This window comes from Mixophyes fleayi, chromosome 8, assembly GCF_038048845.1.
Source record: "Mixophyes fleayi isolate aMixFle1 chromosome 8, aMixFle1.hap1, whole genome shotgun sequence".
Classification (NCBI taxonomy): Eukaryota; Metazoa; Chordata; class Amphibia; order Anura; family Limnodynastidae; genus Mixophyes; species Mixophyes fleayi.
Genome location: NC_134409.1, coordinates 35246587 through 35534944, shown reverse-complemented (window position 1 = coordinate 35534944; position 288358 = coordinate 35246587). Strand labels below are relative to the sequence as shown.

General features: G+C 38.6%; 1 protein-coding gene across 1 annotated transcript; it reads left to right on the top strand.

The window, feature by feature from the left end:
• The first annotated feature begins 76628 nt into the window (after positions 1-76628).
• PLPPR5 (phospholipid phosphatase related 5) lies at positions 76629-250609 on the top strand. Its single transcript, XM_075182335.1, has 6 exons — positions 76629-77762; positions 172243-172375; positions 187819-188069; positions 223585-223761; positions 224580-224699; positions 249987-250609. The coding sequence occupies exons 1-6, from the start codon at positions 77532-77534 to the stop codon at positions 250017-250019; spliced, it is 945 nt and encodes a 314-aa protein (XP_075038436.1). The 5' UTR covers positions 76629-77531; the 3' UTR covers positions 250020-250609.
• Positions 250610-288358: the final 37749 nt, after the last annotated feature.

Below are 288358 nucleotides of genomic sequence, written 5' to 3'. Positions count from 1 at the left end.
CTGATTCCCGGCAAGGGCAGTTGAATATAAAAGCAGAAGGCACACTCACCTCCCCTTCTTTTCAGAAGAATGGTGGCAGCCACACCCAACAGCAACAGATTAGGTAATTGGGGAAGAATTGTTGTGATATTGTTACATTTGCTTTTTAAAAAATAAAATAAAAAAATAGTATGTATTATGGACGGATCTGTTAAAAATAAAAGAAGAAAAATTTAAAAGAAAAAGAAAGAAACAGAATGGAATCATATGCTAATGCATACAAAAAGTGAAAATAAAGAGGAAAGACTACATGGCAATACTGACCTCAGAGACTTTTGTTCTTTTAGTCTTTTTCTGTTGGGGTTAAGGAGAGGGGGCTTATTGGTTTTTGGGTGTCCACGGTTAAAGTCATGTTATAAAAGTTGTTATATTTGGGAGAACTCTAGGAATTGGCTAGGACAATGGTCCTGGAGGGATTCTTGGCCCATGGTCTTTGGTTATTATACCCTGTGTCGAAGTCGTAGAATTGGATGAATGAAAGTATATTGGTTAATATTGTGTTATTGGTCGATTGCACTCAGTATGCCATGCTACACGTGGCATACGGCGATCGCAGGGTAAAATACGCACGTACACACTCGCATTACAACATTTAGTTATTTATGTAATTCATATTCATATTGGTTCTGTTACACAGTAATTTATGAGCAGATAGTATTTAGTTTAATATTAGTTTATATGCTATGATTATATGTACACCTCAGTGTTATTTAAGGTTCAGGTTAAAGGAAATGTGTCATGTCTGATATCATATTAATCCCCTTTACATCAGCAGCTGTCCCGTGCATTCGGCGAAGAGATCGCACATTGCATACTCTAGTTATTGATGTTAGGGAATAAACCTTTAATATGATACTGACCATAAAATGCTAATAGACTAATTGTAACTGGAGAGTCAGGCGGGAAGAACAGAGCTCATCCCCTGGAGAGATGACCCCCACCTTTGGATTCCTTAGATTGAACCAGCCTATGACCTGTTTACCCTGGACGCATCTGATGTCTGGACCTATAGAAGCAAGCCACGTCATCTCTATTGTTCACTCTGTAACACTGACTGTATATATAATCATAGCTGCACCCCCACTAGCCTCAGTCTACTCTGACCACAGTATTCTAAACAGATATACTGTTCACTGGGGCCCGTGGTAGCGCAGCGGTATGTATGTATCTTTTGGTATTGGCTGTACTGTACTGTAATGTATTATATAATAATAATGTATTGAAATGTTAAACTCTGCATCTGCTAAAATAAATCACTTTGTGCGTTAGAAACACAATACAATCGCCTATGCAATGCTTATTTGAAAACGATAAAATTACTTTAATACCTGGTTTTAGGGCCGCCAGGATGGGACATTAGCTGGCCTGTTGACTGGGCACTGTATATGTATACATATATCTCTCCACTGTTTTGTGTCATGTATATTATTTAATGAGTTATTGTTGTCTGATTGTGGGACATATGGGCAGATAGCGTCCCTGTCTGAGGTCAGGCACTGGCATAGGACCATCAGTCCCAAGGACCTCCTTTGATGTACCCTACTCTAAAGTCATTAAGTGTTCCACAGTCCATATTTTGTTAATCCACTTGGCTTTTGAAAATTAACAAAACTCCCAGTAGTATGTTTGAAATGCATGATCACTTTCCGTAATATTAAGGAATTGATAAATTAGAATAGAAACTAACCTGAGTAAATCTGACTAGCTGACAGACAACAATGCGGTTCATTAATAATAATAATAATATTATTATTATTATTATTATTATTATTATTATTATTATCATCATTGATTTGTATGGTGCCACAGTGACACATAAAACAGATACATACAAGGTAGACAAAATAAATGCAGACATGGAAACAGAAAGTACGGAGGTCTCTGCTTGTGATGGAGCTTATATTCTAATTGGAATAGGGCACAGCTGAAACAACAGGAGTGAGTGTGGCCCAGAGTGGAGACTGGTTATGAGGCTGCACTAATATGAGTAATATTGGTGGAAGTAGGGTGAGCTCTAATAAATAGATTCATTATGGTTCATGTGGAAATGTTACAAGTTCATTCCTCTACTCCAGAGGTGGTCGGTCAAAGAAATAAATAAATAGTAAATTAATTTAAGCTTATTTAAATGAAATGTATTGGTAATTGGTGTTGGTAATAATGTGCCTTATTTTTGCACTTTATAGATAATAACAACCTTTCAAAATCAGTTTCCAATTACCAACTGTCTCATTCCCCATAGCACATGCAGCAATTCTGTGGTTGCGGCAATATACATGAGAATGGAGTCCAAAAAGCCACTAATAACCAGTGAATATAGGTCATGAAGGGATATCACTATTTCCTACTAAATTCATAGAGACCGATTAAGAGTTAGAAGTAAGAACAACTCCCAACCTCAAAAATGTGCTGCGTATTCCTGTTTGAGGACCAAATGGGAGAAGCAGCATCTATCTATGGTTTGCAGAATGGTTTACTACTTATTTGAGAAAATATATCATTAACACTTTTTTTTTACATAACCAGACTCATATATGGGTGTTTTCCTGATTGCCCAATAACCATCTCACAAAAAAATCCAATAGTTTTATTGTGTCCAAAACGACTGATTGAAGCTAAACAGCTTCAGTGAAAGTTAAATCAATACCTTGCCTTTGTGGCTTAAATTACCACTCTATTGTACCTAATAAAAATAAATATCTCTTTTAACATCTTTGGGGCTCCTTCTACCATAAATAGGTTAATACATTTGCTGCCACTGGAGCATTGTACAGCATCACAATATTGATCTGAACTTTTAACGTTTTGTTGGCATCAGCGTTAGCTTTAGTGTGTCCCATGTGAACTATTCATTTATAAATTCAATAACAAAATCTCTTTTTTCCTTTTTAAGTTTGTACAGCAATTTTACTGTTCAGCCGTAATTCTTATGTAGTATTTAAACCTAGCAATTTAAAGTATACAATCTGTACAGAAGAGTCTACCATATAACCAGTGGTCTAAGTGGACATTTTTGGGGGTATGGAAAATGTAAGTGAATGGAATGTCATAGTGTTACAATGAAGGCAGTAAGAGAAGTGGCGGTATGGCATACAAACCTATACAAGCTCACTTCACCCACTGCATAAAACCATTTTAATGACAATGTTATATTAATTTATCCCAAGAATATTGTATAAGTATATGCAAATAAATAATTTAAAAATAATTGTTCAAAGTTAGATAAAATCTAGGCTCGTAATGTATCTTGTGCTAATACCATAATCTGTCCAATCAGCGCCTGTGTTAGACACTGACACAGCACATTGTCATTGTGCATTGAATCACTGGCAAGTAATAGTTTTCCCACGCTGAGGAAGCCCCTAGCATGAAACCCAAACAATTCTAATTGAGGGAGGGAGCGAGTTAGAAAAACTCCAGGTAACGTTAGCCTTTGTGCAAAAGCATTAAAAATAAAAAATGCTGTAGTGATGTAAGGCAGTGACAACCTTCACTATTATTAAACCAGAAGTCAGTCTTCTTGGAATAAAATTTACCAATGTGAAACCAGTTGTTTTGCTGACATGTTGAATGATACATATGTCATTGTCTAAAGAGACAGATTAGAAATCATTGCAAGAATCATGATCCTCATAAAAAAAAAAAAATCATTGTATCTTCTTTGAAAAACATTAATAATCAGTACATACCAGGGGCGCACGCAAGGGGGGTTTCTGGTTCTCCAGAAACCCCTCCCCTCCGCGAATGAACGGGCAGAAACAGCATGCATAAACATTGCCCCTACACAGCACTGCCGCGGACACCTCTTTGACAGCGCCGCGGTTGCAGTACAGTTCAGCAGCCGTGGCGCTGTCAGAGAAGCGCCCGCGCCGGTGCTGTATTGTTCAGCATCGACAATGCTGGCTGGCCTGGAGAACTGTGAGGGCTCACTTATATGGCAAAATTTATATATATACAGATCGGTAAATAGGTCTCAGATACTGCCCACAAGAAGCAATCTTGCATTTGAGATGCAGAGCTATGCTATATATATATATATATATATATATATATATATATATATATATATATATACATATTTATCAACATATTTGAAGACCTAAACAAGAGAACATTAACTAATTATGGATTCAATAAGGATAATTTACAAATGTTAAAAAATATAGGGCCAGATGCCATTGTTTTGTTGTTTTTGTCATGCCATAACTTATTTTTGGACTTTTGTGCCATTTTTACTTGACACAGTCATGATTTTATTTGTCAAGAGGGCAGCGCTTATGCATTTTCTTTATTTCTGGCAAGAGTCACTGGACAAATATGATTAAATAATGAAGTAGATTGCTGAATGCTGGTCAGTTGCAGTAATGCGACTGAATCTCTAACCAAATGCAAACCTGAGATTCTGTGTTAAGTGATTAAATATTGCAATAAACGTCGGGTGTTAGCGATTGTGAACCTGCTTCTTCAAGGAATGCAAAATGAACGTATAGTGTGTTTTTTTAAAAAACGGACATTTATCGGGCATATGCATGTCTGCGTTCAACAAGGAGCGGATCTGTAGAAACAGGTCTAGATCTATTTTGCTCTAACAGACAAGACGCTGCAGGATACGTCCAATACATATGTGGATAAAAAGTAACAAAAGAAGGCACATCAAAAATAAAAACTATTCAATTAATGTCACGTGTTAATGTTATAGTCATTAATAAAAAAAACATTTAAAAATAAAAAAATTTTTTTTTTCAATCCCCCCCATAAAATGTATTTATGATTGTTGCAAACACATATTCTAGCATGCACATGCAGCCATCATCACTAGTAATCTGCACTTACAGCATACCTGTAGCTGCTGCAAGTGATACAACAGAAAAACACGTACCTTTGCGATGCCCAAAGCTTGAATCGAACGCTGCTACGTGCCCTCAAGTTTGGCACACCCTTACTGTAACTTGATTACGTGCATACGCTCATAACCCTCCCCATTTTGTCCCTAAAATCGCAGGCTGTAGAAAGGGCCCTTTGTGCTTGAAGATGAATTGGATGTTGCTGCATTCTCTGGCATATTGTTTGTTTCTGAAAATGTGCAGTGCGTTTTAATGCAAAATATGGCACGTATCGGCATTTACGTGCCTTAGTGAATCAGGCCTTGTGTATTTAGAGTGTGTTGGTGCCACATTTGCCTCAAATTGCCATGCCATGAGATTGCAAATATCAACTTTGATGTATGAACATCTTTTCCTATAAAGGAGCATTTGTGTATTACATTTACAGGAGCCTTACATCATTACTCTGCCACGCGATACTTTTGGGGACCCTGCTTTTTCCACTATATAACTCTCAAAAATGTGAAACCAAAAACGGAAAATATAACCAAGCAGAGAATACTACGGTACTGTTTACACAGCTATGTAACATATGCAGTGTGCACACACATAGAGTAGTCCGGGCTACTATTAATCACAGAGAACATCCACAGACATCTCCATAGTTCAATCCAGGAACAATTCAAGTACTTTTTATAACGCTATAGATATGTGACATATGTTGATGCTTGCTGATTGGTTTCTTTGCATTTCATGCACTGTGGTTGACCTGATTTTCAAGTTTTCTTAAATTATTCGCTGACTTTGATATGAATATGGAACTTCATCTGTAAGATTCTATGAAACTTAAAATCACCTCAAAATTAACTTATCTGCTGGAAAAGATGTAATCAAAAACAAAAAGTGATAAAAACACTGCTAGTACAACACAAAAAATAGTTGCATTAAATGCTACGCCTAAAGAGATGGGCCTTAAACATAGGAAAACTAGCAAATAGAATATGTAAAGAGCCCTGAATGTGTACCCACTTATTATGGAAAACGCAATGCTGCAACAAAGGGATCTAAAATAAAACATAACAATTTGAATCACTCCATGAAAATGCCACCATCTATAAAATAAGACAGTAATAATATGCAAAGAAACGGATGTGCGTAATAGTACACATTCAGCGCTCCTAATGTATTCTTTTTGCTTTAATCATATCTTCATGTAAACACATTTACATGTTTATTTTGACTTGAATATATCTTAAGATATCTGCAATTCAATATACATACATAAATGCACTTATTTTCTATCACACATTTTATGCCTGCCTCTTGGATACAAATGCGTCCAACTCTAAATGACCCCTTTTATGATTATTGATATGTTTATTAAAGAAGAAAATACAAAAAGTGAGTCAGATAGACCTAGATAAGATTCTACCATTTCTTCAGGCTAGGGATGTCACAGTGCTTGACATTGGTAAAAGATTCTCCCTGTACTCTAGGTGCCTTAGTTTATATAAAATTCCTGAGTAGTGTGAAAACTTATAGAAACAACTCTAAAAGAAATCTTTGTCTTTATCTTTGCTGGCTAATGATGTTAAAAAGTAACAAAGATACAGACAGGGAATACTGTGTTAAACTGAATAACATGCCCCCTATGTTACAGTATAGGGCAGTGCTCGAATTGGAATTTTAGATGTGGCTGTATAGAAATTTAGAAGTGGCTGTATAGAAATTTAGAAGTGGCGGTGTGGAAAATGTAAGAGAATAGAATTTGATAGTTTTACAAGGATAGTTTTACAGTAGGAGTAGTGGCGGTATGGCATACAAATGTTTACCAGCCCGCTTCGACCTTTGATATTGGGATATTAGAAGCCACCTCTGACTTCCGTGCCTGTCAAAGTGCTTGTAGCATCATCCTTTATTACAGCACGGAACTCTTCTATATCTCTAATATCTATAGATTTTACACTAGCAGGTACATTATCCTAAATATAATGGTAGATGGACACAATGGCATGCACTAAATGCTTTCAGGCTTCGGATATTAGTTTTGTGCTACTCCGAAGAAAATATAACCCTACAAAAAAAGTTAGGTGCCTCTTCATTAATTATATCAGTAGTTTTAAAACAGAAGGCCATCAGATCTACAGGGTTATGATCATAGTACAGCTCCTTCTACACATCCCTCAGCTGATGCTCCATATTCCTCACACCGTGTCATATATTGTCTGGTCTCTGACAATCATAGTGCAGCTACTTCTACACATTCTTCAGCCCATGCTCCATTTTCCACACACCTTGCCATATAAGACCTGGTCCCTGACAATCATAGTGCAGCTACTTCCACACAATACACAGCTACTTCCACATATTACAATGTCACTGTCCCATATTGCACACTCCCTGCCATATATCACCTGGTCCCTAACAATCATAGAGCAGCTACTTACACACAATACACAGCTACTTTCACATATTACAGTGTCACTGTCCCATATTGCACACTCCCTGCCATATTTAACCTGGTCACTGACAATCATAGTGCAGCTACTTACACACAATAGACAGCTATTTCCACATATTACAATGTCACTGTCCCATATTGCACACTCCCTGCCATATATCACCTGGCCACTGACAATCATAGAGCAGCTACTTACACACAATACACAGCTACTTCCACATATTACAGTTTCACTGTCCCATATTGCACACTCCCTGCCATATATCACCTGGTCACTGACAATCATAGTGCAGCTACTTACACACAATAGACAGCTATTTCCACATATTACAATGTCACTGTCCCATATTGCACACTCCCTGCCATACATTGCCTGGTTCCTGACAATCCTAGTGCAGCTACTTTTACACATTGCACAGGTACTGCCACACATTATAATGCCACTTCTCCATATTCCAGGCTCCCTGCCATACATTGAATGGTCCTTGACAATACAAGTACAGTCCCTGTCAAATATAGCAAAATCCTTAATACACATCGCACAGTTACTGCTCTATAATTACTAGTTATGGGTTTGATTATGAGGAATGTAGTAGACAGTGGCACTTTTTGACTTCCTCTGACCCTTACCTGTACACTAGTGGCACCAGATATAGCTGCCTTCCATTAACTTCTCTCTGCTCTCCCTGTATGTTAAACAAGAACTCCATTAATTTATTTTAATAAAACAATCTCCCTTGCCCCCAACTAACTTAATGGTGGGGTCCCCAAGTCTGGAAGCCCTCCATTTTCCATTGTACATATCCATGTGCTTACCATTTGGACTATGTTTATCTTCCAGTGACCCTGACATTTATTTGCTCCTTAGTTGCCTATCCTTATCTTTGATCTACCTTGACTATGTCTCAGGGGTAAATGTATCAAGCTGAGAGTTTTGAAAAGTGGAGATGTTGCCTTTAGCAACCAATCAGATTCTAGCTATCATTTTGTAGAATGTACTAAATAAATAATAGCTAGAATCTGATTGATTTTTCAAACCCGCCGGAAAACTCTCAGCTTGATACATTTACCCCTCAGAGTTATATGTTCAAACTATATATGGTCATTACAGTGGCAATGTACATCTTCTGCTCAGGCATATCATGTCCGCTATTGAGAAGTAGAGATCACTTAACATGCTAACTTAGGGGCAGGCTCGGTTGAGTGCACCATGTGCTGCTTAGTATGTATTACAGCTCTGCCTTCAATCCTGTGTGTACCTTGTATTGAAGAGACAGTTTTGTGCTGCTCCGTTTTGACATAGATAAATCCACCGGGCATACAGCAGTTTACTCATCTGTCTACCATCTACCATACCCAATCTGTATTTAATTTCCATTAAACAATATTTCATAACTGACAACATACAAGCATAACCTGCTTGCATTTCTTTGGTTGCCTTTAAATTAATATAGCTAATTTCTTCTCTAATGAGTGTGTTCTAAATGTAATCAATCTGCCTACTGCTGACACATTTTCTAAACATGTTTAGAAGAAAATTAGGTGTCGGAATTGTTATAAATTTTCATCTTTTATTGTTTCATTTTTCAAATCATGAGAGAAACTCACTGTTTCATGTCTAATCCATATATTATGCTCTGTTAACTTAATCTGCTCAATCTCCTTCGTCAGCAAAGCAATGTCATTCAAAGAGAAAATTTGGTATTTTGCAGATTAACCGTTCATACTAAAATTAATCTCTCACTGATAATCTTATTGTGTTGTATTGTATATTTGATTATTGGGGCATTTCTATTTTTCTTATGATTTTTTTTTTAGATTGACTCCTTACCTGCCAGAGAGCTGGTATACAATACATCACGGGGAAACTCTATTCTCTAAGTATGTTCGGAGATCCCATTGTTGCTACACTTCCAGGATTCCACATTGCCTAGACTAGGGTCAGTGAAGCCTTATTTCCATGAATAGATGGCTTATATTTTCTCTGTAATAACATTCCAGCAAAGCTTTCAATTCTAGAGATCATCAGGAAATAGAACTGATACAGTATATCTGTAGGGATTAACTCTTTATTTTTTTTGAACTGTTACTCATACAGCTAGGTCTGCAAATATTTGGACAGTGACTCAATTTTCAGATTTTTTGCTCTGTACGCCACCACAATGGATTTGAAATTAAACAATGGAGTTGCAATTGAAGTGCAGACTTTCAGTTTTAAATCAAGGGGTTAAACAAAAATATTGTATGAAACATTTAAGAATTGCAACCATTTTTATTCACAGTCCCCTGTTTTCAGTGGCTCAAATGTAATTGGACAAATCAACATAATCATAAGTAATATGTTCTTTTTTAATACTTTACAAAAATCCTTCGCAGTGAATGGCTGCTTGATGTCTGGAACCCATGGACATCACAAAGGGCGGAGTTTTCTCCTTTGTTATGCTTTGCCAGGCCTGTACTTCAGCTTTCTTCAGTTCGTGGTTCTTTCTGCCTTTAGTTTTGTCTTCAGCAAGTGAAATGTATGCTCAATCGTGTTGAGACCAGGTGATTGACTCAACCACTGCAGAATATTCCACTTCTTGGCCTTAAAAACTTCCTGGGTTGCTTTCGCAGTATGTTTTGGGTCATTGTCCATCTGTTCTGTGAAACGTCGTCCAATCAACTTTGGTACACTTGCCTGAATCTGAATAGACAGCATTTCACTATACACTTCAAAATTCATCCGGCTGCATCTGTCTTCTGTCACACCATCATTAAACACTAGTGACCCAGTGACTTTGGAAGCTATACATGTCCATGCCATGACACTACATCCACCGTGATTTATAGATAATGTGGTATGCCTCTGAACATGAGCCATTCCAAGCCTTCTTCATTCATTTTACTTCCCATCATTCTGGTACAAGTACAGGTTGATCTTAGTTTAATCTGTCCAAAGAATGCTGTTCCAGAACTGAGCTGGCTTTTTAGATTTTTTTTTACAAAGTCTAATCTGGCCTTCCTATTCTTGAGGCTTTTAGATGGTTTGCACCTTGTGGTGAACCCTCTGTATTGGCTCTTGTAGAGTCTTCTCTTTATGGTAGATGGGATAATGATATGCCTACCTCCTGGAGCGTGTTTTTCACTTGGCTGGATGTTGTGAAGGGGTTTTCTCTTTACCATGGAAAGGATCCCATGATCATCCACCACTGTGTTCTTTCATGGACATCCAGGTCTATTAGTGTTACAGAGCTCCCCAGAGCGTTCTTTTTTTCTCAGAACGTAGCAACCTGTTGATTTGGACACTCCTAAGGTTCACGCTATCTCTCTGATGTTTTTTTAGTTTTTGCAGCCTATGATGGTCTTTTTCACTTGCATTGAGAGCTCCTCTGACCGCATGTAGTTGGTTCACAGCAAAAGCTATCAGACATTTTGACTGCTTAATTAATAAAGAAATAATGATTGAATAGCTCCCACCTGTCAATGAAACAACTTTTTAGTGAATTGTCCAGTTACTTTTGGTCCCTTGAAAAAAAGGGGGCTACATATTAAACATCTATAAATTGTAAAACCTTCCTCCAATTGGGAGGAATACCCTCAAATTAAAGCTGATAGTCTGCACTTTAAGCCTATCTTCATTATATAACTGTAACTTGAACGTGTTTTGGTAAACAGCTTAAGTAACAAAAATATTGTCAGTGTCCAAATATATATGGACCTAACTTTACTGTTTATTTGCTGTTTTCAATATAAACAAAATGTATTACATTTTTAGTTTCATTTTAATCATGCAAAATACAATAAATTAAATTAAATTAAAAGGGTTGTCCACGCTAAAAAAAAGGTTGTTTAGGGGCTACAATTGGTTGAATGGCGTTTGAGCAACAAAATGTGGTCTGCAGGGGCAGGCTGGGCTGGGGGGCATCTGCTTCCCGGGCCAGTCCCTTAGTGGGCTATCTTGAGCTGGGTCACTGGGCCACCTGCATTTTTACCCTTTAAAATAGGCTGCTAAGTCGAGTCTTGCCCTGAGCTAAACTTTGTCAGCCCTCCCCTAGTGGTCTGTATAATAATTGCACATTGCAATCAAAACAGTGTACACCCCAGAAATCATAGAACAACAATGGAAGTATGAATGATTCCTATTGCATTAAAACTTAGCTTTTATGTATTAATATAGGATTTTGCCTGTACGTTGATAAAAAGTGAATACTGACATACTGTTTTGTGTATAGCTAGTGGAATATGATACTTGTTTGGTATAGCTTGTAACACTTGTTTAAAATGCCTGTTGATATGTTATTACATATAGACATATCTTTCTTTTATTAAATGTTTTGTTTTAACTTATTACTGAGGCTAAGGGTAATGTGCGTCTCTTTGGAGGTTAGAGAGCCCCTGAAGCTTATCAGATTGTGCACTACTGTGCTAGATACTTGTATAATATAGTTAAAGCTGATAAGCACAGCACAGGCAGTGTCAGACTGGTCCATTGTATCCAGCTTGCTGTTGGCAAGTGTCAGAATATAGTATGGGTGGAATGGTGCCTCGGGGCTCATGACACAGTTTGGCCTCATCCACCTTATTATTACTGTACTATCTACCTTGCAGAGCTGCAAGTGTTTCTTGTAATACAAACTAACAATGCAGTTTAATAAGAAGGGCACATTCTTTTTTTGGAAATTCACTGTATCATTTCTTAGTAGGAAGATACCTCCTGCAAGTATGTAGCAATTTGTTTTAGCTCAAAAGTGGAGAATATCTCTGGTTAACAGTTTATTTCACACTCCACTGGGTTTGCTTTTTCCCATATGTGTCTCTCTGTCTCTCTAAGAAGTTACTTGAGGTTATAATAAGTCACTGAGAGAATAACTCTTGTGTTGTAAACAGTTTTCCCTAGCAGCTGGAATAAGATTTAGGTCCTTTAGGAGTCCAAATAAGGACACTAGCAAAGCAGCTTCTGTACACAATTCTCCTTAGGGGGGAGGGGATGGGGGCTTACTGACTCATCTCTTTTATTTTTTGAACTGTTAGTGCAGTTTCTAAAGCTTCAATGAGTAAATTCCAATACTGTTATCATAGAACAATCATTAATATCTAGTATTGAGAGGGCAATAACTGACTATATCTGAAAATATGATAATTAATAGTTGCAGAGACTCCTTGTCACAGACCTCAGTGGACAAAAACATGGAAAAAAGCTGGTATAGTTTCTGATCCCCTGTCAGAAACTATATCAGAAGGCAATCCATGAGGTGTGAAGACATGCTGGATAAAAAGAGAGGCCAAGGATTTAGCAGTGGGTAACTTGGTCAGAGGGACAAAATGAGCCATTTGCTAAATCGATTAACAATAACCCAAATAATATAATGACCAGCTGAAGTGGGCAATTCGACAACTAAATCCATGGAGATATGAGTCCAAAGTTTGCTGGGCATAGTCAGAGTCAGGGGCAGACCCAGACATTTGCCCTACCCGGGGCGATTTTAGGGGGGGCGATTTAGGCCCCGCCCCCTTTCTGTGTTCTAAGGCTGCCGGCGGCTGCACAGTATGTGCAGGTCCGTTCAGCAGTGAAAGTGTGCTGTCCCGCTGCTCTGATTGTGTTTAAAACACAATCAGAGCAGCCGGGCAGCACACTGTCACTGCTGAACGGACCTGCACAGTGTGCAGCTGTCGGCAGCAAGCCCCTGGTAGGGGGATCGCCCCCCCCCTGGATCCGCCACTGGTCAGAGTCATTAGTTGGCCAAATGGAACATTTCTAAGACTCTTATTTCTGCACATATACCACAAGACAGGACAAACTATTTAATGTTTAACTGAAGGCCACCACACTGAGTGGTGCAATAGTTTATGTGTTTTAAATTTGCTAGGGGGACCAAATTTTTTTCTAGAATGAAGTGTAGACAGGATGGCTTTTCTAAGATGTTCAGATACTAATAATAAATGTGCAGGAGTTTCATGAGGGACTTATTCCTGAACTTGCAATAACTGAGTAGAGAGATCCTGTGTCAGACTAGCTAAGATTGGTGAAGCAGGATTTATGGGTAGATTCTCAAGAATTTGCTTGTGCCTAGGAAAGAAGCTCCTGGATAAAGCGTCAGCCTGGATGTTCTTAGAACCAGGTCTATAGGTGTTAACAAAGTTGAATCAGGTAAAATAAGAAGCCCAACTAGCCTACCTAGACTGTAGTCTTAGCTGACTCAATATATGATAGGCTTTTGTGGTCCGTAAAGACAGTAATAGTGTGGTTTCTAACCTATGCTTCCATTCCTCCAAGGACCATTTAATGGCAAGGAGTTCCCAGTTACCGATGTCATAATTGGACTTAGGAATCGTAAACTTGGGGGAAAGATAGGCACAGGGCTGTAACCTTTTATGCAATGGGTCTACTTAATAAAGGAAAGCCCCAGCACTATCATCAGAGATATGCTCTTCAATAATAAAGGGTAATTCAGGATTGGGATGGCAGAACATTGGTGCAGAAGTGAATGCACTTATCGGGATAGTGAATGCTTCCATGGCTTGGGGGTTCAAGACAGCTGTGTAAGCACCCTTTTTAGTCAAGGCAGTGATGGGTGCAAATAGCTGGTGCTTTCGAAGCTTCTGAATAACCTTTATAACATGGACCCAATGTTGTTCTAAATAGGAGAAACAAGCAAGGATAATGTCAAGATAGACAACCAAATTTTTGCCTAGTAAGTCATAAAGAAGTACATCATTGATTAGATCTTGATAGACTGTAGGAGCATTGCATAGACCAAAGGGCATGACAAAGTGTTCATAGTGTCCGGATTGTCTATTAAATGCAATTTTCCACTCCATCCTTTATGCAAATTAGATTATAAGCCCCACTAAGATTTATCTTGGAGAAGTTAGTAGCTCCGTTATGCTGGCCAAACAAAACCGAGATATGTGGTAATGGGTATGTGTTTTATAATCCCTTTAAGAAGATTTTGTTAGATATACTCTTTTATTGCTTTATTTTTTCAGGAATAGATAAGGTATAAAGTCTCCCTTTTGGCAACTTGGCTCCGGGAACTAATTCAATAGCACAGTCGTGGTTTCTGTGCGGGGGTACAATATCAGCTGCTCTTTTAGAAAAGATGTCAGGAAAGGCATTCAAAAGAACTTGTGGAACGAGATGAAGCATCGTAAAGAGAGACAAGTTCAATCCATAAGAGGATGATGGTGGTATAAAAATGGATGATCAAGAATAAGAGGAATCGTGGGACGATGAATCAAAAAAGGGGACAAGGGTTCTGAGTGCAGGCTCCAAATGGAGAAATGTACTGGTGGAGTATTGCTTAAAATTCTCCCTCCCAAAAAGGAGGATATCACCAAGACCACATACAGTGATGACAGGATTCATATCAATAAAAGGAATTTTTAAGGCTTCTGCTAGATCAATATCCGGGAAGTTTCCAGCTACTCTACTATCCATGAAAGCAGAGACATCAGAAGCATTGTTACCAAAGGATATATGAGCTGGTATTAAGGGAGAATTTTTGAAATATACTAATTGTAAGCCTAGATGGACCTCTCCCATATCATCTAGGCTTCATATTTTCCTGGCTTATTGGGACAAGAGGGAGCCAAATGGCCTTTGCCTCTGAAATATAAACAGAGACCCATAGCGGGTCTCCTAGAATTTTCCTGCGGAGGAAGCCTATGGACCTCAAGTTGCATAGGCTTTATGGTACCAGCCATAATAGTGGAGGATGTTGGAGACACAATAATGAAAAATAGATCCTTCTCCATTTTCCTTTTCTTAATGTGTCTGTAAATTTTGATAGCTAATTGCATACATTTTTCCAGAGTGTCATGAACAGGATATTGAACCAACAAATCCTTCATGGGCTTGGCATGACCGAAGCAGAATTGACTGTGTAGTGCTGGATCGTGTCAGTGAACCAGCAACTGAATTCTGCACAATATTCCTTTGTCGTCTATGGACCTTATGTGAGTGACGGCATAGGAGTTTCGGCTGAAGCTACCCTGTCAGGGCCATCATACATCAGACTGAGAATGTCAAAGAATACATCAATGTTAGGATAGCTGGTCTATTAGGACTGAGACCAAAAAACAATTTTGTGGATCACCTTGTTGTAACTAATTGATGATTCCTAATTTTTGTTGTTCTGTACCAGAAAGGTGTGGTCTCAGCTTGAAATATAATTTGCAGCTCTCTTTAAAATTTCGTAATAACTTTCGTTCTCCAAAGAAGTGGTTTGGGAGGTTCAATTTGGGCTTCACCACAGGACACCTGGTAGCCTATGATGCTCTAGAGGCCTCTTCCTGGACAGACAATCTAACTGAAAGTTCTTGTACCATTTGCCAGAACTTGAGCAGAACTTGGTGGTCCAGTCTCCATGGGAACTCCATTTCCCAAATGTAATGACTCCTGCTTTACACCAGATATATTCCTAGAACAAAGTGTGTTCACCTATAGTAGAGTTACCCAACTCCAGTGCTCAGGTCAGGGACCCCTAACAGTGCATGTTTTCCATATCTCTTTGCTGGAGCACAGGTGTATTCATTACTAAACGACACATTTTGAAAGATCAACAGGTGGTATTAATTATTTCACTTGTGACCTGGAAAATCTGCACTGTTAGGGGTCCCTGAGGACTGGAGTTGGGAAACATTGACCTATAGCAAGCTGACTTTCACATAGAGCGAAATTCTCCAAGCTACTCGGTTTCCCCCAGGACTTGAGCTTAGAGTAATAGAAATTTATGTTTAAGTGCCAGGTAGAAAAGGGGTATAGAAACTGGAAATAACTGGTGGACTGCAGTAGACCACCTGACGGTACACGACAAAATAACCAGATAGAATACAAATGGTTGAGACAGGCAGCGAGCAGGGATAACCAGAGACAAGCCAAAGGTCAGAATAGGCAGTTACTGAGGAAGGTCCAGTTACAAAGCCAAAGGTCAAGACAGGCAGCAGACAGGGAAAACCAAGCACAAAGCAAAAGGTCAGTCAATGGGTCAGATGTACAAAAAGGCAGAAAAGTAACAGGCTTTACAAATGCAGGAAACACGTGCTATCACCTGCAGGGAGGATAAGCACTAACTGACACTTGAGCTGATAGACAATAAAGACGAGACCCTCTGCATCTATCAGAAGTGACAACACACATGATGGCAAGAGCAGCTGGTAGAAGCGTCCCAGCTGCCTAGCAACCAGCCAGGACGAGGCACACTGTAACGGAAAGAGAATGAATGAGCATCCCGACTGCCTAGCAACCAGTTGGGACGTTAGAGAAACAGAATGAACTGTTGCACGTAGCACGGTGCTTTCTAACACTAAGAGGTGCTCTGACCCTATTTACATGCAATTATATTAAATGTCTTGAGGGACTATTAAAACTCATTTAGTTTGAATTAACTGTTCATCAAACATAAAAATGATTAGCTATTATGTGCAAATTACTAGTTATCGCTCTGCATGCATGTGGACGTTTTAAAGAGATAATATTAGCAAACATTAATGAATCCAGCCTTGGAGTATATTTACACTGCAGCAACAACAGCAACTAAAAAAGTATTAAGGTTATCTTTTTCAGAATATCATTGATTAGAGTGTAGTCTTACTAAGCCTCTTATTACAGATGAGATGAGGATGGAAGGTAGAAAAAGATATATTCTATACAGCTTGCTGATGCCACTGTATGATGACACTAATTGCATAATCACACCCCCAGCCCAATCAGTGTACAATGAGTTGGATGTGGCCCTGCTCAGTTTATGCTATTACATCATGTCTCCACATTGCAGGCAGAGGTGCACCCTAGCAGAATTGTCTGCTGTCTCGTGAGACTGAGAGATCTACCCCTGATTTGGGACAAATACAACAGTAAGTAGTGACTTTGCACTACACCACAGAGCTGTTTTATCATCCTTGTGGCAGCTCACACCACAGTATCCTAAGCTTCAGTGAGCAGCAACAGTGTCAATACCATAACTCAATGCTGACAAGCTAATCTCACAACTTTTTAAATGTTTATGTAGATCATCATTTATGATGGTGTATCCTCCAGACAAAACTTGTTCTATAGGTTCTAGCATACAATTACATACGTGATTCTGTGTGTGCAGAACAGATCCTAACAATAACAATCAGTATTCAGAGAGAAATTATGCTGTGTTGTTCATTTGGCATATATTATTATAGAGTGGCATTTGTCATTCTGCATAATTAGGCAAATATCTGTACGTAATTGTTTGTTTTGATACAAAACACATCTCACTGTGTTCATTTTGTTACACAAAAATTAAACCAGATGCAGAAAATCCAGCTTTACTGTTATAAACATGAAAGGTCTTTGAAGTCTGGGAAATCTTCTCCTAATTGGACAGTCTCCCAGACAATCCCGGGAGAGTAAGCAGCTATGCTAAAACGTGAGGTCAGCAAACTAAAAATGTGCATAGGTTTGCAGAGAGGCAGAAAAATCTGTAGAGGGCCACCTTGCAAAAGTCAATCTCACTTCAAAGTGTAAACTCCTAACACTTCGAAAAACCCATTTCATTAAATTAGATTATTCCATTTTTCTCCTAAAATACTGCTCAGTTTAGTATTATGGGGACAAGGCAGGAAGCGTATGTGTTGCAGCTACTTTCCCCCCATTGTAAGTTCTGTGCTGATGTTGATTCATACTTGCCTACTCTCCCGGAATTTCCAGGAGGCTCCCGAATTTTGGGGAGTCCTTCCCCGGACTCTCTGAAGAGTAGGCAACCTCCCGGATCCTGATTACATGCACTATAAAATGGCGAAATCCATGGCACTGAATAGCGGAGGTGGGGATTAATAACGTCACCACGTCCCCTCCTACCCCCGGTCACATAACCTGTCCTCAGGGCTCTCCCGGGGGACAGATATCAAAAGTCGGCAATTATGTGTTGATTATATGCATTTTGCATACTATTCCAAGTCGCATGAATCTTAAAATATGTGTGGCTTGAAATACAAAGTAAAGTTCAGGACACAAATTTAGTTCAGGACACAATATACCCTTACGCTATAAGGGTAAATTGTGTGCAAATCTTCATAAGTCCTTTATTGTTTAAATTAAGTTTGAGATATCAGGGGGTAAATGTTACCAAACTGTGAGTTTTCGACAGGTTTGAGAAGTGGAGATGTTGCCTATAGCAACCAATGAGTTCTAGTTATCATTTATTTAGTATTTTCTCCAAAATGATAGCTATAATCTGACTGGTTGCTATAGGCAACATCTCCACTTTTCAAATCATCAAGAAACTCGTAGCTTGATACATTTACCTCCAGGACTTTAACACATGTGATAATTTTTTGCTTTTGAAATTTGTTTCATATTGGGCAAAGTTAGCCCAGAAATTAATTCCCATTTTCAAGTTTGGAAAATGCATCATATTAAAAGTATTGAGAAGACTAAATTTCAGCCAGTTCAGATGTGCCTACACCATACTTTGTAAGAGATGGCCTCATTCTGCCCAACTTCTTCCCCACTACAAAGACATCAATCTTTCTCCACAAACTTAGAATTCTCTGTGAATGGTGCCCTTAAAGATGCTTTTGCACTGTACCATAGCTGTTTTACCCTTCATAAATCAGGCCCATTTTGTTCCACTAAATAAATTAGTATGCTGCAAATTAAGTTTGATACAACAATTAATTTTGTGACTTACACAATCATTTTTATGCCACAGAATTATTTGTGTATTACATAATAGTTTTTTGTGCTAAAAATAGCTCTGCTGAAGAGGAGAGCAGGGCGGAGTGAGGGAGAGAGGAGATGGAAGAAGGCCAAGGACCATAAAGTACCATCAGTATGGCTCTGAGCAGCATGAATGCACATACTCTCTGCTAAATGTATGTATGGAAATGAATACAAAAATCCTAAAGGATACTCACACTACTTACCCTGCCCCCAGCACAAATATCACATTTTCATAGGTTAGTTTGGCTGATAATGAGTGAGTACTATGCCAGTCTGCATAATGTATTTTGCATGAAATCTCTCACTGCACGCCCAAAAATGGGTGCATATATATGTGCCTAAGCAGATTTAAGTGATTCTGCTACTTACTCCTGCTTGCTCCTGGATAGGCAAGAGAGGGACATTCTACCATAGGCTGCGTACAGACCGGGACAAAGAATATGGATCTGAGTAATACTATTTGTGGGTTTTAAGGGGCAAGTGCAAATAGTATATGATATAGATGAAGGTCCCAGAAATTAATGATTGTCTGTCTGTGAATTTTCTGCTTACGCTGATTGGTATTTTCTCCATTGCTTGGGCATGTATTATAACTTTGTGTGCGTATTTAAGCAAACAATTTTTTTTATCGTAGAAAAGACGGAAACTGTTTCTGCTGTATCATACAGGTTCTGATGCCTAATAGCAAATGCATTTGTTGCAAATAAAATAAATGGCTAAAAACATGGCTGCAAGTGGAATGCAAATGTATGTACTGTATGACTGGCGTAAAGCAGGCATATATGCCATTGTTGCTGAACAGCGTGCATCTTAAGAGAGTTGCCACTTTGCATTTGGTCGCAATAGCAGCTTTTTAAATGAACAGATATTGCGCCTGTGATTTGGGGCACAATTGCAGCCAACTCAGCCTTTAGGCCCAGTGTCCCTTAAACACTGATTGCCCAATTCATGTTTGGATGTACTTTAATATGCGTAGCATATCTTGTGTGAAATAGCTCTGTGTATGCCCAGAAACGGACATTACTCCAAAGAACGCAACTACATGCCATTCATGTCTGACTGCAAATGACACTTACGACTCCCTACGACTTGAGAGGCAGAACTGGGGATGGGCTAATATAGTCTTGTGTTTGTTGTAAGTACGCTTGTTGTCAGATGTATCTTTTGCACCCACTACATGTATGTATGAATGTCGACTGATAGTGGTGGTTGACACAACATAGTCTTTAAATTAGAAATTACACTTATACGTGCCACTAGTTATCACATAAAACTGTATGCAACTAAGGTATACTATTAAAACATATTGTATAGTACAACATGCATTGAAATCATCCTTATTTATGTAAATAACGTAAAAATAGTGATAATAAAAAAAAATATATATTTTTGAAAACAAATATTTATATAAATGATTATACTGTTAACAGTTGTTATTTTACTTTAGTATCAAATAAAACTTTTATGGGTTCTGATGTGACCTTTTATTGTACTTATACATGTGTGTATCCTGCAGTCTGTTATGTGTGCCTACCCACTGGATGTACTGTGTACGCATACTGTACTTACATCCAGATTCAACTGGAAATGTACCTTGAGATATGCGTGGATTTCAATACGTAACTACACACGAATTCCTTGCTCTTTTTAAACACACAACTTATGTGCAAGTTGTGTCATACTTACCAACTTTAGTAAGTTGGCTTCCGGGAGCCTGCGAGGGAGGTGGTCGTGATGGGGGGCGGGGCTCCAAAATGTGTGTCATTTTGGCCCCGCCCCCGTGATGTAATGACGAACGCGTCATTTGACAATGGGACCAAACGCCGCGATTCAAAAGGAATCGCGGCGTTTGGGACCTAATTCTGCCCACTTCACTAGGAAGTGGGCAGATCCGGAAGATTGCCACACTGTCCCGGGAGTCCGTGAGACTCTTGCAAAATGCGGGAGTCTCCCGGACATTCCGGGAGAGTTGGCAAGTATGAGTTGTGTTCAGATATGAATTAGGCCCTGAATGTGTAACATAGGGGGTGCTGGGCACTGACATAGAGGAGGAGCTCCTTACCTGTCAAAATTTTGACTACTGCACCACAGTGTCAGAGTTATGCTGATAGTTTGGCGTAGGGCTTGGCTGTCACAACCAAGCTTCACACACAATGGCTGGCTGACAAATTTTAACCCGTGGAGCAAGACTCAACTCAGCAACCTACTAGGAACATTTTAAAGAAAAAAAATGCAGGTAGCCCAGTACACAGCCCAAGGAAGCCAACATGCCCCTGTTCACACTCCCACAACTGTGGGGCAGAGGATACAACCTGTACCTCCCACCTGCTAGGTCAGAAGCAATGGGTATAGGGTCGCCATCCCTTGGTAATCTGTAGCCAAACAGCATGCAACCTAACTGTAATGTAGATAAGCATTATATACATTTAACAATTAATTGCCATTTTTTTTTATAACTCCCTTCTGAAAGATACGATGAAAAGGTAGGCGCAGCTTGATAATGACATTTGCGTCATCAAGTGGGTGGGACAAGACTAATATAATGTATAATGATAATGATCAGCACACTCCTGCGCACTTAGGGCTAGATTTTCTAAACTGCAGGTTTGAAAAAGTGGAGATGTTGCTTATAGCAACCAATTAGACTCTAGCTGTCATTTATTTAGTACATTCTACAAAAGGACAGCTAGGGGTAAATGTATCAATATGCGGGTTCTTCAACACCTGCGTGTTCAGCCTCTTCCGCGATTAAATTTCAAGCAGCGCTGCATTGTAAAGGGAAGTTAACCCTTTACAATGCAGCGCCGCTTGAAATTTAATCGCGGAAGAGGCTGAACACGCGGGTGTTGAAGAACCCGCATATTGATACATTTAGCCCCTAGAATCTGATTGGTTGCTATAGGCAACATCTCCACTTTTTCAAACCCGCAGTTTAGTAAATCTAGCCCTTAATGTTGTAGGAAAGTGCCCTGGTGGGAGAATTGCCTGCTCAAGAGTCCGGGAGGTCTCAGTATAATTTGTAGTAGACGTATTTAATATGTCAAATTTTAAACTGCTGATTTGGCAGTCCTAACTGTAAACAGAATCTGTAGCTCACACTGAAGAAAGTGAAATAAGAAAACATAAATTTAAACTGTAGGTATGAGAGAAATACATAATTGTGATTATAGAATTCTCAAAAACCGCCAAATGAACTGTAATTTTCTTTACTTTTCTGTATATCTCTTTATACAAGAGATAAGTAATGCAGATCTGAGCTGTGGGATTATTGATGTTATTTCCTAGAGCAGTGTTTCTCGAATTGGGTTCCTTGTAGCCCCTTGGTTTCGCCAAGTTGTGTCAGGGGGACATAAATGTGTTAGGGCGAAAAAAATGTATTGGCGGTTATAAATTTGTATATATGAATTAAACATTCTACATTAGATAACCCTGGCATAGTCTTTTGCAGTAAGAAAAAGTGCATTTTTTAGTCCCTTCATTTTCTGTCTCTTCCAAACTTGCTGTCTGTGATATTTGGCTCAATTTGCTTCATTATAGACACCCATCTTCACTCTATGTCATTATGTCCTATATGCGAATGTGTGGCCGTATTCTAGATACCAATGTTGCCACTTATTTGTTTTTCAGTTTAAGAAATGTCTACCTGTCCGCAGTCTTGATTTTAATGGTACAGAACCATTGTTTGCACCTCAAAGAGTCCTGGCCTGCCAGAAAAGGGATCTCACAGAATAGGGTTTAAATTGGGCTGGATCATAGAATGTCTGAGCAGATTGGGGGCAGGGTATAATTTGTCCACATTTTTGGGATATATAGAAAGTGGCAGGGGCCATTATGCTATAACAAAAGTGCACTCTACACAATATGAATGTTCAAACACTTGGTTCTAATGTTAATTAATTATATATTTTCCCATATATACAGATAAGAATGATACCACAAATTCGTGGGGAGACACGGAGGAATTATACCATTGTACAATGCTTTTTCTTTGTGGAGGTGGGTAACACTGTAATATGTGTGTTTGTGACATCTATAATGATTGCATATCACTGTATAAATTTATCTACACTTTTGCCACTCATTTAAAATTAAATGAACCAATATGAAGAGGTATATTTTCACTTTCATGTTCACATGTAAATTTTATTACACCATGAAGGGAACATGGAGAGAAAAAAACACATAGGGGTATATTTACTTAACTGCAGGTTTGAAAATGTGGAGATTTTACCTATAGCAACCAATCAGATTCTAGCTGTCATTTATTTAGTACCTTCTACAAAATGACAGCTAGTATCTGATTGGTTGCTATAGGCAACATCTCCACTTTTTCAAACCCGCAGTTTAATAAATCTAGCCCAAAGTGTAGTTGGAAGGACCTTGCCTTGTGAATCACAGGTCTTGCATTAGGGAGTAAAATGCTCTTGAATGTCTTATGTCTTATCCATGCTATTTTGTTCACCTTCATATTGTCGGGGGCTATTTACTAATACATAGCGATAGGGATATGATTTTCTACTACCACTTATCACAGCGATAGTAAACCACCTATCGTCATGATTTATCATGAAAGTGGCGTAGAGGCAGCTGAGCAATACTTAGCAGCCTCAGCAATACTGACCTGGTGCAGAAAGGCTGGAATTACTGCTTGGCTGGGCCAGTTTCGGGGGATATGAGCATGCACACGGCCACTCATGTGCAGTGAACTGAAAGCTCAAAGTTGGGCTTTCAGCTCCTCTAAGTGAAAACAGTTTAAACATAGATAAAAATATAGCAAATAATAAACATTATAAAAGAATTGGCAGTTGAAAAAATGCTTTATTGCTAAATTTTTCTGCTATTACCATCTTGAGATGGTGACAACAGCAGCTGTTCTCTACCCTACACCAATCACCTCCATCTCTCCATCAATCATCTTCATCTCTCCACCAATCACCTTCATCTCCCCACCAATCACCTTCATCTCTCTACCAATTCTGGTTCTATCTGCAAAAAAACTTCACAAATGACTCCCTATAAATAGTAATTTTTTTAGAAGGTCTTTAGTACTATGTTACATGTACTACTTACAATATACAAAGATCAGTTACTACAGAGTTAATCAAACCTCAACATTGATCAAAATATATTTTATTTTAGTTGGTATGAAAGAAAAGAAATTGCAAAACATACGGGAAAATTATACTTTTCCCAAAAAGTCTGCCCATGGCTACTTATTAAATAAAAAGTGCAATTCCGCTTAATATTAGTTATATCTAATACTTATATTTTTACTGAAGGTCAAATATAGTTATTTATCCCAGGAACTGAGAACTTCATCATAGCCCAAAATCAAATACCCTCCCCTCCTTCCCATATAACGAGAGGGTCCAGGTGTCTTGGACTCTTTACATTCTACAGATAAGCACCACTGTAATAGTCAATTCTCCTGGCAGAGGAGGCAAATAGAATTTTCAGTGCATAGACCACCACTTGTGTCAAGAACACTGATTACTCAGCACAAGACATCATTGGAGTGTCAGGCATTCAATATTATTCTGGTGGAATAAATACAGTGATGGTTCCTGACACTGACCCCTGCTGTTCCACATATAAGGAAAGAGAGGTCTACTCTTTTTAATTTAGAGTCAACATAGAGTTATTTCATTTTGTCTATCTATCTATCTATCTATCTATCTATGTAACATTATTCAAATTTTCAATTGCACAGTGTCCAATGAATGTAAATTATATTTTAAGTTACATTTTGAGATAACTTTTTTCATGGGTCGTATTACCTACTATTAATCTATAGGTTAGTTAGTGTTTATAAGCACATTTTTGTCTTTGACAATAATTAATTTGTTCCCATCTTGTACTATGTGTCCCTCTACTGCTAACATAATGGAAGCTTATTTAATTACAGTGCTTTACATTACTCTCAGTCAATTAAGGGGAAATGTGTCAAAGGTGTTTCTCTGGGGAAGGGAGATAAATCAATCTTGTTTCTGCCGAATCAAATCTGTTTGTGTGATATAGGGTATCCCAGCTGTGGAAGCTCTACACTCTTTGTCTTACACTGGTAATTATTCATGGCTGCCTGAATTTGCTACCAGCATTCATGATTTATCGAGAGGTAGAGTATTAAGTCAATGAAATTACTGCAAACATCTCTAATTTTTGGATTTATATACCTACTTACAGTACTTTAGTTTTCTTATTCAGAGATTTGTATCCACGTGTTTCATGTAAAAGGATGTGAAGAATGAGCATGCCACAGTTTAAGAACTGAGATAATTATATTTACAAAAATGCTGATCATTAAAACCTGATTTTTATTTAAGATAGATATAACTGTGTTTAGTAGGGGAGGGGCACATTGAACTGCTGGTGATGCTGAATGGCCAATCCTACTTACCAATGATAATACCGGGAGCTGGTAACTGGGTATGATCGAAGCTACCATATCCATTAGAAATCTGTGTCAATTATCTGCTGGGTCAACCAGTCCAGAATAAATTCTACAATTGGCCAAACAGATAATTTCAGTGAGACTAACAAATAGAACCTGGCATAGGGGTGCAGGCGGAAATAATAATATATGTGAATTAGCCTCTGGCCACTTTTTTACAGACAAGCCACATTGTGCACAGAGATCTGTAGTAGTTACTCACTTCCCACTTACCTCGCCCCAGCATTGTTACGCCTACTTTTCCATCTCACAGTTACCCATGACTAAAAATATAAACATCTCATCTATAAGCACCGAACACTGTGCAAGCTGATAGCGGCTCTTAGATTGCTAACATTTAAGAGTGTCTCTGTGATAGAGATAGGCTCCCAGCCCTAAATGGCCATGTGAGGCTGCTGTGGATATGTGCTGGATGCATTCGCTTGTGTTTACTAATGTGTCCCGAAAACAAATTTATGGAATATTTCCCATTAATTTGAATATACCATTCATTTTAATATGGTCTCCAGTGTGTGCATTATATATATATATATATATATATATATATATATATATATATATATATATATATATATATCACAATATAAATGAATGCGCAATTGAAGTGATTTGGAAAAGTTTTGTACATTAAATTAATAAATAAAAACATGCAATGTGCTTGCCCCACCCCCAAAAAGAAATATTTGTCAACTAGACAGCTTGAACTAGTTCCCACTACAACAGAGTCAGGGCTTGTGTTCAGGCTTTTATATTTCTGTACCGCTTCTAAGAGCTCTCTAGTGAAACGAGGTATTAATATCACCCTAACCAGCCTGTCCCTCGTTTCTCACAAAATGTGGATTATAGCATTTACTTTTTATAGCCCTTGCTTTTGTTCCTCAGCTCAACAGAGTACAACTGCAGTGTCTAATTACATGTGGATAAAGAGACATTGTAGCTCATTGTAAATATGTATATTGTTTATTGTATATTGTTGATGTGGCAGTGAGGTTGTTATTCATTGTCCTTAAAGTGAAGCCAGGGGGGTTATGGGTAAGGATCAGGCTGCATGATACTGGTGATGGGAAGGCTAATTAGTATCCATTGTTCTCACAAGACTACTCCACATGTTTTGCCTACAATCTGGCTGGGGAGTTTTTGTGGAAGCAACGCTCATCTCCACTCCCCTCTCCAACCCTCTAATCCAGCACTCACTAATGGTTAAGAAGCAGAGACCCAGGGTTTGCCCAGGGAGGGGAAAAGACAGTAGTTATTTGACCCTAGATATAAGGAGCCAATTCAAGGGGGAAGGGTGATATTCATTCTGGGATTTGATGCATGGAAGGTGCAATGTAGCTGGTTTTGAGTTTTTGTTCTCTACCAATGAACAATAGCGGAAGCTAAAGAGAAGAACTCCATGGGTCTTTAAATCAGGACATCCAGGTGACTGTAGCTTCTTAAGCTAGTGGGGTAAGGGACAGATGATGTGGTAAACCTGCCTGGCATTTATTTACTGTGTGTACATAATAATCTAGTGACTGCTTTTATTACAATAAATGTATTGCTTTACTTTCTAACTGCATTTGCTTGAGTGACTAATAAGAACCTTAGAAGGTACTGGGTAGGCTTCCCTGGCCCAGGAAGGAACCCGTGCGTGGCCAGCCATAGTGAAGTGGGTAGAATTGGGTGAGAAAACCCATTATCTTTACAAGCTCATTTATGGTGACAGTTCTCAAGAAGTTTAGACCTCAGCTTCTATGATGTGCTGGATGTATAACAGAGGAAGAGGATTTCATAGATGCCAGTCTGGCTCTAAAAGACCATTAAACATTGTAAAAGAAGTTTATGGGTTGGTTTTTTTTGCGCAAATTATTATTATTTTTTACAACAGTGTGTGTGTTTGATTGACATTTTCCCTGCTGCACTGCAGGACCCAGTGAGCCTTGCATGCCAGGGCATGCTGGTAGTTGTGTTTCTCAAAGTGCCAGCAAGTCCTGTCATCCTGCCATGTTAACTATGGCTATACGGGCACTTGTAGCACTACAAGTGTCAGTATGCCCAAACAATAGCAAATAGCAAAATGCGCATGCTGGGACCTGTTGTGTAGCATGTGTAATGCTTGTAGTGTTACTCTGTGTGGTCCCGCTCCTGGCTAATGGCAAGCAAGGTCACTAGGGGAATGTTCACACAGTGGGGCAGGCGCTGCAGACGCAGGAAGGTCACATCACCAGATAAACTGAAACAATTGATGAAGTGTGTGGGCGCATCATCAATGGAGGTATGGCAAGTGGCACAGCACAAAAACATCAGTGCCGGGTATAGGGAGGTCAGGTGGGAGCCAGAGTCTATAAAGGCTCTGGCTCCGTGCCTCTGAGCCAGGCCCTGGGAAAGAAGAGGGTAGTCCTGGATGCCCGGCGAGGGAGCAGTGCAGCAGGTGGAGCAATGCGCAAATTGAAGACCCGAGTAAGGGCAATAGTAAGATCCCCAATTTATTTTGAGGGGGATGTGCAGCAGATGCCGTGAGGGCACCAGATAGTAATCCCAATAAGGGGAAAGAGAGTTCCAAGTCAATGAAAGCCCCTGAGAGGGGGGTTGGATGCATATATAAATATAGATACACACACACTGTGCCCCTCATCACACTGTGCCGCTAATCACACTATGCCCCTTATCACATTGTGGCCATCATCACAATGTGCCACTCCTAACTCTGTGTCCCTTATCACTCTGTGCACCTCATCACACTGCTCCCTCTCATCACACTGTGACCCTCATTACTCTGTGCCCCTCATCACAATGTGCCACTCCTAACTCTTTGTCCCTTATCACTCTGTGCTCCTCATCAGACTGCTCCCTCTCATCACACTGTGACCCTCATTACTCTGTGACCCTCATTACTCTGTGACCCTCATTACTCTGTACCCTTTATCACAATGTACCACTCATCACTCTGTGCCCCTCATCATTCTATGCCCCTCATTCTTCTGTGGCCCTCATCACACTGTGCCCCTCATCACACTGCTCCCAGACACCGCATTTAACAGTGAGTGGGTGTGATCCTTAATGCAAGCGTAAGAAAGTCCACCATACTTGTTAACTTATAAAAAAAAAATGATTTAAGAAGAATTTATCATTCTAATTTTATGTGTTGTCTTTTACTTTCAAACTGCTCCCATCTATTAGTCATTGGGGACAAATTAACTTCCCATAGCATTACACTGTTAACTCAAAATAAAAACAAATAGTTGTCTCGCATAAATTCCATTTTTTTCTCACTGGGCTTTGGGACTCCTCTGCTCTGTATATGCAGCCACACTACAGCATGCTGCGACCCCCCTTTCTCTTTTGGGGTCCTCCCCATTCTTTAATGGCAGTGTCTCTTTCTTAATATGGGGGCTCTCCCCCTAATGTGGCTCCCCAAATCTTTGTTAGGGAACAGTAGAGTTTGTCTCCATGTAGCAGCCGCCATGCATTCACTCCCAGGCAATGCTGGAGGAGGCTGGGACCTTCTCACCCGGCTGTCATATCACATCTCCTCTCCATCTCTTGCTCTCTCTCCCCCTTTTCCCGGAATTTTCTCTTCTCTAATCCTCTCTGTGACCTCCTCTAGCTTTGTAGCCGCCTTGTGTGTCTTGTCGGCATAGCAACCAGCTTGAGTTGATCTCTTAACAGACACCCTGGATACACTCTCTTTGTGAAACCCGTTCCTCAGCACCTAACTCACCCATCATCACCCCCAGTGACTCCAGCCTGCAGTAATCTGTGACGTGTCTTACTATAACACTGCAGTAGGCATTACAATGAGAAAACACATTTGATGCACCCACTTGTCACAGGACAGCATGATTTGCTTAGATTGTTCTCCTATAGAAGTGAGTGATAGTTTGTTTTGCTGTTTATACCATGCACACATCAAGCAAGATCCAATAATAGGCACATAGTGGTTTTTTTTTGGTAGCAGCCCTAAAAAACAAAATGTGGGTGTGTACCTATGTATGCACAAGGAATGTAAGTAGGTACTTTTGCGCAAATAAAAATGCAATGTGGAGGAAGGGGAAATTTTTTTCAATTTGTAAATGCGGTCCAATACGTAAAAGTATCTTGAATATCAAGCAAAGTAAAAGGTATTATGGTAATATCTTTTACGTTTGCACATTTAATAAGACATCAGTGAAATAATATATTGATTCAGGACCCTCCCATTTGTATGACTGTGAGAGTTGTGAGATGTGCATTAGTTTTGTTTGTTCTATGATCTGCTGATAGGAAAAGAAACATATAATGTATTCCTAGAGGATGTTCAATGGGACATTGAAAATAACTAATACATAATCTCTTAGAAACCTTATTCCCCACTGAAAAATAACTTAGTACCCTTGCAAACTGGCATAATGTTTCTTCGAGTCTTTTTTAATTCCAGTAGAAGCACGTAAACGGGTATAGGGATGGTACATATTGATTCCAATAACCCCACACTAACTTTCACCTCCATTTACCACTGTTTACCACTGCATACGGTCTCACTTGTGTTTTCCTAAAGCCATCAGGTAACCAGTATTAGATCACTTTAAATGTAGTCAACACTGGAAAGCAAAAATGCACATGAACAGGCTCTTTTAACGCAGAACTTGCTAGTTAGCACCAATTAGACAATATTTTCGGGAATTCTGGGACAAAGTGATATTTGAATCATGTTACATCTTGTAATGCAAGCTACAATTTACTCCATAGGTAAAACTCCTTATATATATCCCTTCAATTAATCAAGATCAGAATTTATGGCATTTTTTTCTTCAGTAATCTTATTAGCTAAAACAGAATGAGACTGGCTGGACTGCTATGATTTGGCAGCAACTGAAGTCGAATTCGATTTGCTTATCAATCCATCATCTTGGCCTTGTCAGATGAGATCCATCTTATTCAATATTTAATTGTTCCACTAGGATGAACTGTTTAAAAATTGAACTGTTAAAAACTTACCTTTAAAAAGATCTCATTTCACAAAAGTTGAATTGTAGTTTTATTGATGGGATACATTGGTGTCATCCATTTTTTAACAGTGTGCGTGGTGGATTTGCAGGCTGCTGAGCGGAGATAGAGCAGATGACTTGCTGTCAGAGAAACTAAATGTTAATAAAAACATCTTACAGGGTATAGCAAATTAGGTGTCATGCCTGTCAAAAGGTATACAAACTCATATCAATCTTTGCAATTCTGAAACCATATGTCTGCCTCTGAAAATATATATATAAAAAATGGTTCACATAGGAAGACACCACTAAATTACCGGTTGGCAGATAGTTTGTATTAAAATAGAGATAAATAATTACCTTATTTAAACAATGTTGTTGTTGAATCATAATAGTCTTCCTGAAAATGCCCCTGAGCTAAAATGTTACAATTTTGCATTATAATACATCAGTTTAATGAGGCTAAGGTTTGCATTCCCCACTTAACCCCAAATATGAAAGCGACTGTTGTCATGTATGTTGTGTTTTCTCTTTTTATACTGCGGGATTGTGAATATTTTGTATCTATCATTGTCTAGACAATTTTCAAGGTTTTGATTTGGTTTAGATATTATTACAGTGACCACATTACTCTGTGCACAAAAAGTGTGAGAATAAGTTTTAATTTCATAGTAGTCATATAGGTGTACAATACTTTACATAGATGTGAATATTACAAGCAGGACAAAATAGAAATGACACAGAGAGGTAAAGGCTCTGAGCATTAAATGGAATCTCTCTATTGGGGCAGGAGTAGCTGACAAGACGGTGGTTGCTTTGATAGTTTATTGTAAAGATTACTGTCAGGTCTTGGCACTTCGGGTAGGTATTAAAGTTATGAGTATGGTATTAGTCCACGGGTAGATTTCATGAACAGGAGGGTGGCCTTCATTGCTTTATCCCTTGTAAGCGTTTATAATTGTAATCTCTACTTGAGAAAATAAATTTTATTAAAATGGATCATAAGTTAGGTGGAGAGGGGTGTCTTCTGTTGTTCATATGGGTGGATATAGGTGTCAATTATGTTGTCCCCTTTTTTACTTAGAATATTGGGAGGTATGTTCTTGTCCAGTGACTGAAAACACAAATGGGAATTCACTGCACATGTGCTGGCCACGGCACTTGAGTAGGCTCCTACGCATGCTCAGTAGACTGCAGCTGGGAGCTCACGAGGATCTCCCCAAAATTTTGCTATGGGCCCATTGATTATGCATTATGCCCCCATTCTTGTCCTTTGCTTATTTTTGAATAGCACAGAATTTATAACAATATACTAGTTATACAAGTTAGCTATTCCATTAATGATGTATAGCATGAACACGTTTTTGAGTTTAGGGATGTATTTATATTATATGCTATTGTATGTGGTAATTGTGCAAGATAATTGGAGTAGAAAGTGAAGTAAAAAAGTAGAACTAGGGATCTGTCTTTCAATTTTAACTAGGATTGTAAAATAATACAGAAGATATTGCTATTATAGTTCATATGAAATCAGAAATTAAGTTGATTAACAGAATTAATGTATTCTGAAATTGTAGGCAGTGAAATATTCTTCTAAGGTTTAGGATAACCAATACAGGGTAATTTAAAAAGCTGTTGAATAAAGCTGATTTGGGAGCGGAAGATCTTAACAGTGGGCTGAAAAAAGGCATTAGAGTGGATTGCCGGTTAATAAAGATCACATAATGTTTTGACTACAGGGATTTTCAAAACCTTTTAATATCAAACACAATTACATGAAAAAGAGAAAACAATGTAGTTAGCAGTACTGAAGCATAGGAAGACACCAATAAGGAAATTTGTTTGAGTGACCTATTGCTGATATTTCTAAAAAACAAAAAAACAGCTGTAGTTGGTTCTAAAATTACTATTAGAAGGTTAGGGCAATGGGGAGACAAATCTTATAGTGTTGTATTTATTTATGTGGTGAAGCCATTTTGTCTGGAATCAACTAGAGTGCAGATACCAACACTGCCATTGCTGCCATTTTTCTGAAAGTCACTGTCATTGGGGACAACAGATTGACCAGCTTGTTTATCTTTCTTTTTTCAAGAAGGAAACAGGGACATTGCAATCTGTAATGGCACTATCAGGGTATGACAGGCATCTGGCAGTCAATGGCATGTGAGGCCGTCATCATCCATGGATCCTCATCGTGCCCCTGGCAGCAGAATCAGAGAGGCAACCAATACCTTAAATATAATTAAGTATAAACTTATTTCTTGACTTTTTATGTAACCTGATCTAATCCATGTGGTGCTGGCACTTCTCTCCCCCACTCATTCCTTCTTCCTTCCTGTCACTTATCTATCACTGCTATGGTTTCTCCTAGTTTCAATGCTGTGTTGTGCAGATGTTCAGGCATAGGGAACATATAATCTAAATAGGACCAATAATAAAATTACTCTGTTTTATTGTATCACATTGGTTGGGGAAATATTTAGTGAATAAATAATGAAGATTGAAGATCTTTACAAGTCAAAGGAGGAGAATTCAATTGCTGGCAATGTGCAGTCAACATCACTGTTATGTCTGGCTGCACATATTGCCGGCCATTGCGGTACAGAAGCTCCACTCATTTTCTCCTTGCATCCCTATGGGACGTGAGGGAAAATAAGCGGAGATTGATGTAAAAACTCCACCATAATGTGTCTCCATGGATTATTCTGAAGACACATCGCGGCACCTCATGCAGAATTGGTCTGAGAAATAGAAATAGTATGGACCCAATTAATCACAGACATAGTCATTTTGGTAACCCTATGACATAACAGTCATCTTGGCGCCCTCTGAAAGAGCAGATGTCACTGAACTCTAAGTAAAAGCAATAATCATGGAACGCTTAGGAAATGTAGTCATCATGGAACCCCTGGAGACACAACCACCTTGGGCAGAGCTTTTGTCTTATGGACTTGAGGCAGAGTATTTGTCTCCTGGACCTATGGCTGCTTTACATGAATTTCCAAATAGAAGAAAGAGCAATACAGAATGTACAATAGGAAAAAAAAAATCTCTTACAACATTGAAAATGAGAATCAAAGTGTGTTTGTAAACTGCCAACAGGTGTACTATTATTAGCTGAGAAATATTTCTGGCAAACCGAAAGTTGTGACATATTATTTCTACTGTTTTTTTAAGTCCTAGAATGAATATCACAAATGGAAAAGTCTGTTTGTAGATTGCTAGAAGATTCTCTATTATTAACTGTAGGTATACTCATCACAGGTGCCTCTACAAGGTAGCAAGTTCTTGAAGTTCAGAAGTGAAACGTTAGCAGGTATTGTATTAATTGTTAGTAAACAGAAGTTGAAAATAGGACAGATTTTCTTACATAAGCAGTCTTATCTAAGTCAAGCAGAATCAGTATCCTTAAGACTTATTTGGAAATGCAGGAATATTTGCTATTACTTGCTTCCTTCAAAAAGTTTTCTTCATAGACACACAGGGATCTTTTGCAAAGCAATCAGTCAGTTATACACATCAGTCAGCTACACATCATTAAGTTACAAATCAGCCAGTTACATATCAGTCAGTTACCCATCAGTCAATTAAACTCATCTGTGAGTTACACATATCAGTCAGTTGCATAACAGTCAGTAGTTACAAATCAGTACGTTAAATATCAGTCTGTTACATATAGAGATGTTCGGGCTCAGTTTTCGGAAAACCATGCTGATCCAAAGATAGCCGGTCTGAATACTGAATACGTTGCGACCTCGGATCTCACAAGTTTTGGATTCTATAAATACCGCCCTCCACGGAGATCCTGCGCCATTTCACAGAGAGTCACAGAAGGGGTAGCAGGGTTCTTGGCAGTCTCCAGTGCAGTTAGGCAACGTCATTAATGAAAGTTAAAGTGAAGGGTTGGCAGTGCTCTTAAAAATCTCCAGTGGCATTCTACAGAGTTATAGCTCACACAGAAACAGGAGAGGTGGCATTTTTCAGTGCTGAAAGAGAAATTATAGGGCTGGCAGTGTTCTTAAAAGTCTCCAGTCACATTTCTGTGTGACAGCATTATGGATTCAGACCAGTCCACGGAAGACCAGGAGCACCAAGCAGCTGCTGGCACCTTTCATGATGATAGTAATCCCTTTACGTCATCTGTTAAAGCCTATGTTAAAGTGCATAGTGATTTTAAGTCAGGGAAACAAAAATGTAAAAAAACACCTTTTACCTTGGTAAAGAAAAAAACACCTGTAATCAAGGCAAAGCTAACTGTGGCAGTGTTTCCTAGATGTGCTATGAACTGCCGTGTGTTTGTGTCATTGCTCTGTCGCTTAGCATCCAGCCAGCTTGCTACAGTCTTTGTCCGAAAGTGGACAAAAATAATATTGTGACCTGTGAGGTGGTCAAAATTGACTGGAAATTATTGTTATTGAGGTTAATAATAATGTAGGAACAAAAAAAGAGCAAAATTATGTGATTTTAGCATATTTTAGCTATTTTTCTAAAACATACATATCCAAAAACTAAACCAAAACCAAAACACGCGAGGGCGGTTTTGCCTAAACCAAAACCAAAGCACAAACTTAATCCAAAACCAAAACCCAGAGCTCACTTGCTACCTTCAGAGATGCTCCCATTCTGCTGATTGTCTCTGGAGACTTACTCTGATGCAGACTTTATCCATTTGAAATCATTCTGTCATCCTGTTCCCAAAATTTCTTAACAGCTAGTCTACAACTATTTAACACACTTTCTTACTGTTCACTCCCTCTTTGATCCTTTACAATCAGGCTTCCACTGTATCCACTCCACAGAGAATGCCCTCACCAAGGTGACTAATACACTTGGCTAAGTCGATTGGCCACTTCTCCCCTATTTTGCTCCTTTACTTCTGCTGCATTTGACACAGATGACCATTCTCTCCTCCTTGACACGCTCATTCACTCTCTTGACCATCGTGGCACTGTTATTTCCTCTCCTACCTTTCTGGTCATTCTTCAGTGTCTCTTCCTCTGGTACCTGCTCCCCTCCTGTTTCTCCGTTTGGGTTCCCCAAGGCTCTGTTCTTGACCCATTACTTTTCTCTCTTTACACCTCCACTCTTGATCAATCCCTCCACTCATTTGACATCCACTATCACCTCTATGCCGATGACACTCTAATCTACCTTTCCTCACCTGACCTCTCTCCCTCCTCTCCTGTGTGTCCAACTGCCTCTCTGCCACCTCCACTGGACACTTCCTTAAGGTCAACATATCCAAAACTTAGCTGGTCATCTTTCTTCCACATTGTGTCACATCTCCTTCTCTGATATATCTTAAAGTTGATTGCCTTGCCCTCTCCCCTGTTCTCCACACACACTACCTGGGGGTCATTATTAATTCCACACTCAATTTCACTCACCATATTCAGTCATTTTCCCATTCCTGTCACCTCCAAGATGCACCCTTTCCTCTTACCAAGACCATTATACGTGCTCTTGTCATCTCCCGTCTTGATTATTGCAATCTTCTTCTCTCTGGCTTGCCTGACAAATGTCTGTTTTCCGTGAAATCTGTGCTGAATGTGACATTAGGACTTACCTTCCTCTCCCGATGTTCCTCTTCCTCTATGGCTCTCTTCAAAATCCTCCATTGACTCCCAATTCCCTTCACAGTAAAGTCAAGTGGCTTGCTCTCACTCTGTAATGTCTCCCCTTCCTACACCTCCAACCTTGTCACTACGTTCTGTCAAAGATCTTTGCATCTTCTCATCACCTATCACCACCTCACACTTCTGCCTTCAGGATTTTGCACGCGCTTGCTTGCTGGAGCACATTACTAACTTACACATTTTAAAAGATCCACAGGTGGTATCAATTAATTCACTTGTGACCTGGAAAACCTGCACTTTTAGGGTTCCTTGAGGACTGAATTTGGGAAACACTGCCCTATTCCACACAGGGACATCAATGAAGGGCGTGCTGGTGATTGTAGGAGCTATGGGGCAGAGGAGAGTTATGCCCCTCAATATACTGAAGGAGCTGCACGGTGATGACATCATATGCTTGCAAATTACCATGCACCTTTGGCTGATGTCAATGGATGGATGAAGAGCAGTAGTGAAATACAATGGCCAGGAGGAAAAGGGACAAGCTCTCACTATATGATTAAATGTAGATCTCATATATGAAGTATGTCCAAAAAAATATTTTTTCCCCTTGTGTTTTGACACTGGAGGTTGTCAACACTAGCCTCCTTCGGTGACATTTGAGTCGGTAATGGTCCTACTTCCATCACAAACATTTTATCTGCTACAGTCAGTTGATGGATTATCTGCCAGCATAGTTTTCATGCATAATAAAAGTATCATTGTCTGCCCTTTCCTGTCCTTGCCCCAAAATAATGTAGTTGAGAAGCACTTACTGTTCTTACATTCAGATCAGACGTAAAACCTGCTACTACTGGTACAATCTTCATTGAGAGTGAAACCGTAGTTGTCTATGTTACTCTCACCCTGCCCGTTTCTTGAAACACAAATTCAAAACTACAAAAAAAGCCCTCTTTATATCTCCCAATGTGCAATTTTCTGTTTAAGCACGATACGACCTTGCACTTTGAAATGCAAAACAGTACATTTTGCATAATTTCTTTGGTTGAAGCTCTCTAGCAGTATGTGAAAATGTCCATCTAATTCCAACATTTTTCACTTTATTGTTGATCTCCAATAATATAACAAATACATATTATAGAAGTATTGATGGTTGGAATCAGGAATAAGTAGTAGTCAGTTTGATTGTAGCTTTTCAAGAAAATAATAATATGTTTGACCTATTGTATGCAGGTTCCATACATGTAGTATGCACAATTCTTATTTTATAAGAAGCAATTGGAAAAGATGCAGGGGAATTAAATTACCTACGTTTAAATCATATTAATAAGATTCTGACTGTGGATTTATATATTTTTTTCCATGAGCTAATAATATTCTTGGCAATGTGTAAGTCATTATAATTAGATGTTTTTCAAATTACATATTCTTCTACATAGTTAAATCTGTTGTTTTATATTGCTGTACCGATAATTCCTAAAGCATGGTATTGGATAGTTTTGTTTTTGTGATCTGCATCCAAAAAAAGGTAGATATTTCCCTCGTTACTACAATAGAAATGTGCTCAGCATCTACTGCTTGAAATGACAGTATGCATATTTAAAGGAGATTTGCAAAAATAACATACATTTACAAAAGTTGACAGAAACTGGAAGACAAGATTGAAACAAACGGGTCTTGCTAGTTCCAGAATTAAATGTGTCATCTTTTGCTTGTTTGCCAATTATGGAGACAGTCACTGGGGAAAAATCATTTCCACAAACTCTTCTACAAGTCATGTTTTGTTGATGGGTAAGCTATATTCAACATAACTGAGAAATACATATCAAACAAAAATACACTCATTGGAAGCATTTTACGAGGTTTTTACATTTAGCACACACTTGTAGGCATGCCTACAACATGCATTGCCTGCACATGGTCTAAGTGGTAATTTTCAGTTTGAGAACATTTAGTACACATTATATGCACGAGTTGGGCCTGAGTCATTAAGGCACACATACTGAGCGCATCGTGGGCCTGAGTCATTAAGGAGAGCAAAGCATAAAAAAAGGAGTAACATTTGCACCTGGGCAAAACCATGTTACATTGGAGGGGGAGGTAAATTTAAAATGTGGGGACAGATTCGTAGTTGGGGTAGGGCATGTCCTAGATCAACTTTAAATTTCAGTGTAATAATAAAGCTATCAAGTATTTGTGTGCTAGATGAAAAAACAGCCAGTATTTAACTTATGTGCAAAATAATAAACTAATTTGCACCCCTTTCATTGTAACATGGTTTGTCCCAGAGAACATTTACTCCTTTTTTTGCCTTAATGACTCAGGCCCCGTGTGTTTGCTTTAAACTGCTTGTAAATCGTCTCTGCGTACTCCTGAAGTCAATAAGGAACGGATCTAAAGATACGTGTGGTATAGACTACGGGTGTAGATTTACTCTGCTGTACTAGACCAGACACTGCAGGATAAGTACAATACCTATGTGGAATAAAAAATCTCAAAAAACACACAGCATTTTTTTTTTCTCAATTAATGTTACCTGTCAATAGTATAGTAATGTATGATTATAAATAGAAATAAACCTACACTATTACCTAGGAAAATATTTTTCCCCTTCTACCAGAGCTATAACTTAAAATTTTAGCGCCTGGGGTAAGAAACAAAAATGCCCCTAGTCCTGAAATTTAACCATAGGAACCTAAAATATTCATAAACTGCGCCCCGCTTCAGTGTTGTACCCTGGGAGACCACCCCTATTGCACAGACCTAAAAGTGGCCTTCTACCTAGTCAGTGTTCCAGTACTGTTACATGGAGCAATTTTATTATAGGGTTCTATTGGTTCTGTAACAGAGAACAAGCAAATTAATTTTGTTTTGTTAACCAAGATTAAACGGTGGCTGAGGGTGTGTGTTACTTTACAGACACCATGGAGATACTTCATTTAAGTTTATATGATTTGATCAGCTTTTATGACATGTGAAATGCTGGTGTAGAACTACATACACTATTATGTACTTTTACTAAGCTGTGAATACCAATATATTGTTCCTCTAAATAAAATTGTCACACTTGATAAATTGCAGTAAGACAACAGTTTTATATCACAAAATGAAATATCACTTTCTAAGGGACATATTTCAATATATGCTGTGGAAGTACAGGAACCACCACAGTATAGTTTAGGTCTCAACTCTTTCCTATAATATACCCTCCAGAGATAGGGCTCCTTGCACTAAGCTTGAGGGTGGCACACAATGTTGTCCATCAAATCTGGAACCTGACCAATCCAGCTCTCACACTATCCTTGCCCTTATGGTCTGCAATGCCTCATTGTGCTGGGGATATAAGCTTGTCATGTCCACAGCACTCTAGAGGGGGTAGCTAGATTTTAACCTTATCACTATCTGATGAAATTGGAGCTAAGAAGACCATCCAAGGCAAGAAGGATTTTTTGTATTACACTGGTCATTTAAGTATGGGTCAATCCCTCCACATGCATATGGCAGATTTTTTAATAATCAAGGTTCCCAACAATTAAGTGTGGTATTTATTGAGTCATGCCAAACACATCTAGTGGGGTGACTACTGCTTTGAGGAGAGGAAGTGGGATAGCTAGGCAGAAAAGTTGCAGAGAAAATGGGAGATAGGGTCGGGACGATTGATGATAGGGACACTAAGGTGGAGAGGATAGCAGAGATGTATGGAATAAACTTCAAAAGATGATAAGGAGAGGGAGGGATCAGGGGGGATGACTCTGATTGAGTAACCAGGGTACTGTAAGGAAGTAACTGCTGATTCTTGGAGATCACTGGATCGAGAATATGGGTGAAGGAAAGACCAGCAAAGAAGAGGGCTGCAGGTGCACCAGTTTAAAAAGTGGCATTCCAGGTTTTAGTAATGACAAGGAGACTGAAGAGAGTCTGTTGCTGACAGATGTCATATTCCAAAGTGCACAGGAAAAGGTGAGGTGAGTAAGTGGAGGGATGGTAATGAGGCTGGAGGAGTTAGAGGTGCAAGGAGGGTAGAGATTCGAATATCGGAAGGAGGAATGTGAGGAGGAGTGTGAACAGATAGTGGGGAATAGGGATGGGCCAGCTTTGTGGGAGATGTCGCTAGCGGTCAGAAGTAGGAAGTTGGTGAGAAAGAGAACAAGGAAAGGGGGTAAGAGGAAGATGGGGAGACCCAAGTTAGGATAAGTTAGGCAGTAAAAAGGGTACAGGAAGGGGAGCATTATAGATGTGGGTTAGAGTGTCTCTACAGGGGGAATTGGGGAGGCATTAAGAAATTGGGGAGGCATTAGCAAGTTGGAGAGAGGGGGAGAAGGGGGTAAGATGAAGGGTGGTGGAGATGACAGTGTGAAGATTGGGGAGGGAATGGAGAACATTAGATGGAAAAAAGGTAGCTGGAGCAGTAGATAGGGTGAGGTATCTGAGCATTATGTATATGTAGGGAGAGCTTTAACACAGAGATGAGGTGACTCTGTATACTACAGAACTGACTTTCGACTAATTTCTACAAAAAATAATATAGCTATCACACCTAACTTTCCTATTAAACATATTTAGTTTATGGTGAAAGCACAACCATTTCCATTCATTTTGTAGTTTTCATCATTGAAAGGGCATGTTAATCTGCATATCAGTGCAGCTCCTCCATATTGGCTTAGTTTTTTTCAGTTGCCCTTTTTAAAATAAATGATTATTAAAATTAGTTTAGCTGTGCAGCCATGCAATGTACTCTACAAGAAATGATGTCTGCTCACACATTGGTAAACATAGCCCTTGCCGTGTCCACACAAGTAGAAATAATTTCCTATCACACTGATCTCATGTGTAGGCATGTTCATTTTTCTGTTGGAAAGAGCAAAAAAAAAAATGCTTGACAAAATGAAATGGTTTGCCATCTTATGCTTAGTATTGGTGACTTCAACGTTATTGAAAACTGATTGGAAATGCAAGGAAATTATATGTTTTAGATACTCATTAGCTGAATCTTTAGTGCAGAATTCAAATTGTGCCACAATATGGATTCTGTGTTTAGTTTCACATTAATAATCCAATCCCTATTTATGATTTTTATTTTCAAATTTAGTGTAATGATTCAACAATAAAAACATTTTTTGCCTATGCTTTTTTAAATATTTCTGCCTGAGCCCCCATGTGCCACCGCCAATGCATTTGCCTGATAACCTTCCACCCAACTTTATTCTTTCAGCTTGCCTTCTAGAGCTAGAAGATGCACTGATAACTGAGCACTGTCTGATTCTAGCATAGGCGTAACTATGGGGGAAAAATACAAAAGTTTGTCGGTAGGAACACCCTCTCCTATGCTCTCCTATGCTTTCCAACCCTTACTTTCGAAGTCAGCCACCTCCTCTTCCCCCATTGCATGCTGCTCTGCCCTTAATGATCAGAGAGGAAAAGAATTTAAAAATTCCAGTCCATTGTGAGCAGAATTTAATTTTTGAGCCCAAAAAAGCCAGCTCACACACACAACATTCTGGGGCTTAAATTGCCTTGTGATGATATGGTGTTGTTGGGACTAACACATATCATGTCTTCCTCTGTTGCTGCCAAATTCACCAAAAGTTCCCCTGATACAGAAGAAGGAGTCCCAGAGGACTCCGTCTTACAGGTTCAGCTTGACAGCAATACATTTTGAGAATGGCATGTTCACAAGTGTACATGTTATTTTATAAGGGTCTATATGATCCTTCATCTCTCTGGATCTGCTCAAATATTCTTTCAATACTCTCAGCAGTTTTGTGCACATAATTGCTCTAGTTTTTATTTTAAGCCTGCACAAGTCTAAATAACATTTTCTGAAATAGTTGTCATGGTAAAATTACCATTACAAAAGCATACACCATACTAACCAGAAACTTTTCTCTTGAGATATTGCTATACATATTAAAAATAACTTTACTTGAATTTTTGTGGTTTGGTACCTTTACCATTACCATTTAGATTTTAAAGCCTTTGAATATCTGATTCGTTTTATCTTTTTAAAAGTTCAATTGTACATATGCAGCCAAACAAAAATTATAGTTATAGCTGCCACTGAATTTTAAATTAGGTAACTATGTGAAAGTGAAAAATTTAATTAATTTTAACTATTCTTGGAACCAAACACCCAAGTAATCAGAATCTTCTGAAGAGGTAGTTTATCCAAACATTTGATTTATTGAAAGCTTCAGGACACAACATTTTAATTTAGTTAAAATAGAACCCTAAGGGGCATATTCAATTCTTTAAATTTCCCGCGGCGTTAAAACTATTACCTTTATTACGGTAATAGTAAGCTGGATTTCAGCTCGCGGCTCCCTGAAAACTACCATAATAACGGTATTTACGCGCACTATTACCGTAACAACGGTAATAGTGCGCGCGCTGCAAGATTTTTGGCTATAACGCCAAGAATTGAATATGCTCCTAAGAGAGATATAGATCAAAGGGGGAAGATTCCTGTGGCCAAACTTAAAATCTTGCGCCACATATTAGCGGCACTGACTGTGCCGCTTTCCCACCAAAGCAGCATCTTCTTAATAGATGCACAGCACACCACCACTTGACCCTAGAATCTCCACCAAATAGCCAAATATTTGGACCATAAAAATAACCCAAACATTCATCTGTGAAATGCACTCTATTGGGTCTAAAGATGAGGAGGTTAGACATTAATCAAAGGGTGTGGTATTGCCGTGCTCGGAGTGCCTCACAAAATTAGAAACAGAACGATTTACCTGTGCCTAAATTTGTCCATTACTATTCCTCTATGGACACTGCTCCAAGTTAATCCAGGAATGATATTGGATCAGCAGATCTTGCATGCTGGCCTGCTATCAGTTATGAGCTACAGATTAGCTATGGTATGTAAAATAAACCCAATAGATTTACCTTTACCCAAGTCATTACCTTCTAAATTAATGACTAATAAATCTGGAGCTGGATCCCTGGTAATCATGTTAAGCTCTAAATTCTTGAAAAGGGCCAGCACACCCACCTTCTACCAATTTACTTGATTTTCACTGGAATGGGAAAAATAGACAAGTCCCATGCCAAGGAATGTCTGGTAGCTCAGAAGATGAAAGAGTGGCCAACCACTGAAAGGAGCTTTTGGGAACAATCTGTAATTCAGTACCATAAAAGAAATTCCAGCTAGCGTGGACGACATCAATGCTTTGGAAACACCTATCTTATACTTATACTTCACATAGTCCAGCATGCAGTGCCACTGATTTGTGTGACGGAAACCTATACTGTCTGAAAATTGAACCCAGTCCCACCATGATGCTATATATACCTAAAGGGTGGATGGGGCCAAACATGTCTCTGCAAGTCCTACTATGCTGGCTCAATAATCTGCCAAACATAAGAAGGACAAGCGGTACCATTAAGGTCAGCACGAGGAGCAAGTTCCCTGAATTTCACCCAGTGATAATGGGAAAGTGCGTCAGCCAATGCGTCCCCAATCCCTGGCACGTGCTTAGCCCAAAATCTGATGAAATGTTCGAGGCAGCACAAAACTAAATGCCTCATATGCCTAATGATAGGGGAAGAAATGGAGTTTTGCTTATTGATGGACTGGACAACTCCTAAATTGTCACACCAGAAAATGATGTCAAAACCCCATATATCCAACGACCTCATTCCTAATAACAGTGTTAGTTGCATTCGGGAGCTTTACTCCTTCTTGAACCAGCTCCTTTCAAAAATGCAATGTTTCTGGTTCTGTTGGGTCTCATTTAGAGTTAGGAGCAAGTATAGCTAATGGGGCAAATCCACAGCCGGACAAACCATGCTGATATGTAAAGGGCATAAGTGCAATTGTATTGTGCATGAAGGGAAAACACAGCCGCCTCTGCTGCCAGCACAATAAAGGTCGGTCAGAGGGGCCAGTTGGCTTGAGCCAGGCAGCAGGGGGCAATGGTATAGGTCCCGCATGCGAGCGGTGGGGGCAGCTGGGCAGCTCGGGCAGGGCATGATGGAAGGCAGAGGGGAAAGATGAAATGAAGGAAAACCATGGGCAGCGGATGAATAGCGCTGCTGAAATCGAGGGGGGGAGGAGGGGGTGAACCAGTAGCTGGCAGAGGTAGCGGAAGAAAAGAAAGAAATGAAAGCAGACTGAAAAGCACAGCATAAACATATGAAGATTAGAATGAATAAGGACAAGGTGATAGAAAGATAGGCAATGAAAGATCCAGGAGCAGCTGAAGGAAAACACTTTTGGAATATAACAGCTATCACAGAGTCAGATACTCATCCGTAGATTTCTTGAAGCAAAGGAGGGAGAACTTCCTGTTCCGCCAGCTTGCCTTCTTCCCTTAGTGCATCCTGGTGCCACCTCTTTTCCAACTAAATGATGCACACGCACCTGGCCAACCGTGTGATGTAAAAGAAAACATTGTGGTTCCCCAAGTGCAAGCATGCCCTGTCAGCAATGGGTATGCTGGTGCTTGTAGTACTAGAAACAACAGCATGCTTAAACACTTAATGACAGCCTGTAGTGCTCCAAGGACATAATGGATTTTATATTATTACCCCACACCTACCACCCAAGGGGTGTGGGAAGAGCTCTAGTGCTATCACCACGGGGCTGGCTAAACCTATGGAGGGTCCACCTTTTTTTTTTATGGACCCGATCTCCCTAGGTAATCCAGCACTGTGCTGACCAACCTGAGGTTGGTCTGGCTCTAGGACAGGGGGACCCCACGCTGCTGTTTTCCATGCTATAGTGCCTCCAGCCCAGGCTAAGAAAGCTTAGTGCTGGTAATAGTGAAATCAGAGGGAATGATTTTGCTAGTTCCAACCTAGGCTGGAAGCACTTGGGTTGGTTGAGCTGTTTGGGAGGAGGAGAGACATGCCATTTTATTTTCTTACATGTATTGCTGTTTGTTTTTTTTACTTGTATTGCCTTTTTTATTGTTTATATCTATGTCCACATTTTGAATGTCCGATTTACAACCTTGTCTGCATTTTACATGTTGACATTTTACTGTGTCAACATTATGAACATGTAGACATTATGACTGTTGACATTTTGACTGCCATCTTTTCATATCAAACCCGCTGTGCAATAAGGCAGAAATGGAAAGGTCCTGACAACCACCTAGCATCGGTTGTGAACACACTTTTCTCGTACTTTTTTATTGCAAAACGGTATGGAGGTATTGACATCCTGAGATAAAATCTGTGTTTATTTTATTTGTAAACAGTACTCCAAACATTCAATTCAGAACTTCAATATAGCTTTTCAAATAATTTAGTGATAATTAAAAATTAATTTAAGATTGTTAATGTAATGAACTATTAGTACAGACAACACTGCCATACTATATGGAATATGTCCTCATTTAACATTGGTACTCCTGACTTTTATATTAGTAACTCTGAGTGCGGCTGAAGTGACTGGAAATAAATTAATACATTTGTACATGAGCCATAACTTCAGGACCCATTATTTTATTAATAAAAGAATTATGGTTTTTCAGCAATTCATTTCCTAACATGGCACCTCTTATGTTATGAGGTTCCAAGATTTTTGGTTTATTGATCTACCCCTCCAGAAAAAAAAGCTGAAAAAAAAGAAATATCCTCTCATTTGCTGAGTTAATATTACTTATGCTAGAGCTGTGCATTTGCAGCTTATTTAGTGCCAGAAAAACAAACTTTTTTGGCATAAAATAATTTAATTGAAAGTGGACCTTATATCCCTGCATCTTATAGAAATTCTTTCACAAGACTATCCTCATAAATACAGAGCAGTGCAATGTTATAGCCACTGCCTGCTACTTCCCAAGTCTAATTTTCTGTGCTCTTTTTTGTAGAACCGCAGGACGATTCTTCAGTGCACCGACTTCAACCAATCCCGATGTAAGTATGCGCCCATGTACAGTGCAGAACCAATTCTAAACTACAATGTACATGGCCGCATGCTTACATTATCCCCTTAAGATCAGCGATAATAGCGTTGCCTATATCAGTGACGTCATGCAGTGGGGCCGGCGTCTTCCTTCATCGGGATTGGTTGAAGTCGGTGCACAGAAGAGTCATCATGGATCGTCATCGGGAAGCAGCCGTCCGAACTGAACATGTCGGGATAAGCAGGGCCCTCTTAACAACATTATGGGCCCCCGGGCAAAGCAGTACATCGGGGCCCCTATATATATATATATATACACGTAAAAATTTTATATATATATCACTTTTTTTTACACACACACACATACTGGTCAGCCGTCAGCTTCCCTTGAAATAATTTTAAAACAAAAAACCCTTAACTTACCTTATTCTCCGATGCGATCCTCTTCACTTTTCTTCCAAGTCACTGCTGCTGCCTTTTGATTAAAGTTGTTTTCGCGCTGGGGACTCCTCTGTGCTGCGCTCCACAATGGATGTCGGTCGGGCGTGATGATGTCACGACATGCATTGCGAGCGCCGCATGGAGGAGGAGACCAGGGAGGAAGCTGGATCGCCAGCTGACCGCAAGGTAAGTATTTTCTTCTTCTTTTTTGCAGGATTTTTTTTTTACCGCTGGCCCTCAGGGCCCCCAGGCACCTGCCCATTGTGCCCAATGGAAGAGATGGCCCTGGGGATAAGTCTTATCGGTGAACACTGAAATTATTATTGTTCGTGAACAACTCAAAAGGGAATTAATTGAAAATTATGCCAGTGCAATAAATAGGCCACCATAATGACACTAAGGGGGTTGATCGATCAAACCTTCAAAAAAGAAATATGAAAGTGTTGTCCATAGCAACCAATCAGATTATAGCTGGCATTTATCTAGCATATTCTAGAAAATGATAGCAAGAATGTGATCTGTTATGGACAACAGATCTATTGTTCCTTTTTAGAAGGTTTGATAAATTTGCCTCTAATTGTTATTTTCCATAATAAAACAAATCTGTACGTTTTAGTTTCCACAATGCACTTCACAGAGAGCTGCTTGATCTGTATTTCTTAAAATGTTTGTCAGAGGCAGCAAATGCTGGCATACGGTCATGTTGGGCAACTGATGTGACATAATTACAAATAACTTCCCATACTTAGGAGTATATTTACTAAACTTGGGGGTTGAAAAAGTGGAGATGTTGCCTATAGCAACCAATCAGATTCTAGCTGTCCTTATGTAGAATGTACTAAATAAATGATAACTATGGGCCTGATTCATTAAGGATCTTAACTTGAGAAACTTCTTATTTCAGTCTCCTGGACAAAACCATGTTACAATGAAAGAGGTGCAAATTAGCATTTTGTTTTGCACATAAGTTAAATACTGACAGTTTTTTCATGTAGCACACAAATACTTGACAGCTTATTTGTACACTGAAATTTAAATTTGATATTTGTGTGCTATATGAAAAAACAGACAGTATTTAACTTATGTGCAAAACAAAATACTAATTTGCACCCCTTGCATTGTAACATAGTTTTGTCCAGGAGACTGAAATAAGAAGTTTCTTCAGTTAAGATCCTTAATGAATCAGGCCCTAGAATCTGATTGGTTGCTACAGGCAACATCTTCTCTTTTTAAAACCCTCAGTTTAGTAAATATACCACTTAGGGGCATATTCAATTCTTGGCGAGGTGCAAATGTCCCCGCCGCGGAAAAAAAATAAAAAATCCCGCGCTCGTTTTTACATGTTCGAGCGACCATTAAAAAAAAATCTCGCTCAATTCCATTCAAGTGTAATACTAGAAATGATAACCCCTGCAACTATTTACAACATAGAAGAAGAGGCACACATTAGATACACTATCTATGATAGTGGAAGGTAAGGCTAACAGGTAAGATTTCCTATAAGGAATAATAATGTTTAGGGTTGAGTAATTTTAATTAAATAAATTCTACCAAATGTGGATTTATTCTTTAACTCACTGATACTAATTTAACTTATCTAGAGTATTATCACTCAAGCTCTACAGTTTAATGCAAAACACAAAGGGAACAATATTTGAAAATAAATAAAAGGATCTAATTATTTATATTAATGTGAGATTTGGCTCATAAAACAATAAATACATATTTATGTTTACTGTATACACAAAGTAAGAAATTGAGCTTGTGAGTAATTGTTCAATGTAAAACTTTGTCAACATGATGTCCTGTGTTTGCAGCTACACAATAGAACGTTTGTTTCTTCCCAAGAAATGAGAAAATGTAACGCTGTCAATGAGAGTTACAGAGAACTGGAGGTGTAATTAGTTGCTCTCACAATGATCTCACACTCACAATGATCCAGGTACATAGTGTACCAAAACAACACAGTGTACCAAGCACCATGATTTGAATGTGGACAGTATTATTAGGTCAACAACTAAAATGTAGACAGTATTATATGCTAGGGTTAGGGAAAGAGATAGGGTTAGGGTTAGGGTTAGGAATATTTCGATGACCTAATAACAGGGCCATCTTAACAACATTATGGGCCCCCGAGCAAAGCAGTGCAACGGGCCCCTACATATATATAATATATATATATATAGAGAGAGAGAGAGAGAGAGAGAGAGAGAGAGAGATACAGCTATAGATATAGATATATAGAGATAGAGATAGATAGATGTACTTGCTCAGTGACCCTTGAAGGTTTTTTTTGCAGGTTTTTTCTTTTGCAGGATTATTAATTCTAATTAAGAGCCCTGCCTATGGGGCCCCCTTGCCCGTGAGGCCCCCAGGCACCTGCCCATCGTGCCCAATGGAAAAGATGGCCATGCCTAATAATACTGTCTACATTTGAATTGTTGACCTAATAATACTGTCTACCTTAGAATTGTCTACCTAATAATACTGTTGATGTTATTATGTCAATTTTCCAGCCCAGAAAAAAAAAACACAAAAAAAAATTGCCAATCCACGCAGCATCCAGAATGCTCGATCCCGGGCGCCACGCGGATTGGTACGTTTTTTTTTCCTTTGACTGGCCGCGGCAGAGGGGGCAGTGTGAGAAGGGGCAGAGGAGGCAGCGTGACAAGGGGCAGATGGGCCAGTGTGACAAGGGGCAGAGGAGGCAGCGTGACAAGGGGCAGAGGAGGCAGCGTGACAAGGGGCAGAGGAGGCAGCGTGACAAGGGGCAGAGGAGGCAGCGTGAAAAGGGGCAGAGGAGGCAGCGTGAAAAGGGGCAGAGGGGGCAGCGTAAGAGGATGCAGAGGGGGCAGCCTGAGAGGATGGAGAGGGGGCAGCATGAGAGGATGCAGAGGGGGCAGCGTGAGTGGATGTAGAGGGGGCAGCGTAAGTGGATGCAGAGGGGGCAGAGTGAGAGGGGGCAGCGTGTTTGGAGATGAAGGAGGCACAGTGTGAGTTAGCTGTCAATTATTCTTTGACAGAAATAGAATTGAAAAAAATATATCAAAAATATTCTTTTCCCTTGGATTTATGTGTATTATTTTTGCATACAACTAAATAAGTATTTCTGTCCTGATCTAAATACTTATTACGTTTTTTTGACCCAACTACTTCTAAAACAGGACTGCTTGGTAACTATTTTGGAGCGGTGCCTTGAAAAAATTATGGAGACTCTAAGGGTGCCGCGAACTGCAAAAGTTTGGGAACCACTGTGCTATGTAATATAGCAGCCCTTTATAAATAAAAGATAATAATAATAATGTGGTTCCCATGCAGACACATTCGCATTAGGGATGTACACCTCACAATATTGTTATTAGTCCAAAACGTTGCAACGAGGTATCTTTCTGGACTGCGTATTGGAGTGGTCCCCACAATATAATAAGAAAACCATCAACTGGTCTTAATCGCACCAAAAAATGTACCTGGACTGCGTAGAGGAGTGGTCACCACAATATAATTTAAAAACCCTGAACTTGTATGATAACATATAAACACTACAGTAGTTCTAGCACGTCAATACCTCTTGTTTTAAATTATGACAGGGCATTTTACTTTTGGTTTAATTTTTTGAATTTTTTGACATTTTGTTTTACTTTTTGAACATGGCAAACGACTGTTGAATGGTCACATAATGCCAAAAAAAGATTTGCAAGATGGAATTGTCCTTGGGCCCTCCCACCCACCCTTATGTTGTTGAAATAGGACATGCACACTTTAACAAACCAATCATTTCAGCGACAGGGCCTACCAAACAACTGTGGCTGAAGTGATTGGTTTGTTTGGGCCCCCACACCAAAAAAACAATTCATCTCTCCCTGTACAAACTAAACAGGCTCTACTGAGGAAAGATGTCGTCCTCATCCTCAACCTCTGATTCCTCTCCCCCTACAGTGTGTACTTCCTCCTCCTCACACATTATCAATTCGTCCCAGAAGGACTCCACAACCACAGGTCCCTCTGTACTATCTGGAGAGCAGTGCTGTACTTCATTGAGGAATTGATTATTCATTTTTATAAACATCATTTTTTCAACGTTGTGAGGAAGCAACCTCCTTCGCCGCTCACTGACCAGGTTCCCCGCTGCACTAAAAACTCTTTCCGAGTACACACTGGAGGGGGGACAACTCAGGTAAAATAGAGCCAGTTTGTACAGGGGCTTCCAAACTGCCTTTTTTTCCTGCCAGTAACAATATGGACTGTCTGACATGTCTATTTGGATGGTGTCAGCAAAATAATCCTCCACCATTTTTTCTATTGTGACAGCATCCAATGCAGCAACAGTAGACATGTCTGCAATGATTGGCAGGTCCTTCAGTCCGGACCAGATGTTATCAGAATCCCCGCCAGCGGGTCTTTTAGGAAAACTGAGCTTTTTCCTCGCAGCTTTATCCTCCAAATTTTTGTTTTCCATTATATGTAGCACAAGAGAGCGTACCCCTAAGCCACACACACTCGGCAAAGCCTTTAAAAATTATATGCGGCACAGGAGAGTACCACTGGACTTATACTGCAGAATCAGTGAACTTTGTAATATTGCAGTACTACTGGACTTATACTGCAGAATCAGTGAACTTTGTAATATTGCAGTACCACTGGATTTATACTGCAGAATCAGTGAACTTTGTAATATTGCAGTACCACTGGTGGACTTATACTGCAGAATCAGTGAACTTTGTAATATTGCAGTACCAATGGACTTATACTGCAGGATTATTTTTGGATATTTTTTTTTATTTCTTTTTTTTATAATTATTTTTTTTTTTTTTTATAACTTTTTTAAAAAAATTTTATAACTTGGGAATAATAGGGAAATAACAATGCCCTTAGAAGGACAGAGCACAGGACACAGCACCACTGGACTGAACAGGACACAGCACAGGACCCAGCAGCACCACTGAACTCAGAAGGACAGAGCACAGGACACAGCACCACTGGACTGAACAGGACACAGCACAGGACCCAGCAGCACCACTGAACTCAGAAGGACAGAGCACAGGACACAGCACCACTGGACTGAGCACAGCACAGCACAGCACAGGATATAGCAGGGCAGAGGACCACCTAACACAACCACCCTGATCAATGCCTGAGTGAAGATGGCGGCGGCCAGCGGGGAATTTATAGAATCCAAGTATCGCGAGATCCGACAACGGGATTATGACTCGGAGCCTCGCTTTCAGTTTTGCAATTGGTGGGAATACCCGGATCTGTCTCGGATCCGGCTCAGATCGGCAAGGTTCGGGTGGGCTCGGATTTCAGATATCCGAGCCCGCTCATCCCTAATTCGCATGGATGTCAGTAATCTAACTTACACTGTGATCCTGCATTTTTAAAGTATCATAGATGACCCATATTTGTAGTTTTATTGTCAGTGAAGGTAGCAACACTGTGCCCTACTCTTCTTATCAATATTAATATCATGATATTGATAAGTTTAAACCATATTCAAGTCATATGAAATAGTATTTAGAGCAATACCCCAGATATCTCAGTGGATATCTGAGGCTGAATACATCTGAGCTGGATACATCTTGAGTTGTATGCAGTGGAAAGTGATTTCTGTTAATAACCATTTTGTTGACTTCTGGCCCTGCCACCTGAGGCATCAAGTACTCACCCAGTCTTGTGTGTGCATGTGCTTGTATTGCTACCCTCTTTAATCACATCCCCAGTGGCATAATATAACTTACTTTTCAATTCATCCTTCACTGAGTAATAGGTCTACTCTCAAGTTCATTGGGTACCGAATGTCTTCACTAATCGACAGAAGTGGGGTGTGTGAGTCATCTGCAGCACACTGAATGCTGGGAGAGGCATGGCTATTTCTAGGGATTAACAGTTAGCAGTTTAATTCAAATAGAGAAAACCTCATGTTTTTTTACTGTGGCCATGTAACTGAAGGGAGGTTACTAAGTAAAGAATTAGTAATTTTTGGTGGTGGTGTTGTAAAAGCAGGGAGCCCTTCATTATTTTTGGCAAATAGGGGATTCTGTCATTCAGATCCACGGCTTTCTCACTGACATGCTTCTAATGCCATTTAATTAATGAATTAGTTGAAACAATATGTGTTATCTTGTGACAGATCTTTTATTAGTTTATCTGAGAATAGCATGGGATATTTGAGTTCACTACAGAAAATATTCTGTTCACTGAAATAAAGCAGAAAATGCTAATAAAGCACATATTGACTAATTTGGCCAACTATGAAGCTCATTTACAAGCTGCCCTGGATATGTATTGCAAGTCATTTTGGTTATGCCCCAGTGTACCCCTTGTGGCCCGTCTAGTGCACTTCAAGGTACATGCCTACTCCCCACACTTTGGAGATATCTCCACAAACTAGAAGTGGTCCTGAGTTTGAGGGAGACAGAAAAATCATATTAGGCACAGTTTTCAATAGTGTAAATTTTGTGTCTAAAAACTATGCAGAAACTAGGGTAATCTTTCTTTGAGGTACAATATCACCAATGTTTTCTATGGGTAGCCAGTTTATAACCAGTCCTTTCATTAAATCAAACTTTTCAGTTCCCCTATAATAGAATTCGAACTTGGAGCTTCTGGGGACTGTCGCTCTGCTGACTGAGCTATTCTGGTGGCTTTACTCTGTGTTCTAGCTCAGCTTAACTGTTCTCCTGATGTTCCAGCATGTTCTAGCTCCACCCTCTGACTTATATAAGCCTGGCATGTTCCTGTCTTCCTTGCCAAATTATTGTGCTCCAGCCAGTAATTTAGTTCCTCTTCCTGTTGCTGCATCCTGCATCCAGTTATCCATTATTCATGTACCAACTTTGGATTGTCCTCAACTACGACTCTGCCTGAACCCTTTGCCTTATTTGCTAGTTTGTGTAACAAACTTGGCTTCCTTTGACCATTCCAATATTTACTAATATTTAGTGGTGCTCTCCTTCTTGCCACTTGACTCCAATTCAGTCTCCAGACTATTAACTGTAGTGAGATTTCAGTCTGAATGTAATGTATAGGATCTCTATCTGACAGCTCATATACTTTGGTATCAGTCATCTGTTTCTATGATTCAGATATACAAGGCATCATTTCGTTAGACATATGCCAGTTTAATTTATTTTGTGTTAATACTGCGCATATGTCCTTATATATATTTTTGTGTACATTTCTTAAGCTGGATGCATCTTGAGATGTGTCAGGCCCAACACATGTACGTATTTACAATTTTTTATGTGAGTTTTTTCCTACATGCGTTCGGAGTGCAAAGGCGTCCACCTCGATATGAGCCACATACTGTTCAGCATTCATCACTTCCAAAATCCTGAGCGTATAGACCAGGGGTAGGCAACCTGCGACTCTGCAGGTGTTGTGAAACTACAAATCCCAGCATGCCTTGCCACCTATCTGCTGGTTATCTACTGGCAAAGCATGCTGGGACTTGTAGTTTCACAACACCTGGAAAGCCACATATTGCCTACCCCTGGTATAGACTGTGTTGATGGTGATCAACACAGATGGAGAGATGACACCTCAAACAATTGTCCTCACAAACCTTTGACTACATTCTACAGGGTTCTAGTCTATAGTGGCTGAACATAAAACACATTAAGAAGAACTAAAGGGAACCTGTACTAATCAATCACATACATATAAGCTAAATCACAAAAATGCAGAAATGTTACAATAGTGCTAAATTAGGTCATTTTTATTAAAAAAAATAGTTTCTCATTTAACAGTTTGATCAAAGTTTTGAAGCTCATTCTAACCTCCTTATGCGGGTTCCTATACTAACTTATAGAGAAATCAATTCCTGAACTATACACATATACACAGCATTCGTATGCACTTAAATACTTTTATTTTTATTATCGACTAAATCAACTAAAAATAGCATTTTATTCTATTAATTCTGAAGATATGCTCACATCAGTATGCACGCACTTATTTACTTTTAACATTTGAGCCAAACCATATTTTAATATTGTAAAACATTTGGAGCTCATATTTGGTTAATTATGGGCAATATGACAGCGCTTTATGAATTTCACTTTTAATTGTACCATTGACCTCTATATAGTAGTACAGTTATCTGCAAGTAGATTGGCTATTATAACATCTAGACTTATTTAGAAAAAAGTCTGTTGCTTTTTACATACAACTTTACCTACAGTGCACTGCATTTGTGGAATGGGGAAGATGATATCCTAGCGCTCACTCCAGTGGCCTCCGCTAAAAAAGTGTCCTACATATTGGCACTCTACTATACAGCAGCCGCAGCGCTGTCTAAGAAGCGTCCGCGGCGGTTCTGTATTGTATACAGCACCGTCGCGGACGCTTCTTTGACAGCGCCGCGGCTGCTGTATAGTACAGTGCAGCCAAAACGGAGCTGTGCGTATGCGCGGCAGCTCTCTAGGGTTTTTTTTTTTCGGGGGTGGAGGAAACCTCCCCTGAAAAATCCTCCGTGTGCCCCTGCACTCAGTAACTTTCAAATTGCTGTTTTGAAATGAACATGTTAAAATTCATATACAGTCAATAGAGAATTGAGCTTGAAATCCCAGAACATTATTGTACGAAGCAAGCAATGCTTACATATTTTAGGATACACTGTAATTATAGGTCGTCTTAATTATTTATATACAGAAGAACATGTTTAAATGTTCCCTTGCAGATGTTTTTCAGCAGGAGAGAAAAAAAGCATCTGCTCCTAGTGTGAACCTGCTGTGCAGCTGTAATTCAAACAGAACAAGTTGCTTCAATGTAATTCTCACAATCCCCAAATAAGTAGTTGATACAATTGAATGCTCATCTGCACTTGTCTGTAATTTTACATCACAACAGTGAATAGACAACATACTTTTAAAGAAGTCAGTGTGATACATCCCTGGTTGTAAGTGCTAAAGCTTATTGATGGTGGACACTTTGGATACACTTGAATAGATTATTGTGCTAAAGGGAAGTCTTATTATTCAGTTAATTACACACATTACTTTTCATCTGGTACAGTCCTAGAGTAGTAATGTATTAAATCCTACGTATACAATTACTATTGCAACTGAATGGTGAAAAATGTAGTGTGCACCTGGTATTTGAAATCTATAGTGGAACGACTGTCATTTATTTAATATGCTGGAATATAATATACTGTCATTTATTTAATATGCAGGAATATAATATACTGGATAAGTGGTGCAAGAAGGGAACATTTCCCCTAGATTTGTGTTTGCATTTACTCACTCCCCTTGCATTAAATATCAAAAGCAATGATCAGCTGGGTGTTTGAAAGGGAGGAGGGGGCACTGTAAAGGACAGGCAATGGTTTCTTGCTCACTCAGATCCAACCAATTTCCCACTGCATGCCTCCATCCTTGTACTTCTCTCATCCAATCACTGTCAGAAACAATAATTGGCATTTAATACAAGGGGAGAGTACAACATTGTTTAGGATGGTGATGGTGATGGGGATTTCACTCTCATGGAATATTTTACTAACATTGCATTTAGGTGCAACCAATCAAAGACTTCCTTTCATTGTTTAACATGCACTAGATAGATAACAGTTAAGTGGTGATTGTTGAAGTTCAGTGCATATTTTTCACCTAAATGCAATTTTATCAAATTACAATTTCCGTCTCCGATTCCAGTGAGAACTGAACTAACTTCCAAGCTGTGTATACTGTTGGGTCAAGACTTAGAAGTAAAGTCTGATGTTTTCATCAATGTTTGACAGGCTAAGATCTATTTTATATTATCTTGTTTTACTTTATCCTGCAAACTCTTAGTCAAAGATGTGGAATTTCAAACCTACTTCTTTTAATGAAACGTGTTTATTTAGGTCTTAAATGGAAAGGTGATCTCACTGTTTAGTGCTATTGTGCTTTCTGAAGCCCTTTGCAGCTACACCCCTAATCCCTCTTACTCCTCAGTACCTTTGGCAGGCAGTTATGAGCCTTAAGAAAGTTATATATTACAGTAGTTTTACTCATGCATTTACTGACTGAGGAGCTTGATGTATGAAAGCAGGAATAGAGAACAGAGGGCCTTATGTATTGTCGGACGTATGTAGCCCAAGATAGGTCTCAGTCTGCTCTCAGACTGAAACGTATATACCCCTGCGATGTATCTCCTGCTTTCCGCTTAGAGGTTGAAACCGGTGAGGTAATGGGCGAGCCTAGCAAAGTACGCACTGCGGGGGAAGTAGCTGCAGATATGCCTCTGGGAGACATATTTGTTGTAGGTGCATCCCCCCTGATGCAAGATCCTTGCTGATGATGATGATGACCATCATCATGGACATTGCATTGAAAAAAAAAGCAGCGTGCCCCTTACCCCAACATCTTAAGCAGCCCTTGTGCTGCTGACATACACTGGTACTTACAAAGTCGGGGGGGGAGGGGACACACAACAAGAGTGGTGTCCCCCTGAATTTGCAAGTATCAGCACTATAGTGGTGGCACTATAGTAGGGAAACTGGCAGTGTGGGGTACTATAATCCCAAACCAACCTTAGGCCAGTCAGCATAAGGCTGAATTCCCTAGGGAGATCAGGCCTGCAAAAAAAATGTGTGTCCTCCCCCAGGTATAACTAGACCTGTACCCATCAGGGCATCCAGGGTGTGGGAATCCCTATATTATATATGGCCATACTGCTGCTAAGAGCTCATTTGTGTTGGGAGCTCCTAGTAGCTAGTAATGCATTGTGTATCAGGGTTTTGTTTTTTGCAGAGCCAAGGATCCATGAATTTATAACTGATGAAGAGGATGCCATGCCTTGATGTAGGGGAATAAGGAAGAGGGTGAATGAGTGATGTGTTGAGGTGTTTTATTTCAACTAAAATGATTTTTAAACTTGTGTTTGTGTTTTATAGACATTTTTCCCTGGTGCACTATATTTCCCAGTCCTGGGTGCCAAGGCATGCTGGCACTTGTGCATTTCCAATTGTCAGAATACCCTGGAAGCCAAGGGCATGCTGACAGCCAAATACTGGGATCTGCAGTTCACCATAGACAAAATTAATATTTACATTTATCTTATTAATATTACTCCACACTCACCACTCCATGGGTGTGGGGAGAGTACAGGTCTTTTAATACCTAGTGGGGGGGGGGGGCTATCTCCCTAGGTAGGGAATCCAGCCCTCTGCTAAGTGGCCTAGGGTTGGTTTGGCATTATGGTAGGGAGACCCCAAGGTGCAGGTTTCCCTGATATAGGCCACCAGCACTGGCTGGAAAAAGCTAGAGCTGGTGCTAGTAAATCCAGGGGGCTCCATGCATTTTATGGCCCCAATGTTGCTGGTACTCAGGGGCAGACTGGGCTTGGGGGCAGGAGGACATCTGCCCCCGGGCCAGTCCCATAGTGGGTTACCTTAGTCACTGGGCCATCTGCATTTTTCCCTTTACAATAGGCTGCTGAGTCGAGTCTTGCCCCTCGGGCTTAAACTTGCCAGCCCTCCCCTGCTAGTACAAATCTAGACTAGCAGCACTAGAGCTGATTAAGATGTTTTGGAGCATGGTACACTGGTTTTTAAAATGATTACAGCATATCAGTTGCAGTGGCCCTGTGAATAAACAAGTGTATATGCAATTTGCATGCTAATCTGAATCACGTGCATTTTTAGAAACAACTCTGCATAAAGCCCAGAGTGAGTAACCACTCTACTTTATATCTCTTACCCTCTCCTACCCCTGCCGTTCCAATGTCTGTCACGCTGTTCCTCAGATAATGACCACAAGAGAACATGTCATGTTATATGGCAGCCTGGGCATGTTATATGTGTTACCATGGGCTCCTTTCAGCAATTACTGATTGATAAATGTGGTTACTGCCTGCATAGAGGTTTAAAGACAAAAGTAAGGTACAGAAGACTGGGACCAGGAGATAAACCTCGTCTCTATACACCCTCCCCCCAAACAAATTCTTTCACTGAAGATTAGATTATCGCCTTGTCTCATGATGGGAGCAATTTCGCTCTTAATGCAGCAATTCCAAGAAACACTGATATATGCTTTTAACAGGCTATAAGGAGAATCTTGGTCATTTTCCACTTTTTTCTTGGAGTCTATCTTCAGGCTGCTATTAATGACTTATAATTCTGCACATTGTTATATGACTGCCATAGTCCCCACAGTCACAAGGCACATGATGTAGTGAGCAGAGAGGTTTTGGAACACCCATCTATCTGTGTCTGCACTGTGCGCTGTAATATCCTTTTTCTCCTCTTCCTTCACATGGCATCCTGATTGGCAGCCATACTGGACTCCTCACCAGAGATTTTGAAAAGGAGATAATGATTTGTAGGAGGACAGCAGAAAGAGAAAAAAAGGAAAAATTAAAAAAGTGTCACACGCATATGTGGTTGCTACATAAGCAAAACAACATTTTATGTAGGATTGCTGCTTTAAGCTTTATAACTATTTTATATATAACAATACATAAAGATGGGACGTTACATGTCATCACCAGGACAGGTAGCTCCAACCAATTAGTGTGGTGTCTAATAGACTCCTGCCAACATTCATTTAGTGTCAGCTGACTATGGAGATGTGAGTGATTTATATTTACATTGAAAAACAGTGGTTCAAGCTAAGAAGCAAGGATTTTGCTTTTCATTTGGTAGTGTGTATGATTTGATTAAGTAATTGTTTACTTGAAAACCAATGTGTTAGCTTTTTTTTACTTTTATGACCTTGTTTACATTACAGAGCTAGCGAGCTGTGGGCCCCAGTGTAGGGAGGCAGGGGGCCCCTGACCCTCTGCATCTGCCATGCAGGGGGCCCCATTATCTCCATAGGCCCCAGCGCACTGCACCTGCCGCAGCAATGGTAGTTCCGCCACTGGTCCATTACATTTTAGGGATCATGGTTGTGGCGTTGTGGTAACTTTGTGGTTGGGATGAATAGTCTTCAGTACATAAGCTTGATGTTAGTTACTATATTTACATGGGAAATGCTCTGATATTTTTTGGATCATTGTTAGTATCTAACCTGAATGACCACTGACCCAGTCAAAGTTCTCTTTTTGGTTTCCAAAAAGTCAGTTTTTATTCTTCTATTTCAGAATAAAACAAGGTACTATTAATATAATGTTCTCTATTGCAAATCTGTCATATCTTGTGTAATGATTTCCCAGCAGACTGGAACATTGCCCCTATAAAACTCCCTAAATAAGAAGAAGTTTCAAGTCTCTTAAAATAAAACAAATCACAATGCATCAAAAACCTCTCCTGAGTGACTCGGATCTGACAGGTGTCCACCCACATACTACAATTATTAAGATGCAAGTTTCTGAATGCATTACTATTAATTACCAGTGTTTGCAATTATAATGAATGAGATAAGCTAATTGTTTACAATGAGTAGAGAGATGATTGAAAAAATGTATTAATTTTTATAATTTGTAGCATTTTCGTGGCTTCAGAGGTTTAACATCAGTTTGTAACTTTGGATAAGGCCTGTGTTGAATTTGTCTGCAGGGACCAGTGGGAAGAAAAGGCATCTGGTTAGAGCTATTAATGCATTGTCATTTCACTGCAGAAAAGTGACAACATAGCTACATAAAAGTGTTATTCATCTACTAGCCTGCAATCTTCAGTAACACTGCAAAAGCAAGGCGGGGAAACAACAGCTAAAATAGATAACTTCTTTGCAACCAAGTGTACCTGGCCCTACTACTCATAGAACAGATATACAGTTTCAGTTATTGATGAGGGTGATGGTATTTTGTTGTTTCAAAAATACTACCTTGAGATCCTTTGCTAGTTTCAACTCCCACGCTATTAGTTATAGTAATAATGGGCAGTATGATAAGCAATAGTGATGACAAACTAGCACTGTCAGAAAAATATTGCCATGCCATAAGCTTGCTGCAGAAAATACTGGTGATGGTATTGTAAGGTCTTCATAGAAAGATGATTGGATATCTTCCAGGTCTTTAAAAGAGACGCACACTACCAGACTCAATGACACACATACGGCAGCAGTCTGTTGGCAGCCATAGAGATATAGAATTTGATAGCATAAAAGAAACGAAAAGTGTATCAAGTTTGTTGTTTATTTATTAATGTTTTTGTTTTTCATATTGTGGATATAAGTCTAGACATGTTTGTCATATGCAATCTTCCACCATGTGAGTCCCCAACACAAATACCGGGAGACTGTGCAAAGGATTTACTACACTTTCTGTAAAATAAATGCTTCCTTATGCTGTTCTCTCCAGTTTAAAAAGAAATACTTCCTTCTGCATATACCTTTGATATATTGTAATATTTCTATAATATAACCTGTACATGTTTAATGCTTCAAGCCTTACTGATACAGTCTGTCATGCAGTCCATACATCATTCTAGTATCCCTGATTCATTAAGGAAAGTAAAGTAAGTTTTCTTACTTAAGTTACTTAAGTTTTCTGGACAAAGCCATGTTGCAATGCAAGGGGTGCAAATTATTTTATTATTTTGCACATAAGGAAAACACTGTCTGTTTTTTCATGTAGCACACAAATACTTGATAGCTTATTTGGACACTGAAATTTAAAGTTGATCTAGGACAAGCCCTACCGCAAATATAAATCTGCCATCACATTTTAAATTTGCCTCCCCCTTCAATGCAACATGATTTTGCCTTACTTACTTACTTTTGCTTAACTTTCCTTAATGAATCAGCCCCCCTATTCTGAAACTTATCTATGTTATTAATGTATTTTTGGAGCTATATCCTCCTAATCAACCTAAACTGGTCACAGTGCCAGTTTCCCTTGTACATATACCTTTTTCTATATAATCAAGTAGTCTATTGTGTTTTTATACTGCTTGCTTAGCTTAATATTATTTGAAAACATAATTTCAAGATCGCTTCCCTTTGTTGTTTTTGACATTAGATCAACATTCAGGGCTAGATTTACTAAACTGCGGGTATGAAGAAGTGAAGATGTTGCATATTGCAACCAATCAGATTCTAGCTTTTATTTTGTATAATGCACTAAATAAATGATAGCTTCAATCTGATTGGTTGCTATAGGCAACATCTCCACTTTTTCAAACCCGCTGTTTAGTAAATATACCTCCCAGTCTGTTTTTATTTATGTGATTCACTAAATTCCACATTTTAGTCCATTCCTTTATTTTCTTTAAATTTCTGTGTATTTGATTTGACCCTTCTGGGGTAACTACCTTGTTATAAATTTACATATCATCTGTAAAAAGGCATACATGCCCTTGTAGACCACAAGAAATATAACTAATTAATATTAAAACAAAACAGGATCCAGGACTGATCCCCGAGGTACTCTATTGGTTAGCATTCCTTCCTCTGAGCTTACACCATTGACTACAACATTGTGGACCTCATTTAGAGTCGGACGCAATGTGTGTCTAAGACGTACATGAAAGAGCAGGAGTGGGAGTGTGCCGCAGCTTGGTAGGGTATTACGAGTGGCATGCAACCCCAGTTGCGTTCCACTCGTAATACCCTACCAAGCTGCGACCAGTACCAACAGCTAGCTAACTACTTGCGCCACCTAATTCCTGCCGCACGTTTTTTGTCTATTTTGACGTGTGTTCCACCTGCGTCTTGATACAACTAGGGTAGATTTTTCAGGCAGACGCCCATAGTATCTAAACTATTCATGGTCACGCCTACATAACTCCGTGTTCCACCCTTTCCCTCATAGTGAGACGCAAGCTGTCGCAAGTGTACACTGCGTCTGAAAATCAGACGGAACTGCAGGGAGCTGTTGCTTACTGCGCATGCCTGCCAGTGGAAATGTGCAGGATGCGCCTGAAACGGACTTTGCGTCCGACTCTAAATGAGGCCCTGTGTCTCCTGTGATTTAACTAAGCCATTGTCTATCCCCCTATCTTTAAGTCAAATCCAATGATTTACAGTTTCTGAATGAATTTACTGCAGCGTATCATATCATTGTTAAAATCTAAGCATGCTGTTTCCCCTATTCCATCCTGATCCATCACTTTAGTTACTGACTACAAAAATCCACTTAATTTATTTGACATGATCTCCCAACAACAACTCTATGCTGTCTTACAATTTGGTCACTCTAAAGTAGCCCAATATACTCCATTGCTTTCCCTACAATTGATATGAGATGCCGGGTCTATAGTTATCATATTTTTACTTACTATCTTTTTGGCAAAGCTAAAGTGCATTAGCCATTCTGCAATTATCTGAAATTATACCTGTCAGCAATGATTGGTTAAAAGTTTTCTTAATAATTCTGCTAGCACTAAGCTTAGATCTTTTCATACTCTTAGATGTATACCATCTGGTCCATCTGGTAATTGATTGAGAGTTCAAATAACACCTCTTCTTTAATAACTATATATCTACAGTACCTTAGTTTATATCTTTTTTTCTCTAATGTAGGTTAGTCATTTGAATTTTCAACAGCAAATGAAATGCAAAAATATTTATATTACTTTGAGCATATTCCCCTCTTCAATTTTTAGTGTTACTATTGTCCATTTATTTTTTGTTTTTTCATTTTTCATTCCTTAATGTAGGTATGTAATTTTTCTTCTGTTTGTGGTTTGTTTGTTTTTTTACATTTTATTGTATATCTAGACCCATTTGGACTAGCTGTATATGTTTTATCCTCTTCTGATTGGGTCTGTCTACATTTCTTAAATGCAGGTTTTTTAAGCACTTATAAAAACTGCCATTTCCTTGGATGGCCAATTAATATTTCTTTGCCAATTACAGGTAATAACATATACGACACACAGCTCTGTTGCATTTAGTAAAGCACTTATAGCTTCCTCCTTCTGTCTTCTCTAACCAGGGTAACCAGGAATAACTATGCCCCAGTTGTGGCTATCACACAAAAGAGCTACTGTCAAATTTTAGGTTTCCAAGTTTTTTATGTTTTTCTTTTGTTTTATGAATGGTACCATTGACTATGAACCTTACAGATTAGTCACCATCATTGATGCAAAACAAAAAAACAGTTGTCAGCGCTTATCCTTGACATTGCATATCTGTGTGAATATAGAAAAATGAAAACATGAGATATTAGTTCATATTTTGATCAAAATATTTAAGCCTGCATCCCACCATCAAGGGCACCTCATTATATGCAGGCCCTACACTGACCTATATGCTTGAAACACCATTAAAATGCAGTTAAAATCAGATGCACTCACCTCCCAGGTATCCAAGATCATTAATGCACACGATCTGTGAATAATGGTTGTAGAAAATTAATTAATCGTCTGATGCACTGCCACCAACAAGGGAACTTCTAAAATGTTCACTTTTCCATCACACTTGAAATAAGCGTAATATCTCAATATTTTGCAACACACTTACTGTTTTATTTCAACTAAAAAAAGGATATTATAACACAATTTTCTGACACAAGTGCAATACAGTATATTATACTAACAATAACTGTGCATTTTGGTACTTGCTTAATAAAGAACAGTGGCATTACTGAATGCCCAGTTAGCTGTCATACTTGCAATAAGTTATAATATCTGAATATTTAGCACCAAGCCCGTTGCATTATTTCAGTGAAAACACACTCAATTTTCTGTGGCAAGTACACTATAACAAATTACACTACATTGAATCCCTCCCATGTTATTCAGTATGTTTCATGAAGAATAATGGAATGGAATGTTGATGTGACATTAGTGAAATAGTAGAGCTGTGTATGGCTGTCAAGACTCACTCTATAGACATTGACTGTGACAATAAAACATTTGCCAAAATCTTATTTTGTTCTTAAAATAAGGGAACCGACATGCTGAAATATATTGTTCAGAGTTCCGAAGATGGGCAGCAGACATGGAATGATCCAGCCCTCTGCAGCCAATTTAGGCTGGGATTGTCGGATACCATTAAATAAGCCCACTTACAATATCCTCCTACAGAGACTATATACATATTGGTGAATTTATCTATTAAGTGTTATGAGCTGCGGCGGCTCCGGGCACCGCCGCGACTCACTTCCCCTGCAGGCTCTGCGTCCCGGCCTTCGTCATGACGACTGGGAAGTCATTTCCCCCGGGTCCTCGCCGTTGCCTAGGCAATGGTCGGGACACTCTCAGTTAGTAGCGCTGCATCCCGGCATCTAGGTAGCAGGCGCACAACTGATTTTGTTATAGCCCAGCTGGGCTAAGTGCCTCCTGCTGTGCAGGACAGCTTCTATTAGCCCTTGTTAATTTATAAGGCAGGAAGGGACAAGCCCTCCCTGCCGCTTATAGTGCCTGCTTCATGCAAACTACCCTGCTGTATTCTGCCTCAGTTCTTGCTGATTCCTTGTTTGATTACCGTTACTGACACTTGCTTGGATACTGACTTCGTTTGAACGCTTGTGACCCTTGACCTATTGCCTGGATACTGACGCTGCCGTATTGCCTGTGACCTCTGACCTCGGCATGTTCTCTGGATACGTTGTCTGCCGCCGGCCCTCGACCCTTGCCTGGACTTCACTCTGCCTTCCTGGGTTCACCCCAGCCGGTACGCATCCCACGACCCTCTGTTTGTCTGCAGCCAAGTCTGTCCCCACCACTAGGGGCAACAGTGAACACCCGACTTTCGGAGCAGACTCCGGGTTTTGCTGTTCTGGCTGGAGGGGTTCCTAACATTAAGATAGACCACCAATTCAAAGAGAGACATCAAGAAAAGTTGCAACAGATTTCCCGTTTATCCATTCTTTTCTCCAGCTTCTGATTTGTGCGAACCCATGCAGCTTTCTTGTGTGTCTACTGAGGAGAAGACCAGATATAGACACATGACTTTATGTTTATTCTGCAGATTGGATGGACATTATTCTACTTCTTTCATTAAGAAGGTTAAGATAGTGGTAACTACCAAACATTAGAGAGTTGTTTTACTGGGTTTTAAATCTAAAGTGATCCAGAACTTCTTGAAACTCTGACTGCCTAAAATATCACTCTATTACAATCAATACTTTTGTTTTCATTGATAGTGGAACAGCAGGCAATTTCCTGGATCTAAATCTTGCTAAAACCCTGCAAATTCTTAATATCAAGTTACCCAATCCCATAACATTAAGAGGCATAGACTGCTCACCGCTTCCTGGAAGCCCTAATCAGTATTCCACTCCCCCAATCACTGTTCCTATTGGTATGTTTCAACAAGAGCAGAAAAAAATATCTCTCACCAATTCTCCTGCATGCCCATTAATTTTTGGATTTCCATTGTGCACTCAACATAATCCTGATTTCAATTGCAGGACTTGAGAAATTGTATGTTGGAGTGAAAAGTGTCATCAGCCCTATCTTTGTATCTCACTCTTTCAAATTTGGAGACATCAGAATCATTAGAGCTTCCATTGCTTACTTATCTTTTTCAGATGTGTTTGATAAAAGATCTGCTGAGGTCCTACACCTCACAGATCCTATGATAGCACCATTGACCTTGTTCCAGATTTTCATTATATCTCTAGACAGCCTTTGAGTCCAAAGCTCTGGATGATTATGTTAAAAAAGTCTCAGAAAAGGATCTATTCACCCATCCAAACCAACAGTAGGAGCAGGTTTCTTTTTTGTGTCCAGAAAGTATGGAAGACTACGGCCTTGTATTGACTATAGAGAACTCAATAAAATAATAATAAAAAAGCAATATTCGTTATCTTTAATCTTGGAATTGTTTGACCAATTAAGAGGAGCTAACATCTTTTCCAGAATAGAGGATCAAAAAAGGTGGGTCATGCCAACGAACCTAAACAACAATACAATGCTTCCTGAGATTTGCCAACTATTATAGAAGGTTCATTTATCTTTTTCCTCAATTGTGACTCCTGCAGCATTTAACAAGTAGGGTGCAGAACTAACCTCCTGCCTCTATGTCACATCAGGCGAGGTAGAATCAATGAGCTCTCGCTGAAAACAATGGGCTCAAGTAGAGAACAATATAGGTTGTTTTTTTGTTTTTGCTGGTTAGTTTAGGCATGGTCTCTCTAGGGTGAACGGAAGGCATTTGCTGTTAGTCTTAGTATCCCTCTTGTGTCCCAGATCACCAACATTACATTTAATTTATGTCACCAACCAATGAGGATCAGGCCACAGGCTCGACCCACTCTCTATCACATTTGGCTCTACCCGCATATCGTTGATGGAGTCTCATCCCACCACTGATAATATCTAAAATTTTTGTCTATGGAGTTTATATCTATGCTCCACAGGCAGAAGCAGCACCTCCTTCACCTCCACGCAATCACACGCTCTGCTACTACCATCTGCATGTAAATAACCAGTAAATTAACAATGATTGTTGTTTTATAGCTGATGATGTGCAGCTAATCTTTCGTGTACACAGGCATAGACATGGGTGATGACAGTGCAAAGAATGGTCTGAGGAAATAGGGTGATTGGACAAAGGTTAGGGTGACTCAAAAAAATCTAGGTCCAGAGACAAAAAAAAATTATAAAAATACAGGAGTGTATGAATATTAAACACATTTACTTCAAAATGTTACCTAACAAATGCTCTGTCTATCAAGAAAAGAGAATAAAGCTTACTTAGATGTACTTTCTTTATTTAACACAAATGTATGAACGTGGCTTAACTCCGCACTGTTATAAGGATTTTACTGTGTTTATTAAAGATCAATTTATTTGATTTTTTGTATTTTAGTTCATGTTATTGATCTTTTGAATATCTATAGAGGTGGTGCTGTCATTCACATTAGCTCAAGGCTAATACATGTTTTTCTATATTTAAATAAATATTTTGCCATTTCAATGTGATGAAAATGTAATATGTATACGTCTGATAAAAATGTATTCCCTGTGACTATTTTAATAATGTTATAAATAAAATTTGATATTTTAACATTCTTTTGTGGATTAGAGTGCCTCTAACTACCACATTCTAATCTTTTAGTGTAAAATTATGAAAAGTTAACCAATGACCGGAATGGAGCTCCAAGGACCTTAACCAGTTATTCCGGGTGCTGAAATGGGGCTCTAAGGACCTTAACCATCCATTTTAGCTGCCAGAATGGAGCTCTGAGGTCCTTAGCCATCCATTCTGGCAGCCGGAATGGATGATTAATATTAGGGATGTGCACCGGCGACTTTTGAGGTCTCGTGTTTTGTGTTTTGGATCCGGATTTTCGTTATTTTTGAGGTTCGGATTTGTCTCGCAAAACACTTGACGAAAGGTCTCGGTTCGGATTTAAGATATTGGATTCGGATTTTTTTTGAAAAAAACATAAAAAGTTTAAAAATCAAGTTTTTGGGCTTATTTTCACTCCTAGGCTATTATTAACCTCAATAACATTCAATAACAAGCATTTCCACTAATTTACAGTGTATTCTGAACACCTCACAATATAGTTATTAGTCCAAAACGTTGCAACAAGGTATCTTTCTGGACTGCGTAGAGGAGTGGGTCACCACAATATATATTAAAAACCCTGAACTTTTATGATTCGCACCAATAATTGTACCTGGACTGCGTAGAGGAGTGGGTCACCACAATATATTAAAAACCCTGAACTTTTATGATTCGCACCAATAATTGTACCTGGACTGCGTAGAGGAGTGGGTCACCACAATATCTTAAAAACCCTGAACTTTTATGATTCGCACCAATAATTGTACCTGGACTGCGTAGAGGAGTGGGTCACCACAATATCTTAAAAACCCTGAACTTTTATGATTCGCACCAATAATTGTACCTGGACTGCGTAGAGGAGTGGGTCACCACAATATATTAAAAACCCTGAACTTTTATGATTCGCACCAATAATTGTACCTGGACTGCGTAGAGGAGTGGGTCACCACAATATCTTAAAAACCCTGAACTTTTATGATTCGCACCAATAATTGTACCTGGACTGCGTAGAGGAGTGGGTCACCACAATATCTTAAAAACCCTGAACTTTTATGATTCGCACCAATAATTGTACCTGGACTGCGTAGAGGAGTGGGTCACCACAATATATTAAAAACCCTGAACTTTTATGATTCGCACCAATAATTGTACCTGGACTGCGTAGAGGAGTGGGTGACCACAATATATTAAAAACCCTGAACTTTTATGATTCGCACCAATAATTGTACTTGGACTGCGTAGAGGAGTGGGTCACCACAATATATTAAAAACCCTGAACTTTTATGATTCGCACCAATAATTGTACCTGGACTGCGTAGAGGAGTGGGTCACCACAATATATTAAAAACCCTGAACTTTTATGATTCGCACCAATAATTGTACCTGGACTGCGTAGAGGAGTGGGTCACCACAATATATTAAAAACCCTGAACTTTTATGATTCGCACCAATAATTGTACCTGGACTGCGTAGAGGAGTGGGTCACCACAATATCTTAAAAACCCTGAACTTTTATGATTCGCACCAATAATTGTACCTGGACTGCGTAGAGGAGTGGGTCACCACAATATATTAAAAACCCTGAACTATTATGATTCGCACCAATAATTGTGCCTGGACTGCGTAGAGGAGTGGGTCACCACAATATATTAAAAACCCTGAACTTTTATGATTCGCACCAATAATTGTACCTGGACTGCGTAGAGGAGTGGGTCACCACAATATATTAAAAACCCTGAACTTTTATGATTCGCACCAATAATTGTACCTGGACTGCGTAGAGGAGTGGGCACTGGGCACCACAATAAAATATATAAAAAACCTTCAACAGATCTGCATTACACTACACATACGGCTGCTCCTCCATCCTCTCCATCATATACATGTTGGAGTTTTAGCGTGTGACAACCTCTTGTTTTTGATAATGTCAGTGCATTTTGAATATTTTTCAATTTGCCCCACACCACTGAATGTACTTTATCTATGATACGCAATACGCATCTATCTATCTTGACTGCGTAGTGTGGTGGCCCCGGTACACAATTTGGTACCGAGGCCACAATATAATTAAAAAACCCTCCACGTGTCTGAATTCCACCAAACAAGTATCTGGACTGCATAGTGGGGTGGCCCCGGTACCCAATTTGATACCGGGGCCACAATACCTCCTCCAAACATGCTACAGACAATTCGTCATTGAGAGACCCCAGACAGACAGGGTCGAAGTGTTATTGTTTGACTTTTTAAACCCAAAAAAATGTCCCTGTTGCACATAGTCGTGCAATGAAGACTGACTTTTTCATTTAAAGGCACGATCTTTAAAGTGTCAGAAAGAGAGAGAAGACACAGGAGAGGAGAGTTGTAGCTGGGGACCTGGGGTGGAAGCTCCCAGGCTCCCCCAGCATTGCCTGGAAGTCTGAGCGTGGTGACTGAGCCAGGGCAAGGAATGTGTGCCCTGGATGAGGGGGAGAACTCCATGCCACTATAGTGAACCCAAGAGAGAGGGGGACACTGCACATGGAAGAGGCCCTGGAGTGAGGGCTGCTACAAGAGGCATGGTAGTTGTAGTGTCAGATCCTGAGGCTGAGAGTACACAGAGTGACGTGTCAGAGCACAGGAGACATTATCCCCGCAGAGGAGGGATGAGCTGCAGTTGAGAGGTACACAGAGTGTGTCAGAGCTGCATGGAGGAGAGGCTGCCTGCCTATTAGCATCCATGCATGTGCCCCTGCAGAAAGGGTGATCTGCAGTGAGTATGGAGTGCAAGAGACATGTAAATTATGTTATTTAACATCTGGATAACATTAAGAACTGTGCAGGAGGAGTGATAAGATATTTGCAACCATATTCGTATTTCTCATTAATAACTGTGCTGGAGAGAGTAAGGAGATGTATATATTCTGCAACCATTATGATTATCGTGCTGGAGGAAGAGTGTAAATAAAAGTTCAGTTTGTTATAGAGATGGTCTGGCGCCCAAATTATTGTGACTTCTATTACACTGCACCAAAGTGACATTACCTGTGTCCCACTAACTACAAAGAAACACCTGCATGTGCAGGGACCCCCTGATCATTTACACCCATGCCCATCAGCTAGCCAGGGCTTGAGAAGGAGGTGCACTGTGTACCCTTTGCACCCCACACTACACACAGTGACAGGGGGTTACATAATGAGGCCACAATATAATTAAAAAATTGGGCATCAACTGTCACCGTTGTTTAATATCTGATACACCTAAATATGGACTGCACAGTGGAGTGTCCCCGGTAGTAAATTTGGTGCTGGGGCCACAATACCTCCTCCAACTTCCAAGTGTAGTGTTTATAAAGACACACAGCGTCGAAGTGTTATTATTAGTTGACTTTCTTAACCCTAAAATTGTCCCTGTTGCAAATATTCGTGCAATGGACAGTTACTTTTCTATTGAAAGACTCGAGCTTTCAAGTGTAGTGTTTATAAAATATAAACAACAATACAGTAGTTTTAGAGCACGTCAATACCTCTTGTTTTAAATTATGACACGGCATTTTACTTTTGGTTTAATTTCTTGAATTTTTTTACATTTGGTTTTACTTTTTGAACATGGCAAACGACTGTTGCTTGGTCATATAATGCAAAAAAAAAATTTCCAAGATGGAATTGTCCTTGGGCCCTCACACCCACCCTTATGTTGTTGAAATAGGACATGCACACTTTAACAAACCAATCATTTCAGCGACAGGGCCTACCAAACAACTTTGGCTGAAATGATTGGTTTGTTTGGGCCCCCACACCAAAAAAGCTATTCATCTCTCCCTGTACAGACTAAACAGGCTCTACTGAGGCAAGATGTCGTCCTCATCCTCAACCTCTGATTCCTCTCCCCCTACAGTGTGTACTTCCTCCTCATCACACATTATCAATTCGTCCCCGCTGGACTCCACAACCACAGGTCCCTCTGTAGTATCTGGAGGGCAGTGCTGTACTTCATTGAGGAATTGATTATTCATTTTTATAAACATCATTTTTTCAACGTTGTGAGGAAGCAACCTCCTTCGCCGCTCACTGACCAGGTTCCCCGCTGCACTAAAAACTCTTTCCGAGTACACACTGGAGGGGGGACAACTCAGGTAAAATAGAGCCAGTTTGTACAGGGGCTTCCAAACTGCCTTTTTTTCCTGCCAGTAACAATATGGACTGTCTGACATGTCTACTTGGATGGTGTCAGCAAAGTAATCATCCACAATTTTTTCTATTGTCACAGCATCCAATGCAGCGAGAGTAGACATGTCTGCAATGGTTGGCAGGTCCTTCAGTCCGGACCAGATGTTATCAGCATCCCCGCCAGTGCCTCTTTTGGGAAAACTGAGCTTTTTCCTCGCAGCCATAGATGTGGAAGAAAATGAGGGTGGAGCTGTTGGCATGTCACGGTCCTCTTCAGAGGACAATCTCCTGACCAGCAGGTCTTTGCACCGCTGTAGACTTGTGTCCGCCGGAAACAGAGACACAACATACGCTTTAAACCGAGGATCGAGCACGGTGGCCAGAATGTATTCCTCTGACTTTAAAAGAGTGACCACCCTCGGATCCTGGCAAAGCGTACGAAGGGCTACATCCACAAGAGCTACATGCTTGCTGTAATCGCAATGGCTTACCAGCTCCTCCCTCACTTTCTCCAGCTGCTTCTGCAACAGCCTGATCAGGGGAATGACCTGACTCAAGCTGGCAGTGTCGGAACTGACTTCTCGTGTGGCAAGTTCAAATGGCTGCAGAACCTTGCACAACACGGAAATCAGTCTCCACTGCGCTTGACTGAGGCGCATCCCCACTCCTTTGCCTATGTCGTAGGTGGCTGTGTAGGCCTGAATGGCCTTTTGCTGCTCCTCCATCCTCTGCAGCATATAGAGGGTGGAGTTCCAGCGCGTCACAACCTCTTGTTTGAGGTGATGGCAGGGCAGGTTCAAGCTTTTTTGATGTGCCTCTAGTCTGCGGTAGGCACTGGCTGAATGCCGAAAGTGTCCAGCAATTTTGCGGGCCACCGCAAGCATCTCCTGCACACCCCTGTCACTCTTGAGGTAATGCTGCACCACCAAATTAATGGTGGGGGCAAAACATGGGACGTGCTGGAAATTGCCCATATTTAATGCCCGCACAATGTTACTGGCATTGTCTGACACCACAAATCCCCATGAGAGTCTAAGTGGGGTAAGCCACTGGGAGATAATTTCCCTCATTTTCTCTAATATGTTGTCAGCGTTGTGCCTCTTATTAAAGCCTGTAATGCACAATGTTGCCTGCCTTTGCATGAGCAGCCATTTTGTAGATGCTGCTACTGATGCAGCTGTTGCTGTTGCTGCGGAAGGGGATGCATCTACCCAGTGGGCTGTCACAGTCATATAGTCCTTCGTTTGCCCAGAACCACTTGTCCACATGTCCGTGGTTAAGTGGACAGTGGGTACAACCGCATTTTTAAGAGCACTGAGGACACTTGATCGTACTTCTCTGTACATTTTTGGTATCGCCTGCCTAGTGAAGTGGAATCTCGAGGGGATTTGGTACCGGGGACACAATACCTCCATCAACCCTCTAAATCCCACTCCACTGATGGCGGACACCGGGCGCACGTCTAACACCAACATTGCAGTTACAGCCGCAGTTATACGCTTTGCAATAGGGTGACTACTATCGTATTTGGTGGTCATGGCAAACGACTGTTGGACGGTCAATTGTTTGGTGAAAGACTTAGCGGTCTTACGACTTCCCCTCTGGGAAGATGACCGACTAACAGCAGCAACAGCAGCAGTGGCAGTAGTAGGCGTACCGCTGCAGGATTCCTCGGATGAATCCCGTATTGAGGAGGACTCAGTCTGGCTGCTGACTTGGGCTGCAGGACTGAATCTGATGGAGATTGTGGAGGAAGTTGACGAGGAGGGTGTTGCTGGTGTGTATCCAACTGGACCACGGGATTTAGGTGTCCCTGTACCGATGAGGGTCCTAGCCCCAGTTCCTGAACTAACCACTGAACTATGAAGGTTATTCAGGTGACGTATAAGGGAGGATGTTCCTAGGTGGGCAAGATCCTTACCCCTGCTTATTTGAGCTTTACATAAGCTACATATTGCCATACATTGGTTGTCTGGATTTGGATAAAAATAACTCCAGACCGAAGAGGTGCATTTTTTGGTCTTCTGACCAGGCATGACGATGGGCTTTTTCATCCCATGGACATCAGCTGTTTCCCCCCCTGGTGCCTCATTTACAATAACCACATCACCATCCTCATCATCAAGTTCCTCCACAGCGCCAGCTACATCATCAATAGCCTCCTCCCGAGCCACCTCTTCCCGTACAGTGATGGGAAGGTCAGGCTTGACAACCACCAACACCCTTGGACTCGCCTTGGGGATTTGTGATAATTTCTCTTTAGAAGGCAGAGTTGTTTGCTGTTTTGTTGCTGACAGCATAACTCTCTTCAATTTTTTGTAGGGGGGGGGAGGAGGAGGAGGGCTAAGATCCGTGGGTGAAGCTGAACCACTAGTCATGAACACGGGCCAGGGCCTAAGCCGTTCCTTGCCACTCCGTGTCGTAAATGGCATATTGGCAACTTTACGTTTCTCCTCAGATGATTTAAAGTTTCTCTTTTTGCTACTTTTTCTTAACTTGGGCTTTTTGGATTTTACATGCCCGGTACTACGAGATTGGGCATCGGGCTTGGAAGACGACGTTGATGGCATTTCATCGTCTATGTCATGACTAGTGGCAGCAGCTTCAGCATTAGGAGGAAGTGGGTCTTGATCTTTCCCTACTTTATCCTCCAAATTTTTGGTCTCCATTATATGTAGCACAAGATACTGCAGAATGTGTGAACTTGGTAATATTGCAGTACCAATGGACTTATACTGCTGGATTGGTTTTGCAAATTTGGTTATAATTATTATATATTTTTTTTTTTTTAAATTTTTTATTTTTTTTTACTTTTTTCTTATTTTTAAAAAACTTGGGAATAGTGGGGAAATAACTATGCCCTTAGAAGCACAGAGCACAGGACACAGCACCACTGGACTGAACAGGACACGGCACAGGACACAGCAGCACTACGGAACTCAGCAGGACAGAGCACAGGACACAGCACCACTGGACTGATACTGCAGAATGTGTGAACTTGGTAATATTGCAGTACCAATGGACTTATAATGCTGGATTGGTTTTGCAAATTTGGTTATAATTATTATATATTTTTTTTTTTTTAAATTTTTTATTTTTTTTTACTTTTTTTTTATTTTTTAAAAACTTGGGAATAATGGGGAAATAACTATGCCCTTAGAAGCACAGAGCACAGGACACAACACCACTGGACTGAATAGGACACGGCACAGGACCCAGCAGCACTACGGAACTCAGCAGGACAGAGCACAGGACACAGCACCACTGGACTGATACTGCAGAATGTGTAAACTTTGTAATATTGCAGTACCACTGGACTTTTACTGCTGAATGTGTGAACTTGGTAATATTGCAGTACCAATGGGCTTATACTGCAGGATTGGTTGTGAAAATTTTGTGGTAATTAAAAAATATTAAAGTAGTTTTTGGTATTTTTTTAAAAAACTTTTTTTTATTTTTTTAAACACAGGGGAATATTGGGGAAATAACTATGCCCTTAGAAGCACAGAGCACAGGACACAGCACCACTGGACTGAACAGGACACAGCACAGGACCCAGCAGCACCACTGACCTCAGAAGGACAGAGCACAGCACACAGCACCACTGGACTAATACTGCAGAACACAGCACAGCACAGCACAGCACAGCACAGCACAGCACAGCACAGCACAGCACTAAACAGCACAGCACAGCACAGCACTAAACAGCACAGAACTAAACAGCACAGAACTAAACAGCACAGAACTAAACAGCACAGAGGACCACCTAACACACCCTCCCTCTACCCTGATCAATGCCCGAGTGAAGATGGCGGCGACTAGCGGGGAATTTATAGGATCCGAGTATCGCGAGATCCGACAACGGGATTATGAGTCAGAGCCTCAGTTTCACTTTTGAATTTGGCGCCAATACCCGGATCTGTCTCGGATCCGACTCGGATCCGCAACGTTCGGGTGGGCTCGGATTTCATAAATCCGAGTGCGCTCATCCCTAATTAATATAAACAAAATCTTACTCTGACACCGGGAATGGATCGCTAAGATACTCAGACATCTATTCCGGCATCCGGAATGGATGACTAAGGTCCTCAGGCATCCATTCCGACACCTGGAATGGATGGTTAAGGTACTCAGAGCCCGATTCTGGCAGCCGGAATGGATGTTAAGGGTACTCTGAGCCCCATTCCGACACATAGATTAGTTGTCTTAGATACTCAGAACCCATTTCTGGTAGCCGGGATGTATGACTAAGGTGCTCAGGCATCCATTCCGGCACCTGGAATGAATGGTTAAGGTACTCAGACGTACCCAGAATGGATGGCTAAGATATTGAGACATCCATTCTGGCACCCGGAATGAATGGCTAAGATATTGAGACATCCATTCCTATAGCCGTAATGGATGGGTTAGGTACGCATACATTCATTCCAGCAGCCGAAATGGATGGCTAAGGTACTCTGAACCCCTTTCTGGCAGCCAGCATGGATAGTTAGGGTACTCTAAGCCCTGCTTCGACTGCCGGAATAGATGAATAATGTACTTAGAGCCCCATTCCGACATCTGGAATAATTCTCTAAGATACTGAGAGCCCAATTTTGGCAGCCGCAATGACTGTTTAAGGTCTTCGGAGCTCCATTCCGGCAACCAAAATGGATGGGTAATGCACTAGGCAGGTAGAACAGATAACTATAATATATAGCTATGATATACAGAAATATATATCTATATATATATCTATATATATATATATATATATATATATATATATATATATGTATGTATGTATGTATGTGTTTGTGTGTGTGTGTGTGTGTGTGTGTGTATATATATATATATATATATATATATATATATATATATATATATAATATATATATTTATACACACACACACACACACACACACACACACTACAATATATGTGCAATATAACATTATAATGACTATAATATGTGTAACAGTAGTCCCACATATTACAGAGAACATATCTATATCTATGTAGCAGAACAGGTTGCACTACACAGGCAGAGGGAACACAGAAAGCTTCACTCAAGACACCAAGCAGCAGAGGGCACTGTAGTAAGGTGACTCATTCCGGCATTCCCGGCTTTTGCCTAACCCCTAACATTTGTATAGAAAGCTCTACCAAATATATACTAGTAAAATAAATCAGTACTTAGTGTATTTCAGGGAGCCATTTAATAAAATGTCATGCACATTTATAACCACAACACATTTATATGCCGTAAACAGTCCTTTACTTTTTGTCATTAATGTCCCTTTAAGGCATGCTCAGATCAATTAAGTCATTCTTAAACACGAGATATTCATTATTGCTCTGTCCGCTTATGAAGTGCAGAGGGGGAGGTCGTGTTCTAAGCTGTGCAGAAATCTTTTGTATCTTGGAGGGGAGGAGTTTGAGCCAAGAGGAGGAAGTTATTCACATTGCAGAGATTAAGAAAAAAAAATCTGTAGGAGAAGCTAGGTTTGCTCTGGTTACAACGTGTTAACCAAATGTCTGTGAGGTTCAGACAGTATGTCTTTACATTACACCAGATTGCAGGAGTAACAGGAATGATTCTTCCTATGGACATTTTTCTCCTATTTGCTTTTATCTAGCTAAATAATAATAATAGTAATAATAATAATAATACACATATAGTCATGAGCTAATATTCTTCCTAATTTTCCCAGATTTATTCAGCTCAGTTCTTGCAATCAGGACAACGGCTTCTGTGTCTTACTGTACACAGAGGGAGGATCTGATCCCTTCTGCTGGGATTTCTGGTCTAAAGATCCAGTCTTACATGAAAAAATAGTGGGAAGGAGAGGATGGCTTTGAAATGGGGCAGGCTCACCACATGAATTTCTTTTCGAAACACAGCACTGTGGCAAGGAGGAAAAAAATATATATCTCATTTTTCACCACCTGGGAAGCTGCTGTAACCATGTGAATTCTATTTGGAGGTTACAATGGATCAGTGATTTATCTAATCAGGGAAAGGGGAAAATAATTATCGTGAAGCTGGAGCTTTAAACGTCAGTCACTGAATTCAACTTACTATGTGTAGGCATCTGATCTAAATCTGCCAGTGAATCCAGACAACCATTTTAATTAAGTAGATGATCTTGTTTAGTAGAAGCTTGTTTCTGGGTGAAAGAAACGAGGTATTGGAACACAAGCCTTTTTACCAGTGTTTCTCCTGAAAAAGAAATTTACAATTCAGCACTGGAAGCAGGGACAGCTCCTGAGCTCCGGTTGTGCCTTTGATGTGTGGATGGTTCTTTAAATGAGTTTTCAATTCTCCTTGACGATCATGCTTTATTTCCAGATGGTGATTATGGCAGGGACTGTAATGCTGGCTTATTACTTCGAGTACACGGACACGTTCACTGTGAATGTCCAAGGGTTTTTCTGCTTCGATAGTTCTTACACCAAACCCTATCCAGGACCCGACGAGAGCAGCGATATCCCCCCAGTACTCCTCTTGTCTCTGGTCACGGGGGTACCAGTGCTTGTGGTAAGGATCATTTGACTTACTATCTGTTAGTTGTGTCTGTGCACATGAGTGATAGAGGTAAGACAAGGGGACATTTGAAAGACCTCTGCAAGTCATCATTAATGATGGAGAAAACACACACATATGCAGTCATGCATGTAATTATACTAATTACAAATAGACAACAGTACATTAACCAGTCTTGGTCTGTGCTGGTCTTTCTGTATTCCCGTTTGCTGTGTCTATAATAGTTGGAATACAGTATTTATGGTTGCAATACAGCCTTCTCATGTTGTTAGTTGAATTCTTTTTACGACTCTGAACATTGACTGCACTTTATTTGCATTTGAAAGCTGCATGATTTTTTTTGCATGCATTGTGGAATGGTTTTAACTGCCTGCAGCTCCCTCTTCTGACGATCTCTCTCCTCTGTAATCTCTCCCCACCCTCTCGACTTTACTGCCCTATCTCTCAATTCACAGTGTATTATACTGTGCCCTTGTGCAGAGCAGATCTGCAGTTCACTGCTGTGTGCTGGGCTAGCACCAAACTTCATTAAGTTTTGAAGATAAAAATATAGAGAGAGTGAAATTTTAGCTATAAGCATGAATCATGTAGCTATTGACATGATACTTTTCTGCAGTGACCTTACAAGAGACATAACCACAGACCCCTTATTAGAAGATTAAAAAGGTTATGTAAATGTAATCTTTAATTTTCAACCTTCGATAATTTGAACTTTATTCCCTTTGCTGCCATATGAGTCAGTGGCATTTCATTATCTCCTGGGAACAAAAGGGTTAAATGATCAGATTGCTACTTTTCTTTATTTATTGTAGAAATCTATCATTTTTAGATTGAAAATAAAGGTGTCCTTACAGATACTAAAACAATGATTATATTATATTACAAAGGGCAACTTTAAATTACAGCTACAGTAAATAACATTATTGTTTTTTTTTCTTATAAAACTAAATTAGCTATATTTAAAAGTGTTAATGTTTTACACATTCACATTGACTGCACCACTTTTGGGGTACATTTGACTTTGTAATTAGGAAACTTTGTGAATTTTGCTATTAGATTTGAGGGGGAAAAGCACTGGGTGGTGTGTAAATTAGTTATGGACATAACTGCTTGAAAACCTTAGACAACCTTGGAGATGTCTGCAGCAGACCATGGTGGAATCATAGATGGTGATAAGATTAGGTCAGACACCTTACAGCTACTTTGGCATCATTGCTGCTGCATGAGTCTCCAGCATAATGTAATGTGCTGTAGGCCTCTGGCTATGAAAAAGTTACAATATCTCTTTTTTTAACTAGTGTTAAGCATCCCATTCTCCTGTTATAACAGCTAACTAATGTACTGAGGGCCAATTTAATCTTTGACAGTGTACTACAATGTTATGTTTCTGTACTGAATAATAAATAAAGTATTTTCATTACATAATGAATTAGGTATTGTACTTCACTAGCTATAACACTGATTGATGCTAATTGATTGTGGCTTACATTTGGAAATCTAAATGTGCAAAATAGCCATTTGAAATGCAACATTTTTGCTGCAACATGTAAACATAAATAAGTTTTGGATCATTTGGAATGGAACAATATGCAAATTATTTAATCTGTTCCATCTGTTGCACTATCATGAGGTGATGAATTTGTTATCCATCTATTGCATGTGTCTATATTTTATGTGGCTTTTATGCATGAATTGTTGCATTAATGACAAATGGCAATTTAATATAATAAAATAGAGATATTGCATCACTGGTGCATACAGACATATACTTGGTCATATACAAATAAGGGTTCAATACTTTAATCCTTTCTCAGATCATGTGCAGTTATAGCAAAATACTTCTTTGCATGCCATATGTTGAGCTACTGTAACAATACTGGTCTGTGATACCACACAAGTAGATGTTTATCAATTCTATATTGGGATAAGACATGGCAATTTCTTTTTAAGTGGCCTCAATGTATCACTTACCTAATAAGACTTTGACCACATACTATACCATTTGCAATGATGTATTTACCATGCACACCTCCTCTGTTGTCACAGCACACAGGGTGAATACTGATATTATAATAATGTTGGGGCACTGCTGATGCACTGGCATATGCTCAGTGTGGTGGCAGTCCAGGATTAATCATGTAGAGGTATTACTTTTATATGTATTTTATATTTATTTGGGGAGGCACTGTTAACACAGTATGTGGGGGCACAGATTAGATATTAAGGGCCTGGGTTATTAAGGAGAGCAAAGCATAAAAAAGGAGTAACATTTACACCTGGGCAAAACCATGTTGCATTGGATGGGGAGGTAAATTTAAAATGTGGGAACAGATTTATAGTTGGGGTAGGGCTAGGAAGTATTTGTGTGCTAGATGAAAAAACAGCCAGTATTTAACTTATGTGCAAAATAATAAACTAATTTGCACCCCTTGCATTGTAACATGGTTTGTCCCAGAGAACATTTACTTCTTTTTTGCCTTAATGACTCAGGCCCTAAGAGTGGAATTAATAACGATTAGTTAACTTTTTGGGTTCAGTTACAGCTATGAAGATGCACTTGCAGATGATTATACCAAGAGTGCATCTTAATAATTATTCCATGCAGGGCAAAATTAAACAGACCACATGATAGCAACATTGCTATTAGATCCTATTGTAACCAATATTCCATATAGACCACATCACCACTCACATTGCAGAAAATTGAACACACTCACATTGCACAGTCACACTGCAAAGAGACACAACTGTTAGTCACAAGAATATCAGTGCCAACCACTTTGCATAGAAACCACATTGACATCCATCCTGTACATTGCCCACTATTTACTCACTGTGAAGCAGGAACCTGTTGCACACAGAGGTCCAGGGGAGTGTCATGCCCAAATTCTGCGTGGAATTTCCAAGTAACATGTTTACTGTATGCATTATGAGAGTCTTATACATTAATCTAGAAAGTCATAGTTTTGATATTACCTAAAACCTTGTACACGCATCATGTGGATGTACTAATGTAAAGACCATACATCTCACAATGAGACATTATGTACTGTGCCTAAATTTCCCATTTTCTTCATTATATAAGTTAGGGGTACTGAGGCCTGGATGTATGACTACAGAGATTACGGAAAGTGCCCAACATCACCACTTATCACATGCTAAGTCTGTAAGAACTTCAGAGCCCTGGAAGTCTCTACCCCAAAGTCTTGAGAACCGGAAACATTTTCTGAATTTTTATTAATTAATTTGAAAGTCCAAATAACTACTTTACTTACTTTCACAACTGTGTATATCACAGTCACCTGACAGCACTTGTGAGCTGACCTGTCACCCCTAATTGTGGAAAAACAGTGGTTCAAGAAGAAGGACACAAGTTTGTAAAACCCCATATTGTTAGTACTGCATGGTCAGCAGTTTATTGATAAATGTATTATTTCAACAGTGGTTACCAATATTTTTTGCGCTGTTACTGCTTACACAGATATCACATTGATTATTTTTTTGTAATGCACCAATGTTACAATATTATAATGAATAAAAACAGCATCATCATTAAATGTGAGTATGTTTAAAAACCAAACAAGTTAAAATAAATTACGGCTAGTTTGCTTCATTTCCTGTTAAAACGTAGTTCATAAATCATCTTAATTGTCTGTCTTCAACAGTTTTACAGTTTTGATGATAACATCTTGGACACTGGATATAAAGCTATGTTGTTAAACTAGCTATTGGGATCTACCGAGTAATGTCTTACTATGTAAAGTATGCATTCTCCCTTTATGCACAGATCTTTAGTATATGGGCCTACTGTTTTTTCAAAATATAAGCTTCTACTTAAGGTTAAAATTTTTCCTTCTGTACAAAAAAATGGTTTCATCCATGGACATATATGCAAGTATTGCTATTACTTGGTTAGGTTAAAAGGAGTTCTACAGCAATTTATCAGAATGTCCTTGTGAATGTGTGGCAGAAATTTGAATTGGGTGTACATGATGTATTGTGAATTGGAGGCAGAAGACTGGTTTGGCATGCAAATATCACCCCTTCAAAATTCATAGTACTGAGGCTGTTAGCACTGCTGTTGTTAGTTATGCTACCCTGACAATCACTTCACAATTTGCATATATAATGTTGTTTTAACTCATTCCTCTCTCATCTGTTTCTCTTTCTGATTAAAATATTATTATGATCATTATTATTATTTATTATTGTAAACAACAATTCAATTTGTATTTAATTTATTGGTTTTTTTTGTTTTTTTTTCAATTAAAACAAACAGAATACTCACCAATTAGGCCTGCCACATGGGACAATCTTAAGTTGGCATATATAGTGTAAGACTACATAAACATGGCACTTAGAATGTGGCTAAGCTGCTATAGAAACAAACAGAATTGCTGTGTTCCATCCAGCATCCCTAGAAATGTCTGTGTATGCTGAACCTGCATTTACCATGGATTTCAGTCCAGCCATGACTGAAGTTGCAGATTGTTGTACACTCGGCGCACTGTCAGTACCAATTTGTATTTACTTTAAAAGTAATAAAGTGAGATGATTAACAACCAACCCAGTTTTAAAAATAAGAGAATCCAGAGCCCTTAGCACTCAGCTTTAATTAATCTGTCCTTTATATAAAGCTTAAATTAAAAAGTCAGATCTTTCCAGTTGAAAATACAGCATGAAATGCACATTCAAACCAGGAAATCTATGGACCCTACTCTCACACTTTGTGTCCAAGGGCAAATTTTCTCTAAGTTCTAAAACATGGCCAGAATGGGACATGTATATAACTTATACACCTTGAGGGTGCCACTTTAAAAGGTAAATAACAGGCACTACCACTGCTTTAGGAATAAAAAGTCTGTGTGTGCCAAGCTTGTGCATTTTAAGTGAAAATTATTTATTATAAGCCAGGAGATGGCACAGGTGTGTGGGTATCCAAGTCAGGGGAATGCACAGATGTGTGGGTATCCAAGTCAGGGGAATGCACAGATGTGTGGGTATCCAAGTCAGGGGAATGCACAGATGTGTGGGTATCCAAGTCAGGGGAATGCACAGATGTGTAGGTATCCAAGCCAGGGGATGGCACAAATTTGTGGGAGCAGAAGTCAGGGGCAGGCAAAGGTGTGTGGGTATCCAAGCCAGGGGATGGCACAGATGTGTGGGTATCCCAGCCAGGGGATGTCACAGATGTGTGGGTGCAGAAGTCAGGGGCAGGCACAGGTGTGTGGGTATCCAAGTCAGGGAAATGCACAGATGTATTGGTATCCAAGCCAGCGGATGGCACAAGTGTGTGGGATTCCAAGTCAGTGGAATGCACAGATGTGTGTGTATCCAAGACAGTGGATGGCACATGTGTGTGGGAGCAGAAGTCAGGGGCAGGTACAGGTGTGTGGGAGCTGAAGTCAGGGGCAGGTACAGATCTGTGGGAGCTGAAGTCAGGGGCAGGCACAAATGTATGGCAGCAAAAGTCAGGGGCAGGCACAGGTGTGTGGGAGCAGAAGTCAGGGGTAGGCACAGGTATGTGGAGCAGCAGTCAGGAGCAGGCAGAGGTGTGTGGGAGCTGAAGTCAGGGGCAGGCACAGGTATGTGGAGCAGTAGTAAGGAGCAAGCAGAGGTGTGTGGAGCAGCAGTCAAGAGCAGGCAGAGGTGTGTGGGAGCTGAAGTCAAGGGCAGGCACAGGTGTGTGGGAGCAGATGTCAGAGACAAGCTTAGTTGTGTGGACCTGAATCAGGCGCAGGCTCAGGTGTGTGGGAGCTGAAGTCAGGGGCAGGCACAGGTATCTGTGAGACGTAATTAAGGGGAGGCCACAGGTATGTGGATGCACAAGTCTGGAAGGGAACAGGTGTGTGGGTGCACAAGTCAGGGGAAGGCACAGGTGTGTAGTTGCATTAGAAATCTGGCAGCCTCTCCTGTGTTCCCGTGATGGACACCAGGCATATGAATGTTCAGTATAGCAGAGGAAGTACATAATGTAACTTCCTTGACACATTTTCATCTCCATTAAAGATATTTACTAGGTGCTGCCAAAAAATTTGCACTTCAAAAACTTTTTTATTTGAACCTGTATTAAAATATTTGCTGAAAATTGTTCAACCAATAGGCTATATACTAAATGAAAGGAATATATCTCTATTAATAGCATAATCTTTTTAGTATCTTTCACTTTATATGATTTTAGACATTTATTGTTTTTTTACCTTTGATCAGACAGTTAGGTAGAACTTACATAATTGAAATGTGATAACACATATGTACCCTTACATATAGTACAAATAACTATTCCCATAAACTATACTGTCTTTTAAGGGGATAAAAACTTTACTTTTAATTAGAGTATTTTTGCTTATTTTTTGAAAGTCGGTAATAATTACAGACTAACTTTTTTGCAAAATTTTCTGTGTTTTTTACCATGATATCCACAGCCAGGGACAGGTCTAGGTCAACACAAAAGGTGTTTGCCAAGGAACCCAGATCTAGAGCTGACCCACTGAATTAGGATGTGGTCGGTTTCAATATTGATAAAGCTGCATTGTATTAATGTAAGCAAACTGAGGGTTTTTATCCCCAGTAAGTTTTCAATTCTAGATTCCCATTGTTTATAAAGATGATCTTGTCTATATAATAATATAATGTCTATATAATAGTAGTGCAAAATTTATTTCACTTGTTGGCTGAAGTTTACTTATTATGGAAAAGTGTTGGAACTGAAGGACAACATCTACAATGTCAGCATTTTGATAAGATGCCAGGATCACAAACGATTGATTGCCAGAGACACTGTCATCCTCTGCGGCCCATCCATCTTCTTAACTTCGGGACCAGATTTTTCAATATTTCAAAGTCATTAACCTTCTCTTAGGCAATAAAACTTAATTATTCTAGAAAATGTTTTATTTAAATACAGTTCTGCCTAGACAGACATAGAGATAAACAGGTTAAAATGTGATACTTATAAACTCTCAAATAAAACCTTAGCTTACTTTCTTAGTATCCATACTAAGGGGGGGATTCAATTCTCTCCAGAGTATCGCCGCGCTAAACCTATTACCATTATTACAGTAAATTTAACCCGGCTTTCTGCTTGCAGCTCAGGGAGCTGCGAGCAAAAAGCTGGCGTTGAAACTACCGTGATAGAGGTATTTAATCGCACTATTACCGTAATAACGGTAATAGTGCGCAGACCGCGTTACTTCTAATAGTAACGCCGGCCAATTGAATTCCCTTAAGGGTCTGTTTATTCAGACCCATCCATGATGAAGATTACCTAACAGTGATTGGTTTGTGGGGCAGCACGGTGGCTAAGTGGTAAGCACTTCTGCCTCAAAGCGCTGGACCATGAGTTCAATTCCCGACCATGGCCTTATCTGTGTGGAGTTTGTATGTTCTCGTGTTTGCGTGGGTTTCCTCCGGGTGCTCAGGTTTCCTCCCACACTCCAAAAATATACTAGTAGGTTAATTGGCTGCTATTAAAATTTACCCTAGTGTCTCTCTCCCTGTCTGTCTGTGTGTGTATGTTAGGGAATTTAGACTGTAAGCTCCAATGGGGCAGGGCCTGAAGTGAATGAATTCATTGCGGAATCAGTGGCGCTATATAAATAAATGGTGATGATGATAATGATGATGTGTCCTGAAGTCAGAGGTGCTAATGAACATTTTACCTGCCGTGCACAATTTCATAGAACTACAATAATCCTGAGTTTACGTTGACCATGCAGTAGCTAAAACAAAAAAAAAAAAGTTTGACTCATGTGCTCCAGTGTTTCCATACTACTGTGACACAGATGAGTTAAAAGTATGTTTGTACGATGTATATTCATAGACACGGCATGCAATTATTTCCAACAGTGTTTATTCAGACTTAAGGTATTAATGAACACTCTTTGTGATTAACATCACACAGCTATGTTCCTACACTAAAATACAGGACATTGTCTGGTTGTTAGCTGGCAGATTATCATCTATTCATTTTCCATATTGAATAGAATGGTTTATTAGCCTCCAAGTAGGCAGATATAAGAGAGCTACAATCCACTAAATTGCTCTTTTTTTGGTCTGATTTGGAGAAACGTCTAAATCAGGACTTTCAAATAGCCCCATAGGAAACTTTTTAAAGCAATTAGGAAATGGAGTATGTACAGCCAGAACTAAATTCCTGCAAGGCATCATTAGGATTCATTAAACATATTTTCCTACCTTGCTATGCAGTAAAATTTCAGAATATACTAGGAATGAGGTAACATTCTTTTTACAAATGATAAATGAAATGCTTTAACATTAAATATTTTAATCAGTATCAATTCCATAGTACATACATGATCTGCCCCTGATATTTCTCCAAGCTTATCTGAATTGGGGACAAATCCCTGCATGAGACTATGCATGTAAACATTTATTAATGTTCACTTACAGGTATAAATTGGAAGTAATGGGAAAAACATAGTTTTCATATGTGGTAGGAAAAATTTAACTTTTTGGGAAAAAGATTTAATTTTCTGTCATAGTTGCCATGCTCCCCTCTGCTTTATATTACTCCATCAGTTTAGCTTGTTTGATATCTCAACTTTGTGAGCGTGTGACTTGAAGTTCGTTGTCTTTCTATCTTACCATCACACATCTCCTGTCACATCCAGTACAACGATATAAGTAACGGCAGCTTTCTCCCACCCTCCTCCTTCACACTACTGTTTACTGTGTAAAGAAAAATCAGAACTCACAGAGTTATTCAGATGCATATACTGAACTGGGAAAGTTTAATACATCCACAACACATATTTGCTTAACTGTTTATCACCATCTTAACCCAATACAGCTTTGTGACTTTTATCACATAGCCGTATGGTATAACATATTGGCAGGAGCTAAATTCTTACCTAACAGTTAAGTTCCTACATTCAAAGCAGGATTATCCATTAGACAAGCTAGGCTTCCACCTAGGGCACATTGAGCACTGGGGGGACAATATTACAAATGGGGCGGAGGGGGTCAAATCTTGCAGCGGGCCCCATGGGGTTTTAATCTGCCTACGTCTGGGAAAACTAACAGCCTAAATTTCAGAGACAGTTCCTTGTGTTAAACTAATTGCTTGAAACAAACTATGGGGAGAACCATGGAAAAGTATATTCTTTCAAATTTTTGCCTATTCCCACTCACAGAACTTGCCGACCTTTGAATAGTGAATTCCGGGAGATCACTGGCAGTGGTCGTGATTGGAGGGCCGGTGGGGGCGTGGCGTTGTCCATCACGTCATTTTGGTCCCACCCACACGACAAACGTCATTTTGTTGCTGGGGATGGGACCAAAATGACGTGATTCCCTGAGAATCGCATCATTTTGGCAAGTAAATTGCAGTATGCGGGATACTTGCTTGCTCTCCCAGGATTGCGGGAGACCTACCCAGATTTCGAGAGTCTCCCAGTTGGCAAGTATGACATAAAGAGACATACAGTTCAATATCCGAGTAAAAATAAGTCATATATAAAACATAATTTGAAATTCAGTTGGGTAGACTGAGAAATAGAAAGTTTTAAGAAACTGAAATCTCTTAAAAGGCTAAAAATGGTTGCACTGAGCAGAGGTGTAAACATCACATCAAAGACCAACCCCCTACCACTTTAAAACCTCCACTTTCAAAAAAATAAACTTTTATGTTTTATTTTTTTAGTTACTACTTATTTTAGCATTATTTATTGCCCAAGTAAATCATAAGTGTGAGGGATACTGTGACTGTCTTTGTTAGACATGCATTTTGTGCGTGTGAACCATTCTGTTACACTGCTTGGAGTATGCCTGGAAATGTGCTTGTCCGCCATAGGGTAGTAGTAATTTATTATTAAAATATATATAAATAAACTATAAAATCATATTGTATAAATAAAGAGGTATCCTACTGACAATGAAAGTGCTTCTGAAGCACTAAAGTATATCACATGCACTTAGACTCATGCATCAATGTGTATCGGGATTCCTTGCTTCTTCCCTTCTAGTCTTCTGGGAACTTTCAATGCACAGATCCAATCAGATGATAAATATAATTTTATCAAACTGTATGAAACAAGTAAATAATACTCTTAGAGACCCACACTTGGAAATCTATATTGTTGCAGTGAAATAATATCAGCCTAAGTGCATTGTCAGTAGGATACCTCTATACTTGTAACAAAACGAGTTTGATAACACTTTAACCAGCCTGTCCCTCGTTTCTCACATAATGTGGATTATAGCAAGTACTTTTTATAGCCCCTACTTTTGTTCTCCAGCTCAACAGAGTACAACTGCAGTGTCTAATTACATGTGGATAAGGGGACATTGTAGCTCATTGTAAATGTGTATATTGATTATTGTATATTGATGATGTGACAGTGAGGTTGTTATTCATTGTCCTTAAAGTGAAGCCAGGGGGGTTATGGGTAGGGATCAGGTTGTAAGATACTGTTGAGGGGAAAGACTAATTAGTATCCATTGTTCTCACAAGGCTACTTCATACAGTTGGTCTGCAATCTGGAGGGGGAGGTTCTGTAGAAGTAGAGCTCTCCTCCACTCCCCTCTCGAACCCCCCGAGTCCAGGACTCACCAATTTATAACAAGGAGAGGCCCAGGGGTTTGCCCAGGGAAGGGAAGGCACTGTGGAAAATTGACCCTAGCTATAAGGAGCCACTCTAGGGGTGGGGAGGATATTCATTCTGGGATTTGATTGATGAAAGGTGCAGTGTAGCTGGTTTTGAGTTTTCATTCTCTACCAATGGACTACAGCTGCAGCTAAGAAAAGAACTCCATGGGTATTTAAGCCTGAACATCCAGGTGGCTGTAGCTCCTTAAGCTAGTGGGGTAAGGGACAGATGATGTGGTAAAACTGCCTGGCATTTATTTACTGTGTGTACATAATAATTTAGTGATCTTTTTTTATTACAATAAATGTATTGATTTACTTTCTAACTGCATTTGTCTGAGTGACTAATAAGAACATTAGAAGGTACTGGGTAGGCTTCCCTGGCCTAGGAAGGGACCCATGGGTGGCCAGCCAGAGTGAAGTGGGTGGAATTGGGCCAGAAAACCCAGTATCTTCACAATACTCATATAATATGATTTTATGTCACGTTTTGATCCTAAACTACTACACCGAGAACACATCTTTTGTACTCCTCCTGCTTGTTTTGGCAGAAATTTCCTGGGGGATCCTGTGGAGAATAAACAAGTCATGATGCAGAAAAAATAAAAAATAATAATAAAGTCTATTTCTGATAGAGTGTAGATACCATTCCTATGGCGAAAAGTTTCTTAAGCATGGTACATATATGTCTATGTAGTGAGTCAAAAAATAATTCTTGTAAAATCCGAGAACTGTCCATACAGATAACAATGATGCTACCAAAATAGCAGAGACGGATGGAGAAAACAGGAAACTGCAGGTGAGAATGATCACCCTACTTACAGATACAGTGTCTCACTCTCTCTGGTTCCAAGCATCCTTTCCTGGTGTAGTCTGCACTAGTTTCTGCCTCCCAGATGTGTAGTGCAATCTCGGCACTTGTGGTCCTTTTGTCGCGCATGCTCATGCACATGCGTTTGATGTTCCATAGCCGATAGACTCTGCTGCCGGCTAGAATATTCCGATGTTAGGAAGGTTTATCTGAATAATCAATGATGATGAGCGAAACAATGTAAAAAGTCCAAGCCAATGTGTTTCGCCAGTTAAACTGGCTTCTTCAGGGATCCCTGAGGAAGCCAGTTTAACTGGTGAAATGCATTTACATTGTTTCTGTCATCAGAGTGTGTATAGGTATTTTGCATCAGGACTTGTTTTTTCTATACCAGCTTACCGGTTACAGACAGATTTTGCAGTTATCTTGGGACTTTATTTACACCCAGCATTCCGTGACACCTACTGTCTACCATGTTATGATATGTTTATTGGCAGATTTGGTATGCTGATTTATGAGGTTTTATTAAACCATTTAGGACCCCACATCAGGTGCCTTGGGAATTTCTTGCATTCTATCCTTTACAATGTGATTTAATTGAAAACAATATAACTTTCAAAAGTGAATGGATAGGTTTTTAGCAATAATGGTCTTTAAAAAAATCAAAACAAACCTGACATTACATTATGTGATCTATAGACCTTATAAGTTTATGTAACAGCAACAGAATTGTTAAATATTGCATGTACAATTTCCAATGTACTTGTATCAAGTGCCTGGTAATGGTAGCTGAAAAAAGCTTTTCACAGGATAATGCTTGTATCTGTGACCAAAACATTGCAAATTTTAAAGATAAAGAATAAAAACATGACTAATTGAAGAGATGCAAAATTGGAATTCGAAAAAGCCCAAAGGTTTTTTATTGAGCTGCTAATGAAAATAGAGCTTCAGAATAATGATTTAATCACTCATTCAGTGACAGAAATCAATACATGAAAAATCTGAGGTTCATGAAAAAATGCCTTATTTAGAGTTTAATGTAATAATCACAGGCTGACATGGGGCAAATGTGGGAACTTATTCTCACTGAAAAGCTAGACCTTCATTTTAATGATGCAAGGATTTGTAGGAGATGTATATTCAATGTAACAATATTAATTTAAGTTCATTAGGGGAGCAGCAATGAATGATAGGGTTCCAGTGCAGTTTAGTCTAAACGGTGGTAGTCAGTTTAACGGTGCTGTAAACACCGAAAGTGTTTACAGCAACCAAAATAATACGAAACATAACTCACCGACCTGTCAAAAACAGAGACTTAAGTATATACAGACGCACAAGAGTTCCGATCTCGTGAGAGGCCGACTCTTGAGAATTATGTCACTTGTAAGTGCGACTTTCATAATTAAAGCAGCAATGCAACGGACCCAGTGTAGGATCACTGTCAGTGTTTACAGTTCCATTAAGACACTCTAAAAGGCCACCCTCCTGTGATAGGATAGGGACATAGTCATAGTTAGAAGGTCACAGAGGCCATAATTGTGTATGGATACTAATCCAAGGGAGGGCAAAATATACAAGTATTAGCTCACCAAGAGGTAGCCCAGGAGCATTCAAATGGCCATAGAGGACCCCTCCTCATCAGCTACTGATACCAAATATGTTTTGCAAACATCAATACACAAATGAAAGTTGCTCAAACAATTTATAGGTTCACAGCAGGTGCTTGAAAGAGTGGGGTTAGCACCACCCTTTCAAGCACCTGCTGTGAACCTACAAATTGATTGAGCAACCATTTCTGCTACATTATTCAATAGATACAGGGAGCCTCATATAGAGTTGTATGCATTTTGCAGCCTCGGTGTACACATAAAAATTGTTTTGAGTTACGCGTATATCAAGATATTTCTACATCAGGCATACATTATGTGCACAAATAGATATACTTGTGTGCCAAGATAGCATAGAGATGAATGAAGTGTCATATACACGAGAGAATAGTGTCTTTACAGTATTATTCATAAATGTAAAAGTTGGGCTCCATGAGGAACTCCTGATGAAGCAGGGTTTCCTTCCAGCAGTATGGTTTGCGAAAGATGCGTCTAAGTCACAGAAGTTCATGCAGACACCATGATTGAGCTTGTAAGAGACAACACTTTAATTCCAAGTTCAGCAGAATCCAAAACATCCTCAGGTTCCCCTGGAGGCCTTTTCAAACAGTTTACAATTCCCATGGGGAAAAGTCCCACCAGACAGGCTTTTTCCCAGGTCACCACAGATCCTATTGGTTAGCAAAACAAGGATGGAGCTGGGAGGGGACAGCAGTCACCCCCCTATGAAGTACCTCCTGCTGTGTTGGAGCCTAGAAGTCTGTCACAGTTCCAGGGAAAACAATAGTGGCTCAAACCAGTCTCCTATTGCCTTAATCCTCATTGTTGAAGAGAGCCTCCCTCTTTTAACCCTTCCATGATTTTGTGGCGTAGGAGGGGTGTTAAAGAACCCAGGCTTCCTGGTTTTTTTTGTAAGGTGGTGCTTGTCCAGGAAATAGAGGAGCATCCACATTTTAATCCAATACTTGCAACAAACCTGGCTATATTTAATAATCTGGGCTCCAAAAGCACTGTTGTTTTATAATGGATGGGTCCTATGTATACAGCTCTCTCACTCTTCATGCAGACTATGGGCCTAATTCATTAAGGATCTTAACTTGAGAAACTTCTTATTTCTGTCTCCTGGACAAAACCATGTTACAATGCAAGGGGTGCAAATTAGGATTTTGTTTTGCACATAAGTTAAATACTGACTGTTTTTTCATGTAGCACATTTGTTTTTCATATATGCATGTATTCCATATGATGAGATGATTGAGAGAAAACATCCCTCTATGGATTAGGGGTCCTTTACATTATCCTCTGTTATACAAGAACGGGAGCGCAAGTGTATGTACTACTTTGCTTATTAGTAAAGAGAAGTTGAGTACATTTAATCTTAGTAAAGGCAGGATTAATTGAATGGATCTAATTATTAGATAAACATTCCCTGACAATTTCTAGTGTTATCTTTTACATATGGTCTATTGTTATAATCAGTATTTATGAGTAAAGTATCACCAACTTATTTGTCTTGACTTTGCACCATATACGGGACCTAACCTAGCCAACTACTGTCTCTGCTATAGTGATATGGACCTGTGACTATCTGCCACTCAGATATATAGTACAATATATTTTGTGCAATCCTTTCATTCAGCCTTTGTATGCACTAATACCAAATTAAAATGGAAAAGAGATAAAAATTACAGCATATCCCGAATTCCATTATCTGTGCTATGTTATATTACATTAATGGCGAAAAAGAAAGAAATAATCAGTCTAATCTATCATATTTCATGTAAGTGTTCATGTTCATCGGGCCAGCACTACCATTAGGTGCACCTAAACGGTTGCTTAGAGCGCCAATAGTTAGGGGGAGCCTAAAACACATAATGTCACTCATTCAGTGTTTTCAATGGGGCATTAAGTGCTACAAACTGTCTTGTGCATGTCATTAAGTGTTGCAGCTTTATACATGTTACTGGGACAGGGAGAGTTGCTTATGAATTCCTTTTATCATCATCATCATTTATTTATATAGCGTCACTAATTCTGCAGTGCTGTACAGAGAACGCACACACAGACGCACAGACTAGGGTCAATTTGTTAGCAGCCAATTAACCTACCAGTATGTTTTTGGAGTGTGGGAGGAAACCAGAGCACCCAGAGGAAACCCACGCAAACACAGGGAGAACATACAAACTCATCACAAATCATGGTCGGGAATTGAACTCATGACCCCAGTGCTGTAAGGCAGAAGTGCTAACCACTTAGCCACCGTGCTGCCCCCAATTTTATGCACAATACTTCCCTTAAAGGATTTCTAAATCTAAGCTTTTTGGATAAAAGAACAACTAGCAGAATCTCCAACTCCACATGCAAATCTTTCAGGAACTTAAAATAGAAAAAGATATTTAATAAAAGATCAGTATTGTTGAGGGAATTCTTTATTTTAAGCACAACAAACATGTGTCTGTAATCTACTATTTTTCCCCCTGTAACTACATTACAAAGGCACACTGTCAAACATCTTAAATTATTTATTGGTTTTATAATTTGATAGAAATGAACTCAGTGAACTTTATGTATTTTATATGTTTAGTGATGTCATTAATTTCAGTGAGTAAAATTTGATTTGGACTTGCTTTGTTTCTTATGAATAGACTGCTGGTGTTCTGGAAACACTATAGACTGCTGCAGGCACCCAGCAATGCAGATCAGAGGAGTGCTGGACAGCACATTAGGGATTTGGCTCAATCTAATACTGCAGGCTGGAAATAAAACTCAATACAATGTTTCAACTCTAGCATAATAAATGCCTTGTCTTGTTCAGATGATGTCCTCCTCACTGATCAAATCAGAAATATTGAAGTTCTCATAAACTCAAACACTATATTTCATGCTCCAAATGCTCCCCGTTCTATAAAAGTATTAATTACTGTTCCAATTGCTCCAATTTAGTCTTTGTTCATTGCTGGTGAACACAGAATGTGGTTAATTACAAATTCTTCCTCTACCATTGTGTTTTGGCAGATACAAACACATACTGACATACATTTGCAGGATGTGTAGAGCCCTTCAGATATAAACTTACAGATAATTAATCCAGTAAAACACTTTAATGTACTATTATAAGTGAATATGGCTTATTGCTTGATTTGCACATATTATCTGAGTTATAAATAAGAATCGAGTTAGGGAACCAGGTTTGCTCAGTGACAATTATGAGTATTATGCCTGATTACCTGTCATCTTTCTTACAGCTAGTGATTAAGTTTTGCTTTCACATCTAGTTAAAGAACCTGATGATCTCCCAGGATGTCATGTCCTCCTATTTGTGCAAAACACACGGGCCAGGTCTAGTTTATAATGCTCTGTTTATTTTAAACTTGTACCTGATTGTCTACTGGTTTGGAAGTAGGTAAGCCTGTGGCTGTTGATAATGCTGGAGAGGAGAGCCAGTGAAAGAGGATCTCCCTGTGTATAAATTGGTGCATGGATACTATATGCATTAGGACTAGGACTTTATGCTATGTTATGTAAAATGACATAACTTCCAATTGTCCCAATGTGAGTGGACTGTTGTCTCAACTTCAGGACAGTTGGGAGATGTGTCTGCTGATGGGTGCCCCTTTAATACCATGCATACAAGCAGCAGCAGTGCACGTCTTGAAAGGGGTATTTTTAAAGGAGGGGAAGGAACCTAATAAAAGTGTCACACAGAACGTGATGTGATCATGCCCCTGTATGGTATGACCATGATTCCTTCTCGTATGCTGTCACAATTAGGGACAACCAAAAGTTTGGATGTATGAAATTTTGGCTATAACTGGACATGGCCATATATCCAGATAGATGTCTATGTCCTGCCACATATATTCCTGTGCCCCATCCATGGTATACAGGGAGCACACCTTTTTTCTGCACTCCCATTATCCAGACAAATGCTTTGCATATATGCAGTTCATCATTTTCACATGCAAAGTTGCCACCTTCATGGGAAAAAGTAGGCATAGTGACTTCACAAATACATAATAGCAGGTTTTGTGCTGCCATGGCAAATGATCACCTGTGCAGGGCTGGCAATGGGATCTCCAGAAAAGCCCCTCTGCCGGAGTTTGAAAATGTAAAGGCCCTTTGTATGTTCCGCTCCCACATACCTATGTGCCTATTCCGATCCCTGTTCTGGGGTCTTTGAATATAAGTGGTCATGTCAGCTGTGACCGGGGCTTACCAGGCTTTCCGAATTCTACCAGGTCCTGCATCTGAGTATCTTTCCAGTACAGGAGAAAATAGAGGTGGGTGTATACCAAAAATGTAGTCTAAGCTAGGGCTCATTTCCAAAAGTGCACAAGCACAAACAAATGCTGTTTGGCGACAGAAGAAACTTAATTGTATTTTTACCAGTAACATATGGATTTGTGGGCCAGGATGGCAATGTACAATTTAGATTCTTCTGATTTGTGGATGAATCAGAAGCATACTTTGCAGATTGCAGATTAGGAGCATGAATGTACCTAGCTACAGTATGCACAAACACATATAAAAACAAGATTTCATTTTGTGGGTTGCAATTGTTTAAATTACAATAAAGGGGTGTTTAGTAGCATTTGTTTTGGGGGAGAAGAGGGTGTTAACTGTTTTTCAAGAGGGCACATAGAATTTCTGCAAAAGGGCTTAATTTTTCCATGGAACCTGAGGTGATGACCATGTCCTGTAGTTTCAATGTGACGCATTTTGCACCTTACAGTTACACTTTAGTGCGCATTATTTGTTGTATTTTGACCAATGCAAAAATTATATATATACACCAAAGTGACAGTATTATGACGTGGTTTGTTCGATTTAGCAACAGGTTCAAGATGATATTTTTACTGTTTCCACTATGTGCATTTTCAGATGGATCCGCAAAGCCACAAATAGACACAAATTAAGGACTATGAGATGAGAAGGAAGAAACTGAATTGATATGTTGATCATTAATTATAACTGGTCACATTTTTGTTATATTTGTGCTTTTTCCACCATAGATTTGTGTTGAATTTTGTGAATACAGCATCCACTGTCAGTGAGAGTTATGCAGCTAACAACACTCTAGCATTGCTACACCCAGAACTGCACTTGAACTAAACATATCTAGTGGATCATTTTTAAGAAAGCATATGCACTGATGTTTGTATACTGCATTTATAGCTTTAGTATTTGCATGCATTCTTTTAAGTAAATGTGGAGCTTTAGATAACTCGAAAAGCACTGTTGTTATATACTAGATGGGTCCTATGTATACAGCTCTCTCTCTCTTCCTGCAGACTATGAGAGCAAAGCAAACCTGGCCAAAGGTTGGTCTGTGGTTGGTTTTCATGCAACATGGGTGGTAGAACAGAGGGTCTCTGGGAACTAAATATTGGTACAGTGCTACCTTTACCCACTGTAGTCAAATAACTGTGTCAGGCTCTTAAGGCTCTATGTGCTAATGTACAAAGCCCTGGTCCTCCAATTTTGTAACATTTAGTCATTATATATAATGCTGCTTTGCTCAACAACTGGAGCTGACTTCCACCACCTCAGAGGTAACAGAGGCTTTTGATGTATAATGATTAATCTCTTTACCATGAGTGTGTTCCCTGACTCCAATTCCTCTTCTGTGACACACCTCGGCAACTATGGAGGAAAGAGTTGAAATGAGCCATTATTTCTTTCATGTTTGCCTTAATACATAGTCCCCTTCATGTGTTGATAGGAAGGTGGTTGTGGGGTGGCAATTCTAATGCTGGCACATTGTGAGAGTTGTAGTCACATGATAGCTGGACCACCAAAAGTTGTCTGGCTTGAATTCCAAAGGTAGGGGCTCAGTTACAGTTGGATATATGTCAATTGTTTTGGTGTACGGTATTTTTATAAAAATTAGTCTGCATGCATTCCTATGAAGACTATTGCGTATTGTTGACTTGGGTCCTCTAAGCCCATAAAGGCAGAATGAGTATGGACAGCTGCGGGCAAGTGTCGTCCGAGTACAGTAAGAGCATGTTCACATAATTGCAATATGGTTTTAGGAAGACATATCTCTTGATGGCACTGGACTCTAACAGAACCTTTAATATTCCAGTGCAACCAATTTTTCATTGATTGTCTTTTCCCAAAAGTTGAGATATAGGAAACCCCTGATATTTTATTTGCCCTAATGTTCCTAAATTCTTTGTATAAATTGTGATTTGCCTGTCCAGATTTCAGAATTCATGTGTTTTGTAGAGTTTTATTCTTAAATTACAGATATACTAATGTGGTGTGCATATGTGCACTAACAACATGGTGTCCTCCATATAGGCTAGAGAAAGTGATAATTAGTTGCTTTTCACAATGGAATGCTGTGTGTCATGTCTAGATGTTCTGCAGCTGGATTTCAAGGTCACATAGAGCAGGAGCCTGGAGTTCATATTGAACCATATAAGTGTTATGTACAGTGCAAATATGCCTAATATGGGATAGGTATACTTGAAGGGGTGGTGAATTGGAGGGGGAGGGTAGACATAAAAGGTAGAGACAATATGGAACTAAAATGGGCAGACTAGATGGACCAAGCGGTTCTTATCTGCCGTCAAATTCTATGCTTATAACTAGAGTAGAGAGTTATGTTCAAAATGAATAGAACTGAAGTGAGAAAAGGTAGATAGTATGGGAAGTGCAATATGGATAAAAGTGCAGAAAGAATTTACTATAGTAGAATGGAATATAAATGAAAATTATATATATATTTGCTACAAGTGAAACCCAAGAAATATACAACTGGATATAAATAATAACATATATCTTATGATTGGGATATGTTTTTAATCTGATGTATGAATATTTTTACTATGTAAGTGATATTTCTACTCATTTATTTACATGAATCATGCTTGCCTCCCGGAACCTGTAAAATGCCAAAATTCTCTGCATTGAATAGCGGGGGGGGGGATGAGGTGTTGGCTTAATGACGCGATTAAGCCCCCGCCCGCTATTCAATGCAGAGAATTTTGGCATTTTATAGTAGGGGCGGGGCTATAGTGAAGTAACAACGTCCCCTCCTTCCCTCTGTCACATGATCTGTACTCCTATCTCCCGGAATACAGATTTAAAAAGTAGGCAAGTATGACATAAATAAAGAATAATGCACCATACCATCTACACAAGCACCAACCCACAGAGGAAGAAAACATCTGACAGCAGCAACAAAGAGTAGGTCATAATGAATGAGGTTTCTAACACAATTTGAGTGCATTAACATGGGAAGGGGGGGGGGGGGTGCGATTGTTTACAACCTCTGAAGAATTTGGTCACAGAATTAGGTTAGAGCTAAACATGTTTGCTCTTATTAGAAAATATATTTTTCTGGACTGTTGTTGTCAATAAGGACTCTGCTTCTGGAATCTGTTAATTTCACATTGTTATAGAATATAGCTGCGCCATTGTCATTTTTCAGCCTATCTTCATGACTCCAAATTTTGGGAGTGTGGTGGTACGTCCTGGAGACCTGGCTCAGCGGCAGGGTTAATTACACAGCAGTAGTGCAGTGATCATTACATGTTTATGTTCATATAATGCTACAGTACTGTTTAGAAAGTTATGTAGCATATGAACTGCACAGTTGTCTGAGATACTAGTATTCATATTCTCACTACGCATCCACAGGATGTTTTCCCCTTGTACAATCCTGGAAGATTGAGTGCACAGGGGTTGTAATCTCCTTTTTTATAAGGTTCTAAACATGTGTCTTGTTTTGATGCTTGCTGATTGGCTTATTTTTGCTCCATGCCTGACTTCTCATCGGGCACCATTTAATCTGTGAATTTTCAGTAAACCTGGAATTCTGAAATTTGATTCAATCTATTTACCCGTCTCCTATTAAAAGTCTTTATTGAATAGTGCTGCTTTTGTGATCTGATTTGAACTTATAGCTTACTAAGAAATATTTAGTAAAATCTTATATTGCAATTTTTTATTTTTTTTAAATGCTGTGAATAAAGCATTTCAAATATATATTTACTGCTCTGTACTAACTTTAAAATGAATGTCCCCTTAGTGCACTAGTGAATAATTCATATAGAAAAAGTCATTTATTCCATATGGTGACAAATTATAAAATGGTATCACATAGAATAAGGTTGCAACCTCAATAATGATATACAGACATATCGCATATAAGTTTGCATAAATACTCAAAGGAGATATTCGTGATACAGACACTCACATATATCGCAAATAAATTTGCATAAATACTCGTGAAACAGACAATATAGTCGCCTTGGCTCAAACCTAAACAAGTAGCAATATTCCTATAAAGTTGGACAAGGATGTTCCAAAGGAAGCTGAATAGGTGTAATGAGTACAAATTGCACAATAATCCAAGATGTACTTGGAGTCACAGTCTCTGAATAAATAGTATATCAAACAATACCTCATACTGGGATAAACTGCAGCGTTTTCCGAGGCACTAACTTTAGCGTAGGTAAAGTAAAGAATGTGTCTCTGTACAAGGCGGGTTATAACAGCACAGGATAGCATTATGTGTACTATGCATAACTAAATGTATCATTGAGTATAATGAAGAAATACAGCGAATAGGAAGTCATGAAATGAAAACCATGTTGATGTGTGCTGGATTCCTCCTCCTGGAAAATACACTTAAAAAAACCTTTGTCTTTGTTTTTGAAAGGGACATAGCAAATTGTTCAGTGTAGCTAATCTTAGATGGATGTGTTGGTATAGCAACAAGTACAAAATGTTTTTCCTGATTATAGCCCACATTGAGCAAGTCGTTTCCAAATGCTGAGGTGCGAAAACCCCCTTTACAGGAAAATCTGCACAAATGGTTTCATCTGTTTACAATATGTGATAGATTTATATGAGATAAGTAGGTAGAGAGATATTGTTTATTATATCTATCTATCTCATATGAAACCAATTCAGCCACAATGCTGGTCCTGTGTTTAAAGAAAAATAAATAAATACATTAAGAGGTACCCCCCTCTCCCATGTTTCCAACCAGCCCCAATGCTGGAGAGCACAGACTGGTTTCCATTGTCACAGGAAAACCAGAAAAACAAAGAATAGGAAGATTGCTGATGAGGTCATGAAATGAGAACCGTGTTGATGTGTGCTAGATTCCTTATCTGGAAAAATACACCTAAAATACCTTTGTCTTTGTTTCTGAAAGAGACATTATCCTGTGTAGCTAGATGGATGTGTTGGTATAGCAACAAGTACAAGATGTTTTCCCTGAATATAGTTCACATTGAGCAAGTCATCCCCAAATGCTGAGGATAATATATATAGGAAAATCTGCAAACATTGTCAGATAGACAGAGAGCCTGGACTTCCATTGTTCAAGGGAGATAAGACATAGTGACAAGCACCCAAAGTGTGGCCAGTGTAGGTTTTTTGCCATGCTGAAAGTGTTGGTGCTCTTTTTGGCTACCTGGAATGCGGGCGGAAAGGAAATGAATGAGATTGGTGCCCCTGGTGTGGCAACTTTGCCACCCCAGTATTCCAAATGTAATGCACAGGGGTCCTTAAGACTCCTCCCCATTATGCCAAGAAAGAGAGAAAGAAAGCAAAATCAATGTTCCAATGTTTTTATATTCATTAAAGACTCCAAGCTCCCTAAATCTACATTCAGACAGTTCAGAACTTTCTAAAATTCAGCCTAATTTACGAATCAGCCTAATCAATTTGCCCATTTCTAACCATAACCTCAAATTGCCCATCAATGCTACCATGACCAAGTGGGTCTTATGGATTCTATTTTTCAAATCACCATCCTTGCACAGAAACGAATTACTGTTATTCAACATCAGCCAGGTGACTGTCTACAGCGTATTTATTCTTGAAATTATGATTACTGTTTCATTAAATATGTATTTTTTGGGTCCAAATTGTAGCTACTGTCAACCACCCAATATTTCAGCTGACCAGTTTAAAATGTATGTGGATGTCCTTTTTCTCACATTGCAACTACATAAATAAGCATTTTAACACACATAAGCATTTATTTAAAAATATTACCATAAGGTACATCATACTATACAAAGCTGAAAACAGCACATATACAGCTGAAATTCTCATTAATATTGATATGCTTATATTAATTATGAAAATTGGAAATTAAAGTGTATTAATTATTGCACACATAGAAAAGCCAGGAAAAAAATTCAAAAAGAGGGACAGTAGAGAAAGGGAAGATGATAAGGTTAAGAGGGGCTGTCATTCTAAAAAGAAAAGTATTAATATTTTTTTTTATTTATATTATATTTGTTTTTTAAATAAAAAAAACATTTTGACTAATTATGAGCTGTACTTCCATAGTAGATGAATGTTACAATCTTCCTACCCCAGCTGGTGCTCAGGGGCCTCTCCATGCAGCTGTTTTTACCAGGGCTCCTCCTACTTTTCACAGGCCTGCCAAAACCCACCACAAATTAATTCTGATCACTACTTTAAAATGTCAGAAAGGGGTGTGCGAATGGGCGGCTTTGGGTACAACTGGCCTCAGCCAGTTTTATTATGCAAGAAAATAAAAGTAAACACCTTTCCTGTCTGGCACTAATGAAATACAAGTCACTTCTGACTAACAAACTAAAAGAAAACATAAGGAATTCCAGCACAGTTTTCTCACAGTAAAGATTAGGCTTCCTCTCACAGAGACTCTGCAGTCCTTTTCCCCCTGCTAGTGAGAGAATGAATCCACTGCCTAGCAGCCTTTTAACACAGAGCTCACATATGCCACCACTAATCAGTTTCACAGCAGAACAGAAGACCAAGACTAAGCCTTGTAAATGGAGCCCACCATTCTCTATCCATTTACAAACCCAGAAACTATTTACCAGCTTTTCTCTAAAGATGAATGTCTTTTTCGGAAGTATTTTCCAAATATTAACATTATCTGTGGGGTTTTAAAACATGTAGGTTAGAAACCTGGGACTAATATACCTGCCTGCAAACATTATTCTAGTGTCTTTGTCACAATATATATCCGCAATTAGCTCAAAGAAAACTCAGTTTGAGTTGTAATAATAAGCAGCTTTTTAAATAACATATTCTTACAGAAAAACAATAAACACATAGCCAGGTTCAGGGCATGTCTTCTCTGTCTAACCCCTTTCTTACAAGTCGACAGCTAGGCCACTAACCACTCTTCTCTAGTGGCTAAACGCATGAATGACACAGTCTTTGTAGCTTGGAGGCTCATGACTCAGCCAGTCACTGTAATCACCTTCTTTCCCTTCAGGGACAGGACACCTTCCTGACTACACCTGGTCCCCAGTCTCAGACCTCAATGTGTCTACAATGGCTTCATACAGTGTCCTCTACTGAGCTCCTCACTGAACCTCTGTCTGGCAATTCCAGTCTCCTGGGACCTTTTGTTCCTCTCTGACCGCTCCTAGTTTTCCAACCTCTTGCGAGACACACAGTTTCTCTCTGAGCTTTCCAAACTGCAAAAAGGCATGACCATACATTTGTTTTAATCCTGAATAGAGGATCCCAAACTCCAGGACATGAACATGTGGCAAGCTAGCCTGCAACCTTCACCTACATATATATAGTTATTGGATGAGTACTCCATATTCAGCTTTGCTATTCTACCTCCATCACCACCAATTCCTCCCCAATTGATGCTTAAAATTATTAGGGGTTGGGGCTGGAAACATTAGGGTATTATAGTGTATTAAAAAAGTTATTAAAATCACATCACAATTCAAATATTGAAGTGAAAACTGCATTGCTTTAACCCAGTCCAACAATGACAAAAGTCACTGAGAAAAGTTCAGCAACTTATTATTAATTTCCTACTGAACATTTCAGTGTACTAACATACTAGATCGGGGTCTGATCATCTGTAATACTGTTCATCTGAATGAGTTGAGGGAGTCAGTAGCCCTGTGCATGGTTTTCTCACCCATCTGTTTTGTCTATTCCAACTTGTTTCTTAGATAAAGTGTCCATATACAGTAAGGTCTAGTGATGAGGAACCAAATCTATGTTTAATTTGGCCACACACTTATGTGCCTAAATCGAATAGATCCAAATTGCCAGATTCAATAGTGCACAATTAGTGTGGTTGGATGATGACAACACACAAGGTCAGATGCATTCTTAGTCCAACTGGACTTTCCAGTCATCCCAAATGATATATGCAAATTCAAAATTAGATGTTCATTGGCATTGGAGGTCTTTTGGGGCTCATACATACTGCGCTTCTAAAATATCCTAATTGGACGTCGAAATAACCTTCACATTCCATCAGAATGCACTTCCAGTAATCTACAATGGTCCTGATTGTTCCAACCTTGAGCGGATGAGAAATGACCCTCAAAACTGGCACAGAGGGGCTTAGTAACTAAATTGTATATGTGTCTCTGTAGGATTATAATATCCATAAAATCAAATAAGACTGAGTTATCACTGCTATATAACTTAGCATATACAGTATTGTTGGAGAGTTATCTCTAGAGAGCTGGTCCCAATGCTTTATAAATGTAAGTATAGTTTCCAAGATAAAAAAGCCTAATATCAAAGCCTGCCAGCTAAAAGACGGCACAGACACTTCACACTGCATATTAATGCAAAATATCCTTTCACTGTACTGTATATCTAATGGAATATTTTCCTTTGTTAAATCTTGCCATTTTCTAAAATTCAGTAATGATAAAAAAGTATGTCATCTCATCAGTAAAATTTAAATTAAATGAGAACTACATTTAGTACCGAAATTGTAATGATAATGTACTGTAGTTTGCTATTGTGGTGTTCCATTTCTTCCGTGCCAGCATTTCTACCAGGTCCCAGCCTCTAACAGTCCCTGTGTTACTTATGTAATCTGCTGATTGCCCTGTTCAAGCAAGCAAGAGTGATTGTTGCTGCCCCTCCTGTACTGTGTGGGTCATGAGTGAGTGACAGACTGACACACTGGCCTTCTATATTCCTCCCTTCTCTCCAGCATGAACAGAAGTCTAGTGATGTAACTGCACTAAAGGCATTTACATCTTCCCTGGCCTATTGTAATCAAGCAGCCCAAATAGGGATCATAGTTAGAGGCTGAGATCTGGTGGATATCAGATGACTAACAGCATAATTTAAGCTATCATGCAGCAGATAAATTTAACAGACCAATCTACATTTAAAATTACAATTTTAATTTATCTGGAATTCTTCTAAGGGTTGATCTCTGCAGTTTACCAATCTCAGCTCTTCTCTAACTTAGTAGCATTGATTGGCTGACAGCTTGCATCTCACCTGCCTTGCCTGGCCAACACTTCTCTGTGATATTGTATCACTGCAATTAAAGCTTAGATAATGTAGCATATTATGAGATTGGCGTGATGACCAGGAAGTACATGGGTGACACACATAGACTAGCTCTCTTGCTAGTTTCCATGAGAGAGATAAACTGATCCTTGCGCAAAGGAGCTTCTGACGTGGACAAGTTCTGTTCTAGACAGTAAAGACGACATACGGAAACTTTTTTTAGCTGTTATATAAATTCTAATTTAAATTATTATTATTATTATTATTATTATTATAATTTATTTGTTAGGCGCCACAAGGTATCCGCAGCGCCGCACACAGTACTAACAGTAGACTATACAGCAGGGGTGGGCAAACCTGTCCTCAAGGGCCATATCCAGTTCATGTTTTTAGGATTTCTGTCTGTAGAAACAGGTGGGATAATTACTGACCCAGCCAAATAGATTAACTCAGCTGTACATGATTAAAGAAATCCTAAAAACATGAACTGGATATGGCCCTTGAGGACAGGTTTGCCCACCCCTGTTATACAGGGTGAAACCATACAGAACAATGAACAAAAAGTACCAATACAAGAAGCTCCGGCCAGTCATATGCAGTAAAGACGGAGCGGAAGAACAGGTATGGAGACAGGAGGGGAGGGGGCCCTGCTCATACGAGCTTACATCCTAAGGGAGGGTAAACAGACCAGGCACAAGAGGAGCCAGTTAAGGCAAAAGGAGAGAAGGGAAGACAAGCAAAGGGAGGAGATGGGGGTTAAGTAGATGGTTGGTAGGCTTTGAGGAAGAGGTGAGTTTTGAGTGCACGTTTGAAGGAGCACAGAGTAGGAGAGACAGATGGAACGAGGGAGGTCGTTCCAGAGAAGGGGGGCTGCACGGGCAAAGTCTTGGATTCTGGAGTGGGAAGAGGTGATAAGGGTGGAGGAGAGGCGGCGGTCATTGGCCGAGCGCAGGGAGCGGGCAGGAGTGTGAATGGAGATGAGGTTAGAGATATAAGGGGCAGTAGAGTTGGAGAGAGCCTTGGAAGTGGTGGTGAGGAGTTTGAAAAGGATTCTGTAGGGGAAGGGGAGCCAGTGTAAGGCAAGGCAGAGAGGGGAGGCAGAGGAGGAGCGGCGTGAGAGGAAGATGAGTCTTGCGGCCGCATTGAGTATAGAGCGGAGGGGGGAGAGAAAGGGAGTGGGGGAGGTCAGTGAGGAGGAGGTTACAATAATCAAGGCGGGAGATGATGAGTGCGTGGATGATAGTTTTGGTGGCATCCTGAAAGAGAAAAGGACGGATGCGGGCGATGTTGGGATGTGTATGTAATAACCACACAAAACTACATTAATGTAGAAACAATTAATATCTCTTGTATATCAAATAAGGATTAGCTTTTGCGCTAGTCAGTTCTAACCAGTAATGTGGAAAGATGACATTATGTGCGGGCCAGACATAATGACATATGTCCAGCAATTGAAGGCAAATGCACTGCTGAAGAAGTACAAGTTAGGAACACTTTTCCAGAAAGTGTATCTAACCAATAATTAGATATATCATAGAAAATTAATTTGTTTGTCCACATTTAACCAAAAACTTTCCAGAATTGTGGATTAAACCTTTAAGCATATGTCTCACGACTTGTTTACTTTAAAGCGTAATATGCTGATTTTGCAAATTTGGAAGTGAGTGAGTACAAATATATTTCTGTCCTGTACCCATAGCAACTGAATAGATATTTGTCTTAGTCTGCTTGATGGACATCAAACTAATAAAAGAGTAAATCTTATTGGTTGGCGTTGGTTGCAATAGAGCTATTTTTGTTTAATTATGTTTTGCACATTTAGACTCATTTTTAAATATACCCCACATTAATGACCCACGCAATCAGTGGGCCTAATGCATAATGGGGTTCACCATGCGCACATCATGGTTTACGCATATTCTTTGCTGTCGGATGAAGCCTCCGGGAACGGTGTGTGGAGAGATGGAAAAATCTGAAAAAGTTTACTGTTCAAAGGTGTAAATGTCCCATCAAAAAGCCAAACATCTACCATCATCTCTTTCATTAAATAAAAACTTTCTCCTAAAATACTGCTCTGTCGAGCCTCATTTATGATTTAAAATGCTTATGCAAATGAGGAGGTATGAGGACTGTGTTACATGTGGCACCTTTGTGAGTTTCAAGCTTAGTTTTGCACAGGGTAGAGTGAACCTAGAAATGTGGCTCACATGTAAAGTGCAACTAGAAGACAGAAGATCTGGAAGACACATGATCTCCACTAGCTCAGAGTAGGTGCAACTATAAAGTGCTTTTTCAGAGTGAATAAAGCCATGCACCCCTCATCATGGCTAGGAATGCAACTAAAAATGTGTATTATCTACCCCTTTAACTCATTGAAATAATTGTATTCTGCAAATTTAAATCTCATTTTTGCACTGTACACTAGGCACACCAGTGCACCTACACCCTAATTCTACCAGTTTCCCCCAATTGTCTAGTTCTAACATTTTCTCCTCTGTATATGCTGTAGTCTAGTCTATAAACCTACGTGCTTTGGCAGAAATCTAGGCGCCCTTGTACTTTATAAATGAGGCCTAGTGTACAGGACAATTTCAGCTTTCTATGTAGATCTATGTCTTTGGAAATATGCTGGTTAGGTAGAATCAACAAACACTGTGAATCTTGTATTTGGGACAAGCAGCACTATGAAGAAAATTAGTTGTAAACTGCTCAATGTACAGTAAACAAATCTAGTTGGCAGCAATTGCTGTAAATCAGTTTTAATACAAGACAAAGGGATGAACATTAGACTTCATAGAAATGGAGCCTGAGTTTGAGATGTTATTAAACAGTTTAAAAGCCCCTAGATCAAATTATAAATGCTGTCATTAAAATAAAACAAGCCCATTCTTAATCCAGTAGCTTTATCCAAGCCCTCACATAGCCCAAACAAAATCCTATCTCCCAAACAAAATCTTTTCTCTGAAATATCAACCCAAGACATAAGATTAACTCAAACCCAAAATATGAGCCTGACCCAGGCTTTATCCGTAGACCCAATCGCCAAAACATGTATTGTATGTAAACAAGTATTAACTGTAAAACTATTCCAAAAAATAACACAGCTCCATTCCTCACCAAAGTCCAAAAACATAAGACCCGACCCCATCAATGCATAATTTATACCAGTGGAAACGCAAATGACATTTATTTTTGTTTGGTTTTGAGTTTTCTATCATTTACTATTCTGCTTAGTAAATTTAATACTACTTTTAGAGTATAGTTCCTTAATTCCCTTCATGTTTTGAGGCCTTTATCTGTGTCCAGTATAATGTACAGTGTCCAGTACAAATGTCTACCATCACATTGAAAGAAGTTATCATGGTGTATTGCCCCCTCAACCCTCCCCACAAGTGTCCCACACTGGACAATTGTTCAGGATTTATTTAGTCATGAACAGATACCTTTTTTGTTTCCTGCGCTTTCTCGAATGCTCTTTGCAATATTAGCAGCAGAGGAAAAAAAGTTGAAATAATTCTCTTTAATATTAGATTTCGGCCTGAAGCTCTATGATAATATTAATGAGTAACAGTTGTTTTCAGATGATCAGTGTAATAATTATGTAACAGCACAGTGATTGAAAGAAATTCCATGAAACTTTTGTAAATCTTATACTTTGCTTTGTTATAATATATAGGTAGAGGTGGATTGGCCATAAACCTTTCTGGGAGTTTTTTTCTGATAGGCCAATGGCACCCCCATAGCTTCATGGTGATGCTTGGCGGCAGGGGTGGGTAACTCCAGTTTTAAATTTAATGATTAGGGCTGGTATCTATGGCTTGGCTGCCCAATGCCTGGTGCCTCACAGAGGTAGCAGACAGCCTTTTACACAGGCGGCACTGTTTATTCCTGTGCGTCTCCACCCTCACTTCTACTTCATCTCTAGTCTCCTCTTCCTCTCCCCCCGGCTTCCTACATTGACTGAGATTGTGCACTAGAGATGATCCGGTGTATGGGAGCAGATCATCAAACATTCAGTGTCATAGAATGATAGAGAGACCAGACAGGCTATTCTTGTGTAGTGTTAAAATGAACATTTTATTCAAACACATCGTAAAATCTGCTTACAATTCGAAATGTAATAATAAGCTTATCTGTTATCTTCAGCTTGGCTGGAGGACAATGGAGAGGTAGTTTGGCTCAGGCGTCTATACTGCTATATATGCTGATGCACGGAGCTGAATCTAAGTTGGCATCTCAAACAAGACATAGATCATCAGACAAAGCAAGATAAAGTAAAGGAACGGTACATAAGGCCACACTATGCATTTCGTCTTGTCTTCATCAGTGCCACAGCCTCCTGTACTTGATGAAACAAATTTATAGTGTAAAACTACTAACTATAACATTCTATATGAAGATGTGTAAGATGGCAGTGGTTACAACGTTTACAGACAGCCCAGGGGACAAACTGAAGTTATTGTTTAGGAAAGCCTATTAACCTCTGATTGGATGCCAGTATTTAAACTAAATATATACAAGCTGACAGATCAATAATAATTAAATACATGGTGCATATCTCAATAGAATTAAAGGTTTACGGCCTGATTCATTAAGGATCTTAACTTAAGAAACTTCTTATTTAAGTCTTCTGCACAAAACCATGTTACAATGCAAGGGGTGCAAATTAGTATACTGTTTTGCACATAAGTTGAATACCAGGGGCGGGCTGGGCCGGGGGGCAGGGGGGCATCGCCCCTCCAGGCCGCTCAGACTTTCCGCTTTTAGGGTTGGCCCCCGATGCAATTTCTCCGGATTTTTACCTGCGGCCGCATCTGATGACATCAGATGCAGCCGCGCCAGCGCACAGGCGGCCGCATCCCACGACACGGGATGCAGCCGCGTCAACAATCCCGTGTAATGAGATGCGGCCGCCTGTGTGCCCCCCGCCTGAAGTATCCTGAAGTATCCCAGCCCGCACCTGTTGAATACTGACTGTTTTTTCATGTAGCACACAAATACTTGTTAGCTTATTTGTACACTGAAATTTAAAGTTGATATTTGTGTGCTACATGAAAAAACAGTCAGTATTTAACTTGTGCAAAACAGAATACTAATTTGCACCCCTTGCATTGTAACATGGGTTTCTCCAGGAAACTTAAATAAGAAGTTTCTTAAGTTAAGATCCTTAATGAATCAGGCCCCTAATCCTTAATAAGGAGAGACAGTTAAGAGAAAAGAAAGTGCTTTTAATTCATAAAAACATTAAGGGCTAGATTTACTAAGCTGCGGGTTTGAAAAAGTGGGGATGTTGCCTATAGCAACCAATCTGATTGGTTGCTATAGGCAACATCCCCACTTTTTCAAACCCGCAGCTTAGTAAATCTAGCCCTAAGTGTGATTAGTAAAACATAGCCACTGTGCGAACCTCAGTGTATACGGGCAGCAGAGATTCATACACCTAATAAAATTGATTTAATAGTAAATCAAAATGTGACAATGTGTTGGAATACTGCAAGTAGTTGTATGAATAAATGGTTACACTTAACTATACAGAGAATGTCAGTAAAGACAGACTGAATAAAATATGGAGGATCTTATATGTGTGTAGTTGGTTCCCCAGTTCAGGAAATGACTGTGACCAGTATCAGGTGTAAATGATTGACAAAATAAGTGACATTGAACAAAGTAATAAAATAAATATAGATTTTAAAAATGGTCAGAAAATGCACGAAGATACGTTCATATTCAACAAGAAGAGGATCTCAAGAAACGTTTCTAGTTGAAGTACTCTTTCTATACAGCATTTGCCGTATGCAGACAGACAACACAAAACACTGCATAAAGCATATGTATATGTAAAGTCATATCAGAATGCACAGATGAAAAAAATATTAAATACATTAACACCTGTTAATAATATAGTGATTAATGAAAAAAGAAATTCAAATTTGGTTTCTTTCCAATTTTATTTTACATGAAACACATGTATCAGGATGTTATTAATGTCTACTGCACATAAAATGCATTTTTACAGTAGCTCTTGTTTCAAAGCACATGTTTTAGTATGCATACGTGACCATCATTACTATTACTCAGCACTTACACCTGCCCTGTAGTTGGTGCAATTGATGCGGCTAAGAATCACCTACCTGACAGATGCCCAGAGCCTCAATTGGATGGATGTGCGTGCACTACACCCCCGTCCAATCATAGGCTTTTAGAAGTGTCCTCTGCATTCTATTGAATGCACTTGCGTTCTCTGATGTATAGTCCTTTCTGAGCATGCGTAAAGCAATTTTATGCAAATTACAACACGTATTGGCATATGTGCTCCTTAAAGAATCAGGTCATATATATATATATATATATATATATATATATATATATATATATATATATATATATATATATATATAGTGCCTACATGATGAATATGGAAAATGTAGTTCCCACTTAAATGAACAGACTGAATTACCTCTTTGATACTCTCTGTATATCTGGAGGTGCACGTGCCACGGATGGAAAACCCATTATGTGTGATAACAACTACAGTGTTGTGGCTTGAGAAACTGTTTGTTTTTATGTATGCCATTGATGCAATAAATGTAGTTTTAACTTTATAGACACGGTTCCTTTATCTTCTATTATTTCTGAACTGGCACACTATTCCCATTGATTTCAGCTATAAAATAGAAATAAAAAATACTGTATAATACCAACAGTGCTAAATTACAAACAATATTGAGTGTTAGTTTTAGGATTACATAGTGCAGTAGGATCAAACACTAGTTATAGAATTACATATGTGCAGCATGGTGGCTTAGTGGTCAACAGCTCTTCCTTACAGCACTGGGGTCATGAGTTCGATTCCTGACCATGGCCTTATCTGTGTGGGTTTATATGTTTTCCCCATGTTTGCGTGGGTTTCCTCTGGGTGCTCTGGTTTCCTCCCACACTCCGAAAAAAACATACTGATAGGCTAATTGGCTGCTATTAAATTGCCCTTAGTTTCTCTTGGTCAGTGTGTGTGTATGTTGGGGGATTTCGACTGTACGCTCCAATGAGGCAGGGACTGATGTGAATGAGTTCTCTATGCAGCGCTGTGAATTTAGTGGCGCTATATAAATAGATGATTATGATGATGATGATGTAGTGTAAAATGATCAAGATCTAGTTTTCAGTCTGCATAGTGCAGTAGAATTATTTGGGACAGTATAGTGCTGCAGGATCAATCACTAGTTATGGAATTACCTAGTACAGGAGTGTCAAGTGCTTTGTATATTTGTTTTTAATAATCAAAAAATAGCAACTCTGGTTATATAAATGGATAATTTATATCCTAGCTGGTTCTTAAATAAACTAAGAGTTTTCAAGAATTTTTCTCATGTGCAAGAGAAACCTTTTTTGCTCCAGAAATTCTAAATTAACATTTTCAAGAAGGTGAACTGTGACTGAATCTGTGTTAATAAAAACTTCCTAACCTCCATTGTGTGTGTGAATCCAGCAAGTCATCGATTAAAGATGACAGGAAACACATTATTACATTTCACATCCCAGATCCTTTTCCTGCTCTTCATAGCAGTCCATCCTAACACATAAATGTCATATACAATACATTCACTCATCACAGCCCATCTCTTGGGATGCCATTTAGGTCTGTTTAGACACTACGCATTTCACTCTAGAGTACTTTTAGCCTACTTTATAAAACAGAGGGGAAAAAATCTACCAAGTGATAAAATTGCTGTACACACTATTCTGCAGAGCTGGCAGCAGGATACAGGACATTTATTTTAGAATTGATGAATGCTGTCTAATAGTAAGGAGAGATTTTCTTACTAGAGATTATTGGTTATTATAGTAAAAATACATGACTATATATATATATTCATACGTCCCAAATTTTGGACCTTACAGAAGTAGTTAATCAATTTCAGGTGTATTTCATTAATTTATACAAATCTTCATCTCAGGTATTTTTGGATGACCAAAACGCATATCTATCAGTTATTACCCTCACCAAGTGGCAGGGGCAGCACGGTGGCATAGTGGTTAGCACTTCTGCCTCACAGCACTGGGGTCATGAGTTCAATTCCCAAAAATTGGCCTTATCTGTGAGGAGTTTGTATGTTCTCCCCGTGTTTGCGTGTGTTTCCTCCGGGTGCTCCGGTTTCCTCCCACACTCCAAAAAACATACTGGTAGGTTAATTGGCTGCTAGCAAATTGACCCTAGTCTGTGTGTGCCTCTCTCTGTCTGTCTGTCTGTGTGTGTGTATGTTAGGGAATTTAGACTGTAAGCTCCAATGGGGCAGGGACTGATGTGAGTGAGTTCTCTGTACAGTGCTGCGGAATTAGTGGCGCTATATAAATAAATGATGATGATGATGATGATGATGATGATGATGATGATGAATTGAGACCAGGGGTTATCTACCAGACAGTTATTTTTCTAAACAGGGAGTGGATAACTCTAAATCTACTTTACAAAAGTGATAGGTCCCCCTTTCCTCCTGTAAGCTTTACACCTGGTAAATGTTTACAACTAATCACTTGAATCTTCCACAACTTCCTGAGTGTAAAAGGAGATGATTGTTGTGATCTGATACTAGGAAAGTACCCCAGTAACTGTGAGTCCTTCATCACTATTTCATGTCAGTGTTAAATTATTATTTGTGTTATTAGTCGTGATCAGACCAGTTTTCTGCACAGTATTGCAAATAGACTTTCCTCAACTTTAGGTACCTACCCAGTAACTTTCAAACAATGCAAATATAGGCTCCATGGCCTTGGACACTTTAACATGGCCAAGGACTTCAACTCTTTAAAGTGTCCTTTTGGGCTTCAATAGAGGCATTTGACATTGGGCAATCCTTAATATGTTGGGCAAAGCTTCTGTATTCTCCCCTAAGGCCAGCATATGCATGAATTCTTGGACTTCTAAATAATTTCACCTAGCTAGAGTTACCCATCAGGGATGTCTTTTTCCCTCTGTTATATGCAAATGCGATGTAGACTGCCCTTTGAAAATGAAGCAATCCACTGATTGGTCTCTCTCTTGGGGTGATGCTACCGAAAATGTTTCCACTTGGATGCTATCCTTCTATAGCTAAGTGATCATGGTCTCTCTCTGGTTGATGTCATCTGTAGTATTACAGGGTGTGTTACCTTCTCATGTTTCAAATTAAATTAGTCCCATCCTCCCACATTTCTGTCTGTCCAGCTGTCCACAGATACACAGATCCAGTTTCATAGTTAATTGTTTGCAAAACGCCCTCCAAAACTTAGAGGCCTATTGACTTATTGCTTTGCCATGGGTCACACACCCTAACCTAACTATGTAGAAATGCCCTGGCAGGACTGACAGGGTCTGTTGCATATTGTGCAGGATTTACTATTGCATGGAATCTGACATGGGTTTCTTAGATGATGACGACTGGTAGGAAGCAGTCCAGACCCACAAATTAATGACACACCAGTGTTAGACTGGTCTACTGGGATAACATAGAAATCCCTTGTGCGCTCTACCTGAGGGGCCCTACCTTACTCTATACATACATGGGTATAATGAAGGAGGAGATTTGGCATGAGCATTTGTTTCTCAGCACGTACCATGTGATCAGAGGCCCACCTCAGAACTTCTCTACAAAGGGGCAGTTCTGGAAGCACTATTTAAGAGGGACACCTACACTGACACCTTGCCAGATTATTGATGTTATGCCAATACTCCAGCACCCCATAGTGTTCCTGATCATCTTCCTGGTATTGTCTTCAACCTGTTTACCTGACCGTCCCCAGCCATTGAAATTGTTTTTAAAAGTTTTCTCCAAGAAGCCAGTACCTTCAGACACATGATATTGTGTGAGTGGATTCATTAATAAATGCGTCACTGTGGCAAAGTTCCATGTGTTAGTTATTGACTGACAGGTTCATGGCAGTAAATATTGAAATAATACTACTTAAATTGAAACTGTAGGATCTGGGGAGTAAATTTGTTTAACAATGACATCGGATCAAAAATAGCATAGTAATATCTGTACAGTACAGTATTGGGACATAATTCTCCTAAATTCTTCATATATAATTGTTTTATCTCCCACCCCGCTTGTTGTAAACAGAAAGATTACTGATAATTGGTGGTTGGCAATATTGTATAGGAATTTTGAATGAAATAGAATGTGAATTGCAGTTATTTAAAATTGCGCCATTCAGAGAGAGCAAACCTGCTGATTCATTTTTGACTGCCATTGGAATTTACTGCAGATGTAACAAATTTATCCTGCCCTTTTGACACACAGTATATGTAAGACATTTAATTTGTCATTGAGCTCCGGTAATATCATTATGTGTCCTAAGGGAGTTTCATTATAATGCAGTGAGGAAAATTGCCAATGTGAACCTAGCAGCACTTATGTTTAGAGTTGTGTCAGCAACTATCACTTCTTAAAGAAATTGGCAGTTTAAATTGGAACAGCATTAAAAAGTTACTAAAGGAAAATATATCTCATTTAAAGTTAGGAACCATTTTAACATTATCATGCTGCACACTGTGGGGCCCATTTAGAGGTGGATATATGCCTGATGTTTTATTTTTGCTTGGACAGACATTTCCAGATTGCGCTCATGCATCAAAAATGCATATATACAAGTTTGCTTATCATTGACTTGCATCTCCTTATGTCTGGAGAGGAAGAACTGGCACAGACGGGGAAGGGGGAGAGGCAGCCAGCAAGTACAAGTTAGGCGTGTTCACCTAATTCTGATACAATTTGACGGCACGGTGCAGGGGCTGGAGGGCTGGTGCAACGAATGATGATCATGAGAACCAGCAGCACTTTCTGACCACTTCTAACAGGCTGCTTGTATATTGACCTCTAAATCATTACTGTCACCACTATAATATATAAGTTTGGGACAGTCTATTCATATTACTTAATTGACATTTCTATTTGGACTACTGCAAGAATTGCGTTTCCAATTTTCCCAAAAGGGAAAACAAGAGATGTTTGTATTTCATTTAGTATAAATTTGTATTTCTGTTTGTATTTCATGACATTTTATATCGAAAAAATGTAACTTTTGCATTTATTAATAACTGTCAAGACACTATTCCTTCTTGTGTATTTGACACTTTTTTACATTATTATATTGTAATCAAATAGGCTAATGCAACTTTAGCATTTACTACAAATAAACCACATGTCTATACTACCTCTATGCTAATGTGGGGGCGTAACTATACACTATTTTTTCTTATGTACATCTGACATAGATTTTGCTGTTTTAGAACCGGTGGTAATCGTGTTAACGGGGACGAGAATCCCGACACGATTTACACCTCACCTAAAATAACAATTCCTGAAAAAGAAGAAGGCAATTTAAGCAGACTTACCTTAAACCCGAAGATCAGGCTCTCCGACGGCAGCGCCTGCAGACAGCCAGTCATTCCGATTAGGCAGCTGTCCGGCACTTCAGTTGGACATTAGTGCGCTGTTCATACCTGTTAATTTAAAGTGGCAATGTTTGGACCCCTCAGGCTTACAGTTTTCAGGAATCGTCATTTTAGTGGAGGTGTAAATTGTGTCGGAGTTCTCGTCCCCGTTAACACGTACCCAACCCTTTAGAACTCCTACTGAATGTAGATACACTTTTTCTTGTGTGTGTGTCTTTCATACATTCATTTGGCACATAAATGTGCCCACCTCTAAATGAGCCACTGTATATTCATGAAAGTCTAAGTTATTAGTTTTAAATTTGCATTTATTAAAATCAATAGGATTTACCAAAGGATCTTTCGTTATATATATTAAGACGATATTTAAATCACATAGAATAAACTGTTTTGGATGATTTTGCTTTTGAAAACTTGTTTATTGGAGAGATTTTAAATTAAAAACATTCAAAGCTAAAATGTGAATTTTTAAGATATTCGGCTTATTTTTAATATACATGTAAATTCAAGGGGAAAATTATTACTTTTTTACTAGACTGTAAAATAGACTTTAGTTGTAGAATGTTTCTAGGAAGTAAAGAGACTCTGAGATTCTAATGTAAGCTTGTCCGTAGGCACGCAATTAATTTAAGGCTCTTAAGGAGCAAGTAAACCAGCTATTTGCCATTTATATATACCAGTGACTATGTAGTACTGGTTTAAATAATATATACTTAACTTAATATATCCATCATGATCTCTATTTATCCCATTGGAGCAGGTGGAGATGCTTCTCTGAAGGTCAGTTACTAAGCAAACATTGTGCGCCGCAAAACAGCATGCTTCTGCGCTGGTGCGTTTTAATGGTCGGTTCAACATAAATCAGGTGCATGCCTCCTCTCCGTACTCAGGAGCAGCTTCCGCAACGTAATAGTGGGCCTTTTCTATTTTTCCTAGCAACTTACGGTTTAGCCTCATTTATTGTTCCAATAAATCATCAGAGTTAGGAAACGTCTAGGAGTATATTACTAGAAAAAGTGGAGATGTTGCCTATAGCAACCAATCAGATTCTAGCTGTCATTTATTTAGTGCATTCTACAAAATGACAGCTAGAATCTGATTGGTTGCTATAGGCAACTTCTCAGCTTTTTCAAACCCGCAGTTTAATTAATATACCCCCTGGACTGTTTTTAATACATTTGGCAATTTTGTGACTGTAAGCTTTTAAATACACTTCACACACAAAATTGTGATAAAACAGTCCCCATGTAGAGTGCACTGTTTATAATGGAACTCCCTCATTTTCCAAATTCTCATCCAGCCCCAGCACCAGACAGCCTTGTCTGGTTTTCACTATAAAAGTGAGACCACAACCAGTTTACACTAGCCCCAGGATGGTCAAGGCAGGGCTAGTGCTCCATAGGGAAGATGCAAAAAGTGTGGATCTCCTCCCAGAGGCCAAAAGACCCATCATCCTTATCCCCCCTGGACTGTGGTGTTAGGTTAATTAACAACACTGGGACTACTGGAGAGACAAGTTTGCCACTTCAGTGACCACAATATAATTGATAGAGATCCCAAAGACCCCTGCACATTATACCAAAAGTGTAAACAAAATAAAAGCAAAAGACCACAATTTTCAAATAAATGTTATTTGAATAAATGGTTCTTTAAAACCTGTGTTCACCACATTATTAAATAAGTAAGGACTATTATCAACCAAATAATTAAAAAATCCCCATAAAAAGAATGACCCAGCAGCACACTATTGCCAATCACAAGTGATTCCCTATGCTTATTGCTTGTGATTGGCCGGACAATGAAGGTGATGTGACTCTAGTTGTATGTAATGCAGGGAGAGATTGACTATTAGTCAATCCCACTGTGTCTTAAGAAAGCTGCAGTGACTCTCATAGTAAGACTGAACAGTGCATTTTACATTCAGGGGCGAACGCAGGATTTAGAATGGGGGTCGGCGAGTCTGAATTCTACAGCAGCCGCGGCGCTGTCAAGTAGCATCCGCTGCAGTGCTGTATTATACTACAATACAGCACTGCCGCGGACGCTTCTTTGACAGCGCCGCGGTTGCTATACAGTACGTTGGTTCACGGAGGGGAGGGGTTTCTGGAGAACCAGAAACCCCCCTGTGTGCGCCACTGACATTCTTGCTTAAGTAGTAGGGTAGGCTAATGTGCCTGTAGTAGCCCTTTTATTCTCTACCAGAAGTAGTAATGCCCTATAAAATTCTGGCAGTAGCAGTGATGCACAGTATAAAGCTAAGCATGCATAGTATTGCCCAGTAATAAGCTTCCACTAGTAATAATATCACATAAAATTAAAGTAACATTATTCTGTGTTCACCAACCTGGCTATGACTTCTTTTGGTCCAGTTGGATTTTTGGTGATAGTGATTTCCAAGTGTCAGTAAGGGGTATATTTACTAAACTGCGGATTTGAAAAAGTGGAGATGTTGCCTATAGCAACCAATCAGATTCTAGTTCTCATTTATTTACCACATTCTACAAAATGACAGCTAGAATCTGATTGGTTGCTATAGGCAACATCTCCACTTTTTCAAACCCACAGTTTAGTAAATCTAGTTCTAAGTGTTCCACCTCAGTTGATATGACGTGAGTGTTGTAACACTGACTTGTAATTGCATACCACTGGTGGCTAATTAAAATCCGGTTACGTCAATAAAAGTAACGTGTGATATCAGCACTGAATGGGCAGCGTTATTACTGGCTCCCTCCCTTCCGTCTCTGCCAAAAAACATCCTTCGGTCATCAGGTGTAAATAAAGCAGAGTGAGAAATAAAAGAAGATTTTTTTGTAAAAATCTATAACAATTGATTCCCTGTTTCTCCTGCTGCTCAGCTCTTATTCCCCAGGCCATAGAGTGAGTAGTAGCACAGTGGGTGACCTGCTCAGTCAAGACAGACATGATAGACACAATTACACATGAACTTTTGTTGACATGACAACTGTATCAATGTTACATGCCTACAGCACTTCCATTTCCTAGAAAATGTTCCTCTTGGTAATATTTTCAAAATCTTACAAAGGCACAGGCATCATTCAACTGATTTAGATTATGACCAAGGGTGCTTTATGCATTAGTGACGAGATTGCTTTGAACATTTTTACTAAGCAGAAATCACTTTAATGTTATTCAAAGATTTGTCAGTTATCAAAATGGGTCTGCACATGACTATAATTACCCAATTGGCATATTCAATTAGCTTGGGGCAGGGGCGGGCTGGAATGGGGGGCAGGGGGGCAGCGGTCCCCTGGGCCTCTCTGTCTAACGGCTGTTCGGCCAACTCCCCCCGTGGATGCAATACTGACCGAATACTACCGTCGGCCGCATCACTTGTCACGCGATGCGGCCGCGTCATAAGGGCGCTGCCGCATCAACTGTCATGTGATGCACCGCCTGTGCGCCCCCCGGGCTCCAACCTGCGAGCCCGCACCTGGCTTGGGGATTAAGTGCCGGAACGGCCAGTGACAGTAATACGTGGTATCGCAATAAGCCAGATTTTCCTTTGCACCCCATAAGGCTGCAAAGGGCTATCCGCAGTATTGCGGTACCTACCATATTACTTTGAGTAAAGAGCAGTGGCCGCATAATCATGGACCGCCAAGCTAATTGAAAATGCTCCTAATGGGGCGAATTCAATTGGCCGCATTACTGTCAAAAGTAACAAGGCCTGCGCACAATTACCGTTAATATGGTAGTTTTAACCTGGATTTCTGCATGCAGCTCTTGGAGTTGAAATTACCTTACTAACGGTAATAACTCACACTATTACTATAGTAAAGGTAATAGTGAGCAGGCCACGTTACTTTCAGCAGTAACATGGCCAATTGAACCCCCCCCCCCCTCAGTATTGTGCCCAGAAATTATCTAAGATATTTATGCTCCTCAATATCTGTAATTTCCTCAAGCTCGAGGACAATATAATGGCTAGAAAATGATGTGTTACTAGGAATATAGGAACTCAATAGAAAAATTCAACATTCCAGCCAACTCTGCAATTATATGCTGTTTTCCTGCACATAGCAAAAAGCATAACCTCTAGCTGACATACAAATACTGATTCATCGACAGCATTCACAGGACAAAGCAGTGCTTGTGTTTTTTGTTTCAGGAATGTAGCACTTATGCTTTCTGCAATATGTCTAAAAAATAGCTTATAAGTACGGAGTTCCTTAGGGTAATTTGCATTTTGCCTTAATTATCTGAAACTCATTGCACCTCTTGTGTCTTGGGCCCTGTAGCAACTCCATAGGCTTCTATGGCTATTGCTATGCTGCTGACATATGTCTTTCTCTACAGTTTTCTTTTTTACAATTTTAGAGCATTAATTTAATTGCAATTTTAATTAAATTTGTACAATAATTAGAGATATTGTATCAGTTACATCAATTAATACATACAAGTTTTGTTCACTTTTGATACTTTATGGCTCTCACCAGTGTCGGACTGGGGCATGAAGGGCCCACCGGGGGACTGCAACGCTAGGGGCCCACCAGTGGGGTTGTGGCCGGCCATCATAGAGGCGGGACCAGACACTAGAGGGGGAGTGGTCAGCTCACGAAGGACAGCTAGTACCATAGTGTAGTATATAAAGAATGCAGTGTGTATATAGAGTACACAGTCTTGACCTGCCCCTTAGATTGGGTAGAACAGTCATCAAAAATTGGGATTGTTCAGTAAACCAGGCTTGGCTAACCTGTGGCACTCCAGGTGTTGTGAAACTACAAGCCCCAGCATGCTTTGCCAATATATAGCAACTTATTGCTGGAAGGGTATGCTGGAACTTGTAGTTTCACAACACTTGGAGTGCCACAGGTTAGCTAAGCTTGCCCTAGACTCAGAACATTTGACAGACTGTCCTACCTGTTGTCACTTTTACCACCTGTAGCTTTTGGTTTCTTTAGTTGCGGCTTGTCTGTATCCTGGAATGTTGAGGGTCCTATTTGGAAAAAATAATGGATACATTTAGAAAACACCAACCATCCCCGCTATTAAATCAACAGCACCCACATTTAATAAATAGGCCTCTCTCCAGCCCCAAAATTAAAGTAATAGTACTCACATTTGATAAATAGATCTATTTACCTCCAACCGACCCCAACATTAAATTAATACCAATCCCATTTAATAAATAAACCTATTACCCTCCCTCCAAACAGCCCCAGCAAGAAATTAATAGCATTTACGTTTAATAAATCCATTTCCCACATTAAATATTAATATTCACATTTGGCAAACAGCTGTCAGGGTTTAGAAGACTTGGTAGATTTTAGAGAAGTGGCTTAGTTATGCTTGGCAAGGGACATGGAAGTAATATGAAAAGATGAATGTATAGTGTAAGAAATTGGATTGGAATGAAATTTCCTTCAGTTGTGCTCAGCAGTGCAAAAATCCTTTTGCAGCTAGCCAGTCTGTTTGATGCGCCATAGTTGAAGTTTGGATCACTAGAGACTGTGGGCCTGATTCAATAAGGAACGTAAATGTTGATATGTGCTGTATTGTGTGTAAAATCGCTCTGCACATGCCCAGAGCCAGACTATATGCCAGTGAATGCAGCAACATCCAATTAATGTCCGAGCGCAAAAAAAAAACCTTACAACAGTCTACGATGTCGCTGAGTGTATGTAATAATTTGGTTGGGCAGCACGGTGGCGTAGTGGTAGCACATTTTTGCCTCACAGAACTGGGGTCATGAGTTCAATTCCCCACCATGGCCTTATCTGTGTGGAGTTTGTATGTTCTCCCTGTGTTTGCGTGGGTTTCCTCCGGGTGCTCCGGTTTCCTCCCACACTCCAAAAACATACTAGTAGGTTAATTGGCTGCTATCATATCAAAATTGACCCTAGTCTCTACCTGTCTGTCTCCCTCTCTGTCTGTCTGTATTAGTCTGTCTGCGAGTGTGTGTCTATATTAGGGAATTTAGACTGTAAGCTCCAATGGGGCAGGGACTGATGTGAATGAGTTCTCTGTACAGCGCTACGGAATCAGTGGCGCTATATAAATAAATGGTGGTGGTGATGATGGTGATGATGATGATGATGTTGTGGGTGTAACGGAGAAGGTAATGGGCATATGAATGCAGCCAATGTACAGTAAGAGCGTGCCAAGCTCAAGCACATGCAGCAAAGTCCGATTCAAGCTTTGGACGTCTCAAAGGTTCAGGTTTTTCTGCTGTATCACTTGCACCAGCTACAGGTCAGGTGTAAGTGCCGACTGATGACGGATGGTTATGCATGCTAAAACATTTATTTGCAATCAAGAGCATCTATAAAAATGTATTTTATGTAATGTAGAAATGAATAATTAATAAATGTATTTCATTGGGGGGATGTCAGAAGAAAAAACTTTATTTTAAATGATTTCTCATTAATGACTAAATTATTAACAGGTGACATTAAAAAAAAATCCCTGCGTGTTCTGCAATGATTTTATATTTCACTTATGTATTGGATGTATACTGCACTGTATTTGTCTGTTAGAGCAGAGAGTACCTAGAGCCATATTTAACAAGCGATGTTTCTTCAGTTCCACTCAGTGTTGAGTATGGATGTATATATGCTCGGAATTTGTGCGGTTTTTTTTTAAAAAACAATTTGTTTGAACAATTTTTTTGAAAAACAATTTGTGTTTGTTTTGCATGCCTTAATGAATACAACCCAGTGTGTGGTGGCTGGATCTGCTTTTCTAGGGCTCAAATGACAATACTGTGATAGAAAGATGTAGCTAGATTAGCAAAGACAGGGTAGATATTAAGAGAGAGAAGTAGTTGTCATATAGATAAGTGAATCAGTTTGAAAGCATGTGTCGGTGAGTGTATGTAATAATTCGGGTTGGGGAGCATGAAGCGAGGCTGAAGCAAAAGCAGTTCTGTAAATCTAGACAACTGTATTACTACGTCTTTTATTCTCTATGGTGAATCCTCAAAATTTGTATAAGTGAAAATGTATTCATTATTGAAGATACAAAATAATAGAATGTAATGTTTTCTGTATATCTGGGGTATATGTATGATTAGTTTTGTTTTCTATGGCTCTTCTGTGTACCCGCCATATGAACAGCAGTGCTTTAAGTGACCTTTGATCTTTGAAATAATATCTGGTTGCAGATTATAAGCGAGCTATGGTTTTCATAAACCCAAATGTCCTAGAAGTGTTTTATCAGCATGAAATACCAATGAGACAAACATGGCTTTAAATAGAAATACAGCCAGAGGAACACAGCTGAGGTGAAATTTATTTTGCTGTTGTATTCAGTTGAATGTGGTAATAACATGTTTTTATGTATGTGAATATTATATATACAAGAAAATGTTGAAGCATTTTGATCTGTTTTAGGTTTGGGGCAGGAGTAGGATTTATGACTTTTGTGGCAGCTGTGGCTCAGTCTACAGTTGTATGTGCCTATGACGAGCCCAAAACCCCCATACATCAGCTTAACAAGAATTTAGCTTTAATTGACTAAACTAACACACATGTTAAATAGGCATGCTTTAGTTTCTGTGGCATTTCTCCAATTTCTGGTCACTGCAGCCATGTGAATTCATATGACTGGGTACTGTTGTAAAATACATTATAAATAAAAAACACTATATCAGGGGTTATTTATTAAAAGTTGTTTATATAGCTGTCAGTATAATGTATTTCTTTCTGCGGCAGTTATCCTGTCACAGTGTCAACAATAACAAAGTCGACATTAAAAGAGCAAGACTGGCAGGTCCAGGGTACATTTTAGACCAGGGAACATTTTTATGAAGTTCTGAAGTATCTCTAGAAAAAAGGTAGTTAAAAGCATCTTGGAAACTACCCTTTCCTTCTTCAATTGAATAAGATCACATGTGCCAGGTTAACTTTCGCAAGCAATATTCAGTTTTTAAGGGTAGGCTTGGTGGATAAATTGCTTTGGTGCTTCTGCTGTTTGTCATCTTGGTACAGGTGCTGAATCATGTTCCATTTTGACTCTTTCTTAAGGCAGCAGATGTTATCATCTCATTCCATCTTGTCTCATGGGTCTTCTTGAGGTTTTGTGCATTTTCCACTAAAGCAGTGCAGCCATCCGTCACCGTTAAGCATTTCACAATGCTCGAATTCTATTGCAACCCATGACCAACCTTCAGTGAGGGAGTCTTGAATGTACTGGCTACATTGTCATAGTCAGCTACAAGTTTCATAGCATTTACTACATTCAAAAAGTTTGATGGAATGATGAAGTCTTTCACCTTACCCAAAGGGGTAACGCTGCTGACATATAACTGTAGCCTTCCCATTTTTCAACCTTCACACTTCCCAAGTTTCTGGCAAATGTACTAATGTTTACCAAGATCTTAACCAACCCAGTTAAATAGAGGCTGTCCCATCTGTATGATGTATCTGTCACTTTTAATTGTGAATAAAATGTCTTGATGTGTCATGTCATTCTATAGCTCCAAAAAGCACTGGTAATGCCAAGTGGAACAGGTTTGGCAAAGGCACACAAAGACTGGACTTGGGTTTGGGTTTGTTGCACTTCTGGTTTAGTTTACATGTCTTCATGGGTCTCCACAGGTATTTTCTTGCAAACAAGCTTTGGCAAGTGACAGTGCATGTGACAGATCAGGAACTACACCTCTTTTGGGTTGTTTGCATGAAATCAGAACTCTGTGTCCTCTCCTTATTACCTCATAGTTGTGCGCATAGTTACCTCTATTTGTAGATGTTCAAATTGTGTATGACTTTCCTTTGTGTATTTGGGAAATTTAAGGACCCTGGAAACTCTATTGTGAAGAACATGCTCAATATGCCAAGCTATTTTTGAGACAGGTTTCTCACAGAATAGGCAGTAGGGCATTTTGTTGTACATTCTGGAACCATCATTTGTTTTGGACATGCACTGCATCAGATTTTTGGTCTTCTGTGTTTAACACCCCATTGCTTTTAGATAGAGAATCATTGTATTTAGAACAAGTCTCTGTTTTTTTCTTTTTGCACCGCTTCCCTGCAATGGTATCTCATCACTGCTGTTGTAGTGTTTCACTTCTGAAGGATTAGCTGTGTACCTATCGTTACTTCTATCTCCAGGTTGTATTCAGAGCTTCTACCAACACCGTTGAGAATATTGAGCTTAAAAAAAGAAAAAAATACATAGATAAATGTCCATAACTATACCAAAAAACATAAAAGAGATGCTAGGGCTGTGTGAAACCTCACTGTTTCTAGCTTTTCTTTTGACGGGAGAACATTATGACAGTCTCTCTCTTCACTTCTATTCATATATAATCAGGAAGGCAGCTGTGACCACCTATTCTTTCTATGCACTGAGGATCATGGGAGTTCTGTGACGCAGCAGAGAATGTACGATGGTCTTGTGACCGACAGTTTATATCAGCCTGCAGTTCCACTAAAGGCTAGTGGTGGAGTACTATAAAAGAGAGTTGGGATCTGCGCTTCCCACAAGTGTTTAGAAATGGTAGGCTGCCTCAAGGAAGGGTGAGGGCTGGGCTTCAACCCTCTGAGTAGGATAAAATATATGAGACATAAATGGTACATAGTGGTGGAGTACACACACTATCCCATCCATGGCATAAACACACATGTTTGACAAAAGTGACTCGTTGGTACATGCCAGGTTTTGAAGCTGGGTATATTAAACAGGTCTTCTGCATTGACTACCATAGTCAGTTTTGTGGGCACGTCATTTTGTGTCGCCACTACATCCCCACAGTGTTAGTATGGGTTAATTTAATCGAAAGCCAATTAGCGCATTAGTATGTCTTTGTAGTGTGACCCCCAAACACGGGGAGAACATACAAACTCTATAGTGGTACGGCCCTTGGGCAGAATGTTAGCAACTGTGGTTAGTAGCATTGTCCTGCCCAGATTCATAGATAATGTATCCATGATGTACTTCCAGTTCAATATACTAATACAAATAGAACTACTATACTCCTCAACTATACTAAATGCTATCACTAAAATTGTCCCTAATGTAGTTTACCTGTGATCAAAATCACTCTGAATATATAACACTTGTACAGTATTTATATCAGGCAACACAGTGTCCTTATCCTTTTAGACATTTAATTTCAAAAGTATTGAGCCTCTAAACTTTAAAATTTAGATAATAGTAGTTCAACCTACTCAATCTGACACTAAGGGGGAAACTCAATTAGCAGCTAGGTCCCACAATTACAGTACAAAAAACACTTCTGATTTTTACTCTATGAGGTGTAAGCAAAAAAGAATGAAGTTTATTATCTGAAACATCTCACAGAGACACATCGTTCAAGGTTCCTACAGGACCTTGTGGCTAATTGAATCTGCCCTGTAGCACCCAACATATAAACATACATTTCTGCATGGGCTTTCTGTATAGTTGACTGTAACAGAACTTGATCTATGAGATACATGAAGAATGAAACAAATACACACAAAATAGTAGTAAAATAAAGGTGACAACATTTAAAATATGGTGTATGGACGTTAATACCTCTCTTCGTATTGTCATACCAGATACTTCTAGTCCTCAGATTGGTGTTTTAAAATGTCACTGTGGTTTTCCAAGAGTAACTAGGCAGTAAAAATAATTTCCAAATGTGTAATACTACAGGTCCATAAGACAAATGTTACTTTGTGATATTACAGGCTTTTTTTTATTTTATTTTATTTATTTTTACAAATGTGCCTGCTTTTACAGCAATGGATTTGCAGGCTGAGTTGGAACAGAATAGGGAATCCCAAATATCCCTAATGTTAGAATTCAGAACAAACAGAAAAACAAAATCACGCACCTATTACATACTGACATGTCCATCGTTGCCCACCAGCTATTCTTACACATTGCACCCATACCCACCAGCTCTTGTCACACATGCCACCTTATTTACAGCAGCTGTTCTCACATGCCCTCTGCCCACTAGCTTTTCTTTCATATACACCCTTACACTTGCAACCTAGCCAGCTTTATTTTACATGTCCCCCTGTCAGCCAGCATTTCTCAAACATGCCATTCTTATAAACAGCTTTTTTCTCACATGCCTTCCTGTCCACAAAATTTTAATAAATAAATAGCTTAATGCTGAATGTATGTCATTTAGTGTACCTTTGTTATGTGTTAATGTATTCTGCAGATTTAAATTAATTATACTAATAGATAGCAGCAGAGGAGAGCCAAATAGTGTGCAAATATTAATAAAATAAATGGTTGCTCAAACTTTAAGTTCCTTTAAATTAAAGATGCTCACTGACCCCCGTGTTTTGGTTTTGTTTTTGGTTTTGGATCTGGATTACCTTCGTGTTTTGGTTTTGGTTTTGCAAAACCGCCCTTGCGAGTTTTGGTTTGGGTTTTGTTTGGTTTTGTTTTGCAATTTGTTAAAAAAATTACATTTATTTGTGCTAAAATAACATAATTTAGGTATTATTTTGTAGCTACATTATTATTAACTTCCCTAACAATGATTTCCAGTATTTTTTTTATTCCATTTTGACCACCTCCTAAGTCACAATATGATTTTCATACACTTGAAAGGAAAAATGTCTGCAGTTCTTGCCAGTGATAACAAAAAGGCCATTGTCATGCCTGGGCATAAGACCAAAAATCCACCTCTTAAGTGTGGAATTATTTGTACACAAATCCTGGCAAGAGTTGTCTATCCATTTGTAGCGTTTTTAAAGCCACATTCAGTAGAGGTAGGTACCTTAACCATCTGGGATCCTCATCCATGTTTCGTCATTTTTCAGCGAGTTCTTGGAAAACTGTTGGGAAAATCAGAAACTTAGGTTAAAAAAAATAACAACAAGCAGTCCAGCATAATCTACCTCCCTTCTCTCATCTACATCCCAGCACCTGCAATCTTTCCTCCCAACACCTTCATAATCAATATCCCCTGAACCAACAATTGCCAGTTAAACAATCCTTTGCAAGAGGAAGCAAGAATGAAACCTGTCACCCAGTCGCAAAGCGGATCACAGACGCCCTGGGTACTATGCTAGTGTTAGATCTGCGTCCAATGTCCACTATTAATGCAGTTGGTTTAGGACATTTAATTGAGGTGTTCTGTCCCTGTTAGCAAATGTCATCACTATACCATTTTACTAGAAAAGCTAATTCTCTCCTGTACCGGAAAGTTCCTAAAAATTTAATTATTGGGCGACAAAATGGCATTCTACCCACTGTACACTTAACCACAGATATGTGGACAAGCGGAACTGAGCAAACTAAAGATTATATGACTGTAAAAGCCCACTGGGTTGGTCATTCGCCTTCCCCAGCATGGACAGCAGCAGCATGTACACAGGTACGTCACATTTTTGAGAAGTAGGCTACTCTGTGTATCAGCGGCTTCAGTAAGAGGCATACAGCTGACAATCTGTTCCAAAAACTAAGGGATGTCATTGAAAGATGGCTAATCCTGTTTGGACTCTCCTGAGGATATGTCATTTCTGATTACGACCCCAATATTGGTCAAGAATTACAGCAGGGTTGAATTCCATCACATTTCCTGTTTTGCACACACTATAAACTTGGTGTTACAGAACTTTTTAAAAATGACATGCAGGAGATGCTGTTTGTGTCCAGAAACATTTAGGGTCAATTTCTGGTTTCTGCAACAGCATCTAGGAGAATGCAGCAGCTGCAAGAAGACTAGCATTTTGGGGGAATATACATTAGCCCAGCGAAGTAGTTACCTGTGAAGAAAGTGCAGACACGGTTAGCTTGAGTCAAGTCATTGCCTTAATATTACATTTTGAAAAGGTGCTACAGAAAATTATAGTGTGAAATAAAACAAAGTAAATGTGCTAACTATATTTTAATTGTAGATTAAATACTTATTTTTCTTCGCAAGGCTCCCAGACTTATCAACATCTGGTTTGGACATGTTCTCCTTCAGTTTCTCTGGCAACTGCTTGTTGTAAAAAAAATTGCTTTCCCAAGACACCCAGTGGTGATGCAGATGAGTCCGCACAACATTTTGATATTTGCTCTGCTGTAAAAGAATTACCCAAAAATCGTGACAGCTCTGTCCTAAAATCAACTAGTAATTTCATTTGTAAGGCCATTATCGGCAATTACATCATACTACACAGACTTCTATGATGGTGGGATAAATTAGTATTGTTTGAGGAAGATTATCACTAAACCCTGCCACCTCTCCTGTTTCGGTGTGAGCTATGGTACAATAAAATGTAACTGCATATTTAGACCAAGACTGTCAGCCCTATTATTTATATTTCAGCAATTACAATTAGCAATGGAGCTCTTCTCTTTGGGTGTTACCTATATAACACAGCACAATTTGCCTGCAAATTCTACAGACAAGCCTGCTTGTCTTCCTCTTCATCAATGACTCTTAGCAATTGTGCACTCATCTTTGGGTATATTACACCCAAACATTATTAGTTCAAATTAGGAAAAATACATTTTAATCCCTGATAGGCCCTCCACCATCCTTTGCATGTTAATAGTAAGATTGGTTGGAGTTATGGTCAAGGTCACACATTTTTTTGGCAAATCCTTCAAACCAGCCCAGATGTCAAACTGTTGTGGTCTGCCGCCTGCGTCATCCCTGCTTGTGTTTGGAAAGTGCAAATTGGTGCCAGAACCTCACGTGCCAGAACTGCTGCCACTGGTGCCACACTGCTGCCTCTGGTGCAGGACTTACACAATCAACCGCATCATCATCAGCGCCCTCGTTGGATACCCAAATCTCCCCCACATCCTCTTCTAAAGACAAAGTGTCATCATCATTTGGTGTATCACCGGCTACACTCGGGCTGTTCACACACACATCAGCAGAACTACTGAAAGGCTCCCTCTTTAAGGGTACACTAACAGAATGCTCACGATTAGACATCCCAATGTTGGATGGACTCTCCACAGGGATTGGTGTCATTTTGTCATGAGCCGTGGACGGCCAAGGGCACCGCCGCGACTCAGTTCCTGTTTCTTCTGACGTCCCGACTGTCGCTATGGCGACCGGGACGTCAATTGCGGAAATCCGGCCCGACCGTTGCCAGGGCAACGGCCGGATGCCGAGAACTTTGCCCAGGCGCTCTGGGCGTAATAAACAGCTGGGAACATGCGCAGTCTAGCGCAACCTGTAGGGATTAATCAGGCAGGGGCTGTGACTTGTTTAAGAGCTAGGCTCTGATTGGCTAGCAGTGGTATTTAGGTCAGTGAGGACTGAGCCTCACTGCCGGTTATAGCGTCCTGTTCTCAGTTTTGCTGCCTGCTTGTTCTCCCTGTGCTTGGTGATTATTACCTTTGTTTGACTTCCCGTGTATGACCTTTGCTTGTTTTTGGACCCCTGAACCTACGCTTCTGACCCTGACCATTTGCCTGAAAACCGGATTCTACTCCTCCGCTAGTGCTCCTGACCTTTCGCTTGTCCCTGGATTTCGAACCTGTGCTTGTGACCTCTCACCTTCCTGCCCGCTACAGTCCGCCAATCACTCCACTCCTGGGTTCTCCTTAAGTCAGTATACGTTACTCGACCCTCTGTCGGCCCGCGGCCAAGTCTGCGCCCCACCACTAGGGGCTCCAGCGAACACCGGGCCTTCGGAGTAGACCCCGAGTTTCATTGTACTGGCTTGGGAGTTCCTAACACATTTGTGATTCAGAGCAAACATTATCCTCTAATGCCTTACTGTTATCTTGCAGCTCGGCTTTGACCCGTTACAGTAGTTTTGCACCACTTGTAGGCTCGGTAACATTTTTTGATCTGCCACTAATAGACAAAGGTGAAGGCCTCATTCTCTCTTTGCCACTGCGTGTATAGAATGGCATGTTGGCAATTTGCTTTTTATCGGCACTTAACTTTTCCTCAGTTACACTTCTTTTGCGCTTTAACGTGGTAAAAAAAAAATTGGTGTGTGTTTTTTTGACTGATTTCAAAAGACTGTGTAGTTTGACATCGCCTTTCCCAGATGACGTACTGGGAACACTACCATCAGGACTGGTGACAGAACCTGGTTGCTCATTCTGCTCATAGGTGGACTGCTTTGAATCCATTCTGAGCCCAATGCACTTGTAGTGCTACAAATTGTTTTAGATACTGCTGACAGATAGTACTTTTGACAGCCATAAATATTAATGCAAAAGAATGGGGGACACCCTAAAAGCACTTTGGAGTGCTACAAATTATTTTTTTAAATCTGCTGACAGATACTACTTTTGACAGCCAGAAATATTTATGCACAATTATGGGGGACACCCCAAAAGCACTGGGGAGTGCTAAAAATTATTTGGTAGATACTGCTGACAAATGTGACTTTTGACAGCCAGAAATATTTATGCACAATTATGGGGGACACCCTAAAAGCACTGGGGAGTGCTAAAAATTATTTGGTTGATACTGCTGACAAATATGACTTTTGACAGCCAGAAATATTTTTACACAATTATGGGGGACACCCCAAAAGCACTGAGGAGTGCTAAAAATTATTTGGTAGATACTCCTGACAAATATGACTTTTGACAGCCAGAAATATTTATGCACAATTATGGGGGACACCCCAAAAGCACTTGGGAGTGCTAAAAATTATTTGGTTAATCTGCTGACACATAGTAATTTTGACAGCCAGAAATATTTAGGCAAAATAATGGAGGACACCCAAAAAGCACTTTGAGTGCCAAATATTGAAACTATTGAAAAAAAAAAAAATCCTCTATCCTCCTCTCTTCTCTAGCGATTTTTGTTAGCACAATTGGAATCAGAATATTGTATTCTCTGTCCCTGCTCTAATCAGCCTGTGACTACACCCTGCTCTCTCCCTCTGTCAAATGGCGATGGATTGCTGTGGAGGCGTGTATTTATAATCTTGAAGTATCGCGAGAACTGAGCCCCGAGATCCGACGACGTCACGATGATGTTCGGCCTCGATTTGGATTCCGAGCGGGCGGTACTCGGATACCCAAAGTTCAGGTGGGTTCGGTTATCGGGAAACCGAGCCCGCCCATCTCTACTTTAAATTAACAGTATGTAACTTGTGAGGATTCTGAATGTAACTCCAGTAAACCCCATTTTCTGGTGCCCTTCTCTCCTTCCTTTTTACAGGTGCCCCCTCTCTCCCTCCCGTTTTCTGGTGCCTCCTGTCTCCTTCCTTTTTACAGGTGCCCCTTTCTCCCTCCATTTTCTTTGTGTTACTACAATAACATTTTCTCTTCTTTTCCACTTCTTACTTCTTGCTTCATCTAGCTTCTTGTCTTCTTTTTCTAGAGTGACAGCTTTGTGCTGTCAGGAGCCTGGCACCAGAGGGATACAGAGAGGTGATGCTGCCTAGTGAACTTGGCACATTGGCGGAAAAGCAGGCGGGCAATCACAGCAATCTCTCTGCCCGCACCGATCTCGGCCTAACTAACAATGTCTCATTCAGAGACATTGCTAGTGTAGGTTCCTAACCACAGTTCCGCCACCCTTCCCGAGCTCAGTGCCCTAGGTAGTTGCCTAAAGCTGTCCAATGGTGGTGCCAGCCCTGTCAATGCCACTTCTCCAGGAATTTTACATACATGGAACGTTCATAGAGAAGGAGAATTGCCAACAATACTACCTAATCAAGTATAGGGAGGGTCATTGGACAAAAAATTCTATTATTGAGATTCAGAGAGAGGTCATCAATAGAAAAGTGACATCTTAATAACACTACAGTTCTTGTAAACTTATTTCCTGCAGCATCTCTTTCACCAAACAGAAAAGTGACATAAAAAAATCAGTTCTCTCTTAAACATCAATTGATTTATTTAATTTAATGCAATTAATTAACTAAATTAGATGCAGGAAATTGCTCACTATCTTATCTCTAATACATCTTGCTGGCTTTCATAGTATCCACTGTGTGGGTATTTAATATGACAGTCTTCACAACAAAATACGTCATGATCACTGGTTTAATAATATCCAGAAAGTGAGTAAATAGTGTTATGAGACACACAATTTTCTGACCATTAATAACTACTGAGTGGGAAAGCGTTCACAATCTTCTCAATTGATGGTGATTAAACATTAAGTTCCTTTAGAAATTTCACTCCCACTCGATGTTGCCAGAGAGACAGTTTACTTGATCTCGAAATGCCCCTTAAACAGTCCTTCTACGCTGTCCATCAGCAATCACTTCAGTAAAATTCAATGTGGATCCGGGGTGCTCAAAGAGAGCACCATATAGGTGCGTCATTGTGTAATCAAATATTGTAATCACACTGTAAGTGAAATCAAACAAAGACTGCTCACAAAACTAGGTTAGTAGTATGCATATAGCCACGAAGAGACCTATTTATGATCAAAAACAGATTTGTGCTTTCAGCTTTATTTAATAGATTTTATAAATATTTGAAATAGTAAAAATGATTGACCATAGAAAAAATGTTTAACTTACCATCAACGGGGGTTATCAATGGTATATAGGATGAAGTCCTATCACAGCCAAAGTCCTATCACAGTCAACATCCATTTTTGCTGACCATAGAGGTTACACCATTGGGTATGGACCTCTGACCTCCATGGTTTTGGATCTGGATTAGCTTCGTGTTTTGGTTTTGGCAAAATCGCCCTCGAGTGTTTTTGTTTTTGTTTTCATTTTGGATCAGTTGTTTTTTATAAAAAAATACTAAAATATTCTAAAATCACATAATTTTGCTCTTTTTTGATCCTACATTATTATTAACCTCGAAGACACTAATTTCACATCATTTGCAGTCAATTTTGACCATCTCACAGATCACAATATTATTTTCATACAATTTCAAACAAAGACTGCAGCAATTCTTGCCAGTGATAAGAAGGCCATTGTCATGCCTGGGCATAAAACAAAAAAATCCACCTCTTATGTGTGGAATTATTTTTACCCAAATTCTGACAACAGTTAGCTAGCCATTTGTAGAGTTTGTAAAGCCACAGTCAGTAGAAGTAGGGACCATAACCATCTAGGATCCTCATCCATGTTACGTCATTTGAAGCGAGTTCATGGAAAGCCCTTGGGAAAATCAAAAACTTATGCTAACAAAATAACAACAAGCAGTCCAACATCAGCTATCTCCCTTCTCTCATCTAGATCCCAGCACCTGCAATCTACACCCCCAACACCTTCACCATAAATATCCTCACAAGTGATCGGAGTTAATCCTGCATCTAAGTTGCTAATGCGAGATGACTCCTCCACTATCCAGGACTCCTCAGAAGAATCCTTGTGCGTTAGGCCCACTGCTGCTGCTGCTGGGGGTGAATCTTTATCCCAGAAGCAGACCAAGAAGAAGACTACTAGTAGTTTACAACAATTGACTGTTAAACAATACTTAGTAAGATTTAATGCTGTCACCCTGTTGCAAAGCAGATCACAGACGCCATGGCGACTATGCTGGTATTAGATCTGCATGCAATATCCATTATTATTGCAGCTGGTGTTAGACAATTACTTGAGGTACCCCGTAACCAAATTCCATCACTACACCATTTTACTAGAAAAGCTATTCCTCACCTCTTCCAGAAGGTTTGTAAAAATGTAATTATTGGGCTACAAAATGCCATTCTACCCACCTTACACTTAACCACAGATATGTGGACAAGCAGAACTGGGCAAACTAAAGATTGAATGACTGTGACAGCCCACTGGGTTGGTGATTCAATTTCACCAGCAGGAACAGCAGCAGCATGTACCCAAGTCACATTTATCTGAGACAGGCTACTCTGTGTATCATCTGCTTCACTAAAAAGCATATTATTATTATTATTATTATTATTATCGTCGATTTGTAAGGCACCACAGTGCTCCACAGCGCCGTACAGTAGGGATGACAAGGACATACAAAAAACAAGACATAGGTAAAACAAGCACAGACAATGCAGACAAAAATGAATATAGACATGAAAACAAAGGTTATGGAGAACCCTGCTCATTAGAGAGCTTACATTCTAAAGCGAAGAGGGCACAGCTGAAACAAGAGGAGCGAGTGTTGCTCAGAGTGGAGATTGGGATTTTTGTGAGGGTGCACTAGTGTGAATAGTGTTATCGAGGATAAGGTCATCTCTAAATAAGAGATGGGCTTTCAAAGAGCATCTAAAGATGTGAAGGTTGTTGGAAAGTCTGATTGAGTGTGGTAGGGAATTCCATAAGTGGGGAGCAGTACGGGAGAAGTCTTGAAGGCGGGAGTGAGAGGTCGTTATCAGAAACAAGACAAGGCGCAAGTCAGAGGTAATACTGCTGACAACCTGTTTGAAAAACTAAGGGAAGTCATTGCAACATGGCTTATCCTGCTTGGACTCTCCTGAGGATATGTGATTTTTGATAATGCCACCAATATTGTTAGAGCATTACAGCAGGGGAAATTCCATCACATTTCCTGCTTTGCTCACACAATCAACTTGGTGGTACAGAACTTTTTAAAAAATTACAATGACATGCAGGAGATGCTGTCTGTGTCCCGAAATATTTAGGGTCATTTTCGGGACTGTGCAACAGCATGTAGGAAAATGCAGCAGCTGCAAGAAGAATGAATTTGAGGGAGAATGTACTTTAGTCCAGCGAAGTAGTCACCTGTGAAGAGAGTGCAGACATTGTTAGCTTGAGTCAAGTGATTCCCCTAAGTAGACTTTTTGAGAAGCAGCTAGAGAAATTGAAGGAGGAAATGAAGCAAAGCAAATCTGCTAACTATATTGTAATTGTAGATTAAGTACTTAATTTGCTTTGCCAGGATCCAAGAGTTATCAACATCTTGAAAACGGATCAATACATTTTGCCAACTGTGCTTGATCCTAGGTTTAAGAGCTATGTCTTTATTTTTCATTGTCCCAGATCACAAGAGATGCAATGAGCTCCTGGTCAGCAGGCTGACAGCTCAAGTGGTACATGACACAACGACATCTCCTCCTTCAGTTTCTCTGCCAACTGCTTCTAGGAAAAAACTAAGCTTTCCCAAGACACCCAGTGGTGAAGCAGATGAGTCAACACAACATTTTGACCTTTGGCCTGGTCTAAAAGAATTGCCCAAAAATCGTGATAGCTCTGCCATAAAATGAACTACAAATTCCATTCGGAAGGCCATTATTGTCAATTACATCACAGACTTCTGTGATGGTGGATTCCAGCGCCGATGAATTAGTATTGTTTGAGGAAGATGTACACAATGATGAGGGTGAATATGATGACAGTGTAGATTGCAGGGGTTGAAATCTAGCTAAGAGAATGAGCTACCTGATGCTGGTATGCTTGGTAATATTTTCGGTAGAATGGCAATTTTATGTTTTTCTACAGTAAACGTTCAGCTTTATTAGGTTTCTTTTTCTTTAAAAAGGTACAAGCTTTTTATTTACATTTTTGTTTCCCTAACTTAAAGCCACTATGCATTTGAACATAGGCTTTAGCACATGAGGTAGAGGGATTAGTATCATAATGACTGAGACTGGAGAGTGACAACAACAATGTCACCCCTCCTGTTTCTTTATGATCTATGGCACAGTAGAATGTCACTAGAGACTTTTAAGAACACTGACAGCCCTATTATTACAATTTCTGTTTCAGCACTGAACCCTGCCACATCTCCTGTTTCTGAGTGAGCAATGGCACAGTAAAATGTAACTGCAGATTTAGACCAAACCAGCCAGCCCTATAATTTCTATTTCAGCTATGACAATTAGCAATGGAGATCTCCTCTTTGTGGGTAACCTATATAACACTGTACAATTTGAAAGCAAATTCAGAAGAAAAAACTGCCAGCCCTAGTATTTGTGTTTCAGCAATGACCCTTAGCATTAGAGCACTCCTCTTTGTGTGATACCTATATAACACCATAGAATATGACTAAAAATTCAGAAGAACAGACTGCCAGCCCTAGTATTTGTATTTCAACAATGATCTTAGCAATGGAGCACTCCTCTTTGTGTGTAACCTATATAACACCTTACACTTTGACTACAAATTCAGAAGACAAGCCTGCTAGCCCTAATATTTGTATTTCAGCAATGAGAATTAGCAATGGAGCTCTCCTCTTTGTGTGTTACCTATATAATACAGTAGAATGTGACTGCAGAATTACACCAAGCCTGTCAGCACTAGTATTTGTATTTCAGCAATGACAATTAGCAATGGAGCTCTCCTGAATATCACTGTAGACTTTGTCGAACACTACCACCCCCCTCTTTCAATTCTATCTATGTTGCTGCCCAACTGCTCTACAGACTGTGCTACCCCTTCTGTGTCCCTCTGTGAAATGGCTTAATCACCGTGGAGGGCGGTACTTATAGATTTCAAAACTCCAGAGATCCGACAACGTAATGATGACGTTTTGCCTCATTTTCGATTCTGAAACAGTGCGATAGTACCGAGCCGACTCGACTCAGTACTCGGATATGCTAAGTTCAGGGAGTAGATGTATTAATGTCCGGATTCTTCAACTCCGGCGTGTTCAGCGTCTTCGGCGATTAAATTTAAAGCGGCACTGCATTGTAAAGGGAAACTTCCCTTTACAATTCAGCGCCGCTTTAAATTTAATCGCCGAAGACGCTGAACACGCCGGAGTTGAAGAATCCGGACATTAATACATTTACCCCCAGGTGTGTTCGGTTCTCGGGGAACCGAGCCTGAGCATCTCTACTCACAATACCTAGACCAAAAGATACATCAAACATTCAGCATCTGGAACCACACCTCTGACACACGAGTCGCTAACCTATGTTTATGAGTACTCTGTTTTATTTCACTCTCATAGTGAATAAATGATTTTATTACACTCTGGGGCATATTTAATTAGCTTTTCTGTCCGCAATTACTCATCGCTGCACGAGTCCCGATACTGCAACATCGTGAAATTTGGTGCGCAGTCCATAGGGTTGCGAAGGAATATCCACGGTGTTGCGGTACAGTACTGTCACTTTACACGTGCAGCCACAAGTAATCATGGACCGAAAAGCTAATTGGCCTTCTGAATCTCTGGCACTCACACCACCAGTCCCCAACCCCCACTCCCCATCATGCTTGGCAATATAACTAAGATCCACCAAAAAATAAGGACTTAGGGCTGACCCTGGCCCTATATTTAGTACAAACTTCTAATAGCTGATAGTGAATACGGTGCACGTGTCTTCAGTGGACAAGAATTGATCTTCAAAGGCCACTTTGCCACTTCAGCTTTGGAGTGATCCTGCATTGGAGATGTCGATTTACATTTTTATTGCTTATATTGGCAAAAAGTGATGTGTGCCACTTTTCTGCATCCATTTGAGATATTTTGGGTAGCTTTATAATCTGTTTCTTTAGCTCAGTGAATTCAAGAATAATTTCTAATCTATGTTCCGTTTGATGTAAAACATGTAATGAATGTGTTATTGTTCACTTAGTAATTTTGTATAAGCCTTGTACAAAACAGTTTCAGCTGAAATAACTGCATGTTGTATTGAATGTTCTTTACGGTTGTCTGCTTGAGGGAAATGAGAACTGCCGACTCAGTGTACTGGAAAGCAGATTCATAAATAAAAACACAATATTGAGAGGAGCATGAGGTCACTTATAGTTATGTAGATGTGATTGTAAGAAAAACCCTGGGGTGCTGGCTGCTGCAAAAAAAAGTGGTTACAAATTCCCACAGCCTCTCTGAGTATTTTGCACGACATGATTGCATGATAGCAGTTTGGACTGATACTAAACAACAGCTGGGAAACAAGAATGTAAATATATTTTTATTTATTTCAGGAAACATCTTTCTAGTCTGCACATCATAAAGGGAGATTTGGTAGCAGCGGGGTTGACAAACTCACCTACAGCAAAAATGTTAGCACTGTGATGACTATGTTTGATTTAATCATAAAATGCTGTATATCTCCCATTAATATCCATTCAGATACATGGGGTCTCATGGAAATCAATTAGATACTGAAGAACACACGTGATATGATGGGAATTGATGTAACCCATGTATCATGAATTCTAATTTAATGGAGTCTAAGGAGATTGAATTGCCCACGATATGCTGCCAGACATAACCGCAATGTCCAGCTGCGCACATTACGGTAGGAAATCTCAATTTTCCTTTAACTCTAAGTGAAGATTCCATCCTCAATATTGGCGTGATGTGTCTCTATGCCCTGCTCCAGAGACACATCGCGCTAAATTGGATCTCCACAAATTGGATTCTTTTGTCTTTCAATGATGTAAAAGGCGGGCATTTTGATCTTCTTGTTTTATTCCTTTTCCTTTTTCATAGTTTTTTTTTAATTTGATCATCAATGTCCTCTCTTTAGAGGAGATAAAGTGCCGTCCACAATTTGCATCAAATATAGATTATGTCCAAGGTCATCACTTCTCCTATTTTAATTTGACTCTTTCATTAGTCTCCTATATAGCTTAAAGGATTTGAATAAAGTAAAAATATTGGGGATATCTGCACTCGGGAAATGATTACATGTTGGGGATCCACCAAGTACTTAAAACTAACTAAGACATTAAGGCAAAGTGTGTTGTTTTTCATTTGCTGTCTATTTTCCCTTTGCCCCTTCTGCTCTATAAAATAAACATATTTTATTCAATATGCTACTAAAAAAAAAGCACTCTATGAATAGAAATCATATAAAATTTGCTTAGGTAGAGTAAGAATTTAAAAATTATTGCCAGTAGAGACACATAATGGAAATGTGAAACCTATGTTGGCAATTAAGATGCAAATCACCACCAGACATGAAGGCTAACAGACACTGAGTTGTATTTTGGTGGTTAAATGAATTGGCAGCTTATATTATTAATTAAAATAAAAGACTCGAAGTAGGGGATGTGGAATGGCGTAGGCAGAATGTAAGTTTTTAGAGCTGGGCAGTGTATAGAGTTTTATTATTGACAATACTGTTCACTTTGCTATGTTATAAGAGAGTGTGTGTATCAATTGTAGGAAAAAAAACAGTAAAAGAAAAAATGGCTGTCCTTATTTGCAGTCAATGATCAACTTCAGGGGGTAAATGTATCAAGCTGAGAGTTTTCCGGCGGGTTTGAAAAACCAATCAGATTCTAGCTGTCATTTATTTAGTGCATTCAACAAAATGACAGCTAGAATCCGATTGGTTGCTATAGGCAACATCTCCACTTTTCAAACCCGCCAGCAAACTCTCAGCTTGATACATTTACCCCCAGGTCTCTTGTATGGCAACCTCTACAGCTCAGTTCTTATGGGTAGTGTGTGTTTACCTTTAGAACTAGGTCCCTATGGCAGCATTAAGTTATCTTTGTAGGTCTCAGGGCTGGTGATATCTGCAAAAGGAAAAGAAGGATTGTTGCTATATGTTTTTATAGGAGCCACACATAGTCAATATCACAGTAGTCATTGGGTAAATAACCCAATATTATAATGTGACTTCAAAACAACTAATTGGCAGCTCTCAAAATTGACCCTAGTCTCTCCCTCTCTGTCTGTATGTGAGTGTGTGTCTATATTAGGTAATTTAGACTGTAAGCTCCAATGGGGCAGGGACTGATGGGATAGAGTTCTCTGTACAGCGCTGCGTAATTAGTGGCGCTATATAAATAAATGATTATGATGAACTAAGATACCCTATAGGAGGGGTTGGCAATCCCCAGGATCTGTGCCAGAGCCATCTAGTCTGGCACGCTGGAGCCTCTTTCACTATCACTTTCAAAAGAAGATCGCAGATATTGACCTCCCGGGTCCCATTGCAGAACTGATGAATTGTGTGAGTGCGAGGTGAGTGGCACACGTAGCTGGTTAATGTGGTGTAATATTAATTGTGGGCACTTATGTGTGGAGTAATATTAATTTTGGGCACTTATGTAGGGCATAATGTGAATTGGGGACACTTATGTGTGCCATAATATGAAATGGGGGGCACAGCTATCTGGCATAAAATTAACTTATGGCACAGCTCTGTGGCTTAATATGAATTGGGGGCACAGCTATGCGGCATAATATGAACTGGGGACACAGCTATGTGTCATAATATGAACTGGGAGCATTACTGTGGCATAATATGAATTGGAGGCACTTGTGTGGCATAAAATGTATTTCGAGCATTAGTGTGGCATAATTTGAACTGTGGGCATTACTGCTGCCTAATATGAACTGGGAGCACAGCTATGTGCCATGATATGAATTGGAGGCACAAATTTGTGGCATGATATGATTTGGGGGCACCACAACTATGAGGCATAATATGAATTTGTGCTGCGGAACACTGTGGCTCCTTACAAATCTACGATAATAATAATAATAATTGGGGGCACAACTATGTGGAATATGAATTGGGGGTATAACTATGAGGCATGATTTAAATTGTGGGCACAACGATATGGCAAATTGAGGACACTACTGTGGCATAATATTAACTGAGTATACTACTATGTGGCATAATTTGAACTGGGGTAATGCTATGTGACATAGCATGAACGTTTATTTGTTGAGCAAATTGCTAATATTCTGATATTAGAATCATAAAATAAGACAGAATTAAATGTAAATATACACACACACACACACACAAACACACACACATACACATACACACACATAAACAACTGGCACACTTCGGCTTGACTGATATTAGATTTTAGCTGGCACACTGATGGAAACAGGTTGCCAACCCAAACCTATAGTAATCCAATCAAAATTGATCATTAACGTGCAAGCAAATGCAGTCAAAAGATGACCACTATTGGCCATTGTATGTGATCATTTTCCAACTGCATTACTCAATCGCAGTGGATAACTTCCAATTTACCCATCTAGGTGTGTAGCCAAATTGGACACTGATCCTGTCTCTTGGTTTGTGCGTGGCTTGCTTTATACAAATGTCTAAGTTTACATATGTTATAAGATATGTACAAGAAAATTCTGTGGATCTTTGCACCAACATGGTTGCATAGATCAGTTGCACAAAACATCTAACATCAGTACAGATATTGTATATATACTTTACACTTCCACACAGGGATAAGAGTAAAACACGTCTATTTAATTATCACACTGGCCATGTCTCTGACATTTTTATGTTACTGAGAAAGACTACATTAATTATTTCTTAATTTTGACATTGTCCCTGATCCAGTTAATCTGTAATTTTTTCTTTAATAAAAGTAGGAGTAGAAGTCATTTAACACCCCCCCCCCCCCCACCTAAAAATTCCTGGTCATATGAGTCATTTTATAGGTATATTGCTCTTTCTTACTTCTGTCTTGTTTACCTTCACACACATTAAAAGGATTTTGACAAGCTTGGCTAGACGTAGCAGAAAGAGTAATGTGCTAATGCAATATTTGTGGTTGACTCTGGACCACAGCAAATAGACATACTCACTGTTGAAAACTACACTTTAAATAAAGTATCTTTAAGATACTGTCGAAGTCAGCAAATTGGATAAAGTCATTTCAATTAATATCTAGCAAACTTGGTTGTCTTTGTCTGAAAATTATGCATAGAGCACGCTACGGCGTGGGGAAGCGTATCACGCTGCAACACGTGGCAAATAACAAGTTCACACATTCACACGAACATACACATTTGTAATTAGCACACATTAATTGTAGCTGCAACACAGTCATTTATGTCGAAATGTAGCAATATTTATGATTAATATTATAAGTTATATACATGTTAGTGAAATCAAAGGTTCAGGTTGCAGGAAATATATCATGTTTAATATCATTTTTATCCCCTATTCATCAGCAGTTGTCCGGTTCTTTCGTCGAAGGGATCGCACATTGCATACTCTAGTTAGCGATGTTAGGGAATAAATGTTTAAAATGATACTGCCTGTATAATGTAAATAGACTGGTTGAAACTGTATTCTTGGCGGAAAAACCGGAGTGCATCCCCTGGAGAGCGGACTCCCACCTTTGGATATTTTGGTTTGAACTGGCCTATGACCTGCAGTACACTGGACCTTCCTGAAGCCTGGACCAATAGAAGCAAGCCACATCATCTGCATTGTTTTACTGTATTCCCTGACTGTAAATAAGCAGGGGCCCTGGACCTAGTGGACACTTTTTCAAACCTGCAGCTTGATAGATTCACCTCCAGGATACTGACAGTTGGGTGCATAGGGTCCAGTAGCCAAACATATATGGCAACAGCAATCACAATTGAGTTCAGTGGGCAGCTGAACAGATGATGAAACAGAAATGACAGTTGAGCTCTGTGGGTTCCACAACTGAACAGAGTTGATAGTTCAGTAAAACAGTATTTGTTATGTGAACAATTTGATCCTATTGGAACCTCAATGAATTCTGTTTTAGTTTAAATGTAATTAAATAATGAACATTGCATCGTGGTCATCATAGTAGGGACATAGAGCTTAAGCAAACCTATTGTTACCACATCTAAGTGCACTCATATATTTACTTTTGCAGGAGGGTGAATTGAAATTAGTAAAAACAAGGTGCGTTTCTTTAAATTAATTAAATGTGTACAAGTGAATACAATTATTTGAAAAAGAGCAGTCAGGACAATTAAGACCACTGTGAATGTGAGAACAAAAAAATATAGTTGGTTCTTTAAAACAAACAATATATAAATCACTATTTGTCAGCATATGCATAAATATGAGAATTTTGTGTACAATATATCTATATTGGGATAAGCTCACTTGCCAACGTCAGGGCATCTCCTGTACCCTGTATAGCAACAAGTGTACTCAGGGTATCACAAATAAAAACTTCCTGGGCCTCCATTTTCAAAGTATGTAACACCTGGGAGAAGTGTTCTGACTCCCAAAAAACTTCACGCACAATATATTTTTGGTCTCGTGCCATTCTATACTTTTCATTATTTTGCTATCTACGACCAAAAACCTGTGTTATTTCCTTATAGAATGTATGGGGCAGGCATAAAAATCCTTTCAATTCTTTTTACCCAATGTTTCCTCTCGCGTGCACTGAGTTGTTATCACCTGAATGTGCCTACACTCCTCTTTTGGTTAAGACTCCTATAGACAAAGCCCAACGGGTTTTGTCTTTAATAAAAATTGCCGTTTTAGAAAAAGACTTCAAAGCAACTCGCAGTTTGATAGTTTGACATTTACTCTCTAGTCTGTTAATGACATATTAATATAGATCATCTGTGTTTTATATATGATTGAAATGCGGATTTAAATGCTGTATATTTGACTTTAATAAGCAAATTCATCCAGAAGCAAGCAAAATGGAGCTTCCTCCATTCATTTCAATAGTCCTTTCATTTCAATTAGGTTTTTAATGCTCTATTAAAAAAAATGGGCTATATTTTATTTGTAAATAAATAATTTAAAATAAAAATGTATCTCCCACCCAAAATCATAACTAGTACCAGCATGTACAGTCTGAACTTGTTCCCACCAAAAAAAGCGGAAAAACAAGTGTTGTGACCCACTGCTAAAGTGGAATACAATCTAGACACCTGTGCTGGTTTCCACTATTAACTGAAAAACCCGCAGTGTGGGGTCTACCTTGTCATAGTGGGAACTAACAACGGCCTTGTCAGCATGGGGCTAGAGCACTCATACCTCTCCCTGAGATTAGCAGATCTGTGCGGAAAAACATTGGGACCCTTGTGATCTCAGTAGAGTAGACCGAGATTTCTAAGATCCCTTTTGCTTACATTAAAATAGTGGGGGGAAAATACACACAGACACAGTTTTCAAATAAGGTTTATGTGAGTACAACACTCCCAAAACTAATTCACCACTCGCTTATCAAATAAATTATTTTTGTCCTTCTGCATTTGTATTCCAATGGGAATGTATTGTACCTTTGTATTCCAATAACAAATTCTTCGGTCTTTATAATTTAATAGGAGGAAAAGAACACATAAAAACCAATGCAACTGCTTGCTACAAGCACCCACTGCTGAATGACTGTGACCTGGAATGATTGAGAGTCCCATTAGCCGCTCAGTCAATCACAAGCGTTTTCCCACACTGGCTGAGTGAGAATGCTTAGCGGTGAAGGGAAGTCCCAGTCAATTCAGGTCACAATCATTCAGCAGCAGACGTTCATAGTGACTAGTTATTTGCATCAGATTTTATGGGTTTTTCTGACTTGGAATTGCAAACAGAATTATGATTATGACTAAGAAGGAAAGAAGAAGATTTTATATTATGTTACAATGGAACACTTGAGGATTCTGTGAGTGCTTTATTCAATTTTACTTTATTTAAAAAATTATATTTCTGGTTATTGTGGAACTACATGTTCCAGCAATTATCTAGCAGCTCATACTGGTGCTTTTGGTTCCACTGTTACAGTAGAAGCAGTAGAAGTAGTGGGATCTATACACAGTTGGGTTCATTAATCATTACTCGATTAGGTGAGAGTCCAAGGGATGTAGCTTAGATGTGAACTGTAATCATTCACCTCACATGTCATAAGGTGCATCACACCTCATCCAGGCTTTACAATCCAACATACTTGTTTCTATCGAAGCTGCTCATCATCATCAACATTTATTTATATAGCGGCAGCAGATTCCGTAGCGCTTTACAATTGGGAACAAACAGTAATTAAACAATACTGGGTAATACATACATACAGAAAGGTAAGAGGGCCCTGCTCGCATGCTTACAATCTATTGGACAATGGTTTGATACACAAGGGTGCTACATCATATTTGTCCAGCTATAATGCAAGGTTACAAAGTATTTAGTGGGCTGTATGCTCAGTGACACAGCTATGTTGGACAGAGGGTTGTTGTCTTGTGTTAGCTGTGTAGAAGATGGTAATAGGGTAACCTAGGGAGATTAAGAGGATATATTATATTTTTTTGCACCTAATTCTTCGTTCTTCTAATAATACTAACTATTAATTCCTTTTTCAAGCAGTATAAATCTATAGATTTCTAATTGCATGTATACTAATCATTAGGAAGATTGTATCACCTGAATAACATTACAACCACTTGTGGACAACTAAGTGTGGTTGTAATATATGTATTTTATTGATTGCATGATGCAGAGTGCAAAATTATTAAGCCAGTGTTTCAGATTGTTTTCTTAACAAGTTATGCTTATTACTTACTTATGTTTTATTGTGTCCAATAAATTACTTTTTTATAAGGAACCTTTTTTCTTTCATTCTGTTTTGTAGCTATAACTAATTGGATCTCATTTAATATTTTATTTAGATTTTTTTTTATTGGTAGAATATATAGACCTTATTTTTATTTTTTAATTTATTTATTCCATCTGTTTTGGACTGATTATTTCATATTATTTAAGTTATGGTCAGTGCTGTATAGTTTGATGTTTTTGCTATATAGTATACTTGCCTACTCTCCCGAAATTTCCAGGAACCTTCAGATTTCAGGAAGTATAGGCCACCCTCTTGGATCCCTCTTCACTTTCTAATGAAGTGGATGGTGCTTGATGACACAATTCAATGCAAAATGAGTCCTCATGAATCAGGGTCTTGCGCAGGATGGGTCGGGGTCATGATGATGAAAATCATGTCATCACGTCCACCCACGCACTTGTCCCCTGGATGTACCCCCTGGGGGCTAGTATACAGTAAGGGTTGATTATTACCATTAAAAGAAAAAAAAGTGTATGCATCTTGGATGGGCTATAGAAAAGCCAGTATGTTATGTATGAGTTCTGCTCATTTCCTTATGGGCAGATAAAGCTCATTTATCCTTATAGTTAATTCTAGACATAGGCACGAACATTTTAAAAGTGTCAGAAAAAAGACCATTACTAGAACAATCCCAGGAGGTAAACTCTGTAGAGGGTGAAGGTGATATCATTTATGCATTGTAAACAATAGAAAATATTGCAGAAGGTATAGTTTTATACAACATGTTTTTAACTTAATGTGTTTTTCCAAATGAAAAAAGAACTGCACCATAACAAATGTACTTATTTGCTTTAGGTCAGCACACAGTAAACTAGCTATGCAATAGAAAAATACTTACAAATGCAGTAGATTATACATTGCACGTTGCACCACGGTGTAGATGTCACAGAAGGTAACAGCTATGACCAATTTATTTTTAGGCACTATAACTATTGCTTTAATTCATGTTAACTTATGATCCATGCAAGTTTGGCCAAAGTCTGCAGCAAGCTGGCTGAAAATTAGTGACAGAGTAGCTGCAAAAATACATGGAAGTTTAATAAATTATACAATCCCTAGTGGCACATCAGTGTGCATAATGTAACTGTCACTCTCAGTTCATTCTTTTGGCTAAGCTCAAGTGTAGTATCTGACCTAGTACGGTTGGTTTGGGACGCTCAGAAAGGGTGGGTCTTCTTGGTCTGATGCCGGAAGGCTGGTGGTGTTTTGAGCCTGAGGTGCCTGTGCTCAAATTCTAGTTTGTTTTATTTTTGTTTGCTTGAAAGGGGTTTGTGTATAGCCTTTTTATGGGCTACACTCTCCTTGTTGTCGGAGGCTTCCTTCTTATGAAGAGGGCTGAAGAACCAGTCCCTTGGGGGAAGCTTCGGCCAACCCCGTTGTAAAGGGGACTGCCTCATGTATGTAAGTATGTAATGTATATAAGATTTATAAATATGTAATATGTATAGATGTAATGCATATAAAAATATGCAATATATAATATGTAATGTATAAATAATATATAGTGTAAGAAATAAGTAAAACAGACAGTTCAGGTTGACTAATATTTGGCTTTCCCACACAAGTATGTATAACTGACATCAATGCATATTTAGTTGCCAAACATCTGTCTTGACAAGACAATGGAATTGAAAGTCCACATTCTGAGAAATGAAGAAGAGAGAATTTGGCACTGGCAAATAATACACGTATAGATGGACAGAGCCGTAACTTACAATTCTAGCGCCCTGGGCGAAAAAGACAAATGCCGCCCCCTAGCCCTCAATTTTAATCAAATTAACCTAAAATATTTCTAAATTGCGCCCCCCTTCAGCGTTGCGCCCTGGGCGGTCGCCCCCTGTCGCACAGCCCTAGTTACGGCCCTGTAGATGGAGATATAACGGCTGACGATTTACGCTATGTGATACAGTTAGAGAACCGTATAGACTGGTTCATTATTGTTTGAATTGAATCACAGAAAGCAAATGCAATGATGGCAGAGTTACAAAATCCATTAAGACAAGAGTAGACACAAGACCTCAACTACAGACAGTGGCACTAGTAGGCATTTAAAAGATGAGGAGAGATCAAGGGCATTATGTTAAATAGAAAAATTCAAGATTGTAAATAGTAAAAACAGCAAATCTGGCTGAAATCCTAAAATCACTTCAGTCCGACTCGGTCATGAGGTTTTCTATCTATTTTTCACAACTGTGAACTGTTTGCCTAAAACGGACTGAGGACTAACGATGCGTTCCATGCTGGAACAAGGTTACTTCCCTGTACGAAAGCCTGTATTGGACAAAAGTGTATGTCCCAATGCGTTTCTTCCTGTGGACTTTCTCAAGGGTCGGTGGTGGTTGGTAGTAGCATAGCAGGTATTTATACAGGAGATGGTAATGAGATTCTCGCACATATTAATTCAGTCATTTGTTTGTGCTGCGGAGGGAAGAGATTCTCTCTGATCGTGAGTCTGGTCATGATATAGTTATATTTTCTGTAGTCAGCAAAAATGAGGCTATTGTCTTTATCTGAAATGAAGGAAGAGGAAGTGAATAACAGTAGATAGAGTACTATTGTCATCATATTTAAACACCAATCATGTAAAGTTTTCATGTAAAATTTTAGATCGTATATCATCAAATTAATGCTATAAAATCATATCACACTGTGTATCATCACTGGAAACCATGGAATTCTCAACTGCAACATTACTCAGTGATTACACAATAAATAATCAGTAGTTATTCAATCAAATGAATGTACAATAAATGTGTTGTTCTCATCCTTTGAAATGGAGTGTGTGATTAGGATATAACCGGTAATTGTTGTTACTATACTTTAATACCAGGATGAAATAATAACAAATTGATGATACATATAAAACGGTGTGTACATAAATAAAGTTCTTGGATGAATCTGATTATATTGAAAAGAAGCTGTATCTCATTCCTCAGTTAACACTACTATTCCAAATTCCTTATAGCGCATATAGATGAGATGCATATTATTTTTAAGTAAATACCTATACAGAGGGTGCTTGCATAATGCATGCCTAATTATGATATTACTTATTGTAGGATATTGCACATATATCTTTAGTTTCAGGTGTAGTTCCACTCCTACAGAATAAACAGTGATGATATAAAGAGTAAACATGATCACTGTATTGACAGTTCTAATACTAGTAGGGAGTGGTTATTGGGTTAATAGGTGAAAGATACTTTACCTGTATCCAAAGTCTGCTAGCGGGTGACATTGTCTACAGCACCAAGTGTTCTCAGGTGGTCTCCAATCCTGTTACTTGCCCAGGCTCCACTCCACCTGGCTTCCAAGACTAGGGCCTAGATTTACTAAGCTGCGGGTTTGAAAAAGTGGGGATGTTGCCTATAGCAACCAATCAGATTCTAGCTATCATTTTGTAGAAGGTACTAAATTAATGAAAGCTAGAATCTGATTGGTTGCTATAGGCAACATCCCCACTTTTTCAAACCCGCAGATTAGTAAATCTAGCCCTAGATGTAGTTTGGGATATCCGAAATGGTACTACTGTAGTTATATTCCCCTTTTGGCTTGACAGTGGATACTTTGGATAATCCTTATGTCACACATCAAAGTCCGACTGTTACTTTTCAAACTTGTCAGGCACGCTCCCTCTACTCTTAAAAGAACCCTGTGGCACAATCCTACTCTGTGCAACAGAAGATGCATGGCCCTTTAAGAGTAGCTCTGAACCTGTGGTTATGTGTTCTGACCTGTAACCTGCCCTACTCATCAGCTCAGCTATTTAAACCTGCTCTGTGTACCGGCCTGTGCCAGAGTATTAGGCTCCAAAGCTTTACTCCAGCTTTCCAGTACTTCTTGTGGCTTATCCCTGTGAATTCTGACCCGGACCAATCCCGACCTCTCTTCTGCCTATTGTTTGGTTCTGTTTATACCTAATTGTTGCTGACCTGGCTTGTGCTGACATATCTTCCATTTGCTGATTTGGCACTCCGCAGTCTGTTTCTGTATCAGTTCCAGCTACATTGTCCAGTCTCTTGTTACGGTTTGATACCAACCTGTGATGCCTGGAGGCAGCACAGAGGACTGTGACCTGTGAACCTAGCTGCAGTGAAGCCCAAACCTCCTTGCACAGTTCCCTGGCGAAAACCATGGGTTCATTAGACCCAGCGCTTCTGTTACTGCCAGCGCATATCTAGGTTGGCAAAAGTGAAACCATGTTTACTGCTTGATCCATGACAACTTACCATTCCGAACCTTCCATATATATATATATATATATATATATATATATATATATATATATATATATATATATATATATATATAAATAATTTGGCTCATAGCAGGGATTTTACTTCAAATTCCACACTGAGACCCCATGGTTCTAAAGTTTTCAAGGTACATATGAACTTCAAAGGATGATATATCAATTGAAAGCATTAGAACCATAGGATCCAAGGGTCATCCAATGTATCCACTGTCAAGTCAAAAGGAGGGGTGTATAACTACAGTCATACCACTCTGGATATGCCCAACTCAGGGGCGGGCTGGCTCAGTCAGACCGCTATTAGGGCCGGGGGGTAGGCCGGCCGGCTGACCCCCGTGTGCAATATATCACATTTTCCCCGGCGGTCGCATCACATCATCAGCGTCAGCGCACAGGCGGCCGCATCACATGACAGGCGATGCGGCCGGGCTTCCCTCTCCCAGCCCGCGCCTGGCCCAACTACATCCAATCTTGGAAGTCAAGCAGAGTAGAACCCAAGAAGAAACAAGATGAGAGACCACCTGGTACTGTAGACAATGTCACCCACTTGCAGATTTTGGATGTAGATAATCATCATCATTTATTTATTTATATAGCACCACTATTTCTACTGCACTGTACAGAGAATTCACTCACATCAGTCCCTGCCCCAATGGAGCTTAAAGTCTAAATTCTCTAACTGACACACAGACAGACTAGGGCAAATTTGATTGCAGCCAATTAATCTACTAGTATGCTTTTGGATATTTCTTTTATCTATTAATCCAATACGGCACCCCCCTTTCTCTAATATTGTAATACAGTGATCAAGTTTATACTTTATATATTATTTACCTTTATAATATATTCTCTAGGAGTGGAACCGCACCTACAACTAATGATATATGTATTATATTCTGCTATAAACAATATCATAATACATTATGCAAGCACTTGCAATAATACACAAACAAGCAGTTTGATAGCCCTATCCCTGATAGTGAATGAGTTACCACTTCCTTTTAATACATTTAGATTCATCCAGGCAGTTTATTTATATAATTTTATGTACACACCATTCTAAATGTATAATCATTTTTTTATTATTTTTTCTGAGTTTATTATCTATTAAGGTATAGCAACAATGATTAACATGGTCATATCATAACCGCAGACTTCAGTTCAGAGAATAAGAGCAGCACATTTATTGTATATCTACTGATTCTTTATTGTATAATGTCATAATCACTGAGTCATGCTGTAATAAAAAAATTTCCTTGGTTTTCATATGATGATTTATGACTTTATGCAATTTCTATTCTAATCACTGCTTTTATAGGATTAATTTGATGATATATAATGTATTAATCATGGTTATAGAACATTTTACATGTAAACTTTACATGATGGTATGAAATATTGGGATTTGAGTATGATGACAGTAGTACTCTGTCTACTGTCATATACTTCTCCTTCCTTCACTTCATATCAAAGCAACAACACTTCATTTCAATATAATCAGATTCACCCAGGCAGTTTATATATTTGATATTATGTACACAACATATTATATGTATCATCAATTTGTTATTATTTTATCCTGATTTATTACCCATTAAGCAATAGTAACAACAACTAACATGGTTATGTCATAATCACACACTCCAGTTCAATGAATAACACATTTATTGTACATTGACTTTATTGAATAGCTACTGATTCTTTATTGTAGAATGATATAATCACTGAGTAATGCTGCACTTAAGAATTCCATGGTTTCTAGTGATGATATATAATTTTATATGATTTTATAGCATTAATTTGGTGATGTATATGATCTAAAGATGTATTATTTACAGTTATAGAAATTCTACATGAAAATGTTACATGATGGTATGAAATATTGTTCAAAGAATGAGAACAGCACATTTATTGTATACTGATTTTATTGAATAACTACTGATTTTTTATTGCACATCGTTATAATCACAGAGTAATGCTGTAATCAAGATTTCCATGGTTTTCATATGATGATATAAATTATTTTATAGGATTAATTTGATGATATATTATCTTATGATATATAGGTCACGGCTTTAGAAAATATTACATGAAAACTTTACATGATGGTATGAAATATTGGTGTTTAAATATGATGACAATAGTACCCTATCTACTGTTCCTTCACTTTAGACAATGTCAATAACCTAATTTTTGATGACTACAGACAATATAACTATATAATGACCAGACTCACAAACAGAGAGACTCTCCTCCTTTCATAGCGCAAACAAAGGACTGAATTAATATGTACGAGAATCTCACTACCATCTCCTGTATAAATTCATGCTATCCTATTACCAACAACAACCGACCCTTGAGAAAGTCCACAGGAAGAAACGCATTGAGCTATACACTCTTGTCCATTACCTGCTGCCATACGCGGAAGTAGTTGTGTTTCACGGTGGTACACATCGTTTGTCCTCAGTTCGTTTCAGGCAAAGAGTTCACTGTTGAAACATAGACATAAAACCTCATGAGCCGGACTGAGATAATTTTAGGAGTTCAGTCAGGTTTTCTGTTTTTACTTTTTCATTTTATAACTTTTAATTGATACTGCACAGACGCCTCCATCGTGTAGTGTTTTGTTGCCCAGGTGATCGCACAGAAATGAGCAGAAGCATTGTTCAGCTCCTACTGGATGTGCGTGTCGCTCTTTTATGTATTAAGCTTTCTGTTTTTGTCTTCAATGACCCCACTTGTTGAAACATAGCCTTCCATTCTTTGAGAATTTGTTTCTCTATGTCTAAAGGGGATTGATGGTTTATAGAGACACCGTGTCACTTTTTTTTGTCATTGGTGATATATAATTATACTGTTATTTTATTCATAAATAAACACTAAATGTAGCTATATTTAGAATTATTATAGTTATTTACAATAATCAGGCTAACTTAAGCCACAAACACCCTACACTCCACCCTCCCCCAAACCTAAGCCAATATACAATTTGCCACCTTTCTCCAGTGTGACAAGATTCCAATAGCAGAATCTACATACAGATGTAAGCATTATCCATCTACAGTACCGTATCAACAACTATGAATCACTCTAATGCCTGCTGTTTTCATTGAGGGGCACTGACTCCTGGACACTGATCCATCCCGGGTCATTCCACATCAGATCACCCAAAAAAACATGATTTGTCCACCACCTGTGTCAGATTTTTTTGAAAATTTTTTAGTTAAGAGAGGATGTCAAAACAACAATTTCTGCCAAATATCTCGACTGTCTGACAATTAGTTGATTATATATTGATTTTTCAATTTATTAAATAATTTACTAATCGCAGCTTCTTTATCCAGTTTATTTGAAGTATTACAGGTGTTTATTAAGGAATCGACACAAAATTTGGACCCTTAAGGTAACTCTTCCTCCCGAATCCAAAAATCCAAACCAAATTACTGTATCTGCCTCATATTTTGTGTTACGGCAAAAACGCACGTTTTTCGAATATCATTAAAAACGCTAGATTCAATTGACATTAGGGATCCCATTTTTTAGGGGGTGTTTAAAAAAGGTATAAATTACTACCACAAAAAAAACAGCTGGGTACTCTCTTTCATTGTGGAGAAAAAAAATAATGAAGTTGATGCTCGATTACCGCTGTACAGCATACATAATTTACACATTGTTAAAAACCATACCAAAAAAGTGAACTAAACTGAGGCAATGGAATAAAACTCCCATACAAGGAAATGAAACAAACAGAAACTGATGGGAAGGGGATTCCCTTTAGAGGGACCAAAACTGAAACTTTCCAGAGAGAGAGAGGGAGACACAGAAAGAGTCAATCATGGAGCTGCTCATTTGGTAGTCTTCATCTGTATTTTAAACATGGAATGCAATATTTACATGTGTATGTGCATTACAGGCAGATAGAAGCATTTGTGCAAGCAATATGCGATGCATATCCAAATAGTCTTTTATTATGTGACTGCAAAGAAAATGCATATTCAGGAGATGTTGAGACATTTGTATAAATTCAGCCAATGTCACACAGAGTAGAATTTGAAGGAGATTTATAGAAAAATAAAAGGGCAGACATTGACTTCATAAATGAGTGTAGTATATTTAGGTAGCTTTAAATAAAAAGAACATTTTGTTGACTCACAAATATTGATTGCTCAAACACATACTCTCACATACACAGTTAACTTAATTGCACTGGCTGCAAATCTCAAAATGATTTTATTCACTTGTACACATTTTATTAATTTAAAGAAGTGCACCCTTTTCTTTTTCACAAATTTTAATTAGTTTTTTGGAAGTTGCACCGCTCCTTTCAGGTGCTGCATGCTTTGAAAAATGGAGATTCAAGGAAGGATTTAATTGTGACACCTTGAGTGCACTTGTTGCTAAAATGGCTAAGGACTCACCTACAGGAGAGGACTTGATGTTGGCAGGTGAGCTTATCCCAATATAGCTATATTGTGCACAAAATTCTCCTTTATGTACATGCTGAATATATATATATATATATATATATATATATATATATATATATATATATACATATTCCTTGATAACACTGGACAACATTTTCTTTTGTTTTCTTGATAACAATTTAGCCTCACACATGTTGGAGAAAGCATCCACAAGTCCGATTGTAGAGTAATTGGGCTGAACGTCTGGAACTGCCTTTATATGGGCCGTTTTATTATTATTATTATTATTATCATTATTGTTATTATTATTATCCTGTATATCAGTATAAACTGGGCTGTCCAGAGAAAATCCACTTGCATGCATGGTCCAATGCGATAGTTCCATGACCCAAATCAAGGAACGCAGAACTATGAGCCATCAATGTTAGCCACTGTGCCACACATATCAGCATTAAAAATTACAAGTAGATGTTTTTGTGTCTGCAGTTTATGAGTCAGTTATATGTTAAGTGGATGCAGGTGTTTATGTCTCTCTGTAAACATCTTATCGGTATACCTTTTTCATAACCTGAATTATTGCAGGTAAGAATTTAGCTTACTTTCAAAAGATCTTATGCAGAAGAAAACTGTTGTAAAGCTGTTATTAAGTAATTAATGACCTGCAGCAGTGTATCTGTGGTTGGGAACCTGTGTGGGTGGGTATACTTAATAACTCCAATCCACATGTCAGTATGTCCTTTCTTTTGTTTGTGAAAATGAAATGCTAAGTGGCAAACTTTCATAGAACAAGTACTGCTCTAAAAATGTGCACTTAATGGCTTTATACATCTTAGCAGCCCTGTTCTTTATTCTTGTTATGTTTCTAGGTCAAATCTCTTTTATAAAAATTCAGTACAGTATACATGAATGGTATATACAGTTATGGCCAAAAATATTGGCACCCTCTATAACTATCTCACAATTTCCACTAAACATAAATTGACATTACCGATAGTTATTTGGTCTCCAAAATTCTTTTTCGGCTAAAATTACAGAACCTCTGTTTTTATTATTTAGAATTTAATACTGCATGTAACTTTTAAATCAGAAAATTCAAATAAATGGCATTGATAAAAAGATTGCCATTGTATACTTAATATTTGTTAACAGTCTTCGATCAAAATAACTGCAGTCAACGCCTTCCTATAGCCATGGATTAACTTACTCTACTGACAGTTGGTTTACTCTTCTTGTGCAAATTGCTCCAGATTTGATGGGTGTCTTCTCCTAACTACTGTTGTCATATCTCTGCACAGGTGTTATTTGTGATATAAATCTGGCCACTTCAGAACAGTCCAGAGTCTTGTCTGGAGCCATTCCTGTTTGCTTTTTGAAGTGTGTTTGTGGGCATTGTCCTGCTGGACAACCCATGACCTACGACAGAGATCTAGCTTTCTGACATTGGATTCAATATTACGCTCCAATCCAAAGTGGCCTGGTAATCTCCAGATTTCATGATGCCATGCACATGGTCAAAGCACCCAGTGCCACATGTAGCACAAAAGCTCCAAATCATCACTGAACCTCCTCTCTTTTTTTTACGATAGGGAAAGTGTTCTTTTCTTTGAAAGCTTCCTTTTGTTTTCTGTAAACAAAAGCTTTGCCAACAAGCTTTAATTTGGCTTCATCTGTCCCCTGGACATTCTCCCAGCTTGTTTAGGAATTCAATCAGGATTCCCTCCTTCTGTATAAACCCCTTTCACGGATTCAATTTCAAAATATCATACCGTGTGTATGAAGGTCAACTGGAATCTGTGTGGAAGTTGATTGAGAAGCTTTCTCCACCATTTAAACAATCCTGCAATGCAATCTTCATTTAAGTTTTCTCTTGTGACCATGTGCATACATTACGTATGGTGGAAACGGGATAATGAAGGTCTCCGGAGACTGATTTGTAGGCTTGAGATTGTCCATGCTTGGTTGCAATCTTCTGTCTGACCTCCTCAGACAATTGTCTGGCTTTCTTTCTTTTCTCTATCCTCGTTGCAGTACAAACAGTGACACAAAACAGGAGAATGAGTCATCTTCTTTTTTCAAATTTGTTTAATGGATCATTTTACATTGTAGGCACCTCACAGGAGAGTTCATTTGTAAAGTGAAGGAGAATCACATACTTGAAATATAATTATTTTTATCTACCTCTTAAATGTGCTAATAATTTTGTCTAGGCCATTTAAGGATTTCTTAAGCTAAGACTTTTTTTTATTAGAAATGTTTCTGCTTTTCATGTTTTATTCCACTGAAACCAAAGAAAATACATTTGTGGATTCCAAAATATTTGAAATTTCAACTATTTTCTGAAAGGTACTCAGATTTGCACACTATTAGCACAGTGTTAGGAACTCAGGACTGCACTTGGGTAGCAGAGTATCAGAGCACACAGATAGCAGAGTGTTGGACCATGTCACATGACCACAGTGGCTGGCTGAGGGGGGAATCTCGGCAATACAATAATTGTGATTTTATGTGTTCAGCTACTATAGTGACAGGGTTAAGCAACCTAATTTCACTAGATATAGAGAGGCCAAGAAGTTACGTAGTGTGCTGAATAGGAGGTAGGTGTCTGTTTTCTGTTATTTTGCTTGAGAGCTGCTGACTAGTAAAACTCATATATGGTCAGAGTATGAATTTGACAGGAGGAGAACACTATGTGCACGTAAACACTGTGTCACTGATCATAGACTGCTACCCCTGAAGCTACTGCCTCCCAAACTTTCCACAGTGGGACAAATCTGTCCACAGCTGGGACACAGTGGCAGAGCCCTTAAAATCTGACTATCCAACATTAATTGGGTAGTTGGAGGTATGTAGATTTGTAGTTGTACCATTACAGTTGCTAGCGACCTTAATTTCCAGGAGTAATTCCAGGTTTGAAAGATCTGTTCCTACAAATTTTTATCTCTGGAAATATACATATTTTACAGTATGGACTAAAGGCACAATAACATTCATAATTTTCTGCATGTTAAATGTAATTGTTATCATCTGATCGTAATCACTTAGTTTTATATGCTAATACCTATTGTAATATTTATACAAAAAATACATTATGCTCAAGCTCAGTAAACATGATGTGATGAGAATTATACTTCTGCTTGCCTTGCAGCTTATTGCTTGTGATGTGCTTTGACGCATCGTCTCAGCAGTAATGTGTTCCTCGAAATGATTGTAAAACTATGCTGCGGCTAGGCTCATCTTCCTTCCATACAGAGTGCTGCGGCTAGGCTCATCATCCTTCCAAACAGAGTGCTGCAGCTAGGCTCATCTTCCTCTCCCACCGCACCTCTTCCACTTCTCCTCTGTGTAAATCCCTTCATTGGCTTCCTATCAGTTTCATAATTCAGTTCAAGCTCCTTACCCTCACTTACAAAGCCCTTACCAACACTTCTCCCCCTTACATCTCTGATCTTGTCTCGAGGTACCTACCTACCCGGCCACTCCGCTCCGACTCTGACCTCCACCTCAATTCACCCCTCATTACCTCCTCCCATGCTCGCCTCCAAGACTTCTGCCGTGTTTCCCCTAATCTATGGAACTCCCTACCCTGTCTGACTCGACTCTCCCCCAACCTTCAGTCCTTAAAACGCTCACTCAAAAATCTCTTTTTCAAGGTTGCCTATCCTGCCACCTCCTAACCATTATATCTATCACCTCTTCTTCCTCGTCTGCCTTCTAAAAAAAAATTCCCAGTTGGTCCTACTGTCTCTCACCACCCCTCCCTTTAGAATGTAAGCCCTCATGGGCGTGTCCTCTCTACCTATTATCCCACATCTGTCTCCTGTCCCTCGTACGTCCCGTCACGTTTTTTGCTGCACTCTGTGTGAGTCCCCATAGCATTACTCACACTCATCTGTGCTACTGACACGTATTACCTCATCTATTTGTAACTTGCTTTTGTATCAGGCGCTATGGAATCTGTGGTGCCTTATAAATAAATAAATAATAATAATAAAGCCTCATGACCTTTACCACACTGACTATATTCACATCAATGCATTATTCTTAGATACCTCAGTAGCACAAGGCATACACTTCTGACATCGAAATGCGATTTGGATCTTTACAGTTTTTCTAAACAAATCCTCCCTCCTCCCCAAAAAATTGCTTTAAAACTAATTTTTATCATTATGTTTTCAGAGAAGAGATTAAGCAATATCTTTAGACCTATGTCTGTGTGACATGGGCGCTTTGAACTAGAAATATACCAGCAATCACGTCACTTTATCGCTCCCATGTTGCAGTGGAGGAACGTTCCCCTATTCCTTTCAAAATATCACCACTGGAGTAATTAAGTGCTATGAATGCTAACTGGAAATGCGGTAGCATTTAAAGTGCAATTGTGACATGACTCTTACTGTGTTTATTGCATAATTGGCTTCAGTACTTTAATATGGTAGCAGAGCCAAGGCTCACTTCATTTTTACCTTTTTGTTTCCTTACAAATGATGTTGTTGGTTCTGTAGCAAATTTTAAACGTTTAACAATGCAGTATTTGAGTCAAAATGTTTTTGAAGCCTTTTTGTATTTTGCTGATAATGTATATTTTAGGGTAAGAAAGATAACAGATATAGCTATCAGTAGAGAAGTTCAAACCTTTCAGGCAAGTTCGAAATTAAATTGAACTGGTACGGTTAAACAGCCTTGAACTTGTTTACAGTCATTTGGGATTGGGGCCTATTCGTTCATTGTTTAACCTAAGTTTTGGAAGTGGATGTACAATGAAAATTGGAAGTCGAATGGGTTAGCTCAGTGAATTCCAAACTTTTTCAGTTCAAGGCACCTTTAGAGCCTCCCTACTTTTTTCAAGGCACCCCTAAGCCAAAATAATTACCAAGATGCCCCCGCCTTGCTTACTGCTGGCCCTGGCCAAGGCACCCTTGTGAGATCGCCGAGGCACCCCAGGGAGCCTAGGCACACAGTTTGGGAACCACTGGGTTAGCCGGTAGCTGTGTACATATGTTCAATAAGCTGAACATCTTGCACATCTAACACATACACTAAGCACTTTTAACAAGCATGTTACACGTATGTCAATGAAGCTTGACATGCATTGAATGCAATCATAACCAAGGTCAAAAGGGTTTGACAGTATTCTAAAAGGCTTGAACCGTAGTTGACTCTATCAAACTTGCATAAATATAATCATTTCCAATTGATCTTTCAAACTTTTGTGTAGGTTTGACAAAAATGTTTTCAAAATGGTTGAAACATCTCTTAAACTTTATATTTCATGGTCAAATTGTAAATCAATTTGTAAAAATAAAATCCAATAGATATGAGTCTATTCAGTTTTATCAATCTTCTTGGTATGAATCATGTTGTACAGTACAATAGCTCTCCCTCCCACTCTCCGTTTTGTTACTGAAAGAGCAGTGTGCATAAAACGTGTAGGAGTGCTTTGTATTTGCAATTTGCTGACATCAGCAAAATGCAAGAACTTTGAACTTCTCACAGGGTGTTTACAAAGAGAACTGTGTAAAATATTAGATGGCCTTCATTGAGGAAAATCATACTGTAGTTAACATGTTAGTAGCTGTTACATGTATGACCATATTTAGATATAGTTTTACAATTACCGGAAAATTGTAACCACACGTGATGTTTAAAGATCATCTATGTCCATGGAAAAAAATAGATAGTCCCTGTGTTACCCAATTCATCATTAATTTTGGTTAATGGCTCCTATAGTTCAGATTTTCATCCAATGACAAAGTAAAGGAAAAAAAATATTTTGTAGGATGGAATTGTCTCTTCTAACTCATTATTTATTGGTCTCTACATAGAAAGTGAAAGAGATAGAACGTTTAACAAACTGCATAGCGTTTCATAAAATGTAATATAGTTAGCTCAATCTTAACTGAAAATATGGGACCCTATTGGGGGAATTTGTAATGAAGAAGGTCTAGAAGGTATAGATCATAGATTTGACAACAGCATACAATGCTAACATGCGACTCCTAGACCCATCAGATAATATTTTGTATGAAAATGGGCATATATGTAAAATAAAAAAAGTATACTTTTGACCTTTTATAAAGCAATTAATGATACTAATTCATAAAATGGATGTCCTGTAACTGAAAATATACTGAGGACAGTAAAACGACTGTCCAAGATAGATTTACAGTAATGAAGAGAGGTTTAAGAGAGGATATGATCACTGTATATAAATACATTAATGGTTCTACATAAAATTCTCTGACAACCTGTTAAGTACAAAGAGTCTTAGGGCATGAGGTCGCATCTCGCAGTTGGGAGAAAAGTTACTCTCCGTCTACTAAAAAGATATTTTACAGCAGTAACACTGTGCAATGCCCTTCTGCATTAACTAGTACATTCAAGAAAGCATTGAAGATTCTCCTAGCAATCCTCCCTGCATTAAATTAACACCCATGACAGTATGAAAAAGACAGAAAAAGGAGACAGGTCCCCTCTGGTTTAAGGACACTCTGCATTGAATAATTTGTGCAATATAACTGCGTAAGTGAATATTGAAAACAAGCTTCTCTGAGATAACATTCTCTGTCCTTAGTATTCCATTCATATTGGATAAGTGGCAATTCCTTTTAGACAGGACAGATCACAGGCAGACAAAGTCTTTATAGTCGGTAATTACAAACTTTAATACAATAAAAGAACTTGCCAACAATGACAAGGACTGCTGTGGGAGATCAGGGGGAGGTGGGCATGTTGGCGGGAGGGGAGGAGGAGGGGAGGGGGAGGGGCCCGCCCCCTAAACATCAATCACATTTTCAGACCAATTACAGCAGGGGGTGGGTTCACAATGGCGCGCGATTCTCGTCCTAAACCCTGCCCCGTCACTTTACTGTTGAGACAATTAGAAACCGGGAGGTTGCCCTGTTCTCCCGGGAGTCCGGGAGAGGACTCCCAGAATTTCGGGAGTCTCATGAACATTCTGGGAGAGTAGGCTAGTATGTAAAAGAATAAGTAATATGCATACATAAATAAACTCATAAAACAGCTTATCTCAATCTTTTCAGAGTCCACAAAGGTGCTCAACTCTTGTGTTACTCCTGAAGCACTTGACCCAATTCATAGAAGTATAGTCCAGAATGTAGTAAAAATCTCTGAGTCATTAAGGATAGCAAAGCATAAAAATGGAGTAACTTTGCACCTGGGCATGTTGCATTGGAGGGGGAGGTAAATTTAAAATGTGGGAAAAGATTTATATTTTGGATAGAATATATCCTAGATCAACTTTAAATTTCAGTGTAAAAATATAGCTATCAAGTATTTGTGTGCTACATGAAAAAGCAGCCAGTATTTAACATATGTGCAAAATAATAAACTAATTTGCACACCTTGCATTGTAACATGGTTTGTCCAGGATCAAAATTACTCCTTTTCTTTGCTTTGCTCTCTGCAATGACTCAGACCCTATGTGTTTTGTTGATAGAATTAGATTTATTTAGAGTACATTTTTTTCAGATTGCTAACACCTGAAGTACAATAGCTTAAACCGCAAAAATTGGAATTTCACATATGGTGCTCAGTAAAAACAGTATAAATAACCGTGCATCAAGTTTTGTCATCAAACATTGAAATCCAAATAAACTTGTTGCATTGTTAGACATATTTACTGAGTGTCACAAGTAAAATTACAATTTTGTGGACTATGTGATGTTATTGAAGTATTGTGACACTTCATAGGTGACTGGGAAGCATAGTGTTGACGTATTTAAAGCACTTGAGCAGTTCAGCTTCTTTGATTTATGATGTAAAATAGCTGTCTTTGAAGGACAGTTGACACCTTAATATAAAAAGGAAGTGTATTACTCTGATTTTGGTTATTTTGCATCACATATATTTAATACTGATTTGTATGCACCTGTATATTGTCTGCATCATCACTACAATATTTTTGACCCATGACGGCATGTTAATCAAAGGAGGTATCTGATCGGCAGTATGGAGGGATTTGTTCACTCTTTAGGTGAATTGGACGTTTATTGTTTGTTTGCTTTTCATCTCATGCTTGGAACCTTTTGGATTTTTAAGCTGAAGGGTTGTACATATGTGCACATACATATGTGTATTTTAATGTAAATGTTGCCAGCTTTGTCTACACAATGCTGTACAAATAGGGATAGAACACGCTGGAATATAATAATCACTGATAGGTGATAGATTGCAGATACAACAAAGGAGGAAATCACACTCAACTTAGCAATTAACAAGCAATAATTTATATTATACTAGAAGTACCAATGAAGAGTGTATGAAACGCCAGAATATACGAGAAGTAACCATGAGGATTGTAGAAAATTCCAGAAATTGTGTTCATTGCGATTCTGCTGAACTTCAGATAAACATTTGTGAACATTTACTGCAATAAATAAAGAAAAAACAGGCAACATGTTCCCATCCCCAAAATTCTCAACCAGCCTCATGCCAGACACCCTGGGCTGGTTTCCATTACAACAGGGAGACCGTGGGGTAGATTATCTAAGACTTCTAAAAAGTAAAGGTTGAGGTATTGCCCAAAGCAACCAATCAGATTCTTCCTATCATTTATCTAGTACATTCTAATAAATGATAGCTAGAAGCTGATTGGTTGTTATGGGCAGCACCTCCATCTTTATTTTTTAGAAGCTTTAATAAATCTACCCCTTACCATAATGAAAACTAACCTATTTCCCATTAATACTTCCCTTAAAATTCTTAACTCCTCTGTTACTTATTTATTCATGTAAGTATTAGGTTTGGGGCAACTTAAATAACCTCTGTTTTAAATGTATATAATAAACATACTGAAATTATAGGAAAATCAACCCAATTCTGCTCAATTATGTTTTACATTAGCCTTGCAGATTTGTAAATGCGTACAAATCACACCACTACTGTTTTATTTACATTCTTTTTTCAAATTACAATTTATCATTCTTCAGTCTGCATTTATATTGTTTTCCTTTGAAACACGTAGATCAACAGATTTTGAATAACTATTCATTTGAGTATTATTAGTAAACAAAAACTCTTTACTCATCATTTAATAAAAAATAAAGCAAATTTTCATAGCTTTTTACTTGATGGACATATGTTTTGTTTTCTGACATTGAAGGGGCTTGTGTAATAAAATGGTTCGTTGTTCACAATGTGCTGTATCCCAGTGCTCAAGCTTCTTTTTTTGTAGCTGGGGCCCAGGGCCAGTGTGCTGTTGTTCTGGAACCCAAAAAGGACATTCACAATCAAACATATAGTACATCTGAACATCAGGTGATCCTAAATACAGACTCATATCTACACTGGTTGCAGCATAATTTTGCACTGCTCCTATTTATTAAATCAGCCCATTAGTTGTTAAGATCTGCCTCTCTCTTCCACTCTCATCACATCCTCCCATTCTTTGTTACAGGACTTTTTTCAGGCTGCACCCAATTTGTGGAATTCCCTCCCATGCACAATAAGACTTTCCTCTAGTCTTCAAACCTTCAAGCGTTCTCTGATAACCCACCTCTTCAGACAAGCTTATGATATTCTTCAACCACCATCTTAATCTCCCTAGGTTACCCTATTACCACCCTCTACACATCTAACACAAGACAACAACCTTCTGACCAACATTGCTGCACACACAGCCCACTCAATACTTTTACCTTTGCATTCTAGCTGGTCCAGTGTGCAATATGATGTAGCACGTGCCCTTGTGTTTCAAACTCCCATTGTCCCATAGATTGTAAGCTTGCGAGCAGGGTTCTCTTACCTCTCTATCTGTATGTATTACCCAGTATTTTTTTATAATGTTTGTTCCCAATTGTAAAACGCTACGGAATTTGCTGGCACTATATAAATAAATGTTGATGATGATGATTATTATTATTATCATTGATTTTCCAGAGCACCACAGTGATCTGCAGCACCAGACAGTGGGGAAAACAGGACATACTTAAAACAGACACATACAAGGTAGACTAAATAATTGCAGATATGTTAACAAAGGGTAAGGGAATGCCCTGCTTATGAAAGAGCTTACAATCTAATTGGAAGAAGGCACAGCTGAAACAAGAGGTGCAAGGGGTAAGAGGAATGCTAGATAAGGGGAGGTTGCAGTGGTCAAGGTGGGAAATGATGAGAACATGCATGTATAAGAACTTTTAGTTTTGGCTATACATTTCCCTTCAAAGATAATGTACTTAATATGAAGTATTCCCAACAAGGAATTGTGTCTGTCATATGCTAGAAATAGCAATGAGGATGCCATGTTCCATTATTATTATTATTATTATTATTATTAATCTTTATTTTATAGTGCCCCAAGATTTCCACAGCACCATACAGAAAACACACAGTGGACCATACAGGGTAAAACAGTATAGCACAATAAGCAAAAAATACCAGGACTTCAAAAGCTCCAAACATAGCTTGCACAGTGAAATTGCAACATAAAAATAGGTAGAGAGACAGGAGGGAAGAGGGTCTTGTTCGTAAGAGATTACATCCTAAAGGAAGGGCAAACAGACAGAGGCACAATGGGGAGTCAGAGGGAATAATCGCTAGAGGAGTGAGTAATGGGATAGGCGAATAGAGAGGTGAGGAGATCAAGCTTGGAGAGAAGGTAAGGTGGATGGCTGGTAGGCTTTGAGGAACGGATGAGTTTTCAGTGCCCATTTTCATTGTTACACAATATAAAAGTTAACTACACTTGTTACTTCAATCTGTTTTTATTCTCAGAATCTTGAACTTGATCCTAGCTTCTTTCTTTGCACTGTAAAAACTTGTACAAACCTGCTGCAAATTGCTATTTGAAAATAAAGTTAGACCATCCACAAATAGCATAATATGTTTGTGAGCGCAGTTGGATGAATTCCTATTGAGAACAACATGTTTCTTTGGACTGAAAACTGTACTGTAGCATGTGAAATGTATCTGTAATTTATGATGGATAACAACAGCTATGCACACTGGGTGGAATGGTGCACCGCCTACCTATGCTGCCTTGCCCCATCCCAAAATTCAAGCGATTTTGCCAAATGCTGTCATTTAACTGCTTGATTGATCCTAATTTTATTGTTGAACAAAGTGGGGAAGTGAGTAGACAAACGTATGTTGTCTCATTAATGTATCATGCTAGATTTTTATTATTTCTTTTATATTTTGGTTACATATTTAGATGAGAAGCACAAATGGTACCCCATTAAATCACAACAAATAAAGTTTATTTCAGTTCATTGAAATCTCCTTGACCCATCACAAATAAATGGTACACCTCCACATTTGACCAATTCAATCCTTTGTTGAATCATGTAAATATCTGTGGTGCATATACTCCTTTTTATCTTCTCTCACTAAAAATGGATCAAAACAGATTACATCACAAAATCAAGCATAGGAATTTGCAAATGTATTGGATTTTGGGGCATTGCTAGATTCTGTAACATACATGTGTAAGCAACTGCAATGTAGGTTGAAAAGTACAGCATAGTAGGCACACAAATAACAAGTGCTTGATTACATATATTTGCGAAACATTTTTACTCCAATTGTCTGTTAGTTTAGAAAATGTCGCTACCTGATTGCACGAACAGCCCACTTCAATCTGTCCATTGTCAAAAGCAACTCTTTAAGTGTTTGCAAAGCTACTGACTTTGTGTGCACAGGTATGGACAGGGTGCATGTCACACTTGCAGCATATATTTATAAAAACAACAGAAAGCCACAAACCGGGTGCTTTGTAATTGCCAGCTGTGACTACCAACAGGTCTAAATGGCTTTTCCACCTTACATTACTCTATATTTACAACAGCAAAGGAATAGGAACTAGGAGTCATAGGGGTATATTTACTAACCTGCGGGTTTGATGTTGCCTATAGCAACCAATCATATTCTAGCTGTCATTTTGTAGAATGTACTAAATAAAGGATAACTAAAATATGATTGGTTGCTATAGGCAACATCTTCACTTTTTCAAAACCGTACTTTAGCAAATTTACCCTATAGTCTCAGACAATAAAGTAAGCAAGTAATGGGAAAGCCAGTAAAATATTTGGTTTTTATAATAAGAGGTATTAGTAGCAGAAAGAGGGAGATAATACTTTATGGGCAACTGTTCCAGGAAGCCGTATCTCTAAACAAACATTACTTATGTAGAGAAATTCAAAGAAGGTTTAAACTAGTACAAGGGCTAATTAAAGCGTAAACTTATCAGGATAGACTTCCAGAGCTAAACATATACAGGTTAGAGGAGATCAGGGAAGAGATGATATGATAGAAACATTCAAATATATGTAAGGTATTAACAGAGTTCAGGTGTGCAGTATTGTTTAGAAATAAGTGGATTTATAGAAAAGGTGTAAAATTTGAAAAATATATAAAATAATTTCAAAGTGGATGGAGGAAAAAAGAGACGATTATTTAATAAAGGATTTTTTTTTTTTGTTTTGTTTTGTTTTGTTTTTTTATTTTTTTACAGAAAAGCTAATAGAACACAATTAAAGAATGCTTGGGGAAACTTACAGCTTTTGGTAACGGTTTATGATTGGCTGGTGAAGAAGGGGAGTACTGGGGACACCTGACTTTGATCATGTCGGACTGGGAATTTGTGGGTGGAACAAAAATGAAAAGGGACATTTTAAAATTCCGGTTATCTTTATTAATAGGAAAGGTGTTATATTTTCAAAATAGACCCTTGAGCTTTAAGATTGCATAAGGCAACAAGAACTAATTTTGGATAACTGTGGCTGTATCAATAATGGAAATTGTGTATTTGCTTTTATCTAAACAAGCTCCTGTTTTGTTATCCTAATCATACTGTATATCTTCATTCACATTACATTATTGTATGTTCTTGCCAATAAAATTTCTTCATCTCTATATAAAAATGGAAGTGTATGTAGTATATAATACTCTACATTTTCGAAGGACAAATCCATAGACCAGGGCTTTTCTTACGTTCATTGTTAGCTTTATATTAGTAAAACTATTTTTGACAGGTTCAGATGGTTTAACATCAAAGTAAAGAAGCACAGCACTGGCTAAATTAGTCTGTATTTCTACATGTACTGGTTAAATAGCCTGCTCACTTGCGTTATTCTACATCATTTATAGTAATCAGCCTGCTCACTTGTGTTGTACAGCATCATTTATATTAATCAGTAAAGATGAAACACTCCATACATGATGATTATCTCACTACAACAATATATTTAAATAAATGTCAAGATTTCATTTTTAATTAGCGTCTCAATCAACGTGTATGTTGGGGAACCCATCATGATTTGTTTGTAAACTCAGTCCAGTAAACAAAACACATTTTTTTTGGGAGTCAGAGAGACAGATAGAGATATCTGCATTATGAGAAGCTTCATCCCAGAAATAAAAGAAACTATCAGTGCATCCGAAAAGCTCAAATGTTATATAATTTTGTACGTTGCAGGGCATACTTGCATAATATAGTATGCTCTGCATAATATTTAGTGTCTGATTCAACTTCAGACGTGAAATTACTTTATGCATGTCCCTGAACCCCATGTTTTGGATTTGGTTCTGGTTCTGGATCTGGATCTGGATTATGTTTATGATTTGGTTTTAGTTTTCGCAAAACCGGCCTCGCATGGTTTGGTTTAGGTTTTGGTTTTAGATCTGTATTGTTAAGAAAAATTGCTAAAATATGCTAAATGCACATAATTTTCCTATTTTTTTTGTTCCTACATTATTATTAACATCAATAACACTAATTTCCAGTCATTTCCAGTCAATTTTGGCCACCTCACAGGTCACAATATTATTGTCATACACTTTCGGACAAAGACTGCAGCGAACTGGCTGAATGCTAAGCAATAGACCAACGACACAAACACATGCCAGTTCATAGCCCATCTAGGAAACATTGCCACACAGCAGTGGCAGAAAAAAAAAGAAAAGTGGTGCAAATGGAATTGTCCTTGGGTCCTCCTACCCACCTTTATGTAAGATATTCAAAAGCACAGTTTAACAAAGCAAGTACTCGAGCGACAAGGAGTGCCACTTTGTGGCTGAAGTGCTTGGTTTGTTTGGGCTCCCCACATAACAAGCTACCAATAGCTTAGCTGCCTTAAGCCAAACAGTGCTGTCAATGAACTCTACATTATTAAACTATGTTTGCTCATGCTGCATCTTTAATTTCCTTCTTCTCTCTGAATACCGCTCTCTCATCCCTGAAGAACTGCCAAACTTATGTAGACACAAGAATGGATATTACAATTGGAGTGGCATTACATCTGCTTCTGTAATTGGTGGGAAAGGCCTTCTTCGTGGAAATTGTAGTTTATTTTTCTGAACATCACTTTTTCCACATTTTGAGGAACTAGCTTCCTACGCCGATTGCTTACAAGGTTCTCGTGTGCTGAAAGCTCTTTCCGAGTAAACACTGAAGGGTGGATACCTTAGGTAGTGCAAAGCAAGTTGGTACATGGGCGTCCAAATTCCCTTTTTTTCCTCACAGTATGTGACTGTCTGAAGTGTCTATTTCTATGTTGTCGTTAAAATAATCCTCCACCATCCTTTGGATGTTGATAGTAGCATTAGGTGGAGTTACGGCAGAGATGTCATGATTTTTGGTCAACTCTTTTAGACCAGACCAGTTGTCAAAATGTTGTGCAGAGTCATCTGCAGGGCTGCCAAGAAGAATTCAGGGCCCGGGTACAACAAATTCATGGGGCCCCCCTCATAGTCAAATAAGCCCCAAAATTTAGATGTTTGGTCATGCATTCAGGGGCGTAGCTAGCCAAACGGCGGTGCAAAAATTTTGGGAGGTGTGGTCATGCATTTTGGGGCGTGGCAAACGTGCCATTGGGGCGTGGCTAACATAAAAACCACTAGGCTCTCAATTCGCCGGAGCGTCACATATGTTCAAGCACTCCTGACTTTCAGGACATCTACCACCACAGTGTAGTATACAAACAATGCAGTGTGTACACAAACAATTCAGTCTTGGCCTACACCTTACATTGGGCACAACATTCACCAAAAATTGGTATTGTCCCTACTAGAATCACAACATTTCACACACTGTGCTGCTCTCTCCTACCTGTTCTTCTCACTTTCTCCACCTGTGGCTGCTGGTTTCTTTAGTTGTGGCTTGTCCGGATCCAGAAATGTTGAAGGACCTATTTTGAAAAAAAAATGGCTACATTTAGAAAATTACAGCCAGCCCCGGCGTTAAATCAATAGCACCCACGATTAATAATTAGGCCTTCCTCCAGCCCCAACATTAAAATAATACTATTTACATTTAATAAATAAACCTATTTCACTTCCTGCAAACAGCCCCAGCAATACTTATTTCCCGCAACCATCACTGCCATTAAATAATTCATAGTCACATTTAATAAATAGACCTCATTCTCCCTAAACTCACCCCAAGATTCAATAGCCCCCAAACCACCCCATCTTAAATTAATAGTCCCTACTATTAAATTGCCTCACCATCACCCTACAAACAAAATAGCGCCCATTAATTAGCCGCCACCTACCTCACACACACTACATTGCAACAAGCCCCCTGTGCCATCACACACACAATACTGTGCCCCTTCATCACAACTATACTGTACCCCCTTATGCTCACACTGCGACCTCCATGCTGCTTTTCCCCCTTCTTTTTTACTTTGTGCCTCTCTCCCACTTTTTTTATTCCTCTGTTCCTCTCTCCCACTTTTTTCCTCCTCTGTTCCTCTCTCCCACTTTTTTTTCCTCCTCTGTTCCTCTCTCCCACTTTTTTTTCCTCCTCTGTTCCTCTCTCCCACTTTTTTTCCCTCCTCTGTTCCTCTCTCCCACTTTTTTTCCCTCCTCTGTTCCTCTCTCCCCAATTTTTTTTTATTCCTCTGTGGCTCTCTCCTTTTTTTCCTCCTCTGTTCCTCTCTCCCACTTTTTTTCCCTCCTCTGTTCCTCTCTCCCCAATTTTTTTTTATTCCCCTGTGGCTCTCTCCTTTTTTTCCTCCTCTGTTCCTCTCTCCCACTTTTTTTTCCTCCTCTGTTCCTTTCTCCCACTTTTTTTCCCTCCTCTGTTCCTCTCTCCCCAATTTTTTTTTATTCCCCTGTGGCTCTCTCCTTCTTTTCCTCCTCTGTTCCTCTCTCCCACTTTTTTTTCCTCCTCTGTTCCTCTCTCCCACTTCATGTTGTCAATTTAATTTTTTTCTGTAGATAACTTTGCCTGGAGTACAGGTGTTTTTTTCATTACCAAGGTAAAAGGTATTTTTTTAAATTTTTGTTTCCCTTACTTAAAAACGCTATGCACTTTAACATAGGCTATAGCTGATGATGTAGAAGGATTACTATCATCATGACTGGTGCAAGCAGCTGCCTGTGGCTCTTTGTCTTCTGAGGACTGCTGTGAATCCATTTTGATGACACAGTAAAATGTCATTGCAGACTTTTAACAACACTGACAGCCCTATTTTTAGAATTTCTGTTTCACCATTAAATACTGCCACCTCTCCTGTTTCTGGGTGAGCTATGGCACAGTAGAATGTCACTGCAGACTTTTAAGAACACCAACAGCCCTATTATTATAGTTTCTGTTTCAGCACTGAACCCTGACAACTCTCCTTTTTCATTTTCTGGGTTAGCTATGGCACAGTAGATTGTCACTAGAGACTTTTAAACCACTGCCAGCCCTATTACTAGAATAGGGCTGCTAGGTGTGCTATAACTCTGTAGAATATCACTGGAGACTTTGAAGAACACTACCTCGGCTCCTCTTTCTGTTCTAGCTATGACGCTTCCCAACTGCATTGGAGACTGCCAACAACATTGATACCTCTTCTGTGTTTCTCTGTGAAATGGCGCAGGTTTTGCCTCGTTTTTGGTTCTGAGAAGCGCAAAAATACCGAGGCGGCTCGGCTCTAGGATCGGCTATGTTCGGGTGGGTACGGTTTGCCAAAAACCGAGCCCGAGCATCTCTATCAGAAAATTTTTTTACACCAGTGAACACAATTGCAACCAATTCTTCTCGAAACACAAATGACACTTCTGACTTCCTATGACTTGAAGGCCAGAGCGAGGGCAGAAGGCAGTGGATGAACAATGTACAGTAAGGGCGTGCTGAGGTCAAGCGCACACACATTCATCCCATTCAAGCTCTGTGTACCTCCTATGTGTATGTATCACTTGAACCATCTAAAGGGCAGGAGGTTGTGCTGACTGATAGTGATGACTGACACGTGCTAGTGCCAGAACATGTGTTTGCAGTACACATTAAGTACATTCGGAATTATGTATTTCATGTAAAAAAAATGTATCTACATATATTTTTATTACCAATTATAGTATTAATAGTTGTGACTTAATTTTATAAAAATATTATTTTTGCATGTGTTCTCATGCATGTGTGTATCCTGCAGTCTGTTTCGTCTGTCGGCCTACGGCAAGTAATGTATAGCCAGAGCGTACTTATTCCCATATTCAAATGGGAAAAATTCTTGAGATTAGCTTGTACGACCATACATGCTTGAAAGTTACATCCGATTTTTTTTAAACACAATTTGTATTCACAATGTATTCCAAGATGGAATCAGGCCCATAATGTATTATATTACTATACACATTTAGATTGAAACTACTGCAACCAGTGGTCACAGTGGGAGTGTATACGGTAGTATGCCATACCGCCACTTCTCCTTCCACCTTCATGGTAAAACTATTAAATTTCATTCACTTACACTCCCATTACATTTTTCATACCGCCACTTCTAAATGTTCACTTCGGCCACTGGCTAAAACTACAGCAAATAGCAATATAATTTATAATGATATAGTTAATATTAGGTGCATTATTTCTTTATGTGTTTAAACTAGTATTAGTTTCTTGTGGTCCAGTGCTACAACATATACCATTAATGATTAGTCAGCTATTAATTAATTTGGATATCAGTTTTGGTTGAAAATGCAGTCAGAAATATGTATCTTTCATGAAGTATGGAATAAAATAACATGGGAAAAGACTGAAGTTATTATGCAATGTGCCACATAAACATTATTTACTTGCTTTCTAAAATTAGGTTTTTGCTTTTTATATTTCCTATTTAGATAATCGTTGGAGAAACTGTAGTGTTTTGCCTACAGGTAGCGACGCGAGATTTTGAGAACCAGGAAAAAACTCTTTTAACTGGAGACTGTTGCTATATTAATCCACTGGTGCGGAGAACTGTCAGATTCCTTGGTGAGTTTTTATTACTTTTATGTTTTAGGGTAATGATGAATTTTATAGAAATGTACTACTGAGAACTGTTGCCCTTGAACATTATTCTATGGTTAAATCATGTTGAGTTTCATCTTGTAGTCTGACATTTGTTTTATATTTTACATGCAAATAATGTACACTACTACAGGGGAAAATAGATAGATTTAGTTTACTTTGTTCCAGTGCATGATCTACTAAGATATAAATGATTCTATATCAGACAGAGAAAACAAGTTGGATGTAAAATGTAATTTGAAAATAAGGCATGTTACAAAAATATATCGTGCTCTATATGTAATGTAGTTCACAAGTAGGGGGAGCATGATGTCTAGTGGAATGTAGTGCAGCTAGAGTATCAAATGAGAAAGTAAGATTGGTGAGGAATTGTAGGACTCCATTTAATTTAATTTAATAAATGAAGTTTTTGTCAGTGCAATAATGCACATGTACAAATTCTGTCATGTCAGCAATTCCCGCCATGATATGTCCATGCCACATCCATCAAAACCAGCCCATCCACTAGACAATCTACACCCACTTAAACCTCCAAAAATAAAAATAAGTACTGTTGTGAGGTTTGCATGTGCAGTTTTTGTTATTTTGAGGTTGGGACAGACGGAAAAATCCACCCAGCGATAGCAGTGACACCTTTTTGTGGTGGACAACAATTCCATTTTAGGGTCCAGTGCAAAATCAACAGAAAAATCAACTCAATCTATGATAATTTATGCAGCTATAACGTTATTTAAGTGTGGTATACTAAAAAAGCTTAGACATTAAACCTTTAATTATTTTGGAAGTTAATAAAATGTAACATGAATAACTATTAAGATCCTTTGTTTATTGCAAATCAGGTGAATTAATTTACATTTACAAATGTTTAGGTTTGTTTTACATGTTATAAAATTCATGATGTATCATTCAGCTATTTGAATACAATTTGTAACATTCTATGCAAATTGCCTTTGACAAATGCCTGGTGATTTGACTGTGTTCTGCATTAGCTTTTAATTGGCTTGGTCAATTTAAAGCATACCCCTAGTGGTCCCAATTTTACAGACTTGTGGACCTTAAAAGGGGTAGGTTTTGCATTGAAGTGGGTGGAGCTTAGCAAAAGTGGGTGTGATTGGATGGAAAGTAGATGTCTAAACTGACAAGGGGAAATGCTCAGCATACATCTGCTAAAGGTCTGCCTAATGGGGTATGAAAAGTTACACTTAAGTGAATAAGATCTAATCACAAAACTACAGCCAGTAGAAGAATATACAGAAAGACGCATTTGCCCCCCCCCCCCCCCGCCTCCAGTCACGCCCCTCTCCCGGAAAGAAGTTGCCCAAAGTAGGCAAGAATGGCTTATATAGTAAGTATATTTGTCGGACTTGCAGTTATCGATTTCTTAGGTTGCTCTAACTGTTGTTGGCTTTATTGCTGACGGAGAAATGACTACCACCGAGCGCAACATGCAGTCAGAAAATAAGTCTCATAAAACTATGGAGTAGACCAAATCTCCACCCACTCTGAGCTGGTCCATAACCCACTGGCAGTGCACAAGGAAGTCCTCTGGAAATGTAACTTCTCCACCACTTTATCACATTTTAATAATAACACTCTATAAACTTAAATCTTGTTTCTGCATTATAAAACAAGTCATACTATACAAATAAGGCCCTTACTGTGCAAAACTACTTCCCTCTGCCTGTTCAAACTACTTCTCCTCCGCAAATGTGCCAGTCTTGCTAGGGCCATCTTTTCCATTGGGCACGATGGGCAGGTGCCCGGGGGCCCCGCGGGCAAGGGGGCCCCATAGGCAGGGCTCTTAATTAAAATAAATAATCCTGCAAAACAAAAACCTGCAAAAAAACTCTTCAAGGGTCACTGAGCAAGTACATCTATCTATCTCTATCTCTATATATCTATATCTATATATGTATCTCTATACATCTATATCTATCTATATATATATATATATATATATCTATATATCCATATATATATATATATCTATATATATGTAGGGGCCCCGGTGCACTGCTTTGCCCGGGGGCCCATAATGTTGCTAAGATGGCCCTGAGTCTTGCTGAACAAATCTATGCACCCTGTCAAAATTCAAGGGCATTAGCATAGCCCCTTCACTTGAATATGGATGGTTATACAGAAACTACATTCTTCAAAATGTACTATTCTCAACAGAGCTGTTTTATCTCAGGCCACAAGGATATTAGATGAGTATATGTGTTGTGTGCCAATGTGGCTACCCATACTTGCATATAAAATATTATGCAAATATGTATTTTAATACACACTGTAAAGTGTGGAACTTCATTACAGTAATTTCCTAAGAAAAATACAGCTGGCGTCATAATAGATTAAAGTGCATTAGTACATATTTGCCCCTATTTTGCTACTTGTAAGTTCGTACACAGCTTATTAAAGGACCTCAAAGTATGCACAAATGGTTACAATCAGTGGTTGAAGTGGGGGTGTATACAGAGGTATGCCATACTGCCAGTTCTCCGACTGCCTTAATTGTAAAGCTATCAAATTCCATTCACTTACATTCCCATTATATTTTCCATACCGCCACTTCTAAATTTCCACTTTGACCACTGGTTTCAATAATACATTACGCACTTACCCTGAGCTTAGTAGATAACTCTGAATGTGTTTTAATAGCTATAGTTCACAAGGCTCTTGAGTGTGATTGCACTGTATTTCATAATCTAAGGGACTTCAGAAATAAAATTCTCAATTTATTGTTTTATTGAAATCCACAACAAATTTAATGAATGTAGCAATCAGAAGTGTACTTTATTTTTTTCTCAAATGGACAAATGCCAGCTATAATCACACCAATTATTCACTGTAAACATATACAGTGTGTATAGCGATATCTGTATGAATCTCATACGTTTAGATAACAATGACAATAATTCAGATTTTATGTATACCAAAACTGTGTTTTAGTTATTTCTAATGCCATGTGTACTGAATATGGGACATTCAGCAGTATAGTTAATATCTACAACTCCTAAGAGTCACTTTGATTCCTGTCAATTAGATTTCATCATAGAATTAAGTGTCAAGTTAAAACAGATTTCTTGTGAGCTTGATGGTGTCTATACAATCAAATAAAACATGACCCTATACCTAGATCATAAAATCCATCTCTTTTTTGTTGACTGTTGAAATAGAAAAGTAAGAAAGCAAAAAAGCAGAGTCCTTAACAAGAAAATAATTCAAAGAAGATATGGAAGCACACACTAGATAAAAAAACGAAAGTGGGAGAGGTTAACAAGAGACATAAAGGTATACCTGCCTCAAATGAGATGATCAGGAGTCAGAGAGGCACTCCAGTTCGAAATAATAGCCCTTTTCCTGTTAAAATGATTAACTGTATGATCTATTGTATGATATAAGTCTTCTATCAAATAAAAGCTAGAAGGATCTTGCAGCCATTAGTATGTGCTCTCAAAATGTTCTGTGATGGATAAATACTAGTATAAATCAAAGTTTAAAGGCCAGTAGTTAGAATCCATAAAATAATCTAATGTTTGAATGAATATAAAAACCACAAGCGACCAGAGACATTGTAGCCATGAGGCAGTAAAACTACATGTGAATAAAAAAACCTTCTAGTAAAACTACATATGAATAAAAAACCTTCTCTCCTTAGTGCATCCCCAAAAATACATTAATTGAACCAGCAAAACATCTCTCTTCAAAGAGGCTTGCAAGATTCTATCAGCTGCCCTCTTTGGCAGTCGCATTAACCAAGGATCTGACAGTGACCGGCCAAGTCATGTCAAAGTAAAGCTGCCAAAGTAATGGTAAGTAAAGACAGAAGAGTTAGCAGCCTAATTAACTCACTGTCAAGTAATAAGATGTATTTGCCTGAAGAAAAAGGTCTCCTGAGAGCTGTCTGGTGTGATGTCATGAGCAAAAATGAGTAACCTGCCTACTCTCCCAAAATGTCCAGCAGGCACTCTCCCAGATCCCGGCAGAGGTGGGGTTCAATGGTGTGATTTGCATCATTAGGCCCCACCCCCACTGATGCCGTGAATCTTGGCATTGGCATTAAATAGCAATCACTACGACACCTCCCTCACATTCCACCTCACCTCCTCTCTGGCATCTCTCGGAGGAAAGGTAATAAAAGCTGGCAAGTATGAAAATAATATGACTTTAAATAATAATAAAAATGTCTAATCTTAACTGGAGCAAGAGAAATGAAATAATAGACAAATACTGAAAAAGAGAAGTTCACTAATGGTGAAAAAAGCTGAGATTCTAAATTTAAATTCCAATAATAGAGAGGAAAAAAAGTTACAATGGTGAGTAGTTAGCACAGCATTACTGCTATTGCAGTTAGGCCAGGGCTTCACATGGTTGACCAAGGCAGTCTCTTGGAGGGAAGAAGTGAAGTGACAGAAATCCCTCTCAGCTGTTGTTAATGTTTGCTGATGAAACACACTTGCACTGAACACCACAATCTTATCAGAGTTCAGTAAAGTAGAAAAATCTCTATTAGCCAATTAAATCATTGGCTGATATAAGCAATTTTCATGGGAAAGATTGTCGGTAGTGCTGCAGGTATATGTACCAAATAACAGAGTTAACAGAAACCATTATGAGTTAACACTATTTTATTTTATTTTTATTTTAAAATTAAAACCATTTTAAAAGACCAAGCAGGCCAATTCTGAAATTTTTTTAATAAACACTATGCTAATTTGCAGTACTAATTAGCGGACCAGAATTCCTTCTAAATCTTCTTATTCATTGAAATTATATGCTTATTTACAAGTTTCTAAATATTAATTTAGCTTTCATTTTTCCAGTTATTAAGTTTTTTCATTAATTTGTTTAATAACAATTGTCAATGCAAACAAGCCAGTGCAAGGAAAGGCCTTATAATTTAGCAACCCCATGCATTTTTTTAAATTGTTAGGGTATGGTGACAGATTTTTTGACATGGGAACAGATATGAATTATGGCGGTATATACATTTTTAACCCTACATTCCACTGCAGGTCTGTTACACAGTAAAGTATTACCTCTGCACTCCAATACAGAAATATCAATGTAAACATGCAGGGTTATTTAGAGTTGAGCCATTTTTAAGCATAGCATTTACTTACTGTACTGCGCATGCACACCAAACAAATGCTTATCCCTGTGTCTAGGGCCACCAAGAGAATTTTTGGGCCCCAGTACAGCAACTTCTTGGGGCCCCTTTCATAGCTGCCGAAGAAGGCGTGACCACACCAGATCAGTGGTTACCCACACTACACAGGCAAGCAAGGCCCATTAAGCAGTCTCGGGACCCGGTACTTTGTAGATGATTTCCCTCCATCTCGATGCCCCTGCCTGTGTACCTATAAAGACTTTAGTGTAGCCTTGACTTCTACCTCCTTACATCTGAAGAGACAGATCGGGGGAGGGAGGGACTGTGTAAATGTGGCGCAAGTACAGTAAAGTAGTGTTCACGTATTTGTGATTGTCTTAGAGGTTAAGACAGCTGCAGATATGTATGTCAGGAGGCGTTATTATTGCAGGTGTTAGATCTCTGGAGCAAGATCCATACTGCTGCTGCTGATGATGATTATCGGCATGGACCTTTTTAGTATAAAAAAAAATTACAAAAAACCTTATATGAATTAATGCAACAAAAATAAGTAAAAGTGCTACAAGCACCAGTGCTCATAGCCTGGGCTGGTAGAGGCAACTTCAGGAGGATGAACAGCATGCTGGGGTGCCCCCAGAAAAGCCAGCTCTGACAAGCCTAGTAACATAGACCCCTTTCATAGTGCCACAGAGTCCTAATCTGATCAGCATGAGACTGAATTCCCTGGAGAAACAAGCCTGCAAAATATGTGCAATCATCTAGCAGAAAACAGCCCTGCGCTTAAAGCACTAGGGATGTTCCCACAACTCTTGCTAGTTAAAATTAAGTTATCAGTATTTTTTGGCTGGTATACTACTTGTCCCAGCAATTTCTCGCAGTCCTAAACTGCTTGGGCATGCTTTTGTTACACTTTTCACCAAGAGGCGGGGAGTCTAACAAGCTCCCAATGTTCACCAGGGACCCCAGCAAAGAGGTATGATCTGGCTGCATGGGATGTGCAGGTCACGGCCCTCATAGGAAGTTCTTAGCAAGGTAACTGGTTAGAAAATGTAGAGAAGAGGAACAAACCAGGTCAAAATCAGTGTGGGCAGAGCAAAAAGGGTCATTAGGAATAGCGAAAGACGTACATTGCACAGTATCTGGCAAAAATCATGGAGAGAAAAATAGTCAAGGGACAGGCAAGGATGAAAACCAAAATGACAATCCAAGGGTCAATAAATGCAGTATAGAATTCCACAGGAAATAAAGCTCAGGGCAAATGATATTCTGACACTGGGGAAAAGTCAGTTATTGAGAAGGAGTGGTCAGCATGGTAGCTGAGCACCCCGCTTCTGATATCTGTGCTGCATCCACTTGCAACACAATGAGATGCACAGAGATTGGCCTGAACGATGCATCCTATTGCTGGGCAGGAGGCACATTGACTGGAAGAAGAAGGCGCTCGTCCCTGCTAGTCGAGGACAGAGTTGGGGCCTGACAATAACCCTTTTTTTAGTGATACCCTCTAAATTGAAGAAGTTTTTCTCTGAAAATGTACCTTAAATAAGATCAGAAGAAAGGGAGTGTGGTCCTCCTCAACATAAACCCAAAATCTCTCCTAAGGCCCATAACCCTCCCAGTCAGCCAGGATTTATAATCTGCCTTTAATGATCCTAGAATCTAGTAATTGCTTGATCTTGAATTCCTCACCAAATTGAGTCTCAACTGCAGGTGCAGGCTGAGGTTCTTAATGGAAATTATTATTATTAGGAACAGTGATTTTAGTAGAGAAATGTGAAACACATTGTGGATCTTGAGGGAGGATGGTAAGTCTATCAGATTGATGATTTGCATAATGTAAAATGGGCCAATGTAGCAAGGAGCCAATTTCATAGAGGATACCCAGAGGCGAAGATTGTTAGTAGAAAATCAACCTTGTATTCTAAATTCAGTAGTGGAACAGGGTGACTCTTTTTGTCTACTGTTCTCTTAAAATGTTGAACAGCCTCTGATAAGTTGGCCTTAATGTTAATCAAAAAGATAGATATCCCCTGCGCTATATGTAAATCTATCTCAGGTAAGTATGTCAAAGACAATAAATGCTATGTCATTTTTAATCAATAAAAAGCATAAACACCTAAATCAGTACACTGATACAATCAAAACAAATATAGTTCATAATCCTCCTAGCAGGGTTCTTAAATCAAAAAAACATGCACATAAAGAGCATCTGAATGATGGATGCATCAAAATGACACCATTGTGTCTCATCAATAATCATAATGTCTGCACTATCCAAGTAATGGAACTAGTAAATCATATTTACCACTAATCACGATTCAGAATGTCCAATTGAAATGGATCTAAGAGTCCAAATGAAAAAAAAGAAACCACTCTCCTATGGAAGTCCATATTGTGGTCAATACAAATCTCAATAAAAGCAGTCTCATTTGCAAGCAAGTTCACTTACCCATTCTCATATGTATTCTGTAGGCAGAATAGTGGTAACTCTTTCAAGTCCAAGCTGGAGCAGGGTATTCTGAAAGAAATCCCCTAGGTGATATCTCTCAAAAATTCGTTCCTATATTATGCTCCTTAAATTCACTGGACTTGCCACTGCTTTCTACTGCTGTATGGCTTAGGATCCCCGTCCTGAGTTACTATCACTAAGTCACAACATCTCTTCCGTGGCTGTGGCCACTTTCGGGTTTCTCTGTGCATGCACGGCAGCCCACTGATGTCAACAACAGACGGACATATCGCACTTGTAATGGTTTGCGTTCAGAATAAGTGCAAGTAGGTAGTATGTATTGAATCCAATGTGTTTTGCCTGTGCTACAGTCAGGCTTGCTCAGGGATGGAGAATGGTCTGTTTATAATCCACAAGGACCTAATAAAGGCCATTCGGGTGTGTCTTTAGGGCAATATACTAATAGGAACGCAAGCTCTGTGTGATTGACAAATAGATGGCCGATCCTTGAAATGAGCATAACAATAAAGGTCTTATGTCTTGTGCCTTTATAGAGAAAATACAATCACATCTCCTACAACATAAGAAATATGATTAATACATATTTTAAACTCTGCTTGAAGCAGTGTGTATAGATATAGCAAAATAGAGAACCAGTCACATTTATGGCTACTGATTGTACATATAGACAATTCACCTTAGAAAAACACTTTTTTTTGTGACTTATAAGTCCAATATTCATAACTTTTCCTTATTAGGTCAAGTATCTCTTGGATATTACATATAGGAGGGTAAAAATAGTCTAATTTGAAATAGTCCAATATGCTCTTCAAGCACAATACTACTATTTTACATACTTCTAAGAATGAGCCATCATTTTGTAAATAAGACCCATTAGGCTATAGTGGGTCCCTGATGCTATTAGTATGCTTCAACCTTGAATGTCAGAATTATGAATTCCTCAAATGAGGGTTGTTCATTCCTTATTCGAAAATGTGCCTAAATAAAAATCAAGGTTTAGGCCTCTGGGGAAGATAGTATGCAGTTCGTAAATCCATCCATCTTCTTCTTTAGATATTGCTTTCAGATAATTTCCCACTCTCCAGTGTTTAGAGACCTTCTTGATGCCCATAAACCTTAACATAGTGGGGTCGTTCTCAAGATATTTTTAGTAATGGTCCGAGACACTATGTGTATTGAGCTGTTTTTTGATATTCCAAAAATACTCAGATATTCTGACATGCAGACTGCGAAAAGTGCACTCCACATACTGGAGGCAATATGGGCATTCAAGAAGGTAGATCATACCTGCTGTATCACATGTGATCTTCTCTGTAATTGTGTATTCTTTGTTGGTATTGTTAGATTTGAAAAGCCTTATGTCCTGTGATTGTACAGCCTTAGTTTGAGACCAGCTCAAAGAAAATTCACAAGTCAAGGAGTCGGCAGGAACCTCTGAGTCTCAATGGGAGGAGAATCTGGGACGGAAAGGATGTGTACCAGAAACCACAAGGACTGGGGTGGCAGTGGTGGACTTGTGTTGGTTGGTGATTGTGGTGGGCAAAATTGGCCAAAGCAAGTAAATCACTCCAATTGTTTTGAGTTCTAGGGATGTACATTCTTAAGAAGAACTCTAAGTCCTTGTTCACCCTTTTCAGTCTGGTTATTAGCCTGAGGATTGTAACCAGCGGAAAACTTTAAAATAAAGCCTAACTCCCCAAAAGCATGAAATAAATTGAGTACCACAATCTGAGATGATATCCATAGTGGACAGCCATGGACAGTCATGGAAGCGAAAGATCAATCTAATGAACAGGGTAGCCAAGACTGAAGAAGATGGTAAGCCTTTCAAGGGAACAAAGTATGCCATCTTAGAAAAGTGATCCATTTTTACTCAGATGGTATTACATCCTCTGCTAAACGGCAGATGAATCATAAAATCCATAGAAATAGTGGACCAGAGCCTACTGGGGATGAGTAAAGGTAGTAAAGGACCCAAAGATGTTTGTTGGGGATCTTCTGTTGAGCACATGCAATGCATGCTTGGATATAGTCTTGCACATCATGTTGAAGATAAGGTCACCAATAGTATCCAGAAAACAGAGAGAGCATCTTCTTAACCACAGCATTACCGGCTGCGGTTATGGATCTATGAGCCTACTGAAGTTTGGATCTATGAGCTGACTGAAGTATTTTGGGGTGAAACCGTGGATTAGGGAAAGAACACTATACCAAAGGAGTTTCAGGAGAGGTGGTGGCCCAAATCACAATACACATGGGGTCCACAATGTATCTGGCTTGATTAAAGACTTGGAGATCAGTAGGATCAAAGAAATAAGATAAAGTGTTAGCCCTCTTATTTTTGGTGCCCAGATGAAAGGTTAGAATATGATGTATGGAGAAGAATAACAACCATTTAGCCTATCAGGGTTAAGGTAATGTGCAACTTGAAGATACAGTAAGTTCTTGTGGTAAGTACAAACTGTTGATATCTCATACCCTCAAGTAAGTATCACCTTTCCTCCAGGGCAAGCTTGGAATCAAGAAGTTCTTTGTCAGCAATCCAAAAATTTCTCTACGTGGAGAATTTTTTTGGGAAAAAGCCAAAGCTACTGGTTGAAAATTCCTAGAGTATGTCTTTTGGCATAGAATAGCTCCAACCCCTACCAAGGAAGCATCAACCTCTATGTGAAATAGTTAAGTGGTGCCTGGTTAAGACAGGACAGAAGCAGAGGAGAAGGATCATATTAAAACCTAGAAGGAATAAATTGCCTACCGAGACCATTGTTTGCGAGGTGCATTCTTGCAAGTGAGAGCGGTGATGGGCACAAAAAGAGTGGAAAAGTATTTTATTAACTGACGGTATTAATTGGTGAAGCCAATAATTCACTGGATCACTTTCTGACAATAAGGTTGTGACCACTGCAGTATCTGGATACATCTTCAGGCCATGTCCGGATATAATATAGCCCAAGAAAGGCATCTTGACTTGTTCAAAGATGAATTTCTATAGTTTTCAGAAGAGAAGTTGAGCCCGAAGATGGCTCAGAACCTCTTTAACATGGCTGTCATTGGAAGTCTAATCCAGAGAGAAAATTCACTCAAGTATACCACCACTAAATGGTACAGGAGATCTCTAAAGATGTCATTAACAAAATCCTGGAAAATGAGCGGGGAGTTGCACAGCCCAAATGGCATTACCATGTATTCATAGTGATTGTCACAGGTATTAAATACCATTTTTCACTCATTCCCTTGAAGGATTCTGATGAGGTTATAAGCTCCTGTGAGGTCCAGTTTGGTGAACATTCTTAGCACCCCAAATCAGGTTGAATATCTTTGAGATTGGGGAAGGGGGTACAGATTCTTAATGGCAAGGGCAATAAGTTACAGGTAATCATGCAGGATTTCAGTGAACCATTTTTTTTTTTTTTACAAAGAAGAACCCGGCACCGGAGAGGACGATTTAAAAATTATGCTTTGTTGGAGATTCTCTGTAATATACTCAGACATGAATTGGGTCTATGGCAATGAGAGTATGCATACAGCCACTTGGTATTTTCCCCCCAGGCATAAAATCAATAGCACATACCTAATGGCAAAAAGGTAGTAGCTACTCTTGCTGAAAACGTGTTTGAATTCTGCATTTGTGGACTGCAAGGACGAGTCAGAAGACAAAGTGCTGCAAAGAGGAATATGAAACTTGGGAACCCACATTAGGCAATCTCGCGAACAGCGAGGACCCCAAGATAGAACTTAGGTGGAATTCCAATCAGGTTGTGAATGTTTCTTTACCCAAGGCAAGCCAAGGATTATTGGATTTAAGGTCTGAGGTAGGATGAAGAGAGAAATCCACTCTGCATAAAGATCACCTACTTGAAAATGAACATTCTCGGTCTTTCTAGATACTGTCCCATTAAGGACTCACAGATAACAAGCCAGTGAATTAGAGACTTGGTTGCATCCATGGTGAGAAAGGGTCTGATCCTAGAGATGTTGTGAAGGATAGGTAGGTTTCAAGTATGATACCCAGGCCACGGACTTGTAGGACAGATGAGAATTTAATAGTTGTCAATGGATAGAGAGGAGGGAAGGGTATTCTGGAGGGGTGAATGATGAGTTCAGAGCTAGACATGTTAAGTTTTAGAAAATGCTGGGACATTCAAGAGGAGATAGCAGATAGACAACTGGTGACATAAGAAAGGAATAGAGGGAGAGGTCAGGGAAGCAGATGTCAATTTGGATATCATCATCGTAGAGGTAGTATTGTAGACCAAAGGAGCTGATGATATCACTAAGGTAGGATGTGTACAGGTTGAAGAGAAGGGGGCCGGGATCAACCTCTTGGGGGATGTCGACTGGTAGAGGAAGAGGGAGGTGGAGTTAGGAGTACAGATGGAGACAAAACTGTTGGAAAGCTATGAGGACAACCAGGAGAGGACAGTGTCACAGACACTGATTGATTGTAGGGTTTGCAGAAGGAAAATGTTATTCACAGTGTTTTAGAAAATGGAGCACTCCAAGAGAATGAGTAATGGGAAAAGACCTTTAGATTGGAAAGGGTAGTTTCTATAGAATAGAGTGAAGGGAGCAAAAGCCAGATTGAAGTGGGTCGAGGAGAGGAAGGAGTTGAGATTGTTGTAAACTAGCCATTGGAGATGCTTGCAGGTGAAGGTAAGAAAAGGCAAGAGATTAGATGGTAGTTAGAGAGTCAGGGCTAAGGGATGTTTTTTTGAGGACGGGTGCTTGAAGAAGGAAGGGAAGGTGCCAAAGGTGAACAGCAAGTTGTAGATGTGGACAAGGTGGGACTAAGCATCAGAAGAGAGGGAGCAGAGGATGTGGGGGGAGATAGGGCCAATAAAGTGGAAGGGGGAGAGGATGAGAGAAAGGATGAGACTTTGGTGGAGAAGGAGAACAGGATGAATATTTCTGCTAATTACTGTATATATTGTGGACAAATAATAGGGAAGGTCATTCTCATCTGTGTCTATATCTGCTTGCAGATGTTTAAGCACATTAGATGTTTGAGGTTTGATTCTTATTTAGCTCTTGCACAGTACTGGAACATGGGCTAACTCTGATCCAAGATGGCCTAGCAAGCTCCTCCTTTCATTTTAATAGCCTATTTTGAAGCTTTTAAAACATTTTCTACACATCTCTGGAAAAATAAACTATAAGCTCAATTTTGATACCAACAAAGAAGCATATTTGTACCAACTACCACTACAAACAGCACTAGCACAATTACATCTACAGTGATATAAATACATTTTCTTTCTCTATGTACTACAATTTAGTAAACACTTAAAAATATTATTTTTGAAATTACTATACAACAAAGGTAAAGATAAAAAAGAATACATTTCAGCTACAAGTACCAAATTAGAATATATTATTGTTGTAATTACAATACAACATAATTAAAGAGTCACTTGGAATACTGCAATAATGATAGCTGTAAAGTTTTAGAAAACAATGCAAAAAATCACCATTATACATATTCAGATATAGTTATTTAACATTCCCTCTCAGAGCAGATTTCATAAAAGTTATCCTGTTCACAGCACCAAATGCAACAGATTGTAAAAATTATACACCGAAGATTCTAGCGCAAGGGGAAAATGACAAGCTGACACAAAAAAATGTTTAGGAAAATGATTTACCTAACTACAAAACATAAGGTTGGCACAAGTAAATGTTTGCCTAGAAAAATGCATGGGGAACCCACTTCACCTGTTGTTATTCAGGTTGAATCATGCATCCTAGAATCTTCATGGAAGAGAACTGGCATGACTTTTTCTTTTACACATCAAAGCATCCTGAATTAATTTCTCACTTTGCACTCTATTTACAGCTTCTTCAGTCTGACCTGAAGAAATTGATTCCACTACTAACTTTAGACAGTAGGTGGCAGTAACACTCTAGCTACATAGAAAATGTGAATTGTGAGCCTGATTCAAGCCTGGCGCAAATTAGCTGTAATTTACATGTAAAAATGTTTTTTGCGTAGTTCTGTCCAGTTTCAAATCAAAACGTTTCTTAAGATAACTTATTTGAATATGGGTGGAAATACACTGTGCATAAACAGTACTTTCCATACGTAGACACACATAGCAGAATGAAGTATACACACACATAACATATTTGATCATAATGTAAAATAACTGCTAATAATATAATAAATAAAAGTTTTTTTTATATATAATGCATATAATTTTTATTTGTTTCATAAATACTTTTAAATTAACTAACTAAATAATTAACACTTCAATGCGTATATTCCATTCAGTGTACTTTAAAAATATATTTAAATGCATACAGTAATTCTGTGACGCATTTGTGCAAGTTTCTTAAATCAAAGACTACGAAGTATCGGTCATCACGATAATCTTGCAATTACTTCTGCTCTGTAGCAAGTTGTTAAAGTTGTTAAATTCAGATTTATAATAATGATCCAATTCGTAGAGTGCAACCTGATTTGCACTAATATATTATTATTGTTCTTATACATATTGTTTATTTGGGAATTGTTATAATATAGTCTATTTAATAATATGGACTATTTAACCTTTAAAATGGCTGATGGATATTAACTAGAATTTAAATCTGTGTTGGTGATTCATCAACTGCTTGTAACTGCTAATGTGACCTCTGTGATGACATTATTTTGTAAACACACCCACTATTGTTAATTTTATAAATTCGCTTGCAACCAAACCTGACTCTCCCTCTCTGCCATAAAATCATGGTAGTATTGAAACTGTACTGTGTACTGTACTATTTGCAGTAAACATATTTTTGATACAACAGCTACAGTTGATATGGACAATATTCATTTAGTTTAAAAATGTATTCAATAAAGGGTAAAAGATACGGCTAAAATCAAGCATCTGGGTTAATATGCCCTCTGTTAGTCTGCCCCTTCCCTCCCCTGTTCCGCCTCTCAATACATCAGGCCCTGTATGTGCTACTTAATTATACTGTATAATTGATAGATATGTGCATATTATCTAGGACAAAAGACAACGCACAGCCGATTTCAGTTTATTTCTAAGTTGACTTTTAATCTGAAATATGTCGAAATATGATGTAGGAATGTGAAAGCATAACTCCCCTGTCTGAGTCTTATCAACAAAGGATCACACAAAAAGTTAAAATTCATTATCTCATACATGCAGTAACAATTTATCAATGTATACAAACAATGTTTAATAAGACGTGCGTTATGTGTGCTTCAAAGCTTACGTTATTGGTAAAGATAAATACATTGCAGTCTTGGGTTACATATATAATCTTAATATCACTTCTTAGTTTCCTATATCAATTTAATCTCACTTTAATAATCACAAAAACATACAATTTTTGTGACCTTAGCAATATTTATATGAATGCCACCTATTAATGATTGTTTGTATATCTGGGGCCTGATTCATTAAGGATCTTAACTTGAGAAACTTCTTATTTCAGTCTCCTGGACAAAACCATGTTACAATGCAAGGGGTGCAAATTAGTATTCTGTTTTGCACATAAGTTAAATACTGACTGTTTTTTCATGTAGCACATAAATATCAACTTTAAGTTTCAGTGTACAAATAAGCTATCAAGTATTTGTATGTTACATGAAAAAACAGTCAGTATTTAACTTATGTGCAAAACAGAATACTAATTTGCACCCCTTGCATTGTAACATGGTTTTGTCCAGGAGACTGTCGCACAAATGCGTCACAGAATTACTGTATGTTAAGGCAGTCTTTTTTTTAATATAACAGTACTGTTGTAACTTATTTATAGAATGTGCCATTCTTCTAGTAAATCATCTACGTGTATATTTTCTTTTTTGTCTTACAGGAATTTATACTTTTGGACTATTTGCTACAGACATATTTGTAAATGCTGGACAAGTTGTGACAGGAAATTTGGCACCACATTTTCTTACAGTTTGTAAACCCAACTACACAGCACTTGGTTGTCACCAGCTTACACAGTTCATCACTGATGGCAACGCCTGCACTGGAAATCCAGACCTTGTAATCAAAGCAAGGAGGACATTTCCATCCAAAGAGGCAGCTCTCAGTGTATATGGAGCAATGTATCTGGCTGTGAGTAAAGCTTGACAAAGCGTATTATTTACAATATGTTTATATTATTGTGTATTTGTAAGGCACTGGTTATTGTGATTACTAGACCTCATTTACGAACCAAAAAAAAATGTGGCCCTGCATCACATTTTAATTTGCGCAAATACTACATTCTGTCTTTTGCGAGATTTCAACTTCAGCTGGCTATTCGCATGCTGGTAAGTGTAAAAATATCACTTCAGAGTCAGGCCTAGAACTTCATTTTGCACATGCATATATTCAGCATGGAATGTCCCAATATCCGCAGCCTCTCCCGCCTGAAGATGCAAAGATTTGCACTCTCTCAGAGACGCAGATTTTACAAAACATAATTTGCATTGCAGGCCCACAATTATGAAAATGTCCTCTAGTGCGTTTATAACCACTTTAGTCAAATATAATGGGCCTGATTCATTAAGGAAAGGATAGCAAAAATGGAGTAACTTTGCACCTGGGCAAATCCACGTTGCATTGGAGGGGGAGGTAAATTTAAAATGTGATGGCAGATTTATAGTTGGGGTAGGGCATGTCCTAGATCAACTTTAAATTTCAGTGCACAATTAAAGCTATCAGGTATTTGTGTGCTACATGAAAAATAGGCAGTATTTAACTTACGAGTGTATGTGCAAAATAATAAACTAATAAACTAATTTGCACCCCTTGCATTGGTTTGTCCAGGAAAAAACGTACTCCTTTTTTTACCTTAATTTCCTTAATGAATCAGGCCCAATATTTTCATTTTTACATGAAGTTAAGCCATCCTTCCCAGTGAAGGGATCTCAGGTGTCACGTAGTACTTCACTATAGGTGTAATATAAGGCTGTACTAGACTTTTTGGGGGCTTAGATTCTAATTGGCTGCAATTGGTAGAGTGTTATTGGGTGTGGGGGTCTATGATACTGCTGCTTTTTCCACACCTCTGTAGGGTCAAGGAATCTTTAATATCACAGTCCACTATGATTTCTGTATCTTACTGCAAACCATAGTAATAAATACTGGCAGCCCCAATCAACAGCAAATACAAATGAGTTTACGTCCATTCTGCCCAACCAAGGGGTCTCAGGTGTACTAAGGCATCTCACTTTAGGTGTAGTTTAATGTTGCAGCAAGATGGAATTCACTAGTAGAAAGTGGATTACAGAGAGAAATATGACATCACCAGGCACTTTGAAATGGTTTCAAGGCTTTATTAACAAGCACTACAGGGAAAGTATTTTAGGTGAACATTTACCTCGAATACATTCTCTCAGAGCCAGGTAAACGGATGAGTTTGAACAAGGTTTTCATTTGTGTTGGAATTTAGTCTCAGCACTTATTTTGGCCTCCTAGTCTTCAATGTATAAGGATTATTTTGAATGCCTTCAAGCTTATGTAATAGTTTGAGTTTTACTTCTTTATATTATTAACAAATTAGGTACTGATTTGTACTCAAACAATGGAATAATATTTCTTTATTTACTATGGAAGGTGCAGAAGTTGTTAAGCCAATGTCTGTTCATGAAACATAAAATATGGATGGGTTCCATAAGGTCTGGAAATGTGCAAACAAGCCACTACCATTACTGATTTTAACTAGCAATTTACATTACAGTCTATTTAATTATTTCATTACTCACTGGGTTTTCAGAGCATGACATTGACCAGTAGTGAGACATGATCATGTTTACCAATGGCTTATTTTATTTTTGAAGTTTACCTTCAATGTAAATAAAGGAAAGCAATTTACCTTTCTGGTGTGAATTCAAAGCAATTGCTGAACACGGGGAGTGTCAAAATAGGCAATGGGTGATGTAAATTGAGGTGGTGTGAATATTCAAATTAGTGGTTGTGTTAACATTTACAAAATAAGATATAGAAGCACTTGTTTGATCAACCATGAAGACATGTCAAGCAATAAAGCAGCAAATCTACATCTCTTAATAAAACACAGAATATAAGTAGCAAATATTTTCTATGTCAATGCCCAGGGAGGGCTGCTTGACACTGTGTGGTCAATAAAATAAAAATCCCAAAATGCAGTATGTCAGTGATAAGGTCAAAAGTCCTATATGCCAGTGATAATATCCAGAAATGCCCATCAGTAGCATGTACGCCAGGTAAGATGCCCAGTAGTAGTAATGCCCATCAGTAGTACTAATGCACCAATCAGTAAATGTAATGTTCAGTAAGATGTCTATTAGTATCAGCAATACCCAGTAAGTTTGCCATAAGTAGCAGGTAATAAGATGACAAAAGCAATGGACGGTAAGGCAGTAGCAATAATGTCATAAAGATGCCAATGATTTGCTAATGCCAAGTAAAATGCACATTATTTGAAGTAATTCCAAACAGGATGCCCACCATCAAATGATGTAGGCCCAGTTGTAGTAATAAATAATAGCTGCATAATGAGGTACAGTACAGTACCCACCCATTTGCCAAAATCATTTTTTTTCCCCTCTGCTCTGCTGGGAGTGTCATACAAATATTGTAAGGGTTGGTAGATATGTCAGTTTAAAGTAGAGATGGGCGGGTCCGGTTCTCCGAGAACCGAACCCACCCGAACTTTGGGTATCCGAGTACCGAGCTGAGCAGCTCGGTACTCTCCCGCCCATTCCGAATCCAAATCGAGGCCGAACGTCATTGTGACGTCGTCGGATCTCGGGGCTCGGTTCTCGCGATACTTCAACTTTATAAATACACGCCTCCACAGCAATCCATCGCCATTTGACAGAGGGAGAGAGCAGGGTGTAGTCATAGGCTAATTAGAGCAGGGACAGAGAATACAATATTGTTCTTGCAATTGCTCTAACCAAAATCGCTAGTGCAGAGAGGAGGATAGAGGTTTATTATTTTTTCTTCATATTTGGCACTCCCCAGCGCTTTTGGGGTGTCCCCCATAATTGTGCATAAATATTTCTGGCTGTCAAAAGTCATATCTGTCAGCAGTATCTACTAAATAATTTGTAGCACTCCTCAGTGCTTTTGGGGTGTCCTCCCTAATTGTGCATTAATATTTCTGGCTGTCAAAAGTCATATCTGTCAGCAGTATCTACTAAATAATTTTTAGCACACCTCAGTGCTTTTGGGGTGTCCTCCCTAATTGTGCATTAATATTTCTGGCTGTCAAAAGTCATTTCTGTCAGCAGTATCTACTAAATAATTTTTAGCACTCCTCAGTGCTTTTGGGGTGTCCTCCCTAATTGTGCATTAATATTTCTGGCTGTCAAAGGTCATTTCTGTCAGCAGTATCTACTAAATAATTTGTAGCACTCCTCAGTGCTTTTGGGGTGTCCTCCCTAATTGTGCATTAATATTTCTGGCTGTCAAAAGTCATAACTGTCAGCAGAATCTACTAAATAATTTTTAGCACTCCTCAGTGCTTTTGGGGTGTCCTCCCTAATTGTGCATTAATATTTCTGGCTGTCAAAAGTCATATCTGTCAGCAGAATCTACTAAATAATTTGTAGCACTCCTCAGTGCTTTTGGGGTGTCCTCCCTAATTGTGCATTAATATTTATGGCTGTCAAAAGTCATATCTGTCAGCAGTATCTACTAAATAATTTTTAGCACTCCTCAGTGCTTTTGGGGTGTCCTCCCTAATTGTGCATTAATATTTCTGGCTGTCAAAAGTCATATCTGTCAGCAGTATCTACTAAATAATTTTTAGCACTCCCCAGTGGTTTGCGCTCAGAATGGATTCAAAGCAGTCCACATATGATCTGAATGAGCAACCAGGTTCTGTCACCAGTCCTGATGTTAGTGTTCCCAGTACGTCATCTGGCCAAGGCGATGTCAAACAACAGAGTGTTTTCAAATTAGTGCAAAAAACAAAAACCCAAAAAAAATATACTGTATTGAAGCGAAAAAGAAGTGTAACTGAGCAAAAGTTAAGTGATGATAAAAAATAAATTGCAAGCATGCCATTCTACACATGCAGTGGCAAAGAGAGAATGAGGCCTTCACCTTTGGCTATTAGTGGCAGATCCCAAAAAGTTACCCAGCCTACAATTGGTGCACAACTACTGTTACGCGTCAAAGCCGAGCTGCAAGATAACAGTGAGGCATTACAGGAGAATATTTGCTCTGATTCACAAATGACAACAATCCCTGTGGAGAGTCCATCCAACAGTGGGATGTCTAATCGTGAGCATTCTGCTGATGTGTGCCTTAATAGCCCGAGTGTAGCCGGTGATACCCAAATTGAGGATGCCACTTTGGAATTAGAAGAGGATGAGGGGGAGATTTGTGTAGGCGACGAGGGCGCTAATGATGATGTTGATGATTATGATGCAGACAGATACCAAACTGCCTTTCTCAATTTCTATTTATATTCTAGATTATATAACGGCTGAATAGTTTTCTATTTTACTCCTAGTGGAGAGAGGATCTAATGCAGACAGATACCAAACTGCCGTTGTCCATTTCAATTTATATTGTACAGTATATAACGGCTGAATTTATTAGTATTTTATACAAGTGGAGGGGGGCCTAGAGAGACAGAAACCAAACTGGCTTTCTCCATGTCAATTAATATTGTACAGTCTATAACGGCTGGATTTTTTGGTATTTTATACAAGTGGAGGGGGGCCTAGAGAGACAGAAACCAAACTGGCTTTCTCCATGTCAATTAATATTGTACAGTCTATAATGGCTGAATTTTTTGTTTTTTTAAAAAAGTGGAGGGGGCCTATAGAGACAGAAAGCAAACTGTCTTTTTCCATTTTTTTACATATTTAACTATAAGTGTAGGGTGTAATATAGATTCAAAGACGATGGCTGCATTGCCAATATGCATAGATGGAGAGGAAGACAATCTGTTTTGTGTGTAGAAAAAATGAAGGCCTACCAACGAAGAATTAAACAGTTTTTTTGGATGATTTATTACCTCAACAATTAGATTACTTATCTCTAAAACAGTTGGAGCACTAAATTGGGTTATTTTAGGCACAAAAACATGTATTTTCCAACAAAATAGCAAAACAAAACCAAACAAAACCAAAACCAAAACCAAAACACGCAATGGCGGTTTTGCAAAACCAAAACCAAAACCAAAACACGACGGTAATCCAGATCCAAAACCGAATCCAAAACCAAAACACGGGGGTCAGTGACCATCTCTAGTTTAAAGTAATGTTTTTTTGCTCAGCTTCTGAAATGTGATAGAGGAAGTATCAATGAAACAATTACAACAGTTAAAAAGACATTAACAAATTAAAAATATCTGTACAACTGAATTTCAAATATAGACAGAATCTAATTCTAAGTTACACCGCTAACCAAAGATACCTAATTATTAAATAGCTATGCGACTTCAACATCATTTCAGGAGTTCTAAGAGCTGCATTTTATTTAGATCTATTTGGAATCTACTGAACATATGACTGCAAAGCTTCTTATGCGGTTCATAGTGAGTTCAGTTACTGTTCTGGCACTGCCTCAATTCAGCCTCAGGTTCCCAATAAATACTTGTGAAGGAGATAAAAGAAGATGAACATTTGCAATGTGGAAATGGATATTATCCAGTGCTTTTATACATTAAATTGTATCAAAATTCTGCTCAAGTAGGTTGACTGTAAGGTGTATGCCAATAGTGATGATATTTTTTCATTGCATACGTTTTTGTCAACTTTGGAGGAATTGTAAGTCAGTTGGTTTATACAGTACATAAGCAGTGAGATGTTAGCTTACATTGTTACCTTGCTAATATCAGAACATTGTGTGATATTAAAGATAATTATATTGGACCAAAGTGTGATTTAACACATCAGACTGGGCAGCTACTCACATGAGAACTTTGGGTTAGGTGGCATCACCCTAATGCACAGACAAGGTTCTCAGCTAACCTTTTGGTCAGCAATGTATAATGACTAATTGCAGCAGGAAGCACTGCAGTTTATTGGAAGCATGATGTCTGAGTGGAGAAGGGGCAGGAGAGAGAGAGTGATTATTCTTCCTCTAGTGCCTCTTCTCCACTAATGGTACAAATCCCAGAGATCCCAATAGCCTGATTGCAAGAAGGAGAGCATGTGATGTAGTCTCTGTGTGTGTGTGTGTGTGTGTGTGTGTGTGTGTATTAAGGAATTTAGACTGTAAGCTCCGATGGGGCAGGGACTGATGTGAATGAGTTCTCTGTACAGCGCTGCGGAAACAGTGGCGCTATATAAATAAATGGCGATGACGATGATGATGATATGTCACGTGTGTGACCTGTATGACTGTGATGCGACCAATTCAAAATAGGGGTGTAGTTTGGTCGGCCCAAGCATAGCCTGGGTGCATAAAGCTGTGGCCAATTTTATGTTTTTGAAGATCGGAGAGGAGCTGTACGTATGCATTATGCTTCACCAATATATGCGATAATGTACCACTTACTGTAAATTATAGGGATACTATATGTCACCAAAATGTCCCATGAGTATTTTTACACGTCATGTAAGAACAAGATAACTTAAAAAAATAAAAATAAAAAAAAAATTCCCCTCCTGGCTGGCTTGAGCCTATTTCAATGGAGAAACCTGGGGCTGTAGCCCCATCAGGCCCATTGCTAATCTGGCCCTGCCACACAACATAGTATTGAAATGTACCATTTTCTACAAATCAAACCAAGTACTAAGCAAGGAAAGATTCACTCCACCCAACTCCTTCCACAAGCTGGTGCAAATTGTGCTCTTCTGCAAATTCCAACCACCTAAAGAAATGAACAACACAGGTAATGGACTATAAAAAAAAGATGCACAAATAATGATCGGAGTAGTGGCAGAAGCCCTATCAAGGAGAACCAAACAGTTAAAAATAGACAAAAAGTTAGACACAAAGCATAACATGAAACTACTCGTGTGTAAATTCACTCAATACAGTACACTAAACATTAAATCGATACATGAATAAATAGCTAATAGGATTACTAGAGCAAAGCATAAATCTAAAATATGAACTCATATACAAAAATATACATGTACAGAACTAATCCATGCAAAACTGTGCACTACCTATCACACTAGGGGGGCTAGAAGAATAATTAGGAAACATACAGTTCACACAAAATAGTCTTTATAAATACTAGTCCCAAGCTAGAAAATCATTAGTGGAACTTAATTATAATTGGTCCAATTATAATTAAGATATTGTACAAAGTGATAAACCTATTTAAGTGCTTTACTTTGTAGCTGGATTTGTTTTATACAGTTATTGTTTGATGAGCAATCATTGTCAAATGTGCATGTGTGCATAGCAAGCATATACAGATGCAGCTACATGATACTGATGGATCTAAGTGCAGGATTCCTCCATAAAGAACCTCTCCTGCCTAGATCTGACACTGCCCATCATGAAATAGCTTCCATAACTTGTGTAGTTAATAGTTTGCTGCCCTTTCCTGCACTAGAATCCAGTCTATCAATTACAGGTAATACTTCCAATAAAATTGCCATGAGCAGGTAATATATTTGTAAAGCCCAATGTTATGTTTAGAATATTGTGTTAAAGGCATGAGAGAGAGCCCCTAATTCTTATAATACCCAAATACACTATCTCAAAGAATCGTAACTGCTAGAGCGTGTCATTGGGCTTACATTAATGAATGTAAGCATATGCTTTAAAAAATAAATACATTGTGGGTTATGGAGGAGCAAATGTTTTAAAAATAAATAAGGCAATTTACATAAAAACTTTAACACCAAATAAGTAGTTCAAACATCTTGTACTTAACATATTCATTGCTTTGAAGTTGCAGGATCAATTTATGTTCATAATTCTGGTGTAGAATTAATTGCTTGAAAATAACAAAGGAATTATTTAACTACATTAATATAATTGCTTTTGCTGGTAATATCCCCTAAATATATTAAACAGCTATTCCTGGTGTAACTGATGCATTTCATGAATGCAAACAATAACATATAAAATGCTGCCTATAATTAAAGGTTTACAACCAAAACCTGCTCTTGCTTATTTATTGTATATAACATTGTAATATAAAACAACAATTACAGTTACAACTATAGTAAATATGAAGGAAACCAAGCAAATGTTCAAAATGTTGTAAAGTACTGATGTGTCCTATAAACTAATGGGGAAAGGTTAAAATCAGCATATAATCCCTAAAGAATACATATAGTTTCTAAGGCATGTTCAGTTGTTTTAGATTGCCATCTACCAGAGAGCTTTCAGGAACAGAGATGTCATGACGCTCATTGAAAGATACTTCAAATATCTAGTGTGCTTCATCACAGGATGCCATTTCTCTAAAGAGCAAAGATACAGATACAAACATCACCTGCCTTTCCCAGGCTTAGTGAGACAAGCTTCTTTGAATTTAATGCTGGATAAATGAGGATAAAGATGAAAGTGACCTTGTAAGAGATATTGCAGAGCAGATCCCATCATTTTACAAAAATAGAGATCTGATGCTTCCATGTCACATGAAATATCTTCAGTCTTGTTTCCTATTGGCTGCCAAATGCAGTAAACATATCCTATCCTATTCCTGGTGATCTGTATAATGCAGATCTGAGTTCTAAAAAAAAAAGCATTCACTCAGGTCTGTCCTCAGAATACATGCTTAAGGCATACTTGCCAACTTTTATTTTGTACCTCAGGGGAGTGGCTTGAGGGCGGAAGGGGGCAGGACGAATCGATTGCATCATTTGGTCCCGTCCTTGCAACTAAATTGACATTGTGGCATTAAGGCTCATATCCTGTCCACTTCACTATGAAGTGGGCAGGATGCGGAAGATTTACTTACTTTCTCTCGAGAGACCTACCCGGAATTCTGGAGATTATTGCTTGAATTTCCCCCTTTAGGGCATAATAGTTTAGTCTGTCTGCTTAATTGAAACAGTTAAATTTACCTCTGGACATGTACAAACCAAAAAAATAATCTGAAGGTGGATTCAATTGTTAAGTTGTTATATTCATCATCATCATCATTTATTTATATAGCGCCGCTAATTCCGCAGCGCTGTACAGAGAACTCATTCACATCAGTCCCTGCCCCATTGGAGCTTACAGTCTAAATTACCTAATATAGACACACACTCAAACACAGACAGAGAGGGAGACACACAGAGAGGCAGAGACTAGGGTCAATTTTGATAGCAGCCAATTAACCTACCAGTATGTTTTTGGAGAGTGAATGAAGGCACAAAATGTGGATGAAAGAGGGCACAGTGTGTGTGGATGAAGGGGCACACAGTGTGAGGATGAAGGGGCACAGTGTGATGAGTTTTGTACATGTTTTAATTTTGTATGATAATATTTCTCTGAATATTAGCTGTAAATTATTATTTGACAGAAATATAATTGAAAAAAATATATAAATATATTATTTTCACTTGAATTTATGTGTATTATTTTTGCAAGCATTTTACTAAGTATTTCTGTCCTGACCTAAATACATATTACGTTATTTTGACCCAACTACTTATAAAACGGGACTGCTTGGTAATTATTTTGGAGGGGTGCCTTGAAAGAATTATGAAGACTCTAAGGGTGCCGCGACCTGAAAAACTTTGGGAACCACTGCCTTAGAGCTTCTTAACTTCTATTTTTATCTCTGCATTTTCTTCATACTTCTTCTTGCTCTGTCATTTTATTGCTCTATCTTCTGCTTTCTTTATCATCATCTTGTTCTGTCTTCTTCCTACTACTTCTTGTTTCCATGCAGGCTCCTCTATAGAGCATCCTGATGATTGGTTTGCATGTCAGTGACGCTGCAGTCAGCAGGGAGCCAAGTGTCTTCCTCATTGTGCCGGCTCCCTGTCACTGAAAAAATTACAGCCCTGCGTTGTGTTCTGTAGGGTTAATGTTTATCTGGGTGGCTACATATAGCGAGCAGGTGTTGTCATAACCATCAGCTGAAAAGATTGTGACTCTGCACACTCCATAGAGATCTGCCTACACTGCTGGTCGTGAGTGCATACGCACTGCAGAATTGGAACGACGTTGTTCCATCGTTGAACAAAATTTTTAGTCTGGTTTAAAAATCAAATCAAACTATACGATGTGCTTTGGAAAGATAATTGCTGATCGTTGGAGCTTACATACTAATAAGTATCAGGCCAAAAAAATGTTTATCGTGTTATTGGCCCAATAATCGGGTAAAAAACCTTTGGTGTATATAACAGGCTAGCATGTTACTGATAAACCCCCTCTTTTTAGATGCCTACAGAGAAAAACCAACACTGCTTAACAGTCGTTTAAAGTGTCTTAACTGTGATTTTTTTTGTAATCACATAGTTAATACTGCTCACCTACTAATTCGTCGTTGAGTATATCCTATCTCAATATAACACTATATTCCATTGTCTATTGTCCTTTTATTTACTGCATAATATTAGTCAATTAATCGTTGTTTACCTCTGCTATAGCTTATTTTTCACTTTTCAGTTACACTAGTCTTCGACTTATTTCTCTTATCAGAAATTAAACTCTTTGTCCACTGCAGATCAGGTTACAGGCCTATAGATTGCATAGCCTTTTAATAAACATGCCAAGTAGCTTATTACCTTTACCTGGTGTGTGTATGTGAGTTGTCACAAGTCACTTACAGAGAGGCAACTCTCGTACTTTGTTGGGTCCCAGTCACAGGCATATAGTGTCTAGTGGGAAAAACAGCACTGGCTGTCACATTGCCAAAACAACCAATTCCAAACTTGGTACTATTTGCATGGAGTCTGTATATTCTACATGTGGCTGTGTGAGTTTACTCCAGGTGCTGAAGTTTCCTCCCACAGTCTAAAAACACAGGTAGGTTAATTGGTCCCTGAATAAACAATTTCCCCTAGTGTGTGAGTATCGTTATGCCTATTGTATGGGTGATAATAATAATAACATGGTAGTAAAATAATAATTATGCAAGCATTCAGATTAGAAAAATGTTTAATTTAAATAAATAAAGCAATTTTTTCTTTCAATATTGCTATTGCCTTCCTGAGATGGTGAGAGTGAAAAGAGGATGGCTCAGCATGGGAAGACTTTCGCCAGAGAAGTCAGGGGAATCTCTGGAAGTTACCGCTGGTTATAGCACTGTGGTAACCTTTTGTTTTTAGACAGGAAGAAGTCCTTTCTCTGCCAAAAATACCAATTTCTTGCATATTCACCACATACATTAAGTACAACAGCCATGTGTATAATAAAATAATAGTAATAAAAATGTCCTGTGTAGACTCTGGGGCTTTTTCAAGTACAGTTGAACATTATTGTTGGGTAGATTGTGCAGCTACTAAAGTATCTGGAGTTACATCTTGTTGAAAATAAATTTCTGTGGAAGCAACTTGAGGTTAACTATCATTGCATTTGGCTCTTAAATTGATTCAGCAACGTTTGAGCTCTTTTGAACTGGTTCAACATTTGAGCTTGTGACCTATCTCTCTTGTGCATTATTTGATCAACATGGCAATGCAATAAACATTGTCCAACATTGATAGTATAGATTAACGGATCACATCTTGAAATGATTTTACCCAGGTTTCCATTTGTCCTCTCAAAAATCTTGTGCTAATGCTTGACTAATATCAACATTCCTAGTCAGTTTTTGATATATTTTGTAACTGCCTGTTATGGACTTTTTTTTTTACATATATCTGGTTTCAATTAGCCCCATTGAGATCTTGCTGAGGAACATCATAGATGAAGTTGGTCCTGTAGTAGCTTGTTTAGCATTTTAATAAATAATTAAGAAACTGGTGATTGTGTTGTAGAGTAATTTGCTTATGGATCATGGCCTTGATAACTTTCTTGTTTTACAAATCTATGAAATAATCCAATTGGCGGCTGTGTGGAATAGTGATAGAGTGAATTGCATTATGCCATTACTTTTCAGGAATCTCTGGAATTCTTCTAAAACAAACTGGCATCAATTATCATTACATATTTCCTTGGGTTACTCAATTGTAGAGGATATACAGCAATAGTTTTCTAAGACAATTTAGACTTCATCTTGTGGACTTCGGGCATTTAGTCAGCATTCAGGCACTTCAGGCACTATCCACCACAATAAGAACATGTATGGATGGACTTGCAAAATCAATAAGAACACTATGCCATGGAAAGGAGGTCCATTCCCAATGGTGTAATGGAGCTGGTGGATTTGCGTTTTGAATATTTTGACATCCTATACAACCTTTAGTTATTGATTTGATCTGACCATCAATTCCAGGCTAACATACATAACGTCTAGCTAAGACCTTCATTTACTGTACCAAGATGGCCTTCATGTACTTTTTCCAAAACTCTTGTATGAAGCTTGGTAGGCACAACTACTCTGGACCTACACATTTCCTTGACATATAGACATTTGATTTCTTTTTTATGATATTCCTGAATACAATGAGTTGCCAAGTTTATAACTAACTGTAATATCCTAGATTTGAGATAATATTGGATCCTTTCTGGTTTGTCCCTTGATAAGAGCATTAGTTATTAGTAGTTTCTATACCAATATAGAATGGACATATCTTCCTGAACAGACTCCTCTGCTTGGTGAAGAGGGGATCACGACATTCCATCAGCAAATGCGATTGGTTGCTCACTGCCATCTAATAGAGTATGTGATAATACTGATCCTATTCCATAAGGTGAGGCATCACATGCCAACTTGATAAGTAGTGATAGGTTAACATGCGTGCGGACTTTGTGAAGATGTAGGTATACAGACTAGGGCATAGTGGCAGTATGTGATATCAAAGATGGGAATTATAATTATCATGAATACAGGGGGGTACCTCTTTAATATCTGGTCAAATATAGTTGTTGACTTAGATTGTAAATCTTTGTAATCAGAACAAATTTAGCACTCCACCAAAAAGTAAAAAGAAGCATGGTAGCACATGGGGGACATGCCATTTTTACCTGAGGGTATGCCAAGTGTTAGGCCACCTTCAACCAACCTTATCGCCGCTAAACTAGCTTTGAGTTTCCATATGTAACAGAGGCAGATACATGTGGCACCAGCTCATAGTGATGAGTAGGGACATACCAGGGACAAATGTACTGACTGGCGGGGAAGCGGTACATGGACTCAGAACAGGACCGTCTCCTCTTAATAGGGACAGTTGGGAAGTATACTTAAAATAATTTTGGCCATGAAGAAATGTGAATACTTAGCAACCATTAGCAGAAGAAGAAAAAGGTTTCATATGCTGTAGATAAATAAAGCGTGACTATGTAAAAATTCTGCTGACTAGTATATGGTTTATATTCTCCTCACTTCGATGAACATTTTGGCAGTCTAAATTTTATTACTTTAGAGCCAAATGCAGAGACATTTAACAAAATGAATAGACCTTAGCGTCCTCTTGATAATGTCTCATAAAATGAACAGATTTCTCATTTAATAAAGGAATCTAATAAAACATACACTGCAGTGCTGTAGTGCGGTTACATAGAAATATATTTATAGAGGTGGTAGCACTATCCTCACGTGTAATGCCAGTTATTCTTACAGAAAATTCTTGAATGTTTGGTACTCCGTGTTTTGCAGATAAGAGGTTTTTTTTTCAATAAGTTGGAGAACAATGCCTAAAATACATTAGATTACATTTAAAATGATCCTTGTCTTTCCCCAAACTCCCCTGGTATTCCCTTCCTTTTTAAATTGTTTATCAGTGTCCCTCACAGTTACAGCAGGAAAAGATTCCTAGTGATTGTACAGGGCCTGATTCATTAATGAAAGTTAAGCAAAAATTGTTTTCTTACTCAAGTTTTCTGGACAAAACCATGTTGCAATGCAAGGGATGCAAGGGGTGCAAATTAGTTTATTAGTTTACACATAAGGAAAATACTGTCTGTTTTTTCATTTAGGACAGACATACTTGATAGCTTATTTGCACACTGAAGTTTAAAGTTGATCTAGCACATGCCCTACCCCAAACACCATCTTCAAATGGTGTTTGCTACCAGGATCTCCTAATTTAAAGCTTGATAATTAGGGCAAAATCACAGTCCCTATAAACACCTAGGCGTTTGCGACTGAAGAGGCTGGGACTGCAACAGCTATCGAAGATATTTACTGTGGTCGTCCAGCAGTATATAGAGCCTTGTTGCTATCTCGATGCTTTAATCTCCCAAGAAATGCCGTATTGGGGGGATTATAGGTTGCTAAATTGGCCCCTAACTCACCTGTGTATGTTTAAAGAAATCCTGAAAACATGAACTGTTGGTAGTTTTTGAGGACTGTAGGCCTGATTCATTATTGAACTTAAATTAAGAAGTTTCTTATTTAAGTCTCCTGGTCAAAACCATGTTACAAGGGGTGAAAATTAGTTTTCTGTTTTGCACATAAGTTAAATACTGACTATTTTTTCATGTAGCACACAAATACTTGATAGCTTATTTGTACACTGAAATTTAAAGTTGATATTAAAGTTGATATTTGTGTGCTACATGAAAAAAACAGTCAGTATTTAACTTATGTGCAAAACGGAAAACTAATTTTCACCCCTTGCATTGTAACATGGTTTTGACCAGGAGACTTAAATAAGAAACTTCTTTAATTTAATTTAAGTTCCTTAATGAATCAGGCCCTGTGTTTGGACACCTCTGCTTATAGCTTTCTGCAAATGAATGAAACTTGTTCTAAACTCACTATTGTGAGGGGTTATATGGAACACCCAACTTCTTAATGCAGCTTTTGAGGGTGGAGTTCTCATTAGATTGAGATTAACAATTATGGTATTTGGTTTTGAACCTCAGGGAAAAAAAACACTGACAGTTTTCCCACCGTTTTAGGTTAAAAAGCAAAACTATAATTCAATAATAACTTGGAGAGGTGGGGTGGTTTTACTAAGGATGAAAACTTGAATTACATCCAATGTGTGGTAGTTTACAAACCACTAAACAACAAGTGGAGGAGCTACAAGTGCCAGCAAACACATGGGTGCAGGTGCATCTTGCACTTGTAGTGCCACAAGTGTTGCAAAAAAAAAACTTAAATAAATAACAGTGCCCCATTTATAAAATAATCAAATAGTAGTGCCCCCTTTTTAATATAATCAAATTGCAGTACCCAGTTTTTTAATATAATAAAATAGTAATGCCCCCTTGTTTAATATAATAACATAGAAGTGCCGCTGCATGCTCAGCATGCAATTTTGTTTTTCTCCTTTGTTATTTTTCTGATTATTGGTCTGTTTATTGAACATTGTGGCTAGGTTTTATCCTATCCCCAGCATATGAACCCCTTGATAATACACAACAATGTCTGACTTTTTAGCATCATTTATATTTCTCACAATATCTATATTATATATGTTACATTAATGCATTGTGGCATTGCTCTACACTCTCACATTTAGTTTTGTTGCATTTTCTGCAGTCCTTCAAAACTTCATGAAACATTGCAGCAAAGGGAGGTATTTAACTGCAATCTGCAGAAAAATGATGCAAACAGTGTTACAAATTTGCCTAACAATACATATAGGTACAAGATAAACAGGTGGAGGACATATGTGTGACAAAATCATAGTAAAAAATCTGATTTAACATATATGGTTTGGAAGTGCCTTTTCTCACATCATGCTGACAGGGTGTGTCTGAAGTCAAAAGAGCAAACAGAGCAGCTGATGAGAACCCCTTCTTAAAGGGAAGGTGGGAGTAACACCTGCCTGTCAAGCTAGGGCTGTGGGAGGAGTGTCAGGTATAAAAACCTGTTGTTTTACTGTTTAGTGTGAGTGTTGCTGGAAAAGCTGACTGATGTCTAAAGAGCTGGTCTCTATTTAGTGTTTAGGGTCACAAGAAACTGCATGGAATATGTATGTTGTGAATTAAAATCCTGATATTAAAACAAAGTAAATAGCCAAGAGGTTGTTTGTGTGTGTTTCAACACAGGTGAGCTCTTGCCACATTTATATTTGTTTTTTGTGCTAATTTCAGTTAAACATTTCAAAAACCTGTGCATACATTTAAAATGTATTACATTTAAAAAAAAAACAACATTTCTGCAAGGTAATATGTTGATGGAAATGGTGTTTAAGGGTCAATTTATGTAAAAAAAATTGTTTTAAAATAAATGTTAAAGCCTGAAAACCCTTTAAGTTTAAATAGCAATTAAGTTTTTGTTTTCATTTTCAATATTGGTGCTGTGTAAAATCACTCTGCATCTATTTTTATGGGAGTACAAGATGGTCTGGAAAGGCCCATAGTGAAAACAATAAAAAACAAGCTTCAAAGTCCTGGCTGCTACTTCTTAGGACAACCCCCTTCATTATAGTAGACATTTAAAATTTTCCCCTAAATTTTTGATCATTCTTATCTCATTAATGTCTTAAAGGGACACTAAAAGAGACGAACATCAAAGTGTTGTGTGCAAGAAAGTAAATGTTCAAATATTGTGTGTTTTTAAAGTCCAAACTTTTGATAAAGACATTACTGTGAGAGACAATGAACAGTGGTGGAACTACCGTGAGTGCAGGTGATGCGGCTGCTAATGGGCCAAGAAAAAAGGGGGGCCCTACAATGATGTGCCCCCCCCCCCCCCACCAAGGCCCCCAGGGAAGACCGTTGGTCCACCCATAGTCCTTATATTGCCCCCAAGGCTACCTCTTCTGAGTGGCACATGCGCAATGGGTACATATGCTGGCTGCACATGCTCAAATGAGTGTATTGCCAGCTCCTACCAAAACTTTGATATTGGGCCTGGCGATACAGAGTTCTACACCTGACAATGAATATCATTTACATGTTGCAAAATAGTCTACATACAGCACAAATTCAACTTGACTATATCTAGCAACCACACAAACTGGCTGCAAGGATGCTGGAAGAGTATTTACTGTTTGGTCCTAATGCCAAATAGTCATATTCCACTCAATTTGGTGCATTTGCTTATAAATAGATTCATGACATTACAAAATGGCATATGCACTGAGAAATGTATTATGTCTTCATTCTGGCTTATTGCTCTTTATGTTCACCCTAGACTTCCTGTATGTATTACCATTAGTTACATCATAAGGTGTTTATGCAGCTGAAAGTGGCTTATGACAGAAGATCATTAGTTAATGGTGTTGACTGCATAACATAGACTACTGGAAATCCTGGTAAGAATCCTAGTGCCAGCTCAATGTGACTTTGGACAAGTCATTTGTGTTTTCCAGTGTATCAGTGTTAAATGAGAATAGGGCTTATTAAATAAATGATCATGTATTTGCTATTTCCATACACTGTTCATAGATAGACTTGGTAATTACTCGCACCTTTTTCACACTTTTCCTTAGAAAACCATGTATTTTTCATTCCTTTTCACCTTATTAAATTAAAACTCTCACATAGCTCTGTGTTCAACTATATCAATTAGTATACGTTATATTAGCAATAATTAGCCAGTATTTAATATAGTTATATTAATAAGGCAGTATCTAAAAGTAATTTATATTAATCAGTTAGTAGTTATTCTAGTTCACAAAGTGTATAAATAAAAAACAAATAAATCTGATTGGCGCACGGTAAGTCTTATCTGCTCCTTACCCTCACTTACAAAGCCCTTACCAACACCTCTCCCCTTACATCTATGAACTGGTCTCAAGGTACATTTCTACCTGGCCACTCTGCTCCTACTTAATTTACCTCTCATTACCTCCTCCCATGCTCACCTCCAAGACTTCTGCCGTGCTGCAGCTAATCTTTGGAACTCCTTTCCCCGTCTAACTCGACTCTCTCTCAACCTTCAGTCCTTCACCTCCTCTTCCTCGCCTGCCATTTCCATTTCTTCCAGTTGGTCCTACTGTCTCTCACAACCCTCTAGGATGTGCGCTCTCGTGGGCATGATCCTCTCTATCTATTGTCCCACGTCTGTCTAGTGTCTGACTCCCTCGTACTTCCTGTCATGTCATTTGCTGCACTCTGTGTGAGTCCTCATAGCATTGCTCACACTCATCTGTGCTACTTATATACTGTGCTACGGAATCTGTTGCGCCTTAAAAATAAATAATAATAATAGATTTGCATACACCTATATAGAATAGGGAAAAATCACCTACACACTTTAACTAAATCTGATAATTGGTGTCTTTAATGATATAATAACATATGATTTTAAACGTGCACCAAACAAATAGTACAAAAATACAGCGCTGTGATTGGTCAAATGACAAGAAAAACAACAGGATGCTATAAGAAAATTCCATATAAAAGCATTATTTATTGAATACACACTTCAGACTAACATATAAAACATATTGAACACAATAAAAGTTGCTGCAAATATTAAAAAAGCGATTGCTATATTGTTTTCATGGATGTGCTAATTAATTAATTAATTAAGTGCCTCTGTCATGTGTAAGATCATATTTGCATGACTATGTTGAAAAATGTAATTTAATGACCCCCAGCCTATATAAGTAAAAACACATAGATGTGAGACTTGTTAGAATTTCATAGATGATATTATAAAACATGGAATATTCTCCTGAAATAACTTCTGCATGCAGGGACGATGAAAAACACTTGGGGCCTGATTTTGATTTAGGAGCAAAGCAAAGAAAAGGAGTAATTTTGCACCTTTGCAAAACCTTGTTGCTTAAAAAATTTAAAATGTAAGTACAGATTTACATGAAAAAACAGCCAGTATTTTCATTCCGTGCAAAAAAAAAAAGTAAATTTGTACCCCTTGTATTTTAGCATGGTTTGTCCAGGTGCAAAGTTGCTCCTTTTCTTTGCATTGCTCCTAAACTCAAAATCAGGCCCTTGATCATTAACACAGAATGAGCATACAGTTCTTATACACCAAGCTTAGATCTTACTTCGCACAATGTGTGAGATGTCCAGATTGCTAATGGATTGTAAGAGCACAGACTAACAGTTCATAATACATGACCCACAGAAGATCTGTCTAACCACACACAGTGGCGAGACAAGGACCCTGTTTTAGCCGGCAGTTACTATAATTGCTTTGCATAGAAGGAGTGAAGGCACGGAGAATCTCATTGAGCCCAAAGAGATTTCAGTCAGTGGCCGTGTTGGTGTGATGTTAAGCCTCTGCACACTGATGGCAGATTAAGATCGCAGTAAATACATCTTCAGTTAGACTCAGTGTTCCCAATATGAAATAAGAGATCGATCTGAACAGCTTCATTAATCCTGACGCGTTTTTTTTTTACCCAGGCGGTAATTTCTTCAGAGGAGAAGCATTCATACAGGGTGCAGCTAGTAGTTATTATAGTTCAGGTAGAAGTTATTATAATTAGGTTGCAGTTAATATAAATATATTACTCAGTCAGTAGTTAATCAGGCAGCATATATAGGTTATATTATTGGTATTAATAAATATATAATACACTTATGCTACAGGGATCCTGTATTTCTGAAGTGCATTGATCATCCATTAATCAAAGATCCTATTTCTTTTCATAGCGTAGGGATTTCCTGTAATTCAGGGAGATGCTTGTGCCCAGGGGATGTGAGTCAGAGCAGAGAAAGAGCTGAAGCGCAGAGTCTGGGCTTATATAAAGTCCAAAAGAATAACATGCTTGCCCCTGGAAGATTCGTCTTAGGAATGGAGAGCCTTATGGCCAATGCAAGCAGATTTGTAGATCAACATTTACAAAAATGTTGTGACACTATTGTCATCATAAATTAAAGACACTTTGGATGTCATAAGAAAGCCACAGACTATCACTTTATGCTCATAATGCATTGACCATGCATTTGGAATAGAAGCAGCAAGGTACTTCCTAAATATGACAACTGACAGTGACTTTAATATCTTCATATTACAAATACTGAAATTTGTTCCAACTAAGAATATGTTTTCGACAACAAATTCTATTTACAGAGAGGTACAACAATGGGCACAATATCTGCCCCAACATATGCATATCTCCCCCAACATATGGATATTTATACTTGGGGTCATTGGAAAGGGAGCATATTTTTAACAATGACAATGAGGAATACACCAAATACTTAAGCCTTTGGCTCAGATTTATCAATAATATCATGATAATCTGGGAAGGTGAAAAGTGGCTAATCAATTCATAGAGAGAGGATTCCAACATATTAAATCTAAGATTGATGTGTGAAGCAAATCAGAAATATATACATTTGTTGAATTAATCAATTATGAAGACAGTTGATGACAACTATCAACTAACAGTTATAGAAAGACGACAGCTACAAATAGTCTTCTTCATTACAGCAGCTCTCACCAACTTACCAAGAGGAGCTCTACATGAAAAATAAAATACCTATGTAGTACTGCGACCCACAGTATTTTGCATTGTATTATTTTTTCTATGAAAACAACAAAAACACATTTTTCTAATGCATATAATTCATTAGCTTAGAAAATAATAACATAGGTAAATTTCTTGCATGCTTCATTTTCTTGATTACCAAAACCACAGTTTATTATCAATTATTTGGAAGAAAACTTGAGATGTGTAGAAAATATGTTCTACTGTTATTTGGGATGTTATATGTATACATTAAAAGCTGCTTTTGCTGAAGGGCAAGTTACATTTTTCAAAACATGTGGAATATGCAATCTAATTATTGGATGCCTTGTGTAGGTGATCGTACTGTTACTTGTAAGGCACTGTGTGAGGGTGAGTTGACAAGTTACAATTTTAGTGTTGCGTCCCCAAGATGTGTTCTCTATTTGTTCTCAATGCACTGATTCCTTGCTGGTGAAGATAGTATATCAGTAGGCCTTTATTTTGGTGATAAGTACAATTTGAAAGTACTTGTTAAATTGTTTTATTAAATAGGTTTTTGCATGGGGAAGCCATCACTGGTGAAAGTTGGTGAATCATTCCATTGACAGGGGTATATGACAAATCAAAAAAGCTCTACTGAAAATGATTTGTTACTACTTCACCTCACCCTGTCCTCCTAAATGCCACTTCTGTTCACTTCATACCAGGGCTGTATTCAGTATAAGTCACAGATATCTTGTGCCAAGTGAAGACAGGGTCTGTACCTCTTAACATTCAAAAAAAGTCCTGACTGTCGGGCAGTGGACAGTCCCTTAAAATCAGGACTATCAGACCTAAATTAGGGCAGTCTGAAGGTATGTGGTTATGGCTTTTTATTTCAAATGGTTGCCACTTCAGACCAACTCATCAATGTATGTGGTCCCTTTGGCCATTGGTAATAGTTTCCCTGTAGGTCTTGTCACTGTTATAAACCAAAACAAAGCTGGGGAACTATATATATATATATATATATATATATATACATATATATATATATATATATATATATATATATATATATATATATATATACACACATACACACGCACACAATATATATATATATATATATATATATATATATATATATATATAACAACGATATACGTTCTGTACCTCCATGCTTTATTTCTTGAATAAAGCATTTTTGCTAATTTGAATGCCAGCATAACTACTCTTTCCTTTATTTTGTTTTTACAATTTTTTAAGTATTCTAGTTGGGTCGCACATGACCCGCACTGATTTGATGGACCTGTCACTATACTAATCAGTCTAGTTTAGAATTACAACACCTACTTAAGAGCAAGACTGCCTTCTCCCTATAACATTTACAATGGATAACCAGGGTTACTTATGACTGCACAGCCACATATGCAGGGAAGAACAATGCAATAATGGAGACTGCACTTTTCAGGATACTGGAGATATTCTATCTATATGAGGAATTGAGAGAGACACATAAAAATGTCATCAGATGTTGTTAATAAGCAGGGGAGAAAAATCTTACTCATGCAATCAGCTGGCAGTGAAGTACTATAAATTTTCTGCTAATTTTGCACTACATTTTTCAACACAAACTGATGCACAATGGTATAGGTGGTTAGAATTTAAAGACTCGCCTGTTTACCAATATTTGCTAGAGAGGCGAGTGCTCCCGGGAGAATTACATTTGGCAATCTTCCTCGGTGATCTAGTAAATACAATATTTTATAATATGTTTCATTTTGTTGTAATGAACACAATATATGCATTTTTGCTGTTAATGCATTCCATAATGTCTCAATACAGTGTATTGTACACAAATGAAACACTGCACGGTGGTTTAGTGGTTAGCACTTCTGCCTCACAGCACTGGTGTCATGAGTTTGATTCCTGAAAATGGCCTTGTTTGTATGTTCTCCTCGTGTTTGCGTGGGTTTACTATAATTTCTAGCCTTGCATTAGTTTCCTCCTCTGGCTCTTAGGGATAAATAGGCTGGCCCAAAGTGATGCCAGGGCCCTGGTGATTTCAGCAGTGGTGGTTCCATAACAGGAATCTCCAACAAAGGACTAGGGAGACTGTTGTGGATTCTACAATGTCAGAGGTTTGGATACTTTCTTTCAGAGGCAAAACTAGCGAGCTGTGGGCCCCGGTGCAGGGAAGCCCACAGGGGTAGAGGGAATCAGGACCCACAGCTCACTAGTTTACTGTGCAGTGGGCCCCATTATCTCCATGGGCCCCGGTGCACCGTACCTGCTGCACCAATGTTAGTTCTGCCGCTGCTTTTTATTGCCATATTATAGTTATTTGACATATTTCAGTTATTTGTTTGTAGATAGCTTTAATTTTATGTGTAGATAAATCAAATACTGCTTTAAGTCACTTTATAATACTGTACTTACTTCCTATTAACGTGCATGGAAAATGTTACAGCCACAATTTATCACACTAATTATCATGATGCATCAAACCAGATAGCTAACTGTAGTTCCCTACATCAGTAAAAAAAATATAGGCAGGATAAAAATAGAAAAACAAACTTAATATGTGCTAAAGGAGAAGAAAGATATATACAAAGAGAGGCAAAACTAATAGTGTGAAAACAATTTGACATCTAGCATACTTGTTTTAGAATTTGTCAAGAGTAAGACTTTTGCGTAGATGCAATTACTGTAAGATTATGCTAGACATAGGAGACTCAAATATTCCTACCTCATTTTAATGAGGTCTACATGGGAAATTACCCACTGAATAGAGCTGTCTTCCTTTTGCATTAGAATTGAGAATTAGAATGACTGCTTTTAAAAGGAATGTATCATAAAAATGTAATTTCACAAGTTATAGAGTATAAATATCCTGAGAACTTTATTAACCCTGGTGCTAAAACATTATCTTAACTTGACACCAGCTCTCATAACTGTCTACTGTCATTGACAAAGAGGTAAGGGGAAAAGATGTGCCTCATCTCTGTATTAATTTAATTCTTGTACACAAGGATAATGTCCCCAGGGCACATCATCCTATTCCTCACTCTTGTGAAACACACAAAATAGAAGTGAAGCAGACAAATCAAACTCCAGGTTTGAAAGAGTGGAGATGTTGCCTATAGCAACCAATCACATTCTAGCTATCATTTTTTTAGTACATTCTACAAAATGACATCTAGAATTTGATTGGTTGCTATAGGCAACATCTCCACTTTTTCAAACCCACAGTTTAGTAAATATACCTCTAAATTCATTTACAGGGTGAAAAAGGCCAGGCAACTTCTGCACAGCAGGGAGTGTCCCTTTTGGACATTCTCCATCCTTTTATCTAGTTTCAGTAATGACTCTCCACTGTGACCTGTAGTGCATCAAAGTAATCAGTGAATAGAACAGTCACCGTTTAAAAGAAACTATAATTGAAAATAGAGATGTGCCCCGTGTTTTGGTTTTGAATGTGGTTTTGTTTCTAAAATGTCTTTGTGTTTTGGTTTCGTTACTGGTTTTGCCAAAAAAAACCATGAAAGGTTTTGGTTTTGGATCTGGATTTAATTAAAAATTGTGAAAAATAAGTAAAATTATGTGATTTTGATCTTTTTTTGCTCCTATCTTACTATTTATAGTATTAAAATTCATTTACATTCTATTTTCTAATGATCTTTTCACATCTGTCCAAATTATCACTAATTTTGGCCAAAGTCTCCAGTCATCTGACTGGCTAAAATTAGTGACAGAGTAGCCGCAAAAATACATGGCTGTTTACTAAAATATATGTTCACCATTTCTGCTTTCATTTTATTTTAATTCAATTCCATATCTCACATTATAACTCAACGTTTTAGTCCTATATTTGGATCTTTGTCAAGACACCAGCACAACAGAAAAGACAGATATTATAAAAACTGTGAGGCACTCCAAGCAATATTATGCACTGAACCCTGGAATGCCTTCCCCATGAGTTCACAGACATGTACCAAGGAGCGGCAATAACACACCTCCACTATCAAATGCACACTCCGGCAGTATGTGTTCCAGCTTGGAATGACACACTTCCTCTATAACAAGCGTTTTGGTTCCATATTTTCCTGGAAATTACATTTTGACTCGCTTTCAGATCTGATTTTGGCGTAAAGAATTGAGTTGTGTTTTGTATCCACTTTGAACCCCAAATCTCGGATCTGCTGGAATTCTCTGAATTGTTAATCTCTAATTGAAATATATACTACCATATATAGCCCTATTTCACCCTCTTTATAGTCTCCCCAAGGGGTGGGGGGGCATCTTGATGTACCAATCCTGATCTTTAGAGACCGACATTAGGCTAACTTCACTAAGAACTCCTATTGTGAATTTAGTCCTCTGTCTATTTAGTTTCTATAGGAGTATTAGTTTTGATATTTTTTTCTCAACATTTATAGACTATTACACATTATTTAGGAGTGGAACACATTTCATATTATGCACATGCTGCATTTAATGTTTAATATGTTTCACCATAACAGTCTTCGTGCATTGAAATATCCAGCAATAGGTCATGTTTAATCTTGTTCCCTGCAGAAATATTTTATCTTTTAGGGCAGCACGGTGGCTTAGTGGTTAGAACATCTGCCTCACAGCACTGGGGTCATGAGTTCAATTCCCAACCATGGCTTTATCTGTGTGGACTTTGCATGTTCTCCCCGTGTTTGTATGGGTTTCCTCCAGGTGCTCCGGTTTCCTCCCACACTCCAAAAAACATACTAGTAGGTAATTGGCCTCTATCAAAAAATTTACCCTAGTCTCTCTGTCTGTGTGTATATTAGGGAATTTAGACTGTAAGCTCTAATGGGGCAGGGACTGATGTGGGCGATTTCTCTGTAGAGCGCTGTGGAATTAGTGTCGCTATATAAATAAATGATGATGATGATGATGATCTTTTCACTTAGAAATTCACACTCAGCATCTGGTAGTGTACAACCAGTTGCTGAGTGTAAAGAAAAACAATTGAGCACTCTTCAAAATGTTCAGCTTACCTTGCTATATCCTACTCTAATAATACCTAACAATACATTCTGTTAAATAATTTGAGAGATAACTAAGGCATTTAGAATGGACTGAAGTAACATTTTGGGATAACACTGGTTATAAATGAAGGTGATAAAAACATTAATCCTTGTCTCTATTAGCCTTTAATCACAAATGACAAGTGGTCCATCAATAACTGCTCAATCTAATTAGACATTAGATAAGGGTGAATAGATTAGGCTGATTATGAAGCTGGGCCCAATTTCAGAGATATGCCATCAGGAATTATTTCAGGAATTGATTCTGATTTGCAAAAAGTACAGTGAATAATGAACTTCCCCTGGATAATTAGGCCAATCACATTGTAAAGTACATAAACCAGTTAATGAGCACACAACAACAAATGTCACATGTTTATAGCCTAATAAAATAAGCTCACAGCCTCTCAAATACTCATTGTCCCTAGAATGTATTTGGAGAAAATATCTATCGATGGTTAACATTTCACTGGCCAAGTGTGTATTGTGTACAGAGAGGGTCAGTTGAAGTCCTCCTGGTGTTTCCTGTTAGTCATCATCATCATCATTTATGTATTTATATAGCGACACTAATTCCGCAGCGCTCTACAGAGAACGCACTCACGTTTGTCCCTGCCCCATTGAAGCTTACAACCTAAATTCCCTAACACACACGCCCAGACAGAGAGAGAGAGAAACTAGTGTCAATTTGATAGTCTGCCCCCTCCTCTAGCTTGTAAGCTCCTGCGAGCCAGGCCTTCTACTCCTTGTGTCCTCCTCTTCCTCCTGTCACCTTCCTGTTGCTTCTGGCACCCCAGTTTCATTCCCCAAACTCGACTCTGGGCTCCTGCCTTGATCTCCTCTCCATTAATCAGGACCATAGTTTCACCCATTCTTCTTTGCAATATTGCTCAAACATCATCTGGTACGATAGGGACTATTGGTGAACAGTAATTTATAAGCCATTCAGCATATTCTCAGTGTGATTAAGGTCAGGGAATTGTTTATTTTGTATTCATGCCCCTCCTATTTGGAATTTGCTGCGAGCTTAGAGTCATTGTCGTACCGTAAGTTATATGTTCTAGCAAGTCTTAGGTCTTCAGCCGACTGAAGCAGGTTTTCAGAGTTGCCATGAGTCTCTAGTTGGCCTCCTTAACAAGTGCTCTTCTCACACCCATACGCAGTTTTGGAGGATGGACTGTTCTTGACAAATCCAACTGTACTATATTCTCTCCATTACAATATGGCAGATATTCACAGTGCTCTTGTGAATATTAAAAATCTTTATAATAAAAAATTGGGCTGTTTTGGTGATCCCTACAACCACTGCAAGGTCAACTAAGGAATTTAAAAAAACTCCTTGTTATTTTATCTGCTGTAGCTTAAAAATGGATCATACAACAATGGATTCAAGCAACCCCACCATCTATATCAATATTTAAGGACAAATATTTCTAACATTTCAAAATGGATTAGTTAGACGCAGCATTACAAAAAGAAAAAAAAGTTGAACAATGTTTCTCGATTTGGAAAAATTTTATTGAAACTTTATCTGACACAGTTAAATCACAAAACAAGAGTTGTTTTGCAATGATGAATTTGTATGAAACAAGGATATTGTTGGAAGACGCACCCATTGAAATGTAAATCCCATTTGACACATCCCAGTATGCTTCATCCCTCTCCTTTGATACGTCCCACCCTCCCCTCACTTTCCTATCCCAGTCCCCTCTTTTTTTATTTAATTATATTTACAAAGAATTAAATAAGCTAATTTTTTATGTGAAAAATATTTATTCAATAATAAACCAACTATCTGCAGCGCTAAGTAATACTAAATTTGTATAGAAATTACATACTTTTGATCACCAATTAGATCAAAAAATTATATTTAATACATATATAAAAAGAATATAAAACACTGAATAAAATACATGAACTTGCTCAAGTGATACTTTTTATAATGGTATAGATCTAGATAACCATATATAACCAATTTCATCAGTGCATTCAACAAGTTAATTCCCATTTTGACAGTTCTAAATAAAATGATCAGAATAGGCGGCAGGTTGGAAACAAAATATATTGACAGCTTTTTAATCCGGGGTCTGTAGTAGATAGTTTGTGTGTGGACCCACAAATAGTATAAGAAAATCTGATCATATCAAAAAGAACCAAAGGATGGAATATACTGCTGTTATTAAGTTCAGAGGGGTAGATATAAAGAATAGCTTCCAATCTCATGTAAATTTCAGTTTGGAATTATCCCATCAGCTGAAAATTAATTAGTTTGGCAGTCCAATTATAATGTTCAGAAATTAATTCATATGGATAATAGACATAAATATATGGTATCTGATAATGACTGATACTTGCTAGCGGTGCTCACCTGTCCAGCTGACAACTTTCTCAGAGTAGATGTATGTAATAACCGCTTGTAGATGTCTGTGTCTAGTGAAACACTCTGACACCCGATCAGTATTGTTTTTCAGCTGGCGGCTCCATTCCAGCAGTGCATCAAATCTGATAGTCAATAGTCTATAGCGATTGTGTACGCTGCGGAAACTTAATTATAACAAACTGTCTGCCATACCCCAAATAGGGACTTCAATCTGTGTGGCTGGATGCCACTTAGATGGACGCTGATGTAATATAATGAGTGTGTATCCTGAGGCACCTCTCCTATAGCGAATGGTGCACTGCTGCCTTGAATCCAGTCACTTGTAAGCGTGTTTAATATGAATGTAAAATCACTTGACCAAAGTTCAGATAGGGTCTGTTAAATATTGCCCTGACACTTTTTATTGCATCCTGTAATTTCATCAGAGAGAAATATATTTTTTGAAAAATATTTATTCATTTTATTCAATGCCTTTATCTGCTATAATTAGTGTTTATCTGCAGCATTTTATGCTGTTGAATGATGTTCTCTTTTTTTGATTCTCTTACTGTTGAAAGATGTTTTCAATTTGTAAGTCATAATGTTTGTGTGAGTTCTTCATAAAAATATATACAAAAAAAGATATATTTATAATATTTTGAGTAGCCTTACAAGGATTGGGGATTTTACATAACCTTTACTGTAAAGCTCTTGTTTGCAAATTCACTAACTAACTGTGGGACCTCTCCAAGACAGGTGTTTTTTTTTAGTCAATTGAAACACTTCAATTGTACACAGGTGTGCTTCAATTAATTAATTATGGGATCTCTGAAAACAACTGATTGTTCCAAAGCTTATTTAGGTGTATTTTACCATAGATGTGATCACTGGTGTAATCAACAATTGCTTGTTTTTAAGTAGTAGCTGATGAATTAAAAACTTTACCGTTTTTAATTTGACATTACAGAAATGTATGTAAATTAAAATATATAATATATCAATTTCATGTGAAAGCACTTGTTATTTGGTCTAAGTATTACCATGCATTTACAATCTGCATTCGCTATATGAAGAATGGTGAAACAGCATAAGTACAGGTACTGCTTATGTTACCAGTCTCTATACTCCTTATACACTAACTGTGGGTGAAAGTAATTGGCCTATGTGTTACCATACTTTTCCTCATGCAGTCATTGATTGAAGAGGTGGGCTACCCCTCAATGTGTAATAAGGTTTAGGATCTCCCGAGCTGATTTATAATGGCTTGCAACGCATTATACAAAATTACTCTTAAATTGTACTTATACTTGGGAAATAATTAAACTAAGCGGGGCTGGGCTTTATCCAAATACTATAATATCTGTTTGCATAAAAATATGTATGATACATTTGAAGCATTGTACATACAATGTAGTTATAAATATAATATAATAATACATGATATAACAAATACTATATTAGACATTTATAAGAAATATAACCTCCTGAACCCCATCTGCTTATACAAGTCAAACTGATGTGCTTTAGTCCTCAGAACAAGTATATTTATTCCCATGTATTATAATGATATTAAGAAAGAATAGTACCTAAAGAAAGCACAACAAATATTATAAAATATGCTTAAGTACAATATGCAGCATGAAAATGACAAAACAATGGTGTGGCTTATTGAGGTCCAACTTTGGAAAGGACCTTTGGTGGCAAGATTCAAGGAGCATCTGTTGTTGCTTTTACTCGCAGTGCATAGTTTGCCAGCAGTCCTAGTTTTCATGGCACAGTTCCTAATCTATGAGTATGACAGTGGTAGAGCCTTGAGAAATAGACTCATTGGGGTTTGGGTGTATCATCGCTGATCTTGTTTGAATTGGAGCATGGCCTAAGTTGTTTTGATAGTCCATCCAGGAATGTTGGCAGCTATGACTTTGTTTATCAGCCAGCGTACCTTCTCATCTATTATGTGATGATTTAATAACATAGCTCCATTTTTTTTTTAAATTAGACACCTGAAGCAAATAGCAGATAAGTAATTAAATTTTTTATACACAGTAACCAATCAGATTTGATGTTATCATTCTAGTGTGTAGCAAAAATATAATTGGTTGCTATGGGTTACAGATTTACAGATCTTCTTAATCTTTGACAACATACAAGTATTATAATTTCTTAGTGATAGAAAATAATCTTCCAAATGACTTATTTCTTTACTAAAACATGTTGGAACGGTACATTGCCATATGTTATAGAGAATATTTTTAATCAACCTTAAATAGTATTCATTCCAAGACACGATACTGCACTTTTCATATTTATCTGAGGATTGTGATAGTAGCCACCTAACATATTTACATTTCATAGGTGGCTAATTGTTCAACATTTTCTGAGACATATAAAACATTGTTATCACAATTTCTTATATACTTTAGGAGATTTGAGCATACAAATTGCTTGTTGTATTACTGTACTAGATAGTACAATCACTAATGTAATTTTGTACGGGTACTGGCTGTTTTACTGACATTGTGTGCTGGCAATGTAACACAAATAGTGATGGATGAGAGAGAGCGTATGTGAAAAGCCCTCTGGTTTTACCATATGCAAATATGATTATCATGCTTAATATGCTGCAGTTCAGTATAACAATGTTTTTTCCCCTGCTAGACAAATAACATTCCCTTCTGCGTTTTTGAAATGTGGGTGGCTGCTATGGCAACCGTAGGCACTTGTTACAAAAAAGAACCATTTTTTTTATTTTCTTATTAAACTGAGTCTTCCTGCACATTATTACAGTCATTGTGAGCAGAACATCAAAGATCAAATGTTAGATTATTGCAGTGAACAAATTAAAATATAATGTATTCTGCATTTTGACAAGAGGAGCATAAACTCCAGGAACAAGCAGGCAATTTGTTCCAATTTGTCCTTGTGGACACAGAAAAAACACAGAAGTTGAAGCTCGCTAAAACTGTAAATGCGTTAAGCAGAACCTATTTAGTACTGTAATATTGTGATAATGTAATGAACTAAAAATAAAAATAATGACAAAAAATATTTTGCCCAAATATATCCAGCTCCATCTACATTTAGTTATCATAGTAACTTATTTATATACAGTTTCATAATTCATTTGCTGCATTTAAATGTCAGAATTGAGTTTCATTTTAGGATAACTGCGCCTCCTGATATATGGACACAGTATTTGTGTAATAATAAGCACAATTTCAATCATCAATAAATAGAGATGAGCGGTTCGGATGCGGGGAATTCCGACAGATCCGATTTTTGGTGTTCCGAATTGAACCAAACCATGACTCCGTTTCTTGTGCCAAAAATGGCACAATTTGATTTACGGAAAAATGTCGGCTATCACAAGTTTTTGAACGATATATTTTAGATGTATACCTCCCTCATTCTCTCTTCTGCTATTTTAGAACAGACAGCGTGTAGGGAAGATGGTAGCTGGCAAGCTTAGATCCGAATATCGCGTGTAGAGAGTGACTAGAGCCTTAGACAGGATGAAATGGTAAATTTACTTAGAATTAATATAGAAAACAATAGAATTGGTTTCAACCCAGACAGCAATTGTCAAGGTAACTGCAGCTCTTGCTAGGCCAAAATAAGTAGAGGTAGAGATGTGGACCATCCAGGCAGCTCCTCTCTGTTACGTCATTTGCAGCGAGTTCAGTCAAGTTGTTTGTCAAAACGTGGCAAATAGTGTATAGTAGCAAGCAGCACAGCATCAGGTAGCAGCAGAATGGATAGATAGACACCTCATGCAATCCTCACTGCCGTCAACGCCTTCATCATCACTTCTTCATTATTAGTCCAGCTTTCAGTTTTCCAATTCCAATTAACTCCCCTAATGCAATCCTTGATTCCCAAGAGACATCCTTGCACGCTACAGCTGCTGTTGCTGGGGGGTGATACATCTATACCGATGAAGGGGACAAAAAAGAATAAACATTTTACACAATTGTCTGTGAGGCAATCGTTTAAAAGAGGAACCAAGTATGAGAGTCAGCACCCATCTTGTTGCACAGAAGATCACTAAAGCCATGACAGCTATTAGAATTGGATGTATGTCAATTTTCACCATCAATGCATCAGGCTTTAGCCAATTAGTTGAGGTGATGAGTCCATGCTAACAAATTCCATCTCAATTCCATTTCTCCCAAACAGCAATTCCTCAGCTTTACTGGGAGGCTAAGTAAAAAGTAATTCAGTTCTTAGAAAATGCCATTGTAGTAACTGTCCACTAAACTACGGATGTGTGAACAAGCAGTACTAGTCAAACAAAAGACTACATGATCATGATAACCCACTGGGTAGGTGTATCACAATCATCAGCAGGGCCTGTAGCTTCACCATTATCCTCCTAATCCTTTCCGCATAGTAGTGCCAGCACATAATGCCAGGTCAGTCACAAGCTACTCTTTGTATCACTGGTTTCACAAAGAAACATACCAGTGTCAATCTGCTGGAAAAACTCAGGAATGTCATGGCTCCCCCTGCTAAGACTCTCCTCAGGATTCCTCATTAGGGTTAACAGAGTGAATAAACTTGGTGGTGCAGACTTTCTTAAAAAAATGAGGGGTCAGTGCAGAAGATGCTTTTCATGGCCCATAAAATTTCTGGGCATTTTCAAAATTCAGCGCGCATGTAAAACATTGCAGCCGCTGCAAAAAAATATCATCTGCCATGCCGCCAACTGAAGCAAGAGGTAGTAGGTGGAATGCCACACTTTACATGCTTCAGCAACAAGCCGTTAAGAAATTCTCATTAACCCATAAGATAATGAGAGGGGGGACATGTTACCCTACTCCACCACATTGGAGAATCCATACTGTTTCATGCAAGCTACTCAAACTGAAATTATAACAAATTAAGTGGCGTTGTGGATCCACTTCTTTATTCACTTCGCCAAGACCCAAGGGTTTGCAGCATCTTGAAATTGGATCACTACATTTTGGCAACCATGCAAGAACTGCTTCCACTGGGGCATGACTTGCCTCTGTAGAGTTCATTAACAGTAAACAAACCAAGTACTTCAGCCACAAAAGTGGCACTCCTTGTCGCTGGAATGCTTGGTTTGTTTGTTAATCTGTACATATCCTTTTTAATATCTAACATAAGGGTGGGTGGGAGGTCCCAAGGACAATTCCACCTTGCACCACTTTTCTTATCTGCCACTGCTGTGTGACAATGTTTCCTACATGTGCTATGAACTGCCGTGTGTTTGTGCCATTGTCACTTAGTATCCAGCCAGCTTGCTGCAGTCTGAGCGAAAGTGGATGAAAACAATATTGTGACCTATGAGGTGTTCAAAATTGACTGGAAATGACTGGAGATTAGTGTTATTGAGATTAATAATAATGTAGAAACAAAAAAAGAGCCAAATTATGTGATTTTAGCATATTTTAGAAATGTTTCCAAAAAATACTGATCCAAAACCAAAAACAGAACACGCAAGGGTGGTTTTGCCAAAACCAAAATCAAAACACGAAGTTAATACTGTTATATACGTCTAGTCGCTATCCAATAACAATTGTCCACTTCCAGTGATGTGGTTCCAAATCACAATGCAATTTAATAGCAAAATGCAGCAGAGTAACAATGCAAAATAAAATAAGTACAGGCGTTACTTATAGCAGGCGCCCTGGATCCAGTGTACATTCATTCAGGTCTGAAGGCTGTGGTCAAGTAGACTGAACACTGGTCCCAGAGCTCCTACATATATACAGTCAGTGATCTAGTGAAAATAATACAGATGATGTGGCTTGCTTCCATAGGTTCAGGCTCCAGGAAGGCCCAGTGCAATGCAGGTCATTGGCCAGTTCAAACAATGTCGTCCAGAGGTGAGGTCAGCTCTCCAGAAGACACATACTTAATCTTCCCACCAAGAACTAGTTCAAACTGGTCTATTTACATTACACAGACAATATCATTCTAATCATTTACTCCCTATAATCCATAGCTAGCATACACAAGATGCGATCCATTTGGCGATTGAACCGGACGTTTGCGGATTAATAGGGGATTAGCATGATACCAGACATGATATGTTTCCTGTGACCTGAACCTCAGATCTCACTAATGTGTATATAACATTATAATATTTAACCATAAACTCTGCTACATTTCAGTACAAATAACTATGTGTTGCAGCTACTTTTAATATGAGCTAATTACAAGTGTATGTGTCCGTCTAATTGTGTGCAGAAGTATTTGCCACGTGTTAGGGTTGATTACGCTCCTCCATGCCGTAGCGTGCTATTCGCATAATTTTCAGACAAAGACAATCAAGTTGTTAGATAGTAATTGAAATGACCATATCCAATTATCTGACTTCGACAATACAGATCCAAAACCAAAACCAAATCCAAAAGACAAGGGACAGTGAAAATCTCTACATCTTATATATTCTATTGCAAGGGGTTGGGTACCTTAATCCAATTGAGATAAATCCGACACTGCATACTCAGACAGGAACACACCGATGGTGTGTTCCTCGACAGGCTCTCGACAGAGACTATTTGTACAATGTGTGTATAGCACATTGTAGAGCTGACGTCTCCTTAAATTAACACCTTATCAGCAACATTAATACAGTCACTGTTGAAAGAGACGGCAATGTGGGCGGCCGTCATGTTCATTAATCGGAATCCTTTCAAGTGTGTATTACAAGCAGTCGCTGTCAAGAGCCTGTCGGAGAAGACACCATCGGTGTGTTCCTGTCTGGGTATATAGTTTCAGATTTCTCTCAATCGTTATTAAGAACCATATAAATAAAGGATAATAATAACAATAAACTATGAATGTGAACTAATTGCAACACAGTAATAGATTATGGGTCACATTTAGAAGTAAATGCATTGATGCTTCAAACATTCATAGGAAAGATACAGGTTATAAAAAGCGTATTAACGTGCATATGTTCAGTCGGAACCCTCTCATGATGCATAATTAAAAGATAGTAGTAATAATAATAATAATAATAATAATAATAATAATAATAATCTAGCTTGCAGAAAATTATCAATTAAGCAATTGGCCAATACTGCAAAAAAGACATTTTAGTGACAAAAATTTCCAGGGACAAATCAGTAAAGCATTTTCCCTGGAAAATATGACCTACTGGCAAATATGCATCCATTGCATTCTCAGGGCTAGATTTACTAAGCTGCGGGTTTGAAAAAGTGGGGATGTTGCTTATAGCAACCAATCAGATTCTAGCTGTCATTTTGTAGAAGGCACTAAATAAATGAAAGCTAGAATCTGATTGGTTGCTATAGGCAACATCCCCACTTTTTCAAACCCGCAGCTTAGTAAATCTAGCCCGCAGAGTCTTGGGGATAAGTTGATTGGCAGATTACCTAGAACCAATAAAACTATGAGAGTAACAGGTTATTTTCTAAATGACCAACTAAACTTTCAATTGGCTTCTTCAACTGACAGAATCCTTCACAAAATGAATCAATGTTTTACTAAATCCTTTATGTAGAAAGAGTTAATGAATAAAAATGATTATGTGATGACATATGGCAGAAACTAGTAAAGAATAAATGTCTTGTATCTCACTATTCTACAGCAACTTCTTGGTTGGTTTTAGTTTTGTTGATATAAATGATTTCTAGATACATCATAATATATAAAGGGTACAACATTTTGGGCTTAAATGAATCATTTATAATTTATGTAGTATTATATTTATTTAACATATCTGATTTGTGGCTGAAAAAATTACTATACAAAGTTAGAAAATGTAACAAAATAATTTGTTGTGATATTTACTTGACAAAACTGTTTTTGTGACCATAAACCTATTTGAGCTACAAAGTGATATGTTTTATATTCCTTATATTATGTCCCAAAAATGTACTTGTAATTACCGTCTATTGCTTTAAATCCATTTGATTAAAAAATTTTAATAACCAAATGATTCCTTGTACTTATTTCTCTTTTAGATGTATATTACCAGCACCATTAAAACCAAAGGGACGCGACTTGCGAAACCTGTCCTTTGCCTTGGCTTGATGTGTCTGGCATTTCTTACTGGAATAAACAGGGTGGCAGAATATCGGAATCATTGGTCAGACGTCATTGCTGGGTTTCTCATTGGAATATCAATAGCTGTGTTTCTGGTATGTATTTTTAGGGTAAGAGAGTACTGACACATTTCAGGCCAAAATATATGGTAAAACCAGATGTTAAATATCAGGTTTCAGTTGGTGGTTTTGTTATGTGTATTGCCTGGCAAGATGCCATCTACCTGGTTAAATAGGTTGGGAGGGTACCATGCCATCAGGCAAACCTGTTTTAAAAAGTAAATGAATAATTACAGTATCTAATAAGCTATAGTACTATGGAGTATGTGCTATTTGTCACCAAAACAGGGGGCCAAAAAGTGGGGCAGTACCTCTGGTAGTGGCAAAGGGCACCAGGGTGCATTACTAAGAAGGAGGTTGCTAGCATGTGACTCCCTGTCATAGCATAAACCAGGGCAGATTGTTCAGCATCAAGCTCTGTCCTATAGGGGGGGGTGGAATCCAGAAAAATGGGCCCTCTTAGACAATACTGGCTCAAGAGCACTCGGTCATCTTGGTACCCATGGCCAATGAGCATCAGAGTAATCTGTGCCAACATCCAATAATAGGCTGTCAGTGCATGGTGGCACTTGTATTGGCAAAATAGTTTTTGAAACTATTTTTACATGGATTAGTAGGAAATACTCTGCAACAAATTCCACAGCAAGATTGACCATATATTAGCATAAGTCCTATCCATTTTACATTTCTGTTATGTGTGATAATTCATCTAATATCATTACACTATAGTCATACAGCAATTACTCAGGAATGAGTAAGTATTGATATATACATTTTATTTATCATAAATTATTAAAATGTATTTTATAAGTATTTAAAATATATCTGATAATTTTTTGTTTTTTTTATAACAGGTTGTTTGTGTGGTTAACAATTTTAAGGGACGGCAAACAGAACAGCAAAAATCCCCCATTGACAATTTGGCACAGATGCCGATGATCAGCATCCCCCGGGTAGAGAGTCCCTTGGAGAAAGTAAGTTTCCTGCTTTATACACTTTTATTACTTGAGCAATGTTTTTACAGTAGACTTTTTACCTCCTCTGAAATGAAAGTAGGGTCTTTAAAACAACACAGAAGGGTGTAGTGATTTGTCTGTGAAAATCATTTTTGTTATTTCCTGGCAATCACTCTGCAAAAAGCTTCTGGGGAAGCTGCCATCTAACATGTCTTTCTTCTAAATCACTGTCTTTTTTCTCCGTATGTGGAACCACTGACCACTGGTGTAGTAATAAGCATAGCAGCATGTACAGCTGCTTATGGGCCCAGAAATATCTGGAGCCACAAATTTTACAGTGTGTATCTGCTGCACAACAGTGGGACGGAAAGCCAGGGAATTGGTGGCACATTAGTTTAGTCTAGGTTTCTATATCACGGTGGACCTTGAAGCTAGAGGTGGATCTAGCGAGCTGTGGGCCTCAGTGCAGGGAGGCGGGTAGGAGGGAACCGGGCCCCTGACCTTCTGCATCTGCCATGTAGTGGGCCCCATTATCTCCATGGGCCCCAGTGCACTGCAGCTGCTGCACCAATGGTAGTTCCACCACTGCTTGAAGCATCATTTCATTGGTTAATTGAAACAACCAATGACGAGGAGGAAATCTTAGGTAACGAAAGGGACAGTGAGGGAGCTGTGTACCCCCTGCTCTATGTAAATTCCATGACCAAATCAATTTTTCACCACACTTTTCCACTTGTCACCAGGACACTCTATCACAAGAGAAAGACTCTGTCAGCATTACTTTGTATATAATCTGCTCAATGTATAGAGAGGCTCCGGCATACATGAATGACTTCACTACAGAACACAGCTGATTTCTGAAAACAAAGCGACTTCTACAGCGTAGAATCACATGCTATTTTCCCTTACAATATAATAATGCTGGAGTGTAACACAAATCTACCGCAGCAGCACATAAACACAATTTCCCATAGAAACACCAAATGATCACACAGATCAAACACGTCAAGCCTTTGTCTGCAATTTGTTTTTCTGCAGAGGGAAAACAAAATATGATTCATATATTGCAATACACTGACACGTAAATTGTGGTAGAATGTTCATGACAGAACACGCACTTAGCCTTATTATATATTAATGTTTGAACAAAGCCGTTCTCAGACAGCAAAGAGAATTTCTGTTTTACTCAGCAGTGTGAGACATAAAGCTTGTGTCTATCAAATCTGAACCCATATACAGTTTCCTTGTCCATACAGTCAGGTGAATATTAATCGAATAGATATGTCCACTGCAAGCAGCATTATTGTAATCTATATATATATATATCATACTTGCCAACTTATGGCAAGTATGATCTGGGAGCTCTTGGGGACAGGTGGGCGTGCAGGGGGCAGGGCTCTGAAAATGGTGTCAAATGCCAAATGCCGCGATTCCCGGTGAATTGCAGTGTTTTGAATTTAATTCTACCCACTTCACTAGGAAGTGGGCAGATTCGGGAGACTGTCATACTCTCCCGGGAGTCCGGGAGACCCACCCAGAATTCGGGAGTCTCCTGGACAATCCGGGAGAGTTGGCAAGTATGATATATATTGTCTACAAAATCAGTTATACAAAACATATTGTGGCAGGCAACACATTTGATTTTGAACACTCTGGCTTTTTCAGATTTGAAATTTGGCACCAAAACAAATTTTGTAAGCACAAATTGTATTTTGTCAAGAAAATCCAATACCAAAATATAATGCATAAGTACAAAATTAATGCTGTTCCCTAGTTTCTGCCATATATTGCGTTGTGGGTACAGAATTCTAGGCATGGCTCACCATATTTGTCTATGTGTTATTTTGAGACCTGTGTGCTCATTTTGTGTATGCTATGTGTCAGCTGTAGCCTCAATTCATAACTTTAAATAAATCCCACCTGTGCTAACCTTTGCTTTGAATTTTGCTTTCCCTTTTGCCCAGTGATTCGGCACCTCTGCTGCCAGAAACATTATGAACTGTTTAACTAGAAACCTAGCTTCCACCTCTATCTCTAAGTGTCTACACTATTAGTGAACATACAGGACTTCATGCACAAGTCCTAGGAGCAACCAAATATCAGTAAGCATACTTGCTTTATGTCCTATAGATGATGAAACTCTGGGATTGGCCAAACTGGGTGTGTTTGGGATGTATCTGGGGTAAGGCACCTTTGCCACACCCCGTTGCTACTGTCTGGTTACGTTAGCCTGGGCATGGGTGTCTGCCACGGAGACGTTTCCAGCACGGACACCTTACTCGCACGGATGCAAGGGCAAGCCAATAACATTGCAATATGGGTCCTACTCACCGTGGATTCCATCGGCTCCTTAATTACATATTGCTCCTCTTCTCTGCTATACCTCTAAATTACACAAACAATAATCCCACCCACAGTCTGTTATACGTCTAACACAAGTAGTGTATGCCACCCACATTAGTCAAACAAGGCACAATGGCCCTAATAACAACTATGTGGTCACTATGCTGCGCAAATAACTCAGAATAGGTGTAGTGCACTACCCTGAAAAAAACCCACAAAGTACAGCACAAAGTGAGTGCAATACAACACCCAATAATACAATAAAGTCACACGGTGCAGAAAACAGAAGCAATGAGTTAGTTACTTCAGCCTACCTTTAATGGGGGCCTGACTATGGATCCTAGGCTGACTATGGATCCTAGGGAATAGAGGTCACACCAGCAGCCTACCTTTAATGCGGGTCTGACTGCAGTGTGCAGCAACACAGGACACAGAAATTAATGGGAAACTGCAGTGACTCTTCCAAAATGGACACCAGGGAATTTGGCAGAAAAGCATGGACAGAATGGCAAGAATAAACTGGGTGTGGTCATTCTCTCAATGTACTTTGTTATAAACTCCTATGGGCTCACAGGCCTTATGCCTGGAGTATCACCACGGGCCTAGTGACTGATAGATATGTGGGCACAGGTTCTTAGCCTGACTCTACAGTTTCCTCAGGCTCTAGGCCTGATCAAAATGTTTGTCCACTGCCTGACCGATATACTGATAAGGGTACAGGCTTAAGGCGTGAATGTGCCCAAAACAAGAAAAGAATGTGGCTTAGTATAAAACTAAACGGGCCCGTGCCTTGTGCCAGACTAACTACCATGGCCTTGTGCCCGAATGTGAAGTGAAATGTAGGCGCATGCCTGCGGCAAGATCCCCGAAGGCCTTACTTGTCACAGGTGAGAGCCTTGATTAACAGCTCTTAACCGTCTCCCTGCTGTCTTCTGGACCATCTGAGTTGATCCCTTCTTGCTTGATGCTGGAGTCCTATGCTCTGACGTTCAGGTAAGTCCTTTGGCAGTGTTGAGCACTTCACCATTCCACAGAACAGATTTTTCTAATAGATACATGAATCAGTCCTAGAAGACAATCAAGATCAATGAATGGCAAACACTTCAACCCAGCATTTTTAATCTCTGTGTCCGTTTTATACTAAATAATACAGGAAGCATTGTATATAATGTAGGAAGCATAGATGTATTTACAAAGTTGTTAGCTGACATAATTGAAAAAGTAATTAAAATTGAGACTGCAGCAGAAACTACCCGCCAAGGTAGATATAATTTAATGACACAGACAAGGTTAAAAAATAGTTACATTGTTCCTCTGATATGTTCTATTTCTGTTTATAACTTCTCTGCAGATTCTAACTAACTCCGTCATCATAATATTACTGAAAGGTAGATTAAATGATTTGCATATTTCTTAAAAAGATAAAATCTAATACATTCTATTGTGTTTTAAACTGTTTTTTTCTGAAACAAAATTGATTCCTCACTATAAAAGCTTAGTTTTCTAACACAATTTATTTATGGCACAAGACTATGACAACAACACATTTTGTAAAGCACACAATTGAGTCTTGGCACAAAATTATTTCAACAATACAAGGTCAATTTTATATCACACCTCCTTTTAACATACAAAAAAATTTCAGCAATCTATTTTGCAATATTCAATCTATACGATAACAGCACAATAAAATGATTCTGTCACATTCAAACTAAAAAATAATTTTGTGGCTTGACCACCAATTATAAATAAATTGTTTAAATAGACAGACAGACAGACAGATATATGGATAGAAAAACAGCACAACAATGCAACCAGGTATGTGTAACCACAATACTTACCAAAGGACCATGTTGCCAAGAGCTGCCTTGTCAAAATAGAATACATAAAATGAAAGTTTAAATATCCCAACTGATGCCAAATTGGATCATAATCCAACCCCCTTCAAATCATAACCTGCGGAAATAATGACAAGAGTGTCCCTATATACCAGTGTTGGCTAACCTGTGACACTACAGGTGTTGTGAAACTACAAGTCCCAGCATGCTTTGCCAATATATAGCAGCTTATTGCTGGAAGGGAATGCTGGGACTTGTAGTTTCACAACGCCTGGAGTGTCACAGGTTAGCTAACACTTCTATAGACGAACGCATTTAAATTAGAGATGTTCACTCACCCCAGTGTTTTGGTTTTGGTTTTGGATCTGGATTAACTTCGCATTTTGGTTTTGGTTTTGCAAAACCGCCCTTGTGTGTTTTGGTTTTGGTTTTGGATCTCTATTTATTTCTAAAATCACCTAATTTGGCTCTTGTTTTGTTCCTACATTATTATTATTAACCTCAATAACATTACTTTCCAGTCATTTCCAATTTTTGTCAAGTGACTAGAACACTGCTACCCCTCCTGTTTCTATTTGAGCAATGGCACTGAAGACTGGAGAGTGACAAGAACACTGCTACCAATGTTTCTGTGTGAGCAATGGTACTGAGCAATGTCACTGGAGAATGAATGCTGTCCATTGGAATGGTCCTGAGTTCCTATATAGGTCCTCTCACTTCCTGGTTTGCCTCATTCTGGTTCACAAGATCCCACCCACCCACGCCGGGGGTAGGTTTGATAGTGAGTGCCTGTTTTAACCAAGTTTTTCCTCACCCACACAGAGCAGGCACAGTTGGGAGGAAGGCACTGCAATCAGCGACTGATACATACAATCGTATCATCATTCGCCGCAGGTCACTGTCCCCTTCGAGGCAATGGTTACTCTTTGGTCCTTTAGTGAGGAGGGTCGCTTGTCCGGCTCAGTGAGGGAGTGCATTGTGAGTTTAGAGGGGTGCAGACATTCTGACGCCAAATTTAGCGACGGCCAGGCATTTAGGGTTTAGTTCCCGCGTTAAGTGGATACACGGTGGGATCGCCATTCTCCACGCCTTGTATTGGGTAACAGTTGGTAGCTGTCCCGCAGTGCTCTTTCTCTGCCAACAAATTTAACTAATCAAACTGTGACCTTCTTTAGCCACTTGACATATGTCTCTGTATCTCTATTTTAGATAACTTAAACTATCTTATGTATACATTTTGTGAAAGGGAAGAGGGGCATACACAGTGAGCTATTTAACACCTGAATCATACCAGATAATTGCAGGTAACTACTAGGTGTCACCAGGGCAACCTAACATGTGTAAATAAATAAAAAAGTCGGTGGACACAAGTGACTTAGTAATCTATATACGAGAGGCCGCTCAAAAACACATCAGAAGCCTAGGCTGACAAGAAATCACTACATAAACGCCATAATGTAATGGAAACTACTGCATTAGTGCAACAATCGTGGGGTTATTGAACACTGATGCTTCTATAGATTGGCTTTCAACACTTTTTAGATCTGACCTACTTGCCTATAAGAAAGATAAATATTGGAAGGTCAAAGAAAAGAATGGAGAGTGTATTTTGTTGCAGGGCAGTGATCACAGGGGTAATTGGGTACCTACCCAGAAATTTAGAGTAGACATAATATTTCTTTCACTGATAATGACTCTCATACATCATGGAGTGATTTTGACAATTCACATTCTAGTCAGAATCCTTTTTTGAGGGAAAACGTTGCCACTCTCAGCAAGCCAAAAATCAAAGCAAAAAGTACTGCAGGAGGCATAAATGTTCCTCCCAATTTATCAGCCAAAGCAAAATAGACGTAGTTGTGTTTAATCTCTTTAAATTGCATCATATATCTATGCGCTTTTGTTATAGGTTGCTAAGTTATTTGTGTCCACCTACTATTTTCTTTATGTATGCATGTCGGGTTGACCTGATGTTGCAATTTGGCACCAGTTTGGGTCCTTAAACTTTAACTTTGTGTTATATTTTGACAAGGCAGAGAGTTGGTTGAAATTATTTTTTTCATGCTCCTACTACTCCAATTCATTCCTGCATGCTAAAAAACACACCCACGTGACCCTAGCCTAACAAGCTGTCACAATAGTTGTGCTAATGTAAAATATGATAATATTGTTAAGGTGGGCAATCATCTACACACAATGGAGGCAACCATTTTCTGAGCTCAACCAATATTCTGCCTATAAATTCATTGGGAATATAGTGACACAAATTAGGCATAGGTCACTGTTTCCTTGTGAATGGATTTGCTGCATGCTCATGAATATTTTTCCAGCCTGCACAATGGCTACTTCTTTTGTGTTTTGGAGGAAACCGGAGCACCCGGAGGAAACCCACGCAACACGAGGAGAACATACAAACTCCTCACAGATAAGGCCATGGTCGGGAATTGAACTCATGACCCCAGTGCTGTAAGGCAGAAGTGCTAACCACTTAGCCATACTCATCTCTGTCAAGTTCTTATTTGTAGTCCAAGATCAAACATATAAATCAAAGCAGTTGATTTTTGTTTGAAGAAAGACATTAATTTCAATAGATCCAGTTGGGACTATGCATGGAGCTATCTATAGAAGAAATCAGTATAAAGAATTTAATTTTAAAACACACTTCATCAAGCCATGCAATAAAACAGCATCAGCCTCACTTGCATATTTATAAATCACTATTTATTATATAAGTATTAGGGATACACAAATTGATTAGCAAATGTTGTAGAGTCCTTTCGTTTTTATATCCCTCTTTACATTTATATCCCTCTTTACAAATGGTATAAATAAAGATTGCTTTAAATAACTCATGCAGTAAAAATATATAAGTTCTGTTTAATGTTTAAATGCTGATCTCCAGGTAATGTAAATTTTTGTCAATATCGGCTTGATCCATTAAGGAAAGTAAGGCAAAAAAATTAGTATGTTTTCTCCTGGACAAAACCATGTTACAATGCAAGGGTTGCAAATTAGTTTATTATTTTGCACATAAGATAAATACTGGCTGTTTTTTCATCTAGAACACAAATACTTGATAGCTTTATTTTTACACTTAAGTTTAAATTTGATCTAGGATATGCCCTTCCCAAATTTAAATCTGTCCCCACATTTTAAATTTACCTCCCCCTCCAATGCAACATGGTTTTGCCAAGGTGCAAAGTTACTCGTTTTTTTTTTTGCTTTAATATCCTTAATGAATGTGTCTCACAATAAAATCCATATATTATAGAGAGATTTTATATTGAGAGCTCTCAATGGTGTGTGCCGCCACAAAGTTAATCATTAGCAAGATTATTTTGATAAATACTTTTCCTGTGCACAACATTTCTCTTGTGACACATGAGAGATTTGTGTGGACGAGTGTCCCACATAGAATTAGCTCTGGGACAGTTTCCTTATGAAATTCAGTGCTTTTCCTCTCAACTATAACTATGAACGATTATACATGACACCACAAGAGATGCTTTTCTGAAACCACAGTAGATAATTTTCCTATAACTTTACCCTCACAGCTCTTGCGTCAGTTAAAATGTGTTTTTCGATTATGTTTTTTGCAAGAAATAGGCATACTTTCATTTTTTGGAATGGTAAAATACATTGATCATGATTTTTACATTTAATGTGCTATTTTCATATAATAGTAACACAAATAACATAAGCAATATAAAAGTGGGATGAGACGGGAAATGGTATATTATTGATATATTAAAAAACATATAGTTAGTGCAATATACTTGGAATGACTTTAAACTCTACAGTGGTCATTACTTTACTGATAACCAGAGATGTGGTTTTAAATGTAGACATTTTTGTATAGAGACTAATATTTTCTAGTTCCTGCTCCTCAGTTTACCTGTCTTTACTGGCCCTTCCCCCACCACCTCTGGGTGTGTCACCAATGTGCTCTCTAATACTCAAGCTGGCTACACACTACAGAAATTTCGACCAACTTTTTATGCCGAGCGATTTTACATGCGATCGATGGTCCGATCGCTCGGTCTATGGACTGCATACACACTAGCCTTGTTTAGGACGATAAAGGGAAGAGCGGACGTCCCTTTAGCGACTTTTTACAGCCATGTTGTCGTGAACAATGATTTTAATTTCGTACACACTGCAGCGACATTTGCGGGAAATGTAACGAGATACTAAAGGCATTAGCATAAAGGGGCAGAGCTTTCACTATAGTTAACACCCAAAGCTGCATAAAAAGAGATGACTACACTGCCTCTTCATTCATTTCTATAAAATAGAAGTTTAGGTAGAGGGAGGGAGGCTCCATTTGATTAGTGATTGGAGCAATCGCCATGCAGTTCCTCTTGCAGTGTATTGAAGAGTGCACAGGTGGCAACAGAAGGTACCAGAGAGCAAGGCAAGAAAGTTATGTTGGGAGCGCCTCCACAATTATGGGGCCAAAGCTCTAAGACAGATTTAAGATGATAAAATATTGCTATTTCATGGGGTTTACAACTAAACCTACTGCTGTAGAGCTCCCAAGGTTCAAAATAAGAAGATGAAAGTACTGGAATGGGGGAAAGAGGAGATGGCAACTTATGGTGAGTAAAGTGGGGCACCGGCTCAGTCTGAACTGAGCCACTGGTCCAAAAATCACACCATGGTAAAATCCCCAAGCACTATGTGATGATACTTTTCAGACCGTTATGGGTATAATTAGCCTTTATTAATTCCAGCCTTTAATATATTTGTCTTGAAGCCTAAAATACACATACATATTAATGTACCTGAGAAAATTTGTAGTTGTTATTTTCACTTAATGCAGGAAGGAAATTGTATTCTTACTCCATTTGCAGTCCCACTTATATGTATACATACAGCCTCTTATAGGCACTGTAGAGAGAAAATATGCAGTCTCATCCATGACAACCACTCAGCATGAAGTAGGGTGCTTTCTGTTACTTTACAATTGACAATCCAGTGTGTATTATAATAGCACTACCTAACTTATGCCATTAGTGCTCTCTTAACAATCCTCACATTAATAGGGTGATGCTTTCACCTGGGTCCAAATGTTTTACAATTCTACAACACCAGCAATGGAAAGGGCATGGTGTCAGTAACAAAGAAACAGGAGACACACCTTACGGGCAAATTGTTAACGTGGACCTGTCACCAAGAAAAACCAGTTTAATGCACATTTAGTACATTCAAAATGCATACCTGTTAAACTGCTTGTCATAGAAATGCTTAGTTCTCAAGTCACTTTTTTTAATGGTTTTTCCACCTTCTTATCTTGTAAGACCTTTAATGTTCTGAGTAGAGATCAGACAGAAGACACATTCAGTGGGAATTGGGTGGTAGGGTAAAGTGCACTAATTGTCTACACAGAGTGAAGGCAGATATTTTTTCGGATGATCTCAGCATATCAAATCACAAGGAACCAAAGAGATGTCAGTGCTGTCACTAATCCCTGGTGAATTGATCCTATTGAGTATCGGTTAGTCTACAAAATATCTGCCTCCTTTTATGTTACTTTTGAGGGATTGAAAAGTAAATAATAAATCCCTGGTTTATTTATTCAATGAAGTTTCTATTTTTGGGGTGCAGGAATATTCACACAACCTCCATCTTACCCCACACTGGCACATCATAGTGCAGAGACCCTCACTGTTCACTCAATACAGCAGAATCCTGTACTCATGTGACAGGAGACCTCTTCTGGATCACTGCTCTAACAAGTTCTGAGAGCTACAGGAGGGAGGCATTTGACACAGGGACTAAATTGTCATCAGAAGAAATGGCATGGTGCGATGACTGTAAGCCAATTGTGACTTTTATGATGGACCACTGGTTGCCACAGAACAGATGTTCTCCAGCAATAAGGCTGGCTCATTACCATGTAGTGATAATAGTGACAGGTGTTCTGCTTCTCGAGTAAAGTGATGAGATTGAAAAACACAACGTCTTCTAATAGCACAGCATGCAATAGAAAGAGAATCACAGTCTAATAGGTAGTATGCACCAATAACATTCAGTCACTAGTATAACATAGAAATGTCCAAGGATCCCAGTATAAAGCTTGGCATGCTCAGATTCTTGCCACTTACTTCAGCCGCCCCGCTTCTAGTTCACTACAGGGGAAATTAGTACACAGCTGACATGCTGGTTTTATAGTCTAATCTGCACATATTTAATCAGCGTTCTAGCAAGCCCAATTATCACCAGCCCCGATTTCAGTCTATAGCGAATCTTTGGTGGAGCGTTCAGTCATTAGGTAGCTGCTGTGAGTTTCAAACATCACATTTATATTTATTTAGAAGTTTGTGTGTGATACTTACAGGCGAATTTGCATTAATTCCTAGGGCTAGATTTACTAAGCTGCGGGTTTGAAAAAGTGGGGATGTTGCCTATAGCAACCAATCAGACTCCAGTTACCATTTATTTAGTACATTCTACAAAATGACAGCTAGAATCTGATTGGTTGCTATAGGCAACATCCCCACTTTTTCAAACCCGCAGCTTAGTAAATCTAGCCCCTAGTCTTACCTGCACATGACCTATTACTGACCACGCTCCTAATATAGTTATTGAAGGTGGAAATGCAATGTGCCGCTGTACCCCTATTGTTGAATTACAGCTCTCATCATGCCTCAAGATACCCATGCCGCCATGAACTCCAGATACTTCCAGAACAAATTTTCAGGGATACAAATGGGGTGAAATTTAAATGTGTGGTATAGTTGAATTTGGGCATGCTTTGTGACGACCTGCTCGTGACTTGGATGGATTTGGGGCTTGGCCAATTTTGGCCCAATTCTTGTCTGTGGAATGTTGGGAGCTGTGAGGTTACTGCCTATTTGAAAGAAAACTATATTTGTTTTGGTATTGTGTTTTATGCTTTACTGGTAAATAGTTTTGAATTTCTAGGTCAGAGCTCTGATGTATCTCTATTTGTTCTGTCTCGCATTGTTTTAAAAGTATGAATAAGGTTTCTACAACAGAATAGAATTTCTATCAGACACTGTGATTAATGATCCCTCTTATATTGTTAATGGAGGGTAAGAGCCACACAAATACACTGTTAGTATGAAGAATAACTACTGCAATGTACACCGTAAAGCCACAAGCCCAAGGGAGCATTAAACATGATTTAATGAAAGATACTGCTGATTCTCATCTCAGTGAAAATGAACACATCTTGAAAATAGACAGTTTATTGAGTCTACCACACAGCCATGTGATTAAACAATCAGGCACTTGGCACAAATTATTTTTGCTTTGATAACAAAAATATAGAAAGACTCATAATTGCATATACCAATTATTTATTAATTATTAAAGGCACGCTAACCTATTTTTACTTTTGCTATTTGAAGGTAGCAGCAGAATAAGGGCTGCTTAAACTGTCTTTCCAACTTTTGTCTGTAGCAGACACTGCTACAAAATGTACAGAAACCTTTTCTGTGCAAGCAGGATCAGAATATTTCAGGGCAAAGCGTGGCCCTACCCAATGGTAGGAAGATGGACCTAGTAAAGTGTCCACTGAATGTGTATATTTAAACACATGGTAGCGGAACTGTAGGGGGAGCTGGAGCAGGGGGTGACCTAGACTTTATTTTTAGGGGTGTCGATTAAGCATAGTCACGCCCCCTTCATTATGATTGGCTGGTCCCAGTTGGCCCCGTCCCTGATACTAATTGACTCTGCCCCCTTTGATCACATCATGGCCACTTAAAATGTATGATTGTGCTGCTATGTGATTGTCCCGATCGCCCATCCTGGGTCCACCACTGAGCTGGAGTACGGCTACTATGGAGCTCAGAGGCCCAAACTCCCTGCCTCACACCCCTTTATACTCAAATAGCATAGTGTGGTCCTCTGGGATTAAAATCTAGCGACTGTAGAGGCCATTGGAGCACACTGAACTCATTTTCATGTTCATGGAACCAGCTTAACAAGATTTGTGCTCTGTAAGAATAAAGGGATGAGTGTGGTCATAAATGGATGCACATGGTCAGCAGCAATACTTCGGTAGGCTGTGGCATTTAAGCAAATGCTCAATTGGTATTAAGGGGCCTAATGTGTGCCAAGAAAATATTCCCCACACCATTACACCACCACCACCACCACCACCAGCTTGCACCATTTATATAAATCAGGATTCTTGTTGTTAAAGTCAAATTCTGACCATACCATATGGATGTTGCAGCAGAAATACAGTAACTGTCCAGTTTTGGTGAGCCTATGTCCACTGTAGCCTCAGTTTCCTGTTCCTAGCTGACAGGACGGGATCCTGTTGTAGTCTTCTGTTGCTGTAACCCATCAAATTCAAGGTTCAGCGTGCTGTACGTTCAGAGATGATCTTGTACACACCACTGTTGTAATGCATAGGTACTGTCTCCTCCCTGTCAGTTTGAACCAGTCTGGTGATTCACCTCTGATTTATATCATTAACAAGTCATTTCACCCACAGAATTAACACCCACACCAACAAGGCATTTTATCCCACAGAACTGCTGCTCACTGGATGTTTTTTGTTTTGCGCGGCATTCTCTGCAAACTCTAGAGACTTGTGCAAGAAAATCCCAGGAGATCAGCAGTTTCTGAGATACCCACACCACCCCGACCTACAGTCATTCCAAGGTCAAAGTCAGTTAGATCACATTTTGTTCTGAACAACAACTGACTCACTTGGCCACGTCTGCATGCATTGAGTTGCTGCCACATGATTGGCTGACTAGATATCTGCATTAACAAGCAGGTGTACAGGTATACCTAATAAAGTGTCCACTTAGTGTACATTTCTTTATAACCCTCTTAGATAGATCATATGGGTCATATAGGAAAGCATTAAAAATGGGGTTTAGGTGCCATTATTTTGAACATTGAAATATAATACTTTTATGGCCTTAAGCTGTAAAAGGTAATTAATTACAGTCTATACAAAATCTCATCACAGTTGGGATCTGTTTAAATAGTATAGTCAGTGAAGTCAATTACATTTTACTGTAAAGGGTTATGATGGTAATAAATAGAGTAATCAAACTAGTACCTGAGGTGATAAAATTAAGACTTCATGTAACTATTTTTAGTGAGTGACAGATTAAATAGTGAATGACAGAATGAAATACATATAATGGTGAGGCTCAGACTAAGTAAATATTGACCATCATTTCTAATATCCTGTTGCTGAAAGATAGTTCATTTAAAGGGTAAGGATCTGTAAATAATTTAATCTGGTGCATAAAAAGTAAATGTAATTAAAATGTGATTTATTTATTTTTTTAAATATAGGTAATTTTATTTTTGGCCTTTAGACATAGTGGGCCTGATTTAAGTCTGAAAGATGCACGTTGTGTTTTAAAAAAAGGGCACAGAACTTGAGCATAGGTCCGACCGTATTCAAATCCAAACATATCAATTTGAATATGGGTGTCAGTGTGCTCTGCCTAAATATTACGTGACATATGTAGATGCACACAACAGACTGCAGTATACGCACAAGCGTCTGTTCATAAATACATCATAAAATAAATGAAAACCTTTTAGCATTATAATCATTAATAAAAATATAGATTTTTTTAAAATATGTATTTACATTAAATAAATAAATGTAATGGTTTTAATGTGCATTTTTTATGTTTTTTGTGCTTTTTTATGGTCAATCTTAGTTGCATAAACATGTTCTGTGCTAGCTATTGGTATGCATACATGTAGTTTTTAATACAAACTATGTCATGTTAGTCATCACTATCAGTCGGCACTTACACCTGCCCCGAGCTGGTGCATGTGATATGGCTGAAACTAGGCATACTTACTAGAAAGCCAGGACTAGAATTGGCCACTTCTACATCAGCAGAAAAAGGGAACTTTAACTAATATGTTAGATCGCAATCTTTTAATTACATGATAATTAAGAAGCCTTTTTACTTATATATATTTCTACCAAAACACAAAATCACATAGTGATATTTTTCACCTCCAACTAGCAGAAAGAGTGCGCTCTTCTATAGATAACTCTGAGCTATACATGAGCTCAAAACTTTTCCGTGCGATATTCACCTATTTGGCATTTGACAGTGCTGTACTGCTAGCTGAGGGTAGGGGGATATTCAATATAGTTTAGGATAGGGTAGAACTCTTGTATAAGGCATCACAAAGATTATGAACCTGACTCATTAAGGGTTGTAAATTGTGAGTTTGTGCATATAATCGGCACAATTACTCTGCGCATGCCTAGAACCGAACAATACGCCACAGAACACAGCAATGTTCAATTAATCTTTGAACACAAAAAGAAAGAACCCCTATTAAAGGCTACGATTTCAGGGTGGGAACAGGGCAGGAAAACTGGGAGATGCCCGTTATCAATGTACAGTAAAGGCTTGTCAAACTCAAGTGGCGTATGCAGCAGCACTTGATTCAAGCTGTAGGCATCTCTCATGTACTTGTTTTTCAGCCGTATCTCTTTCTCCAGCTTTCTTACATGTGTTTTAAAACAAACGCAGACTGCACTCAGAATGCGTCCATTAATGAATCAGGACTCTGTTTCCATAAGAAACCCAGTTTTGGAAGATTCTTCTGTAAAATCATAGTTTCATACTTTTGGGATATTCACTTAGGACGAAGGGGCAAGGACATTGAGAGTGGCCCATCCCCCTGGTGCTCAATGCCGCAGTGCGCATCATTGCACTGAGGACGCCTGGCCGTGGGCCAGGGCTGTATCTTCTACATAATGTAATGCAACTTTTTTCATCTCTAGACCTTTTTTCAGGATTTATTTAATTATATACAGATTCATTTATCTACTGAATTTGTCAGATCCAGCTTTATCTTTACATATTCTCACAGAAGAAATTCCACAAAATATGACCTGCTGTGGTTACTTGAGGACCAAACTTGAAAACTTGTTGTAGATAAAGAGAGCTACAGTATATGCCCAGAGCTGTATTTAACCAAGGGAACTACAGTATGTGGTCAAATATATATTTACCACATTGGCTACCCATGTACAAGCTTAGTGCATTATTTTTCATTTGACATCATAGAAATGAGTAATGGTTTTATTTAATGCTAATGTTGTTTTTTTCACTATTTGCTTTTTATCAACCCTGTTCACCAGTAAACATAATGGATGTGCAGGTTCCATATGTTTGCATGTTCACAGAATAATAAAAGCAACCTAAGAAGGGAATTTGGTTCTTTGTGCACTAAATTAAGGTACATTTATTTACAAGGTACTATAAATGCACCCTTTTATTTACTGTATTTCATAATTTAGGCATTTTTGTTTCTTTTATTCCATTATAGGATTTTATTGTAAATGTGTTGTCAGAAAATGTATCAAGCTCATATCGCTCTCTGAATGAACCTTGTATGACATCTAATTTGGTTCCGTAGTCTGTATAAAATTTGCACTCCAATCAGAATTCTCAATAAAACCCTGTTGGAGTACTCAAATTCAAACTTACCTCGCCTTGTTCATCAGAATTACTGACCATTACTCAGGTACAGAATGAATATATCACAAATTGACTACTCTGGTTTGGGGGTAGTGGAGTGTTATTATATAATTATAGTTCTTAGTAGAGTTCTACATTAAGTATGAATCTGGGCATAATGTGTTATAGGTGGATTTGAATACAATGTAACTTATGTGTGTGATGCAGACCATGCAGAATCATAGTGAAGAAAGCTGTGATGAAGAGTCAAACTCGGTCAAGTCTCGGTTCGGAAGATTCCTGTCTTGGATTTCGGGGACTAATCGTTTTGAACAGCTACACAAAACAAGGCAATAATTGTATGTGCGCGAGAGCGCACCTGTGTGTTGGGGTGTGGTGTTTGGCAGATTGCTGTGTTAGCCTTTTGTGCAGGACGGTTTGTCATGCTAAATACAAATTCCTAATGGCAGTAAGTTATAAACATATTTGTTACCTTTCATATAGAGATGTCATGTAAGCCTTTCTCTCTTTGTATTGCTCACACATAGTATTACATTTATTTCTATGACTTTTTTCTGACCAGTAGAATTAAAATAACACAGGCATTAATCTCAATCTCCTATGTAGATACATTACAGTAGAGGTGAATTAACAAAATGTTCCTAGGAGACCACTGGACAGTGATGGAGACAGAAGGACAAACATGTAGCAAATAAAGAAGATTAAATTGTATGTAACCCTTAGGATGTAATACAATTTTTGCATTCATTCATTTTATTCCACCAAACAGATTAAAACAAGCCTTTAAATATTTATTTAATAATGGCGCATATATCATTTATGTAACTCATAATAGTACTAAAACAGAGTGCAGACATGCAAAAACATTCCATGTAGTAGGCAGAGCGTTGGTCCTGTATACAGACCTCCCCCAGACATGTCTACCCACCAATCACTAAACACACCCCGCCTACAGGTACACCCACATACTAAGTGGTTCATTAGTCCAGTTCAGAAAGGCAAAATCTTACTTGTACTGAAGGTAGTATAAAGTGGAGGAATATAGAGATATTTTGAGGGGTAATGAAGCTGCTGATTGAAAAGTTGTGCAGTGTTAGTAAATGAGTTAAAAACTGCATTTGAGTGGCAATCCGCTGGCAGCTGTGTCTACAAAACTGCAGCTAATATGCATTATCACAGCCAGATTTGTAGCATTGTGCTTTCCAGCAGAGCTTTATTTCAATAAGCTCAACTACTTTTTATTTTTAACTGGCTTCATGTCCCCATGATGCATTTTAAGGTGATGTACTGCTGCTCCACTATATTGTATACTTGATTTAAATGAAGAAGCAGTAGATACTTAGAGATTAGCACACCATGGTGCTGTATATCACACAGAGACTTCTGCTAAAACTTCTTTCTCAATACAAACAATAGACTAGGGAATTCCACCATAGATTAGCAGCAGTTTTATATTCCTACAAATTGAGCATTTTTTTCTGAAGCCAGACAGAATTTATGGCTTGCCATTGCTTGAATAATTAACCTACCTGCACTCAAGGTCTAAATTAATGCATGATTATTTTTGCAGTGATTTTCCCATTAACTCTTTTACATTCAAATTTAGTTCTCATATAGAGCCCTGAATATGTTTAAGCTTACCTGCAATGCTCCTACACCCAACTCACAAATGGCTGACTTGACCACTGCATGAGTGAATCCATAAACTACTCTTGACACAAGACCAACAATATTGGTTTAATTCAAAATGTGTTTACCGGCTACAGAATTAAGTTGTTGAAAAGATGCTTACAGTGAATATCTCCAGAATCATAGTGGTCTCATACTTTGGTCTCCTCTGATTTGCTATTTAGGTGGGAGGAGCTGTTTCAGTTAAATCTTTAGCTTAGGTGGATATCTCCTGTGGCCAGACACATGTGATGCCCACCAAAATTCATCCCCAGCTGATAGCTCCTGAGCAGTATCACCGGATAACCCTAATTATGCCTCCTACATTCAAATGATCCAGGAGTTGCATTGCCTTCTGGGAGTCCCAAGAGGCAAAGCAATGAACTGGAGCCCTGAGGGCTTCAGTAGTGGCAGCAGAAAAACTACAGCCCCCTTGGGTTTGGATGCTATTCCTTTGGAGTTTCTGCTTGAATGGGGTGCTAGGTCTTGGAATAGGGATCCTGAAAGTTAATTTGATCAAGAGATTTAAACATATATCTTCCAGCCCAGACTTAGCAGAGCCAAGGTGGAAATGGGTCTAGCAGTGCATGAACAGGGAGGAAATTACCCCTAACCCTGCCTCTAAGTACAATGTTAGAAGTGAGAACAGGCAGACTGGTTAAAAGGAAGGGGCTTGATCACCACCTGCCAACATATGTGTGTATAATAGCTTTTTAAAGAGTTATTGACAAGCAGATGATTGTGCTTAACATTTGTTTGTAATCCCTTCTCCACACAATTTACAGAATCACAAGGGACCGATAGGGTAGCCAACATTTGGGAGATATTCACACTTAACCATCTTTGCTGTTGCATATTCTCTTGTAGTGGTTGCCTGGAAATAATTTAATCTCACTGCTACTCACAGCTATTGTGTTAAAAGCACTGACTTGACTTCTGCATCAGCCAATCCATTAGTTACGCTTCACAAAAGAGCATCAGTAGTATTTCAATTAAACAAATTTTTATCAGCCACATCATGGGTTTAAGCAGTTGAAATGGTACTCACCTTGAAAATCTCCGGAATGACAGGGGTCTCAAAGTTTGGTCTCCTCCATTTTGCTATTTGAATGGCAGGAATTTTTACAGTTAAAACTTTAGTGTAGGTGGATGTCTCCTGTGGCCGGACATTCTTGTCCCCCCACTACACATGTCCTGCAGGAAATGTTTTGCAATTTACCATTAGTATGATTGGCACAGTGCACCTTTGTGCTACCGTGTATAATACTGTACAATGATGACACTGTAATGTGTATTTAATAATGTATAGAAAATGCTTAAATGGTGAAAAATATAAATTTAGTACCTACTCTGGTAGTCCAGTGGGAGTTGCGAAATATGAGGTTGCACTATCCTGCTACTCTGGCTCCCATTTGTTGGAATCAGTGTGCTGGTGTGATGATAGGTTCTTCTCCCCTGATGGCTCAATGAAGCCCCCAAAAGGGCTTCAGCAACTACAGAACAGAGACTACTATCCTGGTGTCTGTTTACAATTCCTTTGGAGCTAATTTCCTCTCCGATGGGGAACTAGACCTGGGAGCAGGGATCCTGGAAGGTACTTTGACCAAGACATTTAAATATAAATCTCCCAGTCCATACTGGAGTCAAGAGGGAGAGGGGGCTTACAATGCATGAACAGCAGAGAAATCTCTCCCACGCCCACACACACTAAGAGCATGATCAAGTCTGATTCATGTGTAAGATTAGTGAACCAACTGAACTGGTTAAAGGAACAAGGAGCTTCATTACCTCCTGTATACCTACAAACTGTTTAAAATATTTTTTTCTAAAGAGCTATTAATAAGCAATTGAGCCCTGGATGATTGTAATCCCTTCTCTACAGAATGGCAAGACCAGGATAGCCACAAATTCACCCTTGAATACCTCTGCTTTGGCTCATTCTCTTGGATTTCTTGTATTACCCCCGGCCAACATTGTGTGAAATCTGTATATAAATGTTTAAGAACTATTGATGAGCAATAAACATCTCCTTTCCTAAATACCCTATTCTTTTCCTATATCCTATTCTATTACTGTAAATACTCCTGTGACCTACAGATAAGACACGCTCATTCATCCCCCGGCTGTCCTGTGTTGCAGGAATCCTAAACCAGAGTAAGTGGTCTGGAGAAAAAAGCCATAGTCACACCACACAGAATTCAGGGGTTGCAGGTGTTGGTAAAAGAGATAGGTGGTGGCAGTGGGGACCATTGTTCTCCTTAAACACAGATGAGATTATTTGGCAAGACTTTCCTACTGATTAAAACACTGAAATGAGCAAGATCCTGGGATCAGACTTTTATGCAATTCTGAGAAAGCTTTCTCAAGATCGTATAATCAAACAGTAACAAAAGAGAGACTGATACTGATAATTAATTACCCACACCCCCATTGTAAGTCAACTTTCATGCACATATCACAGGTTGAGCAAATTGTGCTTTTAGTTACCACAGCAACCAGCTTCACAATCATTGATTGAAAGAAGACTAATTTCAACACCTGTGAAGTTAAAAGTAAATGAGTAAAAACCAAAGACTAACTGGGAGAAAATAGACAAAGCAATGTTTTTGTTTACTGTCTAAAGAAACCGCTAACAATAAACTGTACAAAATGTAGATCTCATTTAATACTTATGTTTATGTAAGAGACCATTCTGCTTACTCCAGCATTGGTTAGTATGTGATCAATCAAAATACATTTTAGCTCTGGATCTCTGAATGTATCTTGCAAAATGGATGACTCCAGCATATTTTAAATGTAATGTTAAGTAGAAAGCTTAGTTATAGCTTTATGATTCTCAAATTGTACCTGTTGTAAATTTCCTAATAAGGATACTTCAAGATATAGACACAAAATCTTACAATTAAAGTAGAGGTGAGCGGATCGGATTCAAAGAAATCCGCCAGTTTTGAGATTTGGGGTTCTGAGTAGAACCAAGACACTACTTGATTCTTTGCGGCAAAATCGGATCTGAAGATGAGGCAAAATGTAATTTACTGAAAAATATAAATGCAAAACTTTTTCAAGAGTTTCGATCTGTATATATAACCCCCACCCCCTCTGTTTCATCTGCCATTTTAGAACAGATAGTATGTAGGGAGGAAGGTAGTTTGCAGGTTGTACTCCTAAAATAGTTTGTAAAGAGTTACCTGAGCCTTAGACAGGGTGCTATAGGGAATTTTACATAGAAAGCAATAGCTATGATTATTTTTAATGCAGCTTGTTTCTGTGGCGATCAATCAGCTAGAATAGTTTGCTGATCGATCGGGTGCCATATATGGTGTAAGTGTATAGTATACTGTATGTGTGTGTGTGTGTATAATATATATATATATATATATATAAACTAATTATAGTACTGTATTATATAGACAGGGCGCTGATCTAGTATTTATATTTAGTCAACGTCATTCTGAACTAGTGTTTCTCTCTAATTCTATTTAGTGGAGAAAAACAGGGTGCTGCTGCTGTATAAGTCTGAGTAGCACACCCCAAAAACAGTTAGATTTATTTAATTTAAAATCCAAAGATTTTCTAGTGAAAAAAGCAATTTGTGAGTGACAGCTTTAGTGACATTTTTATGAAGCAGGCAAAAAACAGGGTTTGAATGTGACCAGTATCCACCATAAAACAATTATTAAAAACCAATTCAGAAAAGTTGAATGTTGGGACGTATGAATTCACATTCCACAAATTAAAATTGTTACAACAGTTAAAATCATGTGTACGCAGCTTTACAATTTGCATAGACCCTATATAGTCCAGCCAAAAGAATTTCACAATAGCAATGCTCTGATTATATATACATATGCATGCTGAAAACAAATATGTATGTTTTATTTAAGTGTTTTAAAAATGTAAATTCTGGATTTACTGACATATACTTAGATCAAGTAATATGAGTGGGCATTATATGTCATAATTCAGCGAGCAAAATGATAAAACTGAGTAAATCAAGTTGTAACAACTAGGGGAAGGGGTGATGGGCATTTATGAAAACTGGTGCAGAGAGAAAGGTGCTATGGCCCATAGCAGCCAATCAGATTGCAACTGTTGTTTTCAAAGAAACCTTTACAAAATGTAAAGCATCTAGCTGTTATAGGTTACAGTACCTTTCTCTATGCACCAGTTTTAATAAAGTGTCCTCCAATTAAACAATAGCATTTATCTTTGTTTCCTCTTTAATACTATATTTCATACATGAAATATTCTAGTGTCTTCATCCAGTTACATTTTATGTCTTATATATATGTTTTTGAAAACTAGTTCTTGACCCTTAAACCCTACTCCTACCTGTAGCAGCCCTATTCTTTTATGCGATAATCCATGTGACCTTCTGTGTTTCCAAAACGTTATCACAATGAAAGTAAATAATACATTTTAAGCATTCCAACAATGAGAATCAATACATGTTTCAAGTACTACGGAAATGAATTCTGAATAGCACAATGATTATTCCAGGGTAAAAAACAACCCTGGCTTTACATAATATATAAATGTCCTTGAAATTTCAGAATTTCAATGTCCATCTATTGAAACATGGATAAATGCATTATCATATAACATAAAAGGCAAAATGATGTCTACATCACCGGACAGTACTCTACTTTTTCCTATCATAGTAATCCTATGACCATTAAAAAACGAGTAAAATAAAAGTTGAAGTCGCATTGGATGGCTATAGCAGCAGAAGACCATGCCAGATCCCATGCCTGTTAGGTAAGAACAGGGAACTGAGGGTACAGTGGACAGAGGCTCACCAAAAATTTTACTGACACTTGGTAAATTGATGCCTAGTCTGACGAACCATGATTTCTTGTAGTAGGGTTAGAATTTGGTGTAAAAAACACGAATTCAAAGATCCATCCTGCCTTATGCAGGTTGTTAGTGGTGGTGTAATGTTGTGGGAAATGTTTTCCTGCCACAAAATATACCCAGTAGTAACAATTAAGCATTGTCTAAAAGCACACAGCCTACCTGAGTATAGTTGCTGTCTAAGTGCATCATTTTATCTACCACCTTCTAAAGGCTACTTCCAGCAGGATAACGCACACAATAATGTCACAAAGCACACGTCAACGTAAGCTAGTTCCACGAACATGAGAATAAATTCAGTGCACTTCAAAGTCACCAGATCTCACATCAATACAGCACCTTTGTGATGTGGTGGAACAGGAAATTTGCAGCATGAATTTGCAACTGACAAGTCTGCAGCAAATGTGTTATGTTATCCTGTCAACATGCACCAGAATATCTAATGAATGTTTCCAGCACCTTGTTAAAAGAAAGAACACAATTGTTTTTCTTATGAAATTCTGTGTCTGTCACAGGAATACCTTCCCGTTTTAAAAAATAGAGTTGCATCCATACTGGCCACATACCCTAAAATGTTTTCCACCACACCCAGGCACCCAGATCATATGTGTAGACGCTGGATTTATATAACTCATTTCCGTCTTAATGGTGTATTTCCACACTTATGGACCACCCTGTGTATGTATGTATATATATATATATATATATATATATATAGTCACAAGATCATGTTGGGGTTACTGTTTTCTGGGGTAGACGGCTGCACTTCAGACAGCTATTAACTTACATTCCCTTTACACTTTGCCATTTCAAAATATAGATTATATGGACATTTTAATTCGATTTCCACTCCATGACATCAATTTAAGTTCTTAACCAGAAGACTAGGAAGATATATACTTCATTTTACCTGGAGGCCCTCCTGGCGAGCCTGCTAAATATGTGGCAAGGTTTAAGCGCTATATGGAGAGGTCAGAAGAGCATGTATGAATGACTGATGGACATGCGGGGGAGTCTAAGTGGCATGTGAGGAAGTATGAGTGGCATGTGGGTGCGTTTTGAAGCATGTGGGGGACATGGTGGGACATTTTGGGATGAGAAATAGTTGCATGTCAATGCCGTTTTTGAGTTGTTTAATTTTTTAAATTAAAGATAATGCTTAACCCTTTTGAAGGTTGGAGGGCTGCACAAGAGGCCACTGAAGTATATCAGGTTGCCCATTACTGCTCTATGTTCTCTATGGCTTATTGCAATGTAAATGTACATTTAGGGATAAAATTCCAGTGTGACACTTATTATATAATTGTAACCATAGAAACTGTAGTTTTCCTGGTTTTGTTTATATACTGTACGCTACATAAAAATGTATTTATTGTTTCATGCTACCCAAGGAAAACTCCATCTGTCCTGAAAACAGTAGACGAAGGAAGGGAAGGATTAATGTAGTTAATAAACTATATATATATATATATATTTAGTGACTGGGTAGGGGGGCCCTGTACCATCTCCTGGGGTAGATGGTGTTTATGTCAGGCGAGAGATTTCACACCAAGATTTCGGGCAACTGGCTTCAGACAGTTTTAGTCAATGAAAAAACAAAAGGCAAACTCCAAAAGAAACACTTGCCGTCCATCTCTAACTTAACAGTGGTCACTCCTGACTGACTAACTAAAACTAAACAAAAGGAAGTTTCAGCACAATTTACTAACAGTCAGATAACAGGCTTTCTCTCAGAGAGACTCTGCAGCCACTGTCCCCAGGCAGTGAAATACTGACTGAGCTGTCAGGCAGTCTTTTACCAGCACTTCTCTGTGCAACCCCTGCATACCAGCAGAATCACTGGTAACTTGGAAGACCCAGTAAATTGGCCTAATGGATGGCGCCCGCCCTCTCTCTCCATCCATAGCCCCAGGGCCCTTTTCTGACTTTTCAACAGGCATATAGCCTTTCAGCAGCTTGCACACAATACACATACACCTGGGGTTTTAAAACAAGTAGGTTAAAAACCTAAGTGAAATACCTGGCATCAAACACTAAGCTAGTGACTTTGTCACAAAATATTTTTACAGATAGATAGATAGATAGATAGAGGTAAGAGGAGCACAACAGGGGGTAAATGTATCAATCTGCGGGTTCTTCAACACCCGCATGTTCAGCCTCTTCCGCGATTAAATTTCAAGCGGCGCTGCCTTGTAAAGGGAAGTTAACCCTTTACAATGCAGCGCCGCTTGAAATTTAATCGCGGAAGAAGCTGAACACGCGGGTGTTGAAGAACCCGCACATTGATACATTTACCCCAGATGTGTTCTGGATATAGTATCTCTGGAGTGAAGTTATATGATTGATTGTAAATTGTAATATAAGTGGAGAGGTATACTACTCACAATGGAAGGTAGGTATGATACATGCACTTGTACTGATCCTTTGGGTGTAGTAGGTTCCCTCTGCTTCTCCCTTGTCAGATCCTCTACAGACTTTTACTATATAGACTTAATTAGTTTATACTATATTAATAAAATTCCAAGCAAGAGTGTTATTTATTGTGACATATATGTTGTTAGTAAGAATAAATAGTAATGAAAAGTTTCACTCACAAAGTAGGTGATGTTTCTACTGAAAAAAAAAACATTAACATCAATCAATCTTTCCTGGTTAAGAGGCTGATAGATGGTGCTGCAGATGTCTTTTGACCCCTAGTAACCAGGCCGAGTGGACTCCTTCTTGACTTTTAGATTTGTGGTTGGGTATATCAGGCTCCAAACTCGCTGTGGGGTTACCCCTTCTGTCGGATCCCTACAGGACTCTTCACAGTTTCACCAGGGGTTGGAAGAGTGAGTTTCTATTGTCCTTTGTTAATGCAGTGGCAGCAAGTGTTCAAAATGTTTCGCTTGTATCAATAACCAAATGTAAAGTTTTAAACTGAGCCCATGACATGTTGGATAACTGTCAATTTAAATAATATTATGATGTCATGGGCTTAGTCTAAATGCAACAATTCTCGGAAGATGTAAAATCAGGGTAACTTGAGTATGTAATTACTTCAAAACTATTTCTATTTCCAAAATGTCTGATGTGCTTCCTGAAAACTTTGTATTAGCCAAGACCTGCTTTGTAATTTCTCTTTGTTTTTACCTTTATAGAACCATCTCACCGCGTTTGCAGAAGTCACATGATGTTGAAATAGACGCTTTCTCTCTGCACTGGACCTCCTCCCTCTTCACAGTCCACTCATCTCAACCGAGACATATTTGAAAAGAGCGGGAAGTACAAGAGCTACAGTATCTGGTCTATTTAATGATTTTTACAGTATCAACAATATTGTCCGCATCTGAAGGTTGTTTTGTAATTATAACTTGTTTTCCTTACTTTTTCAAAAAAACCATTGAAGGTGTGTTAGCAATGTGCACTAGTCAGTATGTCCGATTACCCACAATTACTGGTCCTTAGAAATTTCTAATCAACCATGTACAGTACCCTACTTTAGGTCATAGCTTCAGTTTTGGACTTTCTAACAATCACTTTAAAAAAATAAAAGAAGAATAAAGAAAAACACGGTTTGTTTAAGCTATTTTAGCATGACCGATCTCCCATTTAGTAAAATTTAGTATGTACAAAAGAAAAAAGAAACTTATTTATGTTTTGTGCTAAATACGGTTTGCACATGGTATTTTGCTATATATTTCACTATTTGATTTATACTTTATGTTATATCAAGACTGGTGCTTATGTTTTAAAGGGAAAAAAAATGCAAATTTTTACTGTAATAATTAATGTATCATAATTAAAAATTTATTTATTTGGAAATTTGTCTGGCGTGGATCAAAGAGAAGTTGTCTTTTTCATGTCTTCTTTGGCTTATGCTTCCATGAATCTGTGAAAGAAAGTATAAGAAAAAAAAAGCGACATTATGAGTTATAATAAAATAATAATAATAATAATAATATCAAAACATACAGTAAATACAGAAATGCCAGCAGGGTACAAAGGAAAGCAGGGTTCTTCTGACTGTGCAGGAACGGGTATTAGTAGTCTAAAGACTGAATTTTGCTTGAAAGATCCGTTTGTCAGTTCAATTCTAGAATGTACCACTTCTGAATGTTATTTACAAATTAGTACCAAATAAAAAACTATATCTACATACAAACTAACAGACTAAGTAGAGTGTTCAATTATGGTCTACTGGTAATCACAATACTTCTAAAATTAATATTAACTGAACAACTTTTAGAGATACCATTGTTCATCCAGACTAAGGAAAACTAGTTGGGTACGATCTGTCGATGGTGAATATGACGACACCTATACTGTTGACACCAAAATGGTGACAGTGTAAATGTCGACAGATTCCTTCAGTTCACATGTTTAAAATGGTGACATTGTGACTGTCAACAGTTACAATGTCATCATTCAAATGGCTTTATTTTTGCAGACCCCGTCTCTCTAGGGAATTCAATCATGTGCTTACTAGCCTGGGGCTGGATGCATTATGGCAGGGGGACCCCATGTTTCCCCCCCCCTTCCCGATTTTGCTAGTACCAGCTTAGGCTGGTAGCCCTATGGTTAATCTGTTAAATGGGGTGATGCTGTTTTTTGTTTATTTATTTATTTACTGTATTGAGCACGAAGGTTAATGTGTTTGGGGGAGGAGGGTTGGCATAAATGTTTGTGGAGGGGGGGTTTATTCTTAATATTAACTATTATGTGCCTGACCCGCCGGCTGTATTGCTGGTGGATTCACAGGTGGATTCCCTGGTTGCTACTGACATTACTACTGTTGACAGTCACAATGTCACCATTTTAAACATGACAACACAATGAATCTGTCAACATATACACTGCTATCATTTTGGTGTCAACCGTATGAGTGTCGACATATTCATTGTCGACAGAATGATTACTTCCCAAGGTAAACAAAGGTCACTATTGAATGTATTTGAACAATGGAAGCAAATCATTCACTGCAATTAAATTTATACCGGAGTCATTACCATATACATATGCATATACAGATTTGTTAATTTGTTGATGAAATAAAACAAATGGATCTATTGCATTCTTTTTAAGGTAAGTTAACAAATCCAAATTATAGATATACACAGTGGTCGAAGTGGAAATTTAGAAGTGGCTGAATGGAAATTTAGAAGTGTTGGTGTAATGTAAGTGAATGAAATGTGATAGTTTTACAATGACGGTAGAAGAAGTGCGGTATGACGTACCACTATATACACCTCCACTTCAACCACTGCGTATGAACATGCATTATGAACCACATGGCCAGATGGATATTCAATCCTGTCCCATCAATTGTGACATGATTTAATCGAGTTCAGGCAAAACTAAACACGTTTAAAGGCCTTGCAACACAACTTTTCTTATAGATTTATTTGCATTATTCATTAGAGAAAAATAAACTATGCCACCGAATTGAAAAAGGGTTAAGAACCTGTTATTCAACCTTTGCACACCTGTTTGTTTCTAAAAATATTTTCTGGAAAATGTTGCATTTTTAAGTGCCCTATGCTAAAAAACAAGATGCTGTTATTGGTGAAACGTACGTCGGGTAACTGACGTCACTCTTGTCACCCAGAAGTGAGGCTGGCGAGGGGCGGTACCAATGAGCTTCGAGATTTAGCACATAAAGAAAATATATTTACAAGGATATTATTATTTATTTCAATGCATACAAAGATGTGATAGACGTTTAACATCTTAATACTTTTATACTCTAAGTTTAGGGATTTAGGATTGGCCGATTACCAGCTGTTAGTAATACGAGACCCTGAGATAGACTTGCGATTACAGCATAATATAAGACCTAGTGGGAATGCTAGGAAATGAGATATATTGTTGATACATATTATCAGGCTGGTCACTCAGAGGCAGTTTGATTGATTTCTTTTACCAAATGTATGACTGGTTTATAGGGTTTGAGAAAATTGGCATGGGGAGATAAATTACCCCAGTGTGTATAATATTGATCCATAATTTATAATCAGTCTACATAACAATATGGCATTCTATATAAGTGCCATTTATTTTCCTAACATTAGGTGAAAACTGGCCAATAGAACCCTATGTAAAAGAGCATTGGTGGATAATGTAGATATTATATAATAAGAAATATAAGTGCTTTAATAATGCTCCAAATAATATTGGGTGTAATATTCTCAAATTCCCATGAATAGGCAGCAATTGATAATAAGTTATCTATGTATATTTATGAGACAGAAAAGTGTGTGAAATTCTCAGAGGGATATATGAATGTGTAGTGAAGAAATGAGGATTACGCACAAATATTGGATCATTTCAACACTTTATTAATACAATTTTGCTGTCAATAAAATAAAGGAAATAATTATTACAATTTAACCCTGTTGAAGCTGGCTCCACCTAGGGGTTGAAAATAAAGATTATTTTAATTCACTTATTTCTCTCTATCACTTTTCTATATATTTTAATAACATTTCACCATTGAAAAAATAAATATTCAAAATGGTCAGAGATATCCGTCCCGATATTTTATATTTTAATTGACATTTAATAAAGATTATTTTTTTTTATATTATTTCCCTCATGTGGAACTGGAGTGCCTTCCTATAGTACTATTTCTCTTTTTCCTGTTCTTCTGATATCTCAGGACATCTCAAATGGGTGACTGAGCAGCTGGCATAAATTTCAATGAAAGGGAATAAGGACACAGAAAAATGTCATATTTTCTCAAGTATCATACTTACAGGAGTCATGTTTGGTATGCAAATGAAGGGAAACGTAGGAACTGCTATGTGTGTAATCTCATCTTGTAGGACATTCGCATAAGAATTTAGGCCAGTGTAAATAAACCCTGACTTGAAAAGTGTTTGAAACAAGGTTATAAAACACTAATTTGCATTTACACACGAGTGTCAGCTCTTCACAAAAAATCTTGGTGGTGGCATAGTTGGTAAGGCAAAGATAGTGTGTGAGATAGACTGGGAGAGCTTTAATCATTTTTAAACAGACCAGGTAGTTGTTTTTTTATTAACCCTTTGTCACACACACTGGGCTAGATTTACTAAGCTGCGGGATTGAAAAAGTGGGGATGTTGCCTATAGCAACCAATCAGATTCTAGCTGTCATTTTGTAGAAGGTCCTAAATAAATGAAAGCTAGAATCTGATTGGTTGCTATAGGCAACATCCCCACTTTTTCAAACCCGCAGCTTAGTAAATCTAGCCCACAGTCTTTCAGGCTCAGGTGAATGCTGGATCGTTACAAATTGGTGGCAAATTTATGGGATATATTTTCTTATTTTAAGAACCTAAGTGAATTAGGGTTGTGTGATTCCTGAGAGATGAAATACAAGTCAATTCACCAGAGACTGAACTCAATGGTTAGAACATTATATTAAACATTTACATACTGCAAATATTTTCTTTCCCTTCCTTTTCTAGTTTTTCTTTATCTTTTTAAGTTACCATTTTACTGTGGGAGATGACTGTTGCATATAAATGCATGGCAAAGCATGTACTGGTTGCGGAATGTGAGGAAAAAGGAATTCCCAGCATTGGCAAAATCAAGAGGCAATTGTTCACAGCCCTCTTGCAGAGTGATCAGAGTAAAGGTGTAGATTTGTCCCATGAAGGGCACAGCCAGGATTCAGAAAATTACCTGATTGTGGATATTGCACCAAATACTGGACTGTTGCTTCATGATGAATCTAGTAGTTCAATTGTGGATACTGTTATGGGCATTTAATATTTGACTTTCAAATATTTGCAATCAAAATGCAGCTTATACAACAATTTCAGAACTTAAAAGGTGCAGAGCAGAAGCATCAGGATGCAGAGTGACAAGCTGCAATGGAGGCAGCAGAGAGACAAGCAGACAATGAAGCAGTAGAATGCCAAACCGAGCAGCAAGAAGAAAGAGAAGCTGCAGAATGAGAGGCAGAAAGGAGATACAAGTTGGAATTTGTCAAACTTCAATTCCAGCCAGAAGCCAGAGAGGCAAGTTTCAGCAGACGTCAGACAGAGAACTTCCATTTTCTTTAGAAAGATGGAGATTTGGATGTTTTTCTGCAAGAAGTTGAAAAGACCTGTCAACAGTATGGACTACTCCAAGATCAAGAGTATGGACTACACCAAGAGAGGTAAAGCCTTAGAGGCCTTTGCATATCTCCCCCCGAGATGGACAAAGATTATGAGGCTATCAAAAGTGTTCTGTTCCAGTGCTTTAATATCACTCCTGAGGATCACAGACAAAAGTTCAGAGAGTTAAGCTCAGTGCCTCTGATTCATATTCAACTGTCTGCCTCTTTCAAACTATGGATTGGGGGATTAAAGATCACCAGCTTTGATGCTCTGAAAGATTTAATGATCCAAGAGCAGTTTCTAACTTTGTGCCCAGCTGATGTGAAAGAATGGGTAGTGGATCATGACCCTGCATCATCTGAAGAAGCAGATAGACTGGATGAGAAGTATACTGTCACATGGGCACCTGCAGCTAACAGAGAATTTTTTGTGCCAGGACAGTCTGCTTTGAAAGGGGGGCATCCATGAATGTGAAGAAAATCCCCCTAAGCACCTTCCTCTGCTGTTTCTTTCTCATCTACTGGGAGGGTGGGGGCAAAGCCTGTTCTGGGAGACACCCGTCTGTGTTTTGTGTGCAACCAGGTGGGGCACATCATACCACCTGTCCAGAAAAGAATAACACTACACCCTCCTCCAGGGGGATATCTTTCTTGCATTCTTCCCCTGCATTCCTGTGTATTGCTGGACCCCAAAGTAGCAAGAATAACAACCTGCAAACTGTCACTGTTGGCGACAAGGTTACTGTGGGGTTAAGAGTCACGGGTACTGCTGTTATGTTGGTGGGTTCAAAACTGGTGGGGTTAAAGGACATTATTCCTGGAAAATGCTTTTCTGTGTAATCAGTGGTATTTATTCACTTTGCAGTGCTTATAGCCAGGGTGTATCTTGATTTGGGTGCTGGAAGAGGTCTAAGGGAAGTAGGGGTATTGGATAATATTCCTGCAAATGTGTTTGGACGGATTTACGCAGGATGCGCTCTCAATATGTCTCTACTGATGATGTTGTTAACTCTGCTGAGAATTTTTTTCACAAGTACCAGGATTTGACAGGGAAAATGTATCTTCAATTGTACCTGAAATGTATAAACTAGGATGTTACAGCGAAAATGTACATTTTATTGTACCTGAAATGTGAAAACTGTCTGTATCCGAGGAGGTAAGGGATGTTCATTCTTCCACAGTGCCAGTGATCACACACCAGCAGGCAGTGCAGGCCAGGTCCTCAGACTTTAATCCTGAGGGGGAGGCAGGGGACTGCCAGAAGGTAATTCTGACACATTATATTTTTCTCTAACCCCTCTTCCTCCATCTCCTGCAATTATTGATGTGTCTCATGACACTGTGCTTAATTGTGCTGTTTTTCAATCTAAGCAGTTGGCTATTTTTGATTAACTCTTTGTCACACACATGTCTTGCAGGCTGAGGTGAGTGCTGGATTGTGACAGTACCCTTATAGACAACCACCATATAGTCTGCATAAGGTAGTTTAACTACAGATAGAGAGAATCACCCTCAATAATTTTTTTATAGTACAAAGTCCTCCAAATGCCAATGATCACTAGATGATGTTTAGCACTTTTCAAACATTGCCAATTGAATAATTTAGTCCAGGCAGCAAGCAACTAAATACAAAAATGGAGACATCAGCTTTATCGGGAGGAGGGAGCAGGGCAAACCTAGATAGAGTTGAGGGACTTGGGTAGATTTGTTTTGATTGGGGATGTACTCAAGACATTTCAGATCAATACATACTGTTTTCCTGGATTCCAAATATGCATAATACTTATTATTCCACTAAATTAAGCATAACAGAACAAAAGTATTTTATAGATTATTCACCATATTTGTACCTGGTTGATTATGAGAAAAGTTATATGTTGTATTTAATATCATCTATGGCTGAATTTGTCCTTTGTAAAACACATTCCTCCTCACACTTATGTATTATTATGATGTCATCTTTAAAAACATTGTAGCTGTATTGCTAGATAAAGCAAAATACCACTACAAGTATAGTTACTGCTTTTACAACAAAACATATTATTTTTCCCCATTGAAAGTGATCTATATCTATCTATCTATCTATCTAAATATATATATATATATATATATATAGGGATACAAAAGTTAAAAAAACAGGTGGCTAACTGAGAATGTTTTAATTGCTTTTATATTCACAGGAAAGCTAAATATGAATATTGTACCAACATGTATATTATGACCTACCAATGTGAGCTTACATTTTCCATCACTTCCAAACATATGTATTTCCCATTTCTATTCAGAATGTATTAAATCACCTTTTTATGCAACGCTTTTTATCCATCTCTAAGATGCATTAGACATATGGAGAAAGCAGCTGGTTTTACAGAAAAGATGGTTGAGTACAATGAATGTGATATTACAAAATAAGTACTAGATTTATTTCCAATTGTGTAGACAAAAAAATAACAAAAATGCAATTTTTTAATGATATTATTATTGTTTATCACAAGATTTTGATATGCGATCACAAGTTGGACTTCCCTGACAAAGTGGGACCTTATAAATTGCCTGCTAAAAACGGTTACACTTATAAGCAGTGATGGCCTAAAATATGTTAAGTAAATCCATTACAGTCTAAAAACAATACATTTTATGTAGAACACAAAATTCTTTTTAAATCAGATTATTTTTTAATTATGTACTATTTTATGATGGTAAATGTTTGTCAAATACTCCAAAAGTGTATACATTAATTTCTACTACTCCCTAATATGTATAAATGTTTATAAAGAAATGCCTTATGTCTTGAACATAATTTTAATTTGTCTTGATTTTTGTTATTAATATATTACTCTATGCTGTAGTTTAATTAAACAGGTGGAAATACCCATTCAATCTGTCTAAGGTACCCCCTGGGTGTAAATGCACCACTGGTTGAGAAACCCTGCTCTATATGCAAAACAATACTTAATATAAACATGAATGCAATGTGGTACAACATTTGCAATATCTCTTATGTTGTCTTTATATACAACCTGCTTCTTGGGATCCCTTAAGGTTTGGGACCTACTGGTAAAACAATTGATAATCACAATGGCTAATCAAAGCCTGCAGATAAGTGATAGATTAGATGCCAGATGCTCTTTACTTAGAGAGACAGTGTGGGTTTTAAATATTTGTCCCTGTAATATTTGGATAAATATCAATGGTTTTATTTTTGTACACTCTTTTGACTTGTGCGAACTAGTCGTTGTCCTGTGAAATGAGAACTAACACGTCCTCCAAAATCTGCAGGCATCATTCATGGATCATATTGTTTCTGATGTGAGAACTCTACACTTCATATTATATGCAGCCAAATAAAATTTGCATATTCATATGGCTAAATGTACTGACACACAAAAGGCACCTGTGATATTAGCCAATATCACACACAGGCAACCTAGTCTATTTTTACTGGCTCATCAATTATACAAATTTGTCACACAAAGAATATCCTTAAAACATTATCCGTTGGGGTCCATGAGGGTGTTTCCAAAGAAACCATTTCTTTAACTTTTCATAATACAAAATATAAAGAAATTCAGTTAAATATGTTGAATCTTAAGTTTTATTTATATTGAATACACCTCCTCTGGAATATTTCTGGACAGTTATGTCCTCTTAATAAAGAGTGGTAATTACCACTGTCACTGATTAATCTTTTCTGCCTATTATCACAGTGGCATCTTATAAACATCATCATCATTTCTTTATATAGCGCCACTAATTCCGCGGCGCTGTACAGAGATCTCATTCACATCAGTTCCTGCCCCATTGGAGCTTACAGTCTAAATTCCCTAATGCTATCTGTCTGTCTGTCCCCCTCTCTGTCTGTCACACACACAGACAGACAGAGAGGGGGACAGACAGACAGATAGCAGCCAATTAATTTTAATAGCAGCCAATTAACCTACCAGTATGTTTTTGGAGTGCGGGAGGAAACCGGAGCACCCGGAGGAAACCCATGCAAACACAGGGAGAACATACAAACTCCACACAGATAAGGCCATGGTTGGGAATTGAACTCATGACCCCAGCGCTGTGAGGCAGAAGTGCTAACCACTAGGCCACTGTGCTGCCCATACAAGAGACAACCTTATGATATACAAAGGGGGCTAGGAATATTTATGCCTAGACACCCCCAATTAGTGCATTTGGAGGGTAACACAGCAAAATCACCCCCAGTCTATTATAGTCCCAACATCCCGCCCTTAATAGGTCTGCTATAACCCCACTATTAAATTAAATATCCCCAACCTTTACCTTACCAATAAATTAAAAGCTCCCACTCTCAACCTACTATGAAATTAATATTTCACACCACAATGATCTGCACACAAGCTGCAAAGTGGCTGGTCCCGGGGACAGGGTCCAGTCACCTCAAGCATACAGTGCCACATGCTGGTAGAAGGGAGGGGTTTCCAGGTACTAGGAACTTTCCCCCTGGTTTTGCCTATGTAGTGTACAGCTCCATCTGTGTGGTGTGTTTAAATGCTGCCTATGTGTGTGTTTGGCAGTATATTGTAGAAATATAAGTAAATATATATACATTCATCACTTGAGATAATTCCCTGTATCAGAAACCAGTGAGGTTAGCATCTGACATATTGATCGGGTGTATAAGGTTGTGACAATTAATGTATATGTCTTATGTTGTTGATATTATTGATTTATTGAGTTATTGTGTTAACCTGTTCTTCATAGTAAGAGTTTGTACTCTACTTTTGTCCACGCCATTTTATTATTGTATTGATCACACTACTATTTCAGGTTATGCCAAAGTATATCTAATATATAAATGCTTAGTGGCGTGTGTTAGTCAGTCTGTCTGTGTGTGTGTGTGTGTGTGTGTGTGTAAAAAATAAAACCAAGCTGCAGCGCCACCTGCTGGGCGGAGTTATACACTGACCTACTAAATTCTTAGTGTGTGTGGAAAAAAAAATTCAGAAAGGGCTGAAATTTGGTATACTAAGATGTTTTTAATTTGTTCATTTAATTTGTTAATTGTTAAAAGTGTTTATAAAGATTTAAAAAATATATATATATATTTCTTGAAGGAGAAGTGACAGTTGGGAGTGGTTGTGGTTGCCGGGGGTGAAAGTGGGGAGTGGTTGGTGGTTGAGGCCTGGGCTATGGCCCAAATGCATGACAAGAACCTTTTTAACACCTTAAGTAGCTTGATTTGACTAGAATGCATGAGAATCATGCACAGGTTAACTTGTTTTTCTATAAAACCACAAAAGCTGCATTTAGTGGTTCCAGTTCAATAAATATACAGGATTGGTTTCTGCAGCACAGTGTGTCACAGCGTGTTAGTGCTGGGCAGGGGTATTCTCCAATCTGGTGTATCTCAAGAACACCACCCTGAGGAGAAAGCAGCAATTTGGGTGGAGGCACTGAAAGCCAAAAACAGAGGTGAGAAGCATCTACACCAGTTAATATATATACACATATATATATATATACACCATTACAATGCTTAATACCGAAGGGGGTGTTACATATATATAATGTGTACCCAGGGCTGCCAAGAGGAATTCAGGGCCCCGGTACAACAAATTCATGGGGCCCCCCCTTATAGTTGAGTAAGCAAAAAAAAATAATAAAAAATCGTCAGCGCTAGGGCCCGGGCCCACTGGCATGCCCGGGCCCGGGTAATTAGTGCCCCCCCCCTCTCGGCGGCCCTGTGTGTACCTCACACCTCTTAAATTCTAAGTGCCTTTAGGCAGGACCATCTTTGCCATCCTTTTGTTTGATTGTATGTAATTTATTTGTATCATGAGCCTCTCAAAGTATAGCATTATGCAACATATTGCCATTTTATAAATAAAAGATAATAATAATAAGATATGATTGCAGCCATTAAAGCTATTGAATTAGTTCTATAGCCCTTATTCATTTATCTATAGCAAATGTTCTCTGCCTGTAATTTAAGACTTCAATGTGACAATGCTCTGCCTCTATTCAATCGACAGTACATAAAAAAATATTTCTAATTTAACAGTTTTTGATGGAGAAAGACAAATGCCTCTTTTGGGAATCCAGTTAATAATTTATCTTCTCATCTCTGCAATACATTTACATATCTGCCCACACTGCCAATTCTATAGCCTTGGAGTGCCTTGAGGTATGCCAAATATAATGGAATTATTTATTTTAATTAACTACAAAACTTACAGCAAAAGCAATAGGCATTTTACAGAGCCACTCCATCCTGTTGTTCTTATTATGAAGCCAGTGATGCACGGATGGTTCAATAATTACAAAATTACATTATACTCCACTTGTATACTTATTAATTGAATGGTTCATACCTTGTAAGATTTCAGAAATAATGTGATAACGTTGAAAATACTCATTAAATTACTTTTTGAAGAAGTTTTAAAGATTAATCCACGCAAATGTCTGTTTTTAACACTTTTTCTTCTCAGTATAATTTGTTCTATGTATTGATTGACAATTACACAGTATGACTATTCTTGTTCCAACCTTGATACAGTTTTGTATCTGGTTTTGTTCTATACCTTTTATAAGTTATGTGTTAAAAGTAAAAAGCTAAGGGGAGAGACGTAGGCTTTTCTGCACTAAGTGGGTTTTCTTACAAAGTGTTTGGAAATTTACAGTTAAATAACACAGGTGGACACGCTCTGTTTGTAACAAACTTACCTCCATACACAAGCTCATCCTCTCAAACAATCTCAACCTTCTGGCAATAACTCATACCTGGCTTACACAATCAGACACTGCCTCACTTGCAGCCCTTTCACATGATGGCCTCCATTTCTCCCACGCCTCAAGACCTGGAGGCAGACAAGGAGGTGCGGTTGGACAACTTCTCTCCCCACAGTGCACATTCTCAGCTCTACCAAATGTCCCATCACGTACATTCACATATTTTAAAGTACATGCTATTCTAATATTTAATCCATTCTTTATGTCTGTTGCTGTGATCTATTGTCCCCCCCTGCAGTGCACCAACAATTTCTTGAGGATTTCTTAGCAAGGCTTCCGTACTTCTTATCTTTCAACATCCCCATCATCATCATGGGTGATTTCAACATCCCCAATGATATTCCACATTATAATGCAGCTTCCAAACTACTCTCTCTTACCTCCCCCCATAACCTCACCCAGTGGGTTGAATCCTCTACTCAATCAGGATGGCCATTGCCTTGATCTTGTTTCTACTAGACTATGCTCCATTTCTGATTTCCTTAACACACCTTTCCCCCTCTCGGATCATCACCTTATCAGTTACATGCTCACCACAAGTACTTTAACCTTTCTGGTCAAACTCTATCAAGACTCCTCATACCTGTAGAAACCATAATTCTATTCATCTTCAACAGTTTTCCACCTCTCTCCAACACCTTTTCTCCCCAATCTCTACATTATCCTCCACTGATATGGCAGTACCTCATTTTCACCAAATCCTAGTAACAGCCCTCGATCAAGTGGCTCCAGCAAAAATTCATACTACACGTCAACTTCAATGTCAGCCATGACACACTAAAATAACACGAAATCTTCAAAAACTTTCCCGTAAAGCAAAACGCCACTCATGTAAATCTCGTACCGCTAATGATTTTTTCATATATACTTCAATCTACCAATCTAGAAATGGTATTATCCTCCTCGACAAGCAATCAGCTCAATTCCCTCCCAGTGCTCTCTGATACCCTATCTTCATTTGATCCCACAAATGAAGATAAAGTATCTACTCTCTTCTTATCTTCCTACTCTTCCTCCTGTTCTCTTGATCCTATATCCTCATAAATTGATATATCCCTGTCTCCTGTGCTCATTTCACCTCTAGCTAAAATCTGTAATCTCTCGCTCTACTGGTATCTTCCCATCATTATACATGCAGTGATTACTCCTATTCTGAAAAAAACAAAATTCTGACCCAAACTCTCTCTCACATCACCATCCCATCTCTCAGCTCCCACGCCCCTCCAAGTTTCTAGAGAGACTTGCCTACACTCGGCTTACATGGTTCTTTTACGCAACTAACCTTTTGGATCCTCTTCAGTTAGGCTTTCGTTCTCAACACTCCACAGAAACTGCTTTGAGTAAGGTTTTCAATGATTTGATCACTGTGAAAACTAAAGGACATTATTCCCTTCTAATTTTCCTGGATCTCTCTGCTGCATTTGACATGAACACTGTAACGATGAGGGCATAAATATGATATTATGAATAGAATTTTAAATGTCAGGGCGCAAATAAAATATTGCATTGATACATAGAAGTGAACATGATTTTCCCCTCAGATAAAAGATGTTTCCTTTTTTAAAACATTTGATCAATTAGTCCAGTAGGAGGTAATTAGGTTGAGCAGACCCTTTGTGAGAAGACCAGCTTAAGATATGCAGATCTTAGACATCCATTGTTTTGATCATGTATTCCACTTCCTAATTGACTTCTTTTCAATAGGTATTGTAAACACCAAAAACAACCACTAGGTATAAATTAGAGAGAGCCATATGCTTAGGTGAGAATCTTTGAAATATTTGTGAGCAAACTATAGTGACACCCAGGGGACATTCCTGCCCACACATTAGCATCAACACTGCCCCTGTGAAGGCCATCCCATTTTATTTTGGTTAAAAAAACCTGTGTTGTGAAAGTGCAAATTGTCAGTTTCTTGGGGATCAATCTAATTGAAGGACTGTCCATCTTTTCTGCCTACCCCCAAGCATACAGATTATTATATGCAAGTTATGCTCTGTACTTTCATCCCACTTGTTTTTATAACTGTTTGCAAGTTTTTATCTGTATGTCAAATCTTTATCTAATTGTTTTTTATTATTTGTAAGCATTGTACCTTTTGTATATTAAATCTAATAATGTAATAGTTCTGTCCTTATTGCTTTAAACCAGGCCTGTCCAACCTGCGGCCCTCCAGATGTTGTGAAACTACAAGTCCCAGCATGCTCTTCCAGCTATCAATAGGTTATCTACTGGCAAAGCATGCTGGGGCTTGTAGTTTCACAACACCTGGAGGGCCGCAGGTTGGACAGGCCTGCTTTAAACGAATCCATTGCATGTGTAGACGATGGATTAACTCTTTAGATACCATAGTGTGAAGAGTTAACTGTTTAGCTATCAGAGCACCAAGTGTGCGCAATTAGATAATTAAGTCATGGGTTTGCTACAGGCCTTATACTTAGTTAGTGGCAGTTTGCGGAGTGGTGGAACCAGGTGTCTGTGTTGGGAAAGGGACCAGTAAATCTGTTGCCTTAGAAAAAGAATCAAGTGTGAGATTTGGGCTGGAATCCTGTGTGTTTCCTTACAGTAAGCTTCCAAGTTACAAGTGCGCAGAGGGCAGTTTGTGACAGATCAAAGGGATCATGATTCGTTTCATGACAAAATAGAGTTGATATATTGTATGACTGTTGAAATATATGATAAGATATCAAATCAGGGAGTAGCCAGAGGGGCCTATTTCTGACAACCACTCTCATACAAACGCTACAATCCTTAGGTCTTCAAGACACTGTTCTTTCCTGGTTCTCATCCTACCTTTCTAATTGCTCTTTCAGTGTTAATTTCTCTGGTTCCACTTCTGCTGCACTACCTTTATCAGTTGGAGTACCACAAGGCTTAGTGCTAGGTCCTCTGCTGTTCTCTATTTATACAAATTCTCTTGGAAAACTAATAAGCTCCTTTGGATTTCAATATCATCTCTATGCGGATGATACCCAAATTTATCTATTCCCTCCTGATCTCTCTCCAACGGTGTTGTCCCTCGTTACTGACTGCCTTTCTGCCATTTCATCTTGGATGTCCTCTCACCAACTCAAACTCAATCTTTCAAAACCAGAGTTAATAATATTACCATCCACCAACAGAAGTTTCCTACCTGACATTTCTATTTCTGTTGACAACATGACCATAAATCCCATCTCGCAAGCTCGCTGCCTAGGTGTGATCCTTGGCTCTGAACTATCCTTTGTTCCTATTACACCTCGCTATTGACATTAGCTTTCAGAACAGGAAACAGAGGTCTTCGCATTTAGCAGCAGCCTTTCCCGTAGAGCTGGACACGTTCACAGGTACTTGGATGCCCCCAAGTCTTAAGATCAGCATAGTGAAAGCTCATATACAATACCGTGGCAGGTGGATAGAAGATAGTAGCCAGACAGGAGTGGATGATCAGAAACTAGCCGAAGTCAGGGGTCCGTGGCAGGAAGAATAGTCAGAAACAGGCAAAAGGGTCAGGGATGGCAGTGAGCATGGATATCCAAATAACAAGCAGAGGTCAGGGCAATCACAGTTCATGCGGGTCCAAAACAAAGCCAAGGTCAAAACAGAAAATCTATAAGGAATCAGCAACACAGTACACAGCAGTTCAGCTATCCACAGGGGATAAACGCTATAACCGGCAGGGAAGCTAAGCCCTCCCTGCCTTAAATACTCAAGGTGACCTATCAGGGAAGGGGGAAGAGATGGATCCCAATGAGGCCCCCAGCAGGTGTATAATGCTCATTATTTAGCCCACAGGCTATGATTACAACTGCGCTCACACCAAGCTGTCAGTGTTGTCGGGACGTGGCGCTGAACAGAACAGCATCTCAGCCATTGCCCTGGCAAAGGCCGAGACGATGATCCCGGAAGTGGTGTCCCGGCTGTTGTCATGAGAGCCGGGACGCAGGTAAGAGCAAGCAGCGGGTAGCCACCGCTCGCAACAGTTCCCCACATAGACGCTATATCTAAATCATGTTACGTACATCTAAAAAACATTTCCAGAATACGCATACATCTTACACTAGACTATGCAAAAGCTCTAATTTATGCACTCATCTCCCGCATTGACTATTGCAATTTCCTCCTTTCCGGTCTTAACAAAACAGACACTTGTGCCTACAATCTATTTTGCATGCAGCAGCTTGATTGATTTTACTTGCAAATCATTCTTCCTCTGCTAAAACACTCTACTACATTGGTTGCCTGTTTTTCACCAAATCCAATATAACATTCTTCTACTAACCTACAAGGCCATCAACAAAACTGCACCAACATGCATCTCCTCACTTGTCTCAAAATATCGCCCAACTTGACAACTCCATTCTGCACAAGATCTACAGCTCTCATCCACTCTCATTATATCCTCCCATTCCTGTTTACACTTTTTTTCCCGTTTAGGACTTTTTTCAAGCTGCATTCACTCTATGAAATTCCCTCCCTCGCACAATAAGACTTTCTTCTGGTCTTGAAACCTTAAAGTGTTCTCTGAAAACCCACCTCTTCAGGCTAGCTTTTAGTTTTCCTCAATCACCCTCTTCTCCTTACTAGGTGACCCTATTACCACCGTTTGCATAATTCACACAAGACAACAACACTCCCCTGAACAACATTGCTGTATGACTGGATCATTTAGCATACTAATCACTTTTTACTTTTGCAGTCTGAATGGACCAAAATGCAATATGTAGACGTAATCTCATGTATCCAACTCCCATTGTCCCATAGATTGTAACCTTTGCGAGCAGGGCCTTCTCACATCTTTGTCTGTATTACCCAGTATTGTCTATTACAAAGTTTGCCCCCAATTGTAAAGCGCTACTGAATTTGCTGTGTTATATAAATAAATGATGATGATGTGAGCTGTACAAATAATTTTCTTCTGAAATATCATACCTCCAAATTGTTAGTAGCATGATTATGTTATTTGTTTATGGTGCTTTCTGGAAAAAGTTAATTAAAGTTGCTCTTAATATGTCTACTTGTTTCCACTGAGAAAGTGAGTGTAAAAACATAATGGTTTCCACTTGCAAAGTTTCTCTATTCATAATTCCCTATAACAAATCATAACAGCCCGTCACCGTGTACTTTTAATAAATACATTTTCAAAAAAGCTAAGTCAGTCTACTGACAGGCCCTCTTAAAATTTAAAGGTACATTTAGTCACTCCTGATTTTAATATTACTTTTGTTATTGTTGACTGTAGTTGTGCTATGTTTGTGAATATGGCGTTAAATCACGTGTTATTAGCAACATTTTTCATCTAACTCCACATTTTATGAATGTAACCTAATGTGACTATACAAAAACTATTTGTTAAGTTTGGTCAGACATCAGTGTTGTTATCAGAGGTAAGTAGAACCATTTTTTTTGTGTAGAAGATGTGGGATGGTGGTACAGAGCTGGCTCAATGCACAGACTCAGAGGGCAACCATGTGTGGGCTCAGTATACTTGTGGTTCCAGTGTGGTAATCAGATCACCATCTTGGTGTGCTGAGTGACCAGAGGCCGTCCTGCTCTAAGGCTACTTGTGGAATTGGCTGGAGCTTCCAGTCTACTCTACTGTAGGTGGAGACCATGTCTGAAGATCGTGTTGAGTACATTTACCAACAGATCACCTCTCCCAGACGGTGGCATCACTGAGGAATGCTGTAGAACAGTGTTGGGTATCCACATGTGTGCATAAGAGTGGTACTAATGGGTGGTTCTGTAATGTAGTCAGAGGTTATCAGTGCAATGTATTGAGAACTGTGTAATTAATAATCTATGTTTGTTTCAGGGAATCTGTGTCTTTCATCCTGAACCTGGTGTTGCATACTAGGACATGAAGTGAATTAACTTGTAGGTGCATCTATCATTAAATGTTTGAAAAGGAAGATTGTTATTTTTGCAAGTTGGAAACATTATATAAAACTGCTTTGAGCTCCGTTTTGAGTTATTTACGTTAAACACTTTCTAAGGGATAATCTTGTGGAGCAGTATATTTAACTAGAGATTTGCAAAACTAGTAGCATAACACTGCTTACTGGGATCATATTTAGAACTTAAAATATATTGAAAGCCACAGTACATAAATAGAAATATGATAATATATGGAGCTCATTAATAGTGCAGCTGTTGATTGTTATTTCAACAGTCTAAGTAATTTGACATTGACAATTATCCATAGCTTAAATAAGAAGCTGTCTAATACTACAGAAGACATGACTGGTTAGGAATGAACAGAGATAAAAAGTGATAGCATGGAACTGCCAAATAAGGTAAATAATGTTTGATTGGTTAGAAGTGTTAGGGGTTAAGATTAGTTGTGACACCGGGGCCTGCAACAGGCGATTGGACATCAAGGCAGTCGAAATGTTTGAGCCCATCACCGATGCATGTCGCCCCAACCCCCTGAACTTCTGACAGCCCCCCCTCCAGCAGGGGATCAGAATACTTTGGGCACTGACTTTTTGATGAATATCAGTGTAAAGGGACCCCCCTAGCACTGCGTTGAAGGGTGTCCGAAGACCTTTGTCCCCAGAGGGATCATTCTTCCATAGACGTGGGCCTGAAGATGACTGCACACTAGTGCACTTTTTGTGTTTATCACTTCCTTTTTTTTAAAACCTTTTTAGTCACAAGAGTCGATCGTTGGCTTTACAAAAAAGAAAACAAGTCTTTGTGAGGTGTGGATTAGTCAAAATGGATATAGTGTCTGCATTTTTGCTGTTCCAGTTCATCCGGAGTGTTTTCACTTTTTAGAAGTGTGTTTGGGCAGAGAAAATTTAAGTGGAAAAATGTCTACCTATATTTTTTTTTGTTTATGAGCCCAAGGTAGTTATCAATATGCTTGGTACTGCAGAGCTTCATGGAGCAGTTAGCAGCATGAGTTTCGGTGCTTTAAGCACAGAACAATACAGAAAACCCAAATTTATCAATTCTTGGCACTAGAGATCAACTCCATAAAAAATGGAACATAGACTGCCGAAGGACAAGTTAGTTGCATTGAGGTTAGGTACACAGTGCAAATATGCGCAGTGTGCATGAATGGAAATTTTTACTTTTATGTCAAACATGTTCCAGGGGTGGAGAACAGAAAAGTCTGATTCTGGGACAGTCACTGGCAGACAGTGCATTCACATATTGTACAGTATGGATTTCTATCTCTTTTGTAGTTCAAATTTATTTTAAGACTGTGTATTTCTGTGTTGGGTATGTCATGGACCGAATATGGATCCCACTCATTAAGGACTGGGGTAGCAACAGAGCTGCTAGGTGGGGGGTTGAGTGATAATATAATTATGATAATTGGGAGATGGGAATGTAAACATAAATCAGGGCCGAATCAGAATCTTACTCTTGACCTGTGAATGTCAATAAGAGTATCTCTCAATGTGATTCATGGTGGTGTTCCACAATGCTATATTTCTCAAACCGGGCTTTCCACTATTCCTTTGTGTGTATGTGTTCATTGTACTAGGATAATCATATTGACAGCATCATGTTAGCTTAGCATGATTGAGCTCATCTGAAAGAAAGGTACAGATATAGGCAGCCCAATTGCATTCTCCTTTTCAAACACCCCTCCCATAATGCCATGACTCTAGCTGAGATCTGAAGTCAGTGACTACAGGCCCTTGAGAATACCAGGGGAATATACACAATGACAGGTCTGCTGAAATAAATAATAAGAAAAACAAAGAACAGCAAAAATCAAAGTAATGTCTTGTAACTTAATCTTCTGGCTCAATATATACTTATGTAGCTGTCTTTTTGCCTTTAAGGTCAGTAAGTTTGTTCCTAACCTTGGAAATGCATTTCCTGTAATGCAACATGTATATTAATAATAATTTCTCAACTACTTACCTGATTGTCTGCCCAAGCATGACTCTGGCTTGATTTTCCTTGAGTCCATTTTTAATAGCATTCAACATTAGTCCCAATGTGACCTGACTTCCTGAAGGCACCAAATCCTTACTTCTGTCAGATATGTTTCTCAAGTGACTCTGTGAGGATGTAATGTGTCTCGGTGCTGATTGATTTCTCTGTAGCAACAATAAAATAGACAACAAATTAATTAATCTGATAGCCAGCATAAAATTAATATTACCTATCACTTCTGTGACACAATCAGTTGTATGCCATAAGAATATAGCTTTTACATTTATTCTCAGCATGCACTATAATATATGCTGGTCAATGATGAATACAAAACTTTTCAAGACCGGTCTTGTTGCTGCTACCACTGATCTAAAACTGTCTGCATGTGGTTTTTCATATTCTATGCATGCTGAGATGCTTTCATGAATATTTTACTTTACTTACTGAATATTAATCATTCATTATTAGCACTGAAAAATTGAAGTCATGCATTTAAAATTTATTTAAATGAAATATCATACATTATGAGCAACTAAATTTCTGTCACTAAAGCTCATATACACAGTAGTTGAAAAACAAAGCTAGTTAAAAGCATAGACAAAACCATGTGCTTTGCCCTCACTTTAACAGAGTGTTAGAAGTGCATTTGTAAACTTAATACTTCCCTGCAACATAGAATCGTACGTATTTAAAAATGCAAATGCAAGAGTAAGGTGTGTTTTAATAAGCAAATCACTGTGGTTACCTGTAAGAAGATGCATTGAGATGCTAATGTTTCCTTCGGGCTTACAGTTTGCTAAATGTCATGGAATTACCATTTCACTCAACTTTTGATTTTCTCCATTTGGACGACATTTTGTAGGAGACAGACATCTCATGTTGTGGGCATGGACACTCCATGTTGGTGATGTTGAATCTTTAGGAGTGAGATTGAAACCAACTCCATTCCCATAGCGCACACACCAGTGCATCTACTGACTGCCACTCTGCGCTCTCAAGTCCCGTCTGAAGCAGGAATGTTGGGAGGTATGCAATTACTATTGTAACCACAGTCACATGACATATCATGTAGTGAGCAGAAAGGCTTAGGACTGTTCATAGCATAAAACCCAACCCACTTTCTTTCTATGCTATCAAATGACCAATGAACAATTCTTGACTGACTGGCTCAGAAGAGAGACACAACTTTTGCAGTGATAGCCATCCTCCGGGGGCTTCAAACTCATGCTAAAGAGGAACAAAACTTGTTAGTTTATTTAGGAAAAACTTAATTGTGGACTTGGACCTTCAATAAGCTTTCGCATAGATTTCCATTGTAATTTACCAAGCATTATCACTTCTGAATAATGCAGATAACATCAAAATTGATGCAAAGTCAGCATTAGAATCAGTCAGATGCAGATGAAAGTGGGGAATATTTTAATATACCAGAAATCATACAGGAACTCATATTGATATGACAATGAAGATTGTAGGATAACATGAATAGCGCGGAGAGGGTCACAGGAAGTATAAATGTATAGCAGCATACACAGCAATCATTTTCTAGCATAGATTGCAAGGAGAGCCAGACTTTTAAAATCCATATGGGCAAGACATCCAGTGGCCATGTCTGTCTGGACAGACATGTCAAGCTTGAGCTCCCTAGCTACAATTCCAAAAAGTCAGCCTCATTGCTCTGACGTGGACGTTGTGGCCCTCACTAGTTCTCAGGGACTGATCCCCGCTGGCTCCCTCTGCCTAAATCACTGGACTCCAGCCTCTCCATCAGTAAGTGCAGCTTCTGTAGCCATATTGGATCATTCGGCCACCTGCTGCAGAACATTCTCTCTGACCGTTTCAGACACCTGTTCTATCTCCTGTTACAGAGGAAGATAATCTTGATAAGATACTATCCACTGCTATTGTGAGTTCTATATTTCATACTTTACAACTGCACTGTGAACAATATCATCTAAGGGTCGGTAAGCTCGGCCATCTTTGTCACACTCTACTGCCCTGACTTTCTCTGTGTACTGCAAAACATACCTCTCATTACTGGCTTATGCTATTATTTGGAGGGCAGGAGAAAACGAGAGAAAATTAGTAGTTCCCAATCAAACTATGGATAAATTTATGCATATGCCACCAACTTCCAAGCAACAACGTTTCAAAGGTGAATGAAAGCAAGGTGATCCTTGTACTGATCCGAATGCTATGGGACAACAAACTGACTCGTATGAATCTGCCAACTATAATATACCACCTGATATTTCACTCTCTACGTGTGGTGCTGCTAATTTCACTCCCATATCCTATGATGAAGTGGTTTGTGCTATTCAGGAAACCATGGAACCACTGATGCAGTCACAAACCAGCAAACATACAGCTGCTATACAGGATCTGAAGGATCAACTGTCAAACACAGTGCAGCAGGTCCGCACTAATGAACAAAGGATTGGGAACAATCTCCAAGACATAGTTGCTCTGAAATCCCAAGTTTCATCCTTACAAAAATCCCAAAAACAGATTATTGATAAACTTGATGACCTAGAAAATAGGTCCCGACAAAACAATTTACGTTTAGTCGGACTACCGGAAACCATAAAAGGCCCATCTTTCGACAATTTCCTCTCATCTACCCTATCAGCTATATTGCAGATTCCAGAAGTCTAAAAGGTGATAGTTATTGAACGGACCCACCGACTTGGCCCTCAAAGTGTTAATATGGATAAAAAAACCATGAACCGTTATATTTAAATGTCTGAATTTAGGTGCTACTCTGGTCTACGGCTAAAAACTAGGCTCCATACAATGGACATCTTCTCTTATTTCAGGATGATTATGCCGAGGTTACCAGAGCCAGGAAGGAATTTTCTCTGGTATGTCCGAGGTGGATCTCCATAAGTAGGAAATTTGCATTATTATACCAAGCTCATCTATGTATCTTTGATGGTAAAGATTTTAAAGATTTTATGACTTTCTAAATGAAGAAGAGATGATGTCTGTGATGCAATCTGTGGCTCCTGCTGGTGCTTGACCTGAAATCAATGATATTGAACCTCTCCAGAGTGCAGATCATCACCTATTGTAAATATTCACAATGTTGTTTTGATGTTTTTTGGTGACTATTCCTTCCATTTTTCTTCATGTCGGGGTTTTTTAAATTCTTCTTTCTCCTCTCCCTTTTTTGAAATGTTTGCTAATTTTTGCTCTGTATCTGATGCCTATGTAGGATTCTAATATCTGAAATATTTGATTTTGTCTGGGGTGGCAGTGCGACCAATTCCTAATTTTTTTTTCTTGTACTTTCGGAATACCTGTGGGCATACTCCTATCTTACAGCTCTTCCTGGTCCTGTTACATAGTGCTGCATTACTACTTCTACCCTCACTCCACTTCTCTCCAAAAATTATTACTACCATAGTTACTGATATTGTTGTTTGGTACTAAAGAATTCATAGACTTTATTGTTATCTTGCCCCTTTATGCAGGTGACATTTGTTGTGATCTGTAGGTTTTCTCTATAGCCGGATGATTCTCTTATTCTCGCTTACACTCACATTTGAGACAATTTCCCCCAATTTCATTGGTTTATCATATCTTCCAAACATTGATTGCAAAAATCTTATTACATTGAGATTCTGTCTAGTGTTGTTTTTTTTATACTTAGCATGGAGCTTCACTCTTTGTCTTAGCCTGATGGGGACTTTGGGGGGGAAGGAGGGTGTCACGGGTGTGTGGGTTGTCAATGTTACATTGATATTTTTCACATATCTTGCACACATTTTTCCCATGACTGATCTCAAACTTTGCTCATGGAATGTAGGAGACATTAATGTTCGTATGAAGCATAGGAAAATACTCACTTATATTAATAAGTTGCAGTCTGACATTACATTCCTACAAGAGACCTATTTGATGGGTCCTGAACATGAAAAAACGTAATATGTTATGCCAGACTGTATTAGCCTACACATCATATAATTTCAAATCCAGGAAGGTGGCGATCCTGATCAGGAAGGAGCTTCAGGTGGAGGTACATCACAAATACACAGATACTTATGGGTGAAGTGTGCTGTTAAATGTTTCCATTGAAGGTACGCATTATACATTATGTAACATCTATGCCCCGAACATTTACAGTAAATCCATTTTTTAAATATACACTTGTGATTCATCATTTTGTTACACAATTCCAGGTTGTAGCTATATGGAGAGTGAGAAATCCCCTGACCCTTGACTATACTTGTTTATCAGCAGCACACACCACATTCTCCCGTATTAAATTTTTCTTGTTCTCCAACTCTTTACTGACTAGGACACTTTCAACTAAAATAGAACCCACAGGTATATCAGATTTTGATTTAAATTGACCAACACAACCCATAGGGGGATATTGTCATTCATGGTTCCCTCTATATTTAACAAATTTGGTTCTGACATACTATATGTTAGAATCAGCATGGGCCACTTATCAACATAACAAGCAAGAACAAGTGAAGGAAAGCTTTGGAATTGACAGACCCCTTTATTGAAACCAGAAATCCCATCCTTTCAAATCTACAACTTTTTACTGACGCAGTAATAAAAGAGTACGTCCCATCACTTGCAGTTCCAACCTGCAGTTCATCTGTACCATCTGCTATATCTCCAGTTACCCCAACCTTGGAATTACCTTCCTGTTTCAACCAATTTGTGCAGTCCTTTATTCCCAAAAAGTTTCATAAAAAGAAAAGTTAAAAGAAGATTAGAGTGGCTTGTGGGTCCCAGGTTTCCTCGGTTGCAGTCTCTATACATTTTCTACCTTTGGATATCCTTAGGTTTACGATAATGAACATTCAGCTACATTACTTCTGATGAAATCACTAATTAGTGATGAAACGCGTCAGGCCATGTGACTAGCTGATTTCATTCATTCTCAAGTGGATATCGGAGAAGAGTGTCGGTTGTTGCTTGGTAGAGCGTGTATGCTCACAGATATCGCTACACTGTTTTCTGAAGCTTCAAGGCTTGTATGAGACACAGCAAGCAGCCTATGGGGATTGTGATCCCCTTACATTTCTATCTATTGTGGCGGTTCACTATTGGGATATCTATCTTGGAATCACGGAATGTTGCCATACTATCAGGTAGAGCGGGACTGACATCGTGGAGTCGACTTGTACACGGTAAAATCCTTTGCTTGTTTGCTAAGACCGGATGTATTGTATAAAGTTCCACGGAGAAACGCCTGCTAATACTATTGAGGAGTTTGAGGCAGTGCTGAATTGTCGGATGCCATCCATTGAGCCCTGTTAGACAGAGCTAACTCATTATAACTATCATTGATATTGCACAGCCTCCTTTTTAAAACATCTAAAAGCTGATTTATATCAACCTCTATTATCCACAGAGCTCCGTGTTCTCCCAACCGCCAACATATTTATTGAGCACTTCCAGATTTTGGTGTCTCATTTACTTTCCAAGAAGAAGTATATTGGATAGGACACAACTTCTCCCTATCCATGATCAGGATTATCTATATACATATATACTTTTTTTGGCAGCCATGGTACCAGCTGCCTATTATATCAAGTGAATTTATTGTGATCAGCTGGTCTATTAATGTGATTTTTTTATACTTATTTGTTGATTTTAATGTTTATTAAACTGTTATATATTTACACATGCAGTATTATGTTTTCTATATAGAGACGGATCATATCTGCACTAAGCGCTGTTATTTGTCTGTTTTTACCTTCAGCTACATGTCTTATCCGAGACTATGACTATGAGTTTTCCGACTAATCCTAATTTTCCTTGTTATTGGGCATCTGGTATCCGCCCTGAAAAGTACTGTCACGATTTGCCTCTGGCGGCAGTTCTGCATTTCCTTGCTAGTTGCTGCTGTGCCCTTCACCTGATCCTGCCTACAAATGGTTAAGCTCTCATTGTTGGATTGAGATCATGCTCATTTGTCTCTGGCCTTTAAAAGACTGCCTCTTCCAGCAATCTGAGCCAGATCATCAATTGTTTAGCTGCGGCTGGTTTCTCAGTGTAACTCCTGTGTTCTGATCCTGACTGACTCCCTAATCATCTCACTTGCATGGTATCCAGCTCACAAGCTTTCCAGCTTAATCTGGACACCCGGGTAATCTGTGTCTGCAGATCATCTCCTCTGCCTGCCTAGTATCCAGCTCACAAGCTTCCCAGCTTAACCTGGACATCCGGATACCCTGTGCCTGCAGATCATCTCACCTGCCTGGTCTCCAGCTAACAAGCTTACCAGCTTAATGTGGACATCCAGATACTCTGCCTGCAGATCATCTCTCCTGCCTGGTCTCCAGCTCACAAGCTTCCCAGCTTAATGTGGACATTCGGATACTGTGTTGCTGCAGATCATCTCACTTGCCTGGTAATACTCTGACTATCCAGTACCTGTAGTTAACCTGTTGTGCCAGGTGTTCAGTACTTGTGTTATCTGCCTTTTCATTTACTTCATCTCAGTTTTACCAATATGTTCCGTGTTTAAATAAGCCACATTGTTTCATTTACATTGCTCTCTGTGGAGTAAATACTAGGAATCCTGAAAATAAGTTAAAATATCGCCCAAAAAAAGAAACTTTTGATAAAGTTGTAACCCAGTTGGGGTCTAGCCATATTCATAGAGGTAAATTTCAGTTGTATAAGCTTGGTGTCATGTTCCCTAGCATGAAAATCACAGAGAGCAATGTACAATTCAAAGAAGTGGTTTATTAGGCACAAAACATATAGGTTGGACTGAGATGAAGCAAATGAAAAGCAGATAAACACAAGTACTGTATGTTATACTTCGGTAACCAGGCTGGTGAGATGATCAGCAGGCAGAGAAACACTGAATGTCCAGTTTAAGCAGTGAGCTTTGGAGCTGGATCAGAGGAGGTGTAACGGTCTGCAGCCAGGCATACACGGAGGTCCGGGTAAACAGACAGCTGGAAGGCTGGATTAGCGAAGGTTAAATGGTCTGCAGGTAGGAGTACACAGAGCTCCAGGTAAGGGGACAGCTGGAAGTCTGGAACAGAGAAGATATAATGGCCTGCAAGCAGGAGTACAGAGAGGTCCAGGTAAGCTGAAAGACAGGAGACTGGATCAGAGTAGGTATAATGATCTGAAGATAGGAGCACACGAAGGTCTAGGTATGCTAGGAAGCAAGCAGATTGGATCAGCAGTGGTGTAACGGTCTGCGGGCAGGAGAACACAGAGGTCCAGATATCCTAAGAAGCAAGGAGACTAGAACAGCAGAGGTATAACAATCTGCAGCAGGAATACACAGAAGTCTAGGTATGAATGGAAACAAAGTAACTGGTCAGCAGAGGTGTAATGGTCTGCAGCAGGAATACACTTAGTTCCAGGTATGCTTGGAAACAAGGTGACTGGAACAGCTGAGGTGTAACGGTGGGAGGACCAGTCAAGAGGAGGATCAAACAAGCCAGGGGTCAGGAGCCAGAAGGTCCATAATGATGCCAGGGAGAAAGCAGGAGCGAAGTCAAAGTAAAGCCAGTGTCTGGGTCATAAGATTAGATGCAAACAGAGGGACAAGCAGGAGTCTATACAAGGAAGTCAGTCAGGATCAATACACAGGAGTACACAGAAGAACCAGCAGCAGCTAAGACAACAAATGAACTGGCCCAGATTTCAAGGAAAGGCAGTCTTTTAAAGGCCAGACACAGGTGAAATGAGGAGTAATGAGTTTAACTCCTGCAGGCAGGAGATAAGTTTGAGTACAACAGCGTCCCCTTTGGTGGTACAGAGGTACTGCAGGCCAGATACATATAAAGGCAGAGTCCAAACATAGTTCCTTGCAGGCAGGAGCTGCAGAAGGCAAAGCAGCATCCCCATGGAAGATGTTGCAGTGCAGCCAGTGTCAGATCGTGATATGGAAGTGATGATATGGCCCCCACAGAGCTCTGATCTCAACATTATCAAGTCTGCCTGGGAATACATGAAGAGACAGAAGGATTTGAGCAAGCCTACATTCATAGGAGATCTGTGGTTAGTTCTCCAAGATGTTTGGAATAACCTCCCTACTAAGCTCCTTCAAAAACTGTTTGCAAGTATACCTAGTAGAAATGACGCTGTCCTAAAGGCACAGTATTTGCACAGTATTATATATATATTGTGACAGAGCCACTGGAAGAACGCTAAATGACAGAGGCATGTGTCCCAGGCTTCCAGCATTGTGTACGTTAAAACACCAGGGAGAGGGTGTAGATGTGTGGGAAAAGCTTCCCACAGAGTGCTTCCATGTGATAACAAAACATGGTAAGTGTCCATGGTGTTATGTATGGAGAAAGAGAAGGGTGGGCTCCATACATAAGGCCCAGTCTAGGTCTTCTGATCTACCAGTCTCTAAACAGACTGACCTGTGAGGTGCATGTGAAAAGGCAGCTAGAATATGCAATCAGAGTTTCATACCTGGGGAGGAGGTGAGTTACCTCCTGAGACACAGTGCTGTGGTGAGCAGTAATATTTGACTGTGGGTTTGGACACAAGGTCCAACACCTGAGAGAGGGTCTTGCTAAAATGTATTAGCTAGTAGCCAGACGACTAGGATTTTGTTTATGTTTTGTTTTGCTTGCAAGCTGGTGAATAAACTAGCTGTTGCTGTTAACATGAAACCTCTGGATTTGTGTGGTTTACAGCTGTTGTTCATCGCATCTTCCCCAAGGAGATAGTCCACTGATTATACTACTATATACCGTATATACTCGTGTATAAGCCGAGTTTTTCAGCATACTTTTGTATGCTGAAAAAGGGCACTCGGCTTATACACGGGTGAACTTACCTGGTGTCCGGTCCCTCGGCTTCAACTTCTGCATATGCGTTCCAACACAGGAAGTTCGGCATTTGGAACGCAAACTTGCGTTCCAAATGCCGAATTTCCTGTTGTTGGAACGCATATGCGTTCCACTGCGGGGTGGATTTACAAGCCGTTCGATCACATCTTCTGGGTCTCCAGGTTTTGCCTTGATTTAAACAGCACCAGTACCTCTTCTACTTCTTAATGATGGTTCTGACAGGGTAAGTTCCTAACTGGAAGCATTTTGCTATATTTGTATAGCTTTTCTCTGCCTTGTAACTCTGAGTTACCGTTGTTTTGAAGTCCTCAGTCAGTTGCTTAGAAGAACTTGCATGCTTGTTGAGAGGAGGCATAATATCCTTATATATTTTCTCTCTCTCTCTCTCTCTCTCTCTCTCTCTCTCTCTCTCTCTCTCTCTCTCTCTCTCTCTCTCTCTCTCTCTCTCTTTATAATCATTTATGAATGTTCCTTGTCATCTAGCTAAAAATGATTTCATAGATTAAACCTATCATTTTTATTTAGGTTTTTAAATTAGCGCTCTTTTCCACCCTAGGCTTATACTCGAGTCAATAAGTTTTCCCAGTTTTATGTAGTAAAATTAGGTGCCTCGGCTTATATTCGGGTCGACTTATACTCGAGTATATACGGTATATATATATATATATATATATATATATATGTAGGAGGGGGCGCCACATAGTATAATACTGTATTCAACAATACAGATAGGTGTACCACAAGCCAGAATTTTAGATCACCAAGTGGATATAGGCACTCAGGTGTTAGGAGTGAATCAGTAAAGACTGGGCGGATATTTACATTCAAACCAGCGGAATACACGAGCTGACAGTGTGGCGACTGCAGACACCAGAGACCCCGTGGTAGCGTGTTCTTTGTTGAACCTCGCTGAGGATTATCTTCCTAAAGACTCAGTGACCTGTATCTCTGGCAACGAGGTAGCGTGATAGCTATTGGATCCTGCTGTCCTGTTCCAGCTTAAAGATACCCAGATAAGCATATATCTTAATCTTTGATGTAAGTGGACATCTGTATTTTACTCTGCAATAAATATGTAATCATATGGTATTACACTATGAGAACCTTTTTTCTTCATATAAACATGGTTATTACTGAGGATATATGAAGTGCCTGTCTGTGATCCTGTAAATGTTGAGCAACAACACTCCACCAGCCTGAAGGGGAATCAAAGTTATTCTAATCTATGAAGGGACCAACTATACCTACAGATAAGCTTTAAAGTTCTTTTATCTGGTATGCATATTGGTATGGTGCTGGTGGTCTTGGAAATATTTCCTCCTGTGTGTGTGTTTTTTTCTTTACTGATTCACTCCTAACACCTGAGTGCCTATATCCACTTGGTGATCTAAAATTCTGGCTTGTGGTACACCTATCTGTATTGTTGAATACAGTATTATACTATGTGGCGCCCCCTCCTACATATTTTGTTTTAGATTTATTCCAGTCCACCATCTGGCTTTGTGGGAATTTTGGCAGCCTCCTGAACATAGGATACCTACTTCTTCCAAAGGACAATATTTGAATTGGAACTTGTTTATCTTCACAGAGTTACGCGCTGCACTATCTATTGTAATTGTTTATATATATATATATATATATATATTATACAAAAAATATTAGTTTTGCTCAGTAGTATTCAAGGAAAGTCTGGATTGACAGATTAGACATAACATCTTACCTTACCACTCCTAGATTGGTCCCTTGAACAACTGGAGCTACCATACTGTGTTTTCATGGGGTGTGGGTGAAAAGCAGGAAATCCCCAAACAGCCTGCAATGATATAGAGACTCAGTGCAGCAAAACACTTAGCTATACCTAACTAATACTCTTCTAGTGCTACTAACCCATCTGAAAATATTTCACACAAAAACATATGGTGACATGCGGACGACAGCACTTTAGATAAGCTTTGTGCCCTGTCTCCAGCATAATCATCTTCCATCAATTATAAAATAGTTGACAATTTGTGAAGGCAGTGGGAAATTACAAGGTGTTGCCAAGGAATGTCATCACACCAAAGACAGGGCTATTTTGAAATTCTAGAATATTATCTCAGTTCAGCTGCTAGCCCCCTGCAGCTCAACATGGTTTCACCAAGGTACAATATTGCAACTCTAGCTGTATTTACTTCTAATTCTAAATAAGGAACTTCGTGAAATTAAATAAAGGACACATGCCCATCTAAAGCTAAAACCTCAGAAGCATCTAGCATTTAACCTCACAGGTGGGAAATATTCCTCCCTCACATCATACATGGCAATCGGCCTAAATCCCTGGAACAATCACTTCAATTGCTTAATTTGTACATTATAACTATTTATAGGTGGAAGGAAGTGAATGAGGAAATGACCATTTATGCCTCTGGTAACTCCATTTGGCTCAGCAGGCATGGCGTCTAATGATAATTCTGGTTTTTACCAGAGCACCGCGCAAAGGGACATGCTGCAAGAGGACCGCTGGACCCGAGGAGTCTTACCAGGGGTCTGCTGCAAAACAAGAAAGCAAAGTAACAATTCAAGGCAAGCCAAAGTTGAGGACAGCCAACAGTGAGTAGTCAAAAATAGGTCATGGTGAGGGCAAGCAGTTATCAATCACGAAGCATATCCGAAGTCAGGATCCAGGACACAGGAAGGGGATTTGCTGCACAGATAAACATAGTGTGAGACTAAGGGGTTTAAGTAGCCAAGAAACTTTCTTGATCAGCAACTTCGGTAACAAATGTGCAAACCATAGTAATTACAGTACACGAAAAACTCAGCAGAGAACTAGGAAAACCAGTAGCTGATATATAAGACAAAAAGAAAAAATTAAAGTTCAGGAAGAAACAAAAAGATGGGATGTGGAACCAATCCATTTTTTAAATCCATCAAGCAATACTGTCATTCCTTCCTCTCTCTGCAATGAAATCCGCTGTCTAAATACCCTTATGGTGTAGTTGTGGTGGTTGCCCCCTTGCCATCTGTATAATCATGTGTATAAATCTACTAACCCCAGATACCAATTTAAATATGGTAATGCTGTATGCATTTGTCAACTGTTTTTACTCTTCCCAAAGAAGCCAGAATTGGCATGTTTTTTGTAAAACATAAGTGCATGCCCAATTAATCTATTTCTTTTGCTGTGTAAGTAACAGAAGACAATTTGTTTCAGTATTTTATGGTACAATACACTTATGGGCATTAAAATACATTCTTACTATTAAAATAAATTCTCAGTATTTATATGCAGGGTTTTTGCATTGCTTATTTGAGCACATTGGGACTAATGTAGAGTTGTGAGTAAAAAGAGCACAGAAAGATAATGTATTTCTGAGTTCAAAAGGTAAAGCTCTTTCCTAAGTGCATAAAAAGTGTATTTTGCAATATGCATCAATTGATGCCATATTTCTATACATGTATATCCCACTTATAGTTATTTACTTGGGATGACTAAATAACCTACACTGCTGTTATCAATAAATTCTACATTAGCTTTATTTATGGCGTTACATCCACTTAAAGGGGTGAAGTAATCAAAATATGATTTTATAATATGTTGTGTAACATTAAATATATAGTAACTGAACTTTAAAATGTATTTAATTAGCAACCAATGTATAATTTTAAATATATTTACTGTTTTGTGCTTCATCAGTATAGTTTGTAAATGAGTGCAATACCTTCTTTTGGCCTGCAGGTGTTGTTGTCCAGAAAAGATTTGGCTGACTACAAACAGAAGAAACAGTTACATCCAGGGACGTCTTAACAGCACTATACACCCCCTGGGTGAAGCAGTACACTGGGGCCCTACCTACACAACCACTCACAGGAATAAAAATGTAAATTATCAATAAAATTAAGCTTATATTTATTGGTACCTCCAGCAAAATCAGTGTTTAAACAATAAAGAAAACATGCTGTACAGCAGAGATTAATCCACACAAACGATTGGACAATGTAAATGAGCATTGAATTTGAAAAACAAGAAATTCAATATAAAAATGGTACAAAAAAAGTTGGTAAATTATACAAACGGAGATGGCTCTGTATGAAATTACTATGAATTGTTTATTATTAATCAAGTGTTCAACGCAAACATTTGCAAAATTTATTTGCAGAGAATTGCTTTTAATTGACTTGAAGTCACTGGTCTTCAGGATGTAATTTTCCATACACATGATTGAAAGCAAGCTCAAACACTGCTGCCCCATTGTACCGCGAAGCACAACGAAAGTTCTCCTGCACAGTGGGTTTAAAGGTTCTGAATATACTGAAAAGTTGGCAAGCCTACGGGGCCCTGATGCACGTGGGGCCCCCAGGCAACTGCACAGTGATCGGACGGCTCTGGTTACATTATTGTACAAAGGACGGAGAGGTTAATTTAATTTGTATATAGGCAATTTTTATGCAATTATCTATTTGGAACTAACACTCAAGGCCTTACTTCTCTACCAACTTTGCATACTAAACTTTTGTCATTTTGAAGATGCCCCCGTGCCAAGCCTTTCTGTCTACATGATGATTCTCCCTCCTTAGAAGCAATGAACTACATCGCCCTGAACTACACATATGTAGTGATATTAATGTCATCATTTAGTTTTCGGGTTTTTTAAATGATTGTTGACCATTTAAAGTCAAATGACATACAAGATATAGGGCAGTGATTATTACTGTTGGCAAACCATGTCAAACAAATCTATTAGATTTTATGGACTCAGCAACAAAAATAATAAAGTACATTACTGTATAACGCTAACTTAGATTTTAGCAAGACATCTGACACTGTAACCCACAACAAATTAACTGAGAAAATGTGAAGGCTTAGGATTTAAATTAAGGATAATGTAATGAATAAAATTTTTCCAGACAGACAGAATCTCAAAGGAAAACAGAGTCACTCAGTAATCAGCTAACCTACTCTTTTGTTAAATATATTTATAAGTGATATTACATATGGTCTACAAAGAAAAATGTATTTATGAAGATTACACAAAGTTGATACCCAAATATGTGTAGTGATTTTGAGAAAAATAGAAAAGTGACTAAATGGGATCTTATATTCAATGGATTAAAACATAGCATAATGCTTGTTGGACTAAATAATCTAAATATATAACTCATAATTAATAACAGCTCAAATTATATGAAAGCTAGCAACCAGTATAGTAAATCAGTCAGAAAAACAAGCCAAATACTTGTTTTTATAAGGAGAGGTTTTACCTGCAAGAAGAGGGATGCTATATTGCCACATTTTGGTGTAAGTGCAGACTGATAGTGATGACTAACATGGCATAGTAATATTAAAAAGTACACCTATACATGCCACTAAATAGCACAGTGATAGCAACATGTGTATGGAAGATAGACTTTGCTAAAAAAAAAACTATAATACTACTATATACCATATACTACTAAATACTATAATACTACTATACTATGCAAGATAGACTATACTAAAAATGCAATGTTTATGTAGAATACGGATGAACATCATGATTTTTGTATTTATTCTAAAAATAGAAAGAAGAAAATGAAAAAGAAAAATTACACACATTTTTATTAACAATTATAGTAGTATGAGTTGTTCCTTTATTTTAGAAAGTATTTTTTGTGCATGCATTCTATAGGACTTTATATAGCAAATATGCATTTGTGTAGCCTGCACCATGATCATCATCATCATCGCCATTTATTTATATAGCGCCACTAATTCCGCATCGCTGTACAGAGAACTCACTCACATCAGTCCCTGCCCCATTGGAGCTTACAGTCTAAATTCCCTAACATAGACAAACACTCAAACATAGATACAGTCAGACAGCAAGGGAGAGACTAGGGTCAATTTTGATGGCAGCCAATTAACCTAACAGTATGTTTTTGGAGTGTGGGAGGAAACCGTAGCACCCGGAGGAAACCCACGCAAACACAGGGAGAACATACAAACTCCACACAGATAAGGCCATGGTTGGGAATCGAACTCATGACCCCAGTGCTGTGAGGCAGAAGTGCTAACCACTAAGCCACCATGCTGCCCTGTGATCTGTCTGTCTACATACGGCAAGTAATGCTTAGACAGAGTGTACTTATACCCAGATTCAAATGGTAACGTATATTAAGATCCGCTTATATTTGAATACAGTCAGAACTACGCTCAAATTCCGCGCTTGTTGATTTCAAACTAAAGTTGCATCAAGGTTTTGTCTAAAAATGAATCAGGCCGTTAATGTACATTACAAGACTCTTTGGTTTTGCCCTGGTGTGAATTGATGTTCCACCTAGCGCACATCAGGGTGCAGTCTTAATTAATCCTAAACACTTCCTTATATCTCTCAACTGTATTGCTAGCTGCAACATATTGCCCAGGGAATATCTGCAATTTTCTACAGCCCCCCTGTAGTAGACATTTGTTTTTCACATCTGTGGGTTATTTTAGATTATATATGAATTCTCAATATGCTTTGTATTTTTTATTTTTGTCTGTGAAATGCTATAAATCTCACTCACCCTGAAATATCATTTATGAATAGTGGTGTTTTTGAGTTCAGTGACGTGTGCTAATGTTTTTTTTAGTAAAGGGACTTATCATAACTGCAACTCAGTGGCAGGAATGGGCCAATGCGGACTAGAATTCTTCTGTACCTCAACAGGATGGGAGGGTTTCATTACATTCTAAGGATATTACAATCACATTGGAGTACATATTGTAGCTACTTAATTACTCTGCTAGTGCATTTATATGATGTGCAATTGGTCAGCTGGCCTCCAGTAAGAAATGGACCAAACTGTGCAATGTTACTGACACCTCGTTGTACTATAGTACATACATGTTACAGTAATATGGTTTCATGTCTCACAATAAGACTATGTTAATTATAAACCTTACAAGAACTTGTACAAGAACTGTAACATTTACTAGATTTGAAAATAATATGCAAAATTAATAAAGGGGCAGTGAAAATGTGAAAAATCCCCTCACACTTTTATAATTGCTTATCCTTTGAAAGCACGTAGAGAAGACAATACAATGTTTTGCACTGGAGACTGGCCTTGGTGGGTAATTATAAATGTCTGTAGACAGGAGGGATCTAGTGTATACATGACTTGATTTTGAATGTGCCAAGGGCAGTCAATCAGGTGCAGCATTCATTTCTGCGTTCACGTCCATGGAAGAGTGAACACACTGGATGGCTCCTGATGTATAAAGATGAAGCAATGTTCTCTACATGTTGTCAAGCAGAATGGATCCTAACAGTGAAAGTTTCAATGAAGGAAAGTTCTTTGAGTTGCTATACTCAGGGCAGTTATTAAAGTGTATGGAATCCACAGATTAATTAACTAACCAACCAGCCCTTTACAGATACAGAATTCTTGTAAGCTATCAAGTACTTCATAACTGAATTCACAATTCTTAATAGCACTAACTTTGTCTATATAAAACACTACAGTAATCTGTTCATTCCTTTTTCTCCTTATGTGCACCACAGCCAGTCAGACAATACACATAGCTTATTTCAAGCCATAGATGTTTAATAGCTTACCTGCATCTCTACAGCATTCTCCTTCCCCGATGAAAGAGGGAATATCCTGACAAGTCCCGGTTTGTCATCGCTTGTCGCCACCCTTGAGATTTCCTGAGTGTTCTGGCTCCACTCAAATTTTTCTCCATCTGTCTTGCAGACTTTGCTCATCGAAATTATAGGGCTAGTTGGAAATGGACCATGATGATGACCTGTCTGAAACCTCTGTGACTGTCTTTCAAACCCTTTTACCTTCCCACTGGCACTTTTCAAAAACAAACTATTGTCATCACATGAGATGAGCTTGGTAGGTTGTATTGGACTTTGATTTGAAAGCTTTAAGATACATGTCTGTATATGACCATGGAAAGAGTTTCTTTTTAAACATTCAGATGGATTTAAACATGACTTCCATGCTGTTTTGCCCCTGAGTATAGCGATGGCATCCTTGTATTTTTCAATTATGTCATTGTCATCTCTTAAGCCTACATCTTCACTGTTTATATTTTTATTGCTGTGGATAACACAAAGAATGGAAGCTGGGGTTTTAGTGACATTTTCTTGTCTTTCGCCTTGATCTACAGAGATATTGACCTTTTCTTCAGAAGCAATAGATCTATCCAGCTTGTATCTTCTAGATGTTTTGTTGTCTGTGAAGCAGATTAGTCGTTTTACTCTACTGCCACTCTCAATAGCATTAGCAAAGTCTTTATTCACTGTAGAATATTTTATTGTGGAAAGTCCAGATGGTTTTGTTTTAGACATATCGTCTGCTTGTTTGGTGGTGTTTGTTAATAGAGGGCTATCAAGTACATTAGGGAAGGATTGTGAATTATGATCAGCTTTATACTTGGATTCTGACATCCTGTGATATAAAGTTGGTGCTATAACAAGGCTGTTGCTGTTTAGATATTTGCATTTCCATGTAGATGAACAGAAAATGAAGTCTTCATCTTGCAATCCATGCACATATAAAAAGAAGACATACAATTACTAAAATTATTTTTTTTGAAAGAAAACATGTGGTTATGATATTTCATTATATTTCTGTTTTATGTGTCACATTTTTAACAAATTCAGTTGCTTTTATTATGCTTCGTGTATGAGCTAACCTGTCAAGCAAATGATAAGGATGTTGGAAGTTGTAATCCATGTTATATAACACCATGTAAATGCTCAAGGCCACAGGCTATGTGAATTGATAGCGGATCAGAACTCTGATGCTACACTTTATAATACACAAGTGTTTTTAATGAATACTGGCATCCTTACTGGTATCCCAGGTCACCTATAAGTCATTCCAGACTGACTATGGAAATAGTGTATACAGTGCACACATAGGGCCTGATTCATCAAGGCACACCACTGAGTACAATGTGTGTTTCTATTAAAACGCACATGGATTGGCTTCACGTATGCCCGAATTCAACAAGTAACGAATGTGAGGATGGGGTATTGAATACGGGTGTAGGGCTGCTCTGTTATACTAAGCAGTTTCTCCTGATTACAAGCACATGAAAAAGCATGCACACACATCCGTTATCACTAGAAATCAGCACTTAGACTAGACCTGTAGCTGGAGCAAGAGATATTGCTGCAACACAAGTAACTGAGAGATGCCCAGAGCTTTAATCAGACGTTGCTTCGTGCGCTAGAGATTGGCCCTTACTGTACATTGTCTGTGGGCAAACGCCCCTCCCCGTCCTGTCCCCTTCCTGAAATTGTAGGGTGTAGTAAGTGTCTTTTGTACTCGAAGCTGAATTGAACGTGGCTGCGTTCTGTGTCTTATGGTCTGGTTCTGGGCATGCACAGAATGATTTTGCAGCTTATACGCACAAAATTGCTGTTTACGTCTCTTGGGCCCATAGTTTGTGTTCTGCAGTAGTTTTCATTTATGTACATGAGTCACCAGAGTACACAATCATATTTGTAGAGCAGTTGAGAATTTCAACACTGCCAGCACCAGAGAGACTCAATAGGATAATTAAAAGTAGTGAACTCTCCTATCTGTGAGATCACAGAAAAAGTGTCACGGCTGGTGTCAGAATACAACTGTCTAAATAGCATTATATGCTGTGCAATATAACCTCCCCAAGCCACCTCTTTCATGTATGCATTTTATAAATATAAAGATGCTTTGGCTCCATATGTAAGAATAGTCCTACTGAACAGTAGGAGATTATTGGTGCTCTCATGCTGTCAATGGCAAATAAAGAAATAAAATGTTTTTACTAGGACTAGATGACACTAATCATAAGTTATACTAATATATTTTGTTTAACATTACAATCTAATAGAGATAGTATAGCTTGTCTGCCTCGCCCATTTAAGTTAGCTCTATTGCAGAAGAGTTACCTAGGTGGTTTGAGAAAGTCACTGATGTAGGGAGAAAAAAAAAATGTATGCAGTGAAAGACATTTGTACATAGCAGAGAGACCTCTAGGGATTGGTTACCCCAAGTGGAGAAATACT

Coding starts and splice junctions, on each gene's coding strand:
- PLPPR5 (XM_075182335.1), top strand. CDS start 77,532: ATGAGTTTTCAATTCTCCTTGACGATCATGCTTTATTTCCAGATGGTG. Junction 188,070..223,584: donor ATGGAGCAATGTATCTGGCT/GTGAGTAAAGCT, acceptor TTTCTCTTTTAG/ATGTATATTACCAGCACCAT. Junction 223,762..224,579: donor TATCAATAGCTGTGTTTCTG/GTATGTATTTTT, acceptor TTTTTATAACAG/GTTGTTTGTGTGGTTAACAA.